The sequence below is a fragment of the Scyliorhinus torazame genome, chromosome 18 (assembly GCF_047496885.1).
Source record: "Scyliorhinus torazame isolate Kashiwa2021f chromosome 18, sScyTor2.1, whole genome shotgun sequence".
Lineage (NCBI taxonomy): Eukaryota > Metazoa > Chordata > Chondrichthyes > Carcharhiniformes > Scyliorhinidae > Scyliorhinus > Scyliorhinus torazame.
The window spans coordinates 18,863,486-19,151,843 of NC_092724.1; the positions used below are offsets into that span (position 1 = coordinate 18,863,486).

General features: G+C 48.3%; 2 protein-coding genes and 1 long non-coding RNA gene across 10 annotated transcripts; 1 reads left to right on the forward strand and 2 right to left on the reverse strand.

The window, feature by feature from the left end:
• Positions 1-68,582: 68,582 nt before the first annotated feature.
• LOC140394998 (uncharacterized) lies at positions 68,583-125,885 on the reverse strand. The gene is made up of 3 exons (XR_011936091.1): positions 125,694-125,885; positions 70,598-70,709; positions 68,583-68,860 (listed from the first exon to the last, which is right to left on the reverse strand). It is a non-coding gene; the product is annotated as an uncharacterized lncRNA (long non-coding RNA).
• Positions 125,886-126,038: 153 nt separating this feature from the next.
• tmem161a (transmembrane protein 161A) lies at positions 126,039-177,831 on the forward strand. 3 transcript variants are annotated; one of them, XM_072482290.1, is made up of 12 exons: positions 126,039-126,197; positions 130,312-130,415; positions 137,683-137,763; positions 146,417-146,514; positions 147,453-147,609; positions 151,780-151,931; positions 153,304-153,367; positions 155,224-155,367; positions 160,010-160,123; positions 160,752-160,926; positions 163,496-163,592; positions 172,468-177,831. In XM_072482290.1, the coding sequence occupies exons 1-12, from the start codon at positions 126,195-126,197 to the stop codon at positions 172,737-172,739; spliced, it is 1,461 nt and encodes a 486-aa protein (XP_072338391.1). In that variant the 5' UTR covers positions 126,039-126,194; the 3' UTR covers positions 172,740-177,831. The 3 variants fall into 3 exon arrangements, with proteins under 3 accessions (XP_072338391.1, XP_072338393.1, XP_072338394.1); XM_072482292.1 differs by lacking the exon at positions 155,224-155,367; XM_072482293.1 differs by lacking the exons at positions 126,039-126,197; positions 130,312-130,415; positions 146,417-146,514.
• Positions 177,832-213,599: 35,768 nt separating this feature from the next.
• On the reverse strand, positions 213,600-280,457 carry slc25a42 (solute carrier family 25 member 42). 6 transcript variants are annotated; one of them, XM_072482295.1, is made up of 9 exons: positions 280,028-280,457; positions 244,963-245,054; positions 244,650-244,694; positions 241,317-241,428; positions 240,456-240,481; positions 224,783-224,949; positions 221,885-222,001; positions 219,178-219,329; positions 213,600-215,798 (listed from the first exon to the last, which is right to left on the reverse strand). In XM_072482295.1, exons 2-9 carry the CDS (start codon positions 245,005-245,007, stop codon positions 215,473-215,475), a joined length of 990 nt encoding a protein of 329 aa, XP_072338396.1. In that variant the 5' UTR covers positions 245,008-245,054; positions 280,028-280,457; the 3' UTR covers positions 213,600-215,472. The 6 variants fall into 6 exon arrangements, with proteins under 6 accessions (XP_072338396.1, XP_072338395.1, XP_072338397.1 ...); XM_072482294.1 differs by having other exon boundaries at positions 279,885-280,457; XM_072482296.1 differs by lacking the exon at positions 280,028-280,457 and adding an exon at positions 248,108-248,201.
• Positions 280,458-288,358: the final 7,901 nt, after the last annotated feature.

Sequence of the window (288,358 nt, forward strand, 5' to 3'; positions counted from 1 at the left end):
ATTTTGAACTGACATTAATTGCAGAAAAAAAGAAACTTAGGAACCAGTCCTTCGGAACCGGAAAGGAGGTTGCCTGTTAAGGAAATCTGGAGCAGTTCCAATTCAGACTAATTCACTCACAGGGAACTTGCACATAATCTGTTGTCAAGAATGAAGAAATGACCTCCTACAGTCGAAAAAGATTTCTTCTGATCATTTTTAAAAGCCTATTTGTTTCCTCTTAAAGACCCTCCCCTTCTCTGTGGAGCATTTTGATGCCCTCTGGTACTAACCCAAGTGTTCATTATTCATAGGGGATTTGGGGTACTGAGTGATAGAAGGGAATTGTGGGCAAGCTTAGAGCTTGGCAGTAAACAAAGAGTAGAGATAAAGAGTTCATTCATTGATTGGCAGGATGTGACAAGAGGTTATTCCCCAGGGAATTACTTGGGTAAAAGAATGGAGAGCATGGACACGATTGGACGCGACAATGCCAGTAAATCTCGCAAGTGGCCTCTTGCGAGATTTACGACGCTTGTTACGCCTCATGAGATCTCGTGAGGCCTCGCGATCTGGATATCACCCTCATTGAGCATGAACTAGATTTGCATAATCAAATGAACAATTAGGCTCACTTAAATATAGCAGCCACGGAGTTACCCAAGGCTGAACAGCCTTACCTCGGAGACCTCGACTTGGCGCTGTTTAGCACTGGTCTCCACAAACGGGGATCAGATGTAACGGCAATTGGGGAGGTCGCCCAGGTGATTGGGGGCCCTTAGGTTGTCAGGCTTTGGGCAGGGTGGTACTCGGCAGTGGCAATGCCCAGGTGGCACTGCCAGGGTGCCAGACTGGCAGTGCCAAGGTTTCTAGGTGATATCTTGCCAGGGATTGGATCCAGGGGTGCCCTGCCCTTATGAGGTGGGGAGCGGGGGCTCGATGATCCCTGAATTTGTAAGTTGGGGGGTCCAGAGGCTGCGGGGGGGGGGGGGGGTCACGAGATCGGAGTGCCATTTAGAAATAGCACCCCGATCTCTTCCTGCACTGGCAAGCTGAGCTCGTTGTGCAGGAAATGGGTCTAAATGCGGCCTTGGCGGGCATTCCTCGCCAAGACACGAAAAAGAAGCAGAGAGCCGTTCAATAGCAGAGTTGCAACGCTGGAAAACACGCCCAAAATGGGGCACTTTTGTTTCCATTAAATAAAATCATTAGAGGGCATCACGGTGCTGCAGTTGTTCGCACTGCTGCCTCGCGGCACTGAGGACCCGGGTTCGATCCAGGACCCGGGTTCGATCCCGGCCCCGGGTCGCTGTCCGTGTGGAGTTTGCACATTCTCCCCATAGCTGCATGGGTTTCACCCCACAACCCAAAGATGTGCAGGATAGGTGGATTGGCCATGCTAAATTGTCATGTAATTGGAAAAAAGAATTGGTTACTCTAAATTTAAGAAAAAATAAAATAAAATCATTTGTTCAAACTTGCCAATGACACTACATTAGGAGGCACCATGAGTTATGCAGTTGGGAACAGGAAGCAGTAAAGCTAGGGCAGCACAGTGGCGCTGTGGTTAGCACTCCTTAAAAAAAACATTTAGAGTACCCAATTAATTTTTTCCAATTAAGGGGCAATTGAGTGCGGCCAATCCACCTACCCTGCACATCTTTGGGTTGTGGGGGCGAAACCCACGCAAACACGGGGAGAATGTGCAAACTCCACACGGACAGTCCCAGAGCCGAGATCAAACCTTGGCACCGTGAGGCCCTGTGGTTAGCACTCCTGCTCCATTAATTTTAGTTTATGTGGTATCAATGCCACTTCCACAACAGAGTTCCAAATTTCTATCCTCCTTTAATAGGCGTTTCCTAATTTTACTCCGGAAATTCTGATTCTAAATTTTAAGCTACTTCCTCTATTCATAGGGCCCCAAACCATGGGGGGAATTTCATACTACCCTTTCTGTTTTACTCAGCATCTTGAAATCTTCAAACAAATCACCTCTTAATCTTCTAAATTCCAGAGAAATACAACACTAGCTGGTGTCTTCTATTCTTGTAATTAAATCCCTCGAGTCCAGGCGTCATTTTTAAAATTCATTTATGGGATGTGGGCATTGCAGACGCAGCCAGCATTTATTGCCATCCCTAATTGCCCTTCAAAACATGATGGTGAGCACCTTCTTGAACCACTAAAGTCCATGTGGTGTAGGTACACCCACAGTGCTGTTGGGAAGGGAGCTCCAGGATTCGGTCCCAGCGACAATGAAGGAACGGTGATATATTTCCAAGTCAGTGTGGCTTGGAGGAGAACTTGCAGGTGACGCCCTTGTCCTTCTAGGGAGTAGTGGTTGTGGGTTTGGAAATTTTAAATTTTAGGAAATCTATACTGCACTCCCACCAATGTGATCTATTTGTTCAGCTGAATTACAACATCTATCTTCTCGTATTCCAGTCCTTGAGATAAAAAGCACAGTCGTAAGAGGTGACTTGATTAAAGCATATAGATCCTGAGGCGTCTTGACAGGGTGACCGGGTGGATATGGAGAGGATGTTTCCTCTTGTGGGAGAATGTAGAACTTGGGGCCACTGTTTAAAAATAAGGAGTCATCCATTTAAGACAGAGATGAGGAGAATTTATTTCTCTGAGAGGGTAGTGAGGGTTTGAAACTCCCTTCCTCGAAAATCCCACTGGCATAAACGGGCGGAGAATCCCGCCGGCGTGAACGAACGGAGAAACACCCCGGCGTGAATGGACGGAGAATCCCGCCGGCGTGAGCGGACGGAGAATCCCGCCGGCATGAATGGACAGTGAATCCCGCCAGAGTGAATGGATGGAGAATCCCGCCGGCGTGAGCGGACGGAGAATCCCGCCGGCGTGAATGGACAGCGAATCCTGCCGGCATGAATGGATGGAGAATCCCGCCGGCGTGAACGATGGAGAATCCCGCTGGCGTGAGCGGACGGCGAATCCCGCCAGAGTGAATGGATGGAGAATCCCACCGGCGTGAACAGACGGAGAATCCCGCCGGCGTGAGCGAACGGAGAATCCCGCTGGCATGAATGGACAGCGAATCCCGCCAGAGTGAATGGATGGAGAATCCCACCGGCGTGAACAGACGGAGAAACACGCCGGCGTGAACGGACGAAGAAACCCGCTGGCGTGAGCGGACGGAGTATCCCGCTGGTGTGAACGCACGGAGAATCCCGCCGACGTGAGCGGACGAAGAAACCCGCCGGCGTGAAGGCCGGAGAATCCCACTGGTGTGAATGGACTGAGAATCCCGCCGGTGTGAACAACGGAGAATTCCACCGGCGTGAACGACGGAGAATCCCGCCGGCGTGAACGGACAGAGAATCCCGCCGGCGTGAATGGAGTGAGAATCCCGCCGGCGTGAATGGAGTGAGAATCCCACCGGCGTGAATGGAGTGAGAATCCCGCCGGCGTGAACGACGGAGAATCTCGCCGGCGTGAACGGAGTGAGAATCCCACCGGCATGAACGACGGAGAATCCCGCCGGCATGAACGACGGAGAATCCCGCCGGCGTGAACGGACGGAGAATCCCACCGGCATGAACGGACGGAGAATCCCACCGGCATGAACGGACGGTGATTCCCGCCGGCGTGAACGACGCAGAATCCCGCCGGCGTGAACGGACGGAGAATCCCGCCGGCGTGAACGACGGAGAATCCCGCCGGCGTGAACGACGGAGAATCCCGCTGGCGTGAACGACGGAGAATCCCGCCGGCGTGAACGGACGGAGAATCCCACCAGCGTGAACGGACGGAGAATCCCGCCGGCGTGAACGACGGAGAATCCCGCCGCGTGAACGGACGGAGAATCCCACCGGCATGAACGAACGGAGAATCCCGCCGGCATGAATGGACGGAGAATCCCGCCGGCGTGAATGGACAGAGAATCCTGCCGGCGTGAACGAACGGAGAATCCCGCCGGCGTGAACGAACGGAGAATCCCGCCGGCATGAACGAACGGAGAATCCCGCCGGCGTGAACGACGGAGAATCCCACCGGCGTGAACGGACGGAGAATCCCACCGGCATGAACGACGGAGAATCCCGCCAGCGTGAATGGACTGAGAATCCCGCCGGCGTGAATGGAGTGAGAATCCAGCCGGCGTGAACGATGGAGAATCCCGCCGGCGTGAATGACGGAGAATCCCACCGACGTGAACGACGGAGAATCCCACCGGCGTGAAAGGACGGAGAATCCCACCGGCGTAAACGGACGGAGAATCCCACCGGCGTCAACGGACGGAGAATCCCACGGGCGGAGAATCCCACCGGCGTGAACGACGGAGAATCCCGCCGGCGTGAACGACGGAGAATCCCACTGGCGTGAACGACGGAGAATCCCACCGGCATGAACGACAGAGAATCCCACCGGCGTGAACGGGCGGAGAATCCCACCGGCGTGAACGGGCGGAGAATCCCACCGGCGTGAACGGGCGGCGAATCCTGCCGGCGTGAATGGAGTGAGAATCCCACCGGCGTGAACGACAGAGAATCCCACTGGCGTGAACGACGGAGAATCCCACCGGCGTGAACGGACGGAGAATCCCACCGGCGTGAATGGAGTGAGAATCCCACCGGCGTGAACGACGGAGAATCCCGCCGGCGTGAACGACGGAGAATCCCACCGGCGTGAACGGGCGGAGAATCCCACCGGCGTGAACGGGCGGAGAATCCCACCGGCGTGAACGGGCGGCGAATCCTGCCGGCGTGAATGGAGTGAGAATCCCACCGGCGTGAACGACAGAGAATCCCACTGGCGTGAACGACGGAGAATCCCACCGGCGTGAACGGACGGAGAATCCCACCGGCGTGAATGGAGTGAGAATCCCACCGGCGTGAACGACGGAGAATCCCGCCGGCGTGAACGACGGAGAATCCCACCGGCGTGAACGACGGAGAATCCCACCGGCATGAACGGACGGAGAATCCCACCGGCGTGAACGACGGAGAATCCCACCGGCGTGAACGACAGAGAATCCCACCGGCGTGAACGGACGGAGAATCCCACCGGCGTGAACGGACAGAGAATCCCACCGGCGTGAATGGAGTGAGAATCCTACCGGCGTGAACGACGGAGAATCCCGCCGGCGTGAACGACGGAGAATCCCGCCGGCGTGAATGGACGGAGAATCCCACTGGAGTGAACGGACGGAGAATTCTGCCAAGAATCTTTGAATGTTTTAAGGCTGAGCTGGATAGATTGTTGATAAATCAGGGTGTGAAGGGTTACTGGGGGTATGTGGGAAGTTACTGTCAGATCAGCCATGATCTCATTGAATGGCAGAGCAGGCTAGAAGGGCAAAGTGGTCTGCTCCTACCCCCTTAGGTCGGGTATCTGTAACTTTTTTTGATTCTTGGGACCTCCACTGCTTTCACCTTCTGCTGCGTTCAATCCCCGGCTTGGGTCACTGTCTGTGCGGAGTCTGCACATTCTCACCGTGTCTGCGGGTTTCCTCCTGGTGCTCCGGTTTCCTCCCACAAATCCCAGAAGATGTGCTTGTTAGGTGAATTGGGCATTCTGAATTCTCCCTCAGTGTACCCGAACAGGCGCTGGAATGTGGCGACTAGGGGCTTTTCACAGTAATTTCATTGCAGTGTTAATGTAAGCCTACTTGTGACAATAAAGATTATTATTTTGCGTGGCTCCGGTGCCAAATTTTGTTAACCGCTGCCCTGCGAACCACCTGGGGGCATTAAAGATGCCACATAAATGCAAGCTGTACCCTTTCGTCGTCTCCCCCCCCCCCCCCCCACACACAAATCTCACCCTGCAGGAGAGGGGGAAATTGGCACCGAAGGGAATTAAACTGCGCAGCGTTTACCAGTAATCCCCGGCGCTATGAAAGATAAACGTTTGATTGTTATCTGTCACTTGACAGATTTGGCTGCTGTCTTATTGTGTGAGGCTCTATCGTTTGCAATATGTTCATTTTGAAATTGCCCACCTGGTAATGGTGGGTGGGATGCAATTTAAACCTGGAAGCTGGAGTTGTTGATGTTGGGGATGGAAGCTTTGCCAAGTTCACATGGCTTTGCTATTTTAATGGAGATATTACCTGCTCCAAATGAGCAGGCGACGTTGTCTGTTAGCGCGGGGCGGCAGTCCCACATTCCCAGCTCTCTGCACGCTAATTATCGCCCACGGCAGCTTCGCCCGCTTTCAATTCCTTCCCTCGATCTTTCTAAAGAAACAAGGAATGTTTTTTTCTCTCTCTCTGGCACTGGGTTTAAAGCAGTATTTAAACCCAGGAGAGCCTGCCTCGATTGAATTGCTTGCCTTTGAACTCACTGCTGGGCACCTATTATCCCATATGCAAATAGTGGGAATACAGAGCAAAAAAAAATTCAGTCATCAATGTCCGACTTCTCAACGCTCTAACTCCCACGGTGTGCTCGAATTGTCACCGAACACTGCTCATGGACTCGCTTTCTCCCATTCTGGGAGCACAATGATCTATTTAACGTGCTTTCTCTCTCTCTCTCTCTCTGTTAAATAGTGTTTGCAGATGGCAATTAGTTAAGGGTTGGGTTGGGGAGGGAGGGGAATTGGGGGGGGGGGGGGGGGGGGGGACACGAGGCAATATGAGGAAACACGGTGGGGGAGGAGCAGAGGGAGGACAGACGTGGGTTAAATGGAGAGGGGAGTGGATTATATCTTTTGTACACAGGTCAGAGTTTAAGGGGACTTTTGGGAAGCAGACTGGCCCAAAGGAGATTGGATTGTTGATATGCCTCGATGAGGAGGGGGGATTGTTGATATACCTCGATGAGAAGGAAGGGAGGGATGGGGGGTGTTTGGTGGCAGTTTTGTCAAGTCCATTCCAGGCCAGCCTGTTGGTGAGAAACAGGCAGTCGAGCTGCACAGGAGGCATCACTTGGCCACATTCAGAGAGGGGCAAAATGGTTCAAGTTCACGGTCAGAGTTGACATTCAGCTGTCAAAACGGTCTATGTCGCCGTCCCGCCTTTTGTTCTACACCTTCATTTACATTCGTTGAATTATTTAATATCCGAAATAACATCTCTCCTCTCTCACTCAGCACAGTCCCCTCTTTGTAATCTGGACTCTCCTTCTCAGCTGGATTCTTCTCTCTCTCTCTCTCTCTTTCTCCCTCTTTCTCTCTCTCTCTCTTTTCTCTCTCTCTTCCCACCCCCTCCTTGGACAATTAAAAAAAAAAAATTGGAGTAGCCAGTTATTTTTCCTTTCCAATTAAGAGGCAATTTAGCGCGGCCAATCCACCTAACCGGCACATTTTTGGGTTGTGGGGGCAAAACCCACGCAGACATGGGGAGAATGTGCAAACTCTGCCCGGACAGTGACCCAGGGCCGGGTTTCGAACCCGGGTCCTCAGCGCTGCAGTCCCAGTGCTAACCACAGCACCACATGCCGCCCCTACCGCCTTGGACAATTGACACTACTCCCGTCTATGCCAGGTTGCAAAGAAGTGTGGAAGAAAGTTTGGGGGCGGAATTTGACCCCATTTCGGTGGGCTGGGATGCTGAGAAATTAGACATGAAAGTGGAGTCTGTGAGTCCAAGAATGTTTCCAGGGGCACCAGGTATATTTCTAGAATAGAGAGGACCCATGTGTCCTCCCCCCCGCCCCCCCCCCCCCCCCCAACCCCAGAGACAATCTGTGAAGGAAGGATTGTAGTTTTACTCTTTGAAAACTCTTGGTTTTTAAAAAAAAACTTTTCTTCCCAGGAGACTGATTTTTCCCCCAAAAAATAATATCCCCTCTGTGCTGCCAGGCTGGAACTGTTGGCTATAGCCATGTTCAGATGTCAGTCGTGGTTTAGTTGTTGACACCCTCACCTCACACAGTAAGGAGATTGAGTGCCACTCTAAAGGCTGGTGCATGTAATCTGGGTTGAAGCTCCCAGTAGCTCTCTGAGGGAGTGCAGCACTGTCTGGCGCAGAGTATGGGGTTAGGGTAAAAAAAAGGGGGGGGGACAGTGTCCTGCTTCAGGTTTTTAAAAAATCATTTGTTGTCCCTTGAGGGTGAATGGCTCAGAATGAATATATAAAATGGTGGCATTTCTAAGGATCCATTGGTCTCTTGACCGAGTCCTCAGATGGAATCTTTGTACTGTTCCCTGATTTTAGAAAAGGGCTGAGGCACACGGCGTTCTTTAAGTTAGAAGATGTATAAATAAGGTTTTAATTTATTTTGATGATTTTCCAATTCTTCCTCTGGGTCGGTTAAGGTCAATTAAAAAATTAATGGTTTAACACTGCTGCCTCACGGCACTGATGTCCCAGGTTCAATCCCGGCCCTGGGTCACTGTCCGTGTGGAGTTTGCACATTCTCCCTGTGTTTGCATGGGTTTCGCCACACAACACAAAGATGTGCAGGCTAGGTGGAATGGCCACGCTAAATTGCCCCTTAATTGGAAAAAATGATTTGGGTACTCTAAATTTTTTTAAAAAATTAATGGTTTAAGATTCATAGCGAAAGTCATCAAGGGTCCTATAAGAGTCCTTCTTGTTTATTTCCTTTGTTCCCATTTCTTTTATTTTCTTTTTATTATTTTGGTCCATGAACCCATAATTTGCCTTTAAGCAGAATGTTCAAAGTAAAGCAGTCTGCTTGCCAGGACACTGTCTTCCCGCGTTTTGCATTTTGGAGAGGAGAAACCAGACTCCTCGGCACTGAGTGGATCTTAGGACCCAGTAGTGGAGGAAGTTATTTCAATTGGTTAACTGGCAAATGGTGGATTGGCCAGGGACAGTGTTGTACCTGACACTGGTCAGTGATTGGTTCCTGTGTGATGCTTTGTGAGAGAACCTAGCAGAAGTGTTTAGACCTTGGACATGGAATGAACTCTCTCTTTCACTCCCTCCTGCTTGCTGGAGTGAAAGAACTGCTCTATTGTTCTGAAAGCAGTGAATGCTGGCACATCCTTTGCTGTAAACCTGAAATGATGCTGAGTCTGCAGAGAAAATAGACAACTTTGCCATAGAAAACCATATCAAACCAAGAATGAAGAAGTACCAAAACAAAAGCCTAACATCAGAAAGACATCAGCCCAGTGAAAAGATCCTTATCCTTTTATTTTTATTTCTATTTTCTTCTCTTTCCACCATCCTTTTCCCTCTGTGTTGTTTTTCTGTCTGTGTGTGTGTATGTAGAGAGTGGGGTGAGTTAGGAAGGGGGAGGGGGGTGTTGGGAAAGGAATAGTAGATAGTTACATTTTCAGTCCATTTAATTGTAATACTGTAAATGATTAAATATTACATGTGTTTTCAAGTTACAAACCTGGTGACTGTAGTTTATTGAGCTCAACCAAGGACCTCAGGAATTTTAAATAAAATCTAATTTCACCTGTGTTGAGACACTGGGTCAAGTAGGGCTGGACTTGACCTTGCACTAGCCCAGGGTGTCATGACATCACATAGGTTTCAACTTTGAGCAGAACTCTCACCGCTGAGGCAAAACGTTGTGGGTTCAAGACCCACTCCAGATTCTTGAGCACAAAATCAAGGCTGACACTCACTGTGCAGTACTGAGGGAGTGCTGCACAGTAGGAGGTGCTGTCTTTTGGATACGGCTTTAATGAGGTCTGTCTGCCCCCTCTTTTAAAAAAAATATGTTTATTAAGAATTTTTCTAACAAAATTTTCAACCATACAAACAAACCCCACCCCATAACAAAAAGAAAAGAAAACTCGCATAGCAAGACATAAACATGGCAAATCAATATGATACAGAACTTTGTACATTGGATTCCTCCCGTACATAGCAGTTTTCCGGATCATTTATGTATTTTCTTGCTCAGATGCCCCCCAGAGAAACCCCCCTTCCCCGTCCCCCCCTCCCCCTCCCCCCCTGGGTTGCTGCTGTCGACCGAACTTCATCTAACGCTCCGCGCGATAGTCTAGGACTGGTTGCCACTGCCTGGAGAAACCCCTGCACAGACCCTGTCAGGGCAAACTTTATCCTCTCCACCTTGATAAACCCTGCCATGTCATTTTTCCAGGCTTCCACACTGGGGGGCTTTGCATCTTTCCACACTAACAAGATCCGCCGCCGGGCTACCAAGGACGCAAAGGCCAGAACGCCGGTCCCTTTCGTCTCTTTTGTGAGGGCCACGAAGAATCCAGCACAAGTTTTAAGGATACAAAGTAATAACATTTATTTACAATAACATATATATATATAACAGCAGCAGCAACTTCCCTTGCTGCACAATCCTTCCTGCTGGTTCCAAACTGGCCAGCTTTATTTATATTTGGAGTTTACTAATGGTTTCTCTGCCCCCCTCATTGGGGAAGCTCATACTCCCACAGGATTGTGGGATTGTCATTAGTCCCCAGCCAATGGTAAGCAGGCAGGTTATAACATCCCTCCCCCCCAAAGTCCAAGGAATCCACCGAAGACCCTGGCGAAGGAGGGCGTCGGACTCGTTTTGCTGCAGGCCGGACACCATTTGCACGCGGCGCTGGATCAGGCGGCGTGTAACGAGACGGAGACTGGCGCTTCCGTGATGAACGGCGTAACGGTTGTACATCCACGGCCCGTGGACCCGAGGATTCCCCCTCTGATGCGTCCTGTGTCTCCACCTTGGAGTCAGAGTCTGCTGCCTCCGTCATGTCAGCGTCTCTATCTCTATTCGGTTCTGTAATGACCTGCGCAGGCTTTGAGTGAGGCACCAGTGGAAGATTGTGAGGACTACCTTCCCTTGTCTCTGGTCTCTGCGGCTGTAGAAATGAGCTCCGGGGGCGGGGAATCTTTGGAGGGGATAGTCTTCTGGATCGAACGTGGTCTACATGTTTCCGCTGGAGACGACTCTGGGCTTGCACCTGGTAAGATATAGGGCCCGTTTGGCGAAAGATTACGCCAGGAACCCACTGGGCACCACCAGCAAAATTCCGAACGAACACTGGGTCACCGGGCGTAAACTGCCGAATCGGCCGATGCCGAGAAAATCCCTGTCCCTGCTGTTCTTGTGTGCGGCGTACTTTTGCGCCAATGTCCGGGAAAACCATACTGAGGCGGGTGCGAAGTCTCCGGCCCATTTGGAGTTCTGCGGGAGCTACCCCAGTCACCGCATGGGGGGTGGTCCTATACGTAAACAAAAAGCGAGCCAGTCTCGTGTCCATTGATCCGGAAGACTGCTTCTTTAGGCCTCTTTTGAATGTCTGCACTGCGCGCTCTGCCAACCCATTTGAAGCTGGGTGGTAAGGGGCAGTGCGGATATGGCGTATGCCGTTCATCATCATGAACCCCGCAAACTCCTCGCTCGTGAATGGAGTGCCGTTATCCGTGACCAGCATTTCGGGGAGGCCATGCGTACTAAAAGACAAACGCATCTTTTCAATTGTTGCGCAGGACGTTGTCCCCTGCATCTTATGCACCTCTAGCCATTTAGACTGGGCGTCGATTAATAGAAGGAACATGGATCCTTGAAAAGGGCCTGCGAAATCTGCATGCAAGCGTGCCCAAGGCCGCCCTGGCCATTCCCAGTGATGTAGGGGCGCGGCAGGCGGAAGCTTCTGATGCTCCTGGCAAATGGAGCAGTTTTGGGCCACCTTCTCAATGTCGGTGTCGAGGCCTGGCCACCAGACATAACTCTGGGCCAACATTTTCATTTTGGTCACACCTGGATGCCCATTGTGCAAGTCTCTTAGTATCAGCTCCTGGCCTTTTTCCGGGACAATCACATGCGTCCCCCACAAAAGGATGCCGTCTTCCACGCTGAATTCTGACAGCTTGGAGGAAAATGCCCGCATCTCGCCTGGGAGCTGTCTATGCTGCCCACCATACAGGACTATGTGCTGAACCTTTGACAGGACTGGCTCCGTCTGGGTCCACTCACGGATCTGTGATGCCGTGACAGGCAAGGTGTCCATAAAATTTAGGGTTGCAACCACCTCACCGGTCGTGGGGGTCGACATGGGGCCAATCGATAAAGGCAATCGGCTCAGTGCGTCGGCATTTGCTATCTGCGTTCCTGGTTTGTGCTCCAGAGAATACTCGTATGCAGCAAGCAACAAAGCCCAGCGCTGGATCCGTGCGGAAGCAATGGGCGGTATTGGCTTATCCTCTCTGAAAAGTCCCAGCAGAGGCTTATGATCAGTCACGATAGTGAAATGGCGGCCATACACGTACTGGTGGAAGCGTTTCACCACAAAAATCACTGCCAGGCCCTCCTTCTCGATCTGCGTGTACTTTTTCTCCGCTGCAGTCAATGTGCGGGAGGCGAAAGCTGTTGGTCACTCGGCCCCGTTCTCCATCTTGTGGGACAGGACGGCCCCAATACCATACGGGGATGCATCACATGTGACGAGCAAAGCTTTCCAGGATCATAGTGGGTTAGTAACCCAGACAACGACAATTGTTGCTTTACCCGCCGGAAAGTTGTTTCTTGCGGCTGACCCCAAACCCAGGTGTGATTTTTCTTTTTTTTTTAAAAATATATTTTATTCAAGTTTTTTGGCCACACATAACAATACGTAGTGTTTCTTTTACACAGCAATAAAGCAATATAAATAACCGTGGCCAGTATTAAACAAATAAATAAGTAATATATAAACAAAAACAAAAAACAAAACTAGATGGCAACTGCCTTGTCCAAAATAAATACTCTCCAAAAATACAGTCCAGCAATCCAATATACAATTACATATACCAAATACCTATACATATACAATAACATCCCTGAGAGTCCATCCGATTCCTCCCCCCCACCCTCCCCTCCCCCCTGGGTTGCTGCTGTTATCTACTTCTTTTCCATTCCCTCTATCTTTCTGTGAGGTAGTCGACGAACGGTTGCCACCGCCTGGTGAACCCCTGAGCCGAACCCCTTAACACGAACTTAATCCGTTCTAACTTTATGAACCCTGCCATATCGTTTATCCAGGTCTCCACCCCCGGGGGTTTGGCTTCCTTCCACATTAACAATATCCTGCGCCGGGCTACAAGGGACGCAAAGGCCAACACAGCAGCCTCTCTCCCCTCCTGCACTCCCGGCTCTTCTGCAACCCCAAATATAGCCAACCCCCAGCTTGGTTCGACCCGGACCCCCACCACCTTCGAAAGCACCTTTGCCACCCCCACCCAGAACCCCTGTAGTGCCAGGCATGACCAGAACATGTGGGTGTGATTCGCTGGGCCTCTCGAGCATCTCGCACACCTATCCTCTACCCCAAAAAATTTACTAAGCCGTGCTCCAGTCATATGCGCCCTGTGTAGCACCTTAAATTGTATCAGGTTTAGCCTGGCACACGAGGACGATGAGTTTACCCTCCGTAGGGCATCAGCCCACAGCCCCTCCTCAATCTCCTCCCCCAGTTCTTCCCATTTCCCTTTCAGCTCATCTACCATGATCTCCCCCTCGTCCCTCATCTCCCTGTATATGTCCGCCACCTTACCGTCCCCCACCCATGTCTCTGAGATCACTCTATCCTGCACTTCCTGCGTCGGGAGCTGCGGGAATTCCCTCACCTGTTGCCTCGCAAAAGCCCTCAATTGCATATACCGAAATGCATTCCCTTGGGGCAACCCATATTTCTCCGTCAGCGCTCCCAGGCTCGCAAACATCCCATCTACAAATAGATCTCTTAATTGTACTACCGCAGCTCTTTGCCATGCTCCAAATCCCCCATCCATTCTCCCCGGAACGAACCTATGATTGTTTCTTATCAGGGACCGCACCGAAGCTCCCGTCCCTCCCCTATGCCGTCTCCATTGCCCCCAAATTCTCAATGTAGCCATCACCACCGGGCTTGTGGTGTATTTCTTTGGTGAGAACGGCAACGGCGCTGTCACCATTGCTTGCAGGCTTGTCCCCCTGCAAGACGCCCTCTCCAATCTCTTCCACGCCGCACCCTCCCCTTCTCCCATCCACTTACACACCATTGAAACATTGGCGGCCCAGTAGTATTCACTTAGGCTCGGTAGTGCCAGCCCCCCCCTGTCCCGACTACGCTGCAAGAATCCCCGCCTCACTCTCGGGGTCTTCCCAGCCCACACAAAACTCATAATGCTCTTCTCAATTTTTTTGAAAAAAGCCTTCGTGATCACCACCTGGAGGCACTGGAACACAAAAAGGAATCTCGGGAGGACCACCATTTTAACCGCCTGCACCCTACCTGCCAACGACAGGGACACCATGTCCCATCTCTTGAAATCCTCCTCCATCTGTTCCACCAACCGTGTTAAATTAAGCCTATGTAATGTACCCCAATTCTTGGCTATCTGGATCCCCAGGTACCGGAAGTCCCTTGTTACCTTCCTCAACGGTAAATCCTCTATCTCTCTGCTCTGCCCCCCCGGATGCACCACAAATAGCTCACTTTTCCCCATGTTCAGTTTATACCCTGAAAAATCCCCAAACTCCCCAAGTATCCGCATTATCTCTGGCATCCCCTCCGCCGGGTGCGCCACATATAGCAACAAATCATCTGCATACAGAGATACCCGGTGTTCTTCTCCCCCCCTAAGTGCTCCCCTCCACTTCCTGGAACCCCTCAGTGCCATGGCCAGGGGTTCAATCGCCAATGCAAACAATAACGGGGACAGAGGGCATCCCTGCCTCGTCCCTCTATGGAGCCGAAAATAGTCAGACCCCCGTCCATTCGTGACCACGCTCGCCATCGGGGCCCTATACAGCAACTGTACCCACCTGATATACCCGACCCCAAAGCCAAACCTCCTCAACACCTTCCACAAATAATCCCACTCCACTCTATCAAATGCTTTCTCGGCATCCATCGCCACCACTATCTCCGCTTCCCCCTCTGGTGGGGGCATCATCATTACCCCTAGCAGCCTCCGTATATTTGTATTTAGCTGTCTCCCCTTCACAAACCCAGTTTGGTCCTCATGGACCACCCCCGGGACACAATCCTCTATCCTCATTGCCATTACCTTGGCCAGAATCTTAGCATCCACATTCAGGAGGGAAATGGGCCTGTATGACCCGCATTGCAGCGGGTCTTTTTCCTTCTTTAGGAGGAGCGATATCGTTGCCTCTGACATAGTCGGGGGCAGCTGCCCCCTTTCCCTCGCCTCATTAAAGGTTCTCATCAGTAGCGGGGCCAGCAAGTCCAAATATTTCTTATAGAATTCAACTGGGAATCCGTCTGGTCCCGGGGCCTTCCCCGCCTGCATGCTTCCAATCCCTTTCACTACTTCCTCCGTCTCAATCTGTGCTCCCAGCCCCACTCTCTCCTGTTCCTCCACCTTAGGAAATTCCAGCTGATCCACAAAGCGCATCATTCTCTCCTTCCCGTCCGGGGGCTGCGCTTCATATAATCTTTCATAAAATGCCTTGAACACTCCATTCACTCTCTCCACTCCCCGCTCCATCTCTCTCTCCTCATCTCTCACCCCCCCCTATCTCCCTCGCTGCTCCCCTTTTCCTCAGTTGGTGGACCAACAACCTACTCGCCTTCTCCCCATATTCGTACTGTATACCCTGTGCCTTCCTCCATTGTGCCTCTGCCTTGCCCGTAGTCAACAAGTCAAATTCTACATGTAGCCTTTGCCTTTCCCTGTATAGTCCCTCCTCCGGTGCCTCCGCGTATTGTCTGTCCACCCTCAGCAGTTCTTTCAACAACCGCTCCCTTTCCCTACCCTCCTGCTTTCCTTTATGTGCCCTAATAGATATCAGCTCCCCTCTAACCACTGCCTTCAATGCCTCCCAGACCACTCCCACCTGTACCTCCCCATTATCATTAATTTCCAAGTACCTTTCAATACACCCCTTCACCCTTAAACACACCCCCTCATCTGCCAATAATCCCATGTCCATTCTCCAGGGTGGAAGCTGTTGTTTTTCTTCCCCTATCTCCAGGTCCACCCAGTGTTGAGCATGATCCGAGATGGCTATAGCCGTGTACTCCGTCCCCGTCACCTTTGGGATCAGTGCCCTTCCCAAAACAAAAAAATCTATTCATGAAAATACTTTATGTACATAGGAGAAAAATGAGAACTCCTTACTCCTAGGTCTACTAAATCTCCAGGGATCTACTCCTCCCATCTGCACCAGGTGTGATTTTTCTTAAGCAGAAGGTGCAACGGGGCCAGCGTAGTTGCCAGATTGGGGAGGAACTTCCCGTAATAGTTTACGAGACCGAGAAAAGAACGAAGATGCGAAGCGTCAGTCGGGGCGGGGGCCTGTTGAATCGCACGCACCTTCTCTGCGACGGGATGCAAACCTTCGCGGTCCACCCGATAACCTAGGTTGACTACTTCCTTAGCCTGAAATACGCACTTTGTGCGACGTAAACTGACTCCAGCCTCCGAAAAGCGTCTAAGGACAGCCTCCAGATTTTCCAAATGTTCTTGCTCCGACGTCCCTGTAATCAAAACGTCATCTAAGTAGACAGCAACATGCGGTAAACCTCTCAAAATGCCCTCCATAACACGTTGAAAAATAGCGCAGGCAGAGGATACTCCAAAGGGCAACCCAACAGTAGAATGGTGGTTATTCCTGGGGCAGCACGGTAGCATAGTGGTTAGCACAATTGCTTCACAGCTCCAGGGTCCCAGGTTCGATTCCGGCTTGGGTCACTGTCTGTGCGGAGTCTGCACATCCTCCCCGTGCGTGGGTTTCCTCCGGGTGCTCCGGTTTCCTCCCACAGTCCACAAAGATTAGGTGGATTGGCCATGATAAATTGCCCTTCGTGTCCAAAATTGCCCTTAGTGCTGGGTGGGGTTATGGGGATAGGGTGGAGGTGTTGACCTTGGGTGGGGTTCTCTTTCCACGTGCCAGTGCAGACACGATGGGCCGAATGGCCTCCTTCTGCACTGTAAATTCTATGAAGTGTATATTCATACAGGCCCCGGTGTGTCTTAATCGTTACATATGGTCGGGAGGCAGGGTCGAGCTCCAACTGCAGGTAGGCGTGACTCATATCTAATTTTGTGAACGAGAGTCCACCTGCAAGCTTCGCGTAGAGATCCTCTATGCGAGGCATTGGATATCGGTCGAGTCGGGAAGCCGTATTCACTATGTTTATAGTCGCCACACAAGCGAACTGTGGCATCTGGCTTCATTACAGGTACAATTGGTGCTACCCAGTCAGCAAAACGGACGGGCCTGATAATACCCAAACTCTCCAAATGAGTGAGCTCCCCTTCTACCTTCTCGAGCAAGGTGTAAGGCACCGGGCACGCCCGGAAATAGCGCGGCGTGGCTCCTGGTTCGACTTGGATACGGGCTACGGCCCCTTTTAATTTCCCCAAACCAGGCTGGAATACATCTGGGTATCGTCCTAGCACCTCAGTCAACCCTTCAGAAACTGTTTGGAGGATGTGCTGCCATTGCAACCGCAAATGGCGCAACCAGTCCCGACCCAACAGTCTGGGCCCATGGCCGCGCACCACGATAAGTGGGAAACGCCTCTCCTGACGTCCATAAACAACAGGGGTCATTGTAGTTCCTGCAATGTCCAGTGTTTCCCCCGTGTAGGTGGCCAACCTGGCCTGTGAGTCGGTTAATGTAAGGGTCTGTATACCCTGCTTGATGCGGTCGAATGTCCTCTGGGCGATCACGGAGACCGCTGCGCCAGTGTTCAACTCCACCTCAAGCGGGTGATCATTGACCCGTACTGTCACCTTAATGGGGGCCACACGGGGAGCTGCCACACAATGCAGCTGCAGGCAGTCATCCTCTGTCTCCACGTCCTCAGGAATAGTCGCCGCATGTTCATCCACATGGAAGGTACGGCCCCTGGGCTGGTCCCAGTTTCGGTCGGTACGACGGCGCCTCTGGCGCCCCCAGGACAAACAATATCACCGAAAACGAGATCTGGACGTCGCCTCGCCCAAGGTACCACAGGCGTGCAGGGGGACGTTTTCGGACGGAAGGGGTTGCGCCCCAAGGCATGCACTTCCATTCCCTGTAGCTCCTGCACTCCTCGTTCTGCGCTCTCTCGGGACAATACTATTTGAATGGCCTGTTGAAAAGTCAATGTTGGCTCAGCTAACAACTTTCTCTGGGTGGCCGCATTGTTAATACCGCAAACCAAACGGTTGCGTAACATTTCTGACAAGGTCTCACCATAGTCACAGTACTCCGCAATCCTGCGTAGCCTGGATAGAAAATCGGCAAGGGATTTTCCAGGGGTCCTCTCAGCGGTATTAAACCGGTAACGCTGGACTATCGTGGAAGGGGTTGGGTTAAAATGTTGCCCCACTATATTCACAAGTTCATCAAACGTTTTGGTGTCCGGCGCAGCTGGGTACGTAAGGCTCCTAATCACCCCAAACGTATGCGGGTTGCAGGCGGTGAGCAATATGACCACCTGGCGCTCGTCTTCGGTGATATTGTTTGCCCGGAAATAGAAACGCATCCGTTGTGCGTACTGGTTCCAGCTTTCCAACGCAGCATCAAAAACATCCAAACGTCCGTACAGAGGCATGGTATAATAGAAAACAACTTCCAACCTGTATCCAACAAAAATCCAGGGAGGTGGCTTCAGCAGTGTAGACAGCTATTCACTTGAACCCTCGTCGCCAGTTTTGTGAGGGCCATGAAGAATCCAGCACGAGTTTTAAGGATACAAAGTAATAACATTTATTTACAATAACATATATATATATATATATATATATAACAGCAGCAGCAGCAACTTCCCTTGCTGCACACTCCTTCCTGCTGGTTCCAAACTGGCCAGCTTTATTTATACTTGGAGTTTACTAATGGTTTCTCCGCCCCCCCCCCTCATTGGGGAAGCTCATACTCCCACAGGATTGTGGGATTGTCATTAGTCCCCAGCCAATGGTAAGCAGGCAGGTTATAACAGTCTCCTGCACTCCCGGCTCGTCCGCTACTCCAAATAATGCTAGCCCCCAACTTGGCTTGACCTGGACTTTCACCACCTTAGATATAGTTCTCGCAACTCCCCTCCAGAACCCATCCAGTGCCAGGCACGACTAAAACATATGGGCATGGTTCGCTGGGTTTCCTGAGCACCTCCCACATCTGTCCTCCACCCCAAAGAACCTACTCAGCCTCGCCCCCATCATATGCGCTCTGTGAACAACCTTAAATTGTATCAGGCTAAGCCTGGCACACAAGGAAGAGGAATTAACCCTACTTAGGGCATCAGCCCACAGACCCTCCTCAATCTCCTCCCCCAGCTCCTCTTCCCATTTACCCTTCAGCTCCTCTACCAAAGCCTCCCCCTCTTCTTTCATCTCCTGGTATATCGCCGACACCTTGCCCTCTCTGACCCATACGCCCAAAATCACCCTGTCTTGAATCCCCTTTGCCGGGAGCAGCGGGAATTCCCTCAGCTGCCGCCTCACAAACGCCCTCACTTGCATGTACCTGAAAGCGTTTCCCGGGGGTAGTCCAAACTTCTCCTCCAGCGCCCCTAAGCTCGCAAACGTCCCATCGATGAACAGGTCCCCCATTCTTTTAATCCCTGCCCGATGCCAGCTCTGAAATCCCCCGTCCATCCTTCCTGGGACAAACCGATGGTTATCTCTGATCGGGGACCACACTGAGGCTCCCATCGCACCCCTGTGCCGTCTCCACTGCCCCCAGGTCTTTAGCGTTGCCGCCACCACCGGACCCGTGGTGTACCTTGTCGGCGAGAGCGGCAGCGGTGCCGTCAGCAGCGCCCCCAGGCTCGTTCCTTTGCAGAACGCCATCTCCAACCTCTTCAATGCTGCCCCCTCTCCCTCCATCACCCACTTATGGATCATCGCCACGTTGGCTGCCCAGTAGTAGCCACCCAGATTCGGCAATGCCAGCCCCCCTCAATTTCCACTACGCTCCAGGAACCCCCTCCTTACCCTCAGGGTCTTACTCGCCCACACAAAACCCATAATGCTCCTGCCTACCCTCTTAAAAAAGGCCTTGGTGATCACAATTGGAAGGCATTGGAATACAAAAAGAAACCTCGGGAGGACCACCATTTTAATCGACTGTACTCTGCCCGCTAGCGAGAGTGGCAACATGTCCCACCGTTTAAAGTCCTCCTCCATCTGCTCCACCAGCCGCGTCAAATTAAGTTTGTGCAGGGCCCCCCAGCTCCTAGCTACCTGGATCCCCAAGTATCGAAAGCTCCTTTCCGCCCTCCTCAACGGTAGGTCGTCTATCCCTCTTCCCTGATCCCCCGGATGCACCACAAAGAGCTCACTCTTCACTACATTGAGCTTGTAGCCTGAGATGTCCCCAAACTCCCTTAGGATATGCATGACCTCCACCATCCCCTCCACTGGGTCCGCCACATACAGCAACAGGTCGTCTGCATACAGCGACACTCGATGCTCCTCTCCCCTTCGAACCACCCCCTCCATTTCCTGGACTCCCTTAATGCCATGGCCAAAGGTTCAATTACTAATGCAAACAACAGGGGGGACAGGGGGCATCCCTGCCTCGTCCCTCGATACAGCCGGAAGTACTCCGACCTCCACTGATTCGTAACCACACTCGCCACCGGGGCTCTGTATAGGAGCTTAACCCAGCTAATAAACCCTCCCCTGAACCCAAACCGCCACAACGCTTCCCAGAGATACTCCCACTCTACTCGGTCAAAGGCCTTTTCCGCGTCCATAGCTGCCACTATCTGTTTGCCCTCTCAGATGGACATCAAATATCCCAATGCTAGATGAGAAAGAGAGTTCACCCCGACCAACATTTTGTTCACAGTCAGGTCACACAAACAACCATGTAATAATGGTCAGGTATTCTCTCATTTCTTTTTAGTGATATTGGTTGAGGGATGAATATTGGTGAGGACACCTGGGAGAAATTCTCTTCTTTGGAAATAGGGGCCATCAAATCTTTTACATTCACCTGAGAGAGCAAACAGGACTTCAGTTTAATGTCTCTTCCTGAAAGACAATGTGCTCATGCCTCTGGAGTGGAACCTGAAACACAATCTTCTGATTCAGTAACTAAAAGTCCGCGGAACCAGAATTGATTTTGATGCAGCCTTGGAAAGATATTTTCATTATAGAGAATAAAGAATTGTTTTTTTCCTTTAAAAAAAATTTAGAGTACCCAATTCATTTTTTCCAATTAAGGAGCAATTTAGCGTGCCCAATACACCTACCCTGCACATCTTTGGGTTGTGGGGGCGAAACCCACGCAAACACGGGGAGAATGTGCAAACTCCACACGGACAGTGACCCAGAGCCAGGATCGAACCTGGGACCTCGGCGCTGTGAGGCACAGGGCTAACCCACTGCACCACTGTGCTGCCACGAATAAATAATTGTTGAAGGGAAAGGAAGAATTTTTATTTTCAAATAATTTTCTTTATTATTCAGGGGATGTGGATTGGATTGGATTGGATTGGATTTGTTTATTGTCACGTGTACCGAGGTACAATGAAAAGTATTTTTCTGCGAGCAGCTCAACAGATCATTAAGTACATGAGAAGAAAAGGGAATAAAAGAAAATACATAATAGGGCAACACAACATATACAATGTAACTACAAAAGCACTGGCATCGGATGAAGCATACAGGGTCTAGTGTTAATGAAATCAGTCCATAAGAGGGTCATTTAGGAGTCTGGTGACAGTGGGGAAGAAGCTGTTTTTGAGTCTGTTCGTGTGTGTTCTCAGACTTCTGTATCTCCTGCCCGATGGAAGAAGTTGGAAGAGTGAGTAAGCCGGGTGGGAGGGATCTTTGATTATACTGCACGCTTTCCCCAGGCAGCGGGAGGTGTAGATGGAGTCAATGGATGGGAGGCAGGTTCGTGTGATGGGCTGGGCGGTGTTCACGACTCTCTGAAGTTTCTTGCTGACACGGCCAGAATTAATTCCCATCCTTGATTGAGAAGGTGGCAGTGAGCTGCCTGCTTACACTACTGTAGTCCATGTGGTGTAGGTACACCCTCAGTGCTGTTAGGGAGGGAGATCCAGGATTCTGACCCATCGACAGTGAAGGAACAGCTGATATATTTCCAAGTCAGGATGGTGAGTGGCTGGGAGGGGAACTTCCAGATGGTGGTGATCCCATGTATCTGCTCCCCTTTGCCTTCGAGATGGTGGTGGGCTTGAGTTTGGAAGGTGCTGCCTAAGAAGCCTTGGTGAGTTCCTGCAGTGCATCTTGAAGATGGTACACACGGCTGCTTCTGCGCATCGATGGTGGAGTGGTGGAGGGGAATATTTTTCACTCCCCCAACACAAAAGAAGAAATTACAATTGTTTTAAAAAAATATATTTTTAGTCAGGTTTTTAATATTTTAACAGTTTAAACATACAACACAACAAAGCAAAAACACAAAGACCCCAGGATCCCCCTCCACCCTCAAATAACGCGAAACAAAAGCTCCACTTCCCCCCCTTAACAGCTGATGGTAACCAACTCTTTAAAATGTAATATAAACAAACCCCATCTCTTGTGGAACCCCTCACTCACCCACCCTAAACTAATGTGGCTCTCACCCCCCCCCCAACCGCCCCCCCCCCTCCCAACGCCCCCCCCCCCCCCACCGCCCCCCCCCCCCCCCCACCGCCCGGCCCCCAACCACCCCCCAACCCCCCCCCGGCCGCCCCGCCCCCCTCCCCTCCCCCTCGGGTGCCGCTGCTGTCGGTTTCCTGCGCTGTTCCCTGAGAGTCTACAAGCGACTTTCTCCCCCGGGGGGATCCCTGGTCACCCCCCTTGCCCACTTAAGTCTCCTCTGCTCTGCTTCTCAGCTGCCCCCCCCGACCTCCCCTGCCCCCCGAGGCCTGACCTTCCAGGTCAGCCCTGCACTTGGCCCTAGCCTGCCCCTCCTCCTACTCTCCCTGGTGCTCCCTGACCTACGCTAGCTACGCTGACCCCAGCCGTTGGCGCCTGACTGTCTCCCGCCCGAGTGCTCGGGCCCTTCCCCCACACACCAAGGACCCATGAACCTGATTGTATCTCCCCGTACCGTTTCGAGTCCCTTAACCAGCCCCTAGCCCATCCCCCTATCAGAGGCCCCGATCTCCCGCCGAAAAATACCAAGTGCCGGGCCCCCTTTGCAGGCACCCCCCCCCCCCCTCGTTGCAATCTCCCAAAAACACCCCAAGCAGTGCGCCCTCCAGCCCCCGCTCTCTGTCTAGGCTGAAAACAATCTTGGATAAAACATTACAGTACAGGATAATCTAACAAACCGCCGCCATACAAAAGCTCTGAGAGCCCACAGTCCTTTAGTTCAAGTCCAGCTTCTTCTTTTAATAAAAGTCCACTCCTAGTCAGAGCAAGTTAGGTTAACAGACCGCCGCCACTCTACAGCACTGAAAAAACTAAGTGCCCGTTAGTTCAAGTCCAGCTTCTTATCTTTAATGAAAGCCCAAACCTGTTCTGGTGTCTCAAAGTAGTAGTGGAGTTCCTCAAACGTAACCCAAAGCTTCGCAGGATACAGCATTCCAAACCTCACCTTTTTGTAGAGGGCTGCCTTTACCTTGATGAATCCTGCACGCCTCTTGGCCAGCTCCGTTCCCAAGTCCTGGTAAATGCGCACCTCGCAGTTCTCCCATCTGCTGCTGCTCTCTGCCTTGGCCCATCGCAGCACACGTTCCCTGTCAGCCTGCCGGTGAAAGCGGACCACCAAGGCCTTCGGTCGGTCGCCCGTCCTGGGCTTCCTTGCGGGGGCTCTATGCGCCCCATCCAACTCCAGGGGTCGAGGGAAGGTCTCTGGTCCCATCAGCGCCTCGAGCATACCCATCACGTATGCACCCACATCAGACTCTTCGCAGCCCTCGGGCAGGCCAACGATCCTCAAGTTCTGCCTCCTGGCTCTGTTCCCCAGCTCTTCAAGCTGCTCCTGCATCCTCCTCTGGCGGGAGTTCAGCTCCTCCACCTCGTGCTCCAGCTCCATTACTGTGTCCACCTGGCTGGAGAGTTTCACCTCGACCTCCCTGAGCACCTTCTCTTGGACCGCCTGTGTCTCGACCATTCAGTCCATTACCGCCCTCATCGGGTCCAACATGTCCCTCTTCAGTTCGGCGAAGCAATTCCTGAAGAACTCCATCTGTTGCTCTCTTGGCCAGTGGGCCTCCGCTCCCTGGTCCCTGCCGTCCGCCATGCTTCGCTGCCCGACCTGGGGTCCCCGCTGCTTCCGCTTTGATCCTTGCCGCTCCACTTGACCACTTCTGGTCCAGCTGTCCATACCCTGGGAGGAAGCCTCTTCCCTATCGTCCCCTCCACCGATTCAGGTCACCAGGTCCCGAAAAAGTCAGTTGGAAAAGGTCCGTTTGCCCATTGCGGGCGGGAGCGATCCGACCTGCGACCTGCTTCCTCGAGGGCGCCACCGGAAGTCAATCGGCCTCTGGAAACCTAGTCGACACATCCATTATAGTCAAAAGATACTGATTCCCACTTTTTGTTTTAGGAAGCGGTCCTACACAATCAATTAGGACCCTTGTAAAAGGTTCCTCAAATGTTGGAATGGTTATTAAGGGCGCTGGTTTTATCACTGCTTGAGGTTTTCCTATCACTTGACATGTGTGACATGATTGACAAAATTTAACTACATCTTTATGTAGTCCAAACCAATAAAAATGTTTTTGGATTTTAGCTTGAGTTTTCCTCATTCCCAAATGACCTCCTACTGGTACCCCTTGTGCAACTTGCAACACCTCCTTTCTGTACCCTACCGGCAATACTATTGATGAACCTCTGCCCACTTTTCATCCGCCTGCATATGTAAAGGTCTCCATTTTCTCATCAAGACATTACTTTTACTGTAATAACACTCTGGTGTACACTCAGATTCCTCTTCCGTGTATGCTTTCTGATACATCCGTTTTATTTCGACATCTTTCTGTTGTAACTCCGCCAATTTTCCTGAACTAAAAATATCCGCCTCATCCTCCACCTGTTCTTGTTCTTTTTCAACCATCTGATCAAAAACCGTTTCTGATAATTGCACTTCAACGTCACCTTCACTCTTTGATTTCTCCTCTTGTCTTAACCTTTGCGACCTTGTTACTACACAATCTGGAAAAATCCCAGGATATTCGTCCTTCTACACTTCAGTTGTGTGATTTTCCACTGGCTTATCAACCACAGTAGGCATCACTCCCACCTGCGATCCAGCTATAATCATTACCCAAGATAAACTCTATTCCTGGACAAGATCGTTTATTACTTCTACCACCACTTCACCACTCTTCACTGGACTTTCCAACCTTACCTTATATAATGGAACACTACTCCTCTCACCCTGAATTCCACATTTTACCACCTTTTCTGGCAATATTCTTCCCAAACTACATAACTCCTCATCTCTTACCATTAAACAATGACTAGCTCCCATATCTCTTAAAATTGTGACTTCTTTACCTGCTCCTCCTGGTACACATGAGTAAACATTACCCACACAAGTAAATTATTTAAAGAGAGCTGGCACCTTCTTATCAATCACTTCTTGATCAGGCTGTACAATCCTTTGCAGCTCCTTCGCTTCACTTGACCTTTCCTTTACCACTTTAACAAACCCCACTGTCTTATCCTGTTTTACCACATCAGCCTTCCCAGTGCTTTTCTTCAACTACCAACACTGTGACTTCACATGGCCTAGTTTATTGCAGTGAAAACATTTGAAACTTTTCATTTGTATGCCACCATCCTGGATTTTTTTAATAGTCTGAGGTACACTCTCCTTATTATGTCCCATCAGATCACCTTTGCCTCTACCACTTGAGTATTTCTCATGTCCCCAGTTTCTATCCCTCACAGGCTGAAACTGATGTCGGAAACCAAACTTTGATTTATGAACTAATTCATAATCATTTGCCATTTCTGCTGCTAATCCCGCAGTTTTAACCCTATGCTCTTTCACATGAGTTCTCACTACATCAGGAATTGAACTTTGAAACTCTTGCAAAAGTATAATTTCTCTGAGAGCTTCATACGTTTGGTCTATTTTCAAAGCCCTTATCCACCTATCATGTATGTTTGACCAAATTTGTTCCTTACATTTCTAAAGCTTTGTCTGTAGGCTTCAGGCATTAGTTCATATGCACCTAAGATGGATTTTTTCACCTCCTCATATGACTCAGATATCTCCTCTGATAGTGATGCAAACACTTCACTAGCCTTACCTACCAGCTTTGTTTGAATCAATAATACCTACATGTCCTGTGGCCATTTCATTTGTTTAGCTACCTTCTCAAATGAAATGAAAAAGGCTTCTACCTCCTTCTCATCAAACCTTGGCAATGCTTGGACATATTTAAATAGATCCCCACCAAACCTTCGACTGTGGCGCTCTTTCTCACTATCCTCATCACTATCATCCAACTGTACGTGTCCCTTTACGCCTGCCAATTTTAACTGACTGTCAGGTTTCATGGCCATTTTCTGAAGTTCAAACTCTCTCTCTTTATCTTTTCCCCTGATCTGTATCTCCCTTTCTCTTTCTTTTTCCTCTCTATCTCTTTCGTATTCAAGCTGCTTTAATTCTTTCTCATGTTCCATTTGTTTAAGTTGTAACTGAATTATTGCCATTTCCAATGAGTCAAACTGTATCTCAGGCAACTTTAAATGCTTAGCCACCACCATAATTACCTCATCTTTTCGCATTTTGTCAGGTAATGTTAACTGCAATGTTTTTGCCAAATCTAACAGTCTGCTTTTAGTCTCTGTCCGTAAGGTACTGCGTGTGACCGTCTCCACCCCCAAAAACTTCTGAGCCTCTGAAAGAGCCATTGTCCACAACACACTCCCTACTTAAACTATAATACCACACCTAAAAAGCAACCACAATGTGCTCACCCCTCACTGCCTTTAAGTTCACTAAGCCAATCCAATAGATAGACTTTTAGCCTGGACGAGCCCCCAATTGTTATGGGCCAGGGTTTAGAGAACCCCAAAGTGTATCATGGAGTTCACCTGATCCACAACTTTTAATAGATTGTGGTATGGGGAGCACACGGCCCATTCTACAGGTGTGGTACAGCAGAAATGGAAAAGTACTTTTTTAAAGCAAAACAATGTTTATTCTATGAACTCAAGTTATCCTATTTAAAACATATAGTGGACATCTTAGCAACCATCAATTCAAATACGGGCAGCATGGTGGCGCAGTCGGTTAGCACTGCAGCCTCACGGCGCCGAGGTCCCAGGTTCGATCCCGGCTCTGAGTCACTGTCCGTGTGGAATTTGCACATTCTCCCCGTGTTTGCGTGGGTTTTGCCCCCACAACCCAAAAATGTGCAAGCTAGGTAGATTGGCCACACTAAATTGCCCCTTAATTGGAAAAAATTAATTGGGTACTCTAAATTTTAAAAAAAAGAAAAAAAAAATCAATTCAAATACAACCCCCAAAGAATACAACATTACGTAATCATTAATAACTTCCCAAACAACATCCAGAAGACTTAAAAAACCTTTAAACAGAAGCACATCAGGTTAAAGTCACTACTGAGAGCCGTTATTAGTTTTAAATCATCAAAGGATCGATTTATAGTCTTTAGAATACAGAGAGAGACTCATACATTTTATGGCTGTGACTGCAACTATCCAGCTCTGAAAACGAAACTAAAACACACCCTGCAGCAAACAGCCTAAAACGAAAGTAAAAAGCTGACTGACAGCCCAGCTCCACCCACACTCTGCCATCACTGATAAACACCCATTTCTTAAAGGTACATTTCTTAAACACCCATTTCTTAAAGGTACTCTCACATGACACCGCTATCTTTCCTCCCACCGAACTCCGCAACAAACTCGAGCTCCCCGGCGGACTATCGCTCACAACTTTCACCCCGTATTCTTCTTCTGGGATTTCGACATCCTTTAATTGCCGCAACGTTTCTAGAGATCAGTCATATAAAATTTTCCTCCAAATCTGGAAGAAAAGGGCCAAAGAACGAAAGCTCTAGCAGGAGCCACCCAACGTGCGACCTCCACCTACATGTCGCCACCGGATGTTACGACATTGAGATTGTTGATGCAACATGGAGGAAACTGAGAAAGATTCTGTAAGGTCAGTTGAGATGGTGAGACCTACGTGTCTTCAGTCAGTGAAGTAAGTCACAGTTTTAGGGCAGGATTCTCCGGCCTCCCAGCCGCGTGCTTCTCGGCAGCAGGAGGCGGCGCGCCATTCACTGGCAGCGGGATTCTCTGCTCCTGCCGCTCGCTGGCAATGCAAATTCAATTGAAGTCATCCTATGCCGTCGGGAAACCCGCAAGCAGGGCTGCCCTGTCGACAGAACCAAGAATCCAGCCTTAATGTGGGAAACGCGACGGCCAATTTGCAAACAGCAAGCTCCCCAAAAACAACAATGTGACAGTAAATCGACAATATGAGTTTTTTAATGATGTTGGTTGAGGGATAAATATCGGCCAGGACTCCATGAACTCCCCTGTTCTTCAAAATAGTGTCATAGAGACTCGGAGCCCTGCGTACGTTCTCCCTAAGGACAATTTATCATGTTCACCTGAGAGAGTAGACAGGTTTAATGTCTCAGCTGAAAGATGGCATCACCAAAAGTGCAGCGCTCCTTCCTATTGCTCGAGGAGTGTCATCCTACAATTATTTTGTTCAAGTCTCTGGAAGAGGCAGTGACAATCTTCTCATGGAGAGGTGAGAGGGATACCCACTAAGCCACTGCTGACAGTAAATGGCAATGGAGACGAGCAGATTCCTCCTCAATCACGGAATGCTCTAGTTTTTCTGGAAATGAACATAGTGCTAAGAGCATGAATTGCGCTGATTGTAGAGTCTTACAGTGACAAAAATGGTCAAGTCAGGAAACTATAGAAAATTAGTGGAAAACACAATACCAGGTGCCTGCGCATGACATAGAACATACAGTGCAGAAGGAGGCCATTCGGCCCATCAAGTCTGCACCGATCCACTTAAGCCCTCACTTCCACCCCATCCCCGTAACCCAACAACCCCTCCTAACCTATTTGGTCACTAAGCATGGCTAATCCACCTATCCTACATGCCTTTGGACTGTGGGAGGAAACTGGAGCACCCGGAGGAAACCCACGCAGACACGGGGAGAACGTGCAGACTCCACACAGACAGTGACCCAGCAGGGAATCGAACCTGGGACCCTGGCGCTGTGAAGCCACAGTGCTATCCACTTGTGCTACCGTGCCGTGCTGACAAACATAGAATGTCAAGACTTCTCTATTTATAGATTTTGTCTCTATCTACCCATGGGCAATTAATAAGCATCAACATAAAGGAAAATCGTTGGGCTGAATGCCTTACGACACCGGAAACGCGAATCGCGATCAGGTGGTGAATCTGGCATTCGCCCAATATCGAGGTCAGTGCCCGGCGACAATTTGGCCACCATGCTCAGGTCCCTCCCTCCGACGAAAACAAGAGTTTGTGCTCCACATCGGTGGGGCAGTGCAAAACTGGCATTTACATGCATTTGAATATGGTTAGCGGGTTGGACACAGTATGCTCCCCCTTCCGCGATGTTCCTCCGCTCCTCTCAGGTGGAAGTCTCGCGGGTGTGAATTACTACAAGTATTTACTAATGTGGACTGGGCACCACGGCTGTGGAGGCGGAGCAGGAGGTCAATAAGGCACTGAAAAACCATTGAAAGCTCTTGGGATTGCTGGTGGATGGCTGTCCGAGCCGGGGGCTGTAGCGGGTAATGACTTGATGCCAGGTTAGTGGACTTGGGGTGTCCCCCTTGGGATAGGGGTGGCCTGGCTCAGATGACCATTGCTGTAGTCTGTCTTTTAAGCGTACCGCTTAACAGTGGTACTTATAGGCTCCTGGCTGCTCACACTGCTGAGTGCTGCCTGTGTCCTTTAAATGCTCAGAAGGCCTCTAGTCATCTGAGAGCCCACCCATGCCACCCCTCTGAGCACCCTCATACCCCAGCTGTATCATTAAGAGCTAAGCTCAAGGACTTCCGGGTGCGGCGATGACCAGCTGAGTCGCACATTTCGGCAGCTCCCGGTGAAACGGACTTTTGGGCTCTTGATAGGAGCCCCAACGGCAATTTTGACGGCTAAAAACACTGTGCGGTAAACCAGAAGGGAATCCCCCCTGGATACGGATGAAAAAAGGAGGAGAAAGTGGCCGGATTGCAGTGGATCCTTTAGAACAGCGGCAAGGAAGGCAAGCAAAAACCAAGATGGCGTCGGAAGGTGGCAGTTTAACATAGGGCCCTGAACAACAAGAGTTCTTGAAATGCTGTGTGGAAGAGCTCAAAAAGGAAATGAAGAAAGAGCTGTTGGCCCCGATACTACAGGCGATCGAAGGGCTAAAGGAGGAACAAAAGACCCAGGAGCGGGAGCTTCGGGTTGTGAAGGCAAAGGCAGCCGAGAATGAGGACGACATACAGGGCCTGGTGGTGAAGACGGAGACGCATGAGGCACATTAGAAACGATGTGTGGAAAGGTTGGAGTCACTGGAGAACAACGCAAGGAGGAACAACCTGAGGATTCTTGGTCCTCCTGAAGGTGCGGAGGGAGCGGACGTCGGGGCATATGTGAGCACGGTGCTGCACTCGTTAATGGGAGCGGAGGCCCCGGCGGGTCCGTTGGAGGTGGAGGGAGCATACCGAGTGATGGCGCGAGGACCGAGAGCAGGAGAAATTCCCAGAGCCATAGTGGTGAGATTCCTCCGTTTTAAGGATAGAGAAATGGTCCTTAGATGGGCAAAGAAAACTCGGAGCAGTAAATGGGAGAACGCGGTGATCCGCATTTATCAAGACTGGAGTGCGGAGGTGGCGAGAAGGAGGGCAAGCTTTAATCGGGCCAAGGCGGTGCTTCATAAAAAGATAAAATTTGGAATGCTGCAACCGGCAAGACTGTGGGTCACATTTCGAGGGAGGCACCACTACTTTGAGACGGTGGATGAAGCGTGGACTTTTATTGTGGAAGAAAAACTGGAATGAGCGGGCTATTAAAAAGAACGTTTGAACAAAGTGGTGGGGCGAATGTGGGGGGCGAAGAGGGGGGTTAAAAAGGGGGGAAAGAGGAGTTTTATGTACTAATCCTGCGATGTGGTAACTTTTCTCTCTTCCACAGGTGGTGATGGGGGGAGGAGGGGAGGTGGAGGAGATGGGGCGTTGGCCATTGGGGGCGGGGCCAAGGGAGAAGCGCGGGCTTGGTTCCCGCGCTATGATAATCATGGCGAGAATAGAGAAGCAGGAAGGAGGGGGCGTCGCACGCTGCGAGCCGAGGTCACGGGGGGAAGCCGAGGTCGGCCAGAGTTTGCTGACTTCTGGGAGCAACATGGGGGGAGTAATTACGCTAGCGGGGGATCTAGCAGGGGGGGGTGGGAGGGGGGAATTACTGGGTTGCTGCTGCTGGGGAGAGGGGGGAGCTGGTATGGGAGGGGATGGGCGGGGGGGCACCGCCTGGGGGAGATACAGCTGCGTGGGAACCGGGTGAGGAGCTGGAAAAAGGGGATGGCTAATCGACAAGGGGGGGGGGGGGGGTAGGAAGCCCCCCAACCTGGCTGATCACGTGGAACGTGAGAGGGCTGAATGGGCCGATAAAGAGGGCACGGGTACTCGCACACCTTAAGAAACTTAAGGCAGATGTGGTTATGTTACAGGAAACGCACCTGAAACTGATAGACCAGGTTAGGCTACGCAAAGGATGGGTGGGGCAGGTGTTCCATTCGGGGCTAGATGCGAAAAACGGGGGGGTGGCTATATTAGTGGGGAAGCGGGTAATGTTCGAGGCAAAGACTATAGTGGTGGATAACGGGGGCAGATACGTGATGGTGAGTGGCAAACTACAGGGGGAGACGGTGGTTTTGGTAAACGTATATGCCCCGAACTGGGATGATGCCAATTTTATGAGGCGGATGCTAGGACGCATTCCGGACCTAGAGATGGGAAAGCTGATAATGGGGGGAGATTTTAATACGGTGTTGGAACCAGGGCTGGATAGGTCGAAGTCCAGGACTGGAAGGAGGCCGGCAGCAGCCAAGGTACTTAAAGATTTTATGGAGCAGATGGGAGGTGTAGACCCGTGGAGATTTAGCAGACCTAGGAGTAAGGAGTTCTCGTTTTTCTCCTATGTCCATAAAGTCTACTCGCGAATAGACTTTTTTGTGCTGGGAAGGGCGTTGATCCCGAAGGTGAGGGGAACGGAGTATACGGCTATAGCCATTTCGGATCACGCTCCACACTGGGTAGACTTGGAGATAGGGGAGGAAACAGGAGGGCGCCCACCCTGGAGAATGGACATGGGACTAATGGCAGATGAGGGTGTGTGTCTAAGGGTGAGGGGGTGCATTGAAAAGTACTTGGAACTCAATGATAATGGGGAGGTCCAGGTGGGAGTGGTCTGGGAGGCGTTGAAGGCGGTGGTTAGAGGGGAGCTGATATCAATAAGGGCACATAAAGGGAAGCAGGAGAGTAAGGAACGGGAGCGGTTGCTGCAAGAACTTTTGAGGGTGGACAGACAATATGCGGAAGCACCGGAGGAGGGACTGTACAGGGAAAGGCAAAAGCTACATGTAGAATTTGACTTGCTGACTACGGGCACTGCAGAGGCACAATGGAGGAAGGCACAGGGTGTACAGTACGAATATGGGGAGAAGGCGAGCAGGTTGCTGGCACACCAATTGAGGAAAAGGGGAGCAGCGAGGGAAATAGGGGGAGTGAGGGATGAGGAAGGAGAGATGGAGCGGGGAGCGGAGAGAGTGAATGGAGTGTTCAAGACATTTTATAAAAAATTATATGAAGCTCAACCCCCGGATGGGAGGGAGAGAATGATGGGCTTCTTGGATCGGCTGGAATTTTCCAAGGTGGAAGAGCAGGAAAGGGTGGGACTGGGAGCACAGATCGAGGTAGAAGAAGTGGTGAAAGGAATTAGGAGCATGCAGGCGGGAAAGGCCCCGGGACCGGATGGATTCCCAGTCGAATTCTATAGAAAATATGTGGACTTGCTCGCCCCGGTATTGACGAGGACCTTTAATGAGGCAAAGGAAAGGGGACAACTGCCCCCGACTATGTCTGAAGCAACGATATCGCTTCTCTTAAAGAAGGAAAAGGACCCGCTACAATGCGGGTCCTATAGACCTATTTCCCTCCTAAATGTAGATGCCAAGATCCTGGCCAAGGTAATGGCAATGAGAATAGAGGAATGTGTCCCGGGGGTGGTCCACGAGGACCAAACTGGGTTTGTGAAGGGGAGACAGCTGAACACGAATATACGGAGGCTGTTAGGGGTAATGATGATGGCCCCACCAGAGGGGGAAACGGAGATAGTAGTGGCGATGGATGCCGAGAAAGCATTTGATAGAGTGGAGTGGGATTATTTGTGGGAGGTGTTGAGGAGATTTGGTTTTGGAGAGGGGTATGTTAGATGGGTGCAGCTGTTGTATAGGGCCCCGATGGCGAGCGTGGTCACGAATGGACGGGGATCTGCATATTTGCGGCTCCATAGAGGGACAAGGCAGGGATGCCCTCTGTACCCATTATTGTTTGCACTGGCGATTGAGCCCCTGGCGATAGCGTTGAGGGGTTCCAAGAAGTGGAGGGGAGTACTTAGAGGAGGAGAAGAACACCGGGTATCTTTGTATGCGGACGATTTGCTACTATACGTGGCAGACCCGGCGGAGGGGATGCCAGAAATAATGCGGATACTTGGGGAGTTTGGGGATTTTTCAGGGTATAAATTGAACATGGGGAAAAGTGAGTTGTTTGTGGTGCATCCAGGGGAGCAGAGTAGAGAAATAGAGGACCTACCGTTGAGGAAGGTAACAAGGGACTTTCGTTACCTGGGGATCCAGATAGCCAAGAATTGGGGCACATTGCATTGGTTAAATTTAACGCGGTTGGTGGAACAAATGGAGGAGGATTTCAAGAGATGGGATATGGTATCCCTGTCACTGGCAGGGAGGGTGCAGGCGGTTAAGATGGTGGTCCTCCCGAGATTCCTCTTTGTGTTTCAGTGCCTCCCGGTGGTGATCACGAAGGCTTTTTTAAAAAGGATTGAAAAGAGCATCATGGGTTTTGTGTGGGCCGGGAAGACCCCGAGAGTGAGGAAGGGATTCTTACAGCGTAGCAGGGATATGGGGGGGCTGGCACTACCGAGCCTAAGTGAGTATTATTGGGCCGCTAATATTTCAATGGTGAGTAAGTGGATGGGAGAGGAGGAGGGAGCGGCGTGGAAGAGATTGGAGAGGGCGTCCTGTAGGGGGACTAGCCTACAGGCTATGGTGACAGCCCCATTGCCGTTCTCACCGAGGAACTACACCACAAGCCCGGTGGTGGTGGCTACACTGAAGATTTGGGGACAGTGGAGACGGCATAGGGGAAAGACTGGAGCCTTGGGGGGGTCCCCGATAAGAAACAACCATAGGTTTGCCCCGGGGGGAATGGATGGGGGATATGGAATGTGGCAAAGAGCAGGAATAACGCAACTGAAAGATCTGTTTGTGGATGGGAAGTTCGCGAGTCTGGGAGCGCTGACCGAGAAATATGGGTTGCCCCAAGGGAATGCATTCAGGTATATGCAACTGAGGGCTTTTGCGAGGCAACAGGTGAGGGAATTCCCGCAGCTCCCGACACAAGAGGTGCAGGACAGAGTGATTTCAAAGACATGGGTGGGGGATGGTAAGGTGTCAGATATATATAGGGAAATGAGGGACGAAGGGGAGACTATGGTAGATGAACTAAAAGGGAAATGGGAAGAAGAGCTGGGGGAGGAGATCGAGGAGGGGCTGTGGGCAGATGCCCTAAGCAGGGTAAACTCGTCGTCCTCGAGTGCCAGGCTAAGCCTGATTCAGTTTAAGGTATTACACAGGGCGCATATGACTGGAGCACGGCTCAGTAAATTTTTTGGGGTGGAGGATAGGTGTGCGAGGTGCTCGAGAAGCCCAGCGAATCATACCCATATGTTTTGGTCATGCCCGGCACTACAGGGGTTTTGGATGGGGGTGACAAAGGTGCTTTCAAAAGTAGTGGGGGTCCGGGTCGAACCAAGCTGGGGGTTGGCTATATTTGGCGTTGCACAAGAGCCGGGAGTGCAGGAGGCGAGAGGGGCCGATGTTTTGGCCTTTGCGTCCCTAGTAGCCCGGCGCAGGATATTGTTAATGTGGAAAGAAGCCAAGCCCCCGGGGGTGGAGACCTGGATAAATGACATGGCAGGGTTTATAAAGCTAGAGCGGATTAAGTTCGTTCTAAGGGGATCGGCTCAAGGGTTCACCAGGCGGTGGCAACCGTTCGTCGAATACCTCGCAGAAAGATAGATGGAATGGAAAAAAGAAGGCAGCAGCAGCAGCCCAGGATTGGGGGGGGGGGGGGGGGGGGGGGGAGGGGGGGAGGGCGGGGGGAGGAGGAACGGCGGGGGGAGGAGGAACCAGAAGGACTCTCAGGGTTGTTAATATATACTGTATAATATGTATAGGTCGTTGCTACAGATAATTATATATTGGACTGTTAAATTATATTTTTGGAGAGTGTTACTTGTGATAAGGCAGTTGCCAATTAGGGTTAGTTTTCATTTTTGTTATTTATTATTCATTCATTTTTTTTGTTTGTTTATAAAATAGGTCATTGTTATTTGTGTTGTTATAATATTGTGTAAAGGATGCACAATGTACTGTGTTGGTTGACCAAAAATTTTCAATAAAATATTTATTTTTAAAAAAAGAGCTAAGCTCAATAAGGAGCCCATCAGGTGTTGGCACTCCTCAGAAGCACTGTCCCATTGCAGAGGAAGCAGGGAATCAGCAGAGCTCACCCCAACCAGCAGACACCTGCACTGCAGTCTTTCGAACCCGCTTTGGTTCTCTGCCCCTCTCAGGGCAGAGGACTCACCAGTGGCCCCCACCCCTCCGGAACATCAGCTATCTCCTCCTAGTGAGACTGGCAGCGCTGACTGCCTCTACCTCTGCTACTGCCTCCCAGGCAGTGTTCAGAAGGGCAGGCTTGAGACTGCGGCCCACGCAGGAGAAGAGGATGTCCTTCTGCTCCTCACTGGCATGGAGCTGTGGGTCCACATTGGACTCCCAATCTTGGGGACAGGTCTTGTCTGAGGCATCTTGGTGGCTGCAGTGAGTGTGTGGTAAGTGGAGCGCATAAAAACCGCTCCAGCTGCCAGACTCTTTGGCGCTAACTCCGGCACCACCAGTTAGAATGCCCGCTGGGCCGGGAATTGCTCACAATCTGCGGCAGCAGAGTGCTGGCTCATTTGCATGTCCTGACTCGCTGACCATGTAACGCCCCAATGGGAATGTGAACTGCATGCAAATCAATCCTGGCGTCAACACTTAGGGCGGGATTCTCTTATTGCCGACGCCGAAATCGCGTTCGGGGATTGGCCTGAGAAGCTGTTTTTAAAAAAATTTAGAGTACCCAATTCATTTTTTCCAATTCAAGGGGCAATTTAGCGTGGCCAATCCACCGATCCTGCACAACTTTGAGTTATGGGCGTGAAACCCACGCAAACACGGGGAGAATGTGCAAACTCCACACGGACAGTCACCCAGAGCCGGGAGAGAATCCGTTTTTGCGCCAAAATCAGGACGGCACTGTTTTTCAGATGCTCCACCCCCTCAAAAACGGTGGAATTGTTGAGTATGCCGCGCGCTGTTGGGACAGCCTTAGGACGTCACCTGAGGCTCCGCCCCGATGGACTAACTTCTCAACGGCGTCGGTCGCGTGTCCTCTGAGTTTCATCAACTTTGGCTGCCGGCTGTGGACTGTGTCCAGCGCCGCTAGAGTCGGGGGTGGGGGAGCCGTTCCGCTGGCAAGGGGGGGGGGGGGGGCGGCTTCGGTGGGGGCTGGCGGGACTGGTGGGGGGTGGTCTGGGGTGGTGAGGGGGGTACTATCTGGCAGGCCAGGTAAGCCCGCAGCCGGCGCCATGTTGTACGGCGCGGCTGCCGCAGTTCGCTGCCGTGTGCATGCACGGCCATGGAGCCGGCCATTCTCCGTCCATATCTGCAGGTAAATCCGGGGCTTTACGTGGCACGGCTGCTAGCCCCCCACCAGGAGGATCATCGATGCAGAGGCAGCACCGACCTTTTGGTCGTAAAACCAAGCGCTTCTTCCGGACATAGCCGCACAATTGGAGAATCCAGCTCTCTTAGTCTCCCAAACTGGGAATTTTGCCCATTATTTCTATTCTGCATGATGCAATCCCTATATATTCCCCATCTCAGTAGAATGTGTCAATATGTGCTGCAATATGGAAACTACAGCTAATCAATCTATTGTAGTTTGCATTCTTGATGGGAAAAGGTGATGAGCTATTCCACTAAGGCGTTATCATTTTAGGTCCATGCTTGGTATTGTCAAACAGTCTTTGAAAAAAATTTTTGAGTACCCAATTTGTTTTTCCAATTAAGGGGCAATTTAGCGTGGCCAAACCCCCTACCCTGAACATCTTTGGGTTGTGGGGGTGAAACCCACGCAGACACGGGAAGAATATGCAAATTTCAAACGGGCAGTGACCCGGGACCGGGATTGAACCTGGACAGCAGTGCTAACCACTGCGCCACCGTGCCTCCTGTCAAACATTCTTAAATATACACTTTCTGTCATGGATAATTGGCCAATAAATTCATGCTTGGCCAGGGACCCTAAGGACAACCAGAGCAGCCATACTGCCATGCTCACTCAGATCGGCTAACGAGACATAGGCCAGGGTTGGGGCTGTTCAGTGGGGTTCAGTGTTTAGTAGCAGAGGCCTCAAGTAGAGCTTGGCAGTTAGCTCTTAAATACTTACCATGGCTCAATGGGCAACCTTGCCTCTAAGTCAGAAGGTTGTAGATTCAAATCCAACTCACAGTGCTTGAGCACAAGATCGAGGCTAACACCCCCAGTGCAGTACTGAGGGAATGCCACACAACTAGAGGCACCATGCTTTAAATTAGACCCAGTTACCCTCTCCGATGAATAAAGAAGAAGAGCAGAGGAGTTCTCTCAGGCACCATGGCCAACATTAACCCCTCAATTAATATCATTAAGTCAAGTGATCTGATCATGGATCTCACTACTGTTCATGGGATCTTGCAATAATTGATTGTTTTGGTATTCTGTCATGGGATGTGGGCAAGGCCAACATTTATCTTTCAATCCTAATTGCCCTTGAGAAAGTGGTGGTGAGCCATTTTCATGAACTGTTATGGTCTGTGTGATGAAATTGTTCGCACAATGCTGATGGGGAAGGAGTTTCATGATTTTGACCCAGTGACAGTCAGGGAACTCTACGCTACTTGTTTGAGTCAGGATGGGAATATATCAGCAACTTGTCACACTGTCTCATGAATTGAGTCCATAGCAAGTGCAAAGTTTCACGCGTATTTGTCATGGGCACAGCAGGCTGGCGTTCTAGCTTATTCTCAACCAAAAGCTCTCACAAACACCAGGGTCTAGATTTTCCACATGGAGTTAGGAAGCCGACATGCAGATGAATTTCAAGTCCCAACTCTGCACCTGTGCTGTGTCATGCTTGCAATGCATTTACAAAATGTGAATGGCTTAATTTGTTAGGAGGCAAGCTCGCCGCCCAACCAGAGGTGCTAATAGCTTCCAGGAGGCAGGAGCTGCCTGCCTGGTGCCAGTGGCAAAGGCAGACAACAGCCATGTTGGTGGCTGTCACGGCCTTGCCATTCAGAGCAGGCAGCTTCTGGGAAGGCCACAGAGGTGGAACAAGGCAGACAATGGACTTGCCTGGCAAGGTAGGAACCCCACAGATTTGTTCCAAAGCCAACTGCAAATAAATTTATTTGGACTCCTCAGGAAACCCAATACCTGCGTACTGACTTGTTTAGCCTGTTTGGACTCACCAGGAAAAATGTTTTGGATGTGGCATTCTGGAACACAGACTCTATTGAGCTCCTTGAGGGGCCTTTAGCTGGCAATGTGCGCATTCACAGCCCTCCCTTCTCCCACCCCCACTTATTCTTTGAAATTTCAAAACTGTCCTGGAGGTATCGGAATCCCGAGACGCCCGCCACGATTTTCAAGCCTGCCTGCGCCAACTCCCCACACTCGGCTCTTTGAAAATCCCAGCCCAGGTCTCGACTGAGTCACGGTCAATCTGAACTCCACCAGCAAAAATAAAAACGAACCATTGTTTGCAGCAAACTACCCAGTCTTCAGAACAGTGACCACGACACCACACAACCCTGCCATGGCAATCCCTGCAAGACGTGCCAGATCATTGACATGGATACCACTATTACACGTGAGAACACTACCCACCAGGTACGCGGTACATACTCGTGCGACTCGGCCAACGTTGTCTACCTCATACGCTGCAGGAAAGGATGTCCCGAAGCGTGGTACATTGGCGAGACCATGCAGACGCTGCGACAACGAATGAACGGACATCGCGCAACAATCACCAGGCAGGAATGTTCCCTTCCAGTCGGGGAACACTTCAGCAGTCAAGGGCATTCAGCCTCTGATCTCCGGGTAAGCGTTCTCCAAGGCGGCCTTCAGGACCCGCGACAACGCAGAATCGCCGAGCAGAAACTTATAGCCAAGTTCCGCACACATGAGTGCGGCCTCAACCGGGACCTGGGATTCATGTCACATTACATTCATCCCCCACCATCTGGCCTGCGAAATCCTACCAACTGTCCTGGCTTGATACCTCTTTAACCTGGGATTACCCCATCTCTGGATCTGTAAAGATTTAATCACCTGCTAATGCTCGCATTCCTAGCATTGTTTGGCATCTTTGAATTTGTCTATATATGTGTTTCTGGATCAGACCTCTTCATTCACCTGAGGAAGGAGCAGCGCTCCGAAAGCTAGTGACATCGAAACAAACCTGTTGGACTTTAACCTGGTGTTGTAAGACTTCGTACTGAGCAAAAATAGAGTAAGCGAAACATAACATTTCAACAGGGACCTCCAAATCTAAAATTAAATAAATCTGTTTCACTATTTCTTTATCTTTCAAAATTTAATTTTACTGAAAATCAAAGAATCTTCTTTACAGAATTTTCTTTTAGAAATGGGAAATACTTTCTAAAAACATCAACATGTGCATTTGTATAGCGCCTTTAACACAGTGAGCCATCTCAAGGTTCTTCACAGGAGCGATTATACAACAAGAAATTGACATCAATTCAAAGGAGATATCAGGAGAGGCGGCTCAACACTTTAAGGAGCATCTTAAAGAAGAAAATGGAGAGAGGGAATTTGAGGACTTTGGGCTGAAACAGCTTAAGGCATGGTCACCAAATTGTAGAGCAAAAAAAGCGGAAGAATACAGGGATCTCGGAGGGTTGAAGGGTCAGTGGTAGGGCTGCCACTGCCCTGAAAAGATATGTACACGAAAATGAGAATTTTTAATTTGAAAGATATGGTGGAGCAAGAAGAAATGGAGGTCAGCCATCACAGTGGGGGGGAACCGGTGGGTTGCCATTCCCAGTCCAGAGCCTCTTTGTCCTGGACAAAGGGGTCAGTGCATTCGATACATGAATACCACTCTGTTGGAAAATTGGGAGATCTGTGTGTCCAATGTACAAACCTCTAGGCCCCAACTGAGATGCAGATGTACAATACCATGCAGTTCATGCTTGATGGTCACTGGCGTTTTATTGTCTTGCTATGTCTTTAAGAAAAGGCCAGAAGAACAAGAGAACTCTTAAATAATATCAATAGAAGCCAATTGGAGTTCTTCAGATATATAGAATCATAGAATTTACAGTGCAGAAGGAGGCCATTCGGCCCATCGCGTCTGCACCGGCTCTTGGAAAGAGCACCCCACCCAAGGTCAACAACTCCACCCTATCCCCATAACCCAGTAACCCCACCCAACACTAAGGGCAATTTATCATGGCCAATCCACTTAACCTGCACATCTTTGGACTGTGGGAGGAAACCGGAGCACCCGGAGGAAACCCACGCACACACGGGGAGGATGTGCAGACTCCGCACAGACAGTGACCCAAGCCGGAATCGAACCTGGGACCCTGGAGCTGTGAAGCAATTGTGCTATCCATAATGCTACCGTGCTGCCCGTGTTAGCCATGCAGAAAGGTTGGCGTATCTAACCGCCACCAGAAGGATTATCAGAAGAACATGAAGAAACCAACAGTGAAGGAAGCAGCTAGACAACAATAAAGACAGGTTTCACAAGAACTCCAATAAGCAGATCATCCACTGTTGCTATGAATGGAAGGTTTGGGAGATCCTGGATGCCTACACCTCTTGGATTGGCACTTACATTTTTAAAAATTATAAATTTAGAGTACCCAATTATTTTTTTCCAATTAAGGGGCCAATCCACTTAACCTGCATATCTTTGGGTTGTGGGGGTGAAACCCACGCAGACACAGGGAGAATGTGCAAACTCCATAGGGCAGCACGGTGGCGCAGTGGTTAGCACTGGGACTACGGCACTGAGGACCCGAGTTCGAATCCCGGCCCTGGGTCACTGTCCGTGTGGAGTTTGTACATTCTCCCCGTGTCTGCGTGGGTTTCACCCCCACAACCCAAAGATGTGCTGGTTAGGTGGATTGACCACACTAAATTGCCCCTTAATTGGAAATAAATAAATAAATACTTAATTGGGTACTCTAAATTAAAAAAAAAAGAGAATGTGCAAACACCACACAGACAGTGACTTGGGGCCGGGATCGAACCTGGGTCCTCGGCGCCGTAGGCAGCAGTGCTAACCACTGCGGCAAGGATTGCCGCCCCAAGGATTGGCACTTAAATGACAAAGTCTTTATATCTAACTGTAAAGCATCTCATGTCTTGTTCATGTTAAGCCAGATGAAACACTGTCAATAGGATACTTCTACTAGGTGCAAAGGAAGAGAGAAGCAATGTTTCCTTCAAGACAAATCCTAAAAAGGGAATGGGAGTAATTTGCCAGGGAAATGAATTTCCAGAGTCCGCTCCAAGGACTTGGCAGTAGTGCCACAAGAAGTGCAATGACCTTACACAAGCAGTCACGGTCAGTGAATGTATATTCACAGGATATTCTCTACTCACCACACCACCAACCTCTCACATTGTGCTGTGCACTACACTCTCATCACAAAGAGGACGCATGGCTAATATTCAGAGACTTCACTTTGCTAACGCTGCTAACATCACATCCATCTCCCGCTGCTTCCCCATAGTTTCAGCTATTCAGTTATGGCAAGCACATCTCTCAAACACTTTTCAACACAATCATTGATATTCTTCCCTCTCTCTTTTGTGGGACAATGTGGACTATAACAGGAGAGGCAGAGCAGAATCAGAGCCAGACAGCCATGCCAACCATCACCTGAGCCCTCGTTGGAGCCCAAAGATGGCAGGTATAGTTGCCTATCTCAGGATCAAGGCATCATGGCTGCTATCTGGGTATCAGGCATTTGCTGAAATGAAGTTCTGTTCTTGGTCGAACACCAGATGTACCCTTTGTTGGAGCTCTCCTTTTTCTCCCTTTGCGCACAGATTCCGACTCAGTCTGCTGCCTCAGTTTCATTCCGCTGCAACAATCAACCCAAGATGATGGTGACCATGGCCCTGTAGTTCTAGCAGGCTTTGTGTGGACAGGGTAGGAAGCTCATCTGACCACCATCCTTAATAATAATAACCTTTTATTGTCACAAGTATGAAGTTACTGTGAAAAGCCCCTAGTCGCCATAACCGTTGCCTGCCCGGGTAAGCTGGTACGGGAATTGAACCCGCGCTGCTGGCCTTGTTCTGCATTACAAACCAGCTGTCTAGCCCACTGAGCTAAACCAGCCTCTTAATTGGGTTGTGGGGGCGAAACCCACGCAAACACGGGAAGAATGTAAAAACTCCACACGGACAGTGACCCAGAGCCGGGATCGAACCTGGGACCTCGGCGCCGTGATGCGGCAGTGCTAACCCACTGCGCCACCGTGCTGCCCTCGACCTGTGAGTAATTCTTTTTTTTTTTCCGCGGACCACCCCCTCCATTTATTAGACTCCCTCAGTGATATGGCCAAGGGTTCGATCGCCAATGCAAACAACAGGGGGGACAGAGGGCACCCCTGCCTCGTTCCTCGGTACAGCCGAAAGTACTCCGACCTCCGTCGGTTCGTCACCACACTTGCCACTGGGGCGCTGTAAAGGAGCTTAACCCAGCTAATAAACCCGCCCCCGAACCCAAACCTACGCAACACCTCCCAGAGGTACTCCCACTCTACTCGGTCAAGGGCCTTTTCCGCGTCCATGGCTGCCACTATCTCTGCCTCTCCCTCTTCCGATGGCATCATTATCACATTTAAGAGCCGCCGCACATTCGTATTTAATTGCCTGCGCTTTACAAATCCAGTCTGGTCCTCATGTATCACCCCCGGGACACAGTCCTCAATCCTCGTGGCCAGCACTTTTGCCAATAGCTTAGTGTCAACATTAAGGAGCGAAATCAGCCTGTACGATCCACATTGCAGTGGGTCCTTGTCTCGCTTCAGAATCAAGGAAATTGTCGCCTCCGACATTGTCGGGGGCATGGTCCCCTCCTCTCTTGCCTCGTTAAAGGTCCTCACTAGTAGCGGGGCCAACAGGTCCGCATACTTTCTATAGAACTCCACCGGGAACCCGTCCGGCCCCGGGGCCTTCCCCGCCTGCATGCTCCCCAAACCCTTACTCAGCTCCTCCAACCCGATTGGTGCCCCCAAACCAGCCACCTCTTTCTCCTCCACCCTCGGGAACCGCAGTTGGTCCAGGAATCTTCCCATCCCCTCTTCCCCCCCTGGGGGCTGGGATCTGTACAGCTCTTCATAGAAGGCCTTGAATACCTTGTTTATTTCCATTGCACTCTGGGCCATGACTCCCCCACCATCTTTGACTCCCCCTATTTCCCTCGCTGCCGCCCTCTTACGGAGCTGGTGTGCCAGCATCCGACTGGCCTTTTCCCCGTACTCGTAGGTCGCCCCGTGCGCCTTCCTCCACTGTGCCTCCGCCTTCCCCGTGGTCAACAGGTCAAACTCCGTCTGGAGCCGTCGCCTTTCCCCAAGTAATCTTTCCTCCGGGGCCTCTGCGTATCTCCTGTCCACTCGCAAAATCTCCCCCACTAACCTCTCCCTTTCCCTGCCCTCTGTCTTCTCCCTATGAGCCCTGATGGAGATTAGCTCTCCCCTGATCACTGCCTTCAACGCCTCCCATACCACCCCCACTCGCTCCTTCCCGTTGTCGTTGGCCTCCAGGTACCTTTCAATACACCCCCTTACCTTACCACACACCACCTCATCTGCCAACAGTCCCACACCCAACCGCCACAGCGGGCGTTGGTCCCTCTCCTCTTCCAGCCCCACCCAGTGCGGGGCATGGTCCGAAACGGCTATGGCCGAATACTCCGTCCCCTCCACCCTCGGGATGAGCGCCCTGCCCAGCACAAAGAAGTCTATCCGGGAGTATGCCTTGTGCACGTGGCAGAAGAAAGAAAATTCCCTGGCCTGCGGTCTTGCAAACCTCCATGGGTCCACTCCCCCCATCTGGTCCATAAACCATAAACCTGGTCTGAGCACCCTGGCCGCCGCCGGCCTCTTTCCCGTCCTTGATCTGGAGCGGTCTAGTGCTGGATCCAGCACTGTATTAAAGTCCCCTCCCATTATCAGTCCTCCTACCTCCAGGTCCGGGATGCGCCCCAACATGCGCTTCATGAATCCAGCATCATCCCAGTTCGGGGCGTATACATTTACCAACACCACCCACGTCCCTTGCAACCTACCACTCACCATCACGTATCTCCCTCATTGTCCGCTACAATAGGCTTGGCCTCAAATGACACATGTTTTCCCATCAGAATTGCCACCCCTCTGTTTTTTGCGTCCAGTCCCGAGTGAAACACCTGTCCTACCCATCCCCTTCTTAACCTAACCTGGTCCGCCACCTTCAGGTGTGTCTCTTGGAGCATAGCCACGTCCACCTTCAGTCCCTTCATGTGCGCGAACACTCGAGCCCTCTTCACCGGTCCGTTCAGGCCCCTCACGTTCCACGTTATCAGCCGGATTGGAGGGGCTCTCACCCCCCCCCCCCCGCCGACTAGCCATCTCCTTTTCTGGGCCAGTCCCGTGTCCGCGTCTCCCTCACCCTCCAGGCCCCCAATTGGGGGACCTCCGTCCCGGCCACCTCTTCTGTGTCCCATTCCCTTTCGGCCAGTGCAGCAGCAACCCTGTTTCCCCCCCTTACCCCCCCTCCCCCCCTTCCCTCCCCCCGCTAGATCCCTGTCTAGCTTTTTTGCTCCCCCCATATCACTCCCGTAAGTCAGCTGACGCCTGCTGACCCCGGCTTCCCCCGCCATCCCTTTGACCCTCCCGTGTGGGAATCTCCCCATCAGTAGACGTTCCCACTCCCACCTTTCTTCCCGCGCGTGGGAGAAAAACCCCGCGATTTCCTGAGCCTGCTCTCCCCCCCCCCCGACGCAGCTTCTGTTGCGGCCTAGTCTCTCTCCCCCAGCCCATATAACATTCCCTGCGCGTGCTTGCCCCCCTATATACAACCGGCATCATATTTCAACCCTCAAATACCCCCCACCCTCACAAACCCTCAATTAGAGTCCAATTTTTCAGTTAGTATAAAGGTCCACGCCTCTTCGGGCGTTTCGAAGTAGTGGTGTTGGCCGTTATATGTGACCCACAGTCGCGCTGGCTGCAACATTCCAAATTTCACTCCTTTCCGATGAAACACCGCTTTGGCCCGGTTGAAACCCGCTCTCCGCTTAGCGACCTCCGTGCTCCAGTCCGGGTATATTCTGATCTCAGCATTGTCCCACTTGCTGCTCCGCTCCTTCTTGGCCCATTTCAGGACCATCCCTCTGTCTGTGAACCGGTGAAATCTCACCACCATCGCCCTTGGCGGCTCGTTTGCCTTGGGCTTCCTCGCCAGCACCCGGTGCACCCCTTCCAGCTCCAGCAACCCCGGGGGGGCCTCCGCGCCCATCAGCGCCCCGATCATTGTGCCCGCATATGCCGCGGCGTCGGCCCCCTCCACTCCTTCTGGGAGACCCAGGATCCTCAGATTGTTTCTCCTCGACCTGTTCTCCAGGTCTTCGAGTCTTCCCGCCCACATCTTGTGTAGCGCCTCATGCCGCTCCACTCTCACCGCCAGGCCCAAGAGCTCGTCCTCATTCTCACTCACTTTGTCCTGGATCTCCTGGATCTTCACCTCGTGGGCTTTCTGGGTTGCCCCAAGTCCTTCAATTATTGCCAGCATAGGCGCCACCATCTCCTTGCGCAGCTCCTCGAAGCAGCGCTTAATGAATTCTTGCATCTCTTCTTTGTCCCCGGCCGCCGCCATTTTGTTTGTTTTACCCTTCTTCTCCCGCTGCTCCAGTGCTGTTTTTTTGGCCGTTTCGCTGCGGGTCCGGTCCATACAGGTTAGTGGGGGACCTCTCTCCTCTCTTCCCCACGGGTTGGCTGTGTGAAAAGTTCCGTTGGGGCTCTTCTATCGAGCCCGAAAGTCCGTCTTCGCGGGAGCTGCCGATTCGTGCGGCTTAGCTCCGCATAGCCGCAACCAGAAGTCTCCTGTGAGTAATTCTGAGAGTTGGTTAGCTTGACCTGTGCAATCCAAAGACTGAAAAAATAATTAGTAGAACATGTGTCAAAACAGTTGAAATGACTGACTGACATAGGGACATCTGAATTCCGAGCAGGAATAGGCCACACTGCCCCTCAAGCCTGCTCCATCATTCAACAAGATCAAGGGGGGAGGAACGACGGGAAGGGGGGAATTATAGACTGATCCAGAGGGCAACAAAATGTACATAGAGTTAGTTAAATGAAGGACAAAATAAACCTCTCTGTACAATAAAGTAAATTAGAGTGGGCAAGAAAAATTTAGAAATAAGAGAAAAGCCAATAAAAAGATTTTTTAAAAAGATGATGGCTAATCTGATTGTGACTTCAACCCCATACATATTTCTGCCTAACCCCAATAACCTTTCACCCCTTTGCTTATCAAGAATCCACTTCTGCCTTAAAGATATTCAAAGATTCTGCCTCAACCACCTTTTGAAGAAGAGAATTTCAAAGTCTCATAATCCTCTGAGAGATAAAAACATTTCCTCATCTTTGTCTTAACGGCTGTGTTTGCGTGGGTTTCACCCCCACAACCCAAAAGATGTGCAGGCTAGGTGGATTGGCCACGCTAAATTGCCCCTTAATTGGAAAAAATGAATTGGGTACTCTAAATTTCTAACAAAAATCAAAAAAAGCTTTGTCTTAAACGGGAGACCTCTTATTCATAAAACAGTGACCCCTAGTTCTAGATTCTCTCACAAGAGAAAACATCCACCCTGTCAAGACCCCTCAGATCGTATATGCTTCAATCAAGTCAAGCTTCTGACACATGCACAGTAGCCCCACGCTAATGCCCTGTCAGTCAGGGCACGTTGTGCAGGCTGAGCTGGCGGTGGCCGGAAGCAATCCAACCGCCATTTTCAGCCTCTCCAACTTCTATGCCGATAGTTCTACAGCTATAGCTTTCTATTCTGCACTCTGTCCAAAACTTTGTATCCTTCCACGATCAATTCCTGTGTCTATAACTTCCTGTATCACATTGTAAATATACCAAGCCAGTGCAGCGCCTTTGCTGGCGAGAGGGTGTAATTGCAATGTGATGCGTTTACATAATGGTTTCCATTGTTAATGGGGGTGCAGGAATTGATAAGCGGGAATAAAACTGAGAGGAAGCACCACAGAAGTAAGATAATTTTAATTCATTAATAGACAAGTGGTTCCTTTGGAAATCTTTTCTTTCATTGTCTGTTTCTCTCCTGCAGCTTGTGGTTCTGTTGCAAACATTTCTCCAAACATGCCTGATTGAGTCTCCGACTAAATCTTCTGAGGTTAATAGAGCGGCATTCCCTCTTTCAGATCCCTTTGTTACAGGACTGCAATCCACACCAACTACTGTGCCAAGTCTGACGAGAATTTATATGGAGTCGGAAGATGACCAGGAGAAAAAGATACCGGAAAGCAATTTCTTTTCCAATTTACTCCACTCCTCTCCTGACAGCGCTACCTTGTGCTGAGGCATTGGTTTCATAGACAACTGTCTTCCTTTAACAGCTCCCCCAATAGATCAGTTTTCACATCTGGTCCAAGATTGTCAGCAGGAGATAGGCTAAACAGTTGCACTGTGAGGACAGTTGCATAGATTAGGGTTGTATTCCCCTGCATATCAAAGATTAAGGGGTGATCTAATTTAGATGTTTAAGATGTTTAAAGGAGTTGATAGGATAGTGTTGCTCTTTTTAATGAGTGGAATACTATCCCACCAGCATCACCAATAATGTGCAAATCGGCACCAATAATGTTGCCAAATTAACTAGATATGGCAGTTATTAATGATAATATTGCTTTTCAGTGTTGCCAGGTATCAAATGATACCACCACAGGGCAGCACGGTGGCACAGTTGGTTAGCCCTGCTGCCTCACGGCGCCGAGGTCCCAGGTTCGATCCCGGCTCTGGGTCACTGTTCGTGTGGAGTTTGCACATTCTCCCCATGTTTGCGTGGGTTTCGCCCCCACAACCCAAAGATGTGCAAAATAGGTGGATTTAACACGCTAAATTGCCCCTTAATTGGAAAAAAATGAATTGGGTACACTAACAACCAGTTCAGTTAGTTTAAGTTCAGTGATAGTTTATTTACACACAAGAATTACTTCGACATGCAACATAAAATACTACAACCTAAATTACACCTAACACTACAACAACCTGTACTTAACTTCAGGCACCCGGCTTTATGCAGAGGAACAAGGCCTTTGTTCGGAACTTGCATGGCTGGATCTGGAGAAGTGACTTAGTTTCTGCTGGGCTCATCCATCTGGTAGCGATCGTTGGTCTTGAACCTGCTTCTGGTCGTGATGCTGCAATTGGTTTTAGGCGTAAGCCGGGGCCAAGAGAGACTGAACACATGGCAGTGTGTCTTTTTATCCTTTGGGGGTTTTGCGCTCTTTTGGGCGATCCTTAGCTTTGGACCCAATAATTCGGCAGGCTTCGATTACTGCCTTCGATTTTAGCCAATAAAGGGGCGGGTGCCTTGATGGCGGGGCGTGTCCTGAGCGGTCATTGACCTTGGCTGTTTGGGCTTCCTGGGTGAAGGGAGTGGCGCTGATGAGTCTGTATCTGTATCTGATACCTGAGTACAAGTCTTTTGTCCTGGGGAAATGGGCCATTAGAATGCAAATTGGCTGGGGGTTTCGATCGTGTCTGTTTATCTAGTGGCAAATATACACTTAAGCTCTGAGTTCGTCTGGATCCTGCATTGGCCATATTTCCCGTGATTCTTTGCAAGTGGCCATATTTCCCTTTGTAAGTGGCCATCCCAGAGGACTACATCCCGTCCTTTTGATCCTGAACGCGAAGAGTGGTGGATCACACTATTGATCCTTCATCCATCTTTGGTGTGCCGGTTACCCTTGGTCAAGGACAGGTTCTACACTACTCTATCCTATGTTTTTGGAGCATTTACTAAGTTTTTAATACATCACACATTCATAAATTCTAAGGGGCCACTATAAACATTTAATCATACATTTAACTTATTTACACAAGGGAACCTCTAACTGCCATTACCTAAGCTACACTCATGCTGCTGGCAAATATCAAACGGAACTTATGTACAATACAAAATTTTAAACAACAACAGCAGCATCACATCTCTAATTAATCCATTACAATCATAGAAAAATATAATCTTTATTTCATCAGAAAAAAGGTTTAAAAGGTTTGTGGGGTTTCGTGGATTCCAAGGAGAGGGGCTCGGAGTGTATATATCGGGGAGCGGGAGGCTCTCCTTCGCCATTTGCGGAGTCTGACTGTCTGAACGACACTGCAGAGTATTGCTATTACCAAAAGGGCTTCTACTGTATAGGAAAGGGAATACCATTTTACAATGTTTTTGCACCATGTGGGGGTACCAGTGTGTATCGCTATGTGTGGTGTGGTGTCCGGGCTAGGGGTATCATGTTTTGTGGTAATGTTCGGGGCTGGTGTGGTGTAGGGTACAAAAGCTTGTAATGCACGCAGTTGTAGGAGTCCAGCGATGAATATAATGGGGTTCATCAGTTCTGTCTTCATCTTGTCTTTTTGTTCTTCGTTCTTCGTATATTCCTGAGGGTGCAAGCATAGTATCTGTTATTATCGTTTGGTAAACATCTCGTTTTGTTTGTCTTTCTCTCTTTAACTTCAACTACCCATTAGAATCGTCACCACATGTGACTCCCTCATTTTCTTTTATGAAATAACCATTTTAGAGACAAGACATCCGGGAAAGAAATTCTGTTTAAGTGCAAGGAATCCTGCAGCTTGTGGTCGATGTGGTGAGTGGGCGGACAATTTCTCCGTCCAGGGTCCAGAGGTAGTTCACGTATAGCAGAAAATGTGTAACAACCAAGTGTCAAACATGTAAATAGCAGTTGGGGTAGCGACCAAAGAGTCGCTGAAAGAAAAGAGCCGAGTGCAGAAACTGTGGCAAAGAGCATTCCTTAACCACACACAAAAAGAAAAGATAAGGGGGAAACAAAGACCTGCCAAGGACAGTAAGGAGTGTTAAGAACTTTTCCAAATTACTCGCAGTGACGGGAACATGGGGTGCGTGTGAGCCGCGGCAGGGCAAGAATGGGTGGGATTCCCCAGGTAGGGCGGTGATCAATGCCGTTGCTCCACTACCTGAGCTTAGCTGACCGATCCAATGCTGCGGGGGAGTCCCCAGCATGTAAATATCTGCTGCGTTAAAATCTTGGCTGTTGCCTTAGCCATGTTTGTCCTGGAGGGAAATGCTTCCACCCATTTTGTGAAGGTGTCGATCACTACCAACACATATTTAAAACCATTTCTGCAGGGGGGGGGGGACACCAATGTAATCGAGCTGTAAATTCGCCCATGGGCCATTAACAGGTCGGGTGTGTCTTGATTGTCCTTTCCTAGAGTACCTTTCTGGATTATTCTGTGCGCAGATTAAACAATTGTCAACATAATGCGTCACATCTGCTTTTAAATTGGGCCACCAGCACTAAGGTCTTAAGTGGGCAATGGTGGTTTCTATCCCCTGATATCCGTGTCCATCATGAAACTGGCAAATTATCTGGTTTCTGTCCTGGGTGGAGACCACATAAATTCCATTCCTTAATACTATTCCGTCCTGTACCGTCAGTGAGTCCTTGAATTTGTCGTAGCGGGCTGGGAAGTTTCCGTCTAAAACTTGCTTAAGAGTGTCGTCTGCCTTTTGGGCCTGGGCTAAATCTTCGATATTGGTCTGTGAAACCTGGACTGCGTATCGGTTCACTCTCGGGGGGTTGCCAAAAGTGACCGTGTCGTGATCCTGACTTGGCTAAGGCTAAGTTACCGGGTGGGGAGGAACGATGATGGCTTCTGACTTTAATTATGCCATATGTGCGGTCTTTTGCTGTCTCAAGAATGTGCTTCAATAATGGGGCTGAGGGTAGGGATTTACCAACAGCGGATATGATTCCTCTAGATTCCCACAGGTGCAGGAATTCTGTCAAACTATTACAGACATATAAACTGTCCGAATATATTTCTGCGGGGGTCGGGAAAGAATTTGGGTGCTGCACTACATATGCAATTGCGGCTAATTCGGCTGCCTGCAATCCTAAGTGACCTGGCAATTTTAAAGATATTTCCTCTAATGCGCGTCCCTGTGCGTCTTCCACATAAATACCGCATCCTGTTATTCTTTTTCCATTGTCAATGGTGTAAAAACCATCTACGTAAATGTTTTAAGAGTTATCCGTGGTCGGGGAATTCTGAGCTTTACTACCTACACATGGGTGCAGCGATTTTGGAATAAAGGGTCCTGTGTGATGTTTGGCTGTAATGATCTGGCACTCATGTGGGGTTCCTTCAGACTGTAAATTGTCCGCTAAAAATGTGTGGGTCTTTGTCCGTTTAACTGTGATGTCCCTTCCTTGTAATAACTGTGTCCTGCGAGCTGCTCTGATCTGGCTAACTGAACCGTCTTTTAACCTACCATCTAACAGTAGCTGCGTTTGGGTGTGCTCGGTTAAAATCGTTACGGGGTTGAGGCTTGTGATATATACAAAATATTGAACTGCCCAAAAGACTGCGAGCAAGTGCCGTTTGCAGGCTGAAAATCCTTGCTCCACGGGATCCAAAACTCGTGAGGCGTAGGCTACGGGTCCTAAACGATCATGTCTTTCTTGGAGTAGTACGGCCGATAGGGTTTGGTCAGTGGTCGCTACTTCTATGGTGTAGGGAGAGTGTGGGTCTGGAACTTGCAAAGTGGGGGCTGTACCTAGGGCGCGTTTGTGTGCTGAGGACGCCATTCCCATGGGGCATTCTTTTTAAGGAGCTCGGAAAGTGGGGCTGCCTTTGTGGCAAAACCATCTATATGGTTCCTACAATACCCAACTAATCCTAAAAATGATCGGGGTGCAGTGACATTGTGGGGCAAGGGCAATTTAACTATCGATTCAATCCGTTTCTGTTCTATGTCTCTTTTTCCGTGTGTGATAATGGTGCCTAAGTAAAGGACCTTTTCTTTTAGGATCTGGGCTTTTTTCAGGTTAACTTTACAACCAATTGATTGTAGGAGACCTAGTAATTCGGAAAGAAGCTTATCGTGCTCTTCCTTTGTGTCACTTTGTAGGAGTAAGTCGTCCATGTACTGAATGAGGCATTCGGGTCGGGAGAATTTGGAAAGTCCATTGACCAATTGTCGGTGAAAAATGGAGGGGGAGTTGTGGAAATCTTGTGGGAGGCATGTCCATGTATACTGCTGTCCTTGAAACGTGAACGCAAACTTGTATTGGCAAGCCTTATCTAAAGGAAAGGACCAAAAGCCATTGCTAATATCCAGCACAGTAAAGTACTGAGCATGTACGCCCTGCTTCAGCATGGTTTTGGGACTCATGGCAACGGTGGGGGCTGCTAATGGGGTTACTTTATTGAGTTCTCGGTAATCAATGGTTAATCTCCATGAAGCGTCTGGTTTCTTTACGGGCCAAATTGGGGCATTGTTTGTTGAGGCTACGGGCCGAATTACGCCTTGATCTAGCAAGCTTTGTATTACTTTTGCAATCTCGCCCTCGGCTTGCTGTGGGAAACCCTATTGCTTCTGGGGCTTGGGATCGAGACCTGTAATTGTGACAGTTCCTGGAATTTTTCCACAATCGTGCTTGGGTTTTATGATTCCTTAGAACCTCTCTAATCATCTTATCTGTGGTAATCGCTTGTGGGTCAAACCAATAATCTCCCACTGACCATATTCTGTGTTCGTAGTCTCCTACTGTGAGCGTGGCGGGGACTCTTGCTGTTCTGGCCATTTTCCAAACACATTTATTCACGGGGTCAAAGGAAAGGTTGTGTGAGCTCATAAAGTCGATTTCTAAAATGTGCTCTGTGGTTTGGGGCAAGTCCACTAAAACAACGGGGTGCTTGGCATTTATGTTTCCGATTTGAATATCTATGGTGGCCGTAATGTATCCCTGCTGTCCATGTCCTTTAAATCCACTAAGAGTGATGGTGTCTGTGGTTGGCCATTTGTCGCGCTGAAACATTGTGGAGGAGTTTAAAGTGGTGCGGGACACTCCTGTGTCCCAAAGGAACTCTACTGGATGTCCCCGGACTGTGCCTGTGACTACTGGTCTACCTGATTTGTCCCAGAGTGTGTTGCAGACCCAAGGTGGGGAGTCCAAACACCCGTCAATCTGTGCTATTGGTCGCTGCATTATCTGATCGGACGCTAATGCTATGTATGGGCCTAACATTATTCCTAGGTGGGGCGTTCGATTGCTGGTTCCGTTGCTGGTTCGGGGGGGGGGGGGGGGGGGTCACATTCATGGGCGTAATGTCCCTTTTGTCCACAAATATAGCAACCTCATGGTGCCTGTGGTCTGGGGTGCTGACCTTCATTGCTGCCCTCATTTACCCATGCGGGGTCCTGATGTGTCCTGACTGGGTTCATATTCGCTTCTGCCTTCTCCTGATCTGCCTTTCTATGTAGATTGTTCCCAAGCTCTGGCCAGTCTCTTTAAAACCCACAGTTCACTATGTGTGGCATCTGCAGGGTCATAATTCACACAGGCTTTTTGACCTGCATCTGTGGCGTGGGAGACTAAAGTGCGGGCCCATTTGGTTGTGTTGTCGTTATCTAAGTGTGCGCGAAGCCTAGGGGCACTGGAGGAGAAGTTCGAGTTACCCCCGGGAAATGCCTTTAGATATATGCAGGTGAGGGCTTTTGTGAGGCGACAGGTAAGGGAATTCCCGTTGCTCCCGGCACAAGAAGTTCAAGATAGGGTGATCGCGGGTGTATGGGTCGGGGAGGGCAAGGTGTCGGAAATACACCAGGAGTTGAAAGAAGAGGGGGAAGCGCTGGTAGAAGAGTTGAAGGGTAAATGGGAGGAGGAGCTGGGGGAGGAGATCGAGGAAGGTCTGTGGGCTGATGCCCTAGGTAGGGTTAATTCCTCCTCCTCATGTGCCAGGCTCAGCCTGATACAATTTAAGGTGGTCCACAGAGCGCACTTGACGGGGGCGAGGTTGAGTAGGTTCTTTGGAGTAAAGGACAGATGTGGAAGGTGCTCAGGGAGCCCGGCGAACATGTCCATATGTTTTGGTCATGCCCGGCACTGGAGGGGTTCTGGAGAGGAGTGGCGGGAGCAATATCTCAAGTGGTGAAAGTCCGGGTCAAGCCAAGCTGGGGGCTAGCAATATTTGGAGTAGTGGACGAACCGGGAGTGAAGGAGGCGAAAGAGGCCGGCATTCTGGCCTTTGCGTCCCTAGTAGCCCGGCGAAGGATCTTGCTAATGTGGAAGGAGGCGAAGCCCCCCAGCCTGGAGGCCTGGATAAATGATATGGCTGGGTTCATAAAGTTGGAGAGGATTAAGTTCGCATTGAGAGGGTCTGCGCAGGGGTTCTACAGGCGGTGGCAACCGTTCCTAGACTGTCTCGCGGAGCGTTAGAGGAAGGTGGAAGGTCGGTCAGCAGCAGCAGCAACCTTTGGGGGGGGGGAGGGGGGAAAGGGGGGACTGCCTGGGAGGGTGGATGAGCAAGAGATAACATGAAGGGTTGGGGAAACTGGCACGTACGGGTGAGGGCCAGTGTACAAAGCTGTGTAAATATATCATTTTGCCATGTATATATCTTGCTCTGCGCAATTTCTCGTTTTTTTTTGTTACGAGGGTGGGTGCGGTTATTGTTTGTAAGGGAGAAAAATTTTGTTAAAAAACTTTAATAAATATATTTTTTTTTTAAAATCTAAGTGTGCGCGGACTAAATCCCCAAAGACTGCTTTAAAGTGTATCCAAAGGCGTCCTGCATATGCAGTCAGATGCTCTCCCTTCTTTTGTCTACATCGGTTTAAACCTTCTATGGGGTCTCCTCTGTTGTAACCAATCGCGTCTAAAATAGCTGCCTTCATCTCCTGGAGGCTTCCTCCTCCTACATTCTGTGGATCTGGTAATGCTGAGCTAACGGACGGGTCAAGGCTCATGACTATAAGCTTAACTTCCTCCGGTTCGTCCAGACCGTACATAACCGTTTGCTGTCTTACTCGCTCAAAGAAATTATGCGGGTCTGCTGTGGATTGGAATGGTTCTATTTTGTCGCGTGCATCTCTCAGTTGTGTGATGGTTAGTGGGGTGGTGTAAACAAAATTAGGCTCCTTGCGATCCTGTGACGTGCGCTGTGTGGTGACTGGATTCATGGTGGTGTGTGCTGCCTGTGCAGTCGGTGGTGCAGGTGCTTTCATTTTCGGGGTCTGGGGGGCTCTATTCTGATTCTCAGTGTCTTCTACATATCTATGGGCGATTTCCTTGAGTTCTTGCCAATTGGGGCCATTCTCCTGATCTAAATTCGGTCCAACGGTGTCTCTGAATCCGTTTTGCACTGAAAGCAGTGACTGTAACCTTGACATTTGTTGCCGACATTTGGCGTGGTCTACTGAACTCTGTCTTTGTTCCATTGTGGAATTATGGAGTGCTCGTAAAGCTGCTTTCAAATCTGCGCATTGTTTCTTTAGCTGTTCTACCTGCTGTTCCGTCTCTTCTCGTACCAAAATTACGCGCTGTGTATCTTGGTAGGCCTTATCGTACTGGGTCTGAAAGCTGCTAAGGTGAACCTAAACAAGATTGGTGTGCCCGTTTTACATCAGCCATCTCCTCGTCTATAGCTGCCAACTGTTCCCAGAGTTGCTGATTAATTTTCTCCCATTCACTAAAGTTTCCCTCATTCTTCTCCTCTTTCTCAATTAGCTGTCTGCGGAGCGTCCTCACGACCTCCTCTGTGCCTCGCAATTGTGCCAGACAGGACACAATTACCATCGGCTTACGAACTTTCCCTGCGTTCTTTTTATGTACCTCGGTTAGGTTGTCCCACCATGTTTATCCTATGCTTCTTGTACCTGACTCTTCATTTGAACAAAACTCAGATCAAAGTGGCCATGCTTTCCCCTTCAAATACTTCTGTAATTCCTCTTCCCATATGGGGCACTGCTCTGCTCTACTGGTCGCTGCAACCTCGGGTTCCTGCGGGTTCATTAGGCGTTCCATTGCCTTTGCTAAACATTGCTACTCGTATCTCTTTTCCTACCGTAATCTCTGTTTCTCTACCGTAAATTTGGGACGGGGGTATAAGGCGGCGATTCGAACAGCGGGTATGGTCTAAGCTATTTTCCGGTTCACAATACTCCTGATAGTTTTACGCAACAAAATCTAACGAGGTTACCTTATATCCCTGTTAGTACGCATGCAAGTTAATACACACTTCCGAATCTTGGTGATTTGATCGATACGGGCCTTACACTTGTGGTTTCTTTCACTTTTCCTCAATTGGATTTCTAATGCAAAGTTTTGTGGGTTCTCTCGGAGTGACAAAATCACTTCTAGGTCGAATCCCACCAGAGTCGCCAATAATGTTGCCAAATTAACTAGATATGGCAGTTATTAATAATAATCTTGCTTTTCAGAGTCGCCAGGTATCAAATGAGACCACCACAAGATTTTGCCGGATATCGATCAAAGACCAAACAACCAGTCAGTTAGTTCAAGTTCAATGATTTACACACAAGAATTACTTTGACATGCAACATAAAACACTGCAAGCTAAATTACACATAACACTACAACAACCTGTACTTAACTTCAGGCACCCAGCTTTATGCAGAGGAACAAGGCCTTTGTTCGGATCTTGCATGGCTGGGTCTGGAGAAGTGACTTAGTTTCTGCTGGGCTCATCTGTCTGGTAGCGATCGTTGGTCTTGAACTTGCTTCTGGTCGTGATGCTGCAATTGGTTTTAGGCGTAAGCCGGGGCCAAGAGAGACTGAACACATGGCAGTGTCTCTTTTTATCCTTCGGGGGTTTCACGCTCTTTTGGGCGGTCCTTAGCTGGACCCACTAATTCGGCAGGTTCCGATTACTGCCTTCGATTTTAGCCAATAAAGTGGCGGGTGCCTTGATAGCGGGGCGTGTCCTGAGCGGTCATTGACCTTGACTGTTTGGGCTTCCTGGGTGAAGGGAGTGGCGCCGATGAATCTGTATCTGATACCTGAGTACAAGTCTTTTGTCCTGGGGAAATGGGACATTAGAATGCAAACTGGCTGGGGGTTTCGATCGTGTCTAGTTATCTTTTTTTAAAAAATAATTTTATTAAAGGTTTTCATAAAATATCAATAACAAAATGAGAAAGAAAAAAAAACCCAACAGGGTTAAGTACAAAACACAAGCTAAAAAAGCAACCCACCAAACCCCTCCCCCCCCGTACCTAAATAATAAATGAACATTAACACCCCGACTTAAGACAACAGGTGTATACACCCCCTCAGACCCTTCCAGTGTAAATAACATAAACAAAAATAAAGTAACCCCCCCCCCCCCCCCATGAGCTGCTGCTGCCATTGACCAATGTCTATCGTTCTGCCAGAAAGTCTAAGAACGGTAGCCACCGCCTAAAGAACCCTTGTACCGACCCTCTCAAGGCGAATTTCACCCTCTCCAATTTAATGAACCCTGCCATATCGCTGATCCAGGATTCCACGCTTGGGGGCCTCGTATCTTTCCACTGAAGGAGAATCCTTCGCCGGGCTACCAGGGACGCAAAGGCCAGAATTCCGGCCTCTTTCACCTCCTGCACTCCCGGCTCCTCTGCCACCCCAAATATTGCGAGCCCCCAGCCCGGTTTGACCCTGGATCCTACCACCCTCGACACCGTCCTCGCTACGCCCTTCCAAAATTCCTCCAGCACTGGGCATGCCCAGAACATATGGGTGTGATTTGCTGGGCACCCTGAGCACCTAACACACCTGTCCTCACCCCCAAAGAACCTGCTCATCCTTGTCCCGGTCATGTGTGCCCTGTGCAGCACCTTAAACTGTATGAGGCTGAGCCTCGCGCATGAAGAGGAAGAGTTCACCCTCCCTAGGGCATCTGCCCACGTCCCCTCTTTGATCTCCTCTCCCAACTCCTCCTCCCACTTACCTTTCAATTCCACCACCGAGGCCTCCTCCTCCTCCTGCATCACCTGGTAAGTTTCCGAGATCTCCCCCCCCCCCCCCCCCCCCCCGAGAGCACCCTGTCCTGTACTGTGTGTGGCAGTAGCCGTGGGAATTCCACCACCTGCCGTCTGGCAAACGCCCTTACCTGTACGTACCTGAAGGTGTTCCCCGGGGGGAGCCCGTACTTCTCCTCCAGCTCACCCAAGCTCGCGAACTTCCCGTCCACAAACAGGTCCCCCAACTTTCGTATGCCTGCCCTCCACCTGTTCTTCCTGGGGCGAACCGGTGGTTCCCCCATAATGGGGTCCACGCCGAGGCCCTAACTTCCCCCCTAGTGTCTAGTTATCTAGTGGCAAATATACACTTAAGCTCTGAGTTCGTCTGCATCCTGCATTGACCATATTTCCCGTGATTCTTTGCAAGTGGCCATATTTCCCTTTGTAAGTGGCCATCCCAGATGGTTACAATAGATAGGGAGAAGCTAGTTTCTCTATTGGGGGAGGACAGGAGCCCAGAATAAGGGAGACAGAAGCTTAACATTAGAGGCAGGACTTTCAATGTCAGGAAGCACTCCTCCATGCAAAGGGTATTGAAACTTTGGAACCTTCTCCCCTAAAAAGCAGTTGTGTTTGGAGGACAATTGAAAGCACCAAAACCGAAATTGGTACATTTTTATTAAGCAAGGGTATTGGCAATTAAGGTGAATGGATGGAGCTGTGATACAATCCAGCCATAATTAATTCAATGACCAAATGGGCTCCAAGATCTTTAACAGTCTTTTTCTGTCCCTGTTTGATCACAGACCTGCTCCTTCTCTCCATTTGCGCTCACACAATTTCCAGTGAGTTATTAAACAGTGAATGGGAGTGAGAGTCTATTGCTGATGCTATCCCCCTCCCCTTCTATGCCTCTCGGATACAGAGGATAATTACTCCATCCCAGCTCTCTTTTCACAGATCGGGAATTGTTTGCTCTCTGGACCCAGTAGCAGTACCAAGGAATGTCTTTTTCCATTATGAAAGTGGACGGAGCAGGAGAAGAGGGATCTCTCTTGCTTTTGTTTATTAGTTTGCCAAGAATAGTTTTGCCTTTTAAAAAAGAATACTCGAGGGAAAGTCTCCTTACAATGCAAGCAAATGAGAATGGTATCATCGATTCCTCTGAATTGTACTGGAATGAGATAGGGACTGATTCAATTTGATCAAAAGCCCAACTGCAATAGTTTGAGGTACGACAAACAGTTAGACATTTCCTTTTACTGGGTAAAGTAGATTATGGTTATGCTCCTGGGCTTTGAATCCAAATGCCTGGCTGAATATTCTTGGAAACAAGAGTTGAAATCCCACCACGGAAATTTGAATTTTCGTTTAACCCACTATCAATAAAGCTACATCTGTGTTTCTTACATTACAACAGTCCAAAAGTACTTTGCCAATCATGAAACACTTTGGTATGTCCTAAAGTCACGCGAGGCTCTTAGGTTCTTGCTTTCTTTACTCCACTGTCAAGGGCATTGATCAGAATAAAGCATTGTAGCACAAGGGGCAGCAGGGTAGCACAGTGGTTAGCACAGTTGCTTCACAGCTCCAGGGTACCAGATTCGATTCCCGGCTTGGGTCACTGTCTGTGCGGAGTCGGCACGTTCTCCCCGTGTCTGCGTGGGTTTCCTCCGGGTGCTCCGGTTTCCTCCCACGGTCCAAATATGTGCGGGTTAGGTGGATTGGCCATGCTAAATTGCCCCTAGTGTCCAAAACGTTTAGGTGGGGTTACTGGGTTACGGGGATTGGGTGGAGGTGTGGGGTGTTCTTTCCAAGAGTCGGTGCAGACTCGATGGGCCGAATGGCTTCCTTCTGCACTGTAAATTCTATGGCTATGTCTATTGTTGCTGCTAAAGTGATCACAAGCTGTGGATTATCATAAAAACTGATGTTCTTTGTCGGAAATAAGCTGGCTGTCTTATCCAGTCTAGGGCTTATAGGAACAAGATGAGGCCATTTATCACACCTGTCCGACATTCAGTAAGATTATAGTTGATTTGTGACCTAACTCTATATATGTGACTCCAGTCCCAATCAGCATGATTGACTTTTAGTTGTTCACTGATGTCGTCTGACAAGTTGTTCAGCAACGACCCACATGTAACAATGACAATCTATCCCAATGTGTTTTACAGGAAGCTGAAACAGTCTTATGTCTCGGAAGTATTCTGCGTACAATAAATTATTTTGAATTGCTACGACTGCAGGAAGTACTTCAACCATTTTATGCACAGCAAAATCGAGCAATTAACAAGGTGAGGTTCTTTCTAATTTCCCTTTGCTGCACATGTCCCATTATGGTGTACTGCGCAATTCCTTTAAGATTGTTCCACAGCGTGGGAGCACAGTGGTGCAGTGGTTTGCACCGCTGCCTCACAGCGCTGAGGATCCAGGTTCAATCCCGGCTCTGGGTCACTGACCGTGTGGAGTTTGCACATTCTCCCCATGTTTGCGTGGGTTTCGCCCCCACAACACAATGATGTGCAGGGTAGTTGGATTGGCCACACTAAATTGCCCCTTAATTGGAAAAGATGAATTGGGTACTCTAAATTTATATAAACATTTAAAAAAAGATTGTTCCACAGCTGCACATGCACATTTTATGCACAAGCAATCGCTCCTTGGGCGGGATTCTCTGATCCTGAGGCTAAGTGTTGACGCCGTTGGAAACGTGGTCGTGTTTCTCGACGGCGTCAATACGGCCCCAGGATCAGCAATTCTGGCCCCTATAGGGGGCCAGCAGGGTTCACGCCACTCCAACTGCTGATACGGCCGTGGAATGGGCGGCAGGGGATGCGCGCATGCGCAGTGGGTCTGGCCCGAACCCACGCATGCGCAGTCCCACTGGCGCGATTTCCGCTCATGAGTGGTGTCTCCCTTGCTGGCGCCGGCCCTGACCCAACATGGCGCTGGAATACAGGCGCTAGTGCGGATGAAAGGAGGCCGGGAGACAGAGAGGCCGGCCCGCTGATCGGTGGGTCCCGTTCGTGGGCCTGGCCACATCGGAGGCCCCCCTTGGGGTCGGACCCCCCCCCTCCCCCTCCACAGGCCGCCCCCGGACCCTTCAACGCTGTGGTCCCGCCGGCTCAGAGCATGTTACAATGGCGGCGGCGGGACTCGGGTTTTTCTTTTACGACCACTTGGCCCATCCGGGCTGGAGAATCGCGGGGGGGTCGCGACAGGTGGCGCGCCGAACACGCCGGCCCCAATGGCGCCAATTCTCCGCTCAGCGGAGAATCGCGTCGGGGTGGCGGGCACGATTTGCGTGGTCCCCCGCCGATTCTCCGGCGCGGGGTCGGTGAATCCCGCCCCTTGTGTGTGACCTGTTTGTCCCCCAGTAAGTTCTGAATGAGGGAATGCCGATGTTGGTTGAGAGAGGAATGCTTTTCAGGGCATACAAGGAAACCTCCTGCTCTTCTTCCAATAGTTCCCCTGTGTGATCTTTAACAGAAGCAAATTGGTTTAATGTCTCAGCTGAAGATCATTGCATCAAACTGTGTAGCATTGCCTTACTACTGCCCTGTGTTATGATGTGATAAAAGTACTATTTTTAAGAGTTGTAACTTAATGATGCTGTCCATCACTATCCACGACAAGACAGGATGTGATGTATAGTGCCATGTCTCTGTAGACAGACCACAGCAGAAGTCTACAGGTCAGATGTGTCGACAGAGCCTCCCAGTAATCATTGTCTGTATATAGTCTTATCTTCAAATAAAGAACCCACACCATTGTTTTACCAATCCTTGTCATATGATTAGTATATTTGTGATCGACAGAAGAATGCAACACACTGCACAATTCCTGGAGCAAGCAATTTAGCTGACATGATTTTTTATGAAGATTTGTGTCCCACCAGACCAGTTATCTGGCGCGGCGCACCCCCGCCGTCAGCAGGATCCTCCATCCCGGCAGCTGGCCAATGGGGTTTCACATTGTGGTCACCCCCACGCCGTCAGGACCCCGCCGATGGAGAATTCCACCCCTGAACTTGGGTGTAAGGAGCAGTGTTGTAAAGTTTGCCATTCTAGGCAGCATGGTGGCGCAGTGGTTAGCAATGCTGTCTATGGCGCTGAGGACCTGGGTTCGATCCAGATCCTGGGTCACTGTCTGTGTGGAGTTTGCACATTCTCCCAGTGTCTGCGTGGGCCTCACTCCCCCAACCCAAAGATGTGCAGGGTAGGCCGATTGGCCACGCAAAATTGCCCCTTAATTGGAAAAAAATAATTGGGTACTTTAAATTTATTTTCAAAATGTTTACCATTGCTACAAAATTGAGCAACGTGGTCAATGGTAGCGAGGGTGATTGTAGACTTTAAGATGACTTGGGCACAGTGATGAAATGGGCAGATTTGGTTCAAAATGGAAAAGTGTGAAGTAATGTGCTTTGAGAGAACTAACATGAATAGACGGCCCACTGTATATGACACTATTCCATAGAGTGTAGATAAGCAGATAGAGCTTGGTGTCCATATAAACAAATCCTTTAAGGCAGGGCAAGTTGCCCTATTATGTATTTTCTTTTATTTCCTTTTCTTTTCATGTACTTAATGATCTGTTGAACTGCTGGCAGAAAAATACTTTTCGCTGTATCTTGGTATACGTGACAATAAACAAAATCCAAATCCAATCCATAAGTTGGTTTAAAAAAACAGTATGTGGGTTATTTGACACTGTAACTCGAGGTATACAATATAAAAGCAAAGAGATCATACTAGAACTTTATGAATCACTCAGGTCTCAGCTGGAATTGTACATAGTTCTGGACACCAGGAAAGATGTAAAGGCCCAAGAAAGGAAACAAAGGAGGAATACCAGGATGTAACCAGGGGTGAGGGAGTTTAGTTAAGAGGAGAGGTTGGAAAAGTTTGGACTTTTGTGCTTGGAACAGATAAAACCAAGAGGTGACTTAATAGGTTTTCAGCATGCTGAGAGGTTTTGATAGAGAAGGAGAGTTTTGTGAGGGCCACGAAGAGTCCAACACGAGTTTGTGAGTCAAATGAAATGTAACTTTTTTTTACACAGCACCAGTACTTCGCTACTGGTCTTCCCTCTAGCTGGTACCTAACTGGCTGGCCCTATATATGCAACAGAAAAGGTTAACGATTGCCCCGTTCCCTTTTTGAGGGAGCTCATATTTCCTAAGATCCATGGGGTAACCAATTGTCCTGCCCAATAGGATCTGTGCAGGTTCAACATCCCTCCCCTCCCCTCAAAGTCCAAGGAATCCGCCGAAGACACTGGTGAAGGAGGGCGTCAGACTCTTTTAGCATCAGGCTGGACGTCATGCACCCAAAGTGCCAGATCGGACAGCATATTTCAGGAGGGTGAACGGCACTTCCGAGAAGAATGCTTTAACGGCTGCAAGTCCCTGAGCTGCGGACGTGAGGGCGGATTCACCCTGCGTGTCCATCTTTGTGTTGGAGACGAGGACTTGCGACATCTAAGCATCCCGATTTCCCCGGGGCTCTGTAGTGTCCTGAGTAGGCCGTAAGCACATTGCCAGACAAAGATCCCAAGGGGGAGTATCTGCTGTGGCTGGATCTGGCAATCGCTGTAGTGGGAAAAGCGACCTCCGGGGACTAGGAATCTGCCTAAGAAGCAGCCTCCTGGACCTAATGTGGTCTAGCTGCTTACGTAAAACATGACCCTGGGCTTGCACCTTGTAAGAGATCGGCCTGCCGTCGAAGGATAAAGTCGGAGACCCACTGAGCACCGGTGGCGAAATTGTGAACAAACACCAAGTCACCGGGCTCAAATTGCCTGACAGGTCGGTGCCGAGAGGGGCAACGCTCCTGCTGTTCCTGATTGTGGCTTACCTTTGCGCCAGTGTCCGGGAAAACCATGCTGAGGCAGGTACAAAGTCGCCAGCCCATTAGAGGTTCCATCACTGCTTGCGGAGTGGTCCTATGGCAAAACAAAAAATGAGCCAGACTAGTGTCCATTGATGCCAAGGACTGTTTCTTGAAGTCCCGCTTAAATGTCTGCACCACACACTCTGCCAATCCATTGTGCTTTGCAGGTGTTCAGATCCCATCCTCATCGCCAGTTTTATGAGGGCCTCGAAGAGTCCAACAGAGTTTGAGTCAATCAAAACTTAACTTAGGGCAGCACAGTGGCATAGTGATTAGCACTGCTGCCCCATGGCGCCGAGGACCCGGCTTTGATTCCGGCCCCGGGTCACTGTCCGTATGGAGTTTGCGCCTATGTCGGTGTGGATCTCACCCCTACAACAATTTAATTGCCCCTTAATTTGAAAAAAAATGAATTGGGTACTTTAAATTTATTTAAAAAAATGAAACTTAGCTTTATTTACCCTAACATTTACACAGCCCCAATACTTCACTACAGGCTTTCTCTCCAGCTGGTACCTAACTGGCTGGCTCTGATTTATACAGCAGAAAAGGTTAATGAATGCCCTGCCGCCACATCAAGGGAGCTCACATTACCCATTCTCCAATGACTACAGGTTGTGTCTTCTGCGTGCCCCTGCTTTCAGCAGAAATCTGCTTGCAGGCTTAGTTTCTGTTTGCTGCCTCTTCTGCTTCTTTGACCTGGAATGAGGCCAGGCAATGGGGATGCATTGGTTGGCCTGATACTGGACTGCAGAGGGGTGCTTTCTCATAGCCAGAGGAGGAGCGAGAGGAGTAGTGACTTGGACAATACAACAGCTACCTAGAGGTTGTGGGTCTGGTTGCTGCCCCCTCTGCTTCTTTGATCTGGAATGATGCAAGAGGATGGCCAGCCTACTACAGAGCTGAAGAAGGGGGAAGGTCTGCTCTTGCAGTTTGCTGGTACTTATGTTGTAATATTAACTGTTTATTGACTTTTGACTGTTTCATATTTAGAAGTGTGAGTTGCTTGCTCCTGCCTCTTTATTCCTGCAGCCTGGACCTTGGACCGGGTGTTGTCAGGTGATCAGATGCCAGTATTGCAGATATGGAGGGATGACAGCCCAATTCCACTGAACAACTTCAATGCTGTGTCGAGATACCTTGTGGACTAATGGGAACTTTATTGTGTGGGTGACTATTTACTGCTCCTGGTTTGGAAACTGTGGAAAATGCTGGTGCTTTTTTGTACTGTTGTTTGTTTATATTTCATGTTTGGACATTATGGACTGGATTCTCCGCCGGCGGGATGCTCCATTTTGCTGGCAGCCCGGGGGTTTCCCGACAGCGTGGGTCTTCCCCACAATGGGAAACCCCTTTGACCAGCCAGCATAACAGAGCATCCTGCCGGCGTGCTGAAACAGAAATATAGCATGGTGGGGCGGAGAGTCCAGCCCTGTATGCTTGTTATTACAATGTTGTTGTTTACTATTTATTGCCTGGAGGTTGTGGGCTTGTCTGCTGCAGCCCCTCTTGCTTCTTTTTTAAAATTTAAAGTGCCCAATTTTTTTTATTTCCAATTAATGGGCAAATTAGCGTGGCCAATCCACCTACCTGCACATCTTTGGATTGTTGGGGTGAGACCCACATAAACAAGGGGAGAATGTGCAAACTCCACACGGACAGTGATCCAGAGCCGGGATCGAACCTGGGACCTCGGCGCCGTGAGACTGCAGGGGTAACCCACTGCACCACCGGGGACGGGATCGAATGCTAATCACTGCACCATCGTGCCGCCCACACCCCTCTTGCTTCTGATGGCTTGGAATTTCTGGAATCACTGCCAGTGCTGGAGAGCAGGATGGGATGCTGCTCTCTCTCTCCCACCATGCTCTGTGTCGGTGTGACTTTTCTGGTGGATTGGTTTTGTGAATTTTCACTGATGCGGGTCTACTGCTGGGGCTGCGGGAGGGAGGGCTCCCGGAAAGGGGTGCCCCCTTACTCTTTTGCCGTGCCCTGTGGCCGGGTGCTGTGGGAGGAGGCGGGAGAGGTGGTTGATTTAGATGCTGCTACCTTCATTGTATTGCAATGAATTGGTTCATGTCATTGTACTGTGATTTGTCTTCTTTGTAAAGGTGGAATGCTGGTGACCTTATTGTATTCTTGACTGTTTATTGTTTTATGTAATTGTTTTGTGATTACTTTGGTTTTTTTTGTACAAAGGAACTGTCAATAAACTGAAATAAATCCATGGGGGTAACCAATTGTCCCTACCCAATAGGATAGGTTACAACAGAGAGAGAAACTATTTCCTCTGGCAAGTGAGCCAATAAGCTGAGGTCATAGATTTCAAATCACTGTCAAAAGATCTAGAGAGATAATGAGGAGAAACCTATTCACTCAGGGAGTTGTCAGATCTGGAATGAAAAGGTGATGGCAGCTGAGGGACTTGGACAGGTGATCATGGATAAGGAATTTGCTAAATATCTCATGATGTGGGGCTAAGTATAACCGCTTTGTCAAGAAGCCAACACAATGGGTTGAATAACCTCCTTCCATGACGTAAGTTTCTGTGATTCTAACCTCCTGACTCACAGTCAAGAGCATGACCAGCAGAGCCCTGCTGACTGCTGAATATTGAGTCCCTTTCGAATGTGGGTAAGCATACCAGCCCCATGCTTAATTCACATCCAGATAGTTTGCACATTATCCCCGTGTTTGCGTGGGTTTCGCCCTCACAACCCAAAAGATGTGCAGGCTAGGTGGATTGGCCACGCTAAATTGCCCCTTGGAAAAAATGAACTGGGTACTCTAAAATTCAAAAAAATAAAATTCACATCCAGATTAAAATCAGGCCAAATTGAACTTTCAAAGGTTTCAGGTTGGAATTTCCTCTTAGAAATAGGTGCCATTTTGGGCAGATTTTGATCACTTGCTTAGTCGAAAGAAACTTGCAATAATATAAAATTTTTCACAACCTCATGACAACCCAAAGCACTTTAAAGCTCCAACAACACTCAAGAAGCTCGACACCATTCAAGCTCAACACCATTCAGGACATAGAGTAGCCCGCTTGATTGGGACCCCATCCACCAACTTAAACATTCACTCATTCCACCACTGATGCACAGTGGCAGCCATGTATGCCATCTACAAGGTGCACTGCAGCACCTTCCAAATCCGCGACCTCTATCACCTTGAAGGACACGTGCAGCAGAGGCACCACAACCTGAAGGTTCCCCTCCAAGTCACTCACCATCTTTTGAAAAATAAGTATCCAATTATTGTTTTTTCCAATTAAAGGGCAATTCAGCGTGGCCAATCTACCTACCCTGCATATCTTTGGGTTGTGGGGGGAGGTAAGACCCACAAAGGCACACACTGTACATGGATAGTGACCCAGGGCCGGGATTGATCCTGGGTCTTTGGCGCCATAAGGCAACAGTACTAACCACTGCGCCACCATGCCGCCTTAAGTCACTCACCATCCTGACTTGGACGTATATCACCGTTCCTTCACTGTCACTGGGTCAAAATGCTGGAACTCCATCACTAACAGGGGTACCTACCGCACATGGACTGCAGCAGTTCAAGAAGGCGGCTCACCATCATCTTGTCAAGAGATGGCCATATATACTGGACTAGCCAGCGATATCCATACCATATGAAAAATGCAAATACTGTTGTGATGTAGGAAACATGGCAACTAACTTTCACACAGAAAGATCCCACAAGCGACAATGAGATAATGACCACTTAATCTGTTTAGTAAAAGCAAAATTGTATGGATGCTAGAAATCTGAAATAAAAACAAAGTTCTGGAAATATTCAGCATCGGTGGAGAGTGAAAGAGTTTATGTTTTGAGTTGAATGTGACTGTTCTTCAGAACTAATTGATTAGTCTGTTTAGTGCCATTGATTGAGGAATAAATGTTGGTCCAGGGCACTGGGAAGAGTTTCCCTGCTCTTCTTCAAATAGTGGCCACAGGACTTCCTGTGATTGTGATCTTGATTTAAGTCCTATTCAAAAGATGACACATCTGACAGTGCAGCTGCCCCTCAGTTTTAAACTGGGAGTGTCTGATTGGATTATTGAGTCACATCTCTGGAGTGGGTCTTGAATCCCCAAGAGCATTACCCACTAAACGACTGTTGGCATCTCCTTGTCTAAGTATGTACGACTCGCCTCCCATTGACCGTTCTACCCTCTAAAAACCTTTTCAAAAATAAAGTTAGCGTACCCAATTCTTTTTTTTCCAATTAGTATGGCCAATCCACCTGTACATCTTTTTGCATTGTGGGGGTGGGACCCATGCAGACACGGGGGAGAATGTGCAAACTCCACACGGACAGTGACCCAGGTCTGGGAGCGACCCCCCCCCTCCCTCCCACCCCCCCCCCCCCCCCCCCCCCCCCTTGGGGGGCTGTTCTCGGGGCCGTGACTACCCTTTGAAAACTTGAGAGGTCACCCAAAGCTCTGCTGCCTGTGTCCTAACTCTCGCCGAGTCCCAGTCACCCATCATCACCATCCTCACTGAGCATCATTAGCTCCTGTTTAAGCACTGTCTTGATTTTAAAATTCTCATTTTTGTTACCCTTCATTTCCTCGGCCTTACTGATTTCTGCAATCTCCTCCAGACCTACAACCCTCGGAGGTCTCTGTGCTCCTCCAATTATGGCCTCCCGAGTATCCCAGATTTTAAGCGAAATACAGACAAAAAATGCTGGAAATCGCAGCAGGTCCAGCAGCATCTGTGGAGAGAGAAACAAGAGCTAACGTTTAAGTCCGTGTGACTCTTCTATGGAACCTAACTTTAAGTGGTTCACCTTTGATGGCTGTACCTTCAGCTGTTGCTCCGGAATCCTCTCCCTGAACCTCTCTCTTTTCTTTTAAAACCTATCTTGTTGACCAAGCTTTTGGTTCACCAGACTTAATGGCTGGACATCTCCAGCCATTGGGATTCACTTTTCCCCCTGGCAGCGCACCCCAGGGGTTTGCTGGCGGCGTGGGGGTGGCTTCAATGGGAAATCCCATTGACAAACGGCGGGAAGAGAGAATGCCGCCGTCAGGGAACAGCGCACCGCCGAGGAACACACGGCTGGGGGACCGGAGAATCCCTCCCAACATCTCCTCATGCGGCTCAGTGTCAAATGTTGCTTTATAGTGCCTCTGTGAAGCACCTAGGGACATTTAATCATGTTAAATTAAATATATAGATGTAAGTTGTTGTCGGTCAGGGTGATTAGTTGGCAATGACTGTGGGAAAATCCGCATTCCAAAGTAACCCAACTGTTCGAGCTGAAGTAGGAAGAAGTGGATAGAGCTTGATCAAGACTGAATCCAGAAATCAGAAAAGCCTCTCTTCTTGGGTTACACGATTAATCTGTCTACTAATATTGTACTTGCCCATTCGTTTCCCCCAACCCCCCCCCCCCGCCCCACCCCCCCCACCCCCCCACCGCCATCCTGCCCGCTCCCATAGCTTAGTGAAAAAAGTTTACAGACGTTAATTCTTTCGAGACACAAGTGGCCATTTGTTATTCAAGTTCAGACACAAGAAAAGGAAACCTTATGTAAATCTATGCAAATTAATTCTGCGACTGCGGGATCACAAGCTCCCCTTGTCCAAACTTTCCCACCGAGTCCTTTCATATGGAGAAAGCTGGAATAATGAGTTAGCTGAGGTCCACCTCTTGAAAATACAAGGGCTCTTCATAGTGAGCTGACGCCTAAATTCCTTTATTTTTAACTCTTGCACTGCCGTCTATATCTCTGCAATTCACTGAGATAACCGGGTATCTCCCATCCCCTCCTGAAAATGCCAGCTCTTGCCATTGTAGGTTTTGCATGGGCAACGTTGTCAAAAATTTGAAAGTGAGACGCATGAGGGTGTATTAGGGCAGGTGACATAGGCTTTAAGGTGGAGACAAGTAGAAGGACAGAGAAATTTAGGGAGGGAATTCTAGAGCTTGGCAGCTGAAGGCTTGGCTTCCAATGGTGGAAGAATTAGAATCAGGAACATGCAATATGCCAGAGGCGGAGAAGTGCCGATTTCTTTGCTGCAAAACTTGGAAGAGGTTGCTAGGAAGAGACAAGGCCTCGGAGAGAGTTGAAAATAAAGATGGGAATTTTAAAGTCAAAGTGTTGCTAAACTGGGAGCCAATGGAGTGAAGGAAGCACAGGGGGTGATGGGTGAATGGAACCTAGTGCATGTTATGATGCAGGCAGCAGAGTTATGAAGGAGGTGGGGGGGGGGGGGGGGGGGGGGGGAAGTTGGGAAGTCAGTCAAGAAAGCATTGGAGTAGTCAAGTCTGGAGGTAACAAAGTCATGGATGAGGGTTTCAGTAGCAGATGGGCTGATTTAACCTTTGCAATTGCAGCTCAAGTGGCCATTCTTCATGCATGAGCCTAACCTGCAAGGCCATTCCAGGTTGATCGGCACTGCTCCGATATCCCACGCACCTGTTTACAAAAAGAGTAAGACTTACCTTCATCACCTAAGGACATCTCAAGTGCCTCACACATAATGGAGGAATGCTTGAAGCTTAGTCAGTGCTGTAATGGAGGACTGGTGGCAGTCAATTTATGCATAGCAAGCTCCTACAAACATTAATGAGATAATGATCAGATCATCCGTTTCAGGGGAAAACTGAAAATGTTAGAAATACACAACAAATCAGGTAGCAAAAGATTAAAAAGAAAAACTTACACGTAGTTCATACATATTCCATGAACCCAGGATGTTTAAAAACATTTTACAGTGAATGACGTACTCTGTTGTAATGTAGGAAATACAGCAACCAATTTCACACAGCAAACTCCCACAGTCATGTGATAATGGCAAGATAATTTTTCTGGGTGGTGTTGATTGATTTGAAATATTGGCCAGGACACAGAGGTAACTCTCTAATCTAGTAGAAATAGTGCCATAGGCACCTCTTATGTCCACCTATGAAAACAACCAGGGTCTTGATTTAATATCCCATCTGAAAGATAGCACCTCTTACTGCGTCAATGGTCCCTCAGTACTGCACTGGAGTGTCGGCCTTGATTTATGTGCACAGGTCCTGTTGTCGGACCTGAACCTAGAACCTAGAGAGTGCTACCAATCAAACTGCTGATGCTGATTAAAGGGTATGTATTGACACAATGTCAGGAGAGCTCCCTGCTTTACTATTGAATAGTGCTGTGGATCTTTTGCATTCACTGGAAGGAGCCAACAGGGCCTCAGTTTAACATATAATTCAAGTCAAGGCACCTCTGACAATTCAGCATTCCCTCAGTGCCCCACAACAAGTTCAGTCTCAATCATGTGCTCAAGTCTCTGGAGCGAACACACAACCTTCAGATTCAGACGGACAGTATTACCCGCTGAGCCAGGACAGAGAGAATACAGGAGAGTAACAGAGAATACAGCAAATACTCAGCAGGTTTGGAAACATCAGTGGAAGGAGAAAATGGACTCATCTTTTCAGGCTGATGATCCTTTGACAGAACAGACATTTTTATCTCTGGATAACTTGTGGAATGGGAAGTCTGACTGACAATGCGATTGGTGGTGACACAATACATAACATTATTCTTTGGTCTAGAACATCTCCTTAGAACAGAGAAAGTTAAGGGGTGACTTTATAGAGGTTTTCAAAATCTTGAAGGGTCTTAATGGAGTAAAAAAGTTGAAGGTGTTTCCAATGGAATAAGGGTCATTTACCAGAGGGCACAGATTTAAGATACTTCCTTTTGTGGCCAAAGAGTCAGAGGTGACATGAGGAAAACATTTTTTACACAGCAACTACTGTGACCTTGGGTTGTGCTACCTGAAAGAGTAGTGGAACCAGACTCAATAGTAACTTTCAAAGGAAGTGTTGGCATAGTGCTATTGTCCCAATCCAACGATAATGCTCTGGGGACATGGGATCAAATCCCACCACGGCAGATGTTGAAATTTGAATTCATTACAAATCTGGAATTTAAAAAGTCTAACGATGACCGCTGTAAACGCACATCTGGTTCACTAATGTAACTTTAGGGAAGGAAGTATGCCGTCCTTACCTGGTCTGGCCTACATGTGACTTCAAATCCACAGCAATGTGATTGACTCTTAAATGCTCTCTGAAATGGCCGAGCAAGTCACTCAGCTCAAGGGAAATTAGAGATGGGCATTAAATGATGGCTCAGCCAGTGATACCTGCATCGCATGAGTGAGTTTTTAAAAAGTTGAATAAATACTTAAAAATGAAGACGTTACTGGGCTATGGGGAAAGAGCAGGGGAGCATGATTAATTAAATAACTCTTTCAAAGAATCAGCACAGGCGTGATTGCTCAAATGGCCTCCTTTTGGGTGATATCATCTTATGATTCTAAGAACTGAGCTGAGAGACAAGGAATAAAATCAGATCCTGGATCCAGAAAGCTCAAGCTTTGGGGTGTATATACTACCCAAATCTTCTGCCTCAGAGGAGGGAAGGGGAGAAAGAATGAGAAGGAGGAAGGAAATATTTGTCCGAAATACCTGATGGTGGCAAAGCATGTCCGGTGTTCGAAATTATGGATGGATAGATCAAATAAAGGGTGACTCATCCATCCATCAGGCATTGGATGTTCATTGTTAGAAAGAACTTGCATTTATGTAGCAACTTTCACAACTTCAGGAATACCCGATCATTAATAATAATAATAATAATAATAATAATAATCTTTATTAGATTCACAAGTAGGCTTACATTAACACTGCAATTAAGTTACTGTGTTGTGTCAGCAAAATCTGACCATATTAACTGAGCATGAATAATGAGAAATGTATTTCTGGTGGCATTGTGTATTGGCCTGGAAACTAGGAGAACTCGTATTCCAATCGTGAAACATGGGCGTGATCGCGCCTGACCCGGGAAGCGACGAGGCTGGTAAATCTCACGAGAGACCTCCTGTGAGATTTACAATGCTCGTTACACCTCGCAAGATCTAATGAGATCTCGTGAGGCATCGCGATCTGGATCCTGTTCTCAATGGGTGGGATCCAGATTTGCATTTTTAGAAAAATGTTTATTAACGTTTGCAATTTTACAAAATCTTACAAAACATATACATTTTTATAAAACCCTTGAAACATCAAACAAGAACAAAATATTAAAAAGAACACAATCCCACACATGCAAACCACTCCCCCCTTAATCCCCCCTCCCCCACCTGCAATTGACATTGATTAATTCCTTGAAATAATAAAAGGTCGCCACCTCGGTAGAACCCTTCGACCGATCCCCTCATGGTGTACTTAACCTTCTCTAGTTAAAGAAAATGCACTTGGTGGGTCTGAAGGCTTCCAATCCAGCAGGACTCGCCTCCGGGTGATCAACAAGGCAAAGACAAGTACATCTGCCTCCACCCTTGTCGTCAGCCCCGGCAAGTCCGACACCCTAAATATGGCAACCAAAGGACAGGGCTCCTGTTCAATATTGAGAATCAGCAATATGGTGCTAAAGCAGGAGACCCAAAAACTCATAGGTTTGGGGGGAGGCATGTGGCACAGTGGTTAGCCCTGGGACTGCAGCGTTGAGAACCCGGGTTCAAATCCCGTCCCTGGGTATCTGTCCGTGTGGAGTTTGCACATTCTCCCCATGTCTGCGTGGGTTTCACGCCCACAACCTAAAGATGTGCAGGTTAGGTGCATTGGCCACGCTAAACTGCCCCAGAAATAGTAAAAAATCTAATTGGGTACTCTAAGTTTATAAAACGAAACTCACAAGTTTGGGACAAGACCAGAATAGGTGCATGCGGTTGGCCGGGTTCCCGGAACACCATCACACCTAATCGTCTACCTCTGGGGAAAAAAACTACTCATCCTCCCTCCTTGGCTAGGTGCACCCTAAACACTACCTTTAGCTGGATCAAGACCAGCCTTGCACGAGGGTGTGGAGTTCACCCGGCAAAGGGACTCACTTCACACCTCGTCATCTCCTACATGCCCCAGCTCCCCCTCCCACTTCGCCTTCACTCCATCCACTGAGCTTACATCTTCTGATAGGATCTGCCCATAGATTCCCGACGTGTTCCCCTCCTCTGAGCCCGCAAGTAAAAGGATCCTTTCCATTAGAGATGTCGGCCGCACCAGTGGGAAAGTCTCCTGTACTAAATTCCGGAGAAACCTAAACGATTTCCCCCCCAGAGTCAGTACTTCATCGTTAATTCCGTTAAGCTGACAAACTGGCTCTCCAAAAAACATGTCTCCTATTCTTTCTAATCCCTTCCTTCCCCACAACCCCAACATGGTATCCAACCTCACCAGCTGTGGTGGTTAGTACAAATAGGAGCCAGCTTCGACAAAGACCCCAGCCTAAAATGCTGTCTGAACTGCCTCCATGTACTTACTACTCCATGGACACGACCACCAGACTGGCAGAATATCTTGTCGGCCAAAATGGGACCGGGCCCAACCCAGATCCCTTACATGACCTCGCCCCTGTCACCAGCGGGCCCAACCCAGACCCCTTACATGACCTCGCCCCTATCTGTATCCAAGTGACCTCTGGGTCACTGCACCACCCCAGCACCTATTAGATTTGCATATTTAAGTGTGCAGTTAAGGTCACTTAAACATGTTCGTGCCCAGGTTACCAAAGGCGCGGGACCTAATGACCTCACCTTGGAGACCCTGAGGGGGTGCCGTTTAGCACTGGCTTCCACAAACGTGGACCAGGCGTACCGGCACTTGGGGGAGGGCGGGGTCTCCCAGGCGATCAGGGGCCCCCAGTGGTAGGTAGGGCTCTGGGCAGGGTGATACCCTGGCCCTCCCAATTGAACTGTGAACCTGACACCCTGTCAGTGCCACCTGTGTGTCACACTGGCAGTGCCAGGGTGCCCAGGTGGTGCTGCCAGGCTGGCAAGGACACTCCTACGTGGCAACTTGTCCGTGCCAGGGATCCCGGACGTGGGCGTCCTGCCTTTATGAGGTGAGGTGCGGGGGGCTAGAGGTCCCCCTATTTGGTACATTGGGGCTTTGGGGGGGGGGGGGGGCAGATATCAGGGACACCATTTAAAAATGGCCCCGATCTCTTCCTGCGTGGCCAAACTGAGCCGTAATGCCAGAAGTGAGCCTTAGTGTGGCCTCAGAGAGGCTCGGAAATGAAGCAGAATCCCGTTTAATAGCGGGGTCGTTCTTGGTGCTGAAAGCGCCAGGGAAAACCCTGCTAATGCGTCCAAAACGGGGCTCTGGTTCATTTCCATTAAATCGCACCCGGGATCTCTTACACTCATCAATAAAAGCAGGTGGCACGTTTCGTTTGAATGAAAACAATGGCACCTCTGACAGTGCGGCGTTGCCTCAGTACTGCACTGGAAGTGTCAGCTTGAACTATGCGCTCATGTTTCTGGAGTGGAGTTTGAACCCACAGCCTTCTGAGGAGGTGCAAGTGTCACCCATTGAGCCATGAATCCCCATAATTTCATATATGAAGAAGCACAACATGAATTATCAAGATGGTGGCAACTCAAGTATTAATTTTCTTTTGTTCAAGGTTTAATGTCTTGTGACGGGGAGCGTCCAACCTGTTGTACATGGGCAAGAAGTGAAACTCAAACCAATTTGCTTTTATTTTTCTTATTCAATGATTGGTATGAATTTTGGGACTTTGGTGATTTGAGGGGTGGTAATCATACCATTGCCTCAGTAGCCTAAGGCAAATGTTATTCTGATGGCACCAGCAAATGGATTTACCTGCACAATACTAGGAACAGGGATTTGAACTGCATGCATGGATTCTGAGGCTGCACGTTTGAAACTTAAGACAAAATGAACTGTTCTGTATTTTGGTTGCCTTAAGCAAAACAAACTCAAATGCTGTCATGAAGCAACGTTTTCTGGCAGGACCTAGCCTGGTGAAGGGCCAATTTTCCCTGGATAGTTTGTGAGTGATCTTTACTGGCCAACAATATTGACCATTTAAATCACGCCTGGTGTACTGGCTGTAAGGTAGGTGTTGGGCAGTGAGGAAGTGTAATCTGAAAATTGGACAGATTAGCCCTGACTCTCAATTGCAGCAGTTTCACTGTCGCCATAACCACCAGTGAGTTCCAACACTGACCCCACACAGACTCTACCAGATTACTCTCCAAAGCCCATATTTTTAAAAATAAATTTAGTGTACCCAATTATTTTTTCCAATTAAGGGGCAATTTAGCTTGGCCAATCCACCTACTCTGCACATTTTTGGGTTGTGGGGGCGAAACCCACGCAGACACAGGGAGAATGTGCAAACTCCACACGGACAGTGACCCAGAGCCGGGATCGAACCTCAGCGCCTTGAGGCAGCTGTCTAACCACTAGGCCACCGTGCTGCCCACTCCAAAGCCTATCTTACGTCCATTGTTTAGCCTCTGTGCAATGGATGCATTAATTTCTGGAAATGTACCCATCACTGTCCATCCCTTAACCAAAATGTCCATTCCCCACCCCAAAGCTATCTGCCCCGACAATGCCTACTCGTGCTGTTCTGGAGATCATTGCACCCCTTCTCAATCAGCCTAATGACCTCCAGATTCATACCAAGTGAGAGTTTGCAACTAAAGTTGGAACCTGGGGCGAAAATCTCCGGTATCGGCGCGATGTCCGCCGACCGGAGCCAAAAACGGCGCAAATCAGTCGGGCATCGCACCTCCCCAAAGGTGCGGAATCCTCCGTATCTTGGGGGGCCGAGCCCTAACGTTGAGGGGCTAGGCCCGCGCCGGACTGATTTCCGCCCCGCCAGCTGGCGGAAGTGCCCCGCCAGCTGGCGCGGAAATGACATTGCCGGGTGGCGCATGCGCGGGAGCGTTAGCGGCCACTCACGGCACCCCGCGCATGCGCAGTGGAGGGAGTCTCTTCCGCCTCCGCCATGGTGGAGACCGTGGCGAAGGCTAAAGGAAAAGAGTGCCCCCACGGCACAGGCCCGCCCGCGGATCGGTGGGCCCCGATCGTGGGCCAGGCCACTGTGGGGGAACCCCCAGGGGCCAGATCGCCCTGCGCCCCCCCCCAGGACCCTCGGAGCCCGCCCACGCCGCCTTGTCCTGCCGGTAAGAGAGGTGGTTTAATCCACGCCGGCGGGACAGGCATCCTAGCAGCAGGACTTCGGCCCATTCGGGCCAGAGAATCTCGTGGGGGGAGGGGGGGCCCGCCAACCGGCGCGACGCGAATCCCACCCCCGCCGAATATCCGGTGCCAGAGAATTCGGCAACCGGCGGGGTCGGGATTCACGCCAGCCCCGGCGATTCTCCGACCCGGCGGGGGGGGGGGGGGGGGTCGGAGAATCTCGCAATTGATGTAGATTTGTCCAATAATTTTCTGACCTCATTCTGCTGGCGGGTTTATTCACAATTGCTTCACAGCTCCAGGGTCCCAGGTTCGATTCCCGACTTGGGTCACTGTCTGTGCGGAGTCTGCACATTCTCCCCGTGTGTGCGTGGGTTTCCTCCGGATGCTCCGGTTTCCTCCCACAGTCCAAAGATGTGCAGGTAGGTGAATTGGCCATGCTAAATTGCCCTTAGTGCCCAAAATTTCCCTTAGTGTTGGGTGAGGTTACTGGGTTATGGGGATAGGGTGGAGCTGTGGACCTTGGGTGGGGTGCTCTTTCCAAGAGCCGGTGCAGACTCGATGGGCTGAATGGCCTCCTTCTGCACTGTAAATTCTATGACCAAATGACCAACTGAGAAAATTCCATCATATTGTGCTGGTAATGGAAGAGCTGGTATCTGAGAGTGGAGCAGACTATGTGGGGATGTGGTTGGTGGCGCTATTGGTATCTGAGGGTGGGGCAGGCTGTGTGGGGGTGGTGGTTGATGGCGATGTTGGTATCTGAGAGTGGGACAGACTGTGTGGGGATGTGGTTGATGGTGGTGTTAGTGTCTGAGGGTGGGGCAGGCTGTTTGTGGGGGTGTGGTTGGTGGTGGTGTTGGTATCTGAGGGTGGGGTAGACTGTGTGGGGATGTGGTTGATGGTGGTGTTGGTATCTAAGGGTGGGGCAGACTGTGTGGGGGTGTGGTTGATGGCGGTGTTGGTATCTGAGGGTGGGGTAGACTGTGTGGGGGTGTGGTTGATGGCGGTGTTGGTATCTGAGGGTGGGGCAGACTGTGTGGGGGTGTGGTTGATGGCGGTGTTGGTATCTGAGGGTGGGGTAGACTGTGTGGGGGTGTGGTTGATGGCGGTGTTGGTATCTGAGGGTGGGGTAGACGGTGTGGGGGTGTGGTTGATGGCGGTGTTGGTATCTGAGGGTGGGGTAGACTGTGTGGGGGTGTGGTTGATAGTGGTGTTGGTATCTGAGGGTGGGGTAGACTGTGTGCGGGTGTGGTTGATGGTGATGTTGGTATTTGAGAGTGGGATAGGCTTGTGTGTGGGGGTGTGGTTGATGGCGGTTCTGGTTTCTGAGAGTGTGGCAGACTGTGTTTATAACCACAATTACACTTCAAAGGTAATTCATTGCCTGAAAAGTGTTTCCGATGTCTAGAGGTTATGAAAGGTGCTATAGAAATGCAAGTCATTCTCTCTTACCGTGAGTTCCGCACTGAGGTGAATGAACATACCCCATTGTGCAAAAATGCCCTCATGAACTTTCAATCTATATGTGGAAAATTTTACAACAATGTGCATTTTTGAAAACAAGTCTCAAAAAGCTTCTAAGACCCAAAACACTGGAATGGTGCAGCAGAGTGGAGACACCTTTGAATGGCCACAAAGGTGTCCACTTATTTTCTGAATGATGGACTCAGATTAGATTCCTTTCCACCCTTCCTACACTCGGAGAAATTATTTATTTTTACTTTATTTTATTTAACTTTAGAGTACCCAATTCATTTTTTCCAATTAAGGGGCAATTTTAGCATGTTCAATCCACCTACCCTGCACATGTTTGGGTTGTGGGGGTGAAACCCACGCAAACACGGGGAGAATGAGCAAACTCCACACGGACTGTGACCCAGAGCCGGGATTGAATCTGGGACCTCGGCGCCGTGAGACTGCAGTGCTACCACTGCGCCACCGTGCTGCCCCACTCGGATAAATTATAACCTATTATGAGAGATGTAAAGCTCCGGCTCCAACAGCCAGAAGCATTTCTTCTCTTCTTTAACGTTTGGAGAGGCATTGGGAGAATGTGCTCGGGTGATGGGAGGGAAGTTGTGTGTGTGTATGTGTATGTGTGTGGAGGGGGGGGCGGGTTTGGAGCGGGATTGTCGGTTGACAATGACCCAGCCTCTCTCCATTGTGTGTCTCCCAGTTCCCATAAACTGTTAATGGCTGACAACCCGAACCAGTGTATCTGCCTGTGATGTTTATTCATTTTCTCACTCTCAATCACTCCCAAGGCAAAATGATTCATATTAGGCGCGATCTGTACAGCACTTTTTCATTTAAAAAAAGCCCGACTCCTTGTCCCAGCATAGACACAAAGAGCCTTTCAGAGATTTGCAGATCTCCTGCTGACAGCCCTTGTCCATCCACGCTGAGGCAGCTCAACTCCAGTAAAGCAGTTGTCTATTACATCATAACCAGGTTAACCTCCTTTCTTTTTTAATTTTGAGCTGTTTAATTGTTTCTTGAAGGCCGAAAGCATAAAATTCTAAGCACAGTTTTTTTTTTAGCAATTCGGCCAATTAGTTTGGCTAAATGAAAAAGAGGGTTTTCCTTTATCTCCGCAGCTGCCACATTAAGTCAATCAACACAAACCTTTGGTCATCTTGCCCGGTGCACGCGGCGAGTTTTACTTTATCAGCCAAGTCTATTTTCCACCCTAAAATTAAACTTAAAATAATTTCCTCCCCTGAAGGTCACTGACCTGACACTTTGTTTTTTTTTCCTGTTTTTAAAAAAATTTAGAGTACCCAATTCTTTTTTTCTAATTAAGGGGTAATTTAGCATGGCCAACCCTGCACATTTTTGGGTTGGGGGGCGAAACCGACGCAAACACGGGGAGAATGTGCAAGCTCCACACGGGCAGTGACCCAGGGCAGGGATCGAACCTGGGACCCCGGCGCCGTGAGGCAGCAGGGCTAACCCACTGTGCGACCTGACACTTTGTTGAGGTGGGGGTTCCACTGTCAGCCTCAAGCACCTCAACCCAATGGATCCTTCTTCACGGAGAATGCTAGTGTGCTAATCAACCAAGGAGGCTTCGCTGACAAACCTGGCCTCATTCACCTAGACATTTCCCTTCACATGTTTGCCAACAGAACTCTCTGCATAGCGACCTGTCAGGTGTCCTTGCAGTGCAGCAAGTATGAGTTGTGATGGGCAGCATTGTGGCGCAGTGGTTAGCACTGCTGCTTCACGGCGCCGAGGACCCCGGTTCGATCCCTGCCCTGGGTCACTGCCCGTGTGGAGTTTGCACATTCTCCCCGAGTCTGGGTGGATCTCACCCCCACAACCCAAAGATGTGCTAGGTAGGTGGATTGGCCACGCTAAATTGCCCCTTAATTGGAAAAAAAATAATTGGGTACTCTAAATTTTTTTAAAAAGAGACAATAGGAACAGGAGTAAGCCATTCAGCCCTTCGGTCCTGCTCCACCATTCATTATGATTATCATACAACTCAGTAATCTGTTCACGCTTTCCCCCTATATCCTTCGATCCCTTTCGCCCAAAGAGCTATATCTAACATTTCTTGAAAACATACAGGACTGGATTCTCCATCGGCAGGATCTTCCATTCCCCGGCCGCGTGGGGTGCCCACCATGGGAAACCCCATTGGCCGTTTGCCAGGACGGAGAATCCCGCTGCCAGCGGGGCACGCCGCACCAGAAAATGGGTTTCAACTGCTTCCTGTGGTAGAGAATTCCACAGGCTCACCACACTCTGGTTGAAGAAATTTCTCCTCATCTCAGAAAACAGAGATGAAATCAGAGCATCACCATGTTGGGGCATCACATGCCAATAATATTCTAACAATGCCAGCTTAGCTCAGTGGGTAAGACTCCGGCATTTGGGTAAGAATGTTGAGGGTTTAACTCCAACTCCAGAGACTAGAGGCAAGGCTGGCACTTCAGTGCAGTAGTGAGGAAGAGCTGCATTGTCCTGGGACATAGTAAAACCAAAAATCCCATCTGCTTGTTTCAGTAGAAGGAAAAAATCGAGTTCCCAAGAGCAAGTAGTTCTCCAAACTTCCAGGTTAATGTTCTTCATTCGCCCAATGTTACCAAAAGAAAGTTCCTCACTCTTGAAATAAAAAATATTTTCACTGGAACCAGCAAAAGCGATGACAGAGCCATTGGATCGTATTACAACTCCAACTGGTTCACGAAAACCTGCCATCCTTACTCTGTTCTGGATGCGATGTCTTTGATTCCTAACTTCTCTCAAGGGGCTGTTTAGCACAGGGCTAAATCGCTGGCTTTAAAAGCAGACCAAGGCAGGCCAGCAGCGCGGTTCAATTCCCGTACCAGCCTCCCTGAAAAGGCGCCGGAATGTGGCGACTAGGGGCTTTTCACAGTAACTTCATTTGAAGCCTACTTGTGACAATAAGCGATTTTCATTTTTCATTTCATTTCTGAAGTGGTGGGTGCAATAAGTGGTGGGCTTGGCAGCGGCACCCTCATAGTAAGACATAATTATTTGTAAGAATCCCAAGAAAATATCCATCGATTCTGTTTTGTCAGCTTTTCTGTGCATTTCATAATGTGACTCTTATTCCGTTTCCCTTTTTCTTTTGCAGTCCTGTATCCTCCCAGATCTGACAGAGATCCCGCACCCTCGCTCCGTTAACTGCAGCAGCAGTATCACTGCTGAAGAATCATCAGTTGTGACTACACATTTCTTGAGGGGGAAATGACAGCCAGGGTGTGTTATGTAACAAGAGTTAGTCTGCAGCTCAATATGTAAAATGTATATCTGAATATGTGAAGCCTATAACTTAATATGTAAATGTTTTGAGAACTCAACTGACATAATGCACCTGTCTTGCACTTTTTCACACGTGAACACTTCTGCTGTTACAATAAACAGGAAAGGCAGTGGTTTCCTGCCAGTTTCTTCTGACTTCATGTTGACCTCAGGATATGTCTAAGAGCAACTAACCTTAAGTTGGCCTCAGAAGAGTACAGCAATTCAATTGCGAGGCCTTGAATGGACTTACCAGTGTTCAGACTATTGCCTTAGCAACAGAATAATAGGGGTGGCATGGCGGCACAGTGGTTAGCACTGCTGCCTCACAGCTCCAGGGACCTGGGTTCAATTCCGGCCTCAGGTGACTGTTTGTTTGGAGTTTGCACTTTCTCCCCGTGTCTGCGTGGGTTTCCTCCGGGTGCTCCGGTTTCCTTCCACAGTCCAAAAATGTGCAGGTTAGGTGGATTGCCCATGCTAAATTGCCCCTTAGTGTCCAAAAGGTTAGTTGGGGTTACGGGGATAGGGTGGAGGCGTGGGCGTAAGTAGGATGCTCTTTCCAAGGGCCGGTGCACACTCGATCGGCTGAATGGCCTCCTTCTCCACTGTCGGGATTCTATGATGAATGCACATGGGCTGCATTAAAGCAGCCTAACGTACAACCTTGCATGAACATCACCATCAGAGGTCAGAGAGTTACATATGATACTTTACTAGCATTGTTGCCATTTCTGACAGTAAAGTCAGAGGATATTCTGTTTTATAAAGACAAGTGCAATAAATAAGATCACTTGTTTTTTGGTTTCTGTGTGAGATTCAATGCTGTTGACTCCTAACCACATCCTTCTTTATAACCATCCATTTTAAGTTACTGCAGTGCTCTTCAACCTCAATGGTCTGTTCGATCCTGAACTAAGTTTCAAATCCTTTATCAAGCCCATCACTGCGACTGTCTACTTCCACTTCTGGCAGATCACACCTCAATTTCCATCTCATGGTCAGTTGTCACTGAGATTATTTCTGCCTTTGCCATGTTGAGACTCAGGTTTTTTTTAAAAATCTCTTCTCTGGCCTCAGAATCCCCACTCTACATTAACTCAAACTCACCCAAGATTGTACTGCCTGCACGTCACCCCAAAGTCCCATTCACCAGTCATCCCTCTCTTGCTGACCTCCGTTACCCCTCTGCCTCTCACCGCACTCTTCTCAAAATCTACACCAATCCATCCAAGCAGCACATCATAGCGTATCAGCTAACTTCACCAATCACTTTTTCCATGTGGAGGGTTGAGCAATATTGAGAGTCCCTGTTTAGTGCTTTCTACAGACATGTTTCAAATTACCAAACCAATCATTCACCCTGGAATACCACAGGAAATCTATTACATTGTCAATTGGGCACAATTATGTTTGGTTTAAATTGAGCACAGTTGATAATGGGTTCTATTAGACACATTTGAGCTTTGGATTCCATCGGGAACACAGTTGAGGTTGGGTTAAATTGAGTGATGTTATTAAAGCATAGAAAATTCGGATTTTTGATCATTTGAACCTAAATGCTTAATTACGAATGCAACAAAAAGAATCAGTACCTCTAACCTAGAAGAGAAGAATGAACAGAGCCTTAAGTTTAACTATTTACCCACAGAATCAGACCAGCTCTGGACAAAGTTAGTTTTAGCAGGTGGAGAGATGGAATCTTGAAAACAAGGACTCCTACATCAGACTCCTATTTATTGACTACAGCTCCGCCTTCAACACCATAATCCCAGCCAAGCTCATATAAAAGTTCCAAAACCTAGGACTTGGCTTCCCACTCTGCAACTGGATCCTCGATTTTCTGACCAACAGGCCACAATCAGTAAGAATGAACAACAACACCTCCTCCACAATAGTCCTCAACACCGGAGCCCCGCAAGGCTGCGTACTTAGCCCCCTACTCTACTCCCTGTACACACACGACTGCGTGGCAAAACTTGGTTCCAACTCCATCTACAAGTTTGCTGACGATACGACCATAGTGGGCCGGATCTCGAATAACGACGAGTCCGAATACAGGCGGGAGATAGAGAATCTGGTGGAGTGGTGTAGCGACAACAATCTCTCCCTCAATGGCAGCAAAACTAAAGAGCTGGTAATTGACTTCAGGAAGCAAAGTACTGTACACACCCCTGTCAGCATCAACGGGGCCGAGGTGGAGATGGTTAACAGTTTCAAATTCCTAGGGGTGCACATCTCCAAAAATCTGTCCTGGTCCACCCACATCGACGCTACCACCAAGAAAGCACAACAGCGCCTATACTTCCTCAGGAAACTAAGGAAATTTGGCATGTCCACATTAACCCTTACCAACTTTTACAGATGCACCATAGAAAGCATCCTATCGGGCTGCATCACAGCCTGGTATGGCAACTGCTCGGCCCAGGACCGCAAGAAACTTCAGAGAGTCGTGAACACCGCCCAGTCCATCACACAAACCTGCCTCCCATCCATTGACTCCATCTACACCTCCCGCTGCCTGGGGAAAGCGGGCAGCATTATCAAAGATTCCTCCCACCCGGCTTACTCACTCTTCCAACTTCTTCCATCGGGCAGGAGATACAGAAGTCTGAGAACACGCACGAACAGACTCAAAAACAGCTTCTTCCCCACTGTCACCAGACTCCTAAATGACCCTCTTATGGACTGACCTCATTAACACTACACCCTGTATGCTTCATCCGATGCCAGTGCTTATGTAGTTACAAAGAACAAAGAACAAAGAAATGTACAGCACAGGAACAGGCCCTTCGGCCCTCCAAGCCCGTGCCGACCATGCTGCCCGACTAAACTACAATCTTCTACACTTCCTGGGTCCGTATCCCTCTATTCCCATCCTATTCATGTATTTGTCAAGATGCCCCTTAAAATGTCACTATCGTCCCTGCTTCCACCACCTCCTCCGGTAGCGAGTTCCAGGCACCCACTACCCTCTGCGTAAAAAACTTGCCTCGTACATCTACTCTAAACCTTGCCCCTCTCACCTTAAACCCATGCCCTCTAGTAATTGACCCCTCTACCTTGGGGAAAAGCCTCTGACTATCCACTCTGTCTATGCCCCTCATAATTTTGTATACCTCTACCAGGTCTCCCCTCAACCTCCTTCGTTCCAGTGAGAACAAACCGAGTTTATTCAACCGCTCCTCATAGCTAATGCCCTCCATACCAGGCAGCATTCTGGTAAATCTCTTCTGCACCCTCTCTAAAGCCTCCACATCCTTCTGGTATTGTGGTGACCAGAATTGAACACTATACTCCAAGTGTGGCCTAACTAAGGTTCTATACAGCTGCAACATGACTTGCCAATTCTTATACTCAATGCCCTGGCCAATGAAGGCAAGCATGCCGTATGCCTTCTTGACTACCTTCTCCACCTGTGTTGCCCCTTTCAATGACCTGTGGACCTGTACTCCTAGATCTCTTTGACTTTCAATACTCTTGAGGGTTCTACCATTCACTGTATATTCCCTACCTGCATTAGACCTTCCAAAATGCATTACCTCACATTTGTCCGGATTAAACTCCATCTGCCATCTCTCCGCCCAAGTCTCCAAACAATCTAAATCCTGCTGTATCCTCCGACAGTCCTCATCGCTATCCGCAATTCCACCAACCTTTGTGTCGTCTGCAAACTTACTAATCAGACCAGTTACATTTTCCTCCAAATCATTTATATATACTACAAAGAGCAAAGGTCCCAGCACTGATCCCTGTGGAACACCACTGGTCACAGCACTCCAATGAGAAAAGCATCCTTCCATTGCTACTCTCTGCCTTCTATGGCCTAGCCAGTTCTGTATCCACCTTGCCAGCTCACCCCTGATCCCGTGTGACTTCACCTTTACATTGTATATGTTGTGATGCCCTATTATGTATTTTCTTTTATTCCCTTTTCTTCTCATGTACTTAATGATCTGTTGAGCTGCTCGCAGAAAAATACTTTTCACTGTACCTCGGTACATGTGACAATAAACAAATCCAATCCAATCCAATCCAATCCAGAATAGTCTATTGCATTTTTCAAACTCAGCAAATAGTTGATGTCTGCCAGTCTTAAACAATTTCATTGTATATTTCAATCCTGTCTTCATTCTGCATGAAGGAAACTGGGTGACGCAATGGGTGAGAAACTAATCCTTTCATCTCAAAGCCCCCGATTCAACTCCAGATCAGGCTAATTGGACAAGAGTTTCTGTATCTCTGATGGCTGTAGGAACCCATCTGAAGTAAGACACTTCGATCTGTGCTTGACTAGAAGCAAAATATTCCACAGCTTCAGGCTCCAACTGAAACCTTATTCACAAGGACTGATGAGGCGGAGAACGGAATGCAGTCAAGGGTGATTTTCTAATGTTGGCACAATAAGTCATGTTTGTTGATACTGAGTAGAAGGAACTTTACGCTGCATCTAGTTGAGCTGTTTTACTCCCAAGGGCTGACAAACATTTTGTCTCATTCCAATAGTGCAATGGGATCTTTTTCACCTCACGAGGGTAGAGCAGTTGATGTGGTGTATATGGATTTCAGCAAAGCGTTTGATAAGGTTCCCCACGGTAGGCTATTGCAGAAAATACGGAGGCTGGGGATTGAGGGTGATTTAGAGATGTGGATCAGAAATTGGCTAGCTGAAAGAAGACAGAGGGTGGTGGTTGATGGGAAATGTTCAGAATGGAGTTCAGTCACAAGTGGAGTACCACAAGGATCTGTTCTGGGGCCGTTGCTGTTTGTCATTTTTATCAATGACCTCGAGGAAGGCGCAGAAGGGTGGGTGAGTAAATTTGCAGACGATACTAAAGTCGGTGGGGTTGTCGATAGTGTGGAAGGAAGTAGCAGGTTACAGAGGGATATAGATAAGCTGCAGAGCTGGGCTGAGAGGCGGCAAATGGAGTTTAATGTAGAGAAGTGTGAGGTGATTCACTTTGGAAGGAATAACAGGAATGTGGAATATTTGGCTAATGGAAAAGTTCTTGAAAGTGTGGATGAGCAGAGGGATCTAGGTGTCCATGTACATAGATCCCTGAAAGTTGCCACCCAGGTTGATAGGGTGGTGAAGAAGGCCTATGGAGTGTTGGCCTTTATTGGTAGAGGGATTGAGTTCCGGAGTCAGGAGGTCATGTTGCAGCTGTACAGAACTCTGGTACGGCCGCATTTGGAGTATTGCGTACAGTTCTGGTCACCGCATTATAGGAAGGACGTGGAGGCTTTGGAGCGGGTGCAGAGGAGATTTACCAGGATGTTGCCTGGTATGGAGGGAAAATCTTATGAGGAAAGGCTGATGGACTCGAGGTTGTTTTTGTTGGAGAGAAGAAGGTTAAGAGGAGACTTAATAGAGGCATACAAAATGATTAGGGGGCTGGATAGGGTGGACAGTGAGAGCCTTCTCCCGCGGATGGAAATGGCTGGCACGAGGGGACATAACTTTAAACTGAGGGGTAATAGATATAGGACAGAGGTCAGAGGTAGGTTCTTTACGCAAAGAGTAGTGAGGCCGTGGAATGCCCTACCTGCTACAGTAGTGAACTCGCCAACATTGAGAGCATTTAAAAGTTTATTGGATAAACATATGGATGATAATGGTATAGTGTAGGTTAGATGGCTTTTGTTTCGGTGCAACATCGTGGGCCGAAGGGCCTGTACTGCGCTGTATTGTTCTATGTTCTATATAAACAGGCAGTTTGGTTCAATATATCATTCAAAAGATGCCACCTTTGACAGTGTAGTGCCACTCAGTACTCAGTTGGAATGCCACCATTTATTATTGTGCCGGTTTCTAGAGTGGGAGCCAAACTCAACATTGCTGTAGTGGAGTCCAAAACCAGAGGGCATAAGTATAAGATAATCACTGATAAATTTTAAAAATGAAAATCAGGAAAAACCTCCTTCCCAAAGAAAATGGTGCTCTCAATGATAGAAAGTGGTTGAGGTGAGTGGTATGGATGCCTTTAAGAGAAACCAGGGCTGGTTTAGCACAGGTCTAAATCGCTGGCTTTGAAAGCAGACCAAGGCCGGCCAGCAGCACGGTTCAATTCCCGTACCAGCCTCCCCAAACAGGCTCCGGAATGTGGCGACTAGGGGCTTTTCACAGTAACTTCATTTGAAGCCTACTTGTGACAATAAGCGATTTTCATTTCATTTCATTCATTTTCAGAAAGCTAGATAAACACAAGCTAGAAAGGATTAGAAGCTATTTTGATCAGGTGAGCTGAAGAGGTGTAGAAAGAGTTTGTTGTGAAGCACAAGTGCCAAGAAAGACCAGTTGGGCCGAATGGCCAGCTCTGCAAATTCTATGTAATTCTGACCCAGAAGCAAGAATGTTACCAATTGAGACAAACTGATGATGTTTTGATGAGCCCCAAAAAGACAGAGAATTTAAATGCTGAAGATGTCCAATAAGTAACTGAAGGGCTGGGTTGTTCACTCTCCACAGAAACCCCAGGGGCGAACAATCTGCCTGAGAAAAACAAGTTAACAGCAGTTGTCTATTCACTTCTTGTGTTTTTATCGCTTATTTCTTTCAAATAAATAATATGAAAAGGACATCCTTTGTCAGTGTGCTTATTATTGAGTTGCAACTTTATTGAAATGACTGACCCGCATCTATTCAGTTATATAACCCATCAAATGGAGGCCCACAGCTAAAACTGCCCACCAATAGCAGTAAACTGATGAGGACAGAGTAGAGGGAGCTTTACTCTGAATATAACCCCCATGCCGTATCTTTTTTTAAATTTAATTTAATTTTTAAAAAAAATCTTTTTATTGGCATTTCTCATATTTATAAACAGCCCCATGCCGTATCTGAAGCAGAGAGGAAAAGTATTCGATTCACCCTTAAAATATGCAAATATTCATCACAAATACAAATTTATATGAATTTTAAGGAACTTTTCAGAATAAACTCTGTGGCTTGCATACTCATGAAGGTTATTAAAGAACAACTCAAGCAGTGTGTGAGAATGAGAGAGAACACACCCCCCTGGGTTTAACCCCCACCCAGCGTGATAGGTTGCGGCAGAGTTATGTAAAATATAACAGGTGGCCCGCCTGCCACTTTCCTGCTCAACCCTTCAAGCCAGTCCCCATGTTCAGTGCCCCATGGATGGGCACTAAAATGGGCAATCTGTCCACCATTCATAAAAAAATATCCAATAGCCCTGACTTACCGCTCTCTGCATGTTGCCGTTATCTCTGGGCCTACTTGCAATCCCAGCAACGTCCATGACTGAGTTCTGGTGTTGCCGGGAGTGCCAGATGTCCTACCCTCAACCCCTTAAGACCGCCCGGAACACATTATCGCCATGGGGCAGCCTCGTTTAACACCTGCCATCTCGGACCAAAATTTCTTCCAGGGGTGGAGAGCAGTACGCTCCCCGTCCCCACCCACCAACACATCGCACTTCCATAAAATTCAGCCCCATTTGAAATCACCAGCTCTATATATCCAGTTTCCCGTGGCATTTGTTATAAAACAGCAGCTGCTCCAACTGATGCTAAGCAATGCCAGGGGTGAATCTGTTAATCTAAATACTATACTCCATGGGGCGGCACGTGGCACAGTGGTTAGCACTGCTGCCTACGGCACTGAGGACCCGGGTTTGAATCCCGGCCCTGGGTCACTGTCCGTGAGGAGTTTGCACATTCTCCTCGTGTCTGCATGGGATTTGCCCCCACAACCCAAAGATGTGCAGGTTAGGTGGATTGGCCATGCCAAATTGCCCCTTAATTGGAAAGAAAACATAATTGGGTACTCTAAATTTATTTTTAAAATAAATACTATACTCCAATTCCTGCCTTAATAATATCACAGTTGCAGTCTATTCATGGCGAACATAATGGGAAGTTGTTGGATGATTGTCCCAGTTCCCTAATGCGGATGCCTGGCAATCTTCAATTATTATATCTGGGAGGCATCTTATTGAGTATGGCAGAACAACTCACTGTCAATAGTGTGCTTGAGATTGAGGGTATTTCAATGAGCTAATCCCTCCTCCAATGTCTTGCCACGATTCCCATTTCATCCCTGCAATGCACAGAGTGCTGGTTGAGGCTTGAAAACCTGCATGTAGCTCTCCAGCTGCCCAGCTGTGTTTTCTCTCCAGATCTCCGAGTGCAAAAGCAACTCTGGGGGCGTGGTATTTGCCATCACTTTGGTGGGGTGAAGCCTGATAAAGTCGGCAATGCTGGCTCCAGTGAGTGGGGGACCATCTGTAAAGGGCGTCCCAATCTCTCGTTAAAAAAAACCTCCTCACCACATGCCCACAGATACAAGGGACCCCCCCCCCCCCGGACAGGCATCAGGGTGCCCCCCACCAACCACAAGCATCGGATTGCGTCTCCCCTTCTTTCTGCGAGCATCGCCCCATCACATCAGAGGAACCCCACCCAATTGGGGCTAGCAGCTGGGCCTGCCCCTGATACTGCTACCCTGGCACATCCCTCTCATCCTGAGAGTTATATTTACCTTGTCGCATCCTGCGAGTCCCTCTCAACTGATTTAAATTTTTCAAAACTGTTGTGGATATTCAGGTGTGAATACTCAGTAAAGAGGGGCGGCACAGTGGTGCAGAGGTGAGCACTGCTGCCTCACGGCGCCGAGGTCCCAGGTTCGATCCTGGCCCGGGTTACTGTCCGTGTGGAATTTGCACATTCTCCCCATGTCTGTGTGAGTCTCACCCCCACAACCCAAAAGATGTGCAGGGTAGGTGGATTGGCCACCTTAATTTGAAAAAATAAATTGGATATTCTAAATTTTTTGAAAAGATGAATACTCAGTGAAGGGGGAACATATAGCAGGGAAGTGTTATAATGAAACGGTCATTTATTAAAATTTATTGATAAAAGATTCCCATCCTTTCAGGGTGAGATCTCGCAGGCGAGAATCACGTTTCCCGACTCTTACATTGACAGCAAACATGGGCTCAAAATCACCCACAGCACACATGACACCCGTGTTCCGACATTCTCCTGGCTGGCCTGCCATTTTCCATCATCCACAAATGCGAGCTCATTTAAAATGATTCTGCCCGCACCCTAACTCACATGAAAACTTGTTCACCAATAGCAGCTCAGATTTAAAATTTTCAACCTTGTTTTCAAACGCTTCATGGCTTTGCTCCTCATCATGTCTGTAACCAAGTCCAATCCTAAAACACTCTGAGATCTAAAACACTCTACGGAGGTGTGGGATAGAGGCAAATTTGGCCAATTGGATAAGTAACTGGCTATCACATAGAAGACAGAGGGTGGTGGTGGATGGAAAATTTTCAGACTGGAGACCAGTTACCAGCAGTGTACCTCAGGGATCAGTGATGGGTCCTCTGCTATTTGTGATTTTTATCAATGACTTGGAGGAGGGGGCTGAAGGGTGGGTCAGTAAATTTGTTGATGACACCAAGATTGGTGGAGTAGTGGATGAGGTGGAGGGCTGTTGTAGGCTGCAAAGAGACATTGATAGGATGCAGAGCTGGGCCGAAAAATGGCAGATGGAGTTTAACCCTGATAAGTGCGAGGTGATTCATTTTGGTAGAAAAAATTTGAATGCGGATTACAGGGTCAATGGCAGGGTTCTGTGGAATGTGGAGGAATGTTGGGGTTCATGTCCACAGATCTCTGAAGGTTGCCACTCAAGTGGATAGAGCCGTGAAGAAGGCTTATAGTGTGTTAGCGTTTATTAACAGGGGGCTTGAGTTTAAGAGCCGCGGGGTTATGCTGCAACTATACATGACCCTGGTGAGACCACATTTGGAGTATTGTGTGCAGTTCTGGTCACCTCATTATAGGAAGGATGTGGAAGCATTGGAAAGGGTGCAAAGGAGATTTACCAGGATGTTGCCTGGTTTGCAGGATAGGTCTTATGAGGAAAGGTTGAGGGAGCTAGGGCTTTTCTCTTTGGAGTGGAGGAGGATGAGAGGCAACTTAATAGAGGTTTATAAGATAATGAGGGGGATAAATAGAGTGGACGTTCAGAGGCTATTTCCTTGGGAGGATGTAGTTGTTACAAGGGGGCATAACTATAAGATTCAGGGTGGGAGATATAGGAGGGATGTCCGAGGTAGGTTCTTTACTCAGAGAGTGGTTAGGGTGTGGAATGGACTGCCTGCTGTGATAGTGTAGTCGGACACTTTAGGAACTTTCAAGCTGTTATTGGATAGGCACATGGAGCACACCAGAATGACAGGGAGTGGGATAGCTTGATCTTGGTTTCGGACAATACTCGGCACAAGATCGAGGGCCGAAGGGCCTGTTCTGTGCTGTACTGTTCTATGTTCTATCTGTACATGCCATTTCTGGCCTCCCTTGCTCATCGCTGACTTCCTTTGCTCCGTTATTGGTAGCCTTGCCCTTTCCTGCCAAGGCCCTAAGCTCTGGATCCAAGTTCAATTCCAACCTTGGGTAACTGACTGTGAGTAGTTTGCACTTTCTCCCCGTATCTGAGTGGGTTCCCTCCGGGTGCTCCGGGTTCCTCCCACAGTCCAAAGATGTGCAGATTAGGTTGATTGGCTCAGCTAAATTGCCCCTTAGTGTCCAAAAAGGTTAGTTGGGGTTACGGGGATAGGGTGGGCATGTGGGCCTAGGTAGGTTGCTAATTTGGAGGGGTGGTGCAGGCTTGATGAGCTGAATGGCCTCCTTCTGCACTGTAGGGATTCTATGACTCTGGAATTCCCACCCTTAACCTTTCCACCTTTCACATTTTCTCTCCTCCATAAAGGCACTCCTTAAAGCTTACCTCTTTGATCAAACTTTGAATCCCCTTCCCTAATGTCTTTAGTGTGGCTCAGTGTTACTTTTTGTTTGTTAACACACCTGTGAAGCACCTCAGGATGCTTGAATATGTTAAACACTCTAAATAAATGTACGGTGGTTGTATCAACCAAAAGCGAATGCTCTGTAACTTCCCCTTCTGCAGAGGACACACAATCTTCGCTTGTTAATACCAACTCCTCCCGTTTTTTATTTCAGGCATCTCAGGTCATCCCAAAACGCAAACCTAGTAGCTTGGAAGTGTAATCACTGTTGTAATGTCGGGAAACACTAATTTGGCCGCAGCAAGGTTCCACAAACAGTAACGTGATTATGGTCAGGTCATCAGTTTTAGTGATGTTCCTTGATCTGGACACTGGGGAGAACTCACTTGTGCTTCTTCTAGTGCCGTAGGATCTTTTACATTTCCCGAGAGGGCAAATGGGGTCTAGGTTTAAAGTTTTACTTGCATGGCAACACATTCATCAGTATAGCATATCCACCAGTATTGGGTGTGTCAGACTTTGTGTCCAAGTCTCGGAAAACACAACCTTCTGAATCAGAGGCAAGCGTGCTGCCACATAGTTATGTTGGACAATAACTAACTAGATACGCAATTCATCTCTGACACTATCTGCCCCAAGTGGATTGGATGGTATTATGGGCTGCCAAAATGTAGCGTTATGACCATCCCCAGGTGAGGCTTGTCAAAGCTGTTAATCCGGGCAAAATTCCTTAATCAGTCATCGTCTGACTGGGTTACCCGCAAATTGGTGCCAAACCGGGTGAGGAGGTATGAACTAGCTCCCCGTATTTGTTCAACCCCCTCTGTTGGTAGGAACAAGATTTAATTGAGAAAACATCCCTCTTCACGGATACTTTTCCCCAGACTCTATAGTTATGTTTAAAAAGGAGCGAATTTGACCAGCCATTCTTTTTTTTTTGCATAAATCGAGAGTACCCAAATCATTTTTTCCAATGAAGGGGTGATTTAGCGTGGCCAATCCACCTACCCTGCACATCTTTGGGTTGTGGGGGTGAAACCCACGCAAACACGGGGAGAATGTGCAAACTCCACACGGACAGTGACCCAGAGCCGGGATCGAACCTGGGACCTCGGCGCCGTGAGGCAGCAGGGCTAACCCACTGCACCACCGTGCTGCCCTTGACCAGCCATTCTTGAGTTAAAGATAGAGTGAGTTTATTAACTCCTAAAAGGCAAGGAAAAAATAGGAAACACATGCATAAACATTCATACAAATTAGAAATGAGAATTGAGTCCAAAGTAAGTAAATATAAAAAGAAGTATACAAACATTCCTTGACTCATAAGGAGTAGATGATTGAGCTTTGCGGCCGTTACCATTCGAGATTCCAATAGAGTTGACTTTAGCAGACAAATAGTTAATTTTCCAAATCCAGTATTCTGTGGATTGGCAGCTAATTTTCCCAGTTCTCTTTTCAGCTACAATCCTTTGGCTACTGGGGCTGACTTTCACAGTCAGAGAGAGAGATATGAGACATACATGCAAAATGGCGGATTTGCAGGGCCACTGTATGTGTGCTTCTGTTACTGTGTCACACATCTCCATATTCCAGCACATGGTCTCTCATAGCACACACGAACACTGGGGCAGATTTTCAGCTGGCTTCATTTTCAATTCATTTTTTTTTCCAATTAAGGGGCAATTTAGCGTGGCCAATCCACCTAACCTGCACATCTTTTGGGTTATGGGGGTGAAACTCACAGTCACGGGGAGAATGTGCAAACTCCACACGGACAGGATTCGAACCCGGGTCCTTAGCTCTGTAGGCAGCAGTGCTAGCCACTATGCCATGTGCCTCCCGTGATTTGGACAAGTTGAGTGAGTGGGCAAGGAATCAAGTGGCCCGAGAATTATTACTGATACTGGCAAGTGTGGTCCTGACACGATGGATCTTGAGGTGGGCCAAGGAAGTAACTCTTTAAGGGAGTTGTCCCAAAGTCCATCTGAGGACCCCCCCCCCCCCCCACCAAATGCAAGGGCTTTCCTATCACTTCCCTTCATGGTTGGGTGATTTTGAAGTGGTCAGCTAGAAATTGACAGCACTTAATTCTGTTTGAAGTGGTCCAGGAGCTGTCAATCAAAGTTTAATGTTTATAAATATGGCTGTTAGTGCACTTCAGAGTTACTCTGTGAAGGAAGATGAATGGAATGATGCTTGGCTGTGTGGAAGTGGTCAATCACAGCCTAGTAAAATCAATATCAAAGAGAAATGAATGAATGGCTTGCAGATGAAAGATCCAAGGGGGGGTTAAACACAGCTGACTGGTGCTGCTTCCTGTGTTTGAGCTGACAGGTGCATTGTCCTGCATCTCCAACAACACTCAAGAAGCTCGACATCATCCAGGACAAAGCAGCCCATTTGCTTGCCCCTCCTTCCACAAACTTTCAAATCTTCCACCACCGACGAACAATGACAGCTTCGTGTACCATCTACAAGATGCACTGCAGTAATTCACCAAGGTTCCTTCAACAGCACCTTCCAAACCCATGACCACTACCATTTAGAAGGACAAGAGCAGCAGATACCTGGGAACCCCACCACCTGGAGGTTCTCCTCCAAATCACTCACCACCCTGACTTGGAAATATATCGCCGTTCCTTCGCGGTCGCTGGGACAAAATCCTGGAACTCCCTCCCTGACAGTATAGTGTGTGAACCTACACCTGAAGGACTGCAGCGGTTCAAGAAGGCAACTCACCGCCACCTTCTGAAGGGCAACCAGGGATGGGCAATAAATGCTGGCCTAACCAGCGATGGCCACATCCCGTAAATGAATTTTAAAAAGAATTTTGCCCAGTGTTTCTTCTCCAGGACTCTTCAGACTCTTCCACCCTCTGCCCAATTTGCTGTTCCATTAAGTTAATTCATCGTTGCTGGGTTAAAATCCTGGAATTTCCTCCCTTAGAGCACTGTGTAATCTGTGGTGAAAGAAGTCGTGCAAGAAGAAGGCCCATAACCAACTTCTCAAGGGCACCTAGCATGAGCAATATTGCCAGCCTTGTGGCATGGGCGGATAATTATGTTTTTCTGCATGCCAACGCCTTATTGGATGGCCTCCCACCTTCCCCTGCAATGCTCTTTTGACCCAATGGATAAGAGGAGACATATCTGACTTTGTTACTATCCTGACATAAGTGCAGTGAGTATCAATAAACACAATGCTAACACAAATTATGGCTTATACAAGAGAGGGCAGCAATACACAGCTTTCTTAGCCATGGCTCTGAGTCAGGAAGTTGTGGGTTCAAGTCCCATTTCTGACACTGAAGCGCACTATCAAAACTTGAGACTTCAGAGATAGCGCTGAAGGGGTGCTGCGTGGTCAGAGGCGGCATCTTTCAATTGAGATGATGAACTGAGTTACAACAGTGCTTCAAAAATGCTTAAGGTGAATCCCAAAGCTTTTTATTCATATGTAAAAAGCAAGAGGGTGGCAGGGAAAGGATTGGACCACTTAAAGACAGTGGGGGTAATCTATGTGTTGAGCCAGAGGAAATGGGCGAGGTACTAAATGAGTACTTTGCATCAGTGTTCACCAAAGAAAGGGACTTTGTGGAAGATGATTCTTGGGTAGGTTGTGTGGACAGTCTGGATCATGTTAACATCGAAAAGGAGGAGGTATTGGGTCTTTTAAAAGCTATTAAGGTCGATATGTCTCCTGGGCCGGATGGGATTTACCCCAGAATACTGAGGGAAGCTCGGAGGAAATTGCTGGGGCCTTGACTGACATCTTTGTATCCTCATTGGCTACAGGTGAGATCCCAGAGGACTGGAGAATAACTAATGTGGTACCGCTGTTTATGAAAGGTAGCAGGGGGACAGCATGGTGGCACAGTGGTTAGCATTGCTGCCTCATGGCGCCGAGGTGCCAGGTTCGATCCCGGCTCTGGGTCACTGTCCGTGTGGAGTTTGCACATTCTCCCCGTGTTCGTGTGGGTTTTGCCCCCACAACCCAAAGATGTGCAGTGTAGGTGGATTGGCCACGTTAAATTGCCCCTTAATTGGAAAAAATGAATTGGGCCCTCTAAATTTATTTTTAAAAAGGTAGCAGGGATAATCCTGGAAACTGTAGGCCGGTGAGCCTCACGTCGGTACTAGGTAAATTATTGGAGATAATTCTCAGGGACAGGATTTATACCCATTTGGAACAAGTGGACTCATCAGCGATAGACAGCATGGTTTTGTGATGAGGAGGTGACAAAGGTAATTGATGAGGGGAGGGCGGTGGATGTGGTTTACATGGACTTCAGTCAAGCCTTTGGCAAGGTGCCTCATGGCAGACTGGTACAAAAGTGAAGTCACACGGGACCAGAGGTGAGGTGGTAAGATGGATACAGAACTGGCTTGGTCACAGAAAGCAAAAGGTAGCATTAGAAGGGTGTTTTTCTGAATGGAAGATTGTAACTAGTGGTGTTCCACAGGGATCTGTGCTTGGGCCTCTGCTGTTTGTAGTGTACATAAATGATTTGGAGGAAAATGTAGCTGGCCTGATTAGTAAGTTTGTGGATGACAGCAAGGTTCGTGGTGTGGCAGATAGTGTTGAGGATTATCAGAGGATACAGCAGGACATGGATAGGTTAGAGACTTGAGGGCAGCATGGTGGCGCAGTGGGTTAGCCCTGCTGTCTCATGGCGCCGAGGTCCTAGGTTCGATCCCGGCTCTGGGTCACTGTCTGTGTAGAGTTTGCACATTCTCCCCGTGTTTGCGTGGGTTTCGCCCCCACAACCCAAAGATGTGCAGGATAGGTGGATTGGCCATGCTAAATTGCTCCTTTTAAAAAAAAATTAGAGTACCCAATTAATTTTTTCCAATTAAGGGGCAATTTAGAGTGGCCAATTCACCTACCCTGCACATCTTTGGGTTGTGGAGGCGAAACCCACGCAAACACGGGGAGAATGTGCAAACTCCACACGGACAGTAACCCAGAGCCGGGATTGAACCTGGGACCTCGGCGCCGTGAGGCAACAGGGCTAACCCACTGCGTCACCGTGCTGCCTGCTAAATTGCCCCTTAATTGGAAAAAATGAATTGGGTACTCTAAATTTAGAAAAAAGGTTAGAGACTTGGGCAGAGAAATGGCAAATGGAGTTTAATCCGGACAAATGTGAGGTAATGCATTTTGATAGGTCTAACATAGAGAGGAAATATACCATAAATGGCAAAACTCTTGGGAATATAGAAAGTCAGAGAGATCTGGGCGTGCAGGTCCACAGATCTTTGAAGGTGGCAACACAAGTGGACAAGGCAGTTGAGAAAGCATACGGAATACTTGCCTTCATTGGACGGGGCATAGAGTATAAAAACTGGCAAGTCATGCAAGTTGTATAGAACCTTGGTAAGACCGCACTTGGAATACTGTGCACAATTCTGGTGGCCACACTACCAGAAGGATGTGGAGGCTTTGGAGAGGGTGCAGAGGAGGTTTACCAGGATGTTGCCTGATCTGGAGGGCTATGTGGAGAGGCTGAATAGATTTGGACTGTTTTCATTAGAAAGATGGAGATTGAGGGGTGAACTGATAGAGGTCTACAAGATTATGAGGGGCATGGATAGAGTGGATGGGCAGGCACTCTTTCCCAGGGAGGAGGGGTCAGTCACCAGGGGGCATAGGTTTAAGGTCCATGGGGCAAAGTTTAGAGGAGGTGTGCGAGGCAGGTTTTTTATGCAGAGGGTGGAGAGCACCTGGAATGCGCTGCCAGGGGAGGTTGTGGAAGCAGATACATTAACGACGTTCAGAAGGCATCTTGACAAACACATGGATAGGATGGGTATAGAGGGATATGGCACAAGGAAGTGCTGAGTGTTTTGGCAAAGGTTGGTATCATGACCGGCAAAGGTTGGTATCATGGCCGGTACAGGGTTGGAGGGCTGAAGGGCCTGTTCCTGTGCTTTATGTTCTTTGTTGTTCTTTATAATTGGCTCGAAAACCTCCCATGGTTGTGCAAGGCATTGTGTAAATGCAAGTATATATTTCTTTAAACACCCAACTGGCTCATTTGGGGAAGGGAACCTGCTGTCCTTATCTGAGTCATCCACACTTATCATAGAATTTTTCATAGAATTTACAGTGCAGAAGGAGGCCATTTGGCCCATCGAGTCTGCACCGGCTCTTGGAAAGAGCACCCTACCTAAGGTCCACACCGCCACCCTATCCCCATAACCCAGTAACGCCACCCAACACTAAGGGTAATTTTGGACACTATGGGCAATTTAGCATGGCCAATCCACCTAACCCGCACATCTTTGGACTGTGAGAGGAAACCGGAGCACCCGGAGGAAACCCACGCACACACGGGGAGAACGTGCAGACTCCGCACAGACAGTGACCCTAGCTGGGAATTGAACCTGGGACCTTGGAGCTGTGAAGCAATTGTGCTATCCACAATGCTACCGTGCTGCCCTAGTATTACAGTGAGGGGTGTGGGGTATATCAAGAGTGTCACAGTGAGGGGTATGGGGTATATCAAAGTGTCATAGTGAGGGGTGTGGGGTATATCAGAGTGTTACAGTGTACCCACATTTTTTGTTTTCCAATTAAGGGGCAATTTAGCGTGACCAATCCACCTAACCTGCATATCTTTGGGTTATGGGAGTGAAACCCACGCAGACACGGGGAGAATGTGCAAACTCCATACAGCCAGTGACCCAGGGCCGGGATTCGGACCCGGGTCCTCAGCGCCGCAGTCCCAGTGCTAACCACTGCACCACATGCCGCCCCTAACTTGAAACGTTAGCTCCCTTTTCTCTCCACAGATGCTGTCAGATCTTCGGCGACTGTCCAGTATTTTCTTTGTTTCAGATATCTGCATCTGCGGTAATTTGCTTTTATCTTCATGCCCTTATCTGATCTGGTTTGTGACTCCAGTCCCACATCAATGCGGTTGACTCTGAACTTTCCTCAGAAGTGGCCTGTGAAGACACTCAGGGCAATTAGAGATGGGCAACAAGTGTCAACCTTCCCAGTGATGTACACACCCTGGGAATGAATAATAAAAAAATAAATTATGTGAGGACAAAATGGGGCATTCCACTGTGGTGCTTCTCAAGGTCAAATGGTGTGTGATGACATTCACTGTCTGGGCTGTCACATTAGAATGGCCAACCCAGGGGCAGGAGTGGAGGAAGGGTACTAACAGGCAGCTGAATCACTTTCAGGAGAAAAGGAGGGGGAAATGGGGTGTGGGGGGTGGAGGTACTGTGTTATTTCTCAGGCAAATATAAAGCAAAGGAAAAGATTTGGAGCTAAAAGCCCTCAGGTTGTGGCTGAGCTACAGTGCCAGCTGCTCACAGACATCCACAGATGGCCCAACTAAAAGCTTGTGTGTGTGCGTGTGTGTGTTTTCCACACAGCATATGAGAAATATTGAGCTGGGATATTAAATTAGCTCAATAAAGAGTTTAAACAAGACTGGACTAAGTTTGAGCTTGTTATGCTAACAGAGTGGGAAATGGGGAACTTGCTATTCAGGAGGTTGACGCAGGGGTCTAAAGGTGCATGGAGTTCACAGGCCCTCTCCCTTGTCATGCTAATGGTCTCAGGAAAAAAACCACACAGACTTCTGTTCAATGGACCGTGAAATACAAATGATTTCTTGGGGAATGTCCATTAAAAAGTCTGCGATAAGCAACAAGAAGGAGCAGAGAAAAAGAAAACGAATTAAAGAAAAATGAAAAGTAGAAAAGTGGCTCGATTTTTGCGTGGAGGAAAAAGAGTGCGCTTGAAGAGAGAAGAGAACATGCTTTCAGTACTTTTGAATAAACAGTGTTTGGAGGTGCATATTAAAGACATGCTGCACTGTGTATACAAGTCACACAAAGGAGGCTATTATAATCACTGGAACTAATGCTGGGCCTTGAGAATTTAAGGACCTCCAGACTGTCTAGCATTTAATTTTGTACCAAGAACAAAGAGAAGATGGATGGACCATGGGCATGTGCACACAAAGAACCTCCAGAATCTATTTTACATCAAGTACAATTCATAAATTAGCATCCATGAGCTGCTGCATGAACTAGGTGTTGCACTACAGTCACATCCCCTACTGAGTCAGTTTTGTTTCTGCTCCAATTTTTCTTTTGAAGGAAAGGGAATGTTGTGCTATGAACGTTCTGAAACTTCAATGCACAGCAATTAGACCAATGCCTGGTGCTATACGCTAAATTATTTTATTAAAAAGAGCTGTGCCAGATGGTAATGGAATGCAAAGAGGCCCCAAGTCCAGTCAATGCTAAATAGTTATGGACATATATGGTAAAGAGGGTATATGTAAATCTCAAACTGGGTGGGGAAATTAAATGAAATGAAATGAATCTCTTTTTGTAAACTTTAAAATGCAGGAACTAAATGAATGTAAAAATGTGCATGCCAGTTCCTTTGACTTTTTCTTTCAATTTCATCCTCAGAATGTAGGTGGTGCTGTCAAGGCCTTTATTTCCCATCCCTGGTTGCCCTGAGAAGGTAGCGGTGGACTTTCCTCTTAAATTGCTCACAATTTGACATAACTGAATGGCTTGCTCAGTCACTTCAGAGGACGGAGTCACACACATTGGCATGGGACTGGAGCCACATATCAGTAAGGATGGCAGATCTCCTTCCCTAGAGGACATTGGTGAACCAGTTGGGTTTTTAAACAAAACTGAATAGGCTTATAGTCACTTATACTGGAAGTGGCTTTTTAATGCTCAGGTATTTTAAAACCCGAATTCAAATTCTCAAACTGTCATGACGGGATTTGTACTCTCATTCTCTGGATTATTAGTCCAGTAACATAACAGACTATACTACCGCACCCAGCTGAAGGCTCCATAACATATGGCTCAGATGCCATTGATAAGTGTTTGAGGGAACCACTCCAGAGGCAGTAGCAATGTCTGCCTGTAGTTGCACTGTAATTTGCTTCTAAAAATAGGAACAGCTTTTAAAGGCAAATAGTGTTGCAGTGTTTCCAAGGTTTCAAAGCAGCCCTTAGGCTCTTAACTTTAAACTCTCAATAAAGCCCCAAGAGTTGATCTCTCAATCCTGCCTCTAGAGAACCTCATCTAGCAACTCTGTAATCCTGGATAAGATACGATGAAGAACCCTCTGTTTGGAAGTGCCTCTTATCCTCCAGCCTAAATCCATCTCTTTCTACTTCAATCTATGCCCGTCTTTTCCAATTTCTGCCACTGTGCTCTCCTCGTCTTCCATCCCAATATCCCATTTTACGTGCCAATCCTTCTGACACAAAAGTTGAAAGCAAGAGACATCACACTGTCTCCTAGCCTAACGCACGCTTTCTCAAGGTCTCAAAAAATTTCCTTGGCTCCTTCAGTCTCCCTGATTATAGGATTGATTAAGTACACCAATCAATCTCTATCAAGGAGCTTACAACAGACCTATACATAGCACAAGGGAAATCTCCAGTGATGGAAAACTTTGGGAATCATAGGTCCAAAATTCTCTGTTCTTTCCAAGCCCGCTTCACTTACCACATGTCATGTCTCAAAGTATTCATGCTGCTTGCTTTCAAAATTCAAACCCTCACACTTTGAGTTTCTTCATCCGAAATGAGACAGGCATGGAGTGATGAAATTTGTTAAATATTGAGTACTGGTACTTGATGGGTCACCTCAAATAAGTGTGATTCGTCCAGTGATATAAGCGATGGAAAATAAACTGCCACTGTAAGCCAGAAAGAGTATCAAGAATGCAAAGGATGTTAAATGTCTTGGATGATTTCTCGGACAGATTAGTAGGACCATGCATCTAAGACTATTCAAAACATCCAGGACAGGGACATTTGGACAGAGCTGGACAGACTAGAGTAGGACAAAACCTTCTCATTCAAACAACCCTAATTGTATGAATCACCAGCCTAAATCTTCTGATCTCTGGGCCATCAGAGACCGGATGTATGACTCATCAGGGCCCTATGCAAGACCTGACACGTGGCCCTACATGGGAACTGTCCAGAAAGTTTCAACTTTTAATGGGCAATTCCTGCTACCCAGGATCCTCCACAAAGCCCTGAGCTGGAATCAGAGACTTTGGACAATTCCGATGTACTTACCTTAAGTTACCAGGAAATGTTAATCGGATTAAAACCTAGTTTAATTCCTGTGTAACTACAGAACTGAACCCGCAATCACTCACAATTCCTGACTAACCCCCTCAACCACCCAACTATCGTCCGGCTAAACCCGGACCAACCAACTATCCCCCAAAACAACCCAACTACACTGTCAACCCAACCTGACATGTTGTTTCGCAACAGTCCCAGAGGACTGCTCCCCACTTTGAGATCTGACTGGCAGGGTCTTCATGAACAACCTCAGCTGGGACAGGAATTGAACCTGCGCTGTTGGCGTCACTCCGCAACCCAAACCATCCATCCGGCCAACTGAGCTAACCGACCCACCTGACTAACCCTCCTGATCTGACCAAACCACCCCAACCCGACTACCCCCATTAACTGACTATCCTCCAGACCCAACTACCTGTTCATCCACCTGCCACCTATTCCACCTACCATCTGATCCACCAACAACCTCATCCATCTGCCACCTCACCTGCCTACGCAGCTACCCCTTACCGATTTACCCAATTGACCTCACCCACTCTACCATCCTACCCATTTATTCATTCACCCATTCGCCCAGTCATTAACATTCAAACTGGACCTTTAAACTTGCCAAACAGCAGCCTGTGTCATCAAAAGGGGCTGTGTCCTGTCTTCCCTCTCCACTGCGATGGAACTCCGAGGGACATAGCACTCTGCATTTCTGAGAAAGCTAGGCTCGGAAGGTCCCGGAAGAAATGTGGAACAGCATCGAGTCGGGGACTGCTCGAGTAGAGCAGCAATATGATGATGATTGCTGCTTCTTGGGAGATCTGGGCCGATATTGTTTACTGTGTAGTTTTTGTCTCCATACCGGAGGAAGGATGCAACTGACTTAGAGGGAGTATAATGTACTTCACTAGATTAACACCTGGGATGTGAGTATTATTCTTTGAGGAGAGATTGAGTGGCATGGACTAATATTCTCTGGAGTTTAGAAGAATGAGAGGTGATTTCATTAAAACGTATCAAGTTCTTAGAGATTTTGGCAGCACAGATGCTAAAACGTTGGTCCCTGGTTGGAGAGTATAGAACCATAGGTCATTGTTTCAGGAAAAGGTCAGAAGACCAGAGGAACAAGATGAAGTCAATTAGCCCCTGAAACCTGTTCTGCCATTCAATAAGTAAATGGCTGATCTTTGACCTAACTATATACCTTCACCCCATATCCCTTAATACATTTCAATGACAAAATGTATCAATCACGTTTTTAAATTTGACAACTGATATAACATCAATCGGCATTTGCGAAGAAAAGGATCCAAACCTGAGTGAAGAATTGGTTCCCAATTTCATTCCTGAAAGGTCTGGTTCTATTTTCTAGACTATGCCACCAACTCACCAACCAGTGAAAATAGTTTCTCTCTACCTACCCCGATTGTGATTAACAGAGAACAGCTTGAACAGGTTGACACCTTCCACTATCTTGGGTCACTCATCACAAAAAATTCAGTGTCTACCAAAGAAATTTGGGCTAAGCTTAATAAGGGTCATGGTGTTGCAAACTCACTTAGGAGTATGACGTTGCCTCAGCATCTCATTTACAACAAAATTAACCTTCTGAAATCCCTTGTATTGGCCGTGACAAAGTCTGGCTGTGAAAGCTGGACCATCAGGAAGAGTGACAAAGCTCAAATAAGAGTATTTGAAATGAAAGGACTCAGATGGATATATGTGCGGATCATGGGCAGATCAAACAGACAAATGAGTGGGTGTTCGAGAAAGCTGGTGGTAAGAGGAACGTGTTTGAGGCAATGATATCAAGGAAGCTCACATATTTTGAAGAGGTGATGCGAACAGGAGGAGAGTATTTGGGAAAAGGTAACGGAAGGCAAAACAGCTGGAAAGCGTGCACAGGGAAGACCCACGATGGCATTGACAGATAATATCAGAATGTGGACTGACCTCCCTATGGGACAGACAGTGAAGGCACCAGAAAATAGAAATCAGTGGAGGAAGATTGTTCACATTGCAGCCAATACTCGGAACGAGGACAGATGAAAGGCAAAAGACACCCTGGGCGGGATTCTCCGCAATCGGCGCGATGTCCGCCGACCGGCACCAAAAACGGCGTGAATCAGTCCGGCATCGCGCTGCCCCAAAGGTGCGGAATTTTCCACATCTTGAGGGGCCGAGCCTTCACCTTGAGGGGCTAGGCGTGCGCCAGAGTGATTTCCGCCCCGCCGGCTGGCGGGAAAGGCCTTTGCCCCCCCGCCAGCTGGCGCGGAAATGACTTTGCCGTGCGACGCATGCGCGGGAGCGTCAGCGGCGCATGCGCAGTGGAGGGGGTCTCTTCTGCCTCCGCCATAGTGAAGAACATGGCGAAGGCGGAAGGAAAAGAGTGCCCCCACGCCACAGGCCCGCCCGCGGATCGGTGGGCCCCGATCGCGGGCCAGGCCACCGTGGGGGCACCCCCCGGGGCCAGATCGCCCCACGCCCCCCCCCCAGGACCCCGGAGCCCGCCCACGCCGCCTTGTCCCACCGTTCGAAAGGTGGTTCAATCCACGCCGCCTGGCGTGGGTTGACAGCGGCGGGACTTCGGCCCATCGCGGACCGGAGAATCGCTGGGGGTGGGGCCGCCGACCGGTGCGATTTCCGCTGACCGGCGCGGCGCGATTCCCGCCCCCGCCGAATCTCCGGTGGCGGAGAATTCGGGACACGGCGGGGGTGGGATTCACGCCGGCCCCCGGCGATTCTCCGACCCGGTGGGGGGTCGGAGATTCGCGCCCCCTGTCTTTTTCCCTTAATTTCTTGACAACTTCAATCAAATCACCCCATTATCTTCAAAATACCAGGGAAGACAATCCAAGTTTGTGTATTATAAACAGAAAATGCTGGAAATATTCAGCAGGTGAGGCAACTGTTGTGGAAAGCAATAGAGTTAATGGGCGCAGTCTATCGGCCATGCTGCGCCCGAAAAGCAATATGCCATGGCACAACGTGGCCAGTTAATGCCGGGAGACCCTGCTCCCGGGATCTATCTGGCTCACCACAGCTCACGGGATCTAATGCAATCGCGCAAGACGTTGCAATGTAAAGCCCTCCCATTGTGGGCGGGATCACTTTCTGGTAAATATGCATATTGGAGTGAGACAGCTTGTCTATGTTCAGAGGCCCCATACCAGTATCTCTCCTCCCCTGGTCTTCCGAACCTTTCTTCCTTTCAGTGCCTTTCGGGCAGGCTTTGTTTACTTTCAAAAGTCAAGCGAGGAAGAATGAGGAGGGGTGATATCAGCCACACAGCATGATTTTACAGGGGTGCAGAAACAGAGAGGCTTGGTGGTTCATGTTCATGGGGTGAAATTCTCCAGTAACGGCGTGATGTCCGCCGACCGGCGCCAAAAACGGCGCAAATCAGTCAGGCATCGTGCCGCCCCAAAGGTGCGGAATCCTCAACATCTTGGGGGGGCCGAGCCTTAACCTTGAGGAGCTTGGCCCACGCCGCACTAATTTCCGCCCCGCCAGCTGGCGGAAAAGACCTTTGGTGCCCCGCCAGCTGGCGCGGAAATGACATCTCCGGGCGGCGCAGGTGCGGGAGCGTTAGCAGCATCCCCGCGCATGGGCTGTGGAGGGAGTCTCTTCCGCCTCCGCCATGGTGGAGACCGTGGCGAAGGCGGAAGTAAAAGAGTGCCCCCACGGCACAGGCCCGCCCGCGGATCGGTGGGTCCCGATCGCGGGCCAGGCCACCGTCCAGATCGCCCCGCACCCCCCCCAGGGCCCCGGAGCCCGCCCGTGCCGCCTTGTCCCACCGGTAAGGTAGGTGGTTTAATCCACGCCGGCGGGACAGGCATCCTAGCAGTGGGACTTCGGCCCATCTGGGCCGGAGAATCGCGGGGGGGGGGGGGGTCCACCAACCGGCGCGGCGCGATTCCCGCACCCGCCGAATCTCCGGTGCCGGGGAATTCGGCAACCGGCGGGGGTGGGATTCACGCCAGCCCTTGGCGATTCTCCGACCCGGCGGGGGGTCGGAGAATCTCGCCCCATGATCCTTGGATATACACTTGAAAAGAAAAACATTTGAAGGGGATTTGGAGAAAGAGAATGGAGTTGGAAAAATTGGATCACTCTTTGAATGAACTGGCACAAACAATGGACTGAATGGCGTAATTCCTTTTTTTATAAATATTGTTATTCCAAAGATTTACAGATTATCACATACAAACCATTCCAATATAATGCAAACAATTTGTTGTTTTTTAAAAACATAATAATAACCCTAAAGCCCCATGACCCAACCCCCCCCCCCCCCCCCTTTGCTGGCCACAAAAAAGTATTTTAAAAGGTGATGACCGGCTTCCACCTGGAAGAGTACCCTTCCTCCCACCCTCTAATGGAATATATAATCTTTTCCAGTCTCAAAAATTCTGCCAAGTCTCCCAACCATGCCGAGGCCTTCGGTGGCACCGACGACCTCCATCCAAGCAGATCTCGCCTCCGGGCTATCAGAGAAGCGAAGGCCAGGACATCAGCCTTCCTCCCTCCAGGGGCGACGGTGAGTCCGACACGCCAAAGATCAGCTCCAGTCTGGCCTCCACAATCTCAGACATCTGGCTCGATTCAACTAATTGGGAACAAAGTCTTATAGCGAGCACGTTAAGCTGCACGTTTCCTGGCGCTCGCAGTGCCGAAAAACACATGGCTATTCAACGTGACTGGTGTTGTATAAAGGGCCTCAGCGGGGAACGCGCGGCCGAGGCAGCACATAGCCCCGTTTTGTACATTGGGAGCTCTGGAGAGTCTAGCAAGAGAACAGGACACCATTTTGATCTCTGAGACCCCGAAGTAACCCCCGATCCCCCCCAGCCCAACCTACTATGGGAGGGTCCCCTGCCCCCCCCAACACCCACGCAGGCCACCTCCGACCCGATCACATGTGTGCACCTTGGCAGTGCCCATGCCAGCTGGCAGTGTCACCTGGGCACCCACGGGTGCCATCCCATCTGGTCCCCATTTGTAGCAATCAGTGTTAAACGCCGCTTGCCCGAGGTCTCCAAGGTGAAAGAGATGAATCCCAAAGCTTCAAGTACCGCAAGAATCTGTACATTAGAGTGAGACTATCTGTCTCGGTCTAATATGCAGATTTGCTAAAAGGTGATCCTGCCCACAATGGGCAGGATTTACATTGCAACGTCTCACGCGATCAGGTTCGATCTCACGAGGAGTTGCAAGCTGGATAGATCCCGGGAGCAGGATCACCCAGCTTTTATTGGCCACTCTGCACCGTGGCAAACTGCTTTTCAGGCGCAGCTTAGCCTTGGATGACGCCCATAGTCTCAAAAAAGATTTGGCCCCTATTAGAACCCCTTCAGACTCTGGCTGAAATCATCAAAAAGCTGGTTCACCTGGCGAGCTTCAGCTTCTTCCTTATCCTCAGACAAGACAGCTCTGCTTGAAATATTATTACTCTTTTTAATAACTATCCTGCTGTGAGAGAAAACTGCGTTGGTTTGTGATCTAAACAGATCAGACTTCACTTCCAAAAGCTTTCTCAAAATGTATTTCTCCCTTAGCTCCACCCAGCACTGACATCATCTCTCCAAGCTGAAAAACAAATTAACTTTCCAAGCTAAAAGCACATTAACTCCCCAGGAACCTTCCCCAGTAAAACCACAGTGCATTAGCCCAGACTGGAAAACATATACTTCTTGTCTTCATCTTCTGGCTCCTAAAAGCTCCCAGGCCCTGCAAAACAGGATTCTTTAAAAAAAAAACATGACCACTGCAGTCAAGCGTACAATAACCCCAGGCTTTTAACCCTTAAATTGCCCCAACATTTAGAATCCAATATTCCTAATATCTGCTAGTCCACCAGAGTTGATACATAACTGCCAAGCAAGCCACTCAATCGGGAAAAGTAATGATGGCCAAAGCCAGCCTTGCCTTGTCTGCCACGTCCACATCCTGAGAATTAATGTTTTATGAAGAAGGATTTTATGAGAGGATCGGTATGAAGATGAAGGATGTGTGACAAAGTGAAAGCAAAAAGGCACAAGGATGAGTAATATTGGGAGGAAGAGAGTACGGAAGAAATAGTGGGGTGTGGGCTGAGAGAGACAGAGAGCTGGGGAGAGGACTAGATTTTGAGAGAGGAAGGTTGGGGGGGGGAGGAATGTGGCAAAGAGGGAGGTGAGGCACAGAGAGCAATGGAAAGTGAGTGAGAAGAGAGAAAAGGGTTCCTGTCATACATTATTTCATTTACTGGTTGTTCAGTCACCTACAGTACTGTGGGAACATCTAAGAAGCAGCCCAGGGATTTGACACTCCTTTGCATACGCAGAAAGGGAGCGAGAGAAAGCATGAATATATTTGAAGAGGCAAGCAATTACAGACAGACATGCTAGCTCTCTTCCCAGCGGTGTGGGTGCTGATTCCTTTTCATGTCAAGGGGATGTAAGGACAACATTCTCGCACTTATCTATAGGGCTGTACCTGTCACAAAAATTTCAGATGAATGTGCTTTTTCCCCCACTTGTGTTTGTGTGTGTTTATTTTTCCTTTTTCCGTAAATGGACTAAAACATCTGAGGGATGGGCTGAGTGAAACAAATCTACATTTGTTTGTATAAAAATGCAGGATCAAGCAGAAATGCGGATCTGATCTAGCTCTGCTTCTGCTGAGAGTGTCACATTACATTGTGGTGAACTCAGCTGTTTTTGTGCTTTTTCCCACCTTCATTTTATTCTTCCAGATTTCTTTGAATGTCACTTCCACGTTTCATTCCCCCTACATCATCATCCTTTTTATTCAAATACCTCCATAGACTCATCCCCCCCTATTACTGTAACCTCCTCCAGATACGAAGATTGGTGGAGTTGTGGATAATGAGGAGGGCTGTTGTTGGCTGCAAAGAGACATAGGTAGGATGCAGAGCTGGGCTGAGAAGTGGCAGATGGAGTTTAACCCTGAAAAGTGTGAGGTTGTCCATTTTGGAAGGACAAATATGAATGCGGAATACAGGGTTAACGGTAGAGTTCTTGGCAATGTGGAGGAGCAGAGAGATCTTGGGGTCTATGTTCATACATCTTTGAAAGTTGCCACTCAAGTGGATAGAGCTGTGAAGAAGGCCTATGGTGTGCTAGCACTCATTAACAGAGGGATTGAATTTAAGAGCCGTGAGGTGATGATGCAACTGTACAAAACTTTGGTAAGGCCACATTTGGAGTACTGTGTACAGTTCTGGTCGCCTCATTTTAGGAAGGATGTGGAAGCTTTGGAAAAGGTGCAAAGGAGATTTACCAGGATGTTGCCTGGAATGGAGAGTAGGTCTTACGAGGAAAGGTTAAGGGTGCTAGGCCTTTTCTCATTAGAACGGAGAAGGATGAGGGGCGACTTGATAGCGGTTTATAAGATGATCAGGGGAATAGATAGAGTAGACAGTCAGAGACTTTTTCCCCGGGTGGAACAAACCATTACAGGGGGACATAAATTTAAGGTGAATGGTGGAAGATATAGGGGGGAATGTCAGAGGTCGGTTCTTTACTCAGAGTAGTGGGGGCATGGAATGCACTGCCTGTGGAAGTAGTTGAGCCGGAAACATTAGGGACCTTCAAGCAGCTATTGGATAGGTACATGGATTACGGTAGAATGATATAGTGTAGATTAATTTGTTCTTAAGGGCAGCACGGTAGCATTGTGAATAGCACAATTGCTTCACAGCTCCAGGGTCCCAGGTTCGATTCCGGCTTTTGAAGTTTGTTTTACAACAGATCGGGGGGGTAATCCAAATAGAGGATGATTGCAGAGAGTGTGGGCTGTCGTCAATTCCTTGTTCGAACAGTGTCTCAAAGGAAATGACTGATTTAACTGTTGTGTTACACCCGGCGCGGATCAGTGTGCGCTGGTTAAATCACAGGAGAGGCCAAAATCGGGATTCTCGCAGGGTGCCAGTCGGTTCAAGATCTAACTGGCCCGCTCCCGCGGGCAGGTTCTGGACCCCGCCTAGATGTGCTGAGATAGCAACTGACACCAAATAAAACCAATCTCCATCTCATTAACGAGATGTAAACCCAATCTAACAGCCTCCTAGGAACTAACCAGCTCCTCAGCGAGAGGTCAGGTGGGTGATGTTTAGCACTCCTATTTAAAAACAGGCGCTGAGGGGAGCTGAGGAGGTGAGTAGCTATTTCCAATCCCCGGCATGCAGCCACGGGGCACTGGAATTCCATTGGGGGGGGAAACACCGGGGGGGGCGTGGTCGGGGGGGGGGCATCGGTCAGGGGTCACTCCCTAGCTGAGGGGCTCAGTGCCTGTGGGTCCCACAGGCCACCCCCTGAATTGTGTATACCCATTACAGCTGCTGCCTGTCTGAGCTGCCAAACACTTCCAGGACAGAGCCCTGATCGTAGATAAATGCTGAAGGTCACTTTAACTCCCTCTGACTGTGAGCAGCCTCTGTTAGTTTTAAAAAATAAATTTAGAGTACCCAATTCTTTTTTTTCCAATTAAGGGGTAATTTAGCATGCCAATTCACCTACCCTGCGCATCTTTGGTTATGGGGGAGAGACCCCTGCAGACACAGGGAGAATGTGCAAACTCCATTTGGACAGTGACCCGGGGCCAGGATCGAACTCGGGTCCTCAGCGCCATAAGGCAGCAGTGCTAACCACTGCACCACCATGCCGCCCTATACCACTGTTAGTTACGTGAGCACTTCACAGCTACAGGTTGTGTTTGTTGCTTGCTCCTGCTGGTAGTTGCAGAAGCCTGGGCACGGCTTTTGGTGTTTCCTTTCTTTTCTGTAGCTGGAAAGAAGGACAATTATTTTCTACGGTACCTGGGTCCTGGAACACCGGGCTCAGGGGGACATATGAGTCCAGAAGGCAATCCGGTTTGAAGTAAGAAGACGCTGCAGAATGTGGTGCCCGATATTGTTCCAAATGGGCCACCTGATGATGCCATTGAAGAAATGCTTTTACAGACTGCTGATACTTTTGTTGTTGGTGTGGTGAGTGCTGTATGTAACTGGCACGTCACTGCAGGTTAAACACGCTGGAAGTCAAGGATGTTCAACTTACCTTGAGCACCAATGGAATATGCGGATGCCAGGATTTGGTTTCGGTGAGATTGGGCCGTGTGGGAAGGCCTGCACAGCTGCGGCACCTGGACGGATAATGGCACTAATACGCAGAACAAGTAACACATTGATGGACAGATCATTTCTATGACAAAGTTGATTTAGATTTATTGTCACGTGTACCAAGGTACAGTGAAAAATATTGTTCTGCATTCAGTCCAGGCAGATCGTTCCATACATGAAAAACATAGGACATACGATAATACACAATGTAAATACATTGATATAGACATCGGTGAAACATACGGAGCGTAGTGCTGCAACAGTAGAGAAGATGCGTAGAGAGATCAATTCAGTCCATAGGAGGGTCATTCAGGAGTCTGGAAACAGCGGGGAAGAAGCTCTTTTTGAATCTGTTAGTGCGTGTTCTCAGATTTTTGTATCTTCTGGACATGATGACACATTCTTAGGCTTATCCTCTGTTTCTGTTGTAGCCACCTGGGTTGGCCAACTCCCGATTTAAAATGGAGAACAGCAAAGGCTGCAGGGAAATTCAGCCAATACAGGCAGAAACCAGCAGGTGCAAGTTTACTGTGTATTAAACTCTGCAAAAGCCCAGACAGCATCGATACAAGCAGCCATCTGCATAATAATGTAGCAGCCATCTACATACTAATAAGCAATCCCCGGGAACAATCGCAACATTTGGGACAAACAAAGCTAAACCAGACTCCCCGGCGCCAGCAGGAGCCAACACAAAAGAGGTTAACGGACACCTCAAGACCGCCCATCGATCAGGGAACCGCTCCAGTATTGGAGAAATCGAACCAAGCGATTGGAACATAGTCCAATCACCTGGAACCAGGTACAGGGTCCGCCCCGAAAGGCGGGAAGCCCCTGGGGTCTACAAAGTTAAGCCCCCCAAGTTCAAATCGTTCTGCTTGACCGGGTCACTCAGCAACGCGAACCAACCTTGACCGTGACCGGTTCAACTGCCGCCGAGATCCAGTAAGTCTTAAGTCAACGCTCGCTTCGAGATAGGCGCTCCTAGCTACCAATCCTTACCAACTTCGAATCCCGCAGACTCAGAACCCGAACGAAAGGCCATTTGTCCCCCTGACCTGGTGGGCCAGTCCGAAGCTAAGTATAGGCCTGTTAGTCGTAGAAGTAGCTTAGACGTAGAATTTGTGCATGAGTAGTGATTACTGTGTATAATAAATGTGCTTTGATTTGAATCTTACTAATCGGTGTATCGAGTTATTGATCATTACTTGAACTTGAACCTCGTGGCGGTATCATAAAGATACCTGGCGACTCGAGAGCAACTGTTATAAAACAGAGCCAATTGAACCAACCAAAAGTTAGCAACATATTACTGGCGACATCCTGACGGGACCTGAACTAGAAGTGGCTTAACCACTCCGGGAGAACCCAAAAATTTGAATTAGAGAACCAATTGGGAACAGAAAACCACAAGTGTTCAAGCAGTTCTGATCAATCCTCATAATTCGGAAGTGTGTGTATGCATGCGTAACTAACAGGGCTATAAGGTAAACTGATAGATTTTTTGTTGCGACAAAACTGTCGGGAGTTTGTATTTCGGAAATTAGCGAAAGCCGTACCCGTATTTACAGCACCGCCTTAGTTCCCCTGTTCCAAATTTAAAAGAAGCATTCGGATAAGAAACATGGCAATGCAGGCAATGCAGCGCCTCATGAACCCAGAAGAATTTGCGGTCGCAGCGACGAGCAGCAGTAGAGTAGGACAGTGTCCCGTATGGGAGGAAGAAATCAGGAAGTACCTCAAAGGGAAAGGATGACTCCTTTGGGACGAATTCTGTAGAAATGAGGAAACAGGTCCCGGGAATATAGGACATACTTGGTGGGAGAACCTGAGCGAGATTCACAAGAAGAGCTTAGGGAAAGCTCGCAAGCCGATGGCAATCGTGTCCTGCTTGGCACAATTGCGAGGCACAGAGGAGGTCGTTAGGACGCTCCAGAAAGAGATAGAAGGCATACATCGAATGAGTAAGGTCGATGTTAGTGAGGTAGAAAGAGAGAATGTAGAGTTAAGGAGGAAGTTGGCAGCAAAAGACGGAGAGGTGGATGATGCCAAGTGGGCACACCAGTCTTGTCTGGCGCACTTCAGCAGCTTCCAGTCCCAGTATGAAAAGGCCTATCAGGACACACAACGTGCAGTCCTGGTACGTGAAGAAACTGAGAAGCAGGTAGAAGCATTGCAGAGGCAGTGTAGTGACCTGCAGGCAGTGTTAAGAGCACTCCATGCTGCCGCCACGGAGCAAAGACAAAGCTCATTAGACCACGCAAAGTGCCGGAAGCAGTTTTCAGAGCTGCAATCTCTGCTTTCAGTCCAAAAAGGATTCCAGGAAACCTTTGGAGCAAAATTAGATGAGGAACACGGCCATGATTGGGAAGAGTTGAATGAGACAGCACAGAGATATGCTCAGGGAACATGTGGGCAGGGAAAGCCCCAAAAGAGAAAAGCGCCCCAACCCCCCACAGAGCAGATGGTTCAGGCTCCAATGAACCCAGTCACCACCCACCGCACAGCCACATTGGATGATACGGAATTTCTGTACACCACCCCCTTAACAGTGACCCAATTACGGGACGCGTGCGAGAAAATCACACCGTTCCTCCCCACCTCAGACCCCCACCATTTCTTTGCCAGAGTAAAGCAGCAGGCGACCATGTACGTGCTGGAAGAGCGAGAGCATGTAAAGCTCACAGTTTTAAGTCTAGACCCTTCAGTCATAGCAGCCCTTCCCGACCCACAGAATGTATGAGGAGGCACCCTTGCAGAAATGCATACCGCGGACCTAGTCGCAATCGGGTATAACAGGGGTGACCCCGTAGATGGCCTCAATAAATGCAGGCAAAAGAAAACCGAGCAGCCCACAGCGTTTGCTGGACGCCTGTGGATCCACTTTGCAGCAGTTTTTGGAGACTTAGACCGCGCCCATTTGTCCCCAGACAACATGGCCAAATGGACCCGCACCCTTATCTCCCATTCCACAGAAACAGGACAAAAAGCTTGTGCGAATTATGATCCCTCAGATGAGGCTCATAACGAGAAATGGGTCGTAAAAAGATTGTCCCGCGCCTGGGAGCAGTCCGTACAAAACAAACCCGCAGTTAAAAATCCCGAAGAAAAGGAGGCAGAAACAGACATACAAGCAGTTAAAACACACCAGAACCCCACATGGGTAAATGAAAGCAAGAACAGTCCCCCACAGAAACCACAGGAGTGTTACAACTGTGGACAGTTGGGACACTTTGCAAGGGAATGCAATGCCCCACGAAAGCCACAGTGAGCCCAGCAGACAGGCACTCTAAGTAAGAATAAGACAGAGCCCATACATAGTGTGAGCACTCGTTCAGATCAGATGGACCTGAACGGAACGGACTGACGGTGTTCGGGCTCCCCCAGTTGGGTCTGCGACACCCTTTGGGATAGGTCTGGACGACCGGCAGTTGCTGCGAAAATACGGGGACAGCCCATCGAGTTTCTCTGGGACACAGGAGGGTCCCGCACCACAATAAATTCCTCCACCATGTTCCAAAAGGACACGTGGCCCACTACAGCCACTATCACCCTCAACGGCTTTACAGGCCACTCACAGCAGGGACACATCACAGCCCCTGTACCCATTCAAATCGGCAACATTGCCACCAAGTGTTAGACGTTTTAGTTGCTGTGAAATGAAGTCTAAAGTTCTTGTTCGTTTTCACCAAACACCATTTATTTCACTTCCACAGCCTCTGCACAAAACTCTTAACAACATACCACCTGCCAGAGGCCACCTGAAGCCTCTTTCCATGTCAGTGTCAATTAATGGATACTTAACATAAATGAGACAACTAATTGCAATGTCTCTTAACTCATTACTTAACACCAAGCACCCCGTAGTTTTAGTTGACCTGCCCCACACAGCAGAACACATTCTGGGAATAGACTTCATGAACTTCCACCACCTTTCATTTGATCCAGTCAACCAGTGTGTCTGGAGAATGGCAAAATCCGCAAGAGCCCCCGCAACGCTCACAATAGGTGAATACACCAACAAAATCAGCGCAGTAGGCAAATTTTGGTTTAACCCGACGACACTTAGCACGGACAAACAGGTTAGAGCAGTTTTACAGAAGAACAGGACAGCATTCGCGACCCACAAGCATGACTGTGGCCGGATGACTGGTTCAGTACAAATCACAGGACCTGACCCTAGACCCCCCAAAACAGTATGGATTTCCCCAAGAGGCAGAGGGAGAAATCTCAAAGGTAATCGAAAGCTTATTAGATCAGGGCGTACTTAGATCAGTAGCCTCCACTAATAATGCCCCGGTTTGGCCAGTGAGAAAGCCCGATGGATCATGGCGACTGACCATCGATTACCGGGAACTCAACAAAGTCACCCCCGCAGCATCCCCCACAGTAGCAACAAGTCCCGAGACCATGCTCAAGCAGGGACACAATTCCCGATACTTTACGGTTTTGGATATCAGTAATGGATTCTGGTCCATTCCATTAGCAAAGGCGTGCCAGTGCAAATTTGCCTTCACCTTTAAAAACCAACAGTACACGTGGACATGCCTTCCACAAGGATTCCACAACTCCCCCTCCATTTTCCACCGACAGCTGGCAAATGGTTCAGCCAAATTTTCTCGCCCCGAATGTCTGGTCCAGTACGTAGACGACCTACTACTGCAGACAGACACCAAGGAAGAGCACATTGAGCTTCTGTCCGAACTCCTGGAACTCCTACAAGCAATTGGATGTAAGGTTAACCCCAAAAAGGCCCAGATTTTGGAAAATAAGGTGATATATTTGGGTACAATTATCACACATGGTAAACGCGAGATCGAGCACAAAATGATTGACTCGATTGCTAAATTGCCCCTTCCCCAGAACATTTCAGCCCTCCGGTCGTTTTTAGGACTGGTTGGCTACTGCCGAAACCACATTGACGGTTTCTGCAAGTCAGCACCCCTCTCAGACCTCCTAAAGAAAGGAGCCCCCTGGGAATGTCTTCCATAGCATACGGATGCTGTGGATGCGTTGAAACAAGCACTCATAGCAGCCCCGCACTACAAATTCCAGACCCGCTTTCCCCCTTTGCGATAGAGGTAGCAAGCACAGACCGCACCCTTTCGGTCGTGCTCCTTCAGGAACGGCACGAACAGTTAAGGCCTTACGCCTCCAGAGTTTTAGATGCTGTGGAGCAGGGATTTTCAGCCTGTGAGAGGCACCTGCTCGCAGTATTCTGGGCAGTACAGTATTTTTCGTACATTACCGGACTGAACCCCATCACAATCCTCACAGAACACACCCCCACCCAACTTTTACTGGACGGACGACTCAAGGACGGTACAGTCAGTCAGATTAGAGCAGCTAGATGGACCCTTCTTTTGCAGGGACGGGACATCACTGTCAAAAGGACAAAGACCCACACTTTTTTAGCCGACAACTTACAGTACCCCGGAACCCCCCATGAATGTGAAATTATATCTCCACACCACAACACAGGCCCCTTTATTGCTAAAACACCCCCCAGAAAGATAGGTAGTTCAACCCAGAGCCCCAAGCACACAGACACGTGCGAACCCATAAAGATATATGTGGATGGATCTTCCACAATATTAGAAGGGAAGCGCATAACAGGATGCGGTATTTACGTTGAGGACGCGCAGGGACGCGCCCTAGAAGAAATAGCAATAAAACTTCCAGGACACTTAGGCAGGCAGGCAGCAGAACTTGCGGCCATCGCATACATAGTGGAACACCCAGATTCCTTCCCCAGCCCAGCAGACATATACTTGGACAGCCTCTATGTCTGCAACAGCCTCACGGAATTCATACCCCTATGGAAAGCAAGAGGATTTGTTTCCGCAGACGGAAAACCCCTCCCTTCAGCCCCATTGCTCCGTCACAACTTAGAGAGAGCACAGAACAGGACTTTTGGTATAGTCAAAGTTCGAAGTCACCATCGTTCCTCCCCCCCTGGAAATGTAAAAGCCGACGCACTGGCTAAAGCAGGTTCCAGGCATGGATATTTTTGGACACCCCCCGAAAGCACACCAGTAAATGCAGTTCAGGTCTTGCAGACTAATATCGAGGATTTAGTGCAGGCGCAGAAGCAGGACAGCAACCTCAGGGAGATTTGAAAAGGAAACTATCCAGCCCCCTATGAGAGGTTTAAAAATGCTCTGACCACACATGACGGTGTGGTGTTAAAAGACACCCTTTATGTGGTTCCTGAACAGGACAGAAATCAACTGATTTGTTTATTCCATGACGGTCATGGACATTAGGGAATCGATCCCACTACAGCCCACCTCAGGCAGCTCTGCTGGTGGCCGAGTTTAAAGGACGGTGTATATCACTACATTGAGAATTGCCTTTTCTGTGCCTAGAACAACCCAGACAGGTACGCCAAAATGGCTCAGCTCAGTCACACCCGACCCGTTAATGGCCGCTCGACTAACCTCCAGATTGATTATATAGAACCATTGCCCCCTTGCAGGAATGGTTATAAATATGTACTCATGGTGATAGACACATTTACAAAATGGGTGGAAGCATTCCCATCCAGAACTAACACGGCAAAGACCACAGCTTTTAACCCACCACATCTTCACGAGGTGGGGACTCCCCCGCAGCATTGAATCCGACCAAGGTTCCCATTTTACGGGACGTGACATGAAGAACGCCCTCACGATATTTGGCATTACCCAAAAATTCCACATTGCATACCACCCCCAGTCGAGTGGTATCGTGGAGCGCATGAATTTATGTCTGCAACAGCCTCACGGAGTGCATGGAGCACTAAAATCAACCCTCAGAAAAATGGTCCAGCAAAACAACACCACTTGGGACTCAGTCCTCCCTTTTGCGCTGATGTTTTTGCGAAATACGGTTTCCACATCCACAGGTTACACCCCACAGACCCTCATGACCGGACGCCCCATGAAAGGCACAGAATTTTTATTAGGCTTAGACTTGACCAGACCTGAAGTGACGGCCCTCACACACGAGAACGTAGTCAAACAATTAGTGGAGAATGTTAAAATGGCTCAGCTAGCTGCCACAGTGAAATTGGTCACAAGAAAGAAACAGAGCAAGGCCTGTTTCGATAAGACAGTGCATGTGACTGAGTTCAGTGTAGGACAGCAAGTCATGCTCTCGGTATACAACCCCAACACATTCTTGTCACCAAAGTATTCGGGTCCGTACTCCATTGCGGACAAAGTAATCCCTTCCGTCTACAAAATAAAGTACCCCAATGGAAAGACTGCGTGGTTCCATATCAACCAGATGAAGGCATATGGAACACGGTCTAACCATGCACACCACGTCATGCTCGACGCAGCAGACCACGCCCCGCCCACAGCCAACGTAACCCTACCCTCCCCCAACACATCCAGCCCAGCCACTGACTCAACCTCAACTCCACCCCCGAAACATACACTCCGCCCTGGAACGGCCACAGACAGCAGCAGCGACACCGACTGTGACTCGGACAATAGCCACAGCACACCTCCCTACTATCCCCATGCAACAGGACCGACACCCAGCGAATCTGACCACGATTAGAGTGATCCCTTCACGATCACTTTCCCAACCAAACCCCACCACCGACCTACAATGATGACCCCGGCTCCGTCCCCACAGAACTAGACACCACCTATTGGCACAGAGATAATTCGTACAGACTAGTCCGGAATGACGAGAGCAATCCAAAATCACACCATGCAGCCCTATCAGCCCTGATACACTTGAGAGTTTGGCATTCGGGAGAAGATGACGACTTTGAGTCTGACTCCCAAAACAAGAACCCCTTTGCGACCCTGTTCGCAACCGATAACTGAGGTGTCCAGATGATGTTTTAAAAGGAACCGCTTGGGAGAAATGGTGTCCTTTCTGATGGAACCTACAGCAGGTTTTATGTTGTTTGTAGTGTTTTGTTAAATCTTGTACGTTAGACCGGAAAAAAAAAATTTCCACGGCCCCACGCCATTTCGGCCGAAACCTCTGAGAATTTGTCAACAGAGCCTTGTTAAGATCCCAGACGCCAGTTCAGAGGAACTCGTCTGTTAACGGAAACACAGACCCTCGTTCATAACTGCCCTTCTGGTTTGAGGGAAGAACCACTACGGCAACCCCCCACGATGACTACATTTCTTGCCCGTTCTTGTCGGTTGCTCAGGCAGTGGAGAAACGGCATTGGGACACACCCCCCCCCCTGGTCAGCTACGCTCGGGTAGAGCACACAAGGCATTGGTCGCCTTCCTACCCGGGGACGCCATCCAAATCGTACCCGTCGCGGTCCATACACACCTCATTTCAGCAAACTTTTGTTCAAAATGTTTTCTTTTGTTTTCAGGTAACCCTTAGGTTGCCAACCCTCTGCTATTTACATCCTCAAACATTTGGATGGGAAATCGAACAGTCTGCGAGACGGCTCGCACTGGTTCATTATTTGTAAGTGTGTCTTGTCCTGAAATTCGGTTTTTGAAAAAAAAATGAGGGGAGTCCTCCGCGTGGCTCATAACCCTAATGGACATTTGGTTGCGCGCAAACGCGAACCCCCTGACCTCAACTCCCCCCAGCCGTTAATGATTCACTTCCCCACAGTACCCAGAGTCCAGTGACAAGCGATACCACACCATCTTGGTGTGACAGGTTTATAACCCGGTACTCCCTGTCCTACGTGATAGAATCCCTATTGGTATTGGCGATACTCTGTTGCATCGTGCAGACTATTCGTCTGAGAAATTGGAGAAGGAAAGCCTACCGCGCTCGCACCCCGGTACATAGAATAAGATCCCCTATTTTCGGATACGACCAGACCCCCGACCCCCGCGATCTATAATAAAGAGCATTCGTTTGCGATTTGGTGTAAATAAAGAAATGTCCATGAGCAATTGTACAATCCTGAGCTTGACTGCCAAGCCAAAAAATGTGTATAAAACTGCTATGATTTTGTTTGTATGGTTTAGAAGTTACTGTGATGAAATGTTTGAGTGAGTGTAGTATATTAAGGGTAGTTAGAGAATCCCATTTTCTTGTTTTGTAATGCATGTCCCTGTTTGACATAGCGCCCCTCAGAATTGGCAGTTAAAAAAATGTTTGCATAGTTATGGTCAATGTAGAGGCCATAGAAGAGTGCTCGCCGGGTCAGGGAATGAAAAACAACGTAGTTATGTGATCCTTCACGCTTCGTGTTAGGATCACAAGGAGGGAGTGTAGCCACCTGGGTTGGCCAACTCCCGATTTAAAATGGAGAACAGCAAAGGCTGCAGGGAAATTCAGCCAACACAGGCAGAAACCAGCAGGTGCAAGTTTACTGTGTATTAAACTCTGCAAAAGCCCAGACAGCATCGATACAAGCAGCCATCTGCATAATAATGTAGCAGCCATCTACTTACTAATAAGCAATCCCCGGGAACAATCGCAACATTTGGGACAAACAAAGCTAAACCAGACTCCGCGGTGCCAGCAGGAGCCAACACAAAAGAGGTTAACGGACACCTCAAGACCGCCCATCGATCAGGGAACCGCTCCAGTATTGGAGAAATCGAACCAAGCGATTGGAACATAGTCCAATCACCTGGAACCAGGTACAGGGTCCGCCCCGAAAGGCGGGAAGCCCCTGGGGTCTACAAAGTTAAGCCCCCCAAGTTCAAATCGTTCTGCTTGACCGGGTCACTCAGCAACGCGAACCAACCTTGACCGTGACCGGTTCAACTGCCGCCGAGATCCAGTAAGTCTTAAGTCAACGCTCGCTTCGAGATAGGCGCTCCTAGCTACCAATCCGTACCAACTTCGAATCCCGCAGACTCAGAACCCGAACGAAAGGCCATTTGTTCCCCTGACCTGGTGGGCCAGTCCGAAGCTAAGTATAGGCCTGTTAGTCGTAGAAGTAGCTTAGACGTAGAATTTGTGCATGAGTAGCGATTACTGTGTATAATAAATGTGCTTTGATTTGAATCTTACTAATCGGTGTATCGAGTTATTGATCATTACTTGAACTTGAACCTCGTGGCGGTATCATAAAGATACCTGGCGACTCGTGAGCAACGGTTATAAAACAGAGCCAATTGAACCAACCAAAAGTTAGCAACACTGTTGAAGAACCTGCGAGGGGTGGTATCATGTGTTTATTGCTTTTTTGTGAAAATGAGCTGGTACCAATATGAAACGGTGATGTTTCCTTATTATTCAAGGGTTAGTGTGATATGTTACGTGGTTGATTTTCAAATCTTTGTTACTGTTGATCGTTTTATAAACAAGACATTCTCAAGTGGTGCTGCAGGTTGTGTTTGCTGCTTGTAGCTGCCAATGCCTGGAGGCTGCTGTTGCTGTTTCCTTTTTTTTCTGTAGCCTATAAGAAAGACAATTTTTTCCAAGAAAGCTGGATCATGAAACATCAGGCTCAGGGGGAGGTATGAGTCCTGCAGGCAATCCGATTTGAAGCAAGAAGACTCTGCGGGGCTTGGAGCGCGGCATTGATCCAAATGAGCAACCTGATGAAGATGTTGAAGACATGCTTTTGCAGATTGCTGATGCTTTTGTTGCTGCTGTGGTGAGTGCTGCATGTAGCTGGCACGTCACCGCGGGTCAAACATGCTGGATGTTCAACTGCACCTTGAGCACCAGTGGAATATGCGGATGCCATGATTTGGTTCCGATGAAATTGGGCCATTTGGGAGGGCCTGCACAGCCGTGACTCATGGCTGAAGAATGACACTTATATATGTGGAACAACCAACAAGTAAAGCGTTGATTAACGATTCACCTGGGCCCTTTCCCGCCCATTATGGGTTAACCTCTCCTGCGGAAACAAGGAGAGGGTATTGTGAGCAGCACGCTTGATGCATCGGGGAGGGGTCTGTGGCAGTTGGCATGTGTAGCCACTGCTGCTGGGCATGGAGGGGTTGTGCACGTGGGTGCCAGGGTGTGCTGGCGCACAGTTGCTGTAATATGCCGGGGGGGGGGGTCAGTGCGAGGTATCAGCTGCTCACTTGTTGGGGGGGCTCAAAGGTCAGGTTGGTGGAAGGCAGGACCAATGCCAGGGGGCAGGTGTTAATTTACTCTTGGAGGTCTTTGGTCTTATTCATAGTTTTCATAGAATTTACAGTGCAGAAGGAGGCCATTCGGCCCATCGAGTCTGCACCGGCTCTTGGCAAGAGCACCCTACCCAAGGTCCACACCTCCACCCTATCCCCATAACCCAGTAACCCCACCCAACACTAAGGGCACTTTTGGACACTAAGGGCAATTTATCATGGACAATCCACCTAACCTGCACATCTTTGGACTGTGGGAGGAAACCGGAGCACCTGGAGGAAACCCACGCACACACGGGGAGGATGTGCAGACTCCACACAGACTGTGACCCAAGCCGGAATCGAACCTGGGACCCTGGAGCTGTGAAGCAATTGTGCTATCCACAATGCTACCGTGCTGCCCTGTACTGGACGGTGGTCCTCCTGGTCACACTGCCCGAACTGATGCCATCTGCCACTGCCTTCCAGGTGGCATTGGCAGCCCTGTGGCTGGTCCTCCGCCCCCCTCGGGGGGACAGGGTGTCTCGCTTTCCACGGCTTCCAGCAGCCTGGCCAGGTTGGTATCCCTGAAACGTGGAGCAGGTCTACGTGGTGGCATGGCTGTGTGCTGACTTGAGTGTGTTCGGAAAGAGCATTTATGAGTAGCTTTTCCTTGTTAGCGGGGAGCTGCTGGGCGCGGTTCCGGCGAATTAGTTGGCAGGACAGCCATTTGTGCCGTGAAGCTCGTGGGGAGATAATTTCCAGCACTAAATGCCGTTAAATACGGGCCGCAATCTCGCCCATTTCGCCATTGGGAAGTTGCGCCCAAAACGGCACTTAGACCTTTTCCCATTAAATCACGCACATTGTCTATGAATCTCACTGCGAATTTAGTAAAGGGTTTTAATATGATCATGTGCTGGGCACCAACAAGCAGAGTCTTAGAGCAGTAGAATGTGAGCTTAATTAATTGCTCACTGAGCCCCGATTTCACAAATCATATTTAAGGAGAGGAGATGGCATAGGTCTTGAAAGGGAGGGCAATAGCACCGCAAGAAAGGAAGCAATTTGTAAGGTCAGCTAGTATGGGAGGTCATACTTGGATGGTCAAAATTTTTGGGAATGCATCTCGGGTTGCCTAACCCAGGATTCGATCTCCAGCTGAAGATCATTTTCTAGGGCACTGCTGTGTGCAGCCTTGCAGAAAAATAAACGGAACATTAAAAAAAGATTGATTTGTCATTTTATTTTTACATTTCTCTTTACCAGATATAAAAATATTGAAAATGGCGGGGGAAAAGGCTGTTTGGCTGACAGTGAAGCATCATCCAATTAGGTAATGAGCCTTTTTGTTTTGGAGCTGCCGCATGTAAGGATGGATGTGTTGGTCAACTAATGGCTGGAGCATGGGGTGGGGTGAGCTGTGTGATGAAACCTCCAGGAATACATTTAATTATAGTTGGCAACCTTAGATACGTCCTCAGGAAACTAAGGAAATTCGGCATGTCCATATTAACTCTTACCAACTTTTACAGATGCACCATAGAAAGCATCCTATTTGGCTGCATCACAGCCTGGTATGGCAACTGTTCAGCCCAAGACTGCAAGAAACGTCAGAGTGTCGTAAACACAGGCCAGTCCATCACGCGAACCTGCTTCCCATCCATTGACTCCATCTGCACCTCCCGCTGACTGGGAAAGCGGGCAGCATAATCAAAGCCCCCTCCCACCCGGCTTACTCACTCTTCCAACTTCTTCCATCGGTCAACCCGAATTCGTCGCCCACCTAATAGACTGGACTTATGAGCCTGTTTGCACATTGGACTGACTGAATTGTTGTGCAATAATTTTAGCGTGTTTCTTTTTAGTCGTTCCAGGAGTTCTCTTTCGATATTTGATGATTGCACTTGTTTTGTTTGTGGTACAATCTCGTTGCTCTGTTGCACCTGACACCTTCCTATGTATATAGTTTAGCCTCATGTACATGTTGTAAATATTGCACACACATACTCAGCTGCACTCAGTACACACCAGTATTTATTACCATGTAGGCACATATCCTTGTGAAAAGGGGGGATGTCATGATATCCATATTAACATATCATGGTGCAATCACACACACACTGATGGACAGGTAGATGGACCAATCAACACACACACATCACAGCCAATCACCAGTGAGAGCACGCGCACTATAAAACAGGGAACACCACAGTTCCCACTCATTCTACAAGGAAATAGCTCAGAGCACACAGTGTGCCACTCAGACATACACCATGTGCTGAGTGCCTCTCTAAGATAGTGCTAGGGCTGGGTCCACTGGTTAACTGGTGAAGTACGAACCACAGCCAGAAGTTAATAGTTATTACTGTACAGAATAATAAAACAGAGTTGTACCATCTACAACCATGTTGGTTCGTTTGTGTATCAGAACACCCAACACGACAGCCCTATTATGTATTTTTTTTTCTTTCTGTGTACTTAATGACCTGTTGAGCAGCTTGCAGAAAAATATTTTTCACTGTACCTCAGTATACGTGACAATAAACAAAAATCCAAATCCAATGCGCCTTCTTGAGATGGTTGGTGCAGACTCGATGGGCTGAATGGCCTCCTTTCTGCACTGTGGGGAGTCTATGACATGCTCCACCAAGAGCTGTGCATTTCTCGTTTTGCATTTCATAATTCCACAAGTTTCCCTTTCAGCAATGGTTAGGAAAAAAGAGAAGTGTTCCTTTAAACTTACCTTTTGCTAAAAATAGATGACAGAGCGCCTTGAAGTGCTCCTTAACCTTCCCTTTTATGGGAATTTTAAACATCAAGTGCTAAATAGTTGTATCCATTGGGAAAACGCTGTTACGTTCGAATTACTTGTACTCCAGCAACATTTGAGATTAAATTTGTTAAAATAAATCGCAAATAATTTACACAGGTGTCAACTGGCTCTTGAGGCGGCTGGTCGGGAAAGCGGTCACTGCGCAAGCGCGGTTTCCCGAAGGCTTCCGGGGGTTGCTGTTCTTTCGGGGCAGGGCGCCGCAAGGCGCATCACGTGGAGAACTACAAGCCCCAGAGGCCAGTGCGCCGCCCACCTGCGTGCGCGACAACCGTTTCGACTGACAGTTGCCCCCGAGAGCGGCGCCAGCCCGCAGACTGATTGCGTTTAAAGGCGAGCGATGGCGGCCTGAGTGACTGAGGGGGGAAAAAAAGGAGAATTAATTGAGTTTCAAGTGAAATTGAGTGGAGAGACATGGTAAGGCGAGAGTTTCCGAGGCAGCGAGTGGCCCTTCGACTCTCAACCCAGCGAAAGGACAGCCTGCTTTAAATCTGGAATTATCGTTGCTACAACTAAAAATAGTTTTTTTTGGGGGGGAGGGGTTTGGTCAGTCGATTGCAGGGGCCCCCCAAAGCAAAAGGACAGCTGCAAATTTCACCCTTCAGCTCCAGCTGGGCTTCATTATAGATAAAGCTGGCTGATGGCAGAAGTTACTGTTGCAAGCTTTCAATTTTCATTAGCAGCAATACTCTTAAAGGGGCATTGACCAGATTTATTTGGGGGTGGGTGGTCGTCCCTGCAGCCCTGTCCAGGAACGTTTACACGTTGACAGGTCACAATGTGCCATAATGAATATGGTGTGTCAGTAATGTGACAATTGGCACTGTTCTGTGCACCAGCTTCGAGTTGTATATATATTTTTTTAATTTTGAGTACCCAATTCATTTTTTCCAATTAAGGAGCAATTTAGTGTGTCCAATCCACCTAGCTTGCAAATTTTTGGGTTGTGGGGCGAAACCCATGCAAACACGGGGAGAATGTGCAAACTCCACACAGACAGTGTCCCAGAGCTGGAATCGAACCTGGGACCTCGGTGCCGTGAGGCCACAGTGCTAAACCACTGCGCCACTGTGCTGCCCTGAGTTGTATATTGGTGAGCTGTTTGACCATGAGGGGTGATGGAGGGTAGTGGTGCCTTTCATAGATCAATGTTCAGCGCTCTTTCTCCTCTCCCCCCCCCCCCCCCCCCAAAAAAAGGTGTGCAGAATGCTGTCAAGGTTTCAATTTGTCATGATGCCGAGCTTGAAAGAAAGAGTGCTTTTATGTAGGAGCTTTCACAACCTCCGAATGTCACAGCCAATTAAATACTTTTTGAAGTGTAGTCTCCGTTGTAAGGAAGGAAGTCACAACAGTTAATGACAGTGCACACTATTCACAACCCTCAGGTACAAACTTATAGAATAGGAGCAGAAGTAGGCCATTTGGCTGCTCGAACCTGGTTCTCCCATTCAATAAGATCGTGGTTGAGCTGATTGTGTTTTGAATTCTGTCTGGCGCAAAAGTAAAGTGGCCAAACCACAGCTCACAATGGAAATTGGAGATGGTATTAGATCCAAGGAAGAGGCTTGCACATTGGTCAGAAGAAACAACAGACCTGAGGATTGGAAGGAGTTTAGAATTCAGCAGAGGAGGACCAAGGGATTGATTAAGAAGGGGAAAATAGAGTACAAGTGTAAGCTTGCGGGGATCAGAAAAAACTGACTATAACAATTTCTATCGGTATATGAAGAAAAAAGATTGCTGAAGACAAATGTACAGTCAGGTCCCTTACAATGGGGAACAAAGAATGGCTGACCAATCAAATACATACTTCAGTTCTGTCTTCCCAAGGGAGGACACAAATAACATACCACAAATGTTTTGGAACATTGAGTTCAGTGAGAGGGAGGAACTGAAGGAAATCGGTATTAATAGGGAAATGGTGGGGAAATTGATGGGATTGAAGGCCGATAAATCCCCAGGGCCTGATGATCTACATCCCAGAGTACTTGAGGAACTAGTCCTAGAAATAGTGGATGCATTGGTTGTCATCTTCTATCGACTCTGGAACGGTTCCTCCAGATTGATGGGTAGCTAATGTAACATTACTATTTAAAAAGGGAGGTAGAGAAAACGGAATTGTAGACAAGTCAGCCTGATGTTGGTAGTGAGGAAAATTCTTGAGTCCATTATAAAAGATTTAATAGCAGAGCACTTGGAAAACAATGGCAAAATTGGACAGAGTCAGCATGGATTTATGAGAGGGAAATCATGCTTGACAAATCTACTGTAATTCTAGGATGTAACTGGTAGAGTTGGTGAGGGGGAGCCAATGGATGTGGTTTATTTGGACTTTAAGGAGGCTTTCAACAATGTCCCACACAAGAGATTAGCATGTAAAATTATAACACGTAGGCAGCACGGTGACACAGTGGTTAGCACTGCTGCCTCACGGCGCCGAGGTCCCAGATTCGATCCCGGCTCTGGATGGCAGACGAGAAACAAAGAGCGGGAATCATCCCTCCCATGCAGAAGCCTGTTATTTGGCCCATAGAATCTACACCGGCCATCTGAAAGAGCACTCTCCCTAGGCTCACTCCCCTGCCCAATCCCTGAAACCCCATACCCTCACCTGACCTTTGGACACGAAGGGGCAATTTAAAATGGCCAATCCACCTAACATCTTTAGACTGGGGAAGGAAACCAGAGCACCTGGAGAACCCATGCAGACACTGGGAGGAGGGGGGGGTGGAATGTGCAAACTCAACACAGTCATCCAAGATTGAAATTGAACCCAGGTCCCTGGCGTTGTGAGGCAGCTGTGCTAACCACTGTGCCACCGTGCTTTTCTAAAAGCTAGGCAGTAACTAATGGAGTGCCGCAAGGACTGGTGCTGGGTGAGAGGGTGGTCTGTGAGGAGGGTGCAAAGATGCCTCAGTGTGATTTGGACAAGCTGAGTAAATGCGCAAGTGCATGATAGATCTTGTATAATGTGGATAAATGTGAGGTTATCCACTTAGGTAGCAAAAACAAGAAGGCAGATTATTATCTGAATGTGGAGTTCCGAAGTCGCACAGCCCTCCAAGAGGAGACATTTCTCCGCACTTCTGTCCTAAAGTGGAAACCCTTAATTTTAAAACCGTGCCCCTGGAGTCACCCAGAAGAGGAAACAACCTTGCCACGTCCACTGAAGCAGTTATGCAGCAAGACCTGGACAACATTCAGGCTTGGGCTTGATAAGTAGCAAGTAGCATTTGTGCCACACTGTCAGGCATTGACCATCTCCAACAAGAGAGAATCTAATCATCTTTCCTTGTCATTCAATGACATTACCATTGCTGAATCCCTCATGATCAATGTCTAGAACTTTAGCTGGGCCAGACATAGAGAGGCAGAGATGGGGTAGATTGTAAGAATCTTTTCCCCATGGCAGAGGTGTCAAAGAGCAAAGGGTTGCTAGGTTTAAGGTGAGGAGTAAGTGGTTTAGAGGGGCTTGAGGAAACATTTTTTCACTCTAAGAGGGTGGTGGAAATATGGAACACGTTGCCGGAGAGGGAGGTGGAGGCAGGTACTCTTGCAATATTTAAGAAGCATCTGAACGATCACTTAAATAACCAAGGCATTGTAGGCTATGGACCAAGTGCTGGTAAATGGGATTAGTACAGATTGGCACGTGATGGTCGACATAGACATGGTGGACCGAAGGGCCTGTTTCTATACTGTATGACTCTCTATGATATCAAAACTATGTTTACAAGAGAAGTTCAGAGACTGGGATCTCTGTGGCAAGTAACTCACCTGATTGCCAACACCTGTCACTACATGCTCAAGTCAGGATGTGATGGAATACTCTCCACTTGCTTGGATGAGTGCAACCGCTACAACAAGTTCAATACCATCCAGGACAAAGCAGCCTGCTTGATTACCAACTCATCCACCATTTCAAACATACATTCACCCCACCACCGTTGCGCAGTAGCAGCATTGTGTACATACAAGATGTACTGCAGCAACATATCCAGCCTCCTTCCACACGTGAGCTCACTTGGAAGGACAAAAGAAGCTCTTCTTCAAATAATGCCACATCATTTTTTGCATCCACCTTAGAGAGTCAACAGAACCTTGGTTTAGCATTGCATCTTAAAGCACTTCCAGCACCGCAGCGTTCCTTCAGGACCGCACTGGAATGACAGCCTGGATTTTATACTGAAGTCTCTGCAGTGGGACTCAAAACCGTCTAACTCTGTGCAGAGTGTTGCACTGAGCTGTGACTGGCGCTGGTTTTAAAATCCAATTGATTCTCGGAGGGAGGGAAGCCAAAAGAAGTTCCACAGTTTTGAGTTTCTGGGGATGAATAAATCAATATGAGGATGGTGCAATGAGTCCTGAGATCTTAGCATGGAGAGGATGAGTAGAATGAGATATGGAGATAAAGGTTCACTGGAGCAGTTAATAAAATCGAAACAAGAGGGTAAAGGGTGCCACCTGAAGGATAATTCTGCTGTTCTTTTCATTACTTGGTATTTACGAAATTCATTTTGTTTTCTACTAGGGTGTTATAGGAGTTCAGCTGGTTGTGAGTCTGCTGATGGCAACCCTCATGCAGAGATTGGCACCTCATTACTCCATCGGTCGCTGGCTACTCTGTAATGGCAGGTAAAAAAAAATCTACCTTGGTTAATTTTGTTTTTGGTCAATTTTAAAATCTCTCCTGAAGCTGTTGGATGTCACTGGGGTACAGGTCCCTGATACCTCCGTCAAACTATCATTCTTCGTGAGTCACAGGACTGAAATGTTGGCAGGTTATTATTCAACTGCAGAATGCTGCATAGCTGAGCCTGGTCCTGTTCTACATCCAATCATATACATTTTGCACCATGGTGTATGACTTGGAGGGATCACTGGGCACTGATCATGAGTTGATAAGTTAGCTTTATTTTCCTGTCTTGTGCTCCGGAGGCAAATTCAGCCCAACATCATGGAATCAAAGTCTCTTCTTTCTGACGGTTCTAAGAGTTGATGAGTATAATAGTATAATGATTACATTACTGGACTCCCACCAAAATGACCATGAAATTGTCATAAAATCCTAGCTGGGTGGCATGGTGGCGCAGTGGTTAGCACTGTTGCCTCACACCGCTGAGGACCCGGATTCAATCCCGGCCCCGGGTCACTGTCTGTGTGGAGTTTGCCCATTCTCCCCGTGTCTGCGTGGGTCTCACCCCCACAACCCAAAGATGTGAAGGGTAGATGGATTGGCCACGCAAAATTGCCCCTTGGAAAAATTTCTAAAAACAAAATCCTAGTTGGTTCACAAATGTTTCCTTCGTATCGCTAAGTCACCCAGTCTGAATCTGCGTGTGACTTCAAGGCCACACTAACAATTATAACCAAATATCAAACACTAGTTCAGTCATAGCTGGAATATTGTATCCAATTCTGTGCAGCACACTTCAGGAAGGACAAGAAGACTTTGGGAGGATACAGAACAGATTTGCTCAAATGGTTCCAGGGGTGAGTGAATGGATAGACTGGAGAAGCTGTTACTCTCCTCAAAGCAGAGGAGGCTGGGAGGGCGTTTGATCGAGGTGTTTAAAATTATGATAGAGTAAATAAAGAGAGACCATTTCCATTAGGTGAAGCATTAATACCCAAAGGACATAGGTTTGTGTCTGGGAAAAGAACCAGAGACAACATGAAAAGGATTTTTTCCATAACCAGTGGTTAGAATTTGGAATGTTCTGCCTGACAAGATGGTGGATATAGCTTCAATTCTAGCCTAGAAAAAGGAATTGGATGAATACTTGAAGGAGGAAAAATTGCAAGGATATGGGAAAGAGCAGGCATGTGGGACTAACTAGATTGCTCTTCAAAAGAGCCAGTTCAGACTTGATGGGCTGAATGGCTGTACTATTCTATGACTTTATTTTTAAAAAAATATATATTTTATTCAAGTTTTTTGGCCAAACATAACAATACGTAGTGTTTCTTTTACACAGCAATAAAGCAATATAAATAACCGTGGCCAGTTTTAAACAAATAAATAAGTAATATATAAACAAAAACAAAAAACAAAACTAAATGGCAACTGCCTTGTCCAAAATAAATACTCTCCAAAAATACAGTCCAGCAATCCAATATACAATTACATATACCAAATACCTATACATATACAATAACATCCCTGAGAGTCCATCCGATTCCTCCCCCCCACCCTCCCCTCCCCCCTGGGTTGCTGCTGTTATCTACTTCTTTTCCATTCCCTCTATCTTTCTGTGAGGTAGTCGACGAACGGTTGCCACCGCCTGGTGAACTCCTGAGCCAAACCCCTTAACACGAACTTAATCCGTTCTAACTTTATGAACCCTGCCATATCGTTTATCCAGGTCTCCACCCCCGGGGGTTTGGCTTCCTTCCACATTAACAATATCCTGCGCCGGGCTACAAGGGACGCAAAGGCCAACACGTCAGCCTCTCTCGCCTCCTGCGCTCCCGGCTCTTCTGCAACCCCAAATATAGCCAACCCCCAGCTTGGTTCGACCCGGACCCCCACCACCTTCGAAAGCACCTTTGCCACCCCCCCCCAGAACCCCTGTAGTGCCGGGCATGACCAGAACATGTGGGTGTGATTCGCTGGGCCTCTTGAGCATCTCGCACACTTATCCTCTACCCCAAAAAATTTACTAAGCCGTGCTCCAGTCATATGCGCCCTGTGTAGCACCTTAAATTGTATCAGGCTTAGCCTGGCACACGAGGACGATGAGTTTACCCTACGTAGGGCATCAGCCCACAGCCCCTCCTCAATCTCCTCCCCCAGTTCTTCTTCCCATTTCCCTTTCAGCTCATCTACCATGATCTACCCCTCGTCCCTCATCTCCCTGTACATGTCCGCCACCTTACCGTCCCCCACCCATGTCTCTGAGATCACTCTATCCTGCACTTCCTGCGTCGGGAGCTGCGGGAATTCCCTCACCTGTTGCCTCGCAAAAGCCCTCAATTGCATATACCGAAATGCATTCCCTTGGGGCAACCCATATTTCTCCGTCAGCGCTCCCAGACTCGCAAACGTCCCATCTACAAATAGATCTCTTAATTGTACTACCCCAGCTCTTTGCCATGCTCCAAATCCCCCATCCATTCTCCCCGGAACGAACCTATGATTGTTTCTTATCGGGGACCGCACCGAAGCTCCCGTCCCTCCCCTATGCCGTCTCCACTGCCCCCAAATTCTCAATGTAGCCACCACCACCGGGCTTGTGGTGTATTTCTTTGGTGAGAACGGCAACGGCGCCGTCACCATTGCTTGCAGGCTAGTCCCCCTGCAGGACGCCCTCTCCAATCTCTTCCACGCCGCTCCCTCCCCTTCTCCCATCCACTTACACACAATTGAAACATTGGCGGCCCAGTAGTACTCACTTAGGCTCGGTAGTGCCAGCCCCCCCCTGTCCCTACTACGCTGCAAGAATCCCCGCCTCACTCTCGGGGTCTTCCCAGCCCACACAAAACTCATAATGCTCTTCTCAATTCTTTTGAAAAAAGCCTTCGTGATCACCACCGGGAGGCACTGGAACACAAAAAGGAATCTCGGGAGGACCACCATTTTAACCGCCTGCACCCTACCTGCCAATGACAGGGACACCATGTCCCATCTCTTGAAATCCTCCTCCATCTGTTCCACCAACCGTGTTAAATTAAGCCTATGTAATGTACCCCAATTCTTGGCTATCTGGATCCCCAGGTACCGGAAGTCCCTTGTTACCTTCCTCAACGGTAAATCCTCTATCTCTCTGCTCTGCTCCCCCGGATGCACCACAAATAGCTCACTTTTCCCCATGTTCAGTTTATACCCTGAAAAATCCCCAAACTCCCCAAGTATCCGCATTATCTCTGGCATCCCCTCCGCCGGGTCCGCCACATATAGCAACAAATCATCCGCATACAGAGATACCCGGTGTTCTTCTCCCCCCCTAAGTACTCCCCTCCACTTCCTGGAACCCCTCAGTGCCATGGCCAGGGGTTCAATCGCCAATGCAAACAATAACGGGGACAGAGGGCATCCCTGCCTCGTCCCTCTATGGAGCCGAAAATAGTCAGACCCCCGTCCATTCGTGACCACGCTCGCCATCGGGGCCCTATACAGCAACTGTACCCACCTGATATACCCGTCTCCAAAGCCAAATCTCCTCAACACCTTCCACAAATAATCCCACTCCACTCTATCAAATGCTTTCTCGGCATCCATCGCCACCACTATCTCCGCTTCCCCCTCTGGTGGGGGCATCATCATTACCCCTAGCAGCCTCCGTATATTTGTATTTAGCTGTCTCCCCTTCACAAACCCAGTTTGGTCCTCATGGACCACCCCTGGGACACAATCCTCTATCCTCATTGCCATTACCTTGGCCAGAATCTTAGCATCCACATTCAGGAGGGAAATGGGCCTGTATGACCCGCATTGCAGCGGGTCTTTTTCCTTCTTTAGGAGGAGCGATATCGTTGCCTCTGACATAGTCGGGGGCAGCTGCCCCCTTTCCCTCGCCTCATTAAAGGTTCTCATCAGTAGCGGGGCCAGCAAGTCCAAATATTTCTTCTAGAATTCAACTGGGAATCCGTCTGGTCCCGGGGCCTTCCCCGCCTGCATGCTTCCAATCCCTTTCACTACTTCCTCCGTCTCAATCTGTGCTCCCAGCCCCACTCTCTCCTGTTCCTCCACCTTAGGAAATTCCAGCTGATCCAGAAAGCACATCATTCTCTCCTTCCCGTCCGGGGGCTGCGCTTCATATAATCTTTCATAAAATGCCTTGAACACTCCATTCACTCTCTCCGCTCCCCGCTCCATCTCTCCCTCCTCATCTCTCACCCCCCTTATCTACCTCGCTGCTCCCCTTTTCCTCAGTTGGTGGGCCAACAACCCACTCGCCTTCTCCCCATATTCGTACTGTACACCCTGTGCCTTCCTCCATTGTGCCTCTGCCTTACCCGTACTCAACAAGTCAAATTCTACATGTAGCCTTTGCCTTTCCCTGTATAGTCCCTCCTCCGGTGCCTCCGCGTATTGTCTGTCCACCCTCAGCAGTTCTTTCAACAACCGCTCCCTTTCCCTACCCTCCTGCTTTCCTTTATGTGCCCTAATAGATATCAGCTCCCCTCTAACCACTGCCTTCAGTGCCTCCCAGACCACTCCCACCTGTACCTCCCCATTATCATTAATTTCCAAGTACCTTTCAATACACCCCTTCACCCTTAAACACACCCCCTCATCTGCCAATAATCCCATGTCCATTCTCCAGGGTGGAAGCTGTTGTTTTTCTTCCCCTATCTCCAGGTCCACCCAGTGTGGAGCATGATCCGAGATGGCTATAGCCGTGTACTCCGTCCCCGTCACCTTTGGGATCAGTGCCCTTCCCAAAACAAAAAAATCTATTCGTGAAAATACTTTATGTACATAGGAGAAAAACGAAAACTCCTTACTCCTAGGTCTACTAAATCTCCAGGGATCTACTCCTCCCATCTGCACCATAAAATCCTTAAGCACCCTAGCTGCAGCCGGCCTCCTTCCGGTCCTGGACCTCGATCTGTCCAGCCCTGGGTCCAGCACCGTATTAAAGTCTCCACCCATTACCAACTTCCCCACTTCTAGGTCCGGGATTCGTCCTAACATACGCCTCATAAAATTGGCATCATCCCAGTTCGGGGCATACACGTTCTCTAATACCACCGCCTCCCCTTGCAGTTTGCCACTCACCATCACGTATCTGCCCCCACTATCCGCCACTATAGTCTTTGCCTCAAACATTACCCTCTTCCCCACTAGTATGGCCACCCCCCTGTTTTTTGCATCTAGCCCCGAATGAAACACCTGCCCCACCCATCCTTTGCAAAGTCTAACCTGGTCTATCAGTTTCAGATGCGTCTCCTGAAGCATAACCACATCTGCCTTAAGTTTCTTTAGGTGTGCGAGTACCCGTGCCCTCTTAATCGGCTCGTTCAGCCCTCTCACATTCCACGTGATCAACCGGGTTGGGGGGCTCTTTACCCCCCCCCCCTTGACGACTAGCCATTTCCTTTTTCAATCCAGCTCCTCACCCGGTTCCCACGTAGCTGTATCCCCCCCAGGCGGCGCCCCCCCCCCCCCCCCCGACCCCCCCCTCCCATACCAGCTCCCCCTTCTCCCCAGCAGCAGCAACCCAGTTAACCCCCCCCCCCCCCCCCCCGCTAGTTCCCAAGCTAGCGTAATTGCACCCCCCATGTTGCTCCCAGAAGTCAGCAAGCTCTGGCCGACCTCGGCTTCCCCCCGTGACCTCGGCTCACACTGTGCGAGGCCCCCTCCTTCCTGCTTCCCTGTTCACGCCATGATTACCATAGCGCGGGAACAAAGCCCGCGCTTCCCCTTTTGGCCGCGCCCCCAATGGCCGGCGCCCACAGCTCCTCATCCTCCCTCACCCCCTCCCCCACGGCATGGGGAAGAGAGAGAAGTTACAGGGTCGCAGGTTTAACAATCTGGGAAGTCCTCTCTTCCCCCTTTTCCCCCCTTCATCCCACAAATTCACCCCCTCCACTTTTGTCCCAAACGTTCTTTTTCTGGCCCGCTCACTCCAGCTTCTCCTCGACAATAAATGTCCACGCCTCGTCTGCCGTTTCGAAATAGTGGTGTTTCCCTAGATGTGTGACCCACAGTCTTGCCGGTTGCAACATTCCGAATTTGACCTTCCTTTTATGCAACACCGCCTTGGCCCGATTAAAGCTTGCCCTCCTTCTCGCCACCTCCGCACTCCAATCTTGATACACGCGGATCACCGCATTCTCCCACCTACTGTTCCGAGTTTTCTTGGCCCATCTGAGGACCATTTCTCTGTCCTTGTATCGGAGAAATCTCACAACTATTGCTCGAGGAATTTCTCCAGCCCTCGGTCTTCGCGCCATAACCCGATAGGCACCCTCCACCTCCAACGGACCCGTCGGGGCCTCCGATCCCATTAACGAATGCAGCATCGTGCTCACATATGCCCCGACGTCCGCCCCTTCTGCACCTTCGGGAAGACCAAGAATCCTTAAGTTCTTCCTCCTCGCATTGTTCTCCAGCATCTCCAGCCTTTCCACACATCTTTTGTGTTGTGCCTCGTGGATCTCCGTTTTCACCACCAGGCCCTGTATGTCGTCTTCATTTTCAGCAGCCTTTGCCTTCACGACCCGAAGCTCGTGTTCCTGGGTCTTTTGCTCCTCCTTTAGCCCCTCAATCGCTTGTAATATCGGGGCCAACAGCTCCTTCTTCATCTCCTTTTTGGGTTCATCTACGCAACGCCGCAGGAACTCTTGTTGGTCAGGGCCCCATATTAAACTGCCTCCTTCTGATGCCATCTTGCTTTGTGCCTGCCTTCCTGGCCGCTGCTCTTGAGGATCCACCGCAATCCGGCTACTTTCCTCTCTTTTTTCCATCCGTGTCCAGGGGGGATTCCCTTCTGGATTACCGCACAGTGTTATTTGCCGTTAAAATTGCCGATGGGGCTCCTATTAAGAGCCCAAAAGTCTGTTCCACCGGGAGCTGCCGAAACGTGCGACTTAGCTGGTCATCGCTGCACCCGGAAGTCCATTCTATGACTTTATGACTCACAACTGACTTATGAAGTGGCCACTTAAAAGTTACAGTCAACAAATCAAATAAAGTCCACCCATCGCCTTCCCAAGGACAACCATGCGATGGACAATAAATGCTGGCCTTGCCAGTGACACGCACTTGCAGAGAGAGTCTATTAAAAAGTATGGAGGAATCTGACCTTGCTTTGGTACCTAATGAGTAAGACATTAAAAATGGTTCTTTTCTAGCACCTGTTGAATGTTTCATTTATAAATACACTTTTGTGCCCTCTTTGACCCAGTAGGAATCAGGGAGTTCTGCTAATTATATGTTCCATTTTCTCGGCAGCCTGTTCCGATTCAGACACCCGTCAGATGAAGAACTCCGGGCCCTGGCTGGAAAACAGAAACCCAGAGTGAAGAGAGACAGGTTGGTCAAGCATTCTCGCATCCACCTTATGGAGGAAATAGTTCCCAAGCAAGATTATCCTGCTTAAATCTCAGTGTATTTTCTTTGCATATAAGAGCTGTCTTTGCTATTTTCGCATTCGCTGGTACACACATCACTCAGAAGTGAAGCAAGAATGCATGGAGTTCAGGCTGACTGTATCCTCAAGAGGAAAGAAAGATATAGGGCGGAATCTGCACCTTGCAACGCCACTCTTTCGGGATCCACCTAGTTCGCCACGCCTCGCGAGATGTCACAATATTAAATTCTGCCCAAATCTGCATATTAAGAGTGAGGCAATTAGTCTCACTCTAATGGTAGCACAGTGATTAGCACTGTTGCTTCACTGCGCCAAGGTCCCAGGTTCGATTCCCGGCTTGAGTCACTGTCTGTGCGGAGTTTGCACGTTCTCCCCATGTCTGCATGGGTTTCCTCCCACAAGTCCCGAAAGACGTGATGTTAGGTGAACTGGACATTCTGAATTCTCCGTCAGTGTACCCAAACAGGCGCCGGAGCGTGATGATTAGGAGATTTTCACAGTAACTTCATAGCAGTGTTAATGTAAGCCAACTTGTGACTATAATAAAGATTACTATTATTATATGCATTCCCGAGATCTACCCAGGGCATGAGATCTAACTCGTTGCTTTGGAGACCTTGGACATGCGCCGACGGTGGAACGGCACTCATAGAGGTCTCCCTGGGAATCGGAGGCCCTCTGGCACTACCAGCAATGCCATCTGGGTGCCAGCCTGGCACTTGCCAGGTGGCACTGCCAACTGATGGGCACTACCAGGGTGCTAGGCTGGCATTGCCAAGGTGCCACGCTGGCATTAATTTGCGCGGCGGTGATCGGGCCGTGGGGGAGTGCCCTGCGTTGGTGTGGGGGGGTTGCAGGGAGTCCGGGGACCTCCTTTTAGTGAGTTGGGGCTTGGGTGGGGCAGGATTTGGGTGTCACTTCGGGGTCTCGAGATTTTTTTTAAAAAAAATTTAAATATGTTTATTCAAAGTTTTTCAATAATTTTTATAAAACACTCCAAAAAGGAAAGAAAATATACAAAAGAAAAGTAAAAAGGGCAGTATGCCAACAAACAAAGCAACTTAATCCTCTAACCCTTAAATTATTTAACAAATTAAGAACAAAATGGGGCAAACGCCCCTTACATAAACCAAAACAAGAAAACCTGCCCTCCCCCCACGGGTTGCTGCTGCTATTGACCTCCACCTAACGTTCCGCGATAAAGTCAAGGAACGGTTGCCACTGCCTGGAGAACCCTGCACAGACCCTCGCAAGGCAAACTTTATCTTCTCCAACCTGAGAAACCCCGCCATGTCATTGATCCAAGCCTCCACGCTTGGGGGCTTTGCGTCCCTCCACATTAGTAAGATCCTTCTCCGGGCTACCAAAGAGGCAAAGGCCAGAACTCCGGCCTCTTTCGGCTCCTGCACTCCCGGCTCGTCTGACACCCCAAATATTGCTAACCCCCAGCTCGGTTTTACCCAAGTATCCAAGACCTTGGACATAGCCTTTTCGAAGCCCCTCCAAAACCCCGCAAGCGCCGGACACGCCTAAAACATATGGGCGTGATTTGCTGGGCTCCCCGAACACCTCACACACCTGTCCTCTACCCACAAAAACTTACACATCCTCGCCCCTGTCATATGCGCCCTGTGCACCACTTTAAACTGGATCAGGCTGAGCCTGGCACAAGACGAGGAGGAATTAACCCTGCCCAGGGCGTCAGCCCACAGGCCCTCATCCAGCTCCTCCTCCCACTTGCCCTTCAGCTCCTCCACCGATGCTTCCTCCGCCTCCTGCAGCTCCTGGTATATCTCCGAGACCTTACCTCTCCGACCCACATGCCCGAAATCACCCTGTCCTGTATCCTCTGGGCAGGCAGCAGCGGGAATTCCCCTACCTGCCTCCTCACAAACGCCCTAACCTGCATATACCTGAAGGCATTTCCCAGGGGTAACCCAAATTTCTCCTCCAGCGCCCTCAGACTGGCAAATGTCCCATCAGTGAATAAATCCCCCATCCTTTTAATTCCCACCCAATGCCAACTTTGGAATCCACCATCCATCCTGCCCGGTGCAACCTATGGTTGTTCCGTATCGGGGACTAGATTGAGGCCCCCACCTCCCCCCTGTCTCCACTGCCGTCTCCACTGCCCCCAGTTCCTCAATGTCGCCACCACCACCGGGCTCGTACCGCGTCGGCAGTAGCAGCAACGGTGCCATCACCGGTGCCCCCAGGCTAGTACCTACACATGACGCCGCCTCTAGTCTTTTCCACACTGCCCCCTCTCCCTCCATTACCCATTTCCGAAGCATTGCCACATTAGCCCCTGCCCCCCCCCCCCCCGAATGCGCTCCAAGTACAGTCTCTTAACCCTCGGGGTCTTGCTTGCCCATACAAACCCCATAATGCTCTTGCTCACTCGCTTGAAAAAGGCCTTGGGGATGAGAATAGGCAGGCACTGGAACACGAACAAGAACCTAGGGAGGACCGTCATCTTAATGGACTGCACCCTGCCTGCCAGGGAGAGTGGCAACACGTCCCATCTCTTAAAGTCCTCCTCCAACTGGTCACCAACCGCGCCAAGTTGAGCTTATGCAGGACTCCCCAACTCTTGGCCACCTGGATACCCAAATACCGGAAAGTCCTCTCCACCCTCTTGAGCGGCAGCTCCTCCAGCCTCTTCTCCTGACCCCTCGCATGCACCACAAAGAGCTCGTTCTTCCCAACATTGAGCTTGTATCCCGAGAAGTCTCCAAACTCCCTAAGGGTCTGCATGACCTCTGCCATCCCCTCCACTGGATCCGCGATATACAAAAGCAGGTCGACTGCATATAATGAGACCCGATGGTCCTCCCCTCCCCGAACCAACCCCTCTCCAGATTCTAGACTCCCTTAGTGCCATGGCCAGCGGCTCAATTGCCAGGGCAAACAGCAGGGGGGACAGGGCGCACCCCTGTCTCGTCCCATGGTATAGTCTGAAGTACTCTGACCTCAGCCGATTTGTCGATACGCTCATCACCAGGGCCTGGTACAACAATTTGACCCACCCTATGAACCCCTCCCCGAACCCAAACCTGCCCAGCACCTCCCACAGGTACTCCCACTCCACCCGATCAAAGGCCTTCTTTGCGTCCATTGCCGCCACCACTTCCGACTCCCTCCCCTCCGAGGGCATCATGATCACATTCAGGAGCCTCCGCACATTTGCATTCAATTGCCTGCCCTTCACAAACCCCGTCTGGTCCTCATATATCACTCCTGGGACACAATCCTCAATCCTAGTGGCCAGGACCTTCGCCAGCAACTTAGCGTCCACATTGAGGAGTGAAATCGGCCTATACGAGCCACACTGCAGCGGGTCTTTGTCCCGCTTGAGGATAAGCGAGATCAGTGCCCGAGACATCGTCGGGGGAAGAATCCCTTGTTGAAGGTTCTCACCAGCAATGGACCCAACAGTTCCACAAACTTCCTGTAGAACTCGACCGGGAAGCCAACCGGCCCCGGGGCCTTGCCCACCTACCTGCTCCCCAACCCCTTAACCAGCTCCTCCATCCTGATAGGGGCCACTAAACCTTCGACCTGTCCCTCCTCCACCCTCGGGAACCTCAATTGGTTCAGGAACCGCCGCATCCCACCTGGGAGTTCTGAATTGTACAGGTTCCCGTAGAAATCCCCAAAGACCTCATTTATTTTGGCTGGACTCCGCACCATGTTCCCCCCTCTGTCCCTGATTCCTCCAATTTCCCTAGCCGCCTCCTTCCTACGTAGCTGATGCGCCAGCATCCGACTCGCTTTCTCCCCATACTCGTATGCTGCCCCCACTTCCTCCACTGGGCCTCAGCTTTCCCCGTAGTCAGCAAATCAAACTCCGTTTGGAGGCTCCGGAGCTCCTTCAGAAGCCCCTCTTCAGGGGATTCCGCGTATCTCCTTTCCACCCTCAGTATCTCCCCCTCCAATCTCTCACTCCCCATCCTCTCCCTCTTCTCCCTGTGAGCCCTGATTGAGATTAGCTCTCGCCTGACCACCACCTTCAGCGCCTCCCAGGCAACACTCACCGGTACCGCCCCATTATCATTGGCCTCTATGGGTCTCGAGATTTTTGAATGACGTCCCGATCTTTCACTGCACTGAGGAGCTCCGGCTCAGGGCAGAATACGGGGCTAAGTGTGGCCTTGTCGGAGTTCCCGGCTGAGTCCCCTGAACTTTTAGCACACTGGGCTAAATCGCTGGCTTTTAAAGAAGACCAAGCAGGCCAGCAGCACGGTTCAATTCCCGTACCAGCCTCCCCGAACAGGCGCCGGAATGTGGCGACTAGGGGCTTTTCACAGTAACTTCATTGAAGCCTACTTGAGACAATAAGCGATTTTCATTTCATTTCATTTTCAGATAGCAGGATGTTTCTCGGCCCTCCGAGAGCCAGGAAACACCTGGCTAATCTCGTGCGCTACGGGTCTCTGTCCCGTAGGGCACGATTCACCGGAAAAATGTCAAGGTTTTGGGCAGGTTTGGTAGGTGGTTATCAGCAGCTGCAATGCCGAGATTGACATTGCTATTCAACGGCACTTAGCCGGTTTTTGGGCCTCGGGATGTTTCTGCCCATCGAGGCCACACTTGAAATGTTTCCGACACTGGGTAGCTGAGCTTGCCAGTAGGACTGGCTCCTCACAGATCGTGGCGTCATTTTGAAAGGCTGCCCTGCCACACCCCCTCTCCCCCTTTCAGGACCCCCCCCCCTTTCACCCCCAATCTTTCTGCAGCCCCTTAAAACGGTGTATTGATGACATCTCGCAGACGCTGCCATTGACTTGCAGACTCCGGGTGAATAAGACGTCGGGATATTTAAATGAGCCATTAATATCTAGATCATGCCCAGTCGGGGCGCAATCCAGATTGCGCTGGGCGCTGCAGGTCAGTCGACTCGTGTAAAGCCCAATTTGAGGCTCTCCCGCGACTGGTGGGTACAAATTACGCCCATAAAGTTTGGCGAATATCAGCAGGGCTTCGTGGTAGGTCCTGTGCCTCTGAGTCAGAAGATTGTAGGTTCAATTTCCACACCAGGGGCGAAATTCTCCTACCCGCCCCACGACATTTCTGCCCCGACCGGCCGGCGGGAGTCTCCGTAACACCGGCCGGTCAATGGGTTTTCCCATTGTGGGGCAGCCCCACGCCGTCGGGAAACCCACGGGCGCCGGCAAAACGGAGACTCCCGCCGGCGGAGAATGACGCCCCAGGACCTGAACAAATAGTCTATGCTGACACTCCCAGTGCAGTACTGAAGGAGTGCCGCCCTGTTGTTTTCCTCTGATGGAGATATTATACTGAGGCTCCATTTGATCATTCTACTGGATATAAAGGATTCTACAGCCATTATTTTGACAGCAAAGGCATAGGATGTCTTCTGGGTGGGAGAGCTTCAATGTCTAGTCACTAAGAATGGCTAAGTAATACCACTACTAACTGAGCTGGACTAGTCCTAAAGGTCATAGCTGCTAGACTGGGAATGCAACAGGTGGTGAGGAAATCAACAAGAGGGGAAAAAAACTATTGTCCTTGTCCTCACTAATCTATCTGTCACAGATGCATCTACCCATGATAGTATAGGTAGGAGTGACCACTGCAAGCACAGTCCTTGTGGAGCCAAAGTTCAGTTCCATTCAGTCTTGAATGGTGGTGAAAAACTGAAACAGTTGACTGGAGGGGAAGATTCCATAAATATCAATGATGGAGGAGCCCAGCACGTCAGTGCAAAGGACAAGACTAAAGCATTTGCAACCATCTTCAGCAGAAGTGCTGAATGAATGATCCACCTTGACCTCCTCCTGAGGTCCTCAGCATCAAAGGTGTTTGTCTTCAGCCCTTTCGATTCACTCCACATGATAACAAGAAATGGTTGAAGACACTGGAATCAATAAAGGCTATTGGATCATGCCAACATTCTGGCAATTGTACTAAAGACTTGTGCTCCAGAACTAGCTGCGTCCCTCGTCAAGCTGGTCCAGTACAGCTACAAATCTGGCATCTACCAGACAATGTGGAAAGTTGCCCAGGTACGTGCTGTCCACAAAAAGCAGGATTAATCCAATAAATCCAACCCAGCCATTTACTACCCCATTAGCCTACTCTCAATCATCAGCAAAGTGATGGAAAATGTAATTGACTGCTATCAAGCAGCACTTAGTCAGCAATGACCTGCTGACTGACGCTCAGTTCAGGTTCTGACAGGCCCACTCGGCTCCTGACTTCATTACAGCCTTGGAATCAAGGCGCCCTAACAAAACTGAAGTCCGTGGTAATCAGGGAAAACCCTCTAATGGTTGGAGTCATACCTAGCACAAAGGAAGATGGTTGCGGCTGTTGCCGATCAATCAACTCAGGATGGAATATCGGTGTAGGAGTTCCTCAAGCTAGAATGCTCGGTCCAAACATCTTCAGCTGTTTCAATAATGACCTTCCTTTCATCATAACGTCAAATGTGGGATGTTCGCTGATAGGACAATGTTCAGCATCATTCGTGACTCATCAGATGCTGAAGTTGTCCATGTCCAAATGCGACAATGCCCGGATAATAATCAGGTTTGGACTGATGTGGCAAGTAACCTTTGCACCACACAAGTGCCAGGCATGACCGTCTCCCAACAAGAGAGGAACTAACCATCGCCCCTTGACATTCAATGGCATTACCATTGCTGATTTTGCAGTACCAACATTCTGGGGGTTACGATGGACCAATGATAAAAACCCTTTGGCTACATGAGCACGGCAGAGGCTGGGAATCTCTGCGGCAAGGAACCCATGTGCTGACTCCCCAAAGCCTGTCCACCATCTACAAGGCACAAGTCAGGAGTGTGATGGAATATTCTTCACTTGCCTGGATGACTACAGATCCAACAACACTCAAGAATCTCAGCACCATCCAAGATAAAGCAGCCCACTTAATTGGCACCCCATCCACCACCTTCAATATTCTCTCGCTCTACCACCGACCCACAGTATCATCTACAAGATGCACTATAATAACTTACCAAGTTCTACTGTGGTGCAGCATGTTAGCATAGTGATTAACACTATGGCTTCACAGCTCCAGGGTCCCAGGTTCGATTCCTGGCTTGGATCACTGTCTGCGGAGTCTGCACGTTCTCCCCGTGTCTGCGTGGGTTTCCTCCGGGTGCTCCGGTTTCCTCCCACAGTCCAAAGATGTGCAGGTTAGGTGGATTGGCCATGCTAAATTGCCCTTAGATTAGATGGGGTTGCTGGGTTACAGGGATAAGGTGGAGGTGTGGGCTTAAGTAGGGTGCTCTTTCCAAGAGCCGGTGCAGACTTGATGGGCCGAATGGCCTCCTGCACTGTAAATTCTATAATAAGGCTCCTTGGACAGCACCCAGTGTCAACTACCACCAAGAAAGACAACGGCAGTAGATGCATGGGAACAGCACCACCTGCAAGTTATCCTCCAAGCCACACACCATGCTGACTTGGAAGTATATCACTGTTCGTTCATTGTTGCTGGGTCAAAATACTGGAACTCCGCTCTGAACAGCACTGTGGGTGTTCGTAAAACACGAAGACTGAAGGAACGATCCTTTAAAACTGAGATGAGGAGGAATTTCTTCAGCCATAGGGTGGTGATTCTGTGGAACTCATTGCCGCGGACGGCTGTGGAGGCCAAGATACTGAGTGTTTTTAAGACCGAGATAGATAGGCTCTTGATTAATAAGGAGATCAGGGGTTACGGGGAGAAGGCAGGAGAATAAAAAAATTAACCATGATCGAATGTCAGAGTAGACTCAATGGGACTTATGACCTAATTCTGCTCCTATATCCTATGGTCTTGTGGACTGCAGCAATTCAGGAAGACATCCCACCACTACCTTCTCGGGCAATTAGGCATTGGTGACAAATGCTAGCTTAGCCAGCCACCCCAGATCACCTGAACAAATAACAAAAACACATAAAACTGAAAATGCTGGACAATCTCAGCAAATTTGACAGCGTCTGTGGAGAGAAAACAGAGCTAACGTTTTGAGTCTGGATGACTCTTCATCCAGAGATTGGAGATTGACAAAGATGTCATTGTCAAAAAGACAAAGGGAATGTAAATGGTAGAGATAATGACTAAGGGTGCTGATGGTGGCACATTAAGAGATCAGAATGTGTTAATTGCAGAACAGAGGTAAGCAGTGTGTCAAAGGACCACTTGGAACAAGGAGCAGATAGCCCTAGTGGGATGGGGTAGGGGGACGGGAGACTGGTGAAGGAAAAACAGATCGACGGAAGAAATGAAAGTAAATTGACAGAAATAACAATGGGGTGAAAGTGGAGGAGAAAGTTCACAAACTGAAGTAAGTAGGAAGGCTGGAACGTGCCTAATCAGAAGATGAGGTGCTGTTCCTCCAGTTTGCATTGGGCTTCTCTGGAACATTGCATTGAAGACAGCTGTAATGGTACAGGAGATGTGAGAATTTCCATTTGAGAGCAAGATTGAGAAGAAAGGACTTGGTGTGAAATCAGCAGAGCCACTAAGTTGTACCTGCAGGCTTGCCGGATGTGAAGTGCAGAGACAGTTGTTAATCCCAATTATTTTTGTCGCCTCACTTTCTTGTCTTTTGCTGACAGGAGGCAAAATGGTGTCACAGAGACCAAACCTGAGACGGTGCCAAAGGACATCAATCTGCAGTTGGAAACAAAACCGATCAGTCCACTCGATGCTCTTGGTAAGGAGCATGTGAAGACCTGAAATAATCAGCATTATAACAGTTGATGTTCAGCCTGGCTGTGAGATTTAGACTGGGCTAATTGTGAAATAGGTGATAATTCATCTCCCCTCTTATCTTGAAGATGCTGATGGTTGTTCCTTGGGCACTGACTGTTGTTCAGTACCATGTCCACTGATACTCGTGCTTGTATCCAACTCACACCAAGTCTGGTTTACTATCAGCTCCTATGCTTGCTGATCTAGACTGTCTTTGAGTCAAGCAACATCACAGTTTAAAAATTCTCAAGCTTATTTTCAAATCCCTCCCACCTTACTTTCTTTACATGGCACCTTCTCATGCAATTGCCGAAGGTGCAACATCTGCCTCTGCTCACCATCCAACGGCCTAAATACTCTTTTCAAGTCAGGCAGCGCTTCATGTGCACCTCCTTCAATCTGATCTATTGTATTCGCTGCTCCCAATACGGTATATTCTACATTGGAGAGACTAATGTCCCTGTAACCTCCTCCGGCCCTACTACCCTCTTGAGATCTGCATTCATCCAATCCTGGTCTCTTGAACATCCCCTGTTTTCTTCACTCTGTGATTGGCTTCCTGGGTCCCTCGCACTGAAATTCTTTGCCTAAACCTCTCCACCTCCCTATAACTTCAGTGGCTCAGTTTTAAATAGTGTCACAGTGTCTGATAATCACCTTGGATGTACAACTGAAGCAGGCACAATGGTAACATTGAAGAATATGTTGGGTAAGTGGGTTGAATGAAAGGGGGATAAAGAGTTATGAGAATGTACCAAGCACATTGAACTAGGGTTACAGCTCATATGGGGAATAAACACCAACGTGGACTGGATGGGCTAAACATGAAGTAACATTGGTGTTTTTGTGAAATAGTACCCAGGTTAACATTGTTTCTTTTCTTTTTCTCTTTCTGTTTAGTCCTGCGCTACTTCTTGGACTACCAGTGGCTGGTGGATTTTGTCTTGTATGCAACACTGGTTTACATGTTCACAGAGGCTTACTACAGCCTGCTCAGCATTCGTGGGGAAGTGAACGTTGGTGTGCTGTGGTGCCTGCTCACATTGGCCTTTGGGATGTATCCTTGTGCACCTTCCCCCTGCCGACACTGCTGTGTACAAAAATCCGTTTGCATTAAACAAACTAACGTGAGCAGGGATGCTGACTTATCAATTATGCCTGGTATTAACCGAGGCTCAGTTGGTAGCACACTCGCTCCTGAGTCAGAAGGACCTGGATCTAAGCCCCACCTCAGAGACTTGGACCCAAAATCCAAGCTGACATTCCCACTGCAGTACTGAGGGAGTGTTGCACTGTTGTCCTTCGGATGAGATTTTTAAACTGAGGCCCTGTGTGCCCCCTCGGGTGGCTGTACAAGATCCAGTGACACTGTTTCAAAGAAGAGCAGGAGGGTTACCCCTGGTGTCCGAGGCCTACATTTATCCCAACATTACTAAAACAGATGATCTACGTATGTGTTTTATTATAATATAGCATCCGTGATATCCTCAGGGCATCCAAAAGTGCTTCACAATCAATGAATTTTTTTTTTGAATCGCAAGTGCAGTTACTCTTGGTATAAATACAAACATGGCCCTGTGTTTGTGTAGGTCTCATCCCCACAACCCAAAAAGATGTGCAGGATAGGTGGATTGGCCAGGCTAAATTGCCCCTTAATTGGGCACTCTAAATTTATTTACAAAATAAAGTCAAACATGGCATCACTTTGCTCACATCAAGATTCCACAAATATGAATAGGATATGACCTTTTTGTTACTTTTTTGGCGACATTGGGTGTGGGGGGAATATTAGGATGAACTCTTGCGCATATTTCAAAGCAGTGACGTTAAATATCTTGCATCCATCTGAGAGGGCAGACTGGGCCTCGGTTTAGCATCTCATCTAAAAGACAGTGAGCTGAGAGTGACTGCCCTTGATGTCACTGCAGTTCGAGTGTGGCATCAAAGTTCCCGTAAAAATGCATTCAGTAGGAATCGAGGAACCCTCTCCACTGGCTGGAGTCATACCTGGCACAAAGAAAGATCTATGTGGTGGTTGGAGATCAATCATCTCAGACCTGGGACATCACTGCAGGAGCTCCTTAGGGTAGTGTCCTAGGCCCAACCATCACAGCTGCTTCATCAATGACCTTCCCTCCATCATAAGGTCGGATGTGGGGATGTCGCTGATGAGTGCGCAATGTTCAACACCTCTTGAATCCACAGATACAGGTGTCCATGTCCAAATGCAGCAAGACCTGGGCAATATTCAGACTTGGGCTGGTAAGTGGCAAGTAACATTTGCACCACTTAAGTGCCAGGCCATGACCCCAAAAAGACAGAAATTAACCATCTCTCTTTGACACTCAAAAACATCTTGGGGGTTACCATTTGCCAGAGGTTGAACTGGACTAGCCATATAAATACTGTGGCTATAAGAGCAGGTCAGAGGCTGGGAATTCTGTGGCGGGTATCTCACCTCTTCAATCTCCAGAACTTGTTCACCATCTGTAAGGCACAAGTCAGGAGTGTAATAGAATGCTCTCCACTTGCTTGGATGTGTACAGCTCCAACAACACTTAAGAAGCTTGACACCATCCAGAACAAGGTAGCCCATTTGATTGGCACCCCATCCACCAACTTAAACATTCACTCCCTCCATCACCGATGCACAGTGGCTGCAGTGTGTGCCATCTACAAGATGCAGTGCAACAACTGGCAAGGCTCCTTCGACGGCACCTAGAAGGACATGATCAGCAGATGGGATCACCATCGCCTACAAGCGCCCCTTCAAGTCGCACACCATGCTAACTTGGAATTATATTGCTGTTCTTCACTGTCACTGGGCCAAAGTTCTAATGCTCCCTCCCTAAAAGCTCTACCTACACCACATGGACTGCAACATTTCAATAAAACGCTCACCAACACCTTCTCAGGGGTAATTAAGGATGGGCAATAAATGCTGGCCTAGCCAGTGATGCCCACATCCCATAATGAATACATTTTTAAAAACCTCTGATTTTTCAGCATCCCTAGGCGTGCACCACAGAGTCAACTTAGATTTTGTGATCTGGAGTGGACCGTGACCAACATGACCTTCCGATTCCAGTGGCACGAATGCTACCAACCAATTCAAGCTGAGACTTATTTATAAAGTAGACTAGCTCTCAGTTTATCTACTTTGAGGTCTGGTTGTTGCTTTCCAGAACTGTAACATTAAAGTAGGCTTGTTATTGTTCCAAATTATTGATGAGCAGGTGAAAAGATTTATGTTTTTTTTATGGTACCTCCAGTGGGTTCCTGATAAGTCCATAAAATGTATTTGCATTTTACATCAAGTAGAGAGACTGTCACATTCCTTCCTTTCAGTCAGTTAAAATGTTTTAACTTATTGGGTAACCATTGACTCTCTGACAAGCTGTAAAAGTGGTTAATGGCATTGTCCCCTGCAGGGAGCTGTCTGTGTAATGAATTGAAGTGTTTACAGCACTGCTAATCTTCCTCCTCAAGTAATCAGTGGGGGATAAACAAACTGACCACTGTTATTGAAAAGAGCAATCGACAAGGACAGCCTACTGGGTCAGGCCCCTCTCATCCTCCCCAACCACTCCCACCCTCCATTGGCATGTTAGAACAGCTTATCCAGCTGTTGAGTGGTTGTGACAAGTTGCACCGTGTTGCTGTGCTCCGCTGCTGGTGGGTGGCAACTGGGCTGTGGGGGGGGGGGGGGGGGGGGGGGGGGCACATCCTGATTTTGCAAGGGCTTCAATTTGTGACATTCAAGCCAAGTGATGCTACTTTTCTATCCTGCTAGCTGACGATGCTGTCACACAGAATCCTGAATGACCCCATACTTAGTACTACTACTAATAATAATCTTTATTAGCATCACAAGTAGGCTTACATTTACACTGCAATGAAGTTACTGTGAAAATCCCCAAGTCGCCACACTTCAGCGCCTGTTCGGGTACACAGAGGGAGAATTCAGAATGTCCAATTTACCTTTCTTTCGGGACTTGTGGGAGGAAACCGGAGGAAACCTACGCAGACACGGGGGGAACGTGCAGAAGTTGCACAGACTATTGCTCTGCCATGCTCTTATGTGCCCCAAAAGCTATTTTGATGCCCACTTTCCTGTCTTATCAATGCCACTGACCCCTCCCAAACAATCCGTGGCTGTCAATTGCCGCTTTGTTTTATTAGCCCTCCAAACATGGGCTATTGTGGAATGTTTCTGGAATTAGGATTCCATCCTATTGTATCTCTCTCCAAAGTGCCAGCATAATCACAGTCTCTGTTTGTGCTATATGATTCTAATGGCAGAAAACAAAACTCCAGATTCACCAGAATTATACCAAGGCTTATAGAGTATTTAATTCTGAGGGTAGGCTGTATAATCTTAGCTTGCCCTCCCTCGGGTTTAGAAGGTCGAAGGATTACCTTAATTGAGGTGTAATTAAGGGGTAGATGGAGAGAAACTATATCCTCTGGTGGGAGGAGTGCAGAACAAGTGGGCCAATTCAGGGGTGAAATCAGGATGGATTGTTCCACGCAAAGATTGGATTGGATTGGATTTGTTTATTGTCACGTGTACCGAGGTACAGTGAAAAGTATTTTTCTGCGAGTAGCTCAACAGATCATTAAGTACATGGGAAGAAAAGAAAATACATAACAGGGCAACACAAGGTATACAATGTAGTAATGTTAGTTTTAGAATTAAATTTTAAAAGATTAGAACGAGTATAAGTTAAGTAAAAAGTGGATCTGTTGGAGAGAGCTCGCAGCGAGTCACCTCGCTCCGGCGCCATCTTGTGTTGTGGAATACAACACTAGAACAGTGGAAACCTCAAACTTTAATTTTGTAAAAGATGAGGGTCAATTCAAATTTTCAAGACCGATCAATAGATTTTTGTTGGATAATGGTATCCAGGGAGATGGTACTAAGGGTAAATGGAATTAAGGTGCCATGATTAGCCATGATCTAATTGATTAGGCTCAAGGGGCTCAATGGCCTCCTCCTATTCCTATGTTTACTAAAATGAGCTTGGGGTGTGAAGTATGGGCTCTGATCCATGTCAGGCACCTTTCCCAGGGCGAAATATGGGAATCATTCCCAACTTGGGGCTGTAGCCTATGGCAAAACGGTCATGAGTAGCGCAGTCTTAAACTGGCATGGTGACCCACAAAATGGGCTGTGTTTTGATTCAATTTTTCTGTAAACCCTCTTGCCTTGACACTACCTGCGCAGCAAAGTTCTCTTCTCTCTGATGATTCATTATTTCAAGACCGAGGAAGGAGGTGAGCGTTCTGTCTGCCTGACCTTCGCATTCCTCTTTGTCCTCATTGCTATGTTAGTTCTGATCGTGCGGGAGGATTATCTGGAGTTTGGCCTTGAACCAGGTAAGTCCCTTGGAAATTTCCCATTTATATTTCACAAGCTAAAGAATATAATGACTAGGCTGCCAAGTCAGAATGTGGTTGATTTCTCATTGAGTTCCAAGATCAAATGCAAGACAGCAGCTCCCAAACCCCACCACTCCACCATCTTGAAGGACAGGGCCAGCAGACATATGGGAACAGCATTATCCGGTGGTTTCCCCTCCAAGTCTCGGGTCAACTTGGATGTGTATAAATGACAGCCTGGCCAGCAGTGCCCACACCCTGAGATTCATTTTTAAAGAACAGTAGTAGTTATTTAAAAGTGAGTATTCCATCACACTCCTGACTGTCTCGTAGACGGTGGACGGGCTTAAGGGAGTCAGGAGATGAGGTAGCCTCTGCAGAATTCCCGGCCTCCGTTATGGTGCTGTTCTAAAGATTAATTTTAAATCTGACTGAAAAATTATGATAATTTAATAAATCTGGCACCAGCAAAACTGATCATGAAAGTAGCCAAGTTATCTTGACGTTCATGTTCTATGGGGAATTAAATCCAGTCTGACCTACTGGTGACCCAGCCTCACACTTTGTGGTTGAGTTTTATTGCTCTTTGAAGTAGTCTGGCAAGCCATTCAGTTGCACAAGCAGTCCCTACAAATTAGAAGGCCATTGCCAGTTCTGCTGAGAAGATGGTGATGATGCAATAATTGATACTTTGCCAGCATTGCTCACATCCAAAGTGCTAAACAATAATTAAATATAGCTACCTGAAGAGTGAAACTTCCCCACCTTTCTTCAGTTTGTCTCTGTGATTTGTTTCCTGCACTATTAATCTCTTGGTCTCCCTACATCATAGTCTTGCTACTTGAAAACTTGTGCCCACCTTTCTGCTGAAGACTAGAAACTGGCTGATGCTGGGACCTGGTCTGAACGCATTGGGAAGTACAGACCCTGGGAGCTGGTCTGAACACATTGGGCAGTACAAACCCTGGGACCAGGTCTGCTGAACACAATGGGCAGTACAGACCCTGGCACCTGGTCTGAACACGTTGGAAGTACAGACCCTGGGATCTGATCTGAACACATTGGGCAGTACAGACCCTGGCACCTGGTCTGAACACATTGGGAAGTACAGACCTGGGATCTGGTCTGAACACATTGGGAAGTACAGACTCTGGGATCTGGTCTGAACACATTGGGGAGTACAGACCCTAGGACCAGGTCTGAACACATTGGGAAGTACAGACCCTGGGACCTGGTCTGAACACATTGGGCAGTACACTTATCAAATGAAGTCACTGACAAGGCAACAGACAGTGAAAGTAGAACTGACTCGATTAACAGGTATCTGTAAACACTGCCAATTGGTCGATGATTTTTGTCCCCTCTGCAGGCTTTGCCAATTTTTATGAAAATGTGGGGGTCTTTCTAAAGCAACTAGGGGTGGACATCTGGCCGTGAGTATTGTTTCTTTTATTTAATATCGAATTGTGCCATTACATATCTCCTCAATCTTTCCTTTTAGCCATGATTCAGTGGATAGCACTCTCATCTCCAACCAGGAGGTTGTTGGTTCAGGTCACACTCCAGAGATTTGAGCTGATAATTCAGGCTGACAGTCCCATTGCAATTCTGAGGGAGTGCTGCACTACTGGAGGGGCGTCATTATCCGACCCCCCGCCGGGTTGGAGAATAGCCGGGGGCTGCCGTGATCCCGCCCCTGCCGGTTGCCGAAGTCTCCAGTACCGGATATTCGGCGGGGGCGGGAATCGGGCCGCGCCGGTTGGCGGGCCCCCCCGCTGGATTCTCCGGCCCGGATGGGCCGAAGTCCCGCCGATAAATTGCCTGTCCCGCCGGCGTGGATTAAACCACCTTTTGAACGGCGGGACAAGGCGGCATGGGCAGGCTCCGGGGTCCTGGGGGGGCGCGGGGCGATCTGACCCCGGGGGGTGCCCCCACGGTGGCCTGGCCCGCGATCGGGGCCCACTGATCGGCGGGCGGGCCTGTGCCATGGGGGCACTCTTTCCCTTCCGCCTCCGCCACGGTCTCCACCATGGCGGAGGCGGAAGAGACTCCCTCCACTGCGCATGCGTGGGAAACTGTCAGCGGCCGCTGACGCTCCCGCGCATGCGCCGCCCCGACATGTCATTTCCGCGCCAGCTGGCGGGGCAACAAAGGCCGTTTCCGCCAGCTGGCGGGGCGGAAATTCCTCCGGCGTCGGCCTAGCCCCTCAATGTTGGGGCTCGGCCCCCAAAGATGCGGAACATTCCGCACCTTTGGGGCGGCGCGATGCATGTCTGATTGGCGCCGTTTTGGGCGCCAGTCGGCGGACATCGTGTCGTTTCGGGAGAATTTCGCCCGAGGTGTAATCCTTCAGACGTGACGTTGAATGGAGGCCCCATCTGCCTCTCAAGTGGGACTTGAAAGATCGCACAGCCCTACATTGAAAAAGAGGTGGAGAGTTATCTCTGGTATTCAGATCAATGTCAGCATCATTAAAGCTGATGGTTTGATCATTATAACATTGCCAATTGTGGAAGAGAGGGTGGGTTAGCTCCGATGTTAAGATGAAAGTGATAATAATCAGCTTAATAATGCAGATAGGGGTTCAATTCCTGTACAGGCTGATCTGACTCTTGGAGTCTGCCTCTTCTATTTGTCCCATTGTGATTTCATGACATTCCTGAACCATGATTAGAAACCCTCAGATAATGTAGATGCTATATGACGAGAGAGAGCGAGAATTGTGGGATCTTAACTGCATGCAAATTGGTTGCCACATTTCCCATACAACACTAGTGGTTACGCTTTAAAACTCCTTCATTGGCTGTGAAGCACTTTGGGACATCCTGAGGTTGTGAAAGGTGCTATTTAAGTGCAAATATTTTTATATTTTTTGCAACCAGCTGCTTAGTCCAGGCTGGCACTCCTGTGCAGTACCAGTGGAGTACTACATTGTCCAAAGTGCTGTCCTTTAATTGAAAGGACAGGTCCTATTTGCCTGTAGGTGTAATCCTATGGCATTAATCAAAAGAAGAGCAGATTGCATTCCTCCCTCATCAAACACCTCTTAAATAAAAGAATGTCACTCATTTACTCATAGAACAGTGCAGCACAGAAGAAGGCCATTCGACCCATCATGACGTTTGTTGGTTGTTTAATCTGGAGCCTGAAACTGCAGATTAAAACTTTCATTCAGGGTCTGTTGTCCCTCTGAAAATTTGCCCTCCCTCACCCCATTCCATCCTATATCAAATTTGTTTTTGGTGGTAACGTATCCATACAGGGTGATGTGCATTTCTTTCTGTTTCAGCTACTCAATCTCCAGACTAATCTTCAAGCTCTCATTGGTTGGGTTTTCTGCATTTATTGGTGCATGTTTAACATTCCCGGGCCTCCGATTGGCGCAGACTCATTTAGATGCTCTCGTGATGACGGCGGACAAACCTCTGATACAGTAAGAAATGCAACTGGAGTTAAATAACAGTGCGGTGCTTTTAAAAAAATATATTTTTATTGAGGCATTTGTATAAATAGTAAATACAAACAAAACCAAGAGCAAGCACAAACCGGAACATCATAATAAATAAATAACTAGCTAACCAACACCCCAAACTCCCTGCTTTCCCATCTCCCATTCTGCCTTCCCCATCTCAACCCCTTCATCTGCCCCCCGCCCCCCCCCCGACGCCTCTATTCTCCTTGAAGAAGTCGATGAACGGCTTCCACCTCTGGACAAATCCATCGACCCACCCTCTTAAGACAAACTTGATTTTCTCCAACCTTAGGAACTCCGCCAGGTCACTCACCCACATACCCGGTTTCGGTGGCTCCTGTCCCTCCACTCCAACAAATCCGTCTGCGGGCTGCCAGGGAGGCAAAGGCCAGAATATCAGCCTCTCTCGCCCCCTGGATTCCCGGGTCTTCTGACACTCCAAATATCGCCACTTCTGGACTCAGGAACACCTTCACCCTCAACACCTCGGACATTATGTCCGCGAAACCCTGCCAGTACCCTTTTAGTTTTGGACAAGCGGCAAACATGTGAACATGGTTCGTGGGCCTCCCTGTGCACTGCCCACCACTATCCTAAACCTCCTCAAAAAACCTGCTCAACCTAGCCGCCGTCATGTGCGGCCTGTGAACTACCTTAAACTGGATAAGGCTGAGCTTCGCACAAGACGAGAACGCATTCACCCTCCTCAGAGCCTCCTCCCACATCCTGGCCTCCATTCCCCCCCCCCCCCCCCCCCTCCCCCCCCCCCCCCCCCCCCCTCCAGTTCCTCATCCCATTTCCGTTTCACTTCCGCTATCGGGGCTGCCTCCCAGTCCATTAGCTCTTTATAAATCTCGGACACCTTACCCTGACCCACCCCATCCCTCGATAGCACCTTATCCTGCAACCCCAAGGGCAGCAAACCGGGAAAGAACGGCACCTGCTTCCTCACAAAATCTCGAACCTGTAAATATCTGAACCCGTTTCCACTTGGCAGCTCATATTCCTCCTCCAAGTCCTAACGATGCGGTGCTTTGAAGAACAGAATGTTGTGGAAAGGCACTAATGGGAGCCCGGGAGGGAGCAAGAAATGGACCCATCAAGTCCATTCTTTCTACAGCGCAGTCCCAATCTTTCTCTATCTACATCAACATAAAACAGTTGCAACACTAACTTCTGAAAGATGGAAAAGGACTAAAAACAGCCCAGATAAACAATAATTAACTGGGGGAAGGACAACGAAGATCTGGGCCAAATAAATTGGAGTCAGAGGTTGGCAGGAAGAATGGTAACTAGACAATGGGCTACATTCCAAGAAGAGGTAATCCAGGCAACATCAAAGTATATTCCCTCAAAATAGATTCAGGTAGAAAATACAATTGAGAATTAGGTTGAATATAGAAGGTTCAGAGGGGAAGTGAAAAAGCAAATAAGAGAAGTAAAGAGGTCGTATGAAAAGAGACTGGCAACTAACGTAAAAGGGAATCCCAGAGTCTATAGGCACATGAATTGTAAAAGGAGGAGTAGGGCCAATTAAGGCCCAAAATGGAAGGAGAGGACAAAGCTGAGGTATTAAATTTATAGTTTGCACCTGTCTTTACCAAGGAAGATGATATTGCCCAGGCCATGGTGCAAAAGGAGGTAATTCAGATACTTGAAAGGTTTAAAGTTGACAAAGAGGTGGTGTGCTCCGGTTTCCTTCCACAAGTCCTGAAAGACGTGCTGTTAGGTAATTTGGACATTCTGAATTCTCCCTCTGTGTACCCGAGCAGGCACCGGAATGTGGCGACTAGGGGCTTTTCACAGTAACTTCATTGCAGCGTTAATGTAAGCCTACTTGTGACAATAAAGATTATTATTAATATTGGGTAGATTGTCTGTACTTAAAGTGGATAAGTCACCAGAACTAGATGAGATGCATCCAAGGAGACTGAGGAAAATGAGGGTGGAAATTGCAGAAGCACTGACCATAATTTTTCAATCCTCCTGAAACTCGGGCGTGGTCCCGGAGGACTGAAGAATTGCAAATGTTACACCCTTGTTCAAAAAAGATGTATAGATAAGCCCAACAGCTACAAACTTCAGTGGTGGGGAAACGTCTAGAAATAATATTTCAGGACAAAATTAATAATCACATAGACAAATGTGGGTTAATTAACAAAAGCGGAACAGGTTTCTTAAGGGAAAATCATGTTTAACTAACTAGTTGAAATTTTTAGATGAGGTAATAGGAAAGGCATTGCAGTTGATGTGGTGTACATGGACTTCCAAACGGTGTTTCATACAGCGCCACACTACACACTTGTGAACAAAGTTATAACTTATGGAATAAAAGGGACAGTAGCAATGTGGATATGGAATTGGCTGAATGACAGAAACATAAAATAGCAGTTATTGGGTGTTTTCTGAACGAGAGGAAGATCGGTAGAGGAGTTCCCCAGGGGTCAGTGTTGGGATCCTTGCTTTTGCTGATATATATAAATCATCTGGATCTTGGTGTACAGGGCACAATTTCAAAGTTTGCGATGGTGCAAAACCTGGAAGCATTGTGAACTGTGAGGAGGTTGATGGAATGGGTGGAGAGGTGACAGATGAAGTTCAATGTGAAGAAATGTGAAGTGATTCATTTTGGTAGGAAGAATATGGAGAGACAATATAAAATAAAAAGCAAACAGGGTGCAGAGCAGAGGGACATGGGTGTATATATGCATGAGTCATTGAAGGACAAGTTAAGAGAGTGGGTAATAAAGCATACTGTATCCTATACGTTATTAATAGGGTCATAGAGTACAATCCTAGGCTTTATTAATAGGGGCATAGAGTACAAGAGCAAGGAGATTATGATGAACTTACATAAGACACCAGTTTGGCCTCAGCTGGAGGTATCACAGTGGGCAGTGGAAATTCATTGAGCATGTTCAAAACCAAAGTCGAAAGATTTTTGGATACTCACGATATCACGGGAAATGGGACAGCAAGGGAAAATGGCGTAAGAGATAGATGATTAGCCATGTTCCAATTAAATGGCAGAGCCAAATGGTCTACTCCTGTTCTGTGCTCCAAGGAAGGATACAAAGGGATGGAGAGAGTGCAGAAAAGATTTGCAGAAATGCTTCCAAGGAATTTCAGTTATGAAGATAGATTGGAGACGTTGGAGACTGCTTTCCTTTGCGAAGAGAGGGCTGAGAGGAAATTTCATAGAGGTAATCAAAATTATGAGGGGTCTGGACAGAGATGGGGAGAAACTGTTCCCACTTGTGTAAGGATCAGCAACAAGATGGCGCAGATTTAAAGTAATTGGTAAAAGAAGCAAATGGGACATGAAGAAATGCTTCTGCATGCAGCGAGTGGTTAAGGTTTGGGATGTGCTGCCTGAGAGTTTGGTGGAGGCACATTCAATTGAAGAATTCAAAATAGAATTAGACTGTTATCTGACAAGGAAGCTTGGGGTTGGGGGGGGGGGGGGAGTAGATTGGCACCCACTGAATTCGTCATTCAGAGAGTTGGTGCGGACATGATGGGCTGATTGGCCTCCTTCTGTGCTGTAGCAATTCTGTGCATTCAATCCTCACTCCGTGCTTCACTGACATTTCTGCACATCACTGAAGGAGTGCTGCTTTGCTGGAGGTGCCATCTTTAAGAAGAAATGTTAAATTGGGGATGCCATCAACCTTTTCAGGGGGTAGGAAGATCTTGGGCTGGATTCTCCGCAGTCCCGCGCCAAAATCGCAGCCGAGGTGGAGGCGGAGAATCCACTATCGCGCCATAATTGGGCCCGATGCCGGTCCGGCAATTCTCCGGGCACCGAAAATCGACGTGACCGCAGAGTACGCCGCGCGGCCTGGGGCCATTGCCAGAAGCCCGCCCAGCAATCCTCCGCTCCCAACTGACCGAGTTCCCGACGGCGTGGAACCAACCACCTATTGCCGGTCGAGATACTGACGTGGCGGCTGCGGACTCAGTCCACGGCCGCCCTGATCGGGGGTGGGGGTGGGGGTGGGCCTCTTAGGCGGCCGGGAATTAGATATGCGGGGTTAAATGCTCGGGCACGCGGCCGATCGGAGGAGGGTGGGGGGTCTTATTTGTCGGTGTGGCTCCGCGGTCCGAGTCCGCCATGGAACTCGGCTCGGCCTCTGTTGTGCGCATGTGCGGACTCCAAACCGGAAGTGCAGGGGCCCGTATCCCCAGCTAAAGCTGTGAGATATACTCCGGGTCCCTGCTAGCTCCCTGCAAGGCATTGAATTAGTCCCACATTTTAGTAGGAATTTCGGGAGTAAAACTCCACCGTTTTTATGCCTGCGTGGGGGACATAGTCTCATTTTTGGAGAATCCACCTGCTTGTCTGATAGTGCTCCTGTGATGTTTATTGGGATGTTTTATGACAATAAATGTGCTGTATAAATACAAGCTGTTGTTATATGGCCTATTTCTTTTCCAAACGATTTGGGTATCTCTCCCCAAATCCTTCCCTTCTTGGCTTGACCATTTATTAGTCCTTGCTGCCTTTATGCAGCAACTTGGGGCAGGATTATTTGTATATAATACTGTTTTAGTTGCAGTAATATGTTTCCCTCATGGTCTTTGTTTCCTGTCCCTCTCCCAGGATCCTATTGCACGCCAACTTTCTGTCACCTATCATCATTTTATTGCTGTGGGTGAAACCAATCACCAGAGACTTTGTGATGAACACACCATTTGGAAAAGAAAAGATGGAGCTGTGAGTACCCAGCAATCCCTCGCACCTTCATTGTACCTTCTTGGATTTTTCTGTCCTTTTGTTTATAAATTTAGAGTCCCCAATCATTATTTTTTTTTCCAATTGAGGGGCAATTTAGCATGGTCAATCCACCTAAACTGCACATCTTTGGGTTGTGGGGATGAGACCTGTTGCTCTTTTGGCACCGGAGTAATGTTGCCAATTAATAATGATGCTCTTTTTAATGAGTGGATCAGGGTATTGAACTTGATGATCAGCAATGATCATGAGTAGCGGAGTAGGCTTAAAGGGCCTCTTCCTGCTTCTACTTCCTATGTTTCTATGTTTTTATTTTTAAAATAAATTTAGAGTACCCAATTATTTTTTCCAATTATGTGGCAATTTAGCATAGCCAATCCAGCTACCTGGCACATGGTTGGGTTGTGGGCGTGAATCGCACGCAGACACGGGGAGAATGTATAAACTCCACACGCACCGTGACCCGGAGCCAGGATCGAACCCGGTTCCTCGGAGCCTGAGGCAGCAGTGCTAACCACTGCGCCACTGTGCCGCCCCTGAATAAAGCATATTAATGTAGTAATGATACAAAATTCTGACTTTGGACTTCCTTGCTCATTTGATTCTGAAGGATGTCCGACACGACATACAACACGGTGCGCCTGTGGATAATTATCGCCCTCTGCACGCTCCGTCTGGCCATGACCCGCTACCACCTGCAGGCGTACCTAAACCTGGCGGGAAAGTGGGTGGAGCAAATGAAGAAGGAGGCTGGAAGTATCCCTATGATTGAAATTCAGCGGAAGGTACATCAGAGGAATTATGAGAAAGAGGAGGACTAATTAGTCCTGTACGACCCTGTGTGTGTGAGATACTAAGGAAATTGGTGAAAAAGTATATTTTTGGAAGGAAACGTTCATATCAAATTTATAGGAGATTCCTTCTAATCTACATTTGGTGCCAGAATTTCTTTTAAAATTTAAAAAAGTATGAAAAAAGGAAAATCATTCTGATCTCAGGACTACTCAAGAACAATTAGCCTCTAATTTATCCAGGAAGACACAGCTGTTGTTGCCTAAAATTGATAGACCAGATACACACAAGTTAGAATCTTCCATCTCCACTCAATTCCTGTTGATATCTTGCTTCTTGCTGCTACACTTTAGTCAGCAACGCCTTCCACTAAAGTTTGTTTGCAATGCCCATAATGGGAGCTTCTTGTGTAAACATGTCATGCTGTAGTTACACCCTCTTACTAGTGTGGTGCTGCTGGACCTGAGTTCTCTATTTCCCAGCTGCTCACCAACATTTCAAAAAGTACTTCTCTGCTTCTCATAGTGCCGAAAACCTTGCTATTTTACTCACGTTCTCGGGTGCAATGATCTCCTGCACTCTAATTCTACTTCACATGAAGCCTTTTGCTGATTCCCATTCTGCAATGCCATGAGAAATCGATTCATGTAATAACAGATAACCAAGAGTGGGGCTACTTGATCTTAAGCAGATCCTTAGGTCACCAAGAGGTCACAATAATATTTCTTCTTTATGTACTTATTATATCCGGGAGGGAGTCACAGGCTGTTTCATTATGTGGTCGATCTATATGGGGGTTTTGGGGGATTGTCTATTTTACCAACCTATGCTGCTCGAGTTTGTAGTTTCTCAAAACAATAACTCTTAAAGTATTTACACATTTTGACCTCGACATGAAGTTTGAGTTTCTCCTCCTTCCTGACGTCTCCTACTTCTCAGTGAAGTGGTCTGACAGGACGGAATTCTCCCAAAAAGGTTTCTCAGTATGGTCACTGGTGGGAAATGGGGTACGATTCCCGTTGGGTGGATCAGCATGATCCAGATTGCAATCCACCCACACTTAGAAATTTTGTTGGAGCCAGGGGTGATTCGTGCCATGAAGTAGCCAGCGAGGCCGGATCATCAGAGAACGGCTCCCCGATCTTAGAATAACACTGCAGCCCACACCCCCTCTCTCCCTGGCTTCCCCTCAAAATCACTGGCAAGGCCCCCTTCCCCCAGTGAGCGGAATCCCGCGGGTTCACCAAAGACCCCCTTCAGGCCCCTACCCCCTTCAGTCCCCCCCCCCCCCCCCCTTCACCTCTGCTCCTTAGCAGCGCTAAATTGGCACTGCACCCTGGCAGTATCAGCCGAGTGCCACAGCCAGAGGGCAGCACTCCGAGCACCTGGTCTTTCTGGGAAGGACTTCAAAACAGAGGAAACCCTAGCAGAAAAAAATCTGCGGTTAGAAACAACACTCGCTCTTTCCAGGAAGCCCTTCAGAACAAAGAAACAACCTCTTGGAAAAAAAACTGTGATTAGAAACAATACCTGCTCAAAAGAGGAAGCACTTCAGATTTATTGGACAGTGAAGAGCCATAAAAAGAAGCCAAACAAACCCTCCTTTGAAATAGCCTGGACCTGCCAATCAAGAGGCTTGTAAAAAAAATAATGGACCTTGTTGTTGAATGTAAACAATGCAGTTCAAAGTTTTTAGGTTTCTCAGCAAGTCCAGAGGCTATTAAAGGGGAATCAAATTGAATGTGATAAAAGCATTTCAAAGGTTCCAATACATCAAAGGGAAGACTTTTACCTTGATCTGACAGATTATTTAAATTGACATGCTAGGAGAGAGTTTAATGGTTTCAAGGCTACAGAGGGAAGACTTGGCACACGTCCCCCTGATCCCAACCTCCCCTGAAAGAACCCCCTCAGTACCCTGGATGCAAATGTAAAGACGGTACTCACCCCTTGCTCCCCTTTGGTTCCTCTGGCACCTAGTCCCCACTTCTAGGGACCAGTAGTGATTCTCAGCAGGGGGACTCCCCGCTGAGGGGGTGGGTGAATAGCAGGAGGCAGCTACATTTAACTTTAATCTTGCTAATGAGATTAAAATGAATGCAACTGAGTTGTGTCCAGGTTCTCACCTTTTTTGGGCAAGTTCCTGATCATACTAGCTGGAGCAGGACGGGAGAATGAGAACCGGGCTCTCCCGCAATTCCCCCAACATAACGGGATTTGCGCCGAGCGCAACGCAGCCGGAGAATCACCTCCATCATTATTGCATCAGTGTCATGTATGATTCTGATGTTAACCCTTTCCTCATAGACTGGAATCTAATCGCGGGGTTGTAGGTGTTTATATAGAAAGTAATAGACACCCAGAATTGGAGTGACATGGGGTCATAATATTGTTCTCGGGCTGCTGTAACTGTGAGGATCGTGACCATATCCTGGAACTCTGGTCTGGGTAATTTCTGTGATTCATTCCCAGTGTGTAGTTTATGAACAGTGGCATCTCTTTATCAGCAGATCAAAGCAAGGTTGTTAGTGACTGGTGGGATATTTTTATCACCTGCTGCAGGTTTCTCGAGTGTTCTGCTTTCTGTGTGTGGTCACTGTGCAGTACCTGGGCCCCATAATCCTTATCCTACACTCCACTCTGCTGCTGAAAGTGTTGGGTAAGCAACTGAATTAATACTGAATAAGTAATAAAACTGTCTCTATCAGTCATTTATTTTGCATTCAGGAAAGGTTCCATTCCCCCATTTAATTAGATCCCGGCTGATCTGTAACTTCAATTCCATTTCCATTTGGATCCTCGCTGTCTTCAGGGGATGTCCCGGAGGACTGGAGAATAGCCAATGTTGTTCCTCTGTTTAAGAAGGGTAGCAAGGATAATCCCGGGAACTACAGGCCGGTGAGCCTTACTTCAGTGGTAGGGAAATTACTGGAGAGAATTCTTCGAGACAGGATCTACTCCCATTTGGAAGCAAATGGACGTATTAGTGAGAGGCAGCACGGTTTTGTGAAGGGGAGGTCGTGTCTCACTAACTTGATAGAGTTTTTCGAGGAGGTCACTAAGATGATTGATGCAGGTAGGGCAGTAGATGTTGTCTATATGGACTTCAGTAAGGCCTTTGACAAGGTCCCTCATGGTAGACTAGTACAAAAGGTGAAGTCACATGGGATCAGGGGTGAGCTGGCAAGGTGGATACAGAACTGGCTAGGCCATAGAAGGCAGAGAGTAGCAATGGAGGGATGCTTTTCTTTTTTTTTTTAAATAATATTTTATTGAAAATTTTTGGTCAACCAACACAGTACATTGTGCATCCTTTACACAACATTATAACAATACAGATAATAATGACCTTTTTTATTTAAACAAGAACAAAAGAAAACAACAACAAATAAATAAATATTAAATAACAAAAATAAAAACTAGCCCTAATTGGCAACTGCCTTGTCTCAGGCCACACCCCCCCCCCCCCCCACCCCCCAAGTTCTGGGCTGCTGCTGCTGCCTTCTTTGTTCTCCCCTATCTATCTTTCCGCAAGATATTCGACGAACGGTTGCCACCGCCTTGTAAACCCTTGAGCCGACCCCCTTAGGACGAACTTAATCCGCTCTAACTTTATGAACCCCGCCATATCATTTATCCAGGTCTCCACCCCCGGGGGCTTGGCTTCTTTCCACATTAGCAATATTCTGCGCCGGGCTACTAGGGACGCAAAGGCCAAAACATCGGCCTCTTTCGCCTCCTGCACTCCCGGCTCCTGTGCAACCCCAAATATAGCCAACCCCCAGCTTGGTTCGACCCGGACTCCTACTACTTTCGAAAGCACCTTTGTCACCCCCATCCAAAACCCCTGTAGTGCCGGGCATGACCAAAACATATGGGTATGATTCGCTGGGCTTCTCGAGCACCTCGCACACCTATCCTCCACCCCAACAAATTTACTGAGCCGTGTTCCAGTCATATGTGCCCTGTGTAATACCTTAAACTGAATCAGGCTTAGCCTGGCGCACGAGGACGACGAGTTTACCCTGTTTAGGGCATCTGCCCACATCCCCTCCTCAATCTCCTCCCCTAGCTCTTCTTCCCATTTCCCTTTTAGTTCGTCCATCATAGTCTCCCCTTCGTCTCTCATTTCCCTATATATATCCGACACCTTACCGTCCCCCACCCATTTCTTTGAGATGACTCTGTCCTGCACCTCTTGTGTCGGGAGCTGCGGGAATTCCCTCACCTGCTGCCTCGCAAAAGCCCTCAATTGCATGTACCTGAATGCATTCCCTTGGGGCAACCCATATTTCTCGGTCAGCGCTCCCAGACTCGCAAACTTCCCATCCACAAATAGATCTTTCAATTGCGTTATACCTGCTCTTTGCCACATTCCATATCCCCCATCCATTCCCCCCGGGGCAAACCTATGGTTGTTTCTTATCGGGGACCCCCCCAGTGCTCCGGTCTTTCCCCTATGTCGTCTCCACTGTCCCCAAATCTTCAGTGTAGCTACCACCACCGGACTCGTGGTATAGTTCCTTGGTGAGAACGGCAATGGGGCTGTCACCATAGCCTGCAGGCTGGTCCCCCTACAGGACGCCCTCTCTAATCTCTTCCACGCCGCTCCTTCCTCCTCTCCCATCCACTTACTCACCATTGAAATATTAGCGGCCCAATAATACTCACTTAGGCTCGGTAGTGCCAGCCCCCCCCTATCCCTACTACGCTGTAAGAATCCCTTCCTCACTCTCGGAGTCTTCCCGGCCCAAACAAAACCCATAATACTCTTTTCTATCCTTTTGAAAAAAGCCTTCGTGATCACCACCGGGAGACACTGAAACACAAAAAGGAATCTCGGGAGGACCACCATCTTAACTGCCTGCACCCTCCCTGCCATTGACAATGCTACCATGTCCCATCTCTTGAAATCTTCCTCCATCTGTTCCACCAACCGCGTCAAATTTAGCCTGTGCAATGTGCCCCAATTCTTAGCTATCTGGATCCCCAGGTAACGAAAGTCTCTTGTTACCTTCCTCAACGGTAGGTCTTCTATTTCTCTACTCTGCTCCCCTGGATGCACCACAAACAGCTCACTCTTTTCCATGTTCAATTTATACCCTGAAAAATCCCCAAACTCCCCAAGTATCCGCATTATTTCTGGCATCCCCTCCGCTGGATCCGCCACATATAGTAGCAGATCATCCGCATATAAAGATACCCGGTGTTCTTCTCCTCCCCTAAGTATTCCCCTCCATCCCTTGGAACCTCTCAGCGCTATCGCCAGGGGCTCAATCGCCAGTGCAAACAGTAATGGGGACAGAGGACATCCCTGCCTTGTCCCTCTGTGGAGCCGAAAATATGCCGATCCCCGTCCATTCGTGACCACACTCGCCACTGGGGCCCTATACAACAGCTGCACCCATCTAACATACCCCTCTCCGAACCCAAATCTCCTCAACACCTCCCACAGATAATCCCACTCCACTCTATCAAATGCTTTCTCGGCATCCATCGCCACTACTATCTCCGTTTCACCCTCTGGTGGGGCCATCATCATTACGCCTAACAACCTCCGTATGTTCGTGTTCAGCTGTCTCCCCTTCACAAACCCAGTTTGGTCCTCATGAACCACCCCCGGGACACATTCCTCTATTCTCATTGCCATTACCTTGGCCAAGACCTTGGCATCTACATTGAGGAGGGAGATTGGTCTGTAGGACCCGCATTGTAGCGGATCCTTTTCCTTCTTTAAAAGAAGCGATATCGTTGCTTCTGACATAGTCGGGGGCAGTTGTCCCCTTTCCTTTGCCTCGTTGAAGGTCCTCGTCAGTAGCGGGGCGAGCAAGTCCAAATATTTTCTGTAAAATTCAACTGGGAATCCGTCCGGTCCCGGGGCCTTTCCCGTCTGCATGTTCCTAATTCCTTTCACCACTTCTTCTACCGTGATCTGTGCTCCCAATCCCATCCTTTCCTGCTCTTCCACCTTGGGAATTTCCAGCCGATCCAAAAACTCCATCATTCTCTCCCTCCCATCCGGGGGTTGAGCTTCATACAATTTTTTATAAAATGTCTTGAACACTTCATTCACTCTCTCCGCTCCCCGCTCCGTCTCTCCATCTTCGTCTCTCACCCCCCCTATTTCCCTCGCTGCTCCCCTTTTCCTCAATTGGTGTGCCAGCAATCTGCTCGCCTTCTCTCCATATTCATACTGTACACCCTGCGCCTTCCTCCATTGTGCCTCTGCAGTGCCTGTGGTCAGCAAGTCAAATTCCACATGCAGCCTTTGCCTTTCCCTATACAGTCCCTCCTCCGGTGCTTCCGCATACTGTCTGTCCACCCTCAAAAGTTCTTGCAACAACCGCTCCCGTTCCTTACTCTCCTGCTTCCCTTTATGTGTCCTTATTGATATCAGCTCCCCCCTAACCACCGCCTTCAACGCCTCCCAGACCACTCCCACCTGAACCTCCCCATTGTCATTGAGTTCCAAGTACTTTTCAATGCATCCCCTCACCCTTAAGCACACCCCCTCATCCGCCATTAGTCCCATATCCATTCTCCAGGGTGGACGCCCTCTTGTTTCCTCCCCTATCTCCAAGTCTACCCAGTGTGGGGCATGATCCGAAATGGCTATAGCCGTATATTCCGTTCCCCTCACCCTCGGGATCAATGCCCTACCCAACACAAAAAAGTCTATGCGTGAATAGACTTTATGGACATAGGAGAAAAACGAGAACTCCTTACTCCTAGGTCTACTGAATCTCCACGGGTCCACCCCTCCCATCTGCTCCATAAAATCCTTAAGCACCTTGGCTGCTGCCGGCCTCCTACCAGTCCTGGACTTCGACCTATCCAGCCTTGGTTCCAACACCGTGTTAAAGTCTCCCCCCATTATCAGCTTTCCGGTCTCTAGGTCTGGGATGCGTCCTAGCATTCGCCTCATAAAATTGGCATCGTCCCAATTCGGGGCATACACGTTTACCAACACCACCATCTCTCCCTGTAATTTGCCACTCACCATCATGTATCTGCCCCCGTTATCCGCCACTATAGTCTTTGCCTCGAACATTACCCGCTTCCCCACTAATATAGCCACCCCCCTGTTTTTCGCATCCAGCCCCGAATGGAACACCTGCCCTACCCATCCTTTGCGCAACCTAACCTGATCTATCAGTTTCAGGTGCGTTTCCTGTAACATGACCACATCTGCTTTAAGTTTCTTAAGGTGTGCGAGTACTCGTGCCCTCTTTATCGGCCCGTTAAGCCCCCTCACGTTCCACGTGATCAGCCGAGTTGGGGGGCTTCCCCCCCCCCCCCTTGCCGGTTAGCCATCATCTTTTTCCAGCTTCTCGCCCAGTTCCCACGCGGCTGTATTTCTCCCAGACGGTGCCCCCCCGCCCATCCTTTCCCGCACCCACTCCCCCCTTTCCCCAGCAGCAGCAACCCAGTAATTCCCCCCTCCCCCCCCCCCCGCTAGACCCCCCGCTAGCGTAATTACTCCCCCCATGTTGCTCCCAGAAGTCAGCAAACTCTGGCTGACCTCGGCTTCCCCCCGTGATCACGGCTCGCCCCGTGCGGTGCCCCCTCCTTCCTGCTTCTCTATTCCCGCCATAATTATCATAGCGCGGGAACCAAGCCCGCGCCTCTCCCTCGGCCCCGCCTCCCATGGCCAATGCCCCATCTCCTCTCCCTCCCCACCTCCCCCCATCACCACCTGTGGGAGAAAGAAAAGTTACCATACCGCAGGATTAATCATACAATCCCTCTTCGCCCCCCCCCCCCCACTCGTCCCACCACTTTGTCCAAATGTTCATTTTCGTAGTCCAATCATTCCAATTTTTCTTCTACAATAAAAGTCCACGCTTCATCCGCCGTCTCAAAGTAGTGGTGCCTCCCTTGATATGTGACCCACAGTCTTGCCGGTTGCAGCATTCCAAACTTTATCTTTTTTTTGTGAAGTACCGCTTTGGCCCGATTAAAGCTCGCCCTCCTTCTCGCCACCTCCGCACTCCAATCTTGATAGACGCGGATCACCGCGTTCTCCCATTTACTACACCGAGTTTTCTTCGCCCATCTAAGGACCATTTCTCTATCCTTAAAACGGAGAAATCTCACCACTATGGCTCTGGGAGCTTCTCCTGCTCTCGGTCCTCGCACCATAACTCGGTATGCTCCCTCCACCTCCAACGGACCCGTCGGGGCCTCCACTCCCATTAACGAGTGCAGCATCGTGCTCACATATGCCCCGACGTCCGCCCCCTCCACACCTTCAGGAAGGCCAAGAATCCTCAAGTTGTTCCTCCTTGCGTTATTTTCCAGTGCCTCCAACCTCTCCACAGATCGTTTCTGGTGTGCCTCCTGTATCTCCGACTTCACCACCAGGCCCTGTATGTCGTTTTCATTCTCTGCTGCTTTCGCCTTCACGACCCGAAGCTCCTGCTCCTGGGTCTTTTGTTCCTCTTTCAGCCCTTCAATCGCCTGTAATATCGGGGCCAACAACTCTTTCTTCATTTCCTTTTTTATCTCCTCCACGCAGCGTTTCAAAAACTCTTGTTGTTCAGGGCCCCATATGAAACTGCCACCTTCCGACGCCATCTTGGTTTCTGCTTGCCTTCCTTGCCGTTGTTCCAAAGGATCCGCTGCAATCCGGCCACTTTCCTCTCCTTTTTCCATCCGTGTCCAGGGGGAACACCCTTCTGGTTTACCGCACGGTGTTTTCAGCCGTTAAAATTGCCGTTGGGGCTCCTATCAAGAGCCCAAAAGTCCGTTTCACAGGGAGCTGCCGAAACGTGCGACTCAGCTGGTCATCGCCGCACCCGGAAGTCCGAGGGATGCTTTTCTAATTGGAGGGCTGTGACCAGTGGTGTTCCACAGGGATCAGTGCTGGGACCTTTGCTCTTTGTAGTATATATAAATGATTTGGAGGAAAATTTAACTGGTCTGATTAGTAAGTTTGCAGACGACACAAAGGTTGGTGGAATTGCGGATAGCGATGAGGACTGTCGGAGGATACAGCAGGATTTAGATTGTCTGGAGACTTGGGCGGAGAGATGGCAGATGGAGTTTAATCCGGACAAATGTGAGGTAATGCATTTTGGAAGGTCTAATGCAGGTAGGGAATATACAGTGAATGGTAGAACCCTCAAGAGTATTGAAAGTCAAAGAGATCTAGGAGTACAGGTCCACAGGTCATTGAAAGGGGCAACACAGGTGGAGAAGGTAGTCAAGAAGGCATACGGCATGCTTGCCTTCATTGGCCGGGGCATTGAGTATAAGAATTGGCAAGTCATGTTGCAGCTGTATAGAACCTTAGTTAGGCCACACTTGGAGTATAGTGTTCAATTCTGGTCGCCACACTACCAGAAGGATGTGGAGGCTTTAGAGAGGGTGCAGAAGAGATTTACCAGAATGTTGCCTGGTATGGAGGGCATTAGCTATGAGGAGCGATTGAATAAACTCGGTTTGTTCTCACTGGAACGAAGGAGGTTGAGGGGAGACCTGATAGAGGTATACAAAATTATGAGGGGCATAGACAGAGTGGATAGTCAGAGGCTTTTCCCCAGGGTAGAGGGGTCAATTACTATGGGGCATAGGTTTAAGGTGAGAGGGGCAAGGTTTAGAGTAGATGTACGAGGCAAGTTTTTTACGCAGAGGGTAGTGGGTGCCTGGAACTCGCTACCGGAGGAGGTAATGGAAGCAGGGACGATAGGGACATTTAAGGGGCATCTTGACAAATATATGAATAGGATGGGAATAGAAGGATACGGACCCAGGAAGTGTAGAAGATTGTAGTTTAGTCGGGCAGCATGGTCGGCACGGGCTTGGAGGGCCGAAGGGCCTGTTCCTGTGCTGTACATTTCTTTGTTCTTTGTACTCATCTTGGTTCCATGTCCACGATATCCTTGCCCAACAAAAATCACCAATCTCAGTCTTGAAATGTTTGAATGACACCCAACCTCAACAATAATTTTGGGGGCGAGAGTCCCAGGTTCTCACTGCACTCTTGCCAGTGTGGAAACATGCTTCCAGACATCACCCTCAAACAGCCCCTCACTTTGATTCAAGGATGTCCCTTTCCTCCTGAGGTCCTCACTATTTTGCTGTTCTCTGAGGCCACACTCACTCGTGAGTATCTACTATGAGACTGAATTGTATCGATAGGAAGGACCTCACAAAAAGCTATTTAACTAAATAAGAGCTCATGGTGTTGGAGGTAGTATATTAGCATCAATAGAGGATTGGCTAACCGATAGAAGACCGAGTTGGGATAAGAGGAGCATTTTCAGGATGGCAACTTGTAACTAATGGAGTGCCAGGGGCACAGTTATTCAGAAAATAAATTAATGACTTGGACGAGGGAAGTGAATGCACTATTGGCAAGTTTGCGGATGACACAAAGAGAGGTCGAAGGCAAGTGGTGAGAGTGACACAAAGAGTCTACAAGGGGATATAGCTTGGCAGATGAATTGCGATGGAGGTAAATGTGAAGTAATGCACTTTGGTAGGAAGAATTAAGGAACAGAATATTATCTAAATAGAGAAAGCTGCACCACAGAGGGATTTGGGTATCCTCGTACATAAATCACAAAAGGCTAGCATGCAAGTTCAGCGGGTAATAGGAAAAACAAATGGAATGCTGGCCTTCATTTCAAAGGGAATGGAGTATACAAATAGGGAATTCCTTCTAAAACTGTACAAGGCACTAATTAGACGACACCTGGAATACTGTGAACAGTTTAGGTCCCTTTATGTAAGGAAAGATATACTGGCATTGGATAGGCAGTCAGAGAAGGTTCATTCAGTTTATTCCGGGTATGGAGGGATTATGAGGAGAGGTTGAGTAGGTTGGGACTGTGCTCATTGAGTTTAGAAGAATGAGAGGTGACCTTGTTGAGACATATAGCTTTCTCGGGAGGGCTTGACAAGATAGATGCTGAGAGGTTGTTTACCCTTGTGGAACAGTATAGGACCAGAGGGCATAATCTCAGAGTAAAGGGTCGCTCATGAGGAGGAATTCCTTCTTTCAGAGGGCAGTGAATCCGTGGAATTCTTTGCAGCAGAGCTGTAGAGGGTGGGCCGTTAAATATGTTGAACGCTGAGATAGACAGATTTTTAATCCGTAAGGGAATCCAGGGTTATGGGGATAAGACGGGAAAGAAGAGTTGTGGATTATCATTTCAGATCAGTCATGATCTAATTGAATGGCGAAGCAGACGCAATGCGCCAAGTGGCCAACATCTGTTCCTACGTCTTACGGGCTAATAACAGTAGTTGCATTACATTCAGTCAGACTTTAGCTGTACAGGTGCTTGGAATTTACATAGATTGTACAGCACAGAAACAAACCATTTGACCCAACCGTTTCATACTGGCATATGAGCCTCCTCCCATCCAACATCTCACCCCATCAGTGTATCTTTGTATTCCTTTCTCCCTAATATCGTTATCTAGCTTCTTTATATGCATAAACAGTAGCATGTTTATGTTGGGCCGAGTGGCCTGCTCCAGCACTGTAGCGTCGAGGTAACTCATTGTGTGCTTATTGCATTTAGGTGACTACTCCTGGGGCTTTTACCCAGAGCCGCCTCCAGTTTCGCCAGCTCTGGATGTTGGTTCGGATCCCTCCAGCCCAGCAGACGATGAAGAGGACGATTATCAAGTAGCCGTCTCTCAGATCAAAGCAACCCTGAGCACCCTCTGTTGCGTTTTCACACCCCTCTTTTACCGGGGCCTTTTCTCCTTCCTGATCTGGTGGCTGGCTGCCTGTCAAGTGGTGACGAACCTGTTTGGTCTTTATTTCCATCAGTACTTGATGGCCTCGTAGGAAAGGGGGATGCTCTGACTTGAGAACAAAGCAAGCTGGGGAGTGCCTTCTCTTCTGCCATGTTGAAGAACGAGCGATTAATTATGAGTCAGGGAATTTTCTTTTACTTTTTTTCTCCACTCCTTTCATGCACACCCCCCCACCCCCACCCAAAATGTCACCACCTTTTTCTGAAAGGCGTTGACTCCCAAGAGACTAGCTTCACAGCTGCTGGCTGGCTCTTCTGCACCTCAAACCAAATTGGCTGCTCTTTTGTTTGCTTGGGGAGCAGATCGGTGCCAAAGCAGGCTTTGCTGCTCCTGATCTCTATCCATTGACACATCGCAAGGACAAAATCAAGCTAGAGTATGATGTCTCCACTGTTGAAACAGTCTGCCAAACACTTGCAACCTTGGTCTTGGAGCGAGGTAACAAAAAAAAAAAAACTATTGTAAAACTGTACATGGGCCGGGATTGTCCGACCCGAGTTCGCCCTTCACCACTGCCAGTGGGAACAGAGAAATTGGCGCTCAGCAAGACTGGAGAATCCTGCTGCCGTGAACGGGCAGAGAATTCTGGCCAGGGAAAATTGGACAGTTGGCATCCTTTGTTATTGATTCATTGTGGCTTTGCTGTCCTGTATCTGAATGGCAGTGTAGTTTTTAATTTAACACTCCCCTTTTCATCCACCCACCCTCAGAGGGCCGGTGTCCAAATTTCTTGCATGCAGTGTTATCACAGAGTAGAGGACCAAACATGATATTTAAACATCCATCTATCTCCCTGCAAAAAAAAAGGAACCAACACCGAGACCAAAATTCCTGGGAGAGGGCAGATGCAGCTCACAGTAGGATGAAAATCTTCCAGGTTTCCAAACCAATTAAGATATGCCTACGATCTAAATTGATGGAGAACCCTGGGTATTTAAACCCTTCCGACCCTCCTCGCCACATACTTTTGGAGGGGTGCCTTTTTGGGTGAACCAAGGAATTCTACCAACACCCCCATCTGAAACAGCAACGGGTTATCCATCAATAGCTGAATCATCAATTGTGAGCTTGAGAAATCCGCTCTCCCCTGGACTATGCTGCTCTGTCCGGCTCTACGCCAGAGCCTTGACAGGAGCTTCAGGTCCTCCCCTCCCCATCCCACAGTTCCTTGGCGGAATGGAGTCTTGGCAAATTCAGACCCAGGTCAGTTTGGGGGGAACTAGAATGATTGGAGTTCCACCATCACACAAAGAGACTGCAAGAAAATTATTCCATTGGTGAGGATACTTGGGAATGCACAGGAGTCACCAAAAGCAGATTGGATGGGAAGTGGTGGAGGCAGAAGGTGATATTGGTCTCCATCAACACTGCAAAATCGGCTTGTTTTACATTGCACACAATCTGCTCTCAGGATTCAAAAAGAGCAAAACGATCTATCATGGGAGTGTCCTGTAATGGCTGGGTTCTATATAGCGTGTGCTCTATATTGGTTGCATTCTCTTAATTGGGTGACCTAATGTATTTGCTCTGCAAAGGGTGTGTTCTATAATGGCTGTATTTTATGATGGTCATGTTTTATTAAGGCTGTGTTTATATTTTATAATGGCTATATACTATAATGGATGTACTGTGTAATGGGCATATTCTAGAATAGGATTCCAGCCCTTTTGCTTTTTATTTTTACATTCATTATGGGATGTGGGTGTCACTGGCAGGGCCAGCATTTATTGCCCATTCCTAATTGCCCTTGAGTTGAGTGACTTACCAGGCCATTTCAAAGGACAGTTAAAAATCAACCACATTGTCTGGAGTCCAGACCAGGGGCGTCATTCTCCGCCGGCGGGAGTCTCCGTTTTGCCGGCGCTGGGGGGTTTCCCGATGGCGTGGGGCTGCCCCACAATGGGAAACCCCATTGACCGGCCGGTGTTACGGAGACTCCCGCCGGCCGGTCGGGGCAGAAATGTGGCGGGGCGGGTAGGAGAATTTCGCCCCAGGTTTCAGACAGATTTTAATGAACCAGATGGGTTTTTACAACAATTGATTGGTCACCATTAGACATTAATTCCAGGTTTTTAAAATCCAAATTAAACCATGAACCATGGTGGGATTCGAACCTTGGTTCCCAGGGCATTACTCTGGGATTGCTAGTCCAGATACCACTGCCTCCTCTGAGACGAAACCTGTGCAAGCTGCCTGTTTCCTGAACAGATGAAAATGGATAGGAATTGGCAGTAGAGGCTCTGGGAGTCTGCCCAGTTAAAATAATTTCTATAATACCTTTCACAATCTCAGCATCCCAACGCGCTTTACAATCAATGAAGTACTTTTGACATATTGTAATGTGGGAAATGCTGCAGCCAATTTGCACGCAGCAAGATCCCACAAAAATAATGTAATGACCAGATAATCTGTTTTATTGAAGTCGGTTGAGAATCATAGAATTTACAGTGCAGAAGAAGACCATTTGGCCCATCGAGACTGCACCAGCCCTTCGAAAGAGAATCCTACTTAAGCCCACACCTCCACCCTATCCCCATAACCCGGTAACCCCCCCTCACCTTTTGTACACTAAGGGGCAATTTAACATGGCCAATTCACCTAACCTGCACATCTTTGGACTGTGGAAGGAAACCGGAGCACCAGAGGAAACCCACGCAGCCACGGGGAGAAAGTACAAACTCCACACAGTCGCCCGAGGCCGGAATTGAACCCGGATCCCTAGAGCTGTGAGGCAGCAGTGCTAACCGTTGTGCCACCGTGCCGCCCTGAGGGATGAATATTGTCCAGGACACTGGGAAGAACTCGCCTGCTCTTCTATAAGCGGTGCTGTGAGATCTTTTACGTCCACCTGTGATGATATTGGAGCCTCATTTTAAAAAAAAGAATTTAGAGTACCTAATTCATTTTTTCCAATTAAGGGGCAATTTAGCGTGTTCAATCCACCTACCTTGCACATCTTTGGGTTGTGTGGCGAAACCCACCAAACACGGGGAGAATGTGCAAACTCCACACGGACAGTGACCCAGAGCCGGGATCGAACCTGGGACCTCGGCGTCGTGAGACTGCAGTGCTATACCACTGCGCCACCGTGCTGCCCGGAGTCTCATTTTTAGCGTCTCAATCGAAAGACAGTTACTTGAACAGTGCAGCACTCCTACAGTACTGAACCAGGAGTGTAAGCCTAGACTTTGTGCTCAAGGTCATGGAGTGGGACTTGAACCTACCACCTTTTGACTCAGAGGGTTCCTAAGAAAGAGTGTTGCAAAGTCAGATGACTGAGATAGAGAACTGTTCTCACTACATGTGGTCAGGAGTGGGCGAGTGGGTAAGGAAGGGGGTTATTACCTCCTGTATAACCAAGCACAAGTTCAAAATCTGCCATAATCCTGTTGACATCAATAAGTGCAAATAATAGCCTTTGCAAAGCCAGTGCAAGATATCGATCATGGGAATGATTTTAACAAGTGTTTTAAAAATAGATCCAGGTATATGTGAATCTGTTTGTTTAACTATTAGGAAGAAATATCGCACAGTGCAAGACAAAAACATTTTATAAATGTGTTACAAAACAATGGCCTCTGTTGAAAATTAATGTATAGCTTGTAAGCTCCTACACTATACATTGGTTAATATGCTCTCCATTGTGAAAGATGTTGTTGCTGGAAGGTGGAAAAATTAATTACCTAGTGTTAACATCAAACACTCCCATGGCAGGTACAGCACGGAGTTAGATACGGAGTAAAGCTCCCTCTACACTGTCCCCATCAAACACTCCCAGGACAGGTACAGCACAGGGTTAGATACAGAGTAAAGCTCCCTCTACACTGTCCCCATAAAACACTCCCAGGACAGATACAGCACAGGGTTAGATACAGAGTAAAGCTCCCTCTACATTGTCCCCATAAAACACTCCCAGGACAGATACAGCACAGGGTTAGATACAGAGTAAAGTTTACACTGTTCCAATGTTGCCCCTGAATTAGAATCGGGACTGAGACGACCCAAACTCACTTTGCATTGGACGTTTACAAAAGGGAGATCTATCCTACTAGCATCTAAGTTTCTTTGTTAAAATTAAATAGTGACCCTTTAAATATCACACTTCCTGTCTTTCACTTATCTCTCCCACTCATCATTTCTTCATCTCATCCCTTTGTCGCACCCTCCACTTCTCTGCCCTATTCTTCTGTCAGCCCCTCCACTACCATCCCCTCTCCCTCAATGACCCCATCTCCCTAATTAAAAGGCACAGTAGAAGCAATTGCTGTAATTGTAAAAACACACACCTCTCACGCCCCTTTTTATTGAAGCTAACTGTAAATTGCTTTCAGTTAGAACCCAGTAAACCATCTGATCTAAGTCCCTCGGTGACACTTGTTTTGTTTCTCCCAGCCTGTGTGCAAAAGACTCTGACTCCTGCCTTTAATTTGTGTCTGGGGCACATGCTGCTTTAGGGATACAGGCCTCTGCAGACTCCCAGGAGACTCCCAATTCACTGATCTGTCTGATTTCACTCAAATGACTTAATTATAAAGCTGTACACGTTAAAAGGGCCAGTCCATGCTGACCAGATATGAATTAAACATATGAACCCCTCCTGTTATTTATTTCCTGAAACCAAATTTCATCTTTAAAATCTTTATGGCATTAAAAATAGCGCTGCTATGCACTGATTTGAGCTGGGATGGCCAGTGAGAGTGTTGCTTTTGACACTGGTTAAGAGAGGGATGAGATGAGGGGGACCAAATAAGAGTTCCTGCTTCTGATTGCCATCTGCCGTTGGCTGTTGGAAGATTCATGTCAGTGTAGATCAGGCGAGGATTCGATTGGGCTTGTGCTGTGAAGCTTTTACTGTGGAATAGCAACTGACTGGCTGGACCCCACATGTGTGAAATAGCAACATGCTCAAGGCCTTACCAGAGGTCAGAATGATGCCCGGAAATCTCTGGAAATAAGTCAGTTCCTTCAAGTAATGTGAGGTGACAATGGCATTTTAATTGTTAAAAAAATTATATAGAGCAGCTGATTATTTTGTATCTGTGCTAAAGCAGGAGTGAAATCATGCACGGTGTGAAATGCTATGTGTAGTTTTTCAGAGATTAATTAAAACGTATATTTAAAAATCTAGTGGCTTTCCATTTTTGCATGCAAACATTTTGCAGGTAACAAAAGAACTTACACTTCTATAGTGCCTTTCATGACATCAGAACAGCCAATAAAGACCTTGAAGTGTAGTCACGTGACAGCCAATTTGTGCACAGGAACAACTCTGAAACAGCAATGTACTAATAGTCCGGGCGGCACGGTGGCGCAGTGGTTAACACTGCTGTCTCACGGCGCCAAGGCCACAGGTTCGATCCCGGCTCTGGGTCACTGTCCGTGTGGAATTTGCACCTCCCGTGTTAGGTGGATTTCGCCCCCACAACCCAAAGATGTGCAGGGTAGGTAGATTGGCCACGCTAATTTGCCCCTTATTTGGAAAAAGTTAATTGGGTACTCTAAATTTCTTTTTTAAAAAACAATGTACCAATAGTTAAATATTCTGTTTTTAGTGATGCAGCTTGACAGATAAGTAATGGCCGGGACACTGTGGAGTACTACCCTATTCAAACCTTGGATCTTTTGTACCTTTTAAAAATTCCTTTATGGCATGTGGGCGTCGCTGGCTAGGCCAGCATTTATTGCACATCCCTAGTTGCCCTTCAGAAGGTGGTGGTGAGTTGCCTTCTTGAACTGCTGCAATCTCTGGGATTTAGGTACACCCACTGGGAGAGCCTTGGTCTAATGTCCCTGTTAAGAAATTACGGACAGGATTCTCCGAGCCGGCACCAGGTCGGAGAATCGGCGGGGACGTGGGAAAGTCCCGCCATGCCGCTCCGACGCTGGGACACAATTCCCCACGGTTGACCGGCCGAACCCCCGCCGAGTCACGCCGGCGTGGTTCCATCCTGGTACCACCTGGCGGGAGCTCAGACCCACGGCTACAGTGGATGTCCTGGTGGGGGGGGGCGGGGGGATCTGACTCCGGGGGTGGGGGCTCCACGGGGTCCAGGCCCGCGATCGAGGGCTTCCGATCAGCAGGCGCCCGCGATCTGGAGGGGGCCTACCACCTCCTGTGCAGACCTGCTGTAGATCTCCATGTTGCACGGCGCCGGCGCAGAGATGGCAACCTCGTGCATGTGCCGGCATGGAGACGGCCATCACGCGCAGGCGCCAGCACGGAGACGGCCATCGTGCCCATGGGTGGACCCGTGCAGGGCCGCCTTTCGGCGCCGGAACAGCGTGCAGCACTCCCGTGCCGTGCTGGCACCCTGATGATCGCTGAATTGCTGTGCCAAGTGGCCCGTTGATGCCGGCGTACACCACTCCGGTGTTTACGCCGGCGTCACCTCCAATAGTGCAGCACTCCTTCAGTATTTGCCTGGATGAGTGCAGCTCCAACAACACTCGAGATACTTGACACTGGCCAGGACAAAACAGCCCCGCTTGATTGGGACCCTATCCACCACCTTCAACATTCACCCCCCACCACCATGCACAGTGGCTGCGGTGTGTACCATCACTGCAGCAGCTCGCCAAGGCTCCTACAACCTCTCCTACCTGGAAGGACAAGGGCAGCAGATACATGGCAACACCACCAACTGCAGGTTCCCCTCTAAGCCACACACCATCTTGACTTGGAACTATATCGCTATTCCTTCACTGGTCGCCTTCACTGGTCGCCAAGTAAAAATCCTGGAACTTCCTTCCCAACAGTAGTGTGGGTATACCTACGCCACACGGACTGCAGTGGTTCAAGAAAATCACTCCACCATCTTCTCCAGGGTAATTAGGAATGGGCAATAAATGCTGGCCTAGATAGTGATTCAAATATCTCCTGAATTATTTTTTTTACTCAAGTGTGTGGGAAAGAGGACCATGACGATTACTTCTATCTTCTGTTAATCCTGATGTATTCATCCTGCGTAGACCTTCATGCCCAATTGCTAGGCAGAATTTTGTGGCTTGTTTGGATGTTTCAGAGGTACCTGAAATACGCACTTGTCTGTGTGCTGTTTAAACACCCTGAATGTGGCTGACCCTTAAATGACCTCCGGGATGGGCAATAAATGCTGGTCCCTCCAACGATGCCCACATCCCATGAACAAATTATTAAAAATTACTAGTAGGTCAGCTGCATCCCAATTCAAACTGGGGAATTTTGTGGACATTCTTACTATGGGGCCTAGGATGAGTAGCTGTAGCCACTTTTTGTGTGCTTTTCTGAAGCAATGCCTACGAAGACGAGTTGTGGTAATCCACCACGGAGTAATGGGGCTGGATTCTCTGTTTGGGAGACTTAAGTCCCCACACCGGTGTGAAAACTGGTGCAAACCGGCCACCAATTCGCCGTTTTGCTGGGGGCTAGCAGGGCGACAGCGTAGAGCTCCCAGCTCTGGCTGCCGATACGGCCCTGAGCATTTCCGGGTGCGTGGCTGCGCATGTGCACGGCAGCGACCTGCAGCGGCCGCGTGCTTCAGGGCCGACTCAAACGTGGACCCGGACCCCCTCAAAACTAGTACCCCCCTTCGGCCGCTTGTGTGCCCCATGACCGCCCACCCACAGTGCCCCCAGCCCTGAATGAAGCCCCCCCTGCCCACGGATCGGCCCTACCCTGACTGTGGTGGCGCCGGACTGAGTCCGCAGCTGCCACGCTACGTTCACGACGGGTGAGACCATGAGAGTCCCACCCCGTCGGAAACTCGGCCGGTCGGGGAATGAGCATTGCAGGGCGGGCCTCAGGCGTGGATATGTGGCCCGGCGTAGTCCTAGAGTACGCCGCTTTCCAGGGAACAGAACATCGCGAAAGTGGCGCCGCTCCCATTTTTGGCGTCATCGGTGATTTTCTGCCCCCTCGCCAAACACGATTTCGGTGTCGGGGAGCGGAGAATCCAGCCCATGGTGTCTGCCTTCTGTTCAATTTATTGTTCAGCAACTCCTGAAGTCATCCATTATAATTGCAACCTTCTCTGGCTCAATACTTAATGTTTTATTTGTTTGGCTCTCTGTTGCTCACTACTAATCCGGCCCACATTCTGGTCACTCGCCTTTCCTGACTGAGCTGTCCCATCCGACAGGCTTTGCACTGCAGCCTCACCACGAGGGACCCATATACTCACTAGCTACTTACTTGAGCTTAGAGCTGTGTCTTCAAAGACTTTCTTTGCAGTTAACATGTTGCTTTTTCAACACTTTCATAGAATCCCTACAGTGGCAGAAGGAGGCCATTAGCCCATTAGGTCTGCACCGGCCCTCTGAAAGAGCACTCTACCTAGGCCGATTCCCCCCCCCCCCCCCCCCCCCCCCCCCCCCCCCCCCCCCATCCTATCCCCATGATCCCACCTAATCATTGGACACGAAGGACCAGTTTATCATGGCCAATCCACCCAACCTGCACATCTTTGGATTGTGGGAGGTAACAAGCACCCGGAGGAAACCCACGCAGATAGTCACCTACGGTTGGAATCAAACCTGGGTCCCTGGCACAGTACGAACCACTGTCGCCCCGAAGCTATGACTTTGGGGCAGTCTGACCAACATATTCAGGGTCTTCTCAAGCCATGTAGCGTGGTGGCGATTACTCTCATTGCATGCCCATTTCCTGATTCTACTTTAATTTAACCATTACATTTTCATGTAATTTATGGAAACCATAATTATTTCATCATCAATTAGGTTCACTGACACATTGCATTGGAATATTTAAATTATTAGTTGTGATCATACCACTAATTTAAGTCTTGGCTCACCATATCCTTGACCACTTAGCATCTCCCAACCTCTGAAATCTCTGTGCTCATCCGATTCAGGTCTCAGATCTCATATTTTCAGCAATCCACCATTGATGGCCATAAGCTCTGGTTTTCTCTCCTGCAAGATGCTCCCTGAAGACTCCCTCTTTGACCAAGAGCCTTGGTTTCCAATGTCATTTGATAATGTCCCTGAGGAGCACCTCAGAACATCTTGTTAAAGTTGTTGTAGGGGCACTGCGGTAGGTTATAGGATAGAGCCAATCCCATAAGGCCCTCCCTGAGAGTTAACCCCTCCATATCTGGGTGGCCTCTCATCCTAAAGGCAGGCATTGATTCACCCATGACATTTCTGCTTAGCAGCAAGATTGCAAGAGCAGTTTTTATGATTTCCCTACATCGATCTTTGAAACATTCTCCACCCCATCACTATGCAATAGATTCTTACCATTGCTTGCTTTGTGTGGACAAAACCTCCTGTACAACTGAAAACGGGCCTACAGGTGGCCTTTGCTGATTGATATTTGTTGTTGTGAGCTTGGGTGGGCAATTGACAGGGCGCAAAATGGAAGCTGTGTCCTTAATCCCCAAATCCCTGTCTTCAGATGGCAGCATAGTGCGTGTTGTACTGGACTAACAGGAGGTCACATTCAAATCCAGCACAAGTCCCCACGCCAGCGTAAAAACATAGAACATAGAATTTACAGTGCAGAAGGAGGCCATTCGGCCCATCAAGTCTGCACCGGCTCTTGGAAAGAGCACCTTACTTAAGCCCACGCCTCCACCCTGTCCCCGTAACCCAGTAACCCCACCTAATCTTTTGGATACTAAGGGGCAATTTAGCATAGCCAATCCACCTAACCTGCACATCTTTGGACGCTGGAGTTTTACTCTGGAAATTCCTGCAAAAAAAGCAGCTAATTCAATGCCCTGTAGGATGCTAGCAGGGACCCAGAGTGATTCACGCAGCTTCAGCGGTGGATACCGGCCCCCACACTTCCGGATTTGAGTCCGCGCATGCGCACGGCGGCGGTCTCCAGCGGCCATGCTGAGCGCCATGGCGGACTTGGACCGTGGAGGCAGACTGAAAACTTAGAACCCCCCCCCCCGATCGGCCATGCGCCCGAGGATCTGACCGCGCGGATATTAACCCCGGCTGCCTATCGGGGCCCCCCCCCAGCAGGACGGCCGCGGACTGAGTCTGCAGTTGCCACGCGAGCATCCCGACCGGCAATAGGTGGTTAGTTCCATACCGTCGGGAACTCAGCCGGTTGGGAGCGGAGGATTGCAGGGCTGGCCTCTGTCAATGGGCCCCCAGCCGCGCGGCGCACTCCGCGGTCACGCTGATTCTCGGGTCCCGGTGAATTGCCGGACCCGATTTCGGCGCAAAATTGGATTCTCCGCCCTCGGGTCGAATGCGATTTCGGCGTGGGGCTGCGGAGAATCCAGCCCAATGATTGTTCTTAAAAACTCACCAATACCCTTCAAGGAAGGCAATCAGCCTTCTTTATTTTGTTCATGTGTGACTCCAGTACCACATTTACCTCAAAGACCAAAGAAAAGAAAATTGATTATGCATCAATGGCCTCTGGATAAAATATATTCCAGTTCTTACAAGTTGTCTTTTGCTGACCTCCTTAAATTAAGACAAAACCATCGATGACCTCAAACTCCCCCCATTCTTGTACAAAGCACACCTCTCTGGATTGGCATGGGGCAGGGGCAAGTGGGAGAGGGCACTGACTACAATGCCAACTGCAGTGGTCACTAAAGCGGAGTTTCATGTAAAAATTGGCTAGTTTGGTTAAAGGAGAGGATCCTCAATGACCCTTTCGATTGCGGCAATCAGGAGATCATGGTAAGAAAATTGGAGACGTGGCAGGGCGTTAGTGGTGAGGAACACAAGTGGCGTTTACTGGCATTAATATAGCAGTAAAACAATTGTCGGGGGGGGGGGGGGGTCACAGCCATGAAGTGGTTAAGCTCATATGAATTGGAGAATAAAAAGCCACACACAAAAAATCTCCCCCATTAATGATTTGATTGCCAACTCACCCATTGCCTTCTCGGAGCAGCTGGATGCTGGTGCTGACGGGATGATGAACAGGTTGTGACGTAAGAAAGTGGTGTGGAATATTGAGTGGTGATGGCCAGTCTAGAGACCCAAGACCGTGAGAGTGTCTGGGGTGCAGTAATGATTTATAAAGGGGTGTTTTCAATGCACGGTGTTGATTTAGAGCAGCACAATAGTCTCGCCTCACACACACACATACACACATGGAGGGAGGACTATTCTTGCAAATTAATTAGATTACTGGCAACGTTTTCAGACAATTTTAACTCTTTCAGTAAAGGGCAAATTCTCCCGAGGCACAGGCGAATGGCTGTCGGCCGGGTTTTAATGTCCATTATTTATTTTTGAACTGAGAAACTTAGAAGCTCTTAGTTTCGGGGCACCACCAAGGGTGAAAAGGATAGGTGCAATGGTAAATGCAAAGTTCAGCCTAGTTTTCAAATGCTTACGATTTGCACAGATTTTGTGAGCGGATTGTGTCTCTAATTCAGATGGTGGCAGATGGCAAATGTGCAAAGTGGATTTGCAGAAAGCTTTGTATCAGCAATGGAATATAAACCTTGCCCACCCATTAATTCCTCAAATTCTTACTTGATTCCTTTTTATAACTATGTACATCATCATTTATTATATATATAATATAAATAAGCTGGTTCATGGTGCAAAGTTCAATTCCTGTACCTGCTGAGGTTATTCAATGAAGGCCCCACCTTCTCAACCTTGCCCCTCGCCTGAGGTTCGGTGATCCTCGGGTTGAATCACCACCAGTCAGCTCTCTCCCCTTAAAGGGGAAAGCAGCCTATGGTCATCTGGGACTATGGTGACTTTACTTACTTAATATATATATAACATATGTACACCATTACTACTCATTGAATGGGATTGAACATATGGAGGAGGGGGCGAGGACACTGAGGCCAATGGAAACCCCAGTGGTCTCCAAATTCTGCTTTCTCTGAATGTCCATAACCGTCAAAAGAGATGTGAAACTATGTTTCCACCCATCCCTCTCAGGTGGATGTCAGGTATCCTACAGGTACTATTGAAAGAAGGGTGTGAGGGTTTCCTCGTTTCGTGGCCAATATTTATCCCTCAATCAATATCAATAAAACAGAAAAGATTCGGTCATCATCACTTTGCTGTCTGTGAAATCTTGCCATGCGCAAATTGCCTTCAACCTTTCCTTATATTACAACAGTTACTTACCTTCAAAAATAATTAATTGGCTGGGCGGCACAGTGGTTAGCACTGCTGTCTTACGGCGCTGAGGTTCCGGGTTCAATTCTGGCCTCGGGTCACAGTCCGTGTGGAGTTTGCACATTCTCCCCGTGTCTGCGTGGGTCTCATCCCCACAACCCAAAGATGTGCAGGTTAGGTGGATTGGCCACGCTAGATTGCCCCTTAATTGGAAAAAAATAATTGGTTACTCTAAATTTAAAAAAGAAAATTCATTGGCTGTAAACTGCTTTAAGATGTCCTGAGGACTTGAAAGACACTGGGTTGGGTTTTCCAGTTCTACTCGTTCCAAGACCGAAAATTCCCACCCAAGGCCAATGGATCTTTCGATCGTCCATCAAGTTGCCCATCCCACCCGAGACGATTCTCCACCGGAAAATTCACCCCAGTAAATAAATGTAAGTTCTTGCTTTTTCCATGGGTTTCGGAGTTTCTCTCCAGCATAGCGGATATTTGGACCCACAGTTAAGTTACACTCCCTGATCAGACAGGCTACTGACGGCATTAAAGCCAGCCTCAAAACACAGGCAAATATTTTCAAATTATTACTCACATTATGATTGCAAATTTGAATGGGGGAAAGAGAAGGTTAATGTAGATATTAGAGGGGCAGGAGCAAATTCATTTTCCACAGTGTTGACAGTGCTGTGTTTTTACATTTTTTATGTCATAATGGAACAGGAGAAGGCCATTCAGCCCCTTGGGTCTGTTCTGCCATTCAGTTAGGTCATGGCACCATCGACCTGCATTGGTTTGGTATTTCTCCATGCCCCTGCACAACAAGAATCTCAGTTTAGAAACTTTCAATTCACTCCGAACCTCAATAGCTTTTTGGGGAGACAGTTCCAGATTTTCTCTACCCTTTATGCGAAGACATGTTTCTGACACCACCCCTTTACAGTCCCATCTCTAATTTTTTTTTTAAATTTAGAGTACCCAATTCATTTTATCCAATTAAGGGGCAATTTAGTGTGGCCAATCCACCTACCCTGCACATCTTTGTGTTGTGGAGGCGAAACCCACGCAAACACGGGGAGAATGTGCAATCTCCACACGGTCAGTGACCCAGAGCCGGGATTGAACCTGGGTCCTCAACGCCGTGAGGCAGCAGTGCTAACCACTGTGCCACCATGCTGTCCCTCCATCTCCAATTTTAAAGATCGGCCCCTTGTTCTGGACTCTCCCACCAGAGGAAGTAGTTTCACTATTTCTACCCTACGAATTGCTTTAGTGATCTTATGTGTTATGTTCTGTGTTGTGGCCGTGGTAAAGATGGACACAGAACATCTAGGCAGGGATTCTCCCGCAATCGGCGGGGCGGGCCGTACCAACGCTAAAGAGTGGCGTGAACCACTCCGACATCGGGCCGCCCGGAAGATGCATAATCCTTCGCACCTCCGGCGGCTAGGCCGGCGCTGGAGGGGTTGGTGCCGCGCCAACCGGTGCCGAAGGGCCTCCGTCAGCCGGCACGAGGACCGCCAGCATGTTCTGGCGCATGCGCAGAACCGCTGCTGTGTTTCCTGCGCATGGGCAGGGAGTTTCTTCTCCGCGCCAGCCATCGCGGAGCCTTACAGAGGCCGACGCGGAGGGAAAGAGTACCCCCACGGCACAGGTCCACCTGCAGATCGGTGGGCCCCGATCGTGGGCCAGGCCACCGTGGGATCCCCCCCCCGAGGACTCCGCAAGCCACCCTCCAAGCCAGGTCCTGCCCGTATGGACCTTGTCTAATCCACGCCGGTGGGACTGGCCAAAGATGGGTGGCCACTCGGCCCATCGGGACCCGTAGAATTGCTGGGGGGGCCGCTGCCAATGACCCCCGACCGGCGCGGCGCGATCCCCGCCCAAAATCCGGCGCTGGAGAATCTACCCTGCACATCTTCGGGTTGTGGGGGTGAAACCTACGCAGACATGGGGAGAATGTGCAAATTCCACACGGACAATGATCCAGAGCTGGGATCGAACCTGGGACCTCGACACTGTGTGGCAGCAATGCTAACCACTACGCCACCGTGCTGCCCTGGAGCTACTTCTAATACGACTGTCCTCTAGAACGACTTACTACCAACTGCCCGATCTCTGGAGTCACATGGTGGATCTCTGTCCCCACCTGCTGGTCGGAGGTCGTACATCCAGCTATTTACATTGGTATGCATATCACCACATTACGCACCTCGATTAGAATTCCCTTTAGGCGTGAATAGCCAAGGGCATACAAGTCTCATTCACCAACTGTCTTCATAATTTAACCCTTTTAGCATTCTTTCATTCTGGTTGCTTGCAACCAATAACACTTGAATTCAGCCCAAGTTCATTAACTGCATCCACAGGGGACGTCTGTGACTGTAATATGTGTAATGGAGGTCACTGTCAGTAAAATATTTTTTTATGTATCTGTGGGATTTGGGTGTTGTTCGTTAGGCCAGCATTTATTGCCCATTCCTAATTGTCCCTTCAGAAGGTGGTGATGAGCTGCCTTCTTGTACCACTGCACTTGTTTTTTGCAGTTTAACGCAGTTGAGCAGTTCGCTAGGTAATTTCAGAGGGCATTTAACAGTCAAAATTGTTTGGATCTGGCGACACATGAAGGACAGACCAGGTAAATCCTGGGGCTTAGGCCTTTCAACACGCAAATTAATTTCTGGGCTCTCAGTCAAGCCTCATTATGTATTCTTGGCTGACAGCCTCATTATGTATTCTTGGCTGACAGCCTCATTATGTATTCTTGGCTGACAGCCTCATTATGCATTCTTGGCTTATAGCCCATGCACCAATAGAGAAGTAAAATACCTGCGCATCAGGGACAGCATTGATTGACCGCTCTGACTCCCTAATATTTTCTGTCAATTCTACAATGTATATTTACACAAGGTAAAGAAGATTCAAGTGCTTGCAGTTTCAGCTATTGAAACTTTAAAGGGTCTGGATGACTGGCACTTTTATTGGCCACTAATAAAAAGTATTTTTTAAGTAGAAAATTATCAATAACCTGGAGGTTACCATTGACCAGAAACTGAACTGGACTAGCCAAATAAATACTGTGGCTACAAGAGCAGGTCAGGGGTTATGAATCCTGCGGTGAGTAACTCACCCCCTGACACCCCAGAGCCTGTCCACAGTCTACAAAGCACAAGCCAGGAGTGTGATGGAGCCTTGCCTGGACGAGTGCAGCTCCAACAACACTCAAGAAGCTTGACAGCACCCAGGATAAAGCAGCCCACTTGATTAAAAAAAATAAAATCTTTATTGTCACAAGTAGGCTTGCATTATCACTGCAATGAAGTTACTGTGAAAAGCCTCTAGTCGCCACATTCCGGCACATGTTTGAGTACACAGAGGGAGAATTCAGAATGTCCAAATTACCTAACAGCATGTCTATCGGGACTTGTGGGAGGACGTGCAGACTCCGCACAGACAGTGACCCAAGCTGGGAATCGAACTTGGGACCCTGGAGCTGTGAAGCAACAGTGCTACCCACTGTGCTAGCGTGCTGCCCTAGCAGCCCATTTGATTGACACCACTTGCACAAGCATTCACCCCCTCCACCACCAATGCAAAGTGGCAGCAGTATGTACAATTTACAAGATGCACAGCAGGAACTCGACAAGGCTCCTTAGGGAGCACCTTCCAAACCCACAACCACTGCCACCGAGAAGGACAAGGGGAGCAGATGCTTGGGAACACCTCCACCTTGAAGCTCTCCTCCAAGCCATTCACCATCCTGACTTGGAAATATATCGCTGTTCCTTCATTGTTGCTGGGTCAAAATCCTGAAATTCCCTCCCTAATAGCACAGTGGATGTACCTACACCACATAATAATAATCTTTATTGTCACAAGTAGGCTTACATTAACACTGCAATGAAGTTACCATGAAAAGCCCCTAGTCGCCACACTCCGGCACGTGTTCGGATACACCGAGGGAGAATTCAGAATGTCCAAATTACCTAATAGCACGTCTTTCGGGACTTGTGGAAGGAAACCGGAGCACCTGGAGGAAACCCACGCAGACACGGGGCGAACGTGCAGACTCCGCACAGACAGTGAGCCAGGCCGGGAATCAAACCTGGGACCCGGGCACTGTGGAGCAATATTGCTAACCACTGTGCTACCATGCAGCCCACATGGAGTGCAGTGGTTCAAGAAAGCAGTTCACCAACATCTCAATTATGAATGGGAAATAAATGCTAGCCTAGCCAGTGAAGTTCATTGAATTAATTTTACAAATTACTTTTTAAAAAACCATTTTTACACATCCTATTGTCGCTCTCGGGTCCATTAGTCCTAGACAGTGTATAATGGGTGAATAAGCATGGAAGTCCCATAGTTTGGCACAAGGGGCCATGGGACAGGTAAGGGGCATATATTGGCAGAAGGGGCATGAAGGACCATGGAAGGATGATTGGAGGGGCATCAACTGGCACAGGGGGATTAAAGAGGACCGTTTCAACATATCTTTCAAAATGTTCTCTCATGCAGGCTATGGTTCATGATCCCTCTGAAGTGCCGTGAGCAATGGCTCCTTGAAAGGTTTGCCAAACACTGTGACAATTGCGGAGGACAAGGACATTCCTTTCCCTACATCGAGCTGGCCAGGTTGGGAATGAAGTGTGTGTTGGCTCGCAGCCTGAAGCAAACTACACCCTTAAAAGAACCTGTTAAAAATTGGGAACACAGGGGCGGCATGTGGCTCAGTGTTTAGCACTGGGACTACAGCGCTGAGGACCCGGGTTCGAATCCCGGCTCTGGGTCACTGTCCGTGTGGAGTTTGCACATTCTCCCCAGGTCTGCAGAGGTTTCACCCCCACAACCCAAAAATGTACAGGGTAGGTGGATTGGCCATGCTAAATTGCCCCTTAATTGGAAAAAAATAATTTATAAAGAAAAATAAATAAATCGGGAAGCCTGGGAATGGGGTCAGAAATCCTGGAATCAGTTCACGGCCGCATTTGTAAAGGTCTGCATTATCTCCCCAGTCCATTACACCCGTTTCTCACTCCAAAGCTGATGCCAGATCTGTTGAATATTTGCTGCATTCTCTATTTTAATGGCAGGTTTGCCCAGAGACCTCCTATATCAGGTTGCTTACCAAATGTCACCATCTCCTGCAGCAGCAAGGGATGGGCGGGGCAAGTCTCACCTCCCTCCCAATTTCTGTAACCTCTTCTAACTCAACAATCCTCCAAATCTCAACTCTTGCTTATCCCCGATTTCCATCACCCAACCATTGACTTTCCTTACCTGGGCCCTAAGGTCATGAACTCCCTCCGTAAACATGTCCACTGCTCTCTCCTCACAACCACCAAGGACAAGGGTAGAGTGTGCATGGGAACATTCCAAGCTCCCCTCCAAGGGCGACACAGTAGCACAGTGGTTAGCACTTTTGCTTCAAAGCTCCAGGGTCCTAGGTTCGATTCCCAGCTTGGGTCACTGTCTGTCCGGAGTCTGCACGTTCTCCCCCTGTCTGCGTGGGTTTCCTCCGGGTGCTCCGGTTTCCTCCTACAGTCCAAAGATGTGCAGGTTAGGTGGATTGGCCATGCTAAATTGCCCTTAGTGTCCAAAAAGGTTAGGTGGGATTACTGGGATAGGGTGGAGGTATGGACTTAAGTAGGGTGATCTAGGGGCGGCACGTGGCACAATGGTTAGCATTGCTGCCTACGGCACTGAGGACTTAGTTCGAATCCTGGCACTGGGTCACTGTCCGTGTGGAGTTTGCACATTCTCCACGTGTCTGCGTGGGTTTCACCCCCACAACCCAAAGATGTGCGGGTTAGGTGGATTGGCCACACTAAATTTCCCCTTAATAGAAAAAAAATAATAATTGGGTACTCTAAATTTTTAAACAAAAAAAAAAAGTAGGGTACTCTTTCCAAGGGCCTGTGCAGACTCGAAGGGCCGAATTACCTCCTTCTGCCCTGTAAATTCTATGAATTCTATAAGTTATAAACCATCCCAACTTTGATATGCATCAGCCATTCCTTTGTTGTTGGTCGACTCCCTCCCTCAACATCACTGCGGGAGCACATTCACCCCACAGACTGCAGCAGTTCAAGCTTATAAGGGCAACTAGAGATGGGTAATATATGTCTTCTTGGGGGATAATGGAGGTGTGCCTAACAGGCCAACAATTCTTCACATGGACTTGCTTTCCCCCTGCCACGACACTCTCACAAATAGCCTTTAGCAAGACTGAAAACACTTTTGCCCCCATATGCAGGCACTTACCTCCACAATTTTCTACCAGCAGCCCTTTTAAGACAACACCCCTTGCATTTGTATAGCGCCTTAATGTAGCAAATTGTCCTGAGGCGTTCACAGCAGTGTTATCCGAACTCATTTGCTGGCATACATCAGCTCCACTTCTGCGATTCCTCAGTTCTGAAATTCTCATTGTTGCTTTCAAATCCCTCCGTGGCCTTGCCTCTCCCCCCATCTCTGTAACCTCCTCCAACTCAACAGCCCTCTGATTCTGGGCCCTTGCTCATCCCTGATTTCCATCACTCCACCATTAACGGCCCTGCCTTTATCTACTGGGCCCGAAGCTCGTGAATTAACTCTCTAAATACGTCCACCTCTCTCCTCCCTTAAAATGCTCCTTAAAACCGACCTCTTGAACCAAGCTTTGACCTTCTGACCTAATAAATAGCCCTCGAGTGGCCTGGTGTCAAATTTTATTTGATAAAGCTCCTGTGAAGAACCGTGTGACATTTTTATTACCTTAAAGGCACTATATAAATCCAAGTTGTTGATGGTATTGTTAAAATTCAAACTTAAAAAAAGAGAGATTGACATGGGCAGACTTAGGTTTAAAAACTGTCCATTTTGACATATATTCCTCAAAGTTAAAGAGCATCCCTGTGTTTAAAACGTTGAGAGATCAATGTTGTTCCTGCCAGCCATAAAATTCACTCATAATACGTTTCAACAGTTCTGTAGATCTGTGCCAGCTTTTTGGATTAACGCTATCAAGATCTTGCCCTCTCAGTCAGTGCCAGTGGTAACCAACCCATTTAGTGCTGTCAACTTGGGTCAGATGTATTCCTGGAAATTTCAATAACTGCCTTGAACCTAGCTGCCCAATCAAACTGTGTTTTATTCATCGCCAATATTTTGATAACCCGTCAACAAAAATATTCAAAGAATACTTTTCCCTTGGGTTTGTTCACAGCTGTGTCCACAAGATTAATTTTTAACTCCTGCAGATGCCAGGCCAACCCTGGAGGGTTGGCAACCCTAGACCCGCTCTATTCAGCACTCAAAGAGTTAAAGAATACGCTGCCTCTGTCTGGCCCTCACATTAAAAACATCAGTGTAATGAAATGCTAGGATACCAGGTCTCTCCTGCAATACCAAGGTTAAATGGTGCATCTGTTTTCGGGCCTAGTTAGGCCTTCATCGTAGCGACGGTTGCTAGGGTGTAGGCCGAGGGTAGTGGCAGCAGACGTGTTTAACAGACATCCCAGACAGTATCCCTTGGGGTATAGCACAATGAATTATACACTGTCTGGAAAACTGAAAAAAAAAGAGTTACGTTCCGATTCCAGATATTCTCACCGACGCCTAATTACAACTCAGTGCATGAACTCAGAACATTTCATTCCAATGTCGAAAAATTCTTGACCGGAGAGTGGCATTTTCCACGGCAATTCGTGTTTCTCACAAATAGTGCATGGGGCATGAACACTCAAGATGTTTTCTCCCACCAGCGCACATAATCCTGCAAATCTGATTAAATGAGGCGATGTTTAAACACCAATTGGAAAGGAGATTAGTTCCCCGCTAACTAACTAAACCACATTCAGTCATTAACTAAGGTGATGTTTATAAAGTAGGAACATCAAGTTATTCATTTGTATTTTGATATTTTACGAGTTTTGTTTTCAGTCACTTATTTGCTTTTGTCTATCTTGAAGTCTCAGAAGTCCAGGTGGGGTATATTTTTAGCCATATTTAATCTGGCTGACTCGTTGTGGTATCTCATTTGCTGACAAAGCCATCCCACGGCTGAAATGCGGGTGCCGCACATATGTGATGTTGGCATGACCTTTCCCCATCCAATACTGCTGATTGAGATTTACAAGGACAAGGCCAGATCTGGGAGTTCAGAACCGTCAGGCGAGACCGAACGGGCCGAGGCTCTATTCTCTGGACAAGAGGAGGCTTGAGGGGTGATAGAGGACAATCAAATTCCAAAAGAGGTTTGATTGGACAGATTGGGGCATTTTCTACTTATATGTGGAGACCAGAACTATAAGCCACAAAGATAAGATAGTTACTAATAAATCCAGGGGCAGCACTATTGTCTCATGCACTAGGGAACCAGGTCCAATTCCGGCATTGGAGTGACTGTCCGTGTGGAGTTTGCACTTTCTCCCCGAGTGTGCGTGGGTTTCCTCCGGGTGCTCCGGTTTCCTCCCACAGTCCAAAGATGTGCAGGTTAGGTGGATTGGCCATGGCAAATTGCCCCTTAGTGTCCAAAGATTAGATGGGGTTATGGGAAAAGGGCGGGGAAATGGGCCTAGGAGGAGGGATCTTTCGGAGGGTTGGTGTGGACTCGATGGGCCGAATGGCTTCCTTCTGCACTGTCGGGATTTTATGGTTCAATGAAACCGGTCGTGGAGTGTGCTACTTCCATCAGGATACACTCATTGGTAAGCCAACAATGTCTGCACTAGCTCGGCTATGTCCATCGGATGGATGACGGCCGCATGCCCAAAGGCCTTCTGTACGGTGAATTGACCACTAGGTCACGACCGTGCCACCGCTACACCTGCAAGTGAGATGTGAAGATGGTGGCGGACATTGACAACTGGGAGTCAGTCGCTGATAGCCTTGACCTCTGGACGTTGACTATCTGCAGGGGGGTCGGAAGAGATGAGCTCAGTTGGTCGGGAAGGGGGCGCACTGTCTTCCTCTGCAGCGAATATGGCAGACTGCCGTGCCAGAATGAGACCCCTGAGTCACACCAGATGATGCTTAACACAGTTGACTCCCATGGCGTGTAGCACTGTCTTACAGGACAGAAGGCTGTCACCCCCTAACAAATCCAATAGGAAATTCAGGGGAAAGGTCTTTACCAAGAGAGTGGTGAGACTGTGGAACTTGCTACCATAGGGAGTGGATGAGGTGAATAGTGTAGAGTACATATATTTAAGAAGAATCTAGATAAACACAGGAGAAATGCTGATAGGATGAAACAAAGAGTGGTTTAAGGTGGTTTACTGGCACAGGCTAATTGGAGCTGACCAATCTATTTCTGTGCTGTATGTTCTATTGAGTGAGAATGGTGCCACTCAGTGGCTCTTGTGAGAACTGACCAAAATTCTTTGTAATAAGAGTGGTAGACAGGTCTTTGGGTTTTATTTGCAACTCCTTAACCACTTGGAGCATGAATCAAAAACAATATTTTCATCCAAAATATATTTCCAGTATAATCTATCTGGTGTACAACATGCTCCAAGATCACAAGACAAGACCACTCGTGTAGTGGCTGGGTGGTATTTGGGCCAATGTATAAATGCGTCATTCAGTCCTCAGTTTCCAATCATACAAATATTGTGAATTTGTATTGTTGAAGCAGCACAACGTATAGCAGTCTGGTGAGACAACAGAAGTCCCCCAAAAGTGGTGCAGCACCACCGCAGGGTGACATATTTACATGAGAGATGTCCATTGCAATATAGATATAGTAATTTATAATGGAAATAAAAGTTGATGTAAAAACTTTTTTTGTTGTTATTTTTTAAGATATGTTTTTATTAAGAATTTTTCAACAATATTTTCCACCATACAAACAACCCCCCCCCCCCCCCCCCCCCCCCACCCGCCCCGTAACAAAGAAAAGAAAGAAAGCTTGCGTGGCAAGACATGAACATGGCAAGTCAATAAGATACAGAACTTTGTACATTGGATTCTTCCCGTACATGTCAGTTTCCAGATCATTCATGTATTTTCTTGCTCAAATGCCCCCCAGAGAAACCCCCCTTCCCCCTCCCTCCCCCCCCACAAACGATGTCCCCCCCCCCTCCCTCCCTGGGTTGTTGTTGCTGCTGTCCGACCTTCATCTAACGCTCCGCGAGATGGTCTAGGAACGGTTGCCACCGCCTGTAGAACCCCTGCGCAGACCCTCTCAAGGCAAACTTTATCCTCTCCAACTTGATAAACCCAGCCATATCATTTATCCAGGCTTCCACGCTGGGGGGCTTCGCCTCTTTCCACATTAACAAGATCCTTCGCCGGGCTACTAGGGATGCAAAGGCCAGAATGCTGGCCTCTTTCGCCTCCTGCACTCCCGGCTCGTCCACTACTCCAAATAGTGCTAGCCCCCAGCTTGGCTTGACCCGGACTTTCACCACCTTAGATACTGTTCCCACAACTCCCCTCCAGTGCCGGGCATGACCAAAACATATGGACATGGTTCGCCGGACTTCCTGAGCACCTCCCACATCTGTCCTCCACCCCAAAGAACCTACTCAGCCTCGCCCCCGTCACATGCGCTCTATGAACCACCTTAAATTGTATCAGGCTAAGCCTGGCACACGAGGAAGAGGAATTAACCCTAATTAGGGCATCAGCCCACAGACCCTCTTCAATCTCCTCCCCCAACTCCTCCTCCCATTTACCCTTCAGCTCCTCTACCAAAGCCTCCCCCTCTTCTTTCATCTCCTGGTATATCGCCGACACCTTGCCCTCTCCGACCCATACACCCAAAGTCACCCTGTCTTGAATCCCGTGCCGGGAGCAACGGGAATTCCCTCACCTGTCGCCTCACAAACGCCCTCACTTGCATGTACCTGAAAGTGTTTCCCGGGGGTAGCCCAAACTTCTCCTCCAGCGCCCCTAGGCTCGCAAACGTCCCATCAATGAACAGGTCCCCCATTCTTCTAATCCCTGCCTGACGCCAGCTCTGAAACCCCCCGTCCATCCTTCCTGGGACAAACCGATGATTGTCTCTGATCGGGGACCACACCGAGGCTCCCGTCGCACCCCTGTGCCGTCTCCACTGCCCCCAGATCTTTAGCGTTGCCGCCACCACCAGGCTCGTGGTGTACCTTGTCGGCGAGAGCGGCAGCGGTGCCATCACCAGCGCCCCCAGGCTCGTTCCTTTGCAGGACGCCATCTCAACCTCTTCCACGCCGCCCCTCTCCCTCCATCACCCACTTACGGATCATTGCCACGTTGGCTGCCCAATAGTAACCACCCAAATTCGGCAACGCCAACCCTCCTCTATCTCTGCTACGCTCCAGGAACCCCCTCCTTACCCTCGGGGTCTTGCTCGCCCATTCAAATCCCATAATGCTCCTGCTTACCCTCTTAAAGAAGACCTTAGTAATCACAATTGGGAGGCATTGGAATACAAAAAGAAACCTCGGGAGGACCACCATTTTAACCCTACCCACCAGCGAGAGTGGCAACATGTCCCACCTTTTAAAATCCTCCTCCATCTGTTCCACCAGCCGCGTCAAATTAAGTTTGTGCAGTGCCCCCCAGCTCCTAGCCACCTGAATCCCCAAGTATCGAAAGCTCCTTTCCACCCTCCTCAACGGTAGGTCGTCTATCCCTCTTCCCTGGTCCCCCGGAAGGATCACAAAGAGCTCACTCTTTCCCACATTGAGCTTATAGCCCGAAAAGTCTCCAAACTCCCGTAGAATCTGCATTACCTCAACCATCCCCTCCACTGGATCAGCCACATACAGCAACAGATCGTCTGCGTACAGCGACACTCGATGTCCCTCTCCCCCTCGAACCACCCCCCTTCCATTTCCCCGACTCCCTTAACGCCATGGCCAAAGGTTCAATTGCTAATGCAAACAGCAGAGGGGACAGGGGGCACCCCTGTCTCGTCCCTCGATACAGCCGGAAATACTCCGACCTCCGCCGGTTCGTAACCACACTCGCCACCGGGGCTTTATACAGGAGCTTAACCCAACTAATAAACCCTCCCCCAAACCCAAACCTCCTCAACACTTCCCAGAGATACTCCCACTCTACCCGATCAAAGGCCTTCTCCGCGTCCATGGCTGTCACTATCTCCGCTTCTCCCTCCACCGATGGCATCATTATCACATTTAGGAGCCTTCGCACATTAATATTTAACTGCTTACCCTTTACGAATCCCGTCTGGTCCTCTTGAATCACCCCCGGGACACAGTCCTCAATCCTCGTGGCCAACATTTTTGCCAGCAACTTAGCATCTACGTTAAGGAGCGAGATCGGTCTATACGACCCACATTGCAGTGGGTCCTTATCCCGCTTCAAGATCAAAGAGATCGTCGCCTCCGACATTGTCGGGGGCAGGGTCCCTCCCTTGTTCATTGAAGGTCCTTACCAGCAACGGGGCTAACAGGTCTACATACTTCCTATAAAACTCCACCGGGAACCCACCCGGCCCCGGGGCCTTCCCTGCCTGCATGCTCCCCAGTCCTTTAACCAACTCCTCCAGTTGATGTAAAAACTTGACAACAGGAAGTGCAAAATTCTTAATATATTAACAGATACGCAATGTTTACATCCTGCTAATGTATCATTTGTATCATCTAGGTGCCCATGTGGCACGAGGTGGCACAGTGGTTAGCACTGCTGCCTCACAGCGCCAGGGACACGGGTTCAATTCCGACCTTGGTCGGTGTGGAGTTTCCACATTCTCCCCGTGTCTGCGTGGGTTTCCTCTGGGTGATCTGATTTCCTCCCACAGTCTAAAGATGTGCAGGTTAGGTGGATTCGCCATTCCAAATTGCTCCTAAGTGTCCAAAGGTTGGATGGGTTACAGGGATAGGGTGGGGGATTGGGCCTAGATGGGGTGGTCTTTCGAAGGGTCAGTGCAGACTCGATGGGCCAAATCGCCTCTTTCTGCACTGTAGTGATTCTATGATTCTCTATGTTAATTTGTAAAAAATTGAAGAAAACATTGAGTCCCCTCTCAGTTTAGGGCAATGGGACCATGATTTTTTTGGGGGAGTCAATTTTGTTTTAGTAACCTAGAAGATATCACTTCTTGTAGTCATGTGGCTCCCAGGAACCAATGAGCACCAAAATAAGAACATAAGAATTAGGAGGAGTAGGTCATTCAGCCCTCCGAGCCCGTTCCGCCATTCAATGAGATCATGGCTGATCTACTTCAACACCAGTTCCATGCACTATCCCTGCATCCCTTGATGCGTCTAACGTATAGAAATCTATCAACTCTGCTTGGAACGTGCTCAATAACTGAGCCTCCACAGCCCTCTGTGGTAGTGAATTCTAAAGACTCGCCACCTTCTGAGTAAATAAATCCCTCCCCTCCTCAGTCCTAAGAGGGGGGGAACACCCTTTCTGCACGTACCCTGATGAGCCCTGAAAGAATATTGCATGCTTGAATGAGATCACTTCTCATTCTTCTAAACTCCTGAGAATAAAGGCAGAGTCTGATTAATATTTCCTCGTAGAGAAAGTCGACAATGGTGAGTTTTATTTTCAGCCACATTGATGAATCACCAGTGAGCAGCAGTTTCATCACCTGGTTACCAACAAAGCAATGGCAGGATCACTCAACAACTTACATTTATATTGTACCTTTAAGATAACAACTTACATTTATATCGTACCTTTAAGATAATAAAGCACCCCAAATCACTTTGCAAGAGCAAAATATGACAGCAAGCCACATAAGGTCAGATTAACCAAAGCTTAGTCAAAGTTGCAGGTTGTAAGGAGTGTCATAAAAGAGGGGAGAGAGAGGTAGAGAGGCTGTGAGGTTTAGGGAAGGTATTGCAAAGCTTAGGAACGAGGCAGCTGAAGGCATGGTGGGGCGATTAAAATCCGAAATCCTTAAGAGACTGGAATTAGAAAGGTGGGGAGCTGCTGGGCTTTGTGGGTGTCAAGAGAGTTGCATAGTGGTGAGGTAGAGCTGGGTGCTGTCAGCGGTCTTCCGAAAAGAACACGGTGCTTTTGGATGATGTTGTTGCGAGGTAGCATGTAGATGAGAAATTATTGGGGGCCGAGGATGGAGACCCAAAACTAACAGGACTGTAATGGGAAGAGAAGACGATCCTTTAAAACTGAGATGAAGAGGAATTTCTTCAGTCAGAGGGGGGTGAATTTGTGGAACTCTTTACCGCAGAAGGCTGTGGAGGCCAAATCATTGAGTGTCTTTAAGACAGAGTTAGATAGGTTCTTGATTAATAAGGGGACCAGGAGATATGGGGAGAAGGCAGGAGAATGGGGATGAGAAAATATCAGCCATGATTGAATGGCGGAGCAGACTCGATGGGCCAAGTGGCCTTATTCTGCTCCTGTGTCTTATGGTCTTATTCAAGGTGGAACAAGGTGAAAGACATCCAACATAGTAGACAACTGTGGAAAGGCATTGGAGGAGGATGGTTTGGTCAACTGTGTATAAGGCTGTCAAGGACAGGTCAAGATGGATGGGAAAGAAAGTTTATTGTTGTCAATAGGATGTAATTTGTGAGTTTGATGAGATCCATTTCCAGTTCATGACAGTGGCAAGAACCTGATTCAAGGGATTCCATGAAAGGTGGACAAGTATTTGTGAGGTAACAACATGTTCAAAGGTTTTTGTAGAGCAAAGTGGTTGGAATTGGGGCCAGTAATTTGCAAGGTCAATGGAGTCAAGGGTTAGTTTCTTTGAGAGGAAAGGGATGATGGAGGGGAGGCGGTGGTATAGTGGTATTGTCTCTGAACTAGTAACCCAGAGACCCAGGATAATGATCTGGGGGACCCGGGTTCGAATCCCACCACGGCAGTTGATAGAATTTAAACTCAATAAAATATCTGGAATTAAAAGTCTAATGATGACCGTCGTCGTAAACCCCCATCTGGTTCACGAAAGTCCTTTAGGGAAGGAAATCTACCATCCTCACCTTGTCTGGCCTACATGCGACTCCAGACCTAGCCCTGGCAATGGCCTAGTCCTGTTGACCCTGCAACATCCTCCTTACTAACATCTGGGGGCTTGTGCAGAAGTTGGGGGAGCAGCCTCACAGACTAGTCAAGCAACAGCCTGACATAGTCATACTCACAGAATCATACAGACAATGTCCCAGACACCACTCTTACCACTCTGGGTATGTCCTGTCTCACCGGCAGGACAGACCCAGCAGAGGTGGTGGCACAGTGGTACACAGTCGGGAGGGTGTTGCCCTGGGAGTCCTCAACTTTGGCTCTGGAACCCATGAAGTCTCATGGCTTCAGGTTATCATGGGCAAGGAAATCTACTGCTGATTAGTATATAATAATCTTTTTCTTTAAAAAATTATTATTATTTTTTTTTTAATTCTCCTTTTTCACATTTTCTCCCACATTTACATCTATCAACAATAAACAATAATCAGCAAGATATGTCAGTCCCCATAATAACAACAATCCCATCCGCCCACCAACCCCCAAACCTCAATCCGCATGTTTACATAAACAAATGACAAAAAGGAATCAGGGATTACCTATAGTCACCCTTAATCTACACAGCCCACCTCCCCCCCCCCCCCACCCCACTCCCCCAACTAATGTTCGATGTTATCCAGTTCTTGAAAGTGCATAATAAATAGTGCCCATGACTTGTAGAACCCCTCCGAGCTTCCCCTCAGTTCGAACTTAACCTTCTCAAGGGTCAAGTATTCCAACAGGTCCCCCCGCCACGCCAGGGCACTGGGTGGAGAGGCTGCTCTCCATCCCAGCAGGATCCGCCTTCGGGCGATCAACGAGGCGAAGGCTATGATATCTGCCCCCACTCCAGTTTCCAACCCTGGCTGGTCCGACACCCCGAATATGGCCTCCTGGGGACCCGGGTCCAATTTCACACGCACCACCTTGGAAATTACCCTAAACACCTCCTTCCAGTACTCCCCTAGCTTTGGACAGGACCAAAACATATGAACGTGATTCACGGGCCCCCCCCCCCGCAACGCTCACACACATCCTCTACTCCTTCAAAAAATCGGCTCATCCTTGCCCTCGTGAGGTGCGCTCTATATACCACCTTCAGCTGTATCAGCCCCAACCTCGCACATGAGGTGGGGGCATTCACTCTCCGGAGCACCTCACACCAGACCCCCTCCTCTATAACCTCTCCCAGCTCTTCCTCCCACTTTGCTTTGATCCCTTCCAGTGGTGCCTTATCCTCTTCCAGAATAGCTCCGTACACCGCTGACACTGCCCCCTTCTCCAGTCCCCTTGTCGTCAATACCTCCTCCAGCAATGTGGAGGCCGGTTCCTCTGGGAAGCTCTGTATCTCCTTCCTGGCAAAATCCCGAACCTGCATGTACCTGAACCCTTCTCCCTGCTCTAGCCCATACTTCGCTTCCAGCTCCCTCAATCCTGCAAACCGACCCCGAAAAAACAAATCTTTTAGCGTCTTAATCCCCATCTCTTCCCATTTCCGAAAACTTCCATCCCACCTCCCTGGCTCAAATCTGTGGTTCCCCCGAATCGGCATTTCCCTTGACCCTAAACCCAACCCGAAGTGTTGGCGAAACTGCCTCCGGATTTTCAGTGAAGCTATTATTACCGGACTCCCTGAATATTTCCCCGGAGCTATCGGGAGCGGCGCTGTTGCAAGTGCCTTCAGCCCCGACCCCCTGCACAAACTCTCCTCCATTCTGACCCACTGAGAATCCACCCCTCTGACCCAGCTCCGCACTTTCTCCACATTCGCCGCCCAGTAGTAGTACAACAAGTTCGGGAGACCCAAACCCCCTGCCTGCCTTCCCCTCTGTAGCAGCACCTTTCTCACTCTGGCCACCTTCCCTCCCCATATGAATGAGGTAATCCTTCCCTCAATCTCCCTGAAAAAAGACTTTGGCAGGAAAATCGGTAGGCATTGAAAAATAAACAGGAATCGCGGCAACACATTAATTTTAACCGCCTGTACCCGACCTGCCAGTGACAGAGGAAGGCCGTCCCACCTTGCCAGATCGGCTTTCACTCTCCCCACCAAACTAGTGATGTTGTACCTGCGAAGCCTCCCCCACTCCCGGGCAACCTGCACCCCCAGATACCTAAAATGAGTCCCTGCTCTACGGAATGGCAGCCCCCCCACCCCCGGCCGAGACACCACAAAGTACTCACTCTTGTCCAGGTTCAACTTGTACCCCGAGTAAGACCCAAATACCCGCAGTAGCTCCAATATTCCTCCTATCGACGCACTCGGCTCCGACACATACAGCAGCAAGTCGTCGGCATATAAGGACACCCTATGCTCTATCCCCCCCCCGCCCCCCACACTATTTCTTGCCATGCTCCCGAACGTCTCAATGCGATGGCCAGCGGCTCAATCGCAAGTGCAAACAGCAGGGGGGACATAGGACATCCCTGTCTCGTCCCACGGTGGAGAGAGAAATATCTCAAACTGATATTATTTGTGCGGACACTCGCCTTCGGTTCCTTATATAATAGCTTTACCCAGTTTACAAACCTTGGTCCAATCCCAAACCGCTCCAGCACTGCCATCAGCTACCCCCATTCTACCCGATCAAACGCCTTCTCGGCGTCCAATGCCACAACTACCTCTGTTTCCTTTCTTTCCGCCGGTGCCATAACAACGTTCAAAACCCTCCTAATGTTCGAAAACAGCTGCCTCCCTTTCACGAACCCCGTCTGATCCTCCCCTATCACCTTCGGGAGGCACTCCTCCAGCCTACCCGCCAGTACCTTTGTCAACACTTTTACGTCCACATTCAGAAGTGATATGGGCCGATACGACCCACACTCCGTCGGATCCTTATCTTTTTTTAGTAACAGGGAAATCGATGCCTGCCCCAAGGTTTGCGGCAACACCCCCTTCCCTATCGCCTCCTCCAACATCCCCACCATCAGGGGTGCCAACCTATCCTTAAATTTTTTATAATATTCCACCGGAAACCCATCCGGCCCTGCCACCTTCCCCGACTGCATCCTCCCAATCGCATCCTTTATCTCCTGCTCCACTATTGCTCCTTCATATGTAGCCCTGTCCCCCTCCCCTAGCCTCGGGTACTCCAACCCATCGAGAAGTTCCTGCATCTCACGGTCTCCCCCGGGTGGCTCTGACTTGTACAACCTCTCATAAAACTCCTCAAAAACCTTGTTAATCAGCACTGGGGCCACCACCAACTTCCCTGCCCTATCCCTCACCTGAAGAATTTCCCTTGCCGCTGCCTCCCTCCGGAGCTGACCTGCTAACATACGCCCTGCCTTATATCCATGTTCATAAACTGCACCCCTTGCTCGTCTCAGTTGGCGGTCGAATCTCGCCTGTAGTTCCTTCCTCTTTTCCAGCTTCGCCGGGTCCCCATCCTCTGCATACCTCCTATCTACCTCCAACATCTCATCTATTACCCTCTGCCGCTCCAACCTCTCCTCCTTATCCACCCTAGCCTTAAACAAAATTACCTCACCTCTCACCACCGCCTTTAGAGCCTCCCAGGCGACTGCCTTCGACACCTCACCCGTACAATTGAAACCTACATATTCCTTAATTACCTTTTCAATTTTCTCACAGAATACGTGGTTCCCCAAAAGCCCCACATCCAGTTTCCACCCCGGTCTCTGCGCTGCCCCCTTCTCTAGCACCATATTCACCCAATGTGGAGCGTGATCTGACACTGCAATTGCAGAGTATTCCGACCCCTTGACTCCAGCCAGCAAAGCCTTCCCCACCACAAAAAAGTCGATCCGCGAGTATACCTTATGGACCGCTGAGAAAAATGAATACTCCCGTTCCCTTGGGTGCAGGAACATCCAAGGGTCCACCCCTCCCATTTCCACCATTAGCCCAGCCAGCGCCTTCGCCGCCCCTCCCTGATGGGGCCAGCGAGCGCGGCCGTGATCTGTCCAACCTTGGCTCCTGCACCAGGTTCCAGTCCCCCCCCCACAATCAGCTCATGCGTGTCTAAGTCGGGAATAGCCCCAAACACCTTCCTCGCGAATCCCACATCGTCCCAATTGGGACCGTATACACTTAACAGCGCCACTAATCTCCCCTCCAGCGCCCCTGCCACAATCACATATCTACCCCCCGATCTGCCACCACCTTCTCCATCTGGAAGCATACCCTTTTGCTGACCAGCACCGCTACCCCTTGAGCCTTTCCATCAAATCCGGAGTGAAACACTTGGCTAACCCAGCCCTTTTTAAGTCTCACCTGGTCCTTCACCCTCAAGTGAGTCTCCTGCAGCATTGCTACATCGGCTTTCAAACTTTTAAGATGTGCAAGCACCCTTGACCTCTTGACCGGACCTCCTAGCCCTCTCACGTTCCACGTGACTATCCTTACTGGGGGTCTCTCACCTCCCCCACCTTTCTTATCCACCATCACCATACCACCGGGCCCTGCCCCATAAGCCTGACCCGTCCCTGTCCATTGTTAACATCGAACCCCTTCCCCCCCTCCCAAGAACCCCCCCTACAAAAACATCCCCCAACATCCCTCCCTCCACCCCCTCTTGCTCGCCTTGTAGGCCCATTGAAGCCTGCAAGCCTGCTACCCAGGCTCCAACGTCTGCAGCCCTCCTCTCACCTCACCCCCGTTCACTAACTGACTTTAGTTAGCTAGCGCGGGTGGCTCCCCCCCGCCAATACCTCTCGCCCCCTTCCGCCCAGTCCCAGAGAAAGAAACACCAAAACAAACCCAACAATCCAACCCCTACAATTCACTAACATAACATTTAACCGTCGCACACAGAACGCCATTAACTTGAACTCTGTAACAATGCAAAGAGAAGTAAATTTTAAATTTCAGTACAAATCAATAAAAAGAAAGTTGTAACATTTGTACATTTTCCAGCCGCTCAAACACAGTCCACAGTCTCTCTTCCAGTTCCGCTCTTCACGTCTGTCCCAAGCCTTCTGCCCTCACGAACGCCTCAGCCGCCTCCGCTGTCTCAAAATAAAAGTCTTTGGCTTTATATGTTACTCTCAACTTCGCCGGGTACACCATACCAAATTGCACCCCCTTCTTGTACAAAGCCGCCTTCACTCGCCCAACGGTCGCTCGTCTTTTTGCCAACTCCACCGTCCAGTCCTGGTAGATCCGAACCGCAGTACCATCCCACAGCACCTCACGCTTCTGCTTCGCCCAGCTTAATACTTTCTCCTTCATGCAAAACCTGTGGAAGCAGATAATTACTGCCCTTGGCGGCTCGTTCACTTTGGGCTTCGGCCTTAATGACCGATGAGCTCGGTCTAGCTCGTACAGGGTGGGGTTCTCACCCTCCCCCATCAGCTCCGCCAACTTCTTAGCGAAGTATTGCATTGGCCTTGGGCCCTCTGTCCCTTCGGACAAGCCCACAATTCTCAAATTGTGCCGCCTTGAGCGGTTTTCCAAGTCTTCCAGCTTTGCTCGGAGCCCTCTGTTAACCTCCACCACCCTCCGCAGCTCGTCCCCCATCGAGTTGACCTGGTCGCTGTGTCGTGTCGCGGCCTCCTCCACCTCCTTCATCTTCTCGCCCTGCTCTCTCACCTCGGCCAATGCCTTTGCCACCTCCACCCTGATCGGGCCGATTGCCTCCTCCAACAATGACCTCGCCACGACACCATCTCTTTCCTCAGGATCTCCATGTGCCTCACCAAACGTTTTTCCAGCTCCACCACCATCACCTCGTTCATCTTCTCCACCGCAAGTAGTGCGGTCCCCCCTTGCAGTTCGGCTTCCGCCATCCTGTCAACACTTTTGCTCGTCTTCTCCTTCGGCAGCGAACCCGCGTTTCCTCCTTTCTTTGACGCTGCTTTTTGCATCTTTTAGCGGCTTATTATTTTTTATCTTCTTTCCTTTCGCCTCTCTCCCCCTTCACCCTCCTGCCCTTCTTCTGACATTCTTCTTTTTTGAGAAAAAAAAACTTTTACCAAACTTCCATGAATCTTCTTTCTTTCTCCTCTACATTCACCTGGGACCAGGCTTCAACCTTCTTCTTCCTAGGTGGGAGCCATCTGGCGTGGAGCACCCTCCCTACATGGCGCGCGGGCCTTCCCCCACAGCTCTTCGTAGCTCCGCCCCGCTGCTCTGACCTGCCGGGCCCGGCGCCTCAGCCCACGCCGCCCGACACCCACGCAGGGTTCTTGCCGGCTTTTAAACCGGCCCCGCTGGCTGCTCGTGGCGGCCCCAAAGGCCGACGATAGTCGGGGGGTGCGTGAGGTCTCGGGGATTTCCCCGAAATCACCGCGAATCGCGGCCACCGGCGGGAGCTCTTTATTTTGCGGCCGCCCTGCTCGCCCACCCCACCGGAAGTCATTATATAATAATCTTTATTGTCACAAGTAGGCTTACATTAACACTACAATTAAGTTACTGTGAAAAGCCCCTAGTTGCCACATTCTGGCGCCTATTCGGGTGAACAGAGGGAGAATTTAGAATGTGCAAATGACCTAACAGCAGGTCTTTTGGGACTTGTGGGAGGAAACCGGAGCACCCGGAGGAAACCCACGGAGACACGGGGAGAACATGCAGACTCCGCACAGACAGTGACCCAAGTCAGGTATCGAACCTGGGACCCTGGCACTGCGAAGCAACAGTGCTGACCACTGTGCTACCGTGCCGGCCACCATCAGCTGATGAATCAGTACACCTCCATGTTGAACACCACTTAGAGGAAGCACGGAGGGTGGCAAGGGTGCAGAATATGCTCTGGGTGGGGACTTCAATGTCCATCACTAAGAGTGGCTCGGTAGTACCACCACAGACCGAGCTGGCCGGGTCCTAAAGGACATAGCTGCTAGACTGGGATGGGCAGCAGGTGGGGAAGGAACCAACAAGAGGGAGAAACATACTTGACCTCATCCTCACCATCCTGCCTGCTGCAGACGCATCTGTCCATGACAGTATCAGTGAAAGTGACCACCGCACAGTCCTTGTGGAGACTCCATCATGCTGTGTGGCACTGCCACAGTGCTAAATGGGATAGACCAAACAGATCTAGCAACTCAAGGCTGGGCATCCAGGAGGCGCTGTGGGCCAGCAGCAACACAATTGTAATCAACCACAATCTGCAACCTCATGGCCCGGCATATCCCCCACTCTACCATTACCATCAAGTCAGGAGATCACCCTGGTTCAATGAAGAGTGCAGGAGAGCATGCCAGGAGCAACATCAGGCATACTGAAAAATGAGGTGTCAACCTGGTGAAGCTACAACACAGGACTACTTGTGAGCAAAATATTATAAGCAGCAAGTAATAGACAGAGCTAAGCGATTCCACAACCAACGCATCAGATCTAAGCTCTGCAGTCCTGCCATCTCCAGCCGCGAATGGTGGTGGACTATTAAAAAGCTCATGGAGGAGGCTCCACAAATATCCCCATCCTCAATGATGGAGGAGCCCAGCACATATGTGCAAAAGACAAAGCGGAGGCATTCGCAACAATCTTCAGCCTGAAGTGCCAATTGGATGATCCATCTCGGTCTCCTCCAGAGGTCCCCAGCATCACAGATGTCAGTCTTCAGCCACTATGATTCACTCCACGTGATATCAAGATATGGCTGAAGGCACTGGATACTGCAAAGGTTATAGGCCCTGACCATATGCTGGCAATAGTAACGAAGACTTGCCGCACCCCTAGCCAAGCTGTTCCAGTACAGCTACAACACTGGCATCTACCCAGCAATGTGGAAATTTGCCCAGGTCTGTCCTGTACACAAGAAACAGGACAAATGCAACCCAGCCAATTATCGCCCTATCAGCAAAGCAATGGAAGGAGTCATCAACAGAGCTACCAAGCGGCACATATTCAGCAATAACCTGCTCACAGTCGCTGTTTGAGTTCCACCAGTCACTCAGCTCCTGACCTCATTACAGCCTTGGTTCAAACATGGACAAAAGAGCTGAATGCCAGAGGTGAGGTGAGAATGACTGTCCTTGACATCAAGGCAGCATTTGACTGAGTATGGCATCAAGGAGCCCTAGCTAAACTGGAGTCAATGGGAATCAGGGGGGGAAACTCTCCGCTGGTTGGAGTCATACCCGGCACAAAGGAAGATGGGTGTGGTGGTTGAAGGTCAATCATCTCAGCTCCAGGACATCACTGCAGGAGTTCCTCAGGGTAGTGTCCTAGGCATAACCATCTTCAGCTGCTTCATCAATGACCTTCCTCCCATCATAAGGTCAGAAGTCAGGATGTTCACTGATGACTGCATAATGTTCAGCACCTTTAGCAACTTCTCAGATACTGAAGGAGCCCATGTCCAAATGCAGTGAGACTTGGACAATTTCCAAGTTTGGGCTGGCAAGTGGCAAGTTACATTCACATCACACAAGTGCCAGGCAATAAATCCCCGCAATCAAAATCCTGGGGGTTACCATTTATCAGAAACTGAACTGGACTAGCCATATCAATACTGTGGCTATCAGGGCAGCTTACAGGCTACAAATCCTATGGCGAGTGGGATTCTGAATTCTCCCTCTGTATACCCGAACAGGTGCCATAGTGTGGCAACTAGGGGATTTTCACAGTAACTTCATTGCAGTGTTCATGTAAGCCTATGTGTGACACTAATAAAGGTTATGAGCAAAACTTGCATTTATACGGATGACCACAGGACAGCTCAAAGCACTCTACAGGGGGTGGGGGGGGGGGGGGGGGGGGGGGGCGCGAATCAAGTCCACATGTTCTGGGTGATCCGAGATTGAGGGGGGTCTGGCAGGGGTTCTTGCACGTGATGTCCGAGGTGCCAGGTGTGGAGGTGGTTCCGAGTCCGGATATTTGGGGTGTCAGAAGACCCGGGAGTCCAGGGGGCGAGAGAGGCTGATGTTTTGGTCTTTGCCTCCATGACGGATGGCACGGTGGCGCAGTGGGTTAGCCCTGCAGCCTCACGGCGCCGAGGTCCCAGGTTCGAGCCCGGCTCTGGGTCACTGACACTTTAAGAAGATGGTGTGGAGTTTGCACATTCTCCCCGTGTTTGTGCAGGCTAGGTGGATTGGTCACACTAAATTGCCCCTTAATTGGAAAAAATGAATTGGGTACTCTAAATATTTAAAAAAAGTTTGGTTTGAGGGACTCATCAGAGGTGGAAACAGTTTATTGATTTCTTTAGGAGGATTGAAGGGTCAGCTGTGGGGGGAGGTGAGGGGATCCGTAAGGGGGAAGGCGGGAAGCAAGGTGGTGTTGATGTCATGGGAGCAGGTGGGGTGTGGTTGTTGAATTGTACTGTTATTCTTCGGATTCTTTTTGTGCGTATATGAGAAAATGCTTTGAATAAAATACCTTCTAAAAGAAAAGTCAGCCCAGCCAGCGATGCCTACATCAAATGAATATAGAATATATCCAAAAGATACCATACTGCACATCCAGCGAATGTCAGCCTTAATTTTTGTGCTCAAGTCCTGGAACAGGATTTGAACACTCAACCACCTGGGTCTGTGAGCTCACCCCTGTCGTCAGGAAAAATTAGGGCAGGTAAACAAAAGCTCGATGAAAGCGGCAGGTTTTAAAAGGCACCAGAAAGGAGGGGAGAGGTAGAGAGGTTTAGGGAGGAAATTCCTTCGGCAGCTGAAGACACAGGGTGTGATGAAACCAGGAGAAGCACGAGGTCCCCAGTTGGAGGATGATAAGAGATTAGGGCCTTCTTTCCATGCTGAAATGTTTCAAATTTTGAAGACAAAGTATTTTGGCCACAAAACGTAATGTCGAGAGGGCAAATGCATTTGTAGTGTAGTCACACGGCTACCACAAAGTTTCTGACTCACCCATCACAAAAGATGGCAGTGTCATCTTCTCAAAAAAAAAATTGCAGTCAAATCGTCAAAGGAATCTTCAAACTATCTCCTGTGAAACAGCACCCTCTGCTGTCAAACAAACTTACTTCAGAAAGCAACGTCCACAAAATAGATGGGAGGAGGCCTCCAAAGTTTGGAGATTTCAACTGTATTCTGGACCCTCTCCTCTCACGAGGGCACCACTGGACAGGATGGTTATCTTGACATAGTTATTGAAGGACTTTGATTCACAGCAGAGCCCAATCCTGTCCAAATTCTACGATTCCAACATTCTGTGGGGGGCTCCCATCATACCGCTTGAGGTGCCACCGTGTCTGCGTGGGTCTCACCCCCACAACCCAAAGATGTGCAGGGTAGGTGGATTGGCCACGCTAAATTGCCCCTTAATTGGAAAAAATGAATTGGGTAGTCTAAATTTTTTTTAAAAATAAATACCTGATGAGGTGTCACTTGATGTGAACGCGGGCGCAGCTGCGTTATTGCGAGTTCCAACTCTGCTCGACTTTCGCTGTCTTTTCATCCGCGTGCGCATTTCTTTTTAAAAATCTTTTCTTGGTTCACATAACATCAATTATGTCCTGAGAATTGTTGGTCGGTGTTTTTTGCATGGCAGAACAGAGTTTGAATGTTTAAATCCTTGCTTGTTCATGGAGGCTGGTAGGAGTCGGGGGTGAGGGCCTGCCTTTGGTGGCGCAGTTGCCTTTGAACGGGCTCCCACCCCGTGGGTGCGGTGTGTGTCGACGGAGTGTGGCAGCCAATGAAGCTGCTGTTCTGGCAGCACGGTGGTGCAGTGGTTAGCACTGCTGCCTCACGGCGACGAGGTCCCAGGTTCGATCCCGGCTCCGGGTCACTGTCCGTGTGGAGCTTGCACATTCTCCCCGTGTTTGCGTGGGTTCCGCCCTCACAACCCAAAGATGTGCAGGCTTGGTGGATTGGCCACGCTAAATTGTCCCTTAATTGGAAAAAATGAATTGGGTATTCTAAATTTAAATTAAAAAAAGATGCTATTCTGGCTGAAAATCTCGGCTCTGCAGTACAGGTGGTCAAGGTCCAATTCCAAGCGCTGCGGGGTGTTTTTATGGAGACGCATGAGAGGGTTCCCGCAATAGAAAGAGAACTGTCCCTGATGGAATCCCACCTCTGTGCAGTCAGATTCCTGCTGCATGGCCTGACGTCCATCCTGGTGGAGTCGGGAGAGAGAGAAGGGAACAGGAGGAGTGCTGCTGAGCCCATCCCCAAGGCAAGGCGGAGGAGAAGTTCCCAGTTCAGTTCGAGAATTGGCTTCCATGTTTCGGGGATCTCCATTTGGAGGTTGGACAGATTAAATTCGATGGAGTGCACTTAATCCTGTCTTCTAGGCCTGGGGTTGGTGTGGCCTTCCAAACACTGGTACTGGATAAACACTTCTGCAGTATAAACACTACATCCTGTTCTGGATGTCGGTCGTGTGGGGTTAGAGGTAACCGTGTCACCCCCGCTTGGCCGGAGACTAGGTTGCTGACTGCCTGGATTCTGGAGAGACCCCATGGTGGAAGTGATAGTGCCTCGTGCTTCATTTGTCAAAATCCTTGAAATACCCTGGGGAGTTCTCATTGATCTTGATCCTGCACCGTCCTTGATTTTGGCCTGTTTTGTGCGCCAGTGAAGAAGTCTTTATCCTGAGGACTGTCTTGCATTCCTGCTCCTCGGTAATGATCCTGGACTTTCCTCCCTGTTGCTTATGTTGTTGTCTGCTTGATGTTGTCAATTTTTTCTGTTTACAGGGAAGAGAATGGTGTGGAGATGGCCTGTACCGTTGATTATCCTGATTTATCATGTTTAGCCAAATGTTGAATATGGGATTTTTGAACAGTCTTTACTCTTTAATGAACCTAAATGTATTTGGGTTTTATATGGTCCAACAGTCCTCGTGGTGGAAGGAGGGGGTGCCTTTGTTGCTTCCCCACCTCTGTCGCACCTAGAAGGAAAATGTGCAAGCTGGAGCTTGTGGAGGGGCAGAGGGTGGCAGTTGGTAGGGTGAACTTTTCTTTGGGAATCCTTGGGGTCCTTCTACTGCCTCCCCCTCCCCCATCCCCTGCAAGACACAAACGCCATACTCATTTTGTCGACCACATTGAAGACCTGTCCATCAGTGGGTCCAGTACACACTTAAAGACCCCCCCCCCAACACCTTCCATGATCAGTCGGTGCATATGGATTTCCACTATGGTCTTCTTTACGAATTCAGTGTCATCCCAGTTGGGCACGTACACGTTCACCAGGACTACAGTGCCCCTTCTAGGACACTGCTGACCATAATGTACCATCCCGCTTGGTCCATAACCACCTTTGTCACAGTGAACATTGTCCTCTTACTTATCAGGATGGCTACCCCCCCTTGCTCTAGGCCCGGAACACGAATGGTAGGTCTGTCCCATCCATCCATTTCTTACCTGCAGTCAGTCCTCCCTCAGGTGTGTCTCTTGGAGGAAGACTGTCAGTTTTCATACTTATCAGGTGGGTGAAGATTCTGGATTTTTTCACTGGGCCATTAAGACCCCTGAAGTTCCAGATGATTACCCTGATGGGGGTTTTTTGTTTCCCCCTACACCCACTCCCCACCCATCTCCCTCCTGGAAGATCAACCATACTTACCTTGCGGGTGCACCCCTGCACTCCGGCGTTTCCCTTTGTTAGCGGGCCATCCAACAGCCACGGTCACTGTACTCACCATGTGGGTGTGCCCCTGCACTCCGAGGTTTTCCTTTGTTTCAGGGCCCTCCAAATTAGCTACTTGCGGTGCCATTTTGCTCCACATTTCTGAGTGATCGAAGGCCAGTCTAGAGCACTCCCCCCGCCCCTCAACATTTTGTTCCCCCCCCTTGCTTCCCCCTCTACACCACCACCAACCCCCCCCCCCCCCCCCATGGCTCTCCCCCTCCCATACCCCCCTGCTGTTTACTCCTCCGCCCCCCATCCTTGCCAGATGCTCTATCCCCAATGGGAGATGCGCCATGCCCCCCCCACTCATACCTCCTGGCGCTAGCTTTCATGCTGGTGTGGTGGGCCCCCCCCTCCTGGGGTCAGTCTGACACCCTCCTACACCCGCTTTGTTGGTGTCCCCGCTATCTCCTCCTCCCCCTCTCCTGCACTCTCCCCCTCCTTTCTACGAACTGGTTCCTCTGCTCATAATGAGGCGATGCAGTCCCATGCAAAATTGTCCATTGGTTCTTCTCTGCCTCCTCTGTGCCTTCTTTATCATTGTCTCCTTTGCTGTCTGTATATACTGTTCTTATGGATGAACTCGCCCACTTCTGCAGGGGCAGTGAAGTGAAGTACTGTTCCTTGCCCTGGTATGTTACCCAGAGCCTGGCTAGGTACAGCAGCCCAAATTTAATATTGTTAGGGCCGATTTTGCCTTATTAAATTCTGCCCTGCTCTTTGCCAGGTCTGCCCCAATGTCCTGGTTGGCTCTGATTTTGTGTATCTCCCAGTTGCAAACTTTGTCTGTCTGGCCATGCAAAGGATCCTTTCCAGCTCCTGCTATTTGTGCAGCTTGACAATGACCGCTCCCGGCTGCTGCCCCGCCTTGGGTTTTGGCCGCAGCGACCCGTTAACCGTGGCAGGAAGTGTCTTGAAAAGGACACTTCCTGCCATTCAGATGGGACAACACTGATGCAACATTTCCATGATGGATAGGTGACTTTCCCTTCAAAGGAGTCCCAGGTCCCTTGGATTGAATCCAGTTTGTGCGGAGTTAACTAAAACTTAGGTAGTGTTAGCACACGGAGCTACAAACGGACTCTGAGCCCTTGCAATTCAATGAAAATTTGAAACGGAACGAGCGGGACAGACAGGATTCAAGGTCCATCTCCAGTAATGTCTTCTTTCTCAGGAAGGTTATGAGTAGACTACGGATGGAGATGGCGATAAAAGCCTGATGCACTCCATGCTCAACCAGCTGACAGGTGGCTCCGAGTCTCGGCTGGCAATCCCAAGACGATGGCTGACAATGGCTCCTTATCCAGAGCTGCACCTTCAGGAAGCAAGGTGGAATCGGATGGGATTACAACATCTCAGCATTCTCTACAATCGTTAGGCCGATCCCCCACCCAACCCCAAGCAAAACAACAGCAGCTTTTTTTAAACTCGAATAATTTTATTTTTCATCAACGGAATCACTCACATAACTGACTACAGTCCAACATCTTTGAATCAAAGTCACTTGCGAGAAAAGGCAGCTCCCAGGGCCACTTTGGGTCTTGATGCAGTTTGGAATCCGGCCAACGGAAGAAGTTCAACATGACTGGACTGACCTCCTCCCCCATTGTCCCGTCTCTCCCCACACTGCACATGGCCACACCAGGTCTCCCCCTGGCAGTTACTGCTGTTGGACACAGCGACCAGTGCTGCAAAACCTGTGGGTTTGGATAACAGATCAGACCCCTAAAGAGTCCTCACGGACAGGAGGGCCCCCCCAATGGCTGAGGTCCATTCCCGACGGTATGGTGACCTGGAATAGCAGGTCAAGGATATGAGAAATAATATGTTGAATTGCAAATATCATTCAAGATAATCATTAGTTTTGTGGAAACAAGATTAAATAAGCTTTGCTGAAGAGATACTTTGGGCAGGCCAAGGTAAGGGGGAAGGGAGACTTTTTGTGTGGGCAGAAGCAGAGGAGAGGCACTGGATGGGCTGGGTAAGGGGCAGGGAGAGTGTTCATTTTCTCTAAAACGTCCTCACCGCCCCCCCATGGAGATTTCCCTTCTTCCACGATTTCATTGTGACACCTGTTCCAAAAATGCACCTTTAACAATAGAATCTGAAAACAGGAAAATGGGAGTGTTATATAAGAAAAAGGATCAATTATCTCCTATGTTTTTTTTATTTAAACACCCCTCCCGGATTGGTATCCTTTCCTGATCAGACTGGGACACAGACCAATGAGTGCCATTTCCTCTTTGCACCACATCTACGTTCTCACAAATTTCGAGCACTCCTTCAATTTGGCTTTAAATGTTTGTGCTCATCAAGGTAAGGGGATACTAACTGCTGGAAAATGGAACCAAACCCATTTCAGGCATCTAGTGTCAGCTTGAGTAGTTCCAGTTGAGATGCATAGATTAGATACAGAATAAGGCTCCCTCTGCACTCTCCCAAACATTCGCAGCGCAGCCATAGCACAGGGTTAGGGAAGAGATGTGCATTACTTAAAAGGAACACCACCATCAAGAGTTACATTAGGAGCAAAACAGAGCAGCAGGTTTAGTTAAGGAGCTTCGGGGTTTGTCAAAATCCAAATCACGCGTCAAAAAATTCTTAACAAAGAGACCATTTTAATAAACTATTAGTGTGATAATGCAAACCTTTCAGATGAGAGAATTGAAGACTTGGCAACAGTCAACTAATAGGATTCCCAAGTTCTCTTGCCACTAAAAGTGGGAGCCCTTTGCAAAAGGGATAAAAGAGGACCAGCTGTTAGTTAGGACATGGATGATTTTAACAGCCACAGGGTAAAGTCTCATAAGTAATGTTTCAACCTCCGGTTTGGGGAGAAGGATGCTCTCTGAATATTTTTTAAAAACTAAAATCAATTATTTTAAAACTTGGCAATGTGCAGTTGGGAGACTTCCCATCCCAACGTCATTTGTCCCTATAGATCACTGATTGCATATGTGCGGCTAAACCTTTTTTTGTAACCTTTTCTTGAAGGAGTCAGCTCCGACTGCAATATAGCTCATGGGGTGGCTCTCCTGAAGCGACTGGTCTTAAAGGGCGAGGCAGCGCAGCTGTTATTTCAACAGTGTGAGGGTTGGAAGGTAGGAGGTTGTGTGTGCCAATGTTTCAATGGCTATTATGGCACAATTAACCTCCACTGCCTCCCGCATCGTTGCTCCAGTTTGTCAATACTCGTCCAGAAATTGTCAATTCCCATCCTGAACACTTATTAGTGTGACACTTCTTTCTCCATTCAGTCTCGGGTTCCAAAATGTCCGTCCTTGCAGTTACTACCTTTGGAAGGTACCCTGATCCTGAAGTTTGTGGAGCAAGATCTGCATGAGGTCAAAGGTGGTGAAGCTGGTCCCCACAGCAATGGGGCCCTTTAACCAGTTCATGCTGAGGCCCTTGTACAGGCCAGCAATAGAACCCTCTTCTGCCACAATGTGGCGCATTGTCTCAATGATGCCGCTGTACTTGCGGCACTGCACCCCTGCCGTCTGCATCCGCCGCCGCACCACATCCAGGGGGTAGGAGGCTGATTGGCCAATTAGGCCGGCACACGCTCCGAAAAGTAGCCGCTCGTGAGGGTACGGATAGGGCCTCTCGGTGTACTCTGAAATCATGTAACATAGATACATCATTAGCTACAGGGCCCAATAAATCCTTCCCTCAAGATTAGTCTCACAAGATATTTATGAATGAGAAAGGCTATTCAGCTCATCTTAATTAATCCATGCAGACTTGAGTTACGTGGATAGATTGGAGAAGCGGAGATTGTTTTCCTTACAACAGAGAAGGGGCTAGGGAGATTTGATAGAGGTGTTTAACATTATTTGATAAAGCAGAGGAGAAAATGTTTTCACTGGCAGGAAGTTTGGTAACCAGAAATTGTAGATGAATTAATGAAAGAACCAAAGGCAATACGTGGAGGATTTTTCTGTCTTTTTTTTTTTACACTGAGTGATGATGATCGGGAACACACTGCCTGAAAGAGTGGTGGAAGCAGATTCAATGGGAACTTTCAAAAAGGAACTGGATAAATATTTGAAGGGGAAAAATTTACAGGTTCAGGGCAGGGCATTGGATAGCACTGGTTACCAAAGGGCTGTCACAGACAGGATGGGCTGAATGACCTCTACAATTTCTGGTTACCGACCCTCCTGCCAGTGAAAACATTTTCTCCTTCTGTGCTTTATCAAATGTTAAACACCTCTATCATATCCCTGTGTTGCATCATTTTTCAAAGATGCTATTCATTTGTCCCGGTCAATGCGTTGTTCACACTTTTAAAATCTGTCTTCTTGCACTTGACCCTTTCAGTTTTACATGTTTAAGACTAAAGGCTACTGACTAAAGAACCGTAGAGAACAGGTTTCAAAGTTCAGTATTCAGCAATGATCTACTAGAGGGACATAGATAAGCTGCAGCACTGGGCTGAGAGGTGGCGAATGGAGTTTAATGCAGAAAAGTGTGAGGTGATTCATTTTGGAAGGAATAACAGGAAGACAGAGTACTTGGCTAATGGTTAGATTCTTGCCAGTGTAGATGAGCAGAGATATCTCGGTGTCCTTGTACATAGATCCCTGAAAGTTGCCACCCAGGTTGAGAGGGTTGTTAAGAAGGCGTACGGTGTGTTAGCTTTTATTGGTAGAGGGATTGAGTTTCGGACCCATGAGGTCATGTTGCAGCTGTACAAAACGCTGGTGCGGCCGCATTTGGAGTATTGCGTACAATTCTGGTCGCCGCATTATAGGAAGGATGTGGAAGCATTGGAAAGGGTGCAGAGGAGATTTACCAGAATGTTGCCTGGTATGGAGGGAAGATCTAATGAGGAAAGGCTGAGGGACTTGAGGCTGTTTTCGTTAGAGAGAAGAAGGTTAAGAGGTGACTTAATAGAGGCATACAAGATGATCAGAGGATTAGATAGGGTGGACAGTGAGAGCCTTTTTCCTCGGATGGTGATGTCTAGCACAAGGGGACATAGCTTTAAATTGAGGGGAGATAGATATAGGACAGATGTCAGAGGTAGGTTCTTTACTCAGAGAGTAGTAAGGGCGTGGAATGCCTTGCCCGCAACAGTAGTGGACTCGCCAACACTAAGGGCATTCAAATGGTCATTGGATAGACATATGGACGATAAGGGAATAGTGTAGATGGGCTTTAGAGTGGTTTCACAGGTTGGCGCAACATCGAGGGCCGAAGGGCCTGTACTGCGCTGTAATGTTCTATGTTCTATGATCTATGTTCTATGATCAGTATCTGGTATTGCATCACTGAAAATAAATACAGGAAGGTGCTGGCCCAAGTCTCGGACTCCTCAATCAAATCATTATAGGAAGTGTCACTTTCACACATAGGATTGCAGTGGCGAGGGTCAGTGGACAAAGTGGCAACCCCCTCTGAAAGAAGAGGCAGTCATGTTGCTCTCTGCCTACACCTACTGGTAATAACTGGCATATACCTTACAGAGCACCACAACACAAGAGATAGAAGGAGTAAACCATACTATCCATCAATCCCGCTCTGCCATTCCATATAACAAAAGCTAATCTTGGGCTTTAACCCCACTTTCCCACCCACTCTCCACATCCCTCGAGGGGGTTAACTAGTTAACTCCTGGAAAGAGCTGGCCCAGACACACTGGGCTGAGTGGCTTCTGTACTGTAGTCTTCTATGACACTGTCACCTTTACCCCAGTTATGTCAGGTTTGCTGCATTTGGTCCTACACTCAGGCTAAAATAAACCCTCCCTCCTGCAGCCCCCCCCAACCACCCCAGAATGAGGATTAAAAAATAAACACTGGAGAAACTTGGGCAAGAGGGAGATGGTAGTATAGAATAGTTCGGGATACAAAAAAAGATATGTTGGAATTTTAGGTGGAGTATCCAATTCATTTTTTCCAATTAAGGGGCAATTTAGCGTGGCCAATCCACCTACCCTGCACATCTTTGGGTTGTGGGGGCGAAACCCACGCAAACGCGGGAAGAATGTGCAAACTCCACACAGACAGTGACCCAGAGCCGGGATTGAACCTGGGACCTCGGCGCCGTGAGGCAGCAGTGCTAACAACTGCGCCACTGCCATGCCCTGGAATTTTAGGTTGTTTTTTTTTTTCATTTTAAAGTACTCGATTCTTTTTCCCCCCCCTAATTCAGGGGCAATTTAGCGTGGCCAATCCACCTACCCTGCACATCTTTGGGTTGTGCGGGCTGAGACACATGCAGACATGGGAAGAATGTGCAAACTCCACACAAGCAGTGACCCGGGGCCTGGATCAAATGAACCACTGAGCCACCATGCGGCCCCTGGGTCAGTGACCTGAAATGTTAACTTTATTTCTCTTTCTACTGACGCTGCCTACTGTGCTGAGTGTTTTCAGCATTATCTATTTTCATTCTAATCAACGATAAGGTTTTGACTGATAACAGGAAAATCTTCATGAATGAAGAACATCCAAAATGGACTTGCGGTTGGAACAAAAGAGGCAAAAATCCACAGAATCCCTACAATGCAGAAGGAGGCCATTCGGCCCACTGAGTCTGCATCGACCCTCTGAAACATCACCCCACTTTGGCTCACCTCCCAGCCCTATCCCTGTAACCCCATCTAACCTGCACATCTTTGGATGGTGTGAGGAAACCGGAGCACCCGGAGGAAACCCATGCAGACATGGGGGGAATGTGTAGACAGTCACCCAAGGCTGGAATCGAACCGGGTTCCTGTGCTATGAAGCAGCAATGTTAACTACTGTGCTGCCATATATATCTCATGGGGTGTGATGGGACAGTGGGATTAGGACCTTTCTGGAAATGTGAGCTAAGATAGGCCAAAAAGCCACCCTTAGCTAAACCTATATTGTAAATTGCGTAAAATCCCATTCACTGATGGGGCAGGGTCTCACAAACTTAGTTCCACACCCGCTCCATCAATGTAGGAACTGCATTTTGCACATTCCTTCCAAGGATCATCATGCTGCGAGTTGCTGTCATACCTGCGTGTAATTTCTTGCACGTTTCGTAAGTGAAGAAGCTGAGCCCAGCGTATGGAATTACCCCAAGGATGGTGGGCGAGAATCCGCTGTACAAGGTCTTGAGTCCTTCGTCGCGTGATATCCGGATGAAGACGTGCAATATATTACCATACCTATCGGCACAAGAAATAAAAAGTACACCATAACCTCAAGAAACACACTCCATGGGGTGGTACGTGGCACAGTGGTTAGATTTGCTGCCTACGGCGCTGAGGACCCGGGTTCGAATCCCGGCCTTGGGTCACTGTTCCTGTGGCGTTTGCACATTCTCCCAGTGTCTGCGTGGGTTTCACCCCACAATCTAAAGATGTGCAGGATAGGTGGCTTGGCCATGTTAAATTGCCCCTTAATTGGAAAAAATAAATAAATAATTGGGTACACTAAATTTATTTAAAAAAAGAAACACTCCACAAAATACCTCTTGGGGGCAAGTAAGGAGAAAATGTTTCCAGTGGAAACCAGAGGATTCAGATTTGAGGTGATTGGAAAAAGAACCAGTGGTGACATGAGGAAACCTAAAATGTACTACCTGAAAGGATGATGTAAGCAAGTTCAATGTCATTCAATGGCACCTTCAAAACCTATAACCTCCAACACTATCTAGGAGGACAAGGACAGCATGTACATGGAAATAGTCAAACAAAAAACAATTTAGAGCGAAGGAAAAAAAGCATAGGAGTGGGATTAATTGGGTTGCTCAGAAAGTCGTCACAGGAAGGAATGCCCTCCTTCTGTGCAGTATAATCCTGTGACCCATAGAATTTACTGAAAAAATATTTCTGTGTATATACACCACACTGTCACAGTGTATCGAGCACATAATTAGTTGTCTTTGGTGCAGTGGTCATGTTAATGTTTAAGTAATCCTGAGAATTCAAGTTAACATGTAACAATGACAGTTTAAGAATTGACGCTCATTTAAGAATTGACGCTCATTTTGTAAATTATGTAGGAATTTTTTAAAAACTGGAGTGTGCAGAACTCAAGAAGCTCAACAGTATCTGGGGTAAAGCTTGTCTGGCACTTCCTCCACCATCGACTCTTTCTCGTTGCTTGTGCGCTCTGGCTTTTTTTTTTTTAAATCGCTTAAGTGCCACCCTTGGAATTAAATATGAAACTAAGACCTTGTCTGTTGAGTGGGTGTATTATCTATGCACAGCAGAGGCAGTGTGTACCCGCTACAAGATGCACTGTAGCAATTCGCCAAGGCTTCTTTGACAGCACCTTCCAAATCCATGACCTCTACCTCCACAAATCCACATGAGAACACCACCACCTAGAAGCTCCCCCCATCCCAGGGGACACATACCATCCAGAGGGCCGTTACATCATCGTCATTGGGCCCAAAGCCTGGATCTCCCTATCCAACAGTACTGATGGAGCAGCTTCACACAGACTTCAGTAGTTTAAGATGACTCATCACAGTGCAACAGATATGGGGAAATAAATGCTGGTCCAAGACACCCAAGAACTAAAAAAAAAAAAGCCAATAAGAATGACCGTGTGACTGTTGGGTTACACGAGTTTCACTCATGCTCTTTGGGAAAGAAAACCTGCCACCCTTACCCAGTCTGGCCCTATATGTGACTCCAGTTCCACACTTACAAGGTTGGCCTTGTACAGCCCTATGAAGTAGTCAGGCAACACAGGACACGAGATGGACAATAAATGCTAGTGTTGCCAGTATTGCCCTCAGCCCAAGAATGAATTTTTAAGAAATTGTTCAGAATATATGAACAAGATGACCCTTTCATGTGGTTTATGAATGTTAATTGTGGAAGGACATCAAAATTCGCTGCTCTTCTTTGAGTAATGCCATGGGATGGTTTACATCACTGAACAGACAACGTCTCAGTTTCATATTTCATTTTAAGAGTGGTGCTTCTGAGAGAGAGAAAAAGAACTAGCGAGCGAAGGTGAAGTGTGAATGAAGAGACAAATGGAGGGAGAAAAAAAATGTTCATCATTCATAACTCGCTGGATACTCCAAAGTGTGTCACGGCCAACAAAGTACTTTTTGAAGTCTAGTCACTGCTGTAAAGTAGAGAAACACCATGGTCAAGTTACACACACCAGGATCCCACAATATAATCTATTTTAGTGATGTTGATTGAGGGACAATATTGACCAAGGACATCAGGAGAACGCCTCGTTCTTCAAAATAGATCTTTTACAATACCCCAGAAGGCAGACAGGTCCACAGTTTAACATATCATTTGAATGATGACACTTTCAACAATGCAGCACTCATTTAGTACCTGCACCAATGTACTTTTCTTTTGAGTGCACAGGAGATTAAAGTGTGTGACCCCTTTAATTTTTTTAATCTGAGCCACGCATGTGCAGTAGCTTACATTCTGCTGAAAAGGTCTTCCTTCAAACTGACAACGCTGTTTACTTCAATGTGTAATACATTCCAGATTGTTGCATGGACTGTTATACACAGACCTTTGGGGGGGCATTAGAGCCAATCTAGGTCAGTGAGCACAGCATTATGTGTGAGCAGGACCAAGTGCAGGTTAGGCTAGAAGGCAGCAGAGTTTCGCATGGACTCAATTTTACAAAGGATGTGTGGTGGGCTGGCCAGGGAAGTCGTTTTGGACCAACTCCATTTAATGGAGGGTTCCTTCATTCGTTCACTGCTCATGGTGCTGTTTTCAATACTCACATTTCTTTTGGAGTTACAGCCATTCGCGCTCGCACTAGGTCTAGCGGGTAGGTCACCGTGGTGGCCGTAATACCGGCCAGTGCACCGGCCAGCAACCGTGGGAAGGGTGGCAGAGGCCTGGAAAAGAGAAAGAGACGACCACAAAATGAAAATCCAGCAGAAAGATCTGTTTGCAAGTGTTGCTTGCTCTGCTCAATAGAAAACAGGAGATGGGAGGATGCTGAGACCAACAATTGCATTCCTCCCAGACCATGCATTCTTTCATGGATTCCAAAGAGACCCAATTAATATGCGCTGGGAAGTTGCCCAGCTAAACTCACATCCTATCTGGTCAAAGGGTGTCCCATTTCAGAGGTTGTAGTAAGTCTTTTCTAAAAAATTTCCAATTAAGCGGCAATTTAGCATGGCAATCCACCTATTCTGCACATCTTTGGGTTGTTGGGGTGAGACCCACGCAGACATTGGGAGAATGTTCAAACTCAACAAGGGTTTGATGTTGCCTGGCATGGAGGGAAAATCTTATGAGGAAAGGCTGATGGACTTGAGGTTGTTTTCGTTGGAGAGAAGGTGGTTAAGAGGAGACTTAATAGAGGCATACAAAATGATCAGGGGGTTGGATAGGGTGGACAGTGAGAGCCTTCTCCCGCGGATGGAAATGGCTGGCACGAGGGGACATAACTTTAAACTGAGGGGTAATAGATATAGGACAGAGGTCAGAGGTAGATTCTTTACGCAAAGAGTAGTGAGGCAGTGGAATGCCCTACCTGCTACAGTAGTGAACTCGCCAACATTGAGGGCATTTAAAAGTTTATTGAATAAACATATGGATGATAATGGCATAGTGTAGGTTAGATAGCTTTTGTTTCGGTGCAACATCGTGGGCCGAAGGGCCTGTACTGCGCTGTATTGTTCTATGTTCTATGTAAGAGTAACTCAAGAACAAAGCTGGATGGATACCCAAGTTCTTTACACAAGAGACCCCACATCCACTGAATTACCCCAATAACTGAGGAGAGATGTCAATAAGCAACTCTTGATTTTACACTTACCCTTCAGAACTAGGGTTTGAACCACCCTGGGAGCCAACATTCTATACACGCCTCCATCTTACATCATCCATTCGTGCATCACTGTCCAAATTATGATGTGCCAGCCCTCTTACCTTCACCCTTGTCATCTCCCAACTCCCCATTAACCAAACAAGTTCCTGACTCGGTGCATGCAATATTTTAGTTCATTCAAAGGGCATAAATTACCTCACTTTACATTCTATCAAACATAATTAACCCATTTAAACACGTTCACAACTGCTTTAAAACAGCACAGAAAGGAGTCTTACTTATGATGACTTGTTAAATCACACAGGCAGAACTCCTGCTTCCTTCAGCTCCCTCACACTCAAGCTCACTGATTCCTCTCTCCAGAGTGCTATCAGACATACTAGTCCAACCTTCCAATACACGAGCGTTAGGATGAGGGTGCAATGGGAACGACAAGGTTGCCTTTTTGTATTCAAGGCTTTGTATTCTGAAATAAGATTATTGTCTGTTTTGGGGAAAATGGGGAACAGTGCCCATTGCTTACATATTTGCTGAAATAATAAACAGGAGAAACTGATTTGAAGGAGTTTGTATGGTAAGTATGACATGAGGGGGTTCAGGTACAGCCATTGTTCCAAGCAAATAGGTAACATAGAGCAACGTATCTACTTTCCCAAAGACAGATGATAATCATATTTTAGAGAGAAGAACCTGGAATCCAAGACTGCTACCTGGTTCATCCCATTGCACAGACTAACTTGGCTCAGTTGGTACCAATCTTGCTTTACCCAGGATGTGCATTCAAACCCCAAACCTGTAATTGAATACATCATTCAATGCTGACATGCCAATGTATTACTGTGTGGCATTGTTGGAGATGCTATCCTTTGGAGAAGACGGCAACTATTGTATTTATTTATTTATTTTTAAAATAAATTTAAAGTAGCCAATTATTTTTCTTTTCCAATTAAGGGACAAGTTAGAGTGGCCAATCCACCTAACCAGCACATCTTTGGGTTGTGGGAAGTGAAACCCACGCAGACATGGGGAGAATGTGCAAACCCCACACGGACAGTGACCCAGGACCGGGATTCAAACCCGGGTCCTCAGCGCCGCAGTCCCAGTGCTAAGCACTGTGCCACATGCAGCCCCATGAAGACGCCAACTAAACTTATGTCTTCATTTTCCAGTTAAAAGGGCACTGGGAAGACAGTACAATTGGCATGGGGAAAGTGAGGAACATCACCACCACGTGGGAAAAAGATGCAACTTCATTGTGACAGGACATTGTAACTTGGCAAAGTTGAATTGGAAATGGTGCCATGGAAATTTATAATGGTCAAGGCAGGGACACACCATGACAAAAAACTTTGGAAAGTCAGTCAAGAAGTCAGGTTTGTGGACACCTTCCTTTTGCTGAGACAGATCTAGTTTAAAACCAATAGTGGGATCCTGGACTGAAATCAGGAGGGAAAGGTTCCATCTAACTATTATTGCTGGATGTATCTAAGGGTAAGGTGGCATAGGGTATGGTGGCACTGTTGGATCCAATATCTTTGACACAATTGATTCAGTCAAAAGCCATCTAAGAGGACCCTCTGAGCAAAGATATGGCCTTTGCACAAGATACTCTTCACTATTAACCCCAAACAGGGCAACAGATTTATAGCCGTTTAACTCAAATACACTCTGTAGCTAATTGAATTTATAAAGAGTTCAGGGAAAAGGCAAGGGGATGGGAATAAGAGAATGGCCTATTCTCAGAGTTGGTGCAGGCATGATGGGCCAAATGCTGCAAGATCGCATGACAGTCCTTAATAAGGACACCTCAGTAATGGTCCAGCTCCTGTGTACTGACCTTCCATGGGTCCCGCAGTAGGATCCCAGAATTTGTTTGTACTGTTCATGAGAGCAGAACTGAAGTGCAGCGTAAGGGACAACTCGAACCATGGTGGCAGAGTTGCCCCGCCAGAGGCTGAAGAAGCCTTCATTCCGATAGGTTTGGTAAATCAGCTTCACAACTTCCTATGGCAAACAGCAAAAAAGAACAATTACTCTTTGGCACAAAAGGAAGATGGAACTTGCAGCCACATGGAACCATTCACTCCCTCAGAACATCTCAAGCTGCTTTAAGAGACAGAGAAAGAGCACACAAGGGGACGAGAAGGCATGCATAGGTGCACTAGAGGAGGAAAGAGAAAGAATGCAGTGCAAGAAGAAATCTGCAGGACAACTGGGGGGTCGATGGAATGGCAGGAGAGGCCGGGGTCAGCAGGAGTCAGCTGACTTACGGGAGTGTCATGGGGGGAGCAAAATCGCTAGATGGGGATCTAGTGGGGAGGAGGGGGGAGAGGGTGGGTGGGGAGGAGAGGGGGGAACTGGGTTGCTGCTGCATTGGCCAAAGGGGAGCTGGAAGTAGGAGAGGTAGTCGGGGCGGGAGTCCGCCGCCTGAGGGACTGGAGGGTGTGGGAGGCGCGGGCACGTGGCTGGCCTAGAAAAGGAGATGGCTAGTCAGCGGGGGTGCCCGGGCCGGTTAAGAGGGCCCGGGTGTTCGCGCACTTAAAGGGACTGAAGGCAGATGTGGTTATGCTCCAGGAGACACATCGGAAGGTGGCAGATCAGGTTAGGCTGAGAGAGGGATGGGTAGGGCAGGTCTTTCATTCAGGGCTGGATGCGAAGAACAGAGGGGTTGCAATACTGGTGGGGAAGCTGGTGTCGTTCGAGGCACTGAATATTTTAGTGGATAATGGAGGTCGATATGTGATGGTGAGTGGTAGGTTGCAGGGGGTGCGGGTGGTACTGGTGAACGTATATGCCCCAAATTGGGATGATGCCGGATTTATGAAACGCATGCTGGGTCGGATTCCGGATCTGGAGGTAGGAAGCTTGATAATGGGGGAAGGGGAGGGTTAGGAAGCTTGATAATGGGGGGGGGGGGGAGAGAGAGGGGGGGGGAGACGGACTTCAACACGGTGCTGGACCCAGCACTGGACCGTTCTAGGTCCAGAACGGGTAAGAGGCTGGCTGCAGCCAAGGTGCTCAGGGGGTTTATGGGGGGAGTGTATCCATGGAGGTTTGCCAGGCCGCTGGCCAGGGAATTTTCCTTCTTTTCCCATGTCCATAGAGCCTACTCCCGGATAGGTTTTTTCATTTTGAGTAGGGCGCCAATCCCGAAAGTGGAGGGAACAGAATATTCGGCCATAGCCATCTCGGACGACGCCCCGCATTGGGTGGAGCTGGATTTGGGGGAGAGGGACCAGCGCCCGCTGTGGCGCCTCGATGTGGGACTGCTGGTGGATGAGGGGGTGTGCGGGCGGGTGCAGGGGTGTACTGAAAGATACTTGGAGGCCAACGACAACGGGGAGGTGCAGGTGGGAGTAGTCTGGGAGGCGTTGAAGGCGGTGGTCAGGGGAGAGCTAATCTCCATTAGGGCCCACAGGGAGAAGAGAGAGGGGAGTGGGAGAGGCTGGTGGAGGAGATTTTAAGGGTGGACAGGAGGTATGCAGAGGCCCCTGAGGAGGGGCTACTTAGGGAGCAATGGAACCTCCAGACGGAATTCGACCTGTTTACCACGGGGAAAGCAGAGGCACAGTGCAGGAAAGCGCAGGGGACGGCGTATGAGTATGGGGAGAAGGCGCGTCGGATGCTGGCACATCAGCTTCGTAAGAGGGAGGCAGCGAGGGAGATTGGTGGAGTCAAGGATAGAGGGGGGAATACGGTGCGGAGTGCGGTGAGAATAAACAAGGTATTTAGGGACTTCTATGGAGATCTGTACAGGTCTGAGCCCCCAGCAGGGGAGGAGGGGATGCGACGATTCCTGGATCAGCTGAGGTTCCCGAGGGTGGAGGAGGAGGAGGTGGCTGGTTTAGGGGCGCCGATTGGGCTGGAGGAGCTGGTTAAAGAATTGGGGAGCATGCAGGCGGGGAAGGCTCCGGGGCCGGATGGGTTCCCGGTTGAATTTTACAGGAAATACGTGGACCTGCTGGGCCCGTTGCTAGTGAGGACTTTTAATAAGGCGAGGGAGGGGGGGGGGGACCTTGCCCCCGACAATGTCCAGGGCGCTGATTTCTTTGACCTTGAAGCGGGACAAGGATCCATTGCAATGTGGGTCATATAGACCGATCTCGCTCCTCAATGTTGACGCTATGTTGCTGGCGAAGGTGCTGGCTACGAGAATTAGGGACTATGTCCCAGGGGTGATTCATGAGGACCAGACGGGATTTGTGAAGGGTAGGCAGCTAAATACAAATGTGCGGAGGCTCCTCAATGTGATTATGATGCCCTCGGTGGAAGGGGAAGCGGAGGTAGTGGCAGCCATGGACGCGGAGAAGGCCTTTGATCGGGTGGAGTGGGAGTGTCTTTGGGAAGTGTTGTGGAGGTTTGGGTTCGGGGAGGGGTTCATCCGCTGGGTCAGGCTGCTATATAGAGCCCCAGTGGCGAGTGTGGCTACGAACCGGCGGAGGTCGGAGTACTATCAGCTGTACCGGGGGACAGGGGCCCCCCTTGTTGTTTGCACTGGTAATTGAGCCGCTGGCGATGGCACTGAGGGAGTCCAGGAAATGGAGGGGATTGGCCCGGGGGGGGGGGGGGGGAGATGGGGGGGGGGGGAAAGAGAGAGAAGAGGAACACCGGGTGTCGTTGTATGCCGGTGACCTGTTGCTGTATGTTGCGGATCCAGTGGAGGGGGTGGCGGAGGTCATGCGCATCCTTAGGGAGTTTGGGGACTTTTCGGGGTATAAACTCAACGTAGGGAAGAGAGAGCTATTCGTGGTGCATTTAGGGGACCAGGGAAGGGGGATAGACGAGCTACCGCTGAAGCGGGCGGAAAGGAGCTTTCGGTACCTAGGGATCCAAGTAGCTAGGGGTTGGGGGGCCCTGCACAAGCTCAATTTGACGCGGTTGGTGGAGCAGATGGAGGAGGATTTTAAAAGATAGGATTTGCTGCCACTCTCACTGGCGGGTAGGGTTCAGTCTGTCAAAATGACGGTCCTCCCGAGGTTTCTCTTTGTGTTCCAGTGCCTTCCCATTTTGATCCCCAAGGCCTTTTTCAAGCGGGTAAGCAGGAGCATCATGGGATTTGTGTGGCCGAATAAGACCCCGAGGGTGAAGAGAGTGTTTCTGGAGCATAGCAGGGACAGGGGGGGGCTGGCGCTGCCGAATGTGTGTGGCTATTATTGGGCAGCCAATGTGGCGATGATCCGTAAGTGGGTAATGGAGGGAGAGGGGGCGGCGTGGAAGAGGCTAGAGATGGCGTCCTGTGTGGGCGCGAGCCGGAGGGCGCTGGTGACGGCACCGCTGCCACTCTCGCCGACAAGATACACCACGAGTCCGGTGGTGGCGGCGATGCTGAAGATCAGGGGGCAGTGGGGCGACACAGGGGCGAGGTGGGAGCCCCGGTTTGGTCCCCGATTCGAGAGAACCATTGGTTCGTCCCGGGAATGATGGTTGGGGGGTTCCGGAGCTGGCATCGGGCAGGGATTAGAAGAATGGGGGACCTGTTCATCGATGGGACGTTTGCGAGCCTGGGGGCGCTGGAGGAGAAGTTTGGGCTACCCCCGGGAAACGCTTTCAGGTACATGCAAGTGAGGGCATTTGTGAGGCGGCAGGTGAGGGAATTCCCGCTGCTTCCAGCATGTGGGATTTAGGATAGGGTGATTTCGGGTGTATGGGTTGGAGAAGGCAAGCTTTCGGCGATTTACCAGGAGCTGAAGGAAGAGGAGGCCTCGGTGGAGGAGTTAAAGGGCAAGTGGGAGGAGGAGCTTGGGGAGGAGATAGATGAGGGTCTGTGGGCTGATGCCCTGAGTAGGGTTAATTCTTCCTCCTCTTGCGCCAGGCTCAGCCTAATACAGTTCAAAGTTACTCACAGAGCGCATATGACAGGGGCGAGGTTGAGTAGGTTCTTTGGGGTGGAGGACAGATGTGGGAGGTGCTCGGGGAGCCCGGCAAACCACGTCCATATGTTCTGGTCGTGCCCGGCGCTGGATAGGTTTTGCGAGGACTATGTCCAAGGTGGTGAATGCCTGGGTCAAGCCGAGCTGGGGATTAGCATTATTTGGGGTATCGGATGAGCCGGGAGGGCAGGAGGCGAAAGAGGCCGATATTCTGGCCTTTGCGTCCCTGGTAGCCCGTCGAAGGATATTGCTACTACGGAAAGATGCGAAGCCCCCTAGTGTGGAAGCTTGGATCAATGACATGGCAGGGTTCATCAAGCTGGAGAGGATAAAGTTTACCTTGCGAGGGTCTGTGCAAGGGTTCCTCAGGCGGTGCAACCGTTCCTAGACTATCTTGCGGAGCGTTAGGAGGAGATGAGCATCAGCAGCCCTAGGGCAGGGGGGGGGGGTTCTTTTGGCGTGGCGTTTGGGTGAAGGTGTTTTTTTTCCCCTATTTGTGTTTTAAAATGTTATGGGGGGGGTTATTGTATATGAGGGAAATCCAATGTAGAATTTCTGATTGTTCTGTTCTAGTTTCTTTCTTCTTGTTGGGGGGGCGGTTTTGTTGAAAGTTTGTTGAAAAATTTGAATAAATATATTTAAATAAAATAAAAAATCTGGAGGACTTTATTTGAAAAGGAAAATTGTGCAGGGGGGCAGAAGGCAGGGAGTGGCACTAAGTGAATTGCTCCACTGCACATGACTGACCGAATGGCCTCCTTCAGTGCTGTTACCTTTGAGAGAGAGAGAGAGAGAGAGAGAGAGAGAGAGAGAGAGAGAGAGAGAGAGAGAGAGAGAAAGTGTGGGCAAGCATAGGAAGTAGAGAAAGAGGGCGGGTTGCAAGAGAGAGGGAAAACGAGTGGACAAAGGAAAAGGCAGTGGGAGAAGAAGGAGAATGAGAAAGACTTTTGTTTAGAGAATTCTTTTCACAACCTCAGGATGCCCCATCAATTTTACAACCAATTAAATGATGTTTTGAAGTTTGCAGCCACTATCGTACAGATAAACACAGCAGCAAATTTGCACACTACAATTCCCACAAGCAACAATGAGGGATGTGACTGCACCCCCTTTTTTTTTTTTTAAAAACTGATATTCGAAGAATAAATGTTGACCTGGACACCAGGAAAACCAAGCTATCCTTCAAATAATGCCTTGGGATCTTTGAAATCTAAGTATATGGGCTGCACATAGCACAGTAGTTAGCACTTTTGCTTCACAGCACCAGGGTCCAGGTTCGATTCCCGGCTTGGGTCACTGTCTGTGCGGAGTCTGCATGTTCTCCCCTTGTCTGCGTGGGTTTCCTCCGGCTACTCCGGTTTCCTTCCACAAGTCCCAAATGACGTGCTGTTAGGTGAATTAGACATTCTGAATTCTCCCTCTATAATAATAATAATAATCTTTATCATCACAAGTCGGCTTACATTAACGCTGCAATGAAGTTACTGTGAAAATCCCCTAGGCGCCACATTCCGGTGCCTGTTCAGGGACGAAGAGGGAGAATTCAGACTGTCCAAATTACCTAACAGCACGTCTTTCGGGGCTTGTGGGAGGAAACTGGAACACCCGGAGGAAACCCACGCAGACACAGGGAGAACGTGCAGACTCCGCAGACAGTGACCCAAGCCAGAAATCGAACTTGGGACCCTGGCGCTGTGAAGCAACAGTACCAACAATGGTGCTACCGTGCCCTCTGTGTACCTGAACAGGCGCCATAATGTGGCGACTAGGGGCTTTTCACAGTAACTTCATTGCAGTGTTAATGTAAACCTACTTGTGACAATAACGATTATTAAATAGGCATTTGAGATCTTCACTGAAATGTCTCATCTGAAAGACGGAAGCCTAGGACAGTGCAGCACCCCTCAGTACTGTAACGGAGTTATATGCAAAAGGCTCTGAATTGGGACTTCAGCCCGCAGCCTCTGGCTCAGATGTGCATGGGATTTCTTTCCCAAAGGAAAGAAACAACATACATGAATTTTGCAACTTTTCCCCACATTTGTGCACCACCTGTGGCACCGTATTTATGGCCTGATGTTGAAACGCAACAAAGAATTCTACCGAGGCAGGCCTTTTAAAAAAGCATTTTGCACATGGCACAGAAAAAAAAAAAATCAAGACTACAATCTCTAGAGCAGCAGGGTAGCACTGTTGCTTCACAGCGCCGGGGTCCCAGGTTCGATTCCCAGCTTGGATCACTGGCTGTGCGGAGTCTGCATGTTCTCCCAGTGTGTGCGTGGGTTTCCTCCGGGTGCTCCGGTTTCCTCCCACAAGTCCTGAAAGACATGTTGTTAGGTAATTTGGACATTCTGAATTCTCCGTGTACCCAAAATGGCGCCGGAATGTGGCGACTAGGCTCTTTTCACAGTAACTTCAATGCAATGTTAATGTAGGCCTACTTGTGACAATAAAGATTATTGTATTATATAAGGTTCGAACTGTTGGGAGCAAGAGCAAAGGCACAATGTCAAACATTGAGGGCCAGGGTGCGAGTGGGTTGAGATGAAAGAGGAACAAAGACGAGGGGTACGGGGGCACAGTGGTTAGCACTGCTGCCTCACAGCGCCAGGGACCCGGGTTCAACTCCGTCGGGTGACTATCTGTGTTGAGTTTGCACATTCTCCCATGTCTGCGTGGATTTCCTCCGGGTGCTCCGGATTCCTCCCATAGCCCAAAGATGTGGGGTTACGTGGATTGGCAATGTTAAATTACTCCTAAGTGTCCAATGGTTTGGTGGGGCTACAGGGTTTTGGCGGGAGATTGGGTCCAGGTGGGGCGCTCTTTCAGAGGGTCAGTGCACACTCTATGGGCCGAAAGGCCTCCATCTGTGCTGTAGGGATCCTATGAAGACCATAATAACAGGATAGATCATTTATTGGAAAATAGGACCTAGGAACAGGAGTAGAACATTCAGCCCTTCGAGCCTGCTGGCCCTTTTGACAAGATCATGGATGATTTGGTTGTAGTTTTGACTCCACGTTCCGGTCTGTCCCCATAAACCGAGACTCCCTCATCGATCAAGAATCTAGCTAACTCAGCCTTGAATTCAGTGATCCAGTTTCCACTGCTTTCTGGGGAAGAGAATTCCACAGGCGAACAACCGCAGAGAAAAATCGCTCATCTCCATCTTAAAAAGAGAGAGCTCTTGTTCTTAAACCATGTCCCCTAGTTCCTAACTCCCGACAAGAGGAAACATTCTCCCGTTATAGACCTTATGAAGTCCCCTCAGCATCTTATATGTTTCAATAATACACCACTCATTCTTCAAAACTCCAATGGGCAGAAGCCCAACCTGTTCACTCTTTCTTTAGAAGATAAGCCCTTCAAACCCAGGAATGAGTTGAGTAACCCACTAATGGAACTATATCCTTTTTCAAATAAGGAGACCAAAACTATAAACAGCGCCCTTAGGTGGTTAAGCAATTAGCCATAATCCACGAGGGATATAGGCATCTCACACTCTATGGGATAGAGATAATTGGCTATATAAATTGAAGCACACAACTCCACATCAAGCATGGAGCAAATGACGAGGTAGGGCCCAAGTCTGCCTCAACCAGAAAAGGAATTGAACCAATGCTCGACATTATTCTGAACCACACGCTAGCCATCTAGCCAAGTAAGCTAAGCACCCCCACTCCCGATCTTTTACCAAACAAAATCTATTGACAGCGACACGGATGGCTCTAATTTACCAAATGTACACAGCCATTCGGGGGCAGATTTTCCAGATTTACACCAGCCTGTGTAATCTAGTACTTCCTGATTTCACTTAAATAGTCTATCTCTAATGATATGACGATGTCCCCTCGACTTTGGATTTCTCCACCAGAAGAAGTAGATTCCCTTTCTCTACCCCATCAAATACTTTCATCATTTTAAACGCCTCAATTAGATCACCATAGACTTGAGCGCATAATCCAGGCTAACACTTCAGGCAGTACTGTATTGTTGGAGATGCTGTCTTTAGGATAAGACATTAAGATGGAGAGTCATTGCTAAACATGAAACCATGGGGGAGGCAGTTGTAATGTCGCTGGATTAGTTATCTAGAGACCCAAGGTAATACTCTGGGGACATGGGTTCGAATCCTGCCATGGCAGATGGTGAGATTAGAATTTAATTTTAAATATATAAATCTGTAATTGTCTAATGATGACCATGTGTTAGGAAACAAAGGCAGTTTTTAAAGGATTTATATTTGTATCAGTGAACATTAAGTGTGTTTAATTTAATGTTTCTGTGGAAGGAAGTTAGATTCATGCTGGACAAAGATTTTTTTATGTGTAGGGGTTGGTTAAGTTCCAACTGTGATTCTATTGTGCTTAGAGAGTGTAGAAGTTTGAAGAGTAAATAAAAGCCTAGAAAAGTTTACGTTGTTGCTTACCAGCTGGTGCCCTGAAAGGTAGAGAAGTTTTAGTTTAGCTAAATTTGAGGGCAGTTGAGGAAAGGATACTGGGCAGTGAACAACTCTCAACTCTGCCAGGAAAAGCTGGACAGGACAAGGGAGTTCCAAAGATGCAAACTTCCTAAGGAACAACATGCAATCCAGGGAATTGGGACAGAGAGAATGTTTCTGACAACTGAGAGCAAGGTATTGTTCAGTAGTTTTCAAGGAAGAGTAAATAAAGTGTTCTGAGTTAAAGAGACAATTTCAGTAATTAGATTTAAAGTGGGACCGCAGACTTCAGAGGTAGATGAAATGTCTGAAGCTATCTTAATATGGTCTGGGATAGAGAGATTTAAAAATTATGAGCAGTTTGCACAGCAGTCAAGACAAAGAAATCCTAAAGGGGTTGGTGAAATTCTGGGCTGGATTTGCTGTTAAAAGTGGAGTGGAAGCTTTGTTTAAAAGTGACATTTGTAAAACCTGGACTGGAGTTTGGAATGTAAACCATTAAGGGAAAGCATTATTATTATGAGAGCATTGAGTGTTTTTGGGAGTGAGTTTGGAAACTTATAGGAGCAGAATTAGGCCATTCGGCCCATTAAGACTGCTCTGCCATTCGATCGTGGTGGATAGGTTTCTCATCCCCATTCTCCTGCCTTCTCCCTGTAATCATCTGGGGAGATTCTGAGGAGAAAGCCACAGACACTAACTTGGTTTCAGAGCAGAATGGAGTATTCGACCACAGCCAATCTGTGTGCCTAAAAGGGACTGTGTGTGTTAATGGGACCATTAAGATGTACTTTGTAATCCATGTTAATCTTAAAATTGATGTGTATTTGTTAAGCTAAAGGGGAGTAAAGGAGTATTATATAATAATCCAACTTTATGTTTAATGATTTTATTCTTATTGCTAAAACTAATTAGCAGTCCTGTGACTCTGTTCCTCCACGTTTTATAAAAATTAAATAAAAATGACTATCAAAAAAAAAAGGATAAGACATTAAATCAAGACCCCATATGTCCCATTAGGTGGATGTAAATCAATCCACACCCACCATTTTGAAGAAGAGTAGGGAAGTTCTTCCCAGAGACCTGGCCAATAGTCATCATCTAACCAAGATCACCCAAAACAAAGTATTTCCTGCTCATTGTCACACCGCTATTCTGAGGATCTTGCTATGTGCAAAATGCTTTGTATTTCCTTCATTACAATTGTGACTACACTTTAAAAGTACTTTATCTGTGTAGCACTTTGGGATATTCTGATGTCATGAAAGACTCGATATAAATGCAAGAGTTTCTTCAAGTGAAAACAAGTCAAGATTTTGTCTTGCAATTTCACCCTTCAACCCTGGGTAACAGAGCACAAATCTGGTTAACAGTTTACATTACTTCCAGATGATAATGCCAGGCTGGTTTACCAGTTATCTTAAATCCATGTCCTCTGGTCATCAACCCTCCTCCCAATGGAAAACAACTTCTGCTTATCTACTCTCACCAAAACCCTTTGGCGTTTTGAGTACCTCCATTGAATCTTCCCATAGCCTACTCTGTTAGGAGAACTTCCAGCTTCACTAGTCTTTCCATATAACAGAACTCCCTGATCCCCAGAAAAACTCCTTTCCATGACCTTGTCCTAAGGTGTCGTGCCCAGAATGGGGAACAATACTCCAGCTGAGATGCAACAACGCATTCAAGTTTTATTTAACAAGAAACACTGTTCGATTATCTTTCACCAGTGTGGAAATGCGAAGCAAACAAGCAAAGCTGCAAACTCTCAAAAGTACCTCGTCGGCAACAGCATCCTCAACCAGTCCCCTCAACAAAGAACAAAGAACAAAGAAATGTACAGCACAGGAACAGGCCCTTCGGCCCTCCAAGCCCGTGCCGACCATACTGCCCGACTAAACTACAATCGTCTACACTTCCTGGGTCCGTATCCTTCTATTCCCATCCTATTCATATATTTGTCAAGATGCCCCTTGAATGTCCCTATCGTCCCTGCTTCCACTACCTCCTCCGGTAGTGAGTTCCAGGCGCCCAAATTCACTCCAATTCCAATACCCGATCATGTGTTCAAACATGATGGGAGCCTTTCTTGACCGTATACGAGTCTGTGCTGTTGATGGATCCCACTCAAAAGCTTGCTGCCTATTCGCTTGCTAACAGCTGCATGTTATATCCAGATTGTCTCCCTCTCCAGATACTGCCTGGCCTGAACATTTCTAGCATTTTCTGTTTATATTTCAGATCTACTTTATTTTGCTTTTGCCTTTTTATCTCTTGCTATTTTGATGTGCTCTTGTTCCTGTGTAAAACGTTCACCCCTCTCCTCCTTCAGTGGAATCTTCCCCTACCAAGAACAGTCCAACATCAACTATGGATTGTGCAGAGTAAGCACACAAGCCAAGGCAAAGTGCAGATTCACCATGCTCGTGACCTCCTGTGGTTAAGCTGGAGGCTAGTTAGAGACACTCAGGAGTGTATGGAATTTGCACCTAATACGCAGCAAAAAAAAAAAAAAAAAAAATGTATACAAATGCCTGCGTGGGCCACAATTAGAGTAGCACGTTCAGTTTTAGGAGCCACACTTGAAGGACATTGAAGCCATGCGGCGGGCGCAAAAGGAATTCACTACTATGATACCAGGACCGGAGCCTTTACTTAATTGAATAAGTTGGAGAAACTGGTATTCTTTTCATTCGGGGAAACAATGATTTAATGAGAAATCTAACAACGGTGTTCAATATTTAGGTGAAAAGTCCAGAAAAACAATATGATTGTTTGGAGAGGATATCAATTTAAGTTTATCAAGAAGATAAGGACAAAAATTAGGGAATGTATTTCATGGAATGCCATTCCAGAAGCAGGCTGGAAGCAAACACCACAATACCTTTTAAAAGGGAGAATGGAAAAGATATAAGACTTCAGGGAAAAGAGCAAGGGGACAGGAAGTTATCAGAATCAGGACAGGCACAATGAGCCGAATGGCCTCCTGTGCTGTATAATTCTGTGATTGCAAAACAGGCAGTGGGATGGGAAACGATTCTCAGATTTGTTGAGTTTGAAAATCCAAAGTGGTGCTGCTGGGTGGAAGTGAGGTAAAGGTAGAGAAGGCTTCTGACTGAATTAGGTGAAAGTTTAAAAATAACAAGAATCTCAGGCAATCCATGCAAACCAACCTCCCATCCATCTATAACTCCCACTGCCTCGGAAAGGCAACCAGCATAATTAAGGACCCCACGCACCCCATACATACTCTCTTCCACCTTCTTCCGTCAGGAAAAAGATACAAAAGTTTGAGGTCACGTACTAACCAACTCAAGAATAGCTTCTTCCCTGTTGTAATCAGACTTTTGAATGGATCTATCTCGAATTAAGTTGATCTTTTCTCTACATCCTAGTTATGACTGTAACATTACATTCTGTAGTCTCTCCTTTCTTCCCCATGTACAATATGCGTTGTCTGTATAGCATGCAAGAAACAATACTTTTCACTGTATACTGATACATGTGACAATAAATCAAATCAAATCACATCAATACAGGGTAATGTCTATGCCATAGTACGTTGGATGTGGAGCTGTTAGAATATTCCACGAAAATATCAGCCCAGAAGATGTACGGTACCAGCTGTAACTTAACACCTGAGCTTTTAACTTTTAACTACATTCATCCCTGGAGCATCGCAACAACAAGGACTCCTACATCATACTCCAATTTATTGACTACAGCTCCGCCTTCAAAACCATAATCCCAGCCAAACTCATATCAAAGATCCAAACCTTAGGACTTGACTCCTCACTCTGCAACTGAATCCTCAACTTTTTGACCCATAGGCCACAATCAGTAAGAATAAACAACAACACCTCCACGATAGTCTTCAATACCGGGGCCCCGCAAGGTTGCGTACTTAGCCCCCTACTTTACTCCGTATACACACACGACTGCGTGGCAAAATTCCAACTCCACCTACAAGTTTGCTGATGACATGACCATAGTGGGTCGAATCTCGAACAAGAAGTCAGAATACAGGAGGGAAACAGAAAGCGTAGTGGAGTGGTGTAACAACAACAATCTCTCACTCAGTGCCAGCAAAACTAAAGAGATGGTCATTGACTTCAGGAAGCAAAGTACTGTACACACCCCTGTCTGCATCAACTGGGTCGAGGTGGGGATGGGTTGACAGCTTCAAATACCTAGGTGTGCACATCACCAAAAATCTGTCCTGGTCCATCCACGTCAAAGTTACCACCAAGAAAGCACAATACCGCCTATACCTCCTCAGGAAACTAAGGAAATTCTGCATGTCCACATGGACTCTTACCAACCTTTACAGATGCACCATAGAAAACATCCTATCGGGCTGCATCACAGCCTGGTATTGGAACTGCTCGGCTCAAGACCGCAAGAAACTTCAGAGTTGTGAACACCACCCAGTCCATCACACAAACTCCTCTCCCATCCATTGACTCTATCTACACCTCCCTCTGCCGTAGGAAAGCGGACAGCAAAATAAAAGATCCCTCCCACCCAGCTTACGGACTCTTCCAACTTCTTCCATCGGGCAGGAGATACAAAAGTCTCAGAGCACGCACGAACAGACTCAAAAACAGCTTCTTCCCTGCTGTCACCAGAGTCCTAAACAACCCTCTTGTGGACTGTATGCTTCACCCGATGCCGGGGTCTATGAATTCACATTGTGTACCTTGTGTTACCCTATTACGTATTTTCTTTTCATGTACTAAATGATCTGTTTGAACTGCACGCAGAAAAATACTTTTCACTGTAGCTCGGTATACAAATCCAAATCATCCAATGTTACGCTTCACTATTTAACTCAGACATTAATTAACAAGTCTACTTTAAATCAATTGAAATCCACTAAAATAACAGGAGGGTGTCTTGTTTCACAACCAGTAATTTCTCAGTGTTGGGACAGTTTTCCAAATAAAGAAAGGCAATGGAATTTTCACTGTCAAATCAAGACTGAACAGACTGGGGCTTTTCTCTAGAAAGAGGGTGGCTGAGGGGTGACATGATAGAGGACTTGAAAATTAAGGGTTTTGATAAACTTGTAAACTATGTTGTCACTTCTGAGGAAGTCCAAAGTTAGAGAAGACTGTCACTAATAAATCCAGTAGCGAATTCAGAAAAAACTTCTTTGCGCAGTGTGGTAAGAATGTGGAACTGACTGCAGTTAGGGTGAATAGCACAAGCACGCTTAAGGGGAAGCTAGGTGAGTACATTTGCAAGAAAGGGATAGGGGGATACGTTGATAGGCGAGATGAGAAAGTGTGAAAGAGGCTTGCGTGAAGCAGAAATGCTAGCACAGTTCAGTTGAGCTTAATGGTCTGTTCCTGTGCTTTAAAATTCAATGTAGTTAACTCCAGAAGATGTCCCGTTAGCCTCCATCAACCATAACATCATCTAGCTCAGGTGGCAGATACTTCGTAGCTATGCAGACTCTTTGACAGAGTTGTTCAATTTAACCCCACATTTAAGATTTATCTCATTAACTTGCAAATTAATTCTCTTCAAACACATATTGAATGAAATTGTCTTCTCGGAAATTGCTAATTTCCAAATCCTCTTTTCCCAAACTTTTGTCAATGTATATTTATTTCCGATGAGAAACCCACAGAGTCTATAGCACAAGAACAGGCCATTACCACCTTATCTATGCCAGCCATGCTGCTTCACAAGATAAACTGGATGAAAAAGGCGTTTAAATTCACTCTCAAACTAGCTAAGGAGTTCCCCCAGTGGCAGTAAAAAGATACAGCAATAAGATGCACCATAGAAAGCATCCTATCTGGCTGCATCACAGCTTAGTGTGGCAACTGCTCGGCCCAAGACCGTAAGAAACTACAGAGTCATGAACACAGGCCTGTCCATCACGCGAACCCGCCTACCAGCCATTATCTCTGTATACACCTCCAGATGCCTTGGGAAAGCACGCAGCATAATTCAAAGACCCCTCCCACCCAGGTTATTCTCTGTTCCAACCTCTTCCATCGGGCAGAAGATACAGAAGTTTGAGAATGCTCGCTAACAGATTCAAAAATAGCTTCTTCCACGCTGTTACCATGCTCCTGAGTGGCCTACTTACAGGCTGAACTAATCACTCAAGGGCATCTTTTCTATTGTTGTTAGCACTACACATTGTATGCTTCATCTGATGTCTATGTCTATGTAGTTACATTTTGTATTTATCCTGTTTTTCATGTATGGAACGATCTGTCTGGACTGCATGCAGAACAATACTTTTCACTGTACCTCGGTACACTCGACAATAAATCTAAATCTAACATGCATGTGGCGTGCACAAAAAAAACCTGCATTTACATACAGTGTCTTACATGGCCTCAGGAACTCCCAGTACAGAGGTAAAAATGTTCTTAAAATGTAACCACTGACTTAAATTATCAGATTAGTCCCACTTCCCTGAACCTTTCTTGCATATAGTTAATTTCCATTTTTTTTTAAAGTTAACCTTTCAGGAAGCACATCCCATGCCGTGCCCAGTGCTTAAAAATATCTATCTCAGCCTCGTGAGATCTTTTTATTGAATTATTTGAAATGCATGTCTTCGCCAATGGAAACAAGTTTGCTCATCCCAGACCTTCTCATCAGAACCCTTCATAATTTTAAACACCTCTACTCAATCCCATCTTAAAATTCTCCGCTCAAAGGAAAACAATCAATCCCAGCTTCTCCAGTCTCATGATGTAAACTCAACTCCCTCATCTCTGGAACCACGCCAACAAATCTCCTCCACACCTTCTCCAAGGCCATGGCATCCCTCCTAAAATATGGTGCTCAGAAACAAACAATGCTCCAGCTGAGGTCTAACCAAAGATTTATAATTCTATTAGCTTCTTAAAAACATTTGACTTCAGGTAGATTCACATGGCACTACTCACGCTAGGTCCAAGGATACATAATTGTATTTTGTACATGAGTTCAATAAAGGTGGTGCATCCCTTTAAGACCACATGGCCTGAAGGCCACCTCTTCCTCAGGTCAATTTGAGAGATTGCTCTGAGAACAAGCCCCAAGGTCATAAGAAACCGAGAGGAAATGACTGGCTTACTTTATCTTCTCTTTTAATGCAGCAAAATGCAAATGATACACAACAAACAGATGGGCGAGTGACGTGGGAGTGCCAGGGAGAGCGCATGGAGAAGAAAAAGAAATATCCTTACCTTGGCTGAGAAGCCTCTTGAAGATACTGTGGATGGGGAAAAAGAAAATTGTTAGACTTGACAATGTTACAATAGACATTCCATCAACACATATGAAGAAGCTTGCAACAGGTTAAGTGCTGATATCAAACACCAACAGGTCAGATACAACATAAGGAAACCTCCCTCTAACTTTGCTGCAAACATTCCTCCACCCAGTTCCATTAACTCAGCACATCCAGCCTTAGGTTAGGTACCTTTCATTTCATCTCTCTCCATTTCCCACATCAGCAGGCTGTATGCAGTTGGGTTGAGGCTGCAGGTTCTGCATCAATTTGCAATGAATTATAGGTGGGTTTTGTGATCTTACATTATGTAGGAAGTGATTGGAATCCCTAAATTGGTGGAGAGGAATGAAAGGAAACAAGAACACGAGACAGAAGTGCATCCAAGAGTAAATGAGTGGGCAAGGGAGCAGCAAAGCAACCAAGAGGAGGGAGAATGAAGAGAAAGACAAATCAAATATATTTAGATTGGATTTGAACCCAGGTCCTGGGCCAGTGAAATGGGAACTCTGGTTGATTTCATTTTCCCCCCAGTCCTTTGCAGTGACCATTGGCCCACTCAATATAGTGTAAGGATGAAGTGTTGTTTGCAAGACACACATCAGACAGTAACTTCATCCACAGCTTTTAGGCCCACGTCTCCAATATATTCTCTGAACCAGATGCTAATCTGTACATCACTACCAACATCTGTAAGCTCCACTGACCAGAGGGCATGCGAGTTGAGTCTGCACTGTGACATTCTCCTTCATATAAATTAAACATCAGAACACATCTAGAATAAACAATGAATTCCACTGTGGCCATCTTCTTCTACCTTGAAATATTATTTTTGTTCTATCCAGTGGTGCCACCGTTGTCTTTGCCACAGCTCCAGCGATCGCCCCTGAGATGAGGGAATTAATTATGTGTCGTCTCCCTCTCACATCCTGGAAAGTCAGAACAAAACACGCATCAATCCTAACTGGTATCAGCTTAATTTCTATTTCGGAAGTTTGTTAATTTTTTGGTTCTAGAGGGTTTTGGGAAGGAAAAAGGTTTTCAATTCAGGCACCAAGTGCAGATCTTGGGTTAGATACAGAGTAATGCTCCCCACTACACAGTCCCCATTAAACACTACCAGAGCAGGTATAGCGCATGTTAGATGCAGAGTAACGATCCCCCTACACCAGTGGTGGGCAACCTGCTGCCTATCAGGTTTCTGAATGTCGCCCACAAGACATTTTGATGACCATTCCCCATGGGCAGGGTTGCCCCATCCCATTGGTTTCTGTCTGCATAGTTTTTTTCCTCCAAGTGTGAGTAAAGATTTGCACGTAAAGGAAGTGAAGTGAGGTGCATGTTCACTGTACGCAACATTGACTGAAAGACTTCCAGAGGGAGTGATGGAGTGAGTGGTCACACATTTGGTGGCTCCTGCTTGAGGCAGAATTGTTTGGTCCTTGTTACCCATTCATGGGGGTGTTTGCTGGTACAAAGTACAGGAACAGACAGAGCTAAGGATTTTCCTTCGGGTGGGCATGTCTCAGCCCTATCAAACAAGGAGTACAACTGTAAAGGGGCAACAGCCAGACCAGGAGCTTGAGAGGAATGCGACAGAAAGAAAAATGGAGGAGAGCTCTGTTTGCGCAGAGGTCCACGGAACATTTGGCAGTTTTTGAAGGTTAAGTTTCGGCAGCAAAGGCAAGAGGCTAGATGGCTGACCCAAGTGACAGTGGATCAGAGGTTGGAGATACATAGTGAGCCGCTCCAAAAAGTGGAAGAGTCGGTGGCGGACCATGAGAACCGGCTGGCCTCATTGGAGGCAGAGATTACACTGGTGGCGGAGGGTCAAAGGAAGCAGAGGGAGAAAATGGACAACTTGGAGAATCGGTCAAGGAGGAAGAATCTCCAGATTGTTGGGTTACCCGAAGGCAGTGAGGGAACACAGGCCACAAAATATATTGTGAACATGCTTGGGAAGCTGGTGGGGGAGGGGGTCTTCGACCGACCCGAGGTGGATCGTGCGCACAGGTTGCTGAGGAGGCCAATGGCAGGTGAGCAGCCGAGGGCTATGGTGGTACGATTGCACAGATATCTAGACAAGGAATTCTGCTGTGGGCAAAGGAAACGAGGAACCACACCTATGATTCAGATCTACCAGGATCTGGGTGCAGAGCTGGTGAAGTGCCAGTCTGGGTTCAACAGGGTCAAAGCAGTCCTGTTTCAAGGTAGGAGTGAAGTTTGGGCTGCTGCTAGCTGTAGGTCACATACCAAGCCAGGTGTTCTACATGGACATGCCGGAGAAGGCGAGCAAGTTTTTCCAAGACTATGGAGTTTAGACTATGGAGATACCAACGGGGTAAATGTTGGCACTCTTTGGCCAAGTTGAATGTTGTATCATGTTTCATATTATGTGGGTATTGGGTTGTGGGTATAAATGGGAATGTGGAGGAGTGGGTGCGACGGATTAGGAGGAGTTTTGGGGGAAGGCTGTTTCCTCAGGTGGGGGCCACCATGCAAGCCTGGGGTGCTGATGCAGATGGAGCTGGTGTGGTGCAGTGGGGGGGGGATGTAATGTCAAAGGTCTTGGGAGTGGATGTGGCGCTGACCTCAATTACCATCAGGTGGCAATATCAATGGTACATACATAGATACATAGAACATACAGTGCAGAAGGAGGCCATTTGGCCCATCGAGTCTGCACTGACCCACACTTCCACCCTATCCCCATAACCCAATAATCACTCCTAACGTTTTTTTGGACACGGAGGACAATTTAGCATGGCCAATCCACCTAACCTGCACGTCTTTGGACTGTGGGAGGAAACTGAAGCACCCGGAGGAAACCCACGCAGACACGGGAAGAAAATGCAGACTCCACACAGACAGTGACCCAGCAGGGAATCGAACCTGGGACCCTTGTGCTGTGAAGCCACAGTGCTAGCCATGTGTGCTACCATGCTGCCCACAAGAGGTGTCAGAGGATCCGGCGGTGCAGATGGGAAGAGGGGCTGAGGTGGTTGCCTCCCTGACACCCAGAAGGGACTCGGAGCCACCGAATGTGGGAGCATGGGAGAGCAACTTGGCAGAGTTCCTCCACCTAGAAAGAAAATCAAGTTTGCCATGGGGGAATTCTCCACAAGGTAGAGGCTGTTCAATTACTTTTTTTAAATGGACATTAACACATCAGTGGGGAGAGGTTTCTTTGTGTTTTGTTTGGGGGGGGGGGGGGGGGGGGGGCGGTACAGGGGAAATAGTGGCAACTGTGTATGGTTTACTGTTTGCTCGATTCTGTTCTGTATATATTTGAAAATACCTCCAATAAAGGATTTTTAAAAAAAACATTGTGCGAGCAATGTGCTCCTTCTGTGTCCAATCAAAGCGTAATTTTTTTTTAACCATTTGAAGCTGATAGTTCTATATATAAATTAAGCATTTTCTATAACTCATTAATAAATATATGGTGTGTATTAAATGTATTCAACCTTTTTCAATGGCCAGGTTAGTGAATTTGCCCAATTTTATTCTTGTGACCCACTGCGTAGAAGAAAGGCCACTCGTGCAGCCTACTCATCAGCCGAGGTTGCCTATCACTGCTTGCACCATCAAACACTCCCAGGGTTAGGTACAGCACAGATCAGATACAGAGTGAAGCGCCCTCTATACTGGCCAGGATTTATTTCCCATTGTTTGTCACTTTTCTAGGTGGTAGCGAGCCAGGTTCTTGAATCACAGCAGTCCAGTGAAGGTACTGTTAGGGTGGGAACCAGTGATGATGAAGGAAGGCAATTTCAATTTGGTGTGTGACTTGGAGGGGAATGTGGAGATTGTAGGTTTGGACGGTCGTGTTGAATCAATCTTGGCAAGTTGCTGCAGTGCATCTTATAGATGGTGCGCGTTGCAGCCACAATGCATCAGGGGCAGAGCAGTACCAATCAGCAGTTCGTTCATCCCGGTTAAGGCAGAATAAGACAGAGCCTAGAAGCTAGAACTGAAAAAAAGCTGGCGCACAACACAAATAACAAAGCACAGGGCTGCTGATATGAGTGCAAGTGAAAGCACAAGAGCTAGCAAAAGACTTGTATTTATATAGCCATGAATTTAGGACATGCCGGATTGCTATACAGCCACTTTTTAATCATTACAGTAAGTCTGTGCTGCAACTCACCAAGGCTCCTTTGACAGTACCTTCCAAATCAGAGACCATTACCATCTAGAAGGACAATGGAAGCAGATGCATAGGAACATCATCACCTGCAAGTTACCCTCCAAGCCACATACCATCCTGACTTTGAACTATCACACAATATCTTCACTGTCGTGAGTTACCAATCTGTGCATGGTCATCATTTACCACACGGATATTAACCATGCCATTCCACATTTCCATTCTGAGCATCAACATATTAAGTGTTGGCTCAACATCATAGCAATCTCTGGTAGGTCTCAAATCATCCTACTACATTCTTCATTACTATTACCTGAGTGGGAGTAGTTTCAAGAGATTTCTTCGCAACATTCTCCATGCCAATTCCCCTCACACACACAGGACAGGGTGAGGATCACAGGGCTCCTGCAAAAGAATAAAGGATCACCGGTAATGACTTATTGCAGGGCTGACCAAACCGCAGCGCGTGAGCCACATGAGGCTTTTCTACATAAAGTGTAATTCAAGGAAAAATATACTGAAGTGATGACCAGGGAGTGAAAAAGGCTCCAACTGCAGCAGTGCTGGAGACGGTGGTCCAGTCAACGGGATAGAAGGAACAAACAATTGGTGGATCAGCCTCATGCTCTAATGTAAATGTAGCGAGTTGATTGGCGACTATGTGCTGTTTGTGACCACACATGGGATCCTTCCCTTTCCTGTGTTCATTATTCTTTCATTCAGTAATTAACCATTCAGCGAATACATGCCCAACCTTTGCTGCAACCTAAACACCATGCGATTCTTGTTGAAAATAGTGGACATTCTGGCAGGGGACTGGGTCTCTCCTCAACTATGTGTGGGCTGTGCGCGATTTCTCGTTTTTTTTTTGTTACGAGGGGGGGGTTATTGTTTGCAAGGGAGAAAAATTGTGTTAAAAAACTTTAATAAATATATATATTTTTAAAAACTATGTGTGGGCTTGTGAAGAACAAAATTGGATTGAGCTGTAGGTTGGTGCAACAATAGGCAGCACAGCGGCACAGTGGTTAGCCCTGCTGCCTCATAGCGGCAAGGATCCAGGTTCGATCACAGCGCCGGGTCACTGTCCATGTGGAGTTTTAAAAAAATATATTTTTTATTCTCCTTTTTCACATTTTCTCCCAAATTTACACCCACCAACAACAAACCATAATCAGTAACAAATATGTCAATCCCCATATCAATAACAACGATCCCATCCTCCCACCAAACCCCAAACATTCGTCCGCATGTTCACATAAACAAATGACAAAAAGGAATCAGGAATCACCCATATCCACCATTAACACACACCCTCCCCCCAACCCCCCCAACTAATGTTCGATGTTATCCAGTTCTTGAAAGTGCATAATGAATAATGCCCATGAATTGTAGAACCCCTCCATCCTTCCCCTCAGTTCAAACTTAACCTTCTCAAGAGTCAAGAATTCCAACAGGTCCCCACACCACGCCAGAGCACAGGGTGAAGAGGTTGCTCTCCAACCCATCAGGATCCGCCTAAGGGCGATCAACGAGGCGAAGGCTACAGCATCTGCCTCCGCACCCGTTTCCAATCCTGGCTGGTACGACACCCCAAACATGGCCACCCGGGGGCCCGGGTCCAGTTTCGCGTGCACCACTTTAGAAATTACCCTAAAAACCTCCTTCCAGTAATCCTCTAGCTTTGGACAGGACCAAAACATATGAACGTGATTAGTGGGGCGGGGCGGGGTGCCCCCCCCAAACTTTCACACACGTCTTCTACCCCTTCAAAGAATCATCTCATCCGCGCCCTCGTGAGTTGTGCTCTGTCTACCACCTTCAGCCCCAACCTCGCGCACGAGGTGGAGGCATTCACTCTCCGGAGCACCTCACACCAGAACCCCTCCTCCATATCCTGTCCCAACTCTTCCTCCCACTTTGCTTTGATCTCTTCCAGTGGTGCCTTCACTTTTCCAAAATAGACTAGTTAGCCGCTGATACTACCCCCTTCTCCAGTCCCCCTGTCGTCAGCACCTCCTCCAGCAATGTGGAGGCCGGCTCCATCGGGAAGCCCTGTATCTCCTTTCTGGCAAAATCTCGAACATGCATGTATCTAAACATTTCCCCCTGCTCCAGCCCATACTTCGCTTCCAGCTCCTTCAATCCTGCAAACCTACCCCTAAGAAACAAATCTTTTAGTGTCTTAATCTCCTTCTCCTCACATTTCCGAAAATTTCCATCCCACCTCCCTGGCTCAAATCTGTGGTTCCCCCGAATCGGCATTTCCCTTGACCCTGCCCCCAACCCGAAGTGTTGGCGAAACTGCCTCCAAATTCTCAATGAAGCTATTATTACCGGACTCCCTGAGTACTTCTCCAGGGCTATCGGAAGAAGCGCCGTTACTGTCCATGTGGAGTTGGCACACTCTCCCAGTGTCTGCATGAGTCTCACCCCCACAACCCAAAGATGTGCAGGGGAGGTGGATTGGTCATGCTAAAATATTAAAAAATAAAATAAAAAAGTTTCTGTACAGGTTGTCCTTTTCTTGTGGCTCTCAAATGTCTGAAGGTAATCGTATGCAGCTCCAAGATTCAGAACGTTTTACCACCCCGACTTATTGGAAGAGATCAATTATTAGGAAAATTCATGCAAACTAATTTTCACATTGTAGATTTTAATGACGGATGCTATTGCTACTGAGCTTTCAGATACAGACTGAAGTTAAACTGGACTGCTGATGTGCTTCCCTACCCATAAGAAATCCTGATCGAAACAAATGTCAGCAACAATAAAATGCAGCGTAGAGCGCCTTTTCCTTTCGGTTCAAAAGAATCAAAATCATGAGGCTTTTGAATTTTTTTTGTGCCAAACTGGAGGACATAAGCAGAGTTAAGATAAATGATCTGCCTGAAACCACACCATCTGACTCTCAGCAATTCTGCAAAAATCACGCATTCCCTTTCCAATCGCTTTAGAATGATAGTTCAGCCAGCATCTCTAGAATTCAAAGATCTAGGTTCACCAGGCGTTTCTTTCACTGACCTCTCTGTAAATATCAAGGCTATTTTAATGTAATGTGCCAGGGAGCCTGCAGCTGATGTTTTGCATTCAGCTTTTCCAATAAATCGATTCAAGGGTAGGGTAACATTCAGATTTTCAGTCAAATGCCCAGAGACGTGCAAGACCAGTCCAGCCTCGTAACTGCTTCGCTTCCAGCAAATGTTCTACAATCATAACAGTGACTCTTTCTGGTTTTGCTGATGGATCATCCTTTTACAGCGTATATTTTTCAAATTTCCCACTGAAACATGTACGGCCTCATATGGATGTACACCATCAGTGAGCAATTTTATAGACCCTACCACTCTACTTATCCAGATGTTAGTGTGAATGGGTTGAAGGCGCACCGATGACAGTGACGTTCTCCATTACAGCAAATCACTCAACTTACCTGTTACCACCAGCCTGCCACTCACCTTAGTATGCTGAGGTTTAAGTGATCCAAAATCAGCACCATGGCCTTGCACTTTATAAGTTTCTTCTCTTCACAATCCAAGGTTCCAGGGCTTTTGCACCAGATTTGGTTTGAGCTGCAGAGTTTAGTTTTTGTATCAAACAACTCAATCAAAGTTACAACAGTAAAAGTAAATATTGCAGAGCAGCACTGTGGCACAGTGGTTAGCACTGCTGCCTCACAGCGCCGGGTTCCCAGGTTCAATCCCAGCCCCGGGTCACTGTGTGTGGAGTTTGCACATTCTCTCCATGTCTGTGTGGGTCTCACCCCCACAACCCAAAAAGATGTGCAGGATAGATGAATTGGCCAAGCTAAATTGCCCCTTAATTGGAAAAAAAGAATTGGGTACTCTAAATTTCTTTATTTTTTAAAGTAAATATTGTTTTCTACACTTTTGTTCCTTTGTCCCTTCAGCCTATTGTAGTGTCAACTGTTTTATTTATGTTTTTTTCACCAATATGACAATTAGAAATTTCAAACAGATTCTCATGGGGAGGCTCAAAGCAGGATCCAGAAACTTATGTTGCAAGGACAATGACAATGATTATATGGCATCCTCAGCTCAGAAACAAATGTCCCACTGCACTTCACAGACTTGAGGGACTAATGCACAACAAGCAATGGTGGTGGTTACGAGAGATATTTGACCAAAATATATTTGGGTAGCACAGTGGTTAGCACTATGGCTCCACAGCACCAGGGTCCGAGGTTCGATTACTGGCTTGAGTCACTGTCTGTGCGGAGTCTGCACATTCTCCGTGTCTGCGTCGGTTTCCTCCAGGTGCTCCGGTTTCCTCCCACATGTCCCAAAAGACGTGCTATTAGGTAATTTGGACATTCTGAATTCTCCCTCTGTGTACCCGAACAGGTGCCGGAATGTGGCGACTAGGGGCTTTTCACAGTAACTTCATTGCAATATTAATGTAAGCCTACTTGTGACAATAAAGACTATAAACATTATTATTATTTTATAGGAGGATCCAACCAGAGGGGAACAGCTAATGTTCTGGGAAGGAATTCCACACAATAAGATCATAGCAGATCATAGCAGATCAAGGGACAATCTGTAGGGTAAAAGGTTGGGGATGCACACGAGGTTTTGGCCAGGGGAACAGGTTGATTGTGGGCTGGAGTTATGGAGGAAGCTACAGAGAGAGGGAGGATGCAATCGCAGATGCAGAGAGGGAGAGAGAGGGGATGGGGGGGGGAAATTCAAATAGAAGTGTGAACATTTTAAAAATACTTGGGGCGGCACGGTGACATAGTGGTTAGCACTGCTTCCACATGGCACTGAGGAGCCGGGTTCAATCACAACCCCGGGTCATTGGCCGTGTGAAGTTTGCACATTCACCCCGTGTCTGCGTGGATCTCATCCCCACAATCCAAATATGTGCAGGGTAGGTGGATTGGCCATGCTAAATTGCCCCTTAATTGGGGGGGAAAATGAATTGGGTGCTTTAATTTATTATTTTTAAAAAATTCTTATTCTTTTTCATGGGATGTGGGCATTGCTGGCAAAGCCAACATTTGTTGCCCATCCTTAATTGCCCGTGAGTGGCTTGCTCAGCATTCGGAGGGCAGTTAAGGGTCAACCTTTTGCTGTGGGTCGGGTAAAGGCTACACCCAGAAAAAGAGGGCAGATCTTCTTCCTGAACGGACACCAACTAGTGCACCAAATGACAGACTACTGATTCAGTCCGAATTCAATTTAAATTTCACCAGCTGCTATGCTGGGATTTTGACCTGTGTACCCAGGGCATTAGCCTGGATTACTAGTCCAGTGGCATTACCACGAGACCACAATCTCTCTGCAATCTGAAATTCATAGATTATCATAGTTTTGGGAAAGCTGGAGCCAATGTAGGTTAGAGATAATGAAAATCAGGATGGGTTCCTGTTTACAGCTGTCTGATATCAAATTAGATATAGCTGCAATGCTTCAAGTGTCGAATAGGCAGTATTGCATAGTCTCACAAGCAGGTCACTTTAATGAGCAGCAGAGGGTCTGTTGGAAATTAAAACACACCAAAAGTCAACCGCTTTCGGAGAGGAGAGAAAAATTAGCTGAAGAAACAAAATGGAACGAAGGAAATATTGAAGTATACAAACGAGAAAAGCTAAACGCTAATTTAAATTAGAAATAAAGTGTGCCCAATAAAAAGAAATGGGCAACATATCAGCATTGATGAAAGATTTGGCTTGAGTTTCTGCTTTTTATTTCAAATGTCATTGCCTCTCCTTTCATCTTTGCTAGGTCACTTGATTTCTTTCAAAGCAAACACTTATTCTTGGAATCAAGCCAACCTGTATCAAGGGTCAGTGCTGTCAATGCTTCCCAGCACCTGGCAAATGTTGAAAGTCCCATGTTCTCAGTTACGGAGTATTGTGAAATGACTGATGCTGAATCACTATCCATCTGCTGTCTGGCCTGCACATAGTCATTCAACACATCCAACACTAAATGCAACACTCTTCCAGCACAATCTTGTCTTACCAATAATGATTAAAGATAAATATAGCATTTAATTTGGTTGGGGGGGGGGGGGGGGGGGGGGAAGAGATGCAGAGTGGAGAGAGAGAGACACACATACATTGGCAGGGGGAGAAAAGAGAGAGTGAGAGAGACACGTGGGGAGGGGAGAGACGGACATGGTGGGGTGAGTATGAGATAAGACAGAGAGCCAGATGGGAAGAAATGGGGGGGGGGGGGGGGGGGGGGGGGTGAGAGAAAGAGAGAGAGAGAGAGAGAGAGAGAGAGAGAGAGAGAGAGAAGAGAAAGAGTGTGTAGGTCGGAGAGAAGGTGATAGGAGACAGGCCAGCAAGACTGGGTAAAGAAGAGACAAGAGGACCGGGCTGGTGAGGGCAGTGGAGTAAGAAAATCAGCAACTAATTTACTGCACATTTCACAATCTCAGGGCAGTAAATTATGTACTTTTGAAATGTACTTGCTTTTGTAATGTAGGAAACAGGTACTAACCTTTAAAAGGAATATTGGTGGAAGTGTGTTAAACACTGACCTTCCTACACTGGGACCTGGGCACCATCCAGTCCAGACTGTTGGACAAGAATTTCCTTTCTGCTGGCTATAGGAGCCCAATATGAAGTCAGTTTTAACTATTTTAATCCAGCTCCTAGTGATATTGGCTTTATAGCACAAAATAAATATTTAGTGATATTAAACTGGCAAAATGCATTTCTCCAAATCTGGCCTCCCGAGCACCCCAATTTTAATCGCTCCACCATTGCTGGTCATGCCTTCGAATTCCATACCCCAAGCTCTGGAATATTCAGCACCATTCATGACTGCAGAGATACTGAAGCAATCCGAATCTAAATGCAGAAAGATCGAGACAATACCCAAGCTTGGAATGATAAATGACAAATAATATTCTTGACTCACAAGCAAGAGGCAATGATCATCTCCAACAAGAGATAATCTTCCCATGACATTCAATAAATATTACCATCGCTGAATCCCCCACTATCAGCATCTTGGGGATTTACCACTGCTGCCTCACGGCACCGAGGACCCCGGTTCGATCAGGGCCCCGGTCACTGTCCGTGTGTAGTTTGTATACTGTCTGCATGGGTCCTACTCCCAAAACCCAAAAAGATGTGCAGAGTAGGTGAATTGGCCACATTAAATTGCTCCTTAATTGGGAAAAGAAAGAATTGGGTACTCTAAATTTTTTTTTTTTTTTTTTTTAAAGCATTAACATCAAGCAACCGGTCTGATTGGCACCCCATCCACAAACAATTACACCCTCCACCACCGACGCAGAGTGGCAGCAGTGTGTACCATCTACAAAATGCTCTGCAGGACAGCACAATCCAAACCCATAACCGCTGCAACCTAAAAGGATAAGGGCAGCAGATGCATGGGAACACCACCACCTGCAAGTCTCCCTCCAAGCCACACACCATCCAAACTTAGAACTATAATCAACATTCCTTCACTGTTGCTGGGTCGGTCAATACTCCCTCCCTAAAGGCACCCTGGGCGTACTCATACCACATGGACTGGAGCAGTTCAAGAAGGCAACTCACCACCACCGTTCCAAGGGCAATTGGGATTTCCATATCTTGGATGCCTACTGTTAACATAGACAGACATCAATGATGAGGTCCAACACTGCCTTCAAGAATGTAAAAATTAAATTTGGGATACTTGTCTAAATTAAGAGAGGCACAACAATAAGGCATAATGCAAAATTCGCAAGGAGCCACGGAGTAGCTCCAAAATCATGTTCAGCCACAATGTTATCCACAATCAAATAGCCTGTCCACAGTAAGCTCCCACAAACTGCAATATGTGAATAACCAGATAATCTGTTTCTGTGATGTTAATTGAGGGGGAATAATAAACACTATGCGCAGAAAAGGAAAGCTGATTACCAAGTTTGGAATAAAACAAACCCAATATTGAAATATTTAATATTAAACTAAGTGCCCAAAATGGAAGGAATTCTGTTCCCCAACAACAAATATCATTTAATCAGCCCAAACCCTCATCTCAATAATAAAATTTCTCCCAATCATTCCTACCAAGGCTAATCATAAATCGTAAATGCAAAGACAACAATCATTCAACCTGCTGGTTCTTTGAAAGAAAAAATCCTGCAAATTGTTTTTCAAGTACACGTTCAAATGACTTTTGAAAGTTCCTTTCATGAAATGTATTCCAGATTTTAACAAATGCCAGTATGCAAAAAGTTATCATTTCCTGTTTAGTTCTTTTGCCAGTCAGTTTAAATCATACAATGGTTAGAGCATAATAATAATAATCTTTATTGTCACAAGTAGGCATACATTAACACAGCAATTAAGTTATAATGAAAGCCCCTAGTCGCCACACTCCAGCGCCTGTTCGGGTACACGGAGCGGGAATTCAGAGTGTTCAAATTACTTAATAGTATGTATTTCAGGACTTTTGGGAGGAACCCGGAGCACCTGGAGAAAATCCACGCAGACACGAGGAGAACGTGCAGACTCCGCACAAACAAGCCGGGAACTGAACCGGTGACCCTGGTGCTGTGAAGCCACAATGCTAACCACTGTGCTACCGTGCTGCCCATAGAAGGAAGCCATTCAACCCATCTTGCATTCGCCAGCTCTCTGCTGGAACTAAACCAGTCCCATTCCCCTGCCTTTTCCTGGTAGTCCTGCAAATTCTCACTCCTTACAAAGTTATCCAATTCTCCCTTTGAAAGTTATGTTTAAATCTGTCTCGACCACACTTTCAGGCAGTACATTGCAGGTAAAAATAATGTTGCGTAAAAAAGCTTTTCCTCATGTCGATTACCTGCGATTACTGCCAGAGGAAACAAGTTTCTCCCTACTTTTCTCCCCAAATAACTCAAACACCTTTACGAGATCTGCCCTTCTCTGCTCTCAGGAGACCAACCTCGGGTTCACCAATCTCCCTATCTTTTGGTCACTTGTGACACAGAGATACAGCATCGAAAGGTGACATGGCATTCAAAATTGCTCTTCAACATAAAGAGGATTTGACTGTGGAGAGAAAGTTGTGACAATACTAATCAGTGGGCCAGGCTGTTCACACACCAAGTGTACTTCAGTATGTGGTTCTCAGATAGAGGATATAAACATGGGACATGAAATGGGTTAGGGATAGGAGATTATGAATCAGTTGCTGGGGACAAGGAATCAAATTCTACACATTTTCCAACAAGGAACGTTAGATGAGAAAAAACAGAAAATGCTGGGAATACACAGGAAGATCAAGATGTACCTGTGGAGAATGAAACAGAGTAAAGTTCAGGTCAATTACTGGCTGAGGGCTCTAGCTGATTTTTAAAATCTCACTAGATCAGGATACTGTAATAACTGTCAAAGAACAGCTTATTCAGCACAGATCAGAGATTGATTTTAGGAATTTATTGGGCTGTGTGTCTTTGCTCCATACTGGGCAATACACTTCCTTTTTTAATAAATTTAGAGTACCCAACTATTTTTTCCCCAATTAAGGGGCAATTTAGCATGGCCAATCCACCTAACCTGTACATCTTTGGGAGTGAAAACCACGCAGACATGGGGAGAATGGGTAACTGTCCGTGTGGAGTTTGCGCAGAGCCGGGATCGAACCCGGGTCCTCAGCGCCGTAGGCAGCAGTGCTAACCACTGCGCCGCCCTACACTTCCTAAGTGATATGTTTTAGCGTTAGCAAAGATTTCAACCCTAAAATTACTTATCAAGTTCAGTCATCTAGAATTTGATCATCTTTGTTTTACACCAGATTAATTTAAAGTCAAAAGCTCTGGAGTATCATTGTTATGCAGACAAACCCCCTCGGTGAACAATCTCATGGGGTGAATTCGCACTAAGGTGTTTAGTAGCGCAGTGAATCAATTTCAGGTTTCCACCAATGCTAAACCTGCAAAGTGCAAAACAAGTGCCCAAGCTCAAACCAACGAGCAAAGGACTGTACTACTTTGCTGCAGCAACTGATTGGACCTGGCCTCTGGATTTGGGCTTCATTTACACTGGATCAACACTGAGGCTTGATTTCTCTTGATCATTTAACAGACCAGTGCCGTTCTGATTGCATTGTTGCACTGAGGGACGGAGAATGACAAAACGCAAAAGAACTTGCCTTATATAGCACCTTTCACAACCTTGGCATTTCTCAAAGCATTTTACAACCACTGAGGTGCTTATCGTAAAAAGAAAACGCAGCAGCCAATTTATGTCCAGCAATGTTCACAAATGATAACATAATATTGACCAGATAATTTATTTTAATGATATTGGTGAGGGTAAAGTATTAGCATGATCACCAGGAAGAATTCCCCATCTCTTTTCAAAGTAGTGCCAAGGCATATTTTATAACCAGTGACAAGGCGGCAGGTTGACATCAATGCATAATACAAGTCACAACCCAAACTGAGCAGACTATTCCTCCAGATTGGTCTTGTTTTAATCCAGTGAAACTAGTGGGGCACTTACTTGAAACCCGGCACTGCCTGTGGCTAGGAATTGCACCATCCCTGAATTTGAGGCCAAAGTTTCACACCATTCTGATCAACCAATCAAATGACACACATGGCACTTCTGGACTCTGAACAGAATCCAAATATCCCAACTAAACAAGCATGGCTAACTGGCTGTTAAATATTGGAAGATTGATCTGCTTATCATGTAAATAGCGAACTCCAACAAATCAAACTGTGTTGGACTTTGTAAGCTCAGTGCTGGAAACTCAGATCAAAACAAATAATACTAATACATCAGGAATTACAATTACCAAATCTCAAGCACTTCTCAACTGAAAAATATTATTGAATTGCATTCACTTAGTAACCAATTGGTTACAGAAAGGGAGAATGAACAGTTAACATGTTGGTTGGTAGGCATCAGGAGTACCCCCTGCCTTCTTTGCATAGGGTCAGGCTGTCTTTCAAATCCACACGTACCAATAGGGTCTTGGTTTAGCAGCTTATCCTAAAGAGGGTCTCTCAGCAAGAACTTGCGTTCAGATATTGACTTAATGTATAAAAATATGCCAAGATGCTTCAAGGCTGTGTTGCAAAACGTTTGACAATGAGTCAGCTAAGGAGGCATTAGGATTGGTGACCAAACGCTTGGGTCAAATAGATAGGTTTTAAAGAACGGCTTAAAGGAGGAGCAAATAAAAGGCTCAGAGAGGGAAGGTCAAAGCTTACAGCCTAAGCATCTGAAGACACAGCCACCAATGATAGTGTTGGAAATCAGGGAGGCCAGGTTTGGTAAAGAGAACACAGCACCTTTTCAATAATCATAGAATTTACAGTGCAGAAGGAGGCCATTCGGCCCATCGAGTCTGCACCGGCTCTTGGAAAGAGCACCCTACCCAAGGTCAGCACCGCCACCCTATCCCCTATAATGCTCTGGAGCATTCAAGAATGCTCGACTTAACTTCTGCTCAACCCTAACTGTAATAATAATAATCTTTATTAGTGTCACACGTAGGCTTACATTAACACTACAATGAAGTTACTATGAAAATCTCCTGGTCGCCACACTCCGGCGCCTGCTCGGGTACACTGAGGGAGAATTCAGAATGTTCAATTCACCTGACAAGCACGTCTTTTGGGACTTGTTGGAGGAAACTGGAGCGCCCGGAGGAAACCCACGCAGACACGGGGAGAACGTGCAGACTCCACACAGACAGTGACCCAAGCCGGGAATCAAACCCAGATCCATGTGCTCATTCATTCCTTCTAAGCTAGTTTATGGTTTCAGAACTGCCGATCAGAGGCCGAGTTCAAGTCCTTTATGTGTTCCATCATGACGTTTTGCTCCAATGTCATGATGAACTTGGCAGAGGATTAATGGTATCACTGTTGAAATGATTGAATTTCATATCAATCTTCATTCACTAGCAGCTATAACAGACTCAATATCACATAAAATGGAGAAATATAGAAATTAGGATCTCATGGATTGGGTGTATAACAACTCATCTGCAACAGGAAGTGACAAATTTTCAGAAAGCTGAGTAGTTCTCAGAGAGGTTTAAACTTGAGTATTATGACCACAAAAGTTAAGAAAAATACCCTCCTGACCTGTTGAAGGCAAAATAGCAGTGATGGTACTGTTCCCGTTAATGGATTTTCATTACAATCTGGTGCAATCAATTAGAAGACACTTAATATCCAACCTTAACTGGCAACCAATTGGATTTGAGTTATTTGGCACTGCGGTCCTGCTTCTATTGCAGATAGCAGTATTAGAATCAAGTAATCCTTGCCAGTTAGACAGTGACACTTGGCATGGAGTCTCTGGCACTTTTAAAAATGCTAAATTGTCGCTGGGTTAATATCCTGAAATTAGTAGCAGCATTTCAACCGATTCAGCCCATTTAAGTTATTGTGAAGTATGGTCATTGTTGACAGCAAGGCCCCACAACCAGCAATGAGAGGAGTGGGCAGATAAATTCTCTTTAGTTGCAATATAAATATTGGCTAGGGCACTGGGGGAAACTCTGCAACTCTTTCTTCGAATAGAGTCGTGCAACCTTTCACATGCACTTGAGGGGGAGGCATGCACTTGAGGGGGAGGCAAACAGAGTCCCAGCTCGTCAGCTCTTCTGGAAGATGACACCTTCCCACAGTGCAACAATCCCTCAGTAATGCAGTAGGAGTGTCCAGACTAGATTTTTGTTCTAAAGCCTCTGGAGTCAGAAAATTGTGGATGCTCACTTAACCACGGCTGGTGCCACTGGAAGCACCACAAGGACTGTAACGATTCAAGGAGAAGTCCCACCATTGCTTACTCAGAACACCTGGGGATAGACAAGAAAATAAGCGTCTTGTACTGGTAATCATAACACAAGAATAATAATGACAACACTGACAGCAGCTGGTACTGCACTTGTCAAGTGAAGGGAGTTGCAGCATTTGTGCCATTCCCAAATTATTTATCATGCCAATAAGAAGCGCAGAGTGTGAGGATGGTCCATTCAAAACTTAAACAAGAAAATGTCAGAACTGCTGCAATCCAACTACATTTTGCATCAAGATTGCGCTTCAGTGAATGGCCATAACAGATAAATACAGAATCTACATCATGATAGTAAAAATGCTCTGTTCGTAATAACTGCAAGAAATAAGGATCACATCTGTAATGCCACAGATAGTACAAAAATGAAACATTAGAGCATCAGTATACTTGGCCAAATGTCCGTGACTGGAGAAAAGAGGGACTAAATGTTGACCAAGAACTTTAAGAGTTGGGTTCAAGTCCTACATTTTTCTTCAATTTAAAATTTGTAGTCAGGATGTGGAAAACGCATGCAGCAGATATGCGGATGAACCATCACTTCCAAATCACACACCATTCTGACTTGGACATATGTCACAGTTCCTTAATCGTCACTGGGTCAAAATCCTGGAACTCCACACAGACTGCAGCAGGTCAAGTTGGCGGCTCAGCGCCACCTCCTCAAGGGCACAAAGGCAATAAATACTGGCCAAGCATGACCATATCCCAGAGAATGAAATTTAAAATAAAAATACTGGCACGGGTCTGCTTAATGCAAACGACAGCAACACCCTCATCACCTGATTTGTCACAGCCTTTGGTACGCCATGAAAAGGTATGTATTATCCCTCGATAAGAATCCAGACATGTCCTCCTTAATACATCTACACTCATAATAAAACAAGTGAACAAGAAGTTAGGTGCTTGCCCAGTTTTAGCTGCTGGCCTGTGATCTGGTACAGGACAAAAAGCAAAAAAGACAACCCACAGCCACCTGATTTATATACGCGTTCCTCCGGTTGACGAAGGATTTGGCCAGTTGCCCAACTTGGTTGTTTTAACAATGCGGAGGATTGATCGGCAACTTCAGCAGGCTTTAATCAACCACCAAAATAAGAGCAAAATACTGCAAATGCTGGGGACCTGAAATAAAAACAAAGTACTGGAAAAACTTAGGAAGTCTGGAAGCACCCACAGATGCTGTCAGGCCTGCTGAGTTTTTCCAGCACTTTGTTTTTCTATCAACCGCATACCAATCAGTGAGTCCTGGTAGGGGTGCAGGTTTCCATTCCCTGAGGAGCACTGAATATTTTCCCTTAGTTTCATGTAGCTCACCACCACCTTCTCACAGGCAACTAGGGATGGACAATAATTGCTGGACTAGCCAGCGACACCCACATCCCACAAACACCAGATTTGATCAAATTCACCTTTTTGTAACTTCATGAGGTGAGGGTTTGAATCCACAACCTCTACACAATCCTACTCTTTTTAATAAACTTTTAAAATATATATATTTTATTCCAAACAATACAAAAGTTCCCACAATCATAAAAAACACTCGCAATCATATGACAGATTGTCATTTTATATCTTTATAAAACGGACTAATGTTACCCCCAAAACAAGCCTCCCCCCCCCCCCCCCCTACTAACTGCTGGCGACAAATAGATCTTTGAAAACAGAGATAAACAGCACCTCGAGTGGAATCCCTCCCCTGACCACCCCCTCACGGGCGAATTAAATTTTCTCCATTTGCAGAAACTCTGCCACATCCCCCAACCATGCCGAAGCCCTCGGTGGCACCGCTGACCTCCATCCAAGCAGCATCTGTCACCAGGAAATCAGAGAGGTGAAGAGCACAACATCAGCACCCATCCCCTCCAGCAGCTCCAGCAACTCTGATCAGCCAAAAATAGCTACCAAAAGGGCACGGCTCCAATCTCACCCCCACGATTGTCGACAAAGTTGTAAACACTGATGCCCAGAACTCAACCAGTTTTGGGCAGGACCAAAACATGTGCACGTGATTCACCGGCCACCCTGACCACCTCTCATACCTATTCTCCACATCTGGAAAGAACCCACTCATACACGCTCTAGGCATATGAGCCCTGTGAACCACTTTAAATTGAATCAGGTTCATACTGGCACAGGAGGTCGACTTCACCCGGTACAATATTTCACTCCAGGCCCCCCGCCCCCGCCCCCCAGTGCCACTCCCAGCCCCTCCACTCACTTTACAGTTATCTCAAAATGGAGCCTTCCCCGTCTTCAGCAACCAACCATATATATCAAAGATCTTTTCTTCCACCAGCTCATTGCATGATAACAATCTATCCATCAAGGTATGACTCAGGAGCTGAGGGAACAAAGGAAACTCTTTGCTGACAAAGTCTTGCATCTGCATATACATAAATCTGCTCCCCCGGGGTGCTGGTATTTCTCCTTCAACTCCCCCATTCCAGCAAATCTACTCTCCACAAACAGATCCCTGATCCTCTCAACCCTCTCCCTCCTCCAGCTCCTGTAAATTGAGTTCATCCTCGATGGCGCAAATCTACGATTTTCACAGGCAGTACCGACCTGCCCCCCATCCAAAATGCCGCCTGAGCTTGTTCCAAATATTATGGGATGCCAGCACCACCACCAGGCTCGCAGTATACCTAGACGGGGAGAACTGGAGGGGGGCTATGACCAATGCCTTTAAACACGCCCCAACGCAAGAAGTCTCCTTCATTTTTCCCCACCCTGACCCCCTTCTCCCCCCAACCACTGTCACACTACACTCGCTGCCCAGTAATATCATAAATTTGGTAGCGCCAGTCCCCTCCTGCGAACATCATCCCCTCTGCAGGAAAGCTCTCCGGATCCTAGGTGCTTATCTGCTAACACAAATGCTGAAATTAACTTATTGGCCCCCATGAAAAACACTTTGGGGAGGATAATCGGGAAAGACTGAAACACAAGTAGGAACCTCGGGAAAATTTTCATTTTTATAGTCTGTACTCTATCCGCCAAGGAAAGCGGGAGAACACCCCACTTGTTCAGGTCACACCTCACTCCCTCCACCAAATTGGACAAATTTAATTTGTGTATCATGGCCCACCCGAGACCCGAATTTTGTTTCGTTTTGGCCAGCCTAAATGCAAGTCTGCGCCCTTATCCAGGGAATTCACCTGGGAGATTTCACTCTTGTACCCTGTGAAGGGTCCAAACTTCTTTTAAAGTATTTTAATTAAACTTTTTTAATGAATACAGAACAATAAAATAAAACAAAGCACGCCCTCAAACAAAACCACAACCCCTCACCCCCTAAACAGGATCCAAACTTTTTTAACAACCCATTATCCTCCCCATACATGAGAGTAGGTCCGAAACATTCAGTAACAAATCGTCCGCGTGTGCTCTGATCCACACACCCTCAATGCCTCCCCATTCCTTTGATGACCTAAATGTGATGGCCAGGGGCTCAATAGCTGAAGCAAATAGCAATGACCATTTGAATGACCTTAGTGTTGGCGAGTCCACTACTGTTGCGGGCAAGGCATTCCACGCCCTTACTACTCTCTGAGTAAAGAACCTACCTCTGACATCTGTCCTATATCTATCTCCCCTCAATTTAAAGCTATGTCCCCTTGTGCTAGACATCACCATCCGAGGAAAAAGGCTCTCGCTGTCCACCCTATCTAATCCTCTGATCATCTTGTATGCCTCAATTAAGTCACCTCTTAACCGTCTTCTCTCTAATGAAAACAGCCTCAAGTCCCTCAGCCTTCCCTCATAAGATATTCCCTCCATACCAGGCAACTGGACCTATAAGACCCACATTCCACCTGATCCTTATCCTCCTTTGGAATCAAGAGGATGGACGCCTGCGCCAGCATCTTTGGCAATTTCTCCTGTGCTAATGAATCGTTAAACATCCCTAATAGATGCGGTGCTGGTGAAGCTGAAAATTGCTTATAAAATTCCACCGGAAAGCAGTCAGGCCCCAGTGCCTTCCCAGATTGTATAGGCCCGACGCAGTCCATTACTTCTTGCAGTCCTAATGGCACCTCCAACCCCTGTCCCCTACCACTCCCCACCTCCAGGAAGTCCCCTTTGAGATCAGTCCCACCCAATGTGGTCTCCGCCTCCGTCCCGATCTACATCTAACCACAAAAACACATACATCACCAGTTTACTACCCACCCCTTCCCCTCACATTCCACCCCAACCCTCCTTCGAATGCTCCACCCAACCAGCCACCTGCCCACTACACCCCCCCCCCCCCCCCTCAACCCTGAATAAAGAAAACAAACCCATCCCCGGCTCCCTAACTGCCCTTGAACCTGACCCCCAGTTTTGCCAGGCACAGCATCCTGAATTGAACCTTACTCCTAAGGCTTTGGTCTTGTTGAAGCTCGCTCGATGTTTTGTCAGGTCGACACCAATGTCCTGATAAACAGGCTTCGGATGACACTCCCAGCTACAGTCGCGTGTGGATTTCGCCCACCTCTACTTCCCCTGGTACTTAGGCAGCTGGACGATCGCCGCCTGCGGCGGTTCTCCAGCTCTCGTCCTCTGATGCAGCGACCGGTGGACCCATTGCACCTCCAGGAGCTTCTCAACCATCTTCCCAAACATCTTTGCCACGTAAATCGGCAGCTCAACTATTCTCAGGTTTTGATGCCTGGATCGATTTTCCTGGTCATCCACTCTGGCCTTCAACACTTTTGTTGTCCTCTGCCAGCATCGTTACCTCTACCTCCAGAGACACGATCCGGTGATGTGGTTCGAGACCACCCTCCACCTCCCGAATTGTCGCATCCTGCGCCTCCATTCGGTTCTCCAACCTCTCCAAAGCCCTACAAGAGGTGCTGCTGCTTTTGATCGATGCTCGTTAAATTCTCTGGTGATAAACTTCATTAACTGCTCCTTAGGCAGTGGGAAGGGCGTCGAGGACACGGCCAGTTCCACCATACTTTACTTCGCTGCGCCATGAGGGTCATCCAACTCCTGAGCGGGGGCTTTATTCAATTTAAGCCTAGTATTATAACCCACCAACGTTCCACATCGGAGGAGAAACCAATAAACTTCAATTTCTTTATCCTGTTTCCCACCAAAATACCCATTAACCGGGCAGTAAGTGCCTGAACCGAAGCTTCCAAGCAGGAGCCACCTCCAAGCAGGAGCTCATGGCCACCAATGGAAGTCTCCCCTTTACGGTAAACTAATCATGTAAACGTAAAACAGGCTTTAAGTCAACAATATCAGAGTTATCTAAATTGTACAAAAATTCTTTGTTGTGGGAGCTTGCTGTGTGTAAATTGGCTGCTCCATTTCCTGCATATCAAAATTACTTCATTGGTTGTAAAGCACTTGAAGACATTTATTTGGTGGTTATGAAGGGCATTATAAAAATACAAGTTCTGCCTTTCTTTACCTCTTTCACAATAAGTACTGTCAAGTCCACGGTGGCGACATTGTGGATTTCTGGACATGCACACAGCAGCAACTGCATCTTCAGCCACAGTGCAGCATGTGTTTTCCAATAATTGTATCTCAATGTTCAACTTGCTGGTCAGAAAACCCTCCCCCACAAGGACATGCACCACACCCTGACCAGCTGCCAGCACGCATCATACAACATACAACAACTGGGAAAGATTCTAACCTGCAAGCATTCACCCACTTTTGCTCCAGTATTCACCATTCGGGCCCAGGTTTCTGCATATTAATCTTAATAAACCTATTCTCAAACAGATGCAAGCATCACAAAAATTAGACTCCTATTCAATTAGACTCCTATTAGTAGAAGCCAAAGACAGCAAAACAAGTGAGAGACTCATTAATCTGACAATTAAATACAAATTAAAGTACACTTACAATTAGCATGCACATGGGCATGTGTTGAGGGCAGGATATCAACAAACTATATGATGATCCTTACAGAGGAGCCCAGCAAAGAGAGTATACACTCGTTTAAAACACTACTTCACTATTAGACACTCCCATAGATTCAGTTCTGTTGTTGATTTTCTTTCTAAACAGGCTCCTCCTGCAGGCTCATGTTAAATGATAACAGGCTAACACAACCAACCCTTCCCATCCCCCTTCCACTATTGCTACTCTTTATCTTTAGTCAGGAAAGCACTAATTAATACATTTCTACTGTTACAGAGCAGCCTCCTCACCATCTGATTCAACACAGTCGTCAAGACACTATGAACTGTTTCTCATTAAGCTGCCAGAAGTGGAAAGCTGGCACTGCTGCAGCATCTCCATGAACACTTGGGTCTCTGTTGGAAGGAAAGATCTGTGCCTCATGACATGCATGATGCAACCATAGTACGAAAATAAGGGGGACATTGCAATGACGACAACAGGGAAATTACAGTGTTGACAACAATCCGGCATCTGCCCGGTGATGTGGAAAAATGCCCGCGTTTGGCCTGTACACAAAAAGCAGGACACATCCAACCTGGCAAATTACCGCCTCATCAGTCTACTCTTGATCATCAGTAAAGTGATGGAAGGGCAGAGAAATCAAATAGCACTTGCTTAGGAATAACCTGCTCACCTCATTACAGCCTTGATACAAACATGGGCAAAAGAGCTGAACTCCAGAGGTGAAGTGAGGGTGACTGCCCTTGACATCAAGGCTGTATTTGACAGAGTGTAGCATCAAGGAGCCCTAATAAAACTGGAGTCAATAGGAATCAGGGGGAAATCTCTCCGCTGGTTGGAGTCATACCCAGCACAAAGGAAGATGCTTGTGGTGGTTGGAGGTCAATTATTTCAACTCTAGGACATCATGCAGGAATTTCTCAAGGTCGTGTCCTAGGCTCAACCACCTTCAACAGATGCCTCAATGATCTTCCTTCCATCATAAGGTCAGAACTAGGAATGTTTGCTGACGATTGCACAATATTCATAAACCATTCTTGACTCCTCAAATACTGAAGCAATATCTGTGTCCAAATGCAACAAGACCTGGCTGACAAGTGACAAGGAACATTCACACCACACAAGTGCCAGGGAATGACCATCCCCAACAAGAGAGATCTAACCACCGTCCCTTGACATTATCATCACTGAATCCCCCACTATCAAAATCCTGAGGGTTACCACTGGCCAGAAACTGAACTGAACTATAAATACTGTGGCTACAAGAGCAGGTCTCCCCCAACTTGTCCACAATCTACAAGGCACGTCAGGAGTGTGATGGAATACTCGCTCCTTGCCTGGGTGAATGCAGCTCCAAGAACACTCAAGAAGCTTTACACTATCCAGGATAAAGCAGCCCACTGTCCCTTGCCAATCCATTGGCCAACAGCCAAGCAATCAAAACAAAACCCTCCAATCTCTTGGGTGCCATAAAGTCTGGGTTCCTATTTGATTTTGATTTGATTTATTGTCACATGTACCGAATAACAGTGAAAAGTATTTTTCTGTGGCTAAGGGAATGTACACAGTACGTACATAGTAGATATAAAAGAATAATCAACAGAGTACATTGACAAATGGTACATCGACAAACAGTGATTGGTTACAGTGCAGAACAAGGGACCAAACAAAGCAAATACAAGAACAAGAGCAGCATAGGGCGTCCAAATACAAAACTTTATAACAGTGTACTATTTTGACACTCTTGCTCTACTCGACTGAAAAGTATGTCTCCATTAACAATCCATAGACCAAAAACAAGGAAAAGAAAAAAAAGAAATAGGAACAAAGGGAATCAACACGAAGGGTCCTTACAATGTGGACAACATGGCCCGCCCATCGCAGCTAGTCAAGCACAACCAGTGCTTCGATACTGGCCTGGGAGAGGACGTTCATGTTGGTAAGTCTACCCTGCCAGTGGATTTGCAGGATTTTACGGAGGCAACTTTGGTGATACCTCTTCAGGGATTTGAGGTGTTCATTGTCCATGTTTCTGATGCATACAGGAGGGCAAAAGACCACGGCCGCTCTGTACAACATGAGCTTGATGCTGGGTTTGAGGTCTCGGTCTTCGAACACTGTTCCTCAGGCATCCGAAGGCTGTGCTGACACATTGGAGTCAATGTTGGATTTCATTGTCGATGTCAGCTTGTGTCAAGGAGGCTCCCGAGGAATGGGAAATGATTCACATTGTCCAGAAGCTCACCGTGGATCTTGATGGTCAGGGTGCAGCGTTGTGTGGCGGGAGCAGACTGGCCCAGAACCTTTGTTTTCTGCATGTTTAGACCCAGGTCCATTCTCTCATACGCCTCAATAAATTTGCATCAATGATGGTTTGTAGTTGGGCCTCCGAGTGTGCACATATGCAGGAGTCATCTGCGTACTGCAGCTCTATGACAGACATTGGGGTGGTCTTGATTCTGGCCGGGAGGTGTTAGAGTTTGAACAGTTTCCTGCTTCTCCGAAAGATTAGCTCCACTCCAGCAGGGAAATTCACAGTGGTGGGGTGGGGTTGTAGCGAGGAAGATAGAGGCAGGGATGGCACGGTGGCACAGTGGTTAGCACTGCTGTCTCATGGCGCCAAGGACCCGTGCTCAATTCTGGCCCCCGATCACTGTCCGTGTGGAGTTGGCACACTCTCCCTGTGTCTGCGAGCGCCTCACCCCCAAACCCAAAGATGTGCAAAGGTGGATTAGCTATGCTAAATTGCCCCTTAATTGGGAAACAAAATGATTGAGTACTCTAAATGTATATTTGAAAAAAGCAGAAGATGGAGACGAGAGCTAGTGCAATGATGTAATCCTGCTTTACCCCAATTTTCACTTGTATCGGGTCCGTGGTGTGGTGATACGCATCACTGTAAATACACAAGAGGTTAATATGAACACGCTACGCCTAGCTAGACACCAGAGGGAGCACCAGTGACATCATGACACACAGACATTCAACCAATTGGTCAGTAAGATAGGACACGGCCAATGGGCAGTCACAACACACCCAGACGTGACACTACCACAGGGGGGCATTACACCAACCCATATAAAAGGACACAGCACACATGCTCAGTCTCTTTCCAGTGGAGACACTTAGTGAGTACAGACAGGGTTGATTGAAACACATCACACCCACCACGTAGATTGTAGCAGACTGGTTAGTTAGTCTGAGTAGCGATAGCAGGATTAACAGGAGTCGAATTCAAGTAGGAGAATTGTTAATAGTTTAATGTGTTAAAGCTATCTCCAAGTCTGAACCTTCCTTTGTCAGAGTGCACATCAAGGAAGCAGCTTATGCTACGTCAAGAGCATAACAAAACACGTGGTGGATCCATTGGTGATGATCATGGCTTGCATTTCATCACGACTATGGCTCGTTGGTCATCGCCAGGTTGGCTGTGAGGCGCAGCTTGAGTAAATCTTTCTTCTCAGAGTCGACATTGAGTCTCATATGACGGAGTTGTATTCTGCCTCTGCTGGTTTGGGGCCAGGTTGATGGAGATGGTAGAGCGGATTAGCCAATGATCAGTCCAGCAGTCGTCGACACCGGTCATGCCGCGAGTGATAAGAAAATCCAGTGCTTGGAGTGAGGATGTTGCCATGAGGCCTTGTGTTCATCTCTCTGGCAGAACAAGGTGATGTTCTCGGCATTAGTCAGGAGGAAGGCTCCTTTTGTTTTCCCTTGGCCTTCCCTGCCTTTCCAAAGAATTGCATCCCTCCCAATTCTGGCATTAAAGTTACCAAGGAGAATCAGCTCGTCTTCCTTTGGGATACAGGACAGCGTTTGATCGAGGCTGGAGTAGAATGCCTCTTTTGTCTCATCCACTGAGTCTAGGGTCGGGGCCTAGGCACTGATGGCTGTGGTGGGCTGCTTCTGGGTCAGGGTGAACCATCGGATCATGAGACACACATTTACCCCATAGGGGGATTCGTTGAGACATCTGCCCAATTTTTAAAATTTTTTAAATATAAATTTAGTGTCCCCAATTAATTTTTTTCCAATTAATGGGCAATTTAGCATGTTTAATCAACCTACCTTGCACATCTTTTGGGTTGTGGGGGCGAAACCCACACAAACACGGGGAGAATGTGCAAACTCCACAGACAGTGACCCAGAGCCGGGATCGAACCTGGGACCTCAGCGCCGTGAGGCAGCAGGGCTAACCCACTGCGCCACCGTGCTGCCCTCTGGTTTGCTTTTCCAGAAGAATGTGTATCCGCCACCTTGTTCTTACTGGCCTTCTCCTGCCAGTCGTGTCTCGCTCAGGGCAGCGTGTCAGTGTTGTAGCGCCGGAGTTCCAGGGCTTTGATGGCAGTGTGACGCTCGGGTCTGTCGCTGTTGGGGTTGTCCTCTCGTTGCTCCTTCTGGGCCCCACACTGTCTGGCCTTGCCTAGGCAGGCTCTTGCTGCTCCCTCATTGTTCCCATTCATCCTCCTGGGCCTTTTGTAATCCCGTGGTGTCCGGCCTCACCCAGGTCAGGTCCTATGCTCTTAATGCTCCCTCGGAGCAGCTCGGTGATCTCTGGCTCTCTCGCCTCTGGAATCCCAGCTGCTCCCTCACCCACCTTTTGAAGTACTCTCTAGGACAAGGACAGCAGATATATGGGAACACCACCATCAAGAAGTTCCCGTCTAAGCCACACACCATCCTGACTTGAAAATATATCACCGTTCCTTCACCATCGTTGGCTCAAAATCCTGGAACTCCCTCCCTAACAGCACTGTGATATACCTACACATATTGACTTTCAAGGCACCACCTTCTCAAGGGCAATGAATGCTGGCCTTGCCAGTGACACCCTCATCCCTTGAAAGATTTTTACAAAAATTACAGAGGCAGCTCTTTGCTCAGTATTAAAAGGGAAGGCCTTTGCTTGCATTGCTCTGACAGATTACAGACCCTGGCATCATGCAACTATCGAGTCTCAGTGCGGATGCCTACCTGGCAGATCAACATGATTTTCTCATTTCAGCAGTTCAGAAGTAACGAAAACAGTGCAGACCATCAACTTTTCATTCATAGACCTCACCAAGGTCTTGAATCTGGTCATCAGAGGACTTTTTAAAAAATAAATGTTTTATTATAGTTTTTCCAATGATAGAAATACAGATAGTAATAAAAAATAAACATATCCCAAAGCTTACAGTGAAACTACTTACACTTTTTTTTTTTTTAAAAGGTGGGTTTTGTCTCCATGCCCAACTCACATTATATCAACAGTACCCCCACCTGAATCCCCCCCCCCCTCCCCCCCAGGATGCTGCTGCTGCTGCTGACACTTACTGCTCCCCTAGAAAGTCAAGGAAAGGTTGCCACCGCAGGGAGAACCCCATCAAGGACCCTCTGAAGGCGAACTTTATTCGCTCCAGGCTGAGGAACCCCGCCATATCACTAACCCAGGGGTTTTGAGTCCCTCCACATTAGCAAGATCCGTCTCCAGGCTACCAGGGAGGCAAAGGCCAGTACCTCGGCATCTTTCGCTTCCTGCACTCCCGGATCCTCCGACACCCCAAATATCGCTACTGTTGGACTCGCCTTCACCCGCGTGTCCAAAATCCTAGACATCACCCTCGCAAACCCCTGCCAGAATTCTTTAAGCGCCGGGCATGCCCAAAACATAGGGGCATGGTTTGCCGGACTCCCTGCACATCTCGGGCACCTGTCCTCCACCCCAAAAAACGTACTCATTCTTGCCGCCGTTATATGCGCCTGATGCACCACCTTAAACTGAATTATACTGAGCCTGGCACATGATGAGGAGGGGTTCACCCTGCCCAGGGCGTTGGCCACAGGCCCTCATCCTACTCCTCACCCAGCTCCTCCTCCCACTTGCCCTTCAACTCCTCCAGAGTCTTCCTCCACCTCCTACAGCTCCTGATATATGTCCGACACCTTCCCTTCCCCTACCCAAATGCCAGACACTACCCTGTCCTGGATCCTACGCGGGGGCAGCAGCGGAAATGTCCCCACCTATTTTCTAAGAAAGTCCCGAACCTGGAGGTACCTGAATGCATTCCCCAGGGGTAGGCCAAACGTCTCCTCCAGCGCCTGCATGCTAGGAAAAGTCCCATCTATAAACAGATTCCCCATCCTCCTAATACCTGCCCTATACCAGCCTTGGTATACCCCATCCAACCTACCCGGAGCAAATCTGTGGTTATTCAGTATCGGGGTACACACCGAGGCCCCCTCCTCTCCCCTGCATCTCCTCCACGGCCCACAGATCCTCAGTGCCGCCGTCACCACTGGACTAGTGGTGTATCGCGCCAGCGAGAACGACAGCGGAGCCGTAACAAGTGCCCCTAGACTGGCGCCTCTACACGACGTCCCCACCTCCATCATCCATTTCCTGATCTTGGCCGCCCAGTAATAACTGCAGAAGTTCGGCAGAGCCAGTCCTCACCCCCCGGCTACGCTCCAAGAATATCCTTTTGACTCGCGGGGTTTTATTCGCCCACACAAATTCCGTCACAATCCTAAAGAGGACTTGGGGATGAAAATGGGGAGGCACTGAAATACGAAGAGGAACCTGGGGAGAACAGTCATCTTCACAGTCTGCATCGGTCCCGCCAAGGAAAGCGGGAGCATATCCCACCTTTTAAACTCTCCCTCCATCTGCTCCACTAGCCGGGTTAAGTTGAGCCTGTGCAGGGCATCCCGGTTCCTGGCCACTTGCATCCCCAAGTACCGAAAGCTCCTCTCCACTATCCTGAGCGGGAGCTCCCTCAGTCTCTCCTCCTGGCCCCTACCGTGGACCACGAACAGCTCACTCTTCCCCACTTTCAACTTATACCCCGAGAACCTCCCAAAGTCCCCCAGGATCCGCATAACCTCCCCCATCTCCTCTAATGGGTCCGCAATATACAACAACAGGTCACCCGCGTAGAGGGAGACCCGGTGCTCCTCCCCTCCGCGCACCAGTCCCCTCCAATCCCCCGAAGTCCTGAGCGCAATGGCCAACTGCTCAATTGCCAGGGCAAACAGCAACGGGGATAGGGGACACCCCTGTCACGTCCCCCGATGCAGCCTGAAATATTCCGACCTTAGCCGGTTTGAGGACACACTCACTACAGGGGCCTGATACAGCACCTTTACCCACCCTTTAAATCCCTCCCCAAATCCAAACCTGCCTCGCGCCTCCCACAGATACTCTCACTCCACCCTGTCAAAGGCCTTCTCCACGTCCATCGCAGCCACTACCTCCACCTCCCCCCCTCCCCCCACTCCGAGGGCATCATGATAATATTCAGGAGCCTCCGCACATTTAGCGTTCAGCTGCCTGCCCTTAACAAAACCTGTCTGGTCCTCCCCAATCACCCCCGGGACACAGTCCTCTATTCTGGTGGCCAGAATTTTTGCCAACAGCTTGGCATCCACTTTCAGGAGCGATATCGGCCTGTAGGACACACACTGAAGCGGATCCTTCTCCTTCTTCAGGATAAGCGAGATCAATGCCTGCGACATTGTCGAAGGGAAGATCCCTTTCTCCTTTGCCTCATTGAAGATAGTCATCAGGAGCGGGCTCAACAGCTCTGAGAACTTCTTATAAAATTCTACGGGGAAGCCGCCCGGGCCCGGGGCCTTGCCCGTCTGCATGCCTGCCAGCCCCCTGACTACCTCCTCCAACCCAATCGGGGCCCCCAGTCCCTGCACCCGCTCTGCTTCCACCCTTGGGAACCTCAACCGGTCCATGAACCGCCTCATCCCTTCCCCCTCCCCGGGGGGGTTCCGACTCGTATAACCTTCCGTAGAACTCCCTGAAGACTTAATTGACCCTCTCTGGGCTCAGCACCATGCTGCCTTCCCTATCCCGCACTCCCCCAATCTCTCTGGCCGCCTCCCTCCTGCGCAGCTGGTGCGCCAGCATCCTACTCGCCTTCTCCCCATACTCAGAAACCGCCCCCTTCGCTTTCCTCAGCTGCGCCTCCGCCTTCCCCGTGGACAGCAGGTCAAACTCTGTCTGTAATTTCCGGCGCTCGTTCAACAGCTCCCCCCCCCCCCCCCCCCCCCCCCCCCCCCCCCCCACCCCTCTTGGGCCTCCACCTACCTCCTATCTACCCTGAGTATCTCTCCCACCAGTCTCTCCCTCTCCTTCTTCTCCCTATGCGACCTAATGGAGATTAACTCTCCCCTATTGACAGCCTTCAGAGCCTCCCAAACCACTGCCACCGTCACCTCTCCTGTGTCATTCACTCCCACATAATTCTCAATACTCCTCCTTATCCGCCCGCACACCTCTTCGTCCGCCAGCAGCCCCACATCCAGTCGCCAGAGAGGGCGCTGACCCTGTTCCGCCCCCAGTCGCAGGTCGACCCAGTGCGGGGCATGGTCCGAGACCACAATGGCCGAGTATTCTACCCCCTCCACCCTCGGGATTAATGCCCTACTCAACACAAAGAAGCCTATTCGCGAATAGACTTTATGGACATGGGAGAAAAAGGAAAACTCCTTCACCTTTGGCCGCGTAAACCTCCAAGTGTCCACTCCCCCCATCTGGCCCATGAACTCCCACAAGGCCCTGGCCGCTGCCGGCCTCTTTCCCGTTCTGGACTTGGAACGATACAAGCTCGGATCCAAGACCGTATTAAAGTCCCCTCCCATAATCAGGTGACTTATCTCCAAGTCCGGGATCCTACCCAACACGCGCCTCAAAGTCCGCATCGTCCCAGTTCAGGGCATATACATTCACTAACACCACCCGGGCCTCCTGCAGCTTGCCACTCACTATTACATACCTTCCCCCCTTATCCGCCACGATGCACCCCACCTCAAATGCCACTCGTTTACTGACCAAAATAGCCACCCCTCTGGTCTTTTGAGTCTAACCCCGAGTGAAACACCTGTCCCACCCATCCTTTCCTTAGCCTCGTCTGGTCCGCGAGCTTTAAGTACGTCTCTTGCAACATGGCCACGTCCGCCTTCAACTCCTTTAAATGCGAGAACACCTGACTGGCCCATTCAGGCCCCTCACGTTCCAAGTGATCAGCCTGGTCCGGGGGGGGGGGGGGGGGGGGGTGGTAAATCACCCCCCAATCCTGCCGACTAGCCATCCCTTTTTCGGCCAACCCTGGCGCGTGCCCTCGCCTCCTTCCTCCAGCTCTCCCCCCAGCAGCCCCCCTCGCCCGACTTTCCATCCATACCCCTCACCTGGCTCCTCTTCAGTCAGCAAAGCAGCACCCCTCCCCCCCCGCCAAGCATCCGCTTAGCTCTGGTTTCTCCCCCATTGTGCTTCCGTGAGTCAGCTCACCCACGCTGACCCCAGCCGCTCCGGCCTCTATATACCAACCCTTAACTTGTTGCCTCCTTCGGGCCGCCCTACCCACCCTCCCCGCAGGGTAGAGGGGCAAGCGCCATCTGGGACCTCCCAGTGTGCCGGACAGCCCGTCCCGAGCGTTTCCCACCCCCTAGCACCGAACACCTGGAAAACAAAACACCTGGAAAACAAGCAAAACAAACAACAAAACGTCCAACCAAACTAGGGCAGACATGCCAATAAACTTATGCTTTACCCGCCGTCCTCCCCTCGGTCACTCCCCACCCGCACATTTCACCCCCATACAACAGTCCCTTAGTTGAGGTCCAGCTTCTCCTGCCTGATGAACGACCACGCCTCGTCTGGGGTATCAAAATAGTGGTGCCTGTCCTGGTATGTTACCCACAATCTCGCTGGGTGCAGGAGCCCAAACTTCACCCCTTTACCATGGAGGACTGCCTTCGCCCGGTTAAAACCTGCACGCCTACTCGCCAGCTCAGCTCCCAGGTCCTGGTAAATTCGGATCTCGCCATTCTCCCACTTACTGCTCCGCTCTTTCTTCGCCCACCGCAGGACTCGCTCCCGGTCTGCCAAGCGCTGAAACCGTATCACCATCGCTCTCGGTGGCTCGTTTACCCTCGACTTTCTGGCGAGAACCCTGTGCGCCCCATCCAGCTCCAAGGGCCGCGGGAAGGCCCCCGCGCCCATCAGCGTCCCCAACATTGTGGCCACGTACGTGCTCACGTCCTCCCCCTCCGCTCCTTCAGGAAGGCCCAGGATCCGCAGATTGTGGCTCCGAGATCTGCACTCAAGGTCATCCAGCCTCTCCTGCCATCTCTTATGTAGCGCCTCGTGCGCCTCCACTTTCACCGCCAGGCCCAGGATCTCGTCCTCGTTCTCCGCCACCTTCCTCCTCACCTCCTTGATCGCCTTCTCCTGCGCCTTCTGGGTCACCACAATTCTCTCCATGGAAGCCAGCATCTCTGTTTTCAGCTCCATGAAGGAGTATTTAAGGAGCTCCTGCTGTTCTCTGGCCCACTGAGCCCACACCTCCCGATCCTCTCCGGCCGCCATTTTGTCCTCCAGGACCTTCTCGACCTTCTTCCCCGGGTTTGCGCGTCTGCCGGTTCCGCTCCTGGTGCATAACTGCCGCCGCCGCTCCTTTCAGTGGCCCGAAACACCAATCCCGGCGGGAGCTGCCGTTCGCGTGATCTAGCAGGTCATGGCCGCTACCGGAAGTCATCAGAGGACTTTTCAAACCACAGAAAATAGGCTGCCCTCCTGGACGCTGGAGGGTCATTTTTTCTTTCCACAAGAAGTTCCATCAGTACAATGGAGCATCACTGGAGGTTTTCAAGATCAGCAGCGGGGTAAAGCATCCTAGTGCCAACTCTCTTTGGGATATTCGTATCCATGTTGGTACGGTGTGCAACTTGACAAGAGTGCATGCCAAGACCAAAGTGCCTAAAAGTTCTAATTGGTGAGTTGCTATTTTCTGATGATAGCATGCTGAAGTCTACTTACAGCAGTTTGTAGATCTGTTCCCCTGGGTCGGCGTGTTTGGGCAAACAACCAATGCCAGGAGACCAAAATAACAGGCCAGGATGTGGAGACACCACTTCCATCAATATTGACAAGCTCACTCTGGAGGTTGTCGACCGCTCACAAAACTTGGATCAAAAATCACCAGCAATCTGTCCCTTGATGCTGAAATCAGCACCAGGATTGCCAAGGCACTAGCCGTCATGTCAAAATTGTTTGTGGACCAACAGCAAACTAGCCGAATATACAAAGCTCAGTGTACCAGGATTGCATTCTCAGCACCCTTCTTTGGAGCAGTGAAGCATGGACAATTTGTGTAAGCCAAGAAACTGCTTCCACCTCCCCTGCCTCCAATGTATATTGGGCAAATCCAGACAGGACAGATACCGATTGTGGAAGTACACCAGCATGGAGGGATCCCGAGCATGTCTGCTCTGGGGTCTATATTGGTTGGGCCAGATGAGCCGAATGGATGATGATAAAATTCCCAAAGACACGCTCTATAGCAAGCTTTCTATCGGTACAAGACCAACAGGTCACCCCAGTCTGCGATACAAGGATATCTGTAAGCGAGACCTCAAGTTGATTGGAATCAGAGTCAGTGCATAGGAAGTTCCCGTTGCTGACCGGAGTGTCTGGAGCCAAGCAGCAGAAAGGGTATGGGAAAAGCAAAGAACAAACGAAACAATGACAGCCCGCCAGAAGACAGTCCGCCAGAAGACATAAAAATCAATCGAGCTCAGGCCACCGGGTATCCACCTGGGAAGGAATTGCCATTAACAAGCCAAACTCCACAGCCACAACTGACAATGTTCAATGCATCCCGGGCACAGCCCATCATTTCGCGGGACATGGATGCCTACTACTGAGCAACTAAACAACACATCCAGAATATCACATACTCTAAAGCAGTGTTATTCAAACTTAATTTCCCAAGACCCACTTTTGCCTACTGGCTGACCTTCACGACCCACTTGATGGCCGGCACATACATGATGGGCGGAAGGGCCTCTTTCTGTGTTCTTTGTTGTAAAACTATATGACTCTATGAAAGTAGAGATATCTTCAAAGTGCAGAGGAGGACCACAAGGTTGATGTCAATGTTTGAATGATGGAAAAAAACGATTTACATTTTTATAGCACTTCACAACTACATGAGCATAAAGTAGTTTGCGACCAATGAAGTACAGTCACTGCTGTAATGCACAGCAAGATCCCACAAACAGCAATATGAAAAAGACCAGATAATCTGTTTTTGTGATGTTGATTGAGGGATAAATGTTAGTTAGGATATCAGGAATAATTCCCTGCTCTTACTGAATGTAATCCTATAGAATCTTTTACATCTTTAGGAGAGGCAGAGCCTCCATGTAACATGGTAACTGGAAAATGGCATTTCCAGCAGGGCAGCAGCATCCCTGCAGTACTCACTTAGCCGAGATTGCAGGTGAACCCACAACCGTCTGATGTAGAGACAAGAGCGTTACCCACTGAGCCATGACAAACACAGGGGAAAGACTACAGAAATTTACGCTTAATAGTCCTTAATCTTAAAGATAATCTTGCAGGAGAAGATGCAGTATGCTAATAAATGGTTGAGTTGAAATGAAATAATAATCACTTATTGTCACAAGTAGGCTTCAAATGAAGTTACTGTGAAAAGCCCCTAGTCGCCACATTCCGGCACCTGGTTGGGGAGGCTGGTACGGGAATTGAACCCACACTGCTGGCCTGCCATGGTCTGCTTTAAAAGCCAGCTCTTGAGCCCTGTGCTAAACCAGCCCCTAAGGGGAATCCAGAACGCTACTGTAAATTAAATTGTGAGAGTAAGACACAGGGATAGAGTTCTAAACTCGGAAACGCTGTTTTTGGGATTGATATAAATATTTTTTTCACTTACGATGCAAGTTGATTTTTTGTGGGGTGTGCAGACAAAGGCAGTGAGTTTCCAGAAAATACTAAGGATTTTCCTTCAGTAGCTGTTGTTAAAGAGTCCGAATGAATTGTTCTGTGCCAGGTTTAATCTGGCAAATGTAGTGAGTTTTGCTGTGGTGAGGATCGACACCCAGACCCAGAAAGAAAAAAGACAGCATTCTCCAAACCCTATTGTCTCTCACACACTTTGAATGGATACGTAAACTCTCCAACCTGGTGTTTGGCTTCCCAAAAGCACCTTCCAATGAGAGGACCGAGAGAGAGAGAGGGTGTGTAAGTGGATTGCTTGCAGGGTGGGGACTGTGCTTGCTTCTCTACAGAAATGGGGACTGAGTCTCTTGGTAGGTGAATCTAAAAAGCTACTCAATTTAACTTTAGTTGATTTGAAGATTTCAGTTCAGTGAAGAGTAGGATTGATTGGTGACGACCTGATGTCCCATTACTAGGCATCAGTCTTGTCCGTGTAATGGTTCCAAATTACAGCTAACCGCCTGACGTGCTGTTGGGGTGTCTGTCAACCTACCAGTCCACTCTGCTTCTCACTCCTGAGCCATGCATTTGCCCTTATCTCCCCTCACAAAAGCCATTTTCGTGAAACGTTTTCTCTTTGCCATCCTGCTGATCTTACCCACATAGGATATACATGTTAATTTCAAGGTGCGCCGCGATCCTTTTTACACCTGCCCTCAATGCACCCATGGGGACACAACCCCCACTTCAAAAAAGCGTGCTCTAAAGAAAACAACAGACCCTGAATTAAGTGTCTGTCACAACCTCGGGACATTCCAACGTGCCAATTAAGTACTTTTTTGGTAGGTAGTCACTGTGGTAATGTCAGAAACCCAGCAGAAGGGGCAGCACAGTGGTGCAGTGGTGAGCATTGCTGCCTCATGGCACCAAGGTGCCAGGTTCGATCCTGGCTCTGGGTCACTGTCCGTGTGGAGTATGCACATTCTCCCTGTATTTGCGTGGGTTTCACCCCACAACCCAAAGATGTGCAGGATGGGTGGAATGGTCACGCTAAATTGCCCATTTATTGGGAAAAAAAATTGAATTTGATACTCTAAATTTAAAAAAAAGAAACCCAGCAGGAAATTTGCACACAAAGCCACAAATAGCAACGCAATGTTGGTTTAGGTTTAAATATTGACCAGGACACTGGGGAGAGCTCTCTACTCTCTCTCTCCCCCCCACCCCCGCCAATAGTACTTTGGGAATTGTTTCTAAAAGGTAGACAAAGGCCTCGGTTTAACATCTACATCCAAAAGACAATGCAGCACGTCCTCAGTGCAAGCATTCAACAATCTACAGTCCTGTTAATCAGCTTCTAATATCTTGCTGAATTGTCACTGCTCTACTATCTGGAACCGCAGCCAAGAATTCTCTTGATCAGCCTGTATGCTGATATTTTTAAATTCCAGCGAAGCAGAAAACTCTTTACTAACATTCAAAAGTTTAAGATGATCTAGCAGATCACCTGAAAACATTTTCTTTGTTCCAGGTGCAACCACATTGCAGAGCTTCATGGAGTTAGTGGCATAGAGAAAGTCAGTTAGCTTCACCAGAAGAAAAGTAAACGCAACTGCTATCGGTCTGGATGTTGTAACAGTATATACCTTGCAATAAACAGTGAAGCCAAAATTGCTTGGAAAATATGCAGCAGAATTGCCCAAAGACCTGCCTCTGGGAACTCAAAGGGTGACCCTATAAATAATCCAAGCAAAATTAAAATACTTTGCCCTACAGTCGGGCACATTATGCCACTGGAAACCTTGTCAGAGAGATGAGATGTCTACATCCTATCTGATGATGGGGCTGGTTCAGCACAGGGCTAAAGAGCTGGCTTTTAAAGCAGACCAAGGCAGGGCAGCAGCACGGTTCAATTCCCGTAGCAGCCTCCCCGAACAGGCCCCGGAATGTCGCGACTAGGGGCTTTTCAGCCCCTTCAGGTGCGCGAACACGCGGGCCCGCTTGACCGGCCCGTTCAGTCCCCTTACATTCCAGGTTATCAGCCGGATCAGGGGGCTACCCGTCCCCCTCCGACTAGACATAACCCCTCCTCGGCCAGCCACGCGCCCGCACCCCATTCCCCACGGCGGCAGACCCCCGTCTCGACCCCCCCCCCCCACTCGCTCCAGCTCCCCCTGGACCATAGCAGCGGCAACTCGATTTCCCCCCACCCCCCAACCCAGCTAGGACCCATCCTAGCTGCTTTACTCCCCCATTGCACTTCAGTAAGTCAGCTGACTCCTGCTGACCCCGGCCACTCCCACCACTCATTCGACTCCTCCCATTGTGTGACACACCCTCCTCTTCCATTCCCCATCTGCAGGCTCTCCCCCTCCCCCTTCCATCCCAAGTACGGGAAACAACCCTCTCTTCCCGCCCCGGCCCAGCCCCCTCCAGTCTTCAGCGCGGGCATCCACCCCTCCAACAGTCCCCCCCCCCCCCGACCAACCCAACCAAAACAGTGCCCAACCCACCCTAACCGAACCAGAAAGAGAAAAAAACAAGAGCAAAGGACCCCCCCTCAAAAAGTTACATACCAACCGCAATCCCCAAACGCCCATCCCGACCCTCAATCTGTGTCCAACTTCTCGGCCTGAACAAAGACCTACGCCTCCTCCGGAGACTCGAAATAATGGTGCCGGTCCTTGTAGGTGACCCACAGTCGCGCCGGCTGCAACATGCCAAACTTCACCCCCTTCCTGTCCAGCACCGCCTTCGCTCGATTGTACCCGGCCCTCCTCTTCGCCACCTCCGCACTCCAGTCCTGGTATATTCGAAACTCCGCGTTCTCCCACCTGCTGCTCCTCTCCTTCTTGGCCCACCTGAGCACACACTCCCGATCAGCTAACTGATGAAACCGCACCAGCACCGCCCGCGGAGGCTCGTTAGCCTTGGGCCTCCTCGCCAGCACTCTATGGGCCCCTTCGAGCTCCAGGGGCCCCTGGAAGGACCCCGCTCCCATCAGCGAGTTCAACATGGTGACCACATAGGCCTCCGGGAGGCCCAGAATCCGCAAATTCTTCCGCCTCGACCGATTCTCCATCTCCTCGAACCGCTCCTGCCATTTCTGGTGGAGCGCCTCGTGCGCCTCCATCTTTACTGCCAGGCCCAAGATCTCGTCCTCGGAGATCTTTTGTCGGGCCTCACGGATCGCCACCCCCTGGGCCGTCTGTGTCTCCAGCAGCTTATCGATAGAAGCCTTCATCGGCTCAAGCAGGTCCGCTTTAATCTCCCTGAAGCAGCGCTGGATAACCTCCTGTTGCTCCTGCGCCCACTGCATCCACGCTGCCTGGTCCCCGCCCGCCGCCATTTTGTTCTTCTTGCCTCGCACCTTCTTTGCGTCCATCACAATTTTTTTAGTCACCCCGCTCCTGATAAAAGCCATATACTGTCGGGGAACTATTGTACTCTCCTTCCCACCGCGGGAAACGTCGAAAAAATGCAGTTGGGGGCCCTGAAAAGAGCCCAAAGGTCCGTTTTTTGTGGGAGCTGCCGAATGTGCGACTTAGCTCCGCATAGCCGCAACCAGAAGTCTCCTAAACTGAAATCTTTAAAAGGCAGGTTGTTTTTCTCAAAATATCGTAAAATGTCCCCTCAAAAAAGCAATTGCAAATATCTGACCTAAAGCAACAAGACAGGTTTTGGAGATATTTTGGAACATCTCCCAACTAACTACACAAAAAAATACTTATAAAAATCCAAAACAGAAAAAATAGAGAGCATTTACAGCAGGTCTGTCAAATCTGGAAGGCGAGAAGATTTAATTAAAGATCATTCAGTATTCTGCATAACAATCTCATACCAAAACACTAACCTGTCATTTCATTCCAGACTGCAGAACCTCTAAGAGGCACATTTCTCACTCGCTGCATGTTCATGCAAACCGAACATTGAAAATTCAGTTTGACATTTTTAACAGACTGCAGAATGTCGTGGACAGATCCCCACTGCATTTACCTTAGACCCCGTGATCTCTGGATTGATCTTCTGCAAACAAGGTTCTCTGCTGTCCTCGTTCAGCCCAGTTTGAACTGTACAGATAGCTGTATAACTCAGCTATTCTGGATCAGTCTACCATGCTGATCCTCATTATTCTAACTCGCGCTCCTTTGAGTTATCCCTCACATCACAATACTCTATTCTATTTGCCCTCCTTTGTTCAATTTGGCTTGCCAGAAACTCCTCAGCCCTTACCCTTCTCCCCCTTACTGTGGCTTACCCTTCTCTATCACTTCTTCAATCTGTGCTGCCCCTCAGGCTGTGTTTCTCACTGTACCTTGTCCCACACAACTTGGGCAGCCTTTCCCCCTCTCTGGTTTGACAAGTACTACCACTCCTTTACCTTGGCCTGGTCCTCCCCTTGCTGATTAAATTTCCCTTACCTGACCCCCCACCCCGCCCCGCCCCACTCTGTTACCCCTCACCCTGACCCCCCACAGTCCCCGTCACCCTGACCGCCCCTCAGTCCCCACACCCTGACTCTCTCCACTGTCTCTCCCCCACTCAGTCTCCTCACCCTGACAACCCCACTCAGTCCCCTCACCCTCCCACTGATCCCCCACTCAGTCCCCTCACCCTGCCCCCCCCCCACTCAGTCCCCTCACCCTGCCCCCCCCCCACTCAGTCCCCTCACCCTCCCACTGATCCCCCACTCAGTCCCCTCACCTTGCCCCCCCACTCAGTCCCCTCACCCTCCCACTCAGTCCCCTCCCCGACCCCCCACTCAGTCCCTCACCCTGACCCCTCAGCCTGCACCCCACTCAGCCCCTCAACCACCTCATTTCCCTCTCCCCCTGACCACCCCCAGTCCCTCCTCTAAGCTCAAACGCCTGCCTCCCCCCCTTCCTTCCTTCCTTCGCACGCGCACACACACCCTGCCTCCCCCTCGGCCTGTCCGGATTTCCCTCCCTGATCCTTCTCGCCCTGTCCCACCAAGCCCTTGAGTAAACTTCCAGCTGGGCCAGGGGTTCTGGGATACTGGAGGACCAGGCGGGCGCCGCAGCCGCTCGCGACGCCAGGTGAACAACCGGCTGCCAGCGCGAGGCGCCCGCCGCGTCCCATCGCCCTCGGCCCAGACTCAGATTGGTGCAGCGGGAGGGGCGTTGCGCTGAGCTCAGCACCCGCATCCAATCAGACGGAGGCTGCGACAGGGGCGCCTCCGATTGGCTGTTGCTCAGGAGGCGCATCATGGAGATTGACGTAGATCTACACCAGTCGGGTAGCCGTTTTGAAGAACAGGACGCTGATTGGCTGGGGACGGGCTTGATGGACACGGCCATTAACCAATCATTCTGCACCATGCAACTTACGTCGGATGTAAACATTAGCTCGACCAATAAAAAAATGGTACGAAGTCTTACAACACCAGGTTAAAGTCCAACAGGTTTGTTTCGATGTCACTAGCTTTCGGAGCGCTGCTCCTTCCTCAGGTGAATGAAGAGGTCTGTTCCAGAAACACATATATAGACAAATTCAAAGATGCCAAACAATGCTAGGAATGCGACCATTAGCAGGTGATTAAATCCTTGCTACCCGATTGGTGTAGATCTACGTCAATCTCCATGATGCGCCTCCTGAGCAACAGCCAATCGGAGGCGCCCCTGTTGCAGCCTCCGTCTGATTGGATCTGTAAAGATTTAATCACCTGCTAATGGTCGCATTCCTAGCATTGTTTGGCATCTTTGAATTTGTCTATATATGTGTTTCTGGAACAGACCTCTTCATTCACCTGAGGAAGGAGCAGCGCTCCGAAAGCTAGTGACATCGAAACAAACCTGTTGGATTTTAACCTGGTGTTGTAAGACTTCGTACTGTGCTCACCCCAGTCCAACGCCGGCATCTCCACATCATAAAAAATGAAGGAGGCGGGTTGGGCGGTGGGATTTGGGGAGACCATTAATCTTTTGTATTTTTATTTGCGAGTAACAGAAAGTTACTTATGAGAGAGGAGAGGGGTAGAGGTATTTAAAATATATATTTTTTAAATTTAGTGTACTCAATTCATTTTTTCAATTCAGGGGCAATTAGCGCGCCAATCCACCTGCCCTGCACATCTGGGTTGTGGGGCGAAACCCACGCAGACACGGAGAGAATGTGCAAACTCCACACGACAGTGACCCAGGGCCGGGATCGAACATGGACTTCGGCGCCGTCAGGCAGCAGTGCTAACCACTGCACCACCATGTTGTGGAGATGCCGGCATTGGACTGGGGTGAGCACAGTACAAAGTCTTACAACATCAGGTTAAAGTCCAACAGGTTTGTTTCGATGTCACGTAGCTTTCAGAGCGCTGCTCCTTCCTCAGGTGAATGAAGAGGTCTTGTTCCAGAAACACATATATAGACAAATTCAAAGATGCCAAACAATGCTAGGAATGTTGCCCTAGGTATTTAAATATTTTGGCTTCGACCCTGGTATTAGATAAATTTCATTCACATTTTACCTCAGCTCAATGCTGCCGGTAGGGGCGGTCCCAATGTTGGCTGATTGGTGGCAGGAATGGCCAATAAGAGAAGAGGTGGGCTCCTGCCACCTGTCAATCATTTGTCCAAGTGGGCAGGGATTGGGAACTTGCCCAAAACTCCTAAAGTCCACTTGTATTAACTTTGTCATTTTTCTCCTGCCTCTCTTTCCCAAGGCACTGACCCCTTGCCAGGGGGTACAGTCACCCCCACCCCAGGTGATCCTCTGCGCTGGCATCTGAGCTCTGTCTGGCAACCAGCTATTTGAGTATTGGGGCATCACTTCACAGATCAGTTCAACTCTTGTCCTCGCCCCCAGGTCCACACACCTCCACTCTCCAACAGAGAGCACCAATCGAGAAAGGTGAAATTGAGCGTGTGACCCAACTCTCGTAGCCTCAACACGCAACTCGCTCAAGTGGCGACTGAGTGGCACAGTGGTTAGCACTACTGCCTCACCTGGGTTCAATTCCAGCCTTGATGACCGTGTGAGTTCGTACATTCTCGTGTCTGCGGTAGGTTTCCCTTTGGGTGCTCCCGGTTTCCTCCCACAGTGCAAAGATGTGGTCAGGTGGATTGGCCATGCTAAATTGCCCCGTGGTGTCCAAAGATGTGTAGGTTACGTGGGGTACGGCAAATAGGGCAGGGGAGTGGGTATACGTATGGTACTCTCTCAGAGGGTGGGTTGCGCGCATCAGTGGGCCGAATGGCCTCCTTTCCTGTAGAATTCTATGGTTCTATCACTGCATTTATATGGCACCTTTCACAATCTCAGGGTGTCCCAATTACAACTTATAGTATTTATAGTGCTCAAGGATGTCGGCCCTTGGAAGGAGCACCCATCGTAAGCCCACACCTCCACCCTATCCCAGTAACCCCACCTAACCTTTTTGGACACTAAAGGCAATTTAGCATGGCCAAGCCACCTAACTTGCACATCTTTTACTGTGGGAGGAAACCGGAACACCCGGATAGAAACCCATGCAGACACAGGGAGAACGTGCAGACTCCGCACAGACAGTGACCCAAGCCAGAAATCGAACCTGGGACCCTGGAGCTGTGAAGCAACAGTGCTAACCACTGTGCTACCGTGCCACCCATAATAATAATCTTGCAGGTACAGCCAGCAATTAAGAAGTGTGGCAAATGGAGGATTTTAGAAAATGGCTTCTAAATATTGGGACAATTTAAGGGTTAAAAGCCCTGGAGTTATAGTGTGTTTGGACTGCAGTGGTCCTGTTTTTAAAAAAATTATTTTATTTTGTAAATCCCTGGGAGCCTCTAGGAAACAGGTTAAATTGACCAGTGGGAATGCGTTTTGACTGGGGCAGTCTCTGGGGAGTTAATGTGCTTTGCGGCCTGCAGAGATCGTTTGTTTTTTCAGCTTGGGGAGATGGGATCATGGCTGGGTGAGCCCTGGAATGCAGATAGGCAGTTGGCCTTCGGAGAAACTTTGGGAGAGTAAGCTGGCTTCCGATCTGCATGACGCTGAGTAGGAATGCAGAGAGGGCAGTTGGTTTTCGGAGAAGCTTTGGGAGAGGAGCTGACTTATGATCTGCATGCCCCATGTGTCCACAATTCTCTCACATTAGGACAGGTATAATCGAGTAATAATATGTAAAGCAGGGCAGTCTGTCTGGGGACCAGGAAAAAGTTGAAACACGGCAGGTGAACCAGCTTTTGGAAGATATTCAGCCAGAGTTTGAAGAGGCCCTAACAGGAGCCAAATCTGTTTTATAAAATAAGTATTACTCTGTGCCCTGCTATTGAAGATAGATTGAGAGCTGTATGTTTCTTTTCTTGTTGTTTAATGGGAAATTGACTGGTTGTGTTAAGGGGTAATTGTAAGCTGATCTTTTTGGGTGTGAAGTTAAAAGTTTAATATTGCATTCTTAATTAAGTTTGTTTTAAAAATACCAAAGCCCCTATTTTTTAATGCAATCATTCTTTCCACACAAGTCATAGAATTTTTCCAGCGCAGGAGGTCATGCGGTCCATCGAGTCTGCACCAGCCTTGGAAAGAGCACCCTACTAAGCCTATGCCTCCACCCTATCCCTGTAACCCAGCAACCCCAACCAACCTTTTTTGGACATGAAGGGCAATTTATTATGGCCAATCCACCTAACCTGCACATTTTTGGACTGTGGGAGGAATCCAGAGCACCCGAGCAAACCACACAGACACGGGGAGAACGTGCAGACTCCACACAGTGACTCAAGCCGGGATTCGAACCTGGTACCCTGGAGCGGTGAAGCAACTGTGCTAACCACTGTGCTACTATGCTGCCCAGTCTTAAAGTAACCAAAATATTGGGGTTTCAGTCCAGTATCCTAGCAAATGTTGGGGTCTGGTCTGGATCTTAACAGAAGGCAAATATTATCTTGGCCTTTATTAAAGAGGATTTGAGTATGGAGTCACCATTACATAGAACTTTGGTGAGACTGCACCTGGAGTATTGTGTTACAATTTTGGTCTTCTTATCTGCACCTGAGGAAGGAGCAGTGCTCCAAAAGCTAGTGATTCTAAACAAACCTGTTGGACTTTAACCTGGTGATGTAAGACTTCTTACTGTGCTCACCCCAGTCCAACGGCAGCATCTCCACATCATATCCGCACGGTAGCGCAGTTGGTTAGCATTGTTGCTTCACAGCGCCAGGGATTTGGGTTCGATTCCCTGCTCGGGTCACTGTCAACGCGGAGTCTGCACGTTCTGCCCATGTCTGCGTGGGCTTCCTCCGGGTGCTCCAGTTTTTTTCCACGTGTCCCGAAAGATGTGCTGGTTAGGTGAAGTGGGACATTCTGAATTCTCCCTCAGGCGCTGTAGTGTGGAGACTAGGGGATTTTCTCAATAACTTAATTGCAGTGTTAATGTAAGCCTACTTGTGACAATAATAAAGATTATTATTAAGATTAAGCAGACTGGGCCTTTATTCTCTGAAAATTAGAAGAATGAGAGATGATCTCATTCAAACATACAAAATTCTTATAGGGCTCAACAGGGTAGATGCAGAAAGGTTCTTTCCCTTGGCTGGAGGGACTAGAACCAGGGGCACAGTCTCAGAATAAGGGGCAGGTTATTTAACACTGCGATGAGGAGGGATTTCTTCATAGGGGGTGGTGAATCTTTGGAATTCTCTACCCTAGAGGACTGTGGAGGCTGAGATCGAAAGGTTTTTACCTATTAATAACATCAAGGGATACAGGGATAGTGCAGGAAAACGATATTGAAGATGATCAGCCATGATTTAATAAAATCGCAGAGCGGGCTCTGAGAGCTGAATCGCTTAATCCTGCTCCTATTCCTTGTTTCGTATGTCATGCTGAGACCTCTGACTCAAAAGATGCTAGGATGAGCCAAAGCTGGAAATCAGACCATTTATAATGTCTCTCCTGCCATCCCAGTTAAGATCAGCTAGTTAGTTACTGGCTGTTGTATCAGAGATCATATTCAGTATAGTTCAGTACCGTACCTACTTTGCTTTGTTAATTCTTTGCAAATTTTAATCTTTTATGGCTGGGAAACACAGAACAGTGTTTTGTTTTCTTCATCACCGGGTCTGGGACACTATCAGCTGATCAGTATAGTCACTAGGGACTGCTGCACACTGTTGAACGTTCTGTCCTTCAAATGAACCAAGGGCATGCAGAGATGTTCTGCTGATCCAGGAGGTTTGCAAAAGATTCCCTCGTACTATTTGAAGAGGGGGGAAAATCTGCCCTCTGTCCTGACTGAGACGGCTTCCCAAATATTCACCACAAATAGATAAGCTGGCTATTTATAAAACTGCATATGTCAGCTCTTGCTACGTGTAAAATGGTTGTTGTATTTGTCTATACAACAGGAACCCCACTTCAAATATTTATTGTTCGGAATTTGAGGTGTAAAATACTGCCTAAGTGCAAGTATTAAAACATCATATGTGCTTTTTTTTAAATTAGAGTACCCGATTATTTTTTTCCAATTAAGGAGAAATTTAGCATGGCCAATCTACCCTAACCTGCACATCTTTGGGTTGTGGGGTGAGACCCACACAGACACGGGGAGAATGTGCAAACTCCACAGGGACAGTGACCAGGGGCCAGGATCAAACCCGGATCATCAGCAGTGCTAACCATTGCGCCACTGTGCCGCCCATACGCAACATAGGCGTAAGTAATTTGTTTCCAACGCTGCAAGTTTTTTCAACACAATTTACATCAGACCAGCGTTTTGGCTGAGGGAAATTTGCACACATTTCAAATGTAAATTCTGCACAGTTCAACATTTCTGCAGATTAACAGGGACAGTGATTTAAACTTGCCAAGAAGATATGAAGCTAATCACCCACAAAGCTTGACACTTCTCCCTTAGGTACACCATGTCCATGATTCGGAAGGAACTAGGACAGAGAAATGTAGGATGGAAAGGATTATAGGAACTCGACAACTCATTTAGATCACAGACCACATTTGCTTAACAAAATCTATTGAACTCAAAACTGACCCCCAACATCCACAACCTTTGGGAGGAGGGGATTTTTGATTTCCACCACCTTCTTTATGAAGAGGTGCTTCCTGATTTCATTTCTGAATATTCTGGCTCTCATTTTAAAATTATGTATAATAATAATAATCTTTATTGTCACAAGTAGGCCTATATTAACACTGCAAATGATCCTCTCATTCTCAATTCCTCCACCAAGGAAATAGTTTTTTCTGCATTTACCAATAGAATCCATTTATTATTTTGAAATTTTCAGTAGATTGCCCCGAAACATTCTGTAATCAATATACTAACCAAGATTATACAACTGTTGTCACAATTTAACCTAAATTCTATTATACCGGGGGGGGGGGGGGGGGGGGTGAGATGAGATATATGATCAACTTCTACACATACATTCTTGTCTCCACATTTCACCTTTAATTAAATGATTAAGCCCGGTGATGAGTTGGGGCGGCGAGCCAATTTAGGGAGGGATGCCATTTAAGATGGTTAGAGACAGGTTCAGATACCTGGGGATTAAGATAGTGAGGGAAATGGGCGATGCTTCACAGGTGGAATTTAACAATGCTGATGGAAGAGGCTATGGAGGATCTGAAGAGGTGGGACACGTTGCCAATTGACTTTGGAGATGAGGGTACAAGTGGTGCGGCTGAACATTCTGCCAAGGTTCCTGCTCATTTTCAAGATGCTCCCGATCTTTATACCAAAGCCTTCTTTCGGAAACTGGACACAATTATTTCAGAGCTTTGTATGGGCGGGGAAGGTGTCAAGGGTTAGGACGACCCTGTTACAGAGGCAGAAGGAAGGTTGGCGTTGCCAAACCTGCATCATTACAATTGGGCGGCGAATGTGAGAAGGTGAGGCGATGGTGGGAAGGAGAGGGGGAGGAATGGGTTAGGATGGAGGAGGAATCCTGTAAGAGGTCCATCTTAAGGACTATGGTGATGGCAGCGTTGCCAATGATGCCAAGCATGTACTCAGGGAGCCTGGTGGTACAGTCCATGGTGAAGATCTGGAACCAGTTGAGGAGGCATTTTAGAATGGAGGGGATATCAGTGTATACGCGTTGTGTGAAAATCACGGGTTTTAAGCCGGGGGGGGGGGGGGGGGGGGGGGGGGGGGATGGATGTCATGTATAGGAAGTGGAGAGAAGTGGGGCTGGTCAAGGTGAATTATTTGTATCTGGAAGGATTTACCAGTATGGATGAATTGAGGGAGAGGGTAGAGCTCCCTAAGAGGAAGTGATTTAGGTACTTGCAGGTAAGGGACTTCATGCGGAAGGTTTGGAAGGAGATTCCCAGGTTGTCGAGGTACACCCTGCTGGAGGACTGTTGCTTCCG

Coding starts and splice junctions, on each gene's coding strand:
- tmem161a (XM_072482290.1), top strand. Junction 155,368..160,009: donor GCGGACAAACCTCTGATACA/GTAAGAAATGCA, acceptor TCCCTCTCCCAG/GATCCTATTGCACGCCAACT. Junction 163,593..172,467: donor TCTGCTGCTGAAAGTGTTGG/GTAAGCAACTGA, acceptor TATTGCATTTAG/GTGACTACTCCTGGGGCTTT.
- slc25a42 (XM_072482295.1), bottom strand. CDS start 245,007: ATGGAGAATGTTGCGAAGAAATCTCTTGAAACTACTCCCACTCAG. Junction 240,482..241,316: donor AACAAAAATAATATTTCAAG/GTAGAAGAAGAT, acceptor CCCCATCCACAG/TATCTTCAAGAGGCTTCTCA. Junction 224,950..240,455: donor CAAGAGGCTTCTCAGCCAAG/GTAAGGATATTT, acceptor TGTTTGCCATAG/GAAGTTGTGAAGCTGATTTA.